The following is a 288,358-nucleotide window of genomic DNA, read 5'->3' as shown; positions in this document are numbered from 1 at the left end:
CCCTGAATTGGTTGCCAGCCAATGGCAGGGCACTGACTGAACCATTTGTTTTTGTCTTTTTCCTAAAATAAAGACAAAACGGTGCATGAAGGTGGTAGAAGTTCAATGTTTTGTTTTTTTAACCTGACTATTTGCTATCACTCATGCTGTGTTTCTCTTACAGAGTTACATCCATGGCAGCAGTCAGGCTCAGTTTGTGGCAGAGTCTCACATCATCCTTCTCCTGAGTATCCTTTAGCCAATATGTTTGTCTGCATACATCGAGTATGCAGCAAATTGCAAATCAATTAAACACCCTGTGTGGTGTACGACAGCTAATTTGGTCAGCAAATGTATTTGATTCGCCACGCTGTGTTTGTTTCTTAATTTGCTAGCACACACACCACCTTTTTTATTTCTGAAACAACATCCAAATACTGTCAGCTATATTTGTTTACTCCGAATGAAAGCTAGGTCATCAGACCTTCTCTCCACATGGAGGCTACCTCCTCGGCCAAACTGTACAAAGACAGGATTGTCCTCTTCTAACCTTGGCATCTTTCATTTATTCTAAATTCCACCCTCAATTATTGCTGTTTCTGTTTACTTGTTTGAAGTAGAAGTTCTGTGGATGTTTGACAACTTCTGTCTGCTTGGCACTGGTGTGTACGTGCATTTTGCGCTTCTGTATGTGGTGGCTAATGATGCCATTCACTCGGAGTCATCGTTTTTGTCCCCACGGCAAATAACCGGCACAAGGTCGCACCTGCTGCAGCGCTATATTTGCTTGCCTATGCTCACCAGTTTTATTCTGTCTGTTTATCACATCAACAACTTAATTGAAATGATCTCATAGGCATCTTTGCAGTAGAAAGATTTGGTTGGACAAGTATACATTTTTTTGTGTTTTGTTTAGAAGAATTTATAGATATTTTTAAATCCACTCACTATTATGCATGTTTAGGTTTAGGCATTTTTACTGGATTGTCTTATCTTGTACGGTTATCACTGTTATTATGTGTACATCGAGGAAATGTGAGCAGGAACCGTATCTGTGACCAGTGGTTTTGGAAATCTGGAAATCGTGTATTTTCACCAGTTACTTGGGGCAGTATACTATATAACACTGTGTGAGTGTATGGTTTCCATGACAACCATTTCCCAGATGCTGCCATCACAATGGGGATGGTGCTGCTGAATGAAGCTGCTACCTCCAAGGGAGATGTTGGCAAAAGGAGAAGTAAGTAAAGACTACTTTTACTGATAAGATTTTTATTAATTTTTTTTTTCCTTCATCTTGATGACCACATCATTGCTTATGTGGTCCTTGGCAGGTAATGTGTAAAAAGGCTAAAAAGTGGAAGCTGAGGATACGCATTAATAAGTCGTTAACATGCAGTTTGCCCTTCGTAAAATTTTGTGAGTGGTCAAAATGTCTTAGAGGGGATAAAATAAATGTTATTCACTGACTGTGACATTCTTTTCTGAGTCATTTGTTAGGATACTTCATTAGCTTTTTCTCTCACTGAATAGACAAAATCAGTACGTTTTCAACTACTCTAATGGTAAATGGTAGTTCCTCCAGAAAAAAAAAAAAGGTAAGTGGTAGTTCATTTATATAGCATTTTTCCACCTTACAAGGCCCTCAGAGCGCTTTACATTTGACTACTCATTCACCTACTGATGACATCAGCAGCATCAGGAGCAACTGGGGGTTCAGTATCTGCTCAACGATACTTCGACGTGGTCACAATGGCATGGGATCAAACCCACAACCTCTGGGTTGGGAGACGACCACCAAGCCACGCCGTGCTCCAGATACCCTTTAAACCAGGGATGAGTGCTTCAATACATTTTGAACATCCGTCAATCGTCAAACAGTCGGGACACCCTCCTCTCATCGTCAATCCATCAATATTTTAAGCCAAACTGCATTGTAATCGTCAATTCGTCGTTCTTCCGTGAATGTTTCCATCATTTGTCAGCAAAATGGGCATTCCGCCCTTGATGGTTTGGACGAATACATTGAAAAATACATTGACGGATTGAGGATTACATTGACAGACGAAAATCCATTAAACTTTTCCCAAAGTTTTCCGTCATTCGTTAGTCGTCAAGTGGGCGATTAACCGAAAATTTACCGTTACCAAAATTTTCTACAATAACCAACGTAATTTTGCCCATGTCGTTAAATTCTGTTTTTTAATAAAAAAAAAGAATATAAAAGTATTTTTGTCTGTTTTGACTGTGTGTTCTTGGTAGGCTATGTTCATTCCCTTTTAAGACCGTGTTCAGCGTGTGTAGTCACGTGACTCCACCCATCCAGTCTGAACAAGAAGGGACACGGATGACGAGGAAATGGTGCGTGGTCAATATGAAAAAGTCGAAGTTGATCCCGTTTTGCTTGTCCCGAAAAGAAATTCTACATCTGTCGTTTGGAAATATTTTGGGTTCCACAAAGACGATGTTGAGAAAAAAAAACCCGTCGTAACCACCCAGAGCAAGACATCCAACCTTTTTATCGTGCATTTATCGTTATCGAGGTAAAACTGCCCAATTTATCATGATATTGATTTGAGGTCATATCACCCAGCCCTATGACAGATGTTTTCTGTGATGCCTCTTACTGTATATGTTGTGCTCACTATCTTATGTTCACCTGTGAACATCAATATTACTTGAATAGCATTTACAGATTGTCTATGGCCACAGCGTTATGATGTGCCCAAAAATGTAAATTTTTCCCATGTCTGATATACAGCTCCCATGCCACTGTCAACATCAAGACAAACCTCGTGAGAATTGGCACAACAGTCTGTCTAACAACACATCCCACGTTTCATGATTAATCCATTCATTCTATTTCAGTAGTCATAAAGCTATGAAGGACACCAATAGTAGATATTTGGTTGAACAGTAGATAAGGAGTATATACATCTTAGTAAGGTTTTACAACAAATAGTCAAACTGTAGTTGGCTTTGAGTTAAATATTCGTTCAAACACAGGAGCAACAAATATTCTTTTGAATTCAGGCAACTTAAAAAAAAGATTTGGGAGATAAAGTAAAAGGACATCACAAGTGACAACGATTGGTCGCTATGAACAACATGCCTATCTACCAGATTGTCCAAGCTTACGCAAGAACAACCATCAGTAGCATTCCACTAAGTCAATATTTGGCTTAAAGTGCACATGAAAGCCTGTTTGATTTTTTTCTCTCTCTCTAAAAGGCATCAGAGCTGTTCTCTGACCTAGAGAAGCAAGATGAAAGAAAAATGAAAATTATTTGGCTTCAATTTTGGTGCCATTTGAGGAGAGGCGAGGCGATCACAGTAATCTCATTAATATCATCATTTGTGAAAGTTGTGGCATACTACTTGAGAAGATAGAAACTATAAAGTCCTCAGAGAAAACCTTTACTGTTGTGCTTACAATTTGAGGCTAAAGCCAAGATTTACACAAGAGAAGACAAAAACTCTGAAGACATCTGAAAATAGATGTAAACTGATCACCTCCTTCCAACATTGCAGTGCCAAGAAGAATGAAGTACTTTTCCGAAATAAGTCAAGCTTATAGAATGTTCTCCAACCAGACTTGGAGCTGGTTGCATCTCTACTAAATATATACAAATTTGTGCTGATTACATTGATTATTTGTAGATTTAGGAACAATTTAATGAATTAGCATTGTATTGGTCATTAGTATTGTGGTGGTTTACATACTGTATTACGTACATAAAATAAACCATGTCATACTCAATGATCCGTTCAAAATCAATGTGGTTGAAAGTCAGAGACAGGACTAGCACTACAAAATACTCTATATGTGATGGATGGATCGGCAAGTGGAGTAATTTGAAACAATGTTTTCATGTACATAATGTATACAAAAGTCAAATGTTTGTCCTCGTTCCTTTTTCATCGTAATTTCCATTGTGCGTAAACTCCCATTTGCTGTTATGTATGAAAACTTAAACTTGTTAAGTCCTGTGTTCATCTTTGAGTTCATCAAATCTGGTAGAGAAAATATTTTGCACAGGTCAATTGAAAAATGAGGGTGGGCAATGAAAACACACACACACACACACCATTTTCCACCCAAATGTTAAGCATGACCTAAGTTCGTCTAAAATCACACTGTTGACTAATCCGTCAATTACCATATATGGATAGCACATAAGGCATTATTATATTAACATTGGGTTTATTGAGCTCTCTTGTGTGTAGTTCAACATCAAAATGTGCTGTTTGTTCCAAAAATGAATAATGGAGACAACATTAACACACATCTTATACATCATTTATCGTAACAAGCAGTGCAGCAACAAACAAGATCCTGCTGTGGCATCTTATGTCTCTATTGTACAAGAGTTCATTATATTTATCTTCTTAATAAGATGACTTTATATTTGCTAGCCCATGCCTGTGGGAAAAATTATATTTGTCCGTGTCATTATATTGTGATTTTTAATTAACATACTGTAAGTAATGAGTCAGTGTAGGGATTTGTGAAAGATGACCGCCACTATCCCTCCAGGTTGGAATATCATGTTGGTGCTTAATCCAATTTTAATTAATTAATTTTTTTTCACAATCGTTTTATTTGCTTGATGCAGCAGCAAACTGACAATTATGGATTACAACTATGAGAACCACAGATCTTGTAGATGTTTACTAAATTGTAAACATCTTAGCCACACGTGTAATTATCCATGAAATTATTTCAGCAAATATTTGTTAGATGTTATACATCAGTGCTTCCTTTATTTTTGCTTGATAGCTAGAATTGCTCAACTTGCCAAATCATGCATCTTAAACACTAACTCCTATCACTCAACTCTATATTTATCGCGCACTTTAAATCAATCACCGTTGTTTTCCTAAGATGGAACGCAGAGGCAGCACATACAATTAAAGGCCCCAGAGTTAAACCCTGTGGAACACCATACATGTGAATTTATATTGCACATATTTGTCTGACCACTTTCTCAACATTGTTAGTATGAAAGGTAGGGCTGCTCAATTCTGAAAAAAAATATTAATCACGATTAATTTTTTAATAATTGAAATCACGATTAGGACGATCATTTGTTTTTTGGTGCAACACAAGAAAACGTTGAAACATTAAAAATATTAAGACAAATACATTTCTTTGAAACACTATAATTATGCAAGTATCTTTTGGACCAAACAAGATTTATTAAATTAGTTGTTTTAAAATTAAAATAAAAAAGTGCACAGCCCTAACGAAAGGATTGCAATATATATATCGATGCAATAATTTGATTAGAATAGATATATTTCCTTGCCTCCTCAAGGTGCAAACAGAAACACAAGACCATTTTTGTGCAGTTGAATCGGGAAGGAAAGAAGGAAATGAGAAGTTAATCTGCAGAAAAGCCAGACTGATGCTGGGCTAGAAGTCAGGACATGAAAATTGAGACAACATAATCATTGAGCTTTCGGGAAGCCTGTTGTTGTTCATGTAGGAAATGTGGACATTTTATGAATGTCCAGTTCAGCTCTTTCAGAGTCTTCTCACATTACAAGAAATCTTTAAATGTGCCTGTGTGATTCCTTTGCAGTTATCTGCTTGGTTGGTCTTGGATTGGTCGTCTTTTTCTTCAGCTTCCTGCTTTCCATTTTTAGGTCCAAGTATCATGGATACCCTTACAGGTAACTACAGTAAACAATTTATTTTATCAAGCTTGGACTAGCATGCATTTAGTCAAAATTGAAATGGCACACATAAATCAATCACACTGCTGCTAAGTTGTTTAATTTTGATTAAAAACCTTGCCAAAGCAGGATCCCCCACACCACATTTTACAGCCAAGGTCTTTCCTCTAAAGGCCAGCTTTGACATTGTTGACAAAGTTTTGCTCTGCGCATAATGTTCCTCCTGAATATAATCCGGAACATACTGTAAGTAAATTTATTAAAAGAGAGACCCTTCAATTGAATGGGACTTCACTGTAGCAGTTTGCATTAGAGGTCAACACTGTATGGCCAAACAGGTACTGGGCATTGAAAGCATAGAAAAGCAAACACGTGAAATAACTGCAAATTTTGAGTCAAGTGGGGTTGAATCCTCTTGATACAAGTTGCTTTAAAAACTACCACAGCTCTTTGTTCCAGCTCGCTAGAAGGACTTTTAAGTCTAATGACTGTTTTTACCAAGCAGAATAAATGCACTGAGGGAAGCTCAGCTATGGCTTCAGAAAGGGATGTTTTAAGTCAATAAATCTTCAATTGTGGTGCTGGTGGGAAAAGTGCTACCAGGAGTGCTGAGTACCTTAATAATTTGTGATCAAATGTGCATTTGATAGTCTTCACCTTTATGTGTTGCGACAGAATCAACTATTTTACATTGTATTTTCTACAAGAATACTGCAACAAATAATGATCAACGCAATTGCAATACATTTTTAACCTTAACACAGTGTGACCTCTATACAGTGGTACCTTGGAGTTTGAACATAATTCGTTCCTGCAAAGTGTTCAAAGTGCGAATTGTTCAACCTCTGAACATTTTTTCCCCATAGCAAATAATATAAATGCAATAAATCCGTTCCTAAGCTCCAAAAACAGAAAATTCCCATTTTAATTTCTATTTTAGTTTTTTTACATTTACAGTACAGCACAGTATTTAAACAATAAAAATACCTTACCTTTTTTGTTGTGGTGTGATGGCATCGGTGGATGATAAATGCTATGTTAATGCTAGCTTAAGTTCAGTGCTGAGTTTGTGTATTTTACATTGGGCATATTGTTAGACTACTCAGTGGTCCTTGCGTGCGTTTAACGTCAGGCACGTTGTTGAACAGCTAAGGGGGGTCCTCGAGCCAGTATTTACAGAAGTAGTCACGGTAGTTACAACTGCGCAATAATCTCCTTCCTAATTCCACTGTGGTTCGTAGCACTGTATGTTTTTCTTTGCTGCCACTGGCACTGTCTTTCTTTGGGCGCATGGCGAAGAAAATTGTCGTGGAAAAATCAAAATGCACCCGCGAGTATGGAGCAGTTCATCGTCTCAACTACCGCAACGTTAGCATTCGATTTGTACGAGTTCCGAGACGTTCAAACTCCGAGGTTCCACTGTATTAATTTCCGTGCCATTTGACAGAAAAGTATCCACTGTATTCAATGTTCAATTGCTGTGTTCTTTTTTGTCAGCAAAATCACATGACTTACTGTACTTATTTGTCCTTCTCTGTCTGTCTTTGCCTGTCTTATATAACACACCCTCCCCTTGCATGTCTTTCAGTTTCCTTATTAAGTGAAACAAGGAACATTAGGTCAGAGGTGGTCGGTGAAAGAAGTCGACAAGATACTTGAAGAGGCGAAAGCAGCCTTGCTCTTCAATCTCCAGTTCATGTTATGCTTTTATGTTATTTAAAAAACTATAATGGCGATTAGGGCCCGACTGATTAATTGGCTTGCCAAATAAATAGGCTGATAAGGCCCTTCAAACAGTCCAAAAAAATCAGTCAAACGGCTGATGTTTGCTGATTATTTTTAACTTTATGTTTTTGAACAATTTATAGCAATTGTACAAAAGTAACACTGGTCTCATCATTTACTATTATTTACCTTATATCCCTAAATACTGAATGTAAAATGACATTTGTTGATAAAGTCATTCAATGGACTTGTCATTCAAAACAAAGCAAATGTTAATTTTGACAAACAATGCAAATTCTCCAAAGAATTGACCTGGATATCACTATTTTAAACACAACCTAAAGTCATGGTTTGTTTAAAAAGAAAAATAAGAATAAGAACATGGTGCAGCATAAATGTGTTAAATATGACACACCTATTATTAATTTATTAATTATATTATTAAATGAATGCATTGGGCCACACAATGCATTCTGGGACCTGAAAAATAACTTATTTTTTTGTAATGTATTTACAGTTGATGCTTGCTATTTGTGTGTAAAAAAAATTTTTAATAGTCATTTCTATTTTTTGCAAATTGTTTTGTGTTTTGCAAATCTATTTTTTATTTAAAGAAATGCATATAATTGGACAGTATTTAAAATTAATCTAATAAAAAAAAAATCTGAAAGTCATATCAGTCGGGCCCTAATAATAATCATCATAATAATAGTAGCTGTAACCCAATAAATAGTAGTTGTGTTGTTTTTGTTCTTATCATGGTGGTTGTTGTTGTTATCATTTCTGCTAGCTGAATAGACAAAGCCCTTCCTTGAAATGGCAAATAAAACCATTTGTCACAACTCTGTATCTTTGTCATTTGTTATGATTTCTGTCAGCGCTCAAGCAATACATTATACTCGCCATACACTGATGCAGAAATGCTTCTTTCACTCACTATTGTCTCTGCATCATATCGAAACTATATCAGCTCATCTTTCTTCTCTATCACAGTAGGAACAAAAAGTCAATCCATTTTACGTAGCTGTTTTGCAGCTTTTAAAATGTGTTAAATACACACGCATCTAATTCGCATTGCACATGAATAGTCAACTTTTCTGCAAGTGGATTTAATTGACTTTTAACTGACTTAAGACCCTTGAGACACATACGGAAAAACATGCATGAATTATCTGTCTTGCGCAGTGCCCAGTGAAACATTGAGTGGGTTGTGGGAGCATTGAAACCATTTATGTAACTTGTTGTGAGTGGGCAAGAATAACAGTGGTGCGGTGAATATACTATTTTTGACAACTGTGATAAAAATATCCCCTTTTTTTCATTTCAGCTCCATTTTCTTAGCACCTTGAGAGTATGTAAAGTGAGTGTTAAGAATGAATTTCATGTGAGAACTCTGGCATGGTTGTCAACATAAGAACTGTTTTTGTACTGTACCATATATATACTGCTCAGCTCAAGTCAATGTTCACTGTCAGGTCCCCACTGGTCTTTTTTAAGTACAGGGATTATTTTGTCATAGTATATCATATAATGAAGAAATTTTATGTTTTATTGTCTTTATTTAGTTAACATAATCCTTTAAAGAATGTGTAGCCAGTAAGCATGAAATTCACTATATATAACATATAATATGAATTACATATATTATTCATTAAGTACCAACTCTAAAAGTATCTCTGTAATGCTTAACACTAAAAAGTCATCTTGTTCTTGTTTTCTTTTAATGACGACAACTAAATAACATTTGTTGTGCATCAGCATTGCACTCTGCTGAACTCTGTGAAAGGGCACGCCAGTGCAGACTTGTGCGCTCGTATAAATTAAAAAGAAAACTTTTGAGAGAAGTCAAGACTGCCAGAACAATCAATGCAAAGATGGAGCGCTGGATTTGGTGAATAATGTGAAGCAGAGCTACTGCTGCAAATGAACAGAAAATGTCTGCTAGTCATATTTTGTATTGATGGTGGGGGTAAAAGCTAACTTCAAAAATACGTAAGATGCAATTTCTCATTAATTGAATGTTGTACACAAGGAGAAAAAGCTGATGCGATTAAATCGGAGGTGTAAAAATATTTAAAACACGTTGTTGACTAGTGGAAATGCCTTGAGCTCTACTGCATATGCACACATAACAGAGGGGTACCAACAATATTCGCCCACATGTGTTGATACAATATAAGAGAAAAGAAGAGGTAGAGAAGGTCCCCTACTGAGCCGCAGCTGTTCCCACAGAGAGAAGCAGAGACATATGGTGAAGTTCATGGCTGGTGAGGCATGAGATTAGAATCAGATTTACACATTTATGAGCCAAACAGTAGTGGTGCATTTTCCATTAAATTAGCAGCCTCAATAAAATAATAATTTAAAAAAAAATTAGATCAGCATTCTTCTCACACATATTTAGCGATAATGAACAAAGTTTCTAGCACTTTAAGAGAGCATATCAACTACTGGAGTTTCTTTTTCAAAAGGCTGTTAAATTACTAAGACTGTTGTTTTTTAGGCCAATACCAATAGCCTATATTATGTTCATATTTAAACATATTTTATTTAAGACTGAAATTAGAGGTTTTAACAAAAAATGTTTTGAAGCACCCCCAAAAAAAAAATTATTTGAAAGACGCCGAATCAAATTGTTCCACTTTCAAATATATCAAGATATGTATTGAATAGACTTTTACTGCAGAGTCAACATATATCTTAGACAGAGACTGACAAGTTTATTCAAATGCATATAAAATGACACTAAGAAGTAATTGCATAGCTAATAATAATAATAATAATAATAAGCATCATAATAATTCAAATCGAAACGTCCTCGTATTGTTTTGCAACCCACTTATTGAGAACCGTATCAAATCGCTGTTGTGGCAAGATGAACACCCCTAGCTGAAATATTTTAAATGCAGACCATTCAGGGGGAAAATTGTTCAAAATCTGGTGTTTAATATAAACAGTAAAAAGTACGACCATAAGTGAAATAATTACATGGCAGACTAAAATATGAGAGCCATGGAAAATAATTAAATGAAAGTACTATAAATTAACAAAAGTGAATAAATATTAGTTAAAAGCTGAATGAGAAACGTGGGTCTTGATTCTCGTTTTTTTTCTTTTTTTTCTTAACTTATAGACTTATATTTGTACAGTAACGCAATCCATGGCATCATGCCGGTAGACTTTTTTTTTTCATTCGGTAATCTGACCGATTCAACATGTCATCATCATTGCTCTTTTCTTTTCTTTTTTTATGTGCGTGCATGTGCGAGTGTGTGTGTGCATGTGTGCGTGGGTTTGAGTGTGTACTCATTAATTCACCTAAAACCTATTAAAAATCCCATACCGTTCACCAAAAACCGAATACTTCAGAATCCAGCTAGAGTTGTGAGGTTGTCAGGAGACCTGAGGAAGGATCAAAGAAAAGAAAGGAAAGTGAAATTCAGCACCGACCAGACATCACCTACTACCCACCGGGTTACCAACCAGAATCTTTCACCAACCCCAGAAACATTTAAATTCCAACAAATTAGGGAGACCTCAAGAGACCAAAGAAAAGACTGAGGAAAGGAAGGAAGGAAGGATGAGGCAGAGTGACATCCACGCCTCTTGATTCTAGTTTTAAAAACTAGAACATTCTCTGCCATAAAATCGAAATGATGCCTCACTGTACGTGCGTGTCCGCGCTTTTGGAATAACTATAAGGCCAAAGCCAGACGACCTCATTCACAAGCTAAAAGGGAGTTAATTCAGTTAAGAACATTAAAAATAAATAAATAAAAAACACACAGCAGGACTGGAACCACCACTCTCCAATTTCAAAGCCTTACAGACAAGCTACTGCCACCCCCGTTAATCATATATATTTATTATTATATTATATCTATTATTCTTGACAGCTCATACTGTATCGAGGTGTTGCTGCCGGCTGCCATCTGCCACGTTCCAGCCCGCTCGCTGCTGTGACCTCTGTATCAGCATCCTGTCGAGCCTGACAAACTTTGACGAAAGTCCTGCTGTTTGTCTGTTTAAGGCCTGATGCCACCTAGCAATGGAGCCTCCTCTCATCTCGTCAGTCCGTGCACACGTTTTTCAGGCAGCTCCAGTAATTATTGTCGGCGCCGCTTCGGTTGTTGCTGTTAGGTTGCATCACTGTTTGTGTGCATGTGTGTGTGTGTAAGTGCAATCACGTGCGTGGCTAGCATCTGGGCATGATACTATGCTAACAGATCATCTCGTGTTCCAGAACTACAGAAAACGATTTTAGGAAGCAGTTGTGAATTGTGTATCAATATGTACAGTATAGCGTGTGTATCTAAAGCCTCGTTTCCACCGACGGTATCTACCCTACTCTACTCAAGCCCCTCCTCACCTTGCCAGTGATGTCATGCTAAAGCGACGGCAGCACTGCACACACAGGCAAAAAACAATGGAGAGCGCAAACAATGGTTTGTGCCTGTTTATTTCAACCTGAAGATATCGAATGAATATTGCAGCAAGCAGAAGACTGCATTCAATCATTTTAAAAAGGTTTGCACCTCCTCAAAAGTCCAAGCATTAAGCCATGGCCTCTCTTCATCATTAATGGCAGCTGTTTTCCCGGGGTGGCGGTTTGCGCAGCTGCACATTGATGAGGACATGTCTGGAACCAATTATTGGCCCAACCCAATTATTTACGTCACGTTTTGGAACTGGGCTACTTTTTTTTAGAACCGCAAAGGAGCAGGTACCAGAAAAGAGTAGAGTAGATACCAGCGGTGGAAACGAGGCTTTATACTGTCTTGTCTGGTCCCTGCACTTGACCTCCACTGTTAATATATAAATGAAGTACAAACCCAGTCCACTTGACGGGGTTGCACTGAGTAATTTTATTATTTTAATGGACCCTCACAAGCCAGAGCAATCAGTGCACCTGCACATTTTTTTAGAATCAGATCCAGAGTTGTATCCATATTTATGCCTATATAAATAATGTACAGTAATTTCCTTTATGATGGTTAACCGGGTTTTAAAAACACACATTTCTTACCTTCAACTAAAATCAAGCAAATGTTTTTTTTTCCTCCACCTAAATGTTAAAATTAAAATTAACGCTAACGCCGATCTAATGCTGATTTCCAAGTGTTACTATGTCATTGATTGAGTAAAATATTGTAATTTGCTTTATTGATCATCAAACAGGTACACATCTGAACAACAAGGTTTTTGATTCATGTTTGTCGTAATAAAGTTGTGTTCTGTGTTTTTATTCGATTTAGTTTTAGTAGAAAAAAAAGAGTTACCCATTTGTTACTTATTTCCCACGATACAAATGTGTGCAGTTTGTATGTTAGCAGGATGGGAGTGCAAGATCATACAGTAAGATTATTTAGTGTGAAGCATGAAGGCATTATTTGATTACTTTATTAAGTGTAATCTTTTGCGTGTTCAAATAAATCAGAATTGAGATCTCATGAAAAAGTTTCCCTTGCAAGGATTTTATTAAGAGCGCTTAAGACACAGGAAAAAAGCTTACATTCGAAAGGTGATGGTTAGCTTCCAGTGTGCCGAATATGGAAACACAGTTGCTTTATAATAGTACAAAAGATTCTCCCCCCCCCCTTAGACTTGACAAAGAATTAGTGTTCTTAATAAGCAGAAATGATGATACTGATACGATTATCTCAGCTCCCCACCAACCTCGGAGAAATGATGTAGACAGGCTTTGACCTTGGACCTTCAGTTTTTACGACCAAATGACTAATGACATGAGAACTTGACAACTTTTAAAACATACACATTCTTATCTCAAGAGCTGGCAGGGAGTGAGAGGTTCCAATATATTTCACAAAATCATTATCACAGTGTTATTCATTTAACTACACATATATATGGCATCTATATACCTATAAGTAAATTCAAAAACAGTAAAAATATCAATTGAAAATGTTAAATGTCAACAAGCACAGTCTTCGTATTGCATCTGCACAGTTTATAAAGATAAGAAAGATGACTTGACTTTCTGATCTGGATGTCACACCAGTGGAATGTCCAGTCTTGGGCTGAGACCCATGCTGCACTAAAGTAGTCCAAGCCATACCGGGTGCCCAGTAGGAACGTTTAGATCTGTGCGCACTCCGTCCTTCCCCCTGTTGCTTAACAGAACCACCATCAAAGCGCAAGCCGTGCATGCTGGGTCTAAATCCAGCAGCTTAAACGCTTCAAGAATCTTCTTTGAAATCCCCTCTCCTCACATGTCAGCTTTTCCCAGCAACCCAAAACTCTCCTAATCACCCCACTGTTTATGTTGTAAACAGCAACCAGTTGGTTTTTAGACTTAAATATTCATCAGATGTGTGCGTAGTTTGTTCTTATTTTCCTTAATTTCCAAAATGTACAAATGGATTTGACTAAAAATGAAAATGTGGAGCATTTGTTATGATTGCCTAAATTAACGTAAAAACCTATTGCTACGTTACGTTCTCCTTTTATTATTATTGTTGACTTAGTCAAGTTGTAGTGAACAGCGAGGACATAAGTTGTAAGAATTCACATGTCTGCTTCCACAGTCATCATCACAATTTTCCTCTTTGCCATTACTAATATCCCTCTATGATGGCACCACAATAAAAACACTGAATCACACAGAAGTGTGAATGTGGAGTAAACATTTTTTAAACATTTTGAATGTATTTGCAAGTAGCAGTATGTTCAAATGTACTTGTAGGCTAAATGCTAAAACCCTATTTTGCCCATAATATTACGGTTTATTGAGTCGTGCATGGCCTAGATTCTACCAATACTTTTGAAAATTAACATTTATTATTCACTTTTTATTATTATATTTATCTACCATATTGCCATGAGGAAAGCGCATTATGGGGCGAACAAATTCTACCTTTTTAATATTTAGCCTACAAGTACATTTGAACGCACTTGCAAATACGTTCAAACGTCCTTACAAATATGTTTAAAGTGTTTAAATGTATTTACAAATACCTTTGAACATATTAGCCAGCCAAAAATGTTTGTTTACTCCACATTTGTAGTTCCATGCTTCTGTAGAATCACAAAACTGCGCCATCCATCCAACCATTCTCACTTGCATCTTCACTGTAATTAACTCATTCACTGCCATTGACGGCTATAGACGTCAAAAATTCCTTTGATCTATTTCTATTAGTTTCATATATTTTTTCCACTTTTGTTAACAAGAGTATGAAAACCTAGGAAAAAAAATATTGTACATTTAGAACAGATATAAAATTTGTGATTAATTTTGAGTTAAGTCATGTGATTGATTACAATTTAAAAAAAAATAATCGCCTGATACCCCTGATAAAAAAAAAAGAAAAGATTATTTAAAAAAATAGCGGCGTCAGACGATTATTTTTTTTAAATTGTAATTAACTCACCATTAAAAACAAATTTTATATCCGTTCTAAATGTACAATAAAACAATTCTAGGTTGTCACACTCCAAAAAAATGTGAAACTAATAGAAATAGTTCTAATGAATTTTTGACGTCTATAGCCGTCAATGGCAGTGATTGAGTTAAGTGGGAACTGGACTAGAAGTCAGGCAATTGGACCACTAAACCATATGTCACTTAAAATACCACATATTGTTCCACTTCATTCTAAATGTTTTTTTTTTCACTTTCTATGAAGGATGCAGAAGAATTCAGTCTCATCCAATCTAGAGTAGGCTATGATATCATGGTTGCTAATTGGTAATAATAATATGTAGCAGGGATCCAATATATTCCACCCATTGTTTCCCACAGGAATGGTAGCGTTGAAAGCTTCTATCCATCCCCACAAACAATTACGCATCCCCTCTGACTTCAAAGCGCAACACTTGCAAAAAGTTAGTAGCCATCCTCCGAGCGAGCGCTGAGCTAATTTTCTTCCACAAACAAACTGTCAAAACACACATTTCATACAACAACCAGAGGGCTCTGAGATCATCAGCATTGATGTAGCAACTTTAAAGAGAAGTGCTTATTTAGGAAAGAGACCTTCAAAGAGCTGCCTTCAAAGTGCTTTTAATTATTACTGTAAGACTCTCTCAGTCTCTGCTGTCATCCTGTTTGGCGCTAGCTCGCTTTTCTTGCTTTTCCTTGTTGTTGTCATTTTTACCCACTCACAACAACCTGACAGATTTTTTTATGATTTCAGTTGTGGAAGCAAGACCCCTTAAAATGAACTTATTATATTAACACTAAATGACTTTTACCACACTTACTAATGAGGTCAAAAAGTTATGTAAACATACACTTGTGCATCGGTGCCTCATTTAGCTACCAGACCAGGGTAACATTTTGAAACTAATATAACTACATAAAATGTATTTTTTTTATTTTGGTACTAGTTTTAAGAGAAGCAGGATACACACACAATCACTGACGGGCCAATTATGTATTATACTCCTAAAAACTTCCAATGGGTACTCAATTTACACTGTTGTATATTATTATTCTTTTTTTCTTTTCTTTTTTTACTGTACTTTAGGGCGTGAATTGCCTAGTACCTGGCGATTCGATTCGTATCACGATTCAGAGGTCACGATTCGATTAGATACCGATTAATCCCGATGCGAATCTATAAATTGATTATTGTGATTTTTTTTAAACTAAAATTTTGAAAATACTAATCAGTAAACTTGTACATGTACACTGTAAGATTTGTATGAAAATGTATTTATCTGAAACTTCAGGCTTATAACTGAGCCACTGCATTTAACAAACAGATTGCAGTCTGTTTCATGTTTAAACGGCACTCAAAATAAAAATATTAACTCTTTCACTGCCAGACGTTTTCAGAAACGGGCTGTCCCCACTGCCAGCCGATTTAAGCATTTTGATTGATCTTTCAAGGTCCACAGAAAATGTTGTGTTTGGACTATGGAAACACACATACTACCAAATGAAAGATTGGACTCTCAGCTTTCATCAGAAAAAAAAAGTTTGTTTCTACCTTATTCCGTTCTTCAGTAATCAACAATAGAAAATGATTACTTTCACCGAAATTCTCTCTTTTGAAACAAAAAACGGAGAAAAAGAGCTTTTTGTGAAACGATGTTATTTCATGCACTTTAGTGAATTGTACACTTCTTTTTGTCCATGAATGATGCCACAAACACCTAAATAGTGCTTTACTTCTGTAAAACGCTTTCACCAACAATGAAAAAGTGTTTTTTGATTGCAAAATACGTTTATTTCCATTCAACAGTGAAACAATTTGACAAAACAATTTCGCAAACTATTTACAAATGTGTGCAACTGTGGTACTACTTACAATTATGTAGATGTTTCAAATACAGTTTTTCCTTTTGTAACGCTCTCCTGCGTGCAAGGAGACGCCAGGACTCGCACAACAGTTTACTTTCACATTGGTCCGTTTTGCGTGCAAACGCTACACTTTCTTGACGGCCTTTTTTTCCGGGGAATAAAAAGCAAGTAGCAGACTGTACACACTTCCTCCGATGAATATGCATTGGACTCGGGGCACTCTCCGTCGTCCGATCGAACGTCCGCCTGTGCGTGCTCGGTTGCGCTCCGCGTTACGACACCGTCATAGCCGCCGCGTCAGCGGTTCCAATTTCGCCGTCAAGCTCGGATTCACCTTCATCATCATCGAGGATGATCATCGTCGTCATCAAGGTACTATTTTAGCGTTGGTCGATGCCTTTCGTCTTGTAAGTGTAGAGCTGCTTGCAACCGCTCGCCATTGCCCGTTCCCTCCTCCATCTAGCTCCATCTAACGTCTTCTACTGCCGCGTCAATGCTTACCAACCACGGCGTCACCACCCTCATCTTCATCATCGATGATGATCATCGTCGTCAACAATGTGCTTTTTCAGCGATGCTTTTGGTCTTTGAAAAAAACGTCTCGGGCGTGAGCTCCTCGCGACCGGCCGCCATTTTTCCTTTGTCTTCCATTCTCATCTCCTGCTCGACGCTCTAGCTCCGCCTCTACTGACGCCCACCCGATCTTGTCAAAAGAGAGTCATCGCTGCCCTCTAGGGGCCAAAAATAGTCATTAGGCACAACAGACCTCCTTGAAACTTTCACCAGACATGCGGAAGGGTTTCCTCTACCCGTTTCAAAAAAAAAAAAAAAAATCATTGGATGACGTCTTTTGACGTGATTGGCAGTGAAGCGTAGGTTTTTACTTGACGTCTTTAAACGTCAGTGGCAGTGAAAGAGTTAAGGCTTAATGTTCCATTAATAGAACATTCTTCCATGCTTAATGTGTGAATCCTAACCCCTAAGTAAGAGGTTTTGTTGAATATTTCGATAAAAAAATTATGTTTAAAAATCGATTCAGCCGCATATCGAATCAAGTCGAGAATGGCGCGCTGTAATATCGCGATATATTGCCGAATCAATTTTTTTCTTACACCCCTAACCCTGTACTTATTATAATGCCCTAAGGGGAAATTGAAGACACACTTGCCATATATTTCTGATACGTACAGAAGAAGAACACACACTCATGCAAATAGCATGCTCAAGGGCTCTTCAAGAGGAGACAGGATGCAGAATAGTATCTCTCCAACCAAGAGTTGCAATTTGTCTGGCCCAGAGCACGTTCCAAACCAAATTTGGCACCGATCCACCGCCCTCTATTTCCAATGCCAAAGTCCTCGCGGATTAGCTACTAAATTGCTTCTACAGCCACTTTGTTTATTATCCTGCTGTGAATAAACCTCTTTTCCCAAGACACTTTTTGGTGTAAAAACAATCAAAAGTACTATCTACACTGCCATTCCCTACGGTCACACCATCCCCTAAAAATAACCAACATCAGACTCACTTTTATAGTGACAGCGTTGTCATTTTCAAATCATTGCGCACAGATAAAAGTTCCACAGCTGCGTACACTGCAGAGATATCAATGTCCCAAACCGTGCCCTGTCAACTGTCATCAGAAAGAGTATACCAACAAAGAGCGCACTTATGAATATGTACAATAAGTTCACAAGCAAAGTTCCGTTTTAACATTTATTTATGGGCGGTAGCAAACTTTAAGGTCCACACGGCTGTAATTATTCTCTGATGATATTTGATGTTTGTATTGTATGCAATTTTAAGGCAGCTGTTAACATGATGTGTGCATGTGAATGGGCAGAAAGAAGCTTGTATTGTTTGTCTGTAGGAATAAACAGTAATTTACATTATTAATGTGCATGATGAATGGACAAATGTATGTGAACGCACAGATGGATATTTACATATGTGTGTATGTGAATAGATGTTCGCATCATGTTTGTCTGACTAGACTCTCAGATATTTAAATTACATTTGTCTGCGAATTGATTGACCAACATGATTGTGTAGCTGTATGTGAGTACAAATGCACATTTCAAATCCACATTTTAGAAAGAAACTATTTATCCCACTGGACTTTGTGGATTTTCTGTTTTCATGAAAGCACAAATGCAGTCTAGTATCTCTATTTGCTAGGGATTTTTGTTTTATCATTCCGGAAATCCTTTGACAACAAGTGTAATACTTTTAAAGTCAAGCCTTTGGATACGTTTTTGCTACAGTCACAGTTGTCAGTAAAATACACTCAACAATGTCTTCCCTCTGCTGCCTTTAAAAGGCATATGATCTCTTTTGCTCCTTGAAGGAGGCATCACCTTTTGAACAACACGAGCGCTTCCCCCTACGAGCTGAGACAGGAATGACAGGGAAAACTGTGACATCAACCTTGTCAGGGGTGTTCGGGGGCCCCCTTGGATCAATAGTATCATTGATTACTGTATAATTTTATTCATATTTGAATATCACCTTTGAAGTGACTATTTTCTTGTCAACTAATTCTGCGTGATTGAATTAGGTTAGTTAATTACAAAAACAAATCTCACCATTTGTCAGGAAAATATTTTAAAAAATAATAATAATATATTTTTTTTTAAATAAAAAAAGAGAGCAATGATGATGACATGTCAAATCGGTAAAATTACCGAATGAACAATACTGAGCTCTCCGGAATTTTAAATTTTTTTAATTAAAATAAATTTAAAAAAAAAATTCATGCATGTGTATACAAGGTAGATTTCCACTACTCTTAGCAACCAGCAAAACAAGGGATTACGGTCCTGATTAACTAGATCCCAAATAGCGGCCGTCAAATTATTCAATTGCTCATTCTGACAGATTCTGTGAGGTTTGCACCAGATATAAAAGTCACCGCCATATTTAAAAGAGGGTTTTGCGCTTTCGGTAGTGTTAGACATTATTAACATTTTTAATTCTTTATTTTATATATTAACCATGATGAAATGTTTTATAGATGTAGAGTAGGTAAAATAGTGTTGAACTCAGTATAATTTGACCTTAACCTTGTTTTCGTCTAAAATTCCTTCTCAGTGTTCTGTGCGAAAACACATTCTGTTCGTGAGAACAGATTTTGCCACACACATACCCTGAGAGCACCATCGCTCACGGCCACTCTAAATCTGGTTCAATTTGTTTGTGAGATATTGTTTTGGGACGAGAGGTGCCCTGAAAGTATATTTTGTCTAGAGATGAATACAGCTGCAGTCTGTGTACGAAAATAATATTATGTAACATATTGTGTGAGAACCAATCTGTTCTACTCATTCTTAGTAGGAGGAGAGAGGCGTTTTACTTTACTATAAGAAGCCCTCTTCCCCGAGGGAGGGGGCACATGCGCACTCTAAAAGTTCTACCTCATACGTGATGTTCAGTGTTGTTGCCGTGACCGGAGAATTCTCTGTTTAATAAATCATCCTTGCAAGGTGTTTTTTCTTACAAGAAATCTGTCTTCAAAATTTTGGAACACGCAAAAGAGGACAAATAATTAGCCTCTTTCAGTAGCACAGATTTTTTTCACCATGGAAAATTTTAGGGAGCACTACAAGCGCAGACTTAAGTTAAAAGTGATGGAATTTTTAGTGTGATTGGAAAAGGTAGACAAACATTTTAAATACTTTACCCTTAAGCATTTTTAGGGTACTGATTGACTAAAAAGAAACCAGTTCGCCCAAAAATTTTAGCTAACCCAGCAACAGCATAAAACACGTTATGTTTTATTTCACACATTTCAATCTTTATCTACATAACATTACATTTAAAACATGGGAACAGTACTCCCAAAAAACTGTTTTGGTAGATGCCTGTACCAATTTTCACAATGTGCTGAAATGACCCGGATGCAAGGAAATTCAGAGTTGAAAGGAGTTTTATCGATATGGCATGACTCCTTCTTGTGATTGGCTTCGTCAGCCGTTAAATATTGCAAAAGATCCTGAATTTAATTGCTAAAGAGATGATATGTGGCGGCATTTCATCAAATTTACGGGAGCCTAAATGTTCTCCCCGCCGGATCTTATTTGCCTGCGCTATGCTAGCACCGTGTGGATTTGCACCGACCTTTTATCCATGGTATTTAAAAATGCAAAATCAGCCATCGAAACCCATGTCATGTTTCATAAATCACATCATGCATGCTAAATGACCCTGTTTGCATATGAAGAGCTCAAAAAGACCAGTAACATTTACACCTCAATAGAGCCACACGAACAAGCAGGCTGCCTATTGCGACATCATTCCACGTTGCATTTCCTACCCCTTACAAAACCAAACTAAACTAAAAAACTAGGTAGGTAAGTAGGTGAAACTCTTCAAAAGTAAAATTGCTATACATAATTGACTGCAGTTTTGTCATCTCCATTGAAGCCGATCAAGACCCCACGTATATTTAAATCCTCATACATGTCCGTGGAAATTATTTCTCCTTAATACTCTGCTATTAGAGCTTCAACTGTGCTTGAAAGTGGGCATAAAATATGATGGCGTGAAACAGTCCCAGAGAGAGAATGTCATGAAACTCATCAGCGTAGTGATGTATCAGACACGAAGAATCCTCTGACAAACACTAAATGGAAACCTTTTTTGAAATAGCGAATCTTGTGGTAAAAATATATGCGAGTGGCGTACGTACCATGCCGGTTGTCGCGCTGTTATTCTCGCCCATGTCCTCTTTGCAACCTGTGTCTTCTTTGACTTACACACATTTTCTTTTTATGGATTAAAAAAAGTGATATGGTATAACATGATCTTTGTTAAATGATGATATAATTTGTCATCATTTGCGTGTTCCAAAAATTGGAGATGAGACTTCTTTGTGACAAAAGCTCCTTCGAAGGATGATTTATTACGGAGATCTCCGGTCACACCAATTGAATATCACGTAAAGAGTGTGTCAATCCAAGAGTGCGTGCCCCCTCCCTTGGGAAAGAGGGCTTTTTATAGAATCGAGTTTTGAAAGTAAAACGCCTTTTCTCCTCCCATTATGAATAAGTAAAACAGATTGGTTCTCACACAATATGTTACATAATATTATTTTCGTACACAGTCCGCAGCTGTGTTCATCTTTTTAGACAAAATATACTCTCAGGGTACTTTTCGTACTTTATTCCCAAAACAATATCTCACAAACAAATTGAACTGGATTTAGAGTGGCCGTGAGTGATGGTGCTCTCAGGGTATGTGTGGCAAATTCTGTTCTCACGAACAGAATGTGTGTGCGCAAAACACTGAGAAGCAATTTTATACAAAACAAGGTACCGGCTTAGGTTAAGGTCAAATTATACTGAGTTCAACACTATTTCACCTACTCTACACATCTATAAAACATTTCAACATGGTTAATATATGAAATAAAGAATTAATAATGTCAACAGCTTCAGAATGCACTACAGTCTTGCGCAGTTCACATCGTAATGACTTACCGTATGTTAAATTGCCCAATGAGCGGGAGTGAAGAGGCAGTTGTATTTTTATTAATTTTTTTAGATGGACAGGTCCGAATTGGATTCGGAAGCATTGTACAGTGTGCACCAGCCCTTAATTGCTTCATTTAATATCCTAAAAAATCATTTTAACATGGAACCAGATTTTTTTAAATATTATTATTGGAGTCATTTTAGTCATTGCCCAAATGACAGCTGTAATCAGCTCCAGCACACCCACGACCCTAATGAGGATGAGTGGTTTGGAGAATGAATGAATAATTGTATTACCCCTAGGCGTTATTGTGACCATTTTTTGGCTTTTTGTTGGTTCTGACCAAGCCATTCCAAAATAAAATACTGCTCACGGGTTAAAAAAAAATAGACCGATTGAACTGAAAATTTACTACTTTTGCGTTTGAACTCTCCATATACTCTTCCCTAAACGTGCAAACTAAACTGCAATGCAGTTTTATGCATTTGGAAGATGCGAGCTTGAGTGTGCCCAGTTGGTAGAACAGCTCCCACATCTGTTTGCGTGATCAATCAAGTTTTAGGAGCCTTTAGTTAAGTCAAGCCCTAAGAGAAGGAAAGTGGACAAAAATGGCCTTTCCTTCAACTGCGGGATTTTGCTTCCACTTCTCTGTGGGACATTCACATAATTGCTCACATAATTCACGGTCTTCAGCGCAGTAATTGTGGCCCAGCACTCAAGAGACATTTACATTCGCTTGAGTCAAACCCCGTTGCTGCATACTTCTTGGAATACATTATTATAATAATCTGATTAGAGATCTAACCATTGACTTGTGTGTGTGCACTGTGAAAACTAAAATGATTTATTCTCTACTTTTCATTTCCTGATGCACGTGACAGCTATTTTATCACCATGATGCTATGTGTCTGCTATCCATGAACAAGTTGTTAGTGTATAAACTAACATCATTTTTATTTTATTATCTATGACTAGGAACTTGTGATTTCGGTGGTATTTCATTTGATGTATGCATTACCCATTAAAATAGGGCGATGATTTGGACAACACGGCTGGGCAAAATTCACAATTTCAGAAATCTATTCATTTATTTTTATTTTTTTTGTTTTGTTTTGTTTTTTCTCTGGAGAGCTCAGTATTGTTCATTCGGTAATTTTACCGATTTTACATGTCATCATCATTGCTGTCTTATTTTTTTTTTTATGTGGGTGAGTATGTGAATGTGCGTGTGTACACGTGTGTGTGCGTGTGTATTCATTAGTTCACCTAAAACCTATTAAAAAAAATCCCAAACCGTTCACCTAAACCGAACACTTCCAGCCAGAGTCGTGAGGCCGTCAGGAGACCCGAGGAAGGACCAAAGGAAAAAAAGGAAAGTCAATTCAGAATTCTATTCAATTCAATAGATGAATTTGAATTGACTCGGCCCCACAGGATGCTGAATTTAATTTGAATTGCAGGAAGTAGAATTGAATTCAGTGTAAATTCGGAGAAATTCATTCTCATCGCATATGAATGAGGAAGACTTTTAACATACATTTTAATTTGAAGAGAGAAAATTCAGTGGTAATTGATTGTTGAAAGAAATACTGTAGTCTTTGCACATTCCTAAACATAAACAATCTCAAGCATTTATTTATTTTTATTATTTATTTTCCCCTTACTTTTGCTAGCAGTTCAGCCTTAGACAGACTGACATGCGCAAACATGCCAAAAAGAAAAAAAGCCAAAATGGCCAAATTAAAGCGGTGAGGATATAGTGACGTGTAAATCTTAGTTGTCAGGCGTTAAGCAGAGTGTACTGTTCAATTGATAACTTGCTTCTGAGCAATTAGCCTATGATTAGCTTCAACATGGTATGCTAATCAGTAAATGATCCGTTTTATTTTTATGTAGCTGGGCCGCAAAGGGGGTCTTAAAGTCATTTGTAGGGATTAAACATACCGGCACTCAGCATAGTGTCTACATTATATTGTCCTAATATACAGGACGCTTTTACTATTTGTTGATAGCATTTACATCTGACAGGCTAATGTTTCCCTTTTTGGAATAGTGCTAGTAGTTAAAAGTATACAGCAAACAAATGATCCCCTGCAATATTATCGGCCAATGTTTTAACTGTCATGTGTCAGCAAGCATGCATTGGACTGTTAAGAGCTCATTTTACCGACTTTGCTGCTAGTAAGATTTGTTTTTAACATTCACTGCCACTATAGTCTCAAGCGATTGAAGATGTGATGAATATGTGCATACACATGCAGAATGTAAATGTTTTTTTTCTTTCTATGGTGTGTGTCTCTGTGTGTGTGTATGTGTGACTTCACTTGTAATTTTCTCCATTTATTGGGTGCTTCCTGACTGTTAGAAATCTTTAGAGAGGCCTGCCCGAGGTCAGAGCGAGAATCTTCCGAATATTAACAAACCACAATGACAGATGAAGAGGTCGAGACTGAGAGGGGAAGGCAAATAAATACAAAGAAAACAAATATGTTTGAGAGAGGCGTACACACACTAAAAGGTTTTTGCAAGGAGGGAGCACTGTTTATCGTGTTCAAGTTCTTATCATTTTAGCAATCCATAGACTGCTAGTGTTGGGTCCAAAGCGTAGCAATTTGAAAATATTGTTGCTTGCAAGGTTGATTATTATTTTAATCAGGTCTTCTATTTACACAATTGAATCATGTCAAATACATATTGTAATTTTGCATTAAGAGATTAATAAAATCAATCAAGTCAAAGGTAATAATCTCTCCATTTTTACATTGGGGATATACTGTGTACTGTATGAACTCACATAGTCATCCATCCAAATAATGCTTTACTTCTGAGTAGCTTTTGTGATTTATGGCAATGGTTGTTGCTGCTGTGTGTTAGTGTCTATATACAACAAACTAATAACCTGACCTGGACTACCCCACTCCTCCTGAAATAAATCCATAGGCCTAAGCAGTAACAACAGTATTATTCTGACTGCCAAATATACGTTCACAAAGAAAATGATTCTGAAAATTGGAAGCGACAGAACATTGTTCTCGCATTCCCAGCACTGCCCAAGTTTGGTTAACATTCACATTTGTCTCACCAATTGTACATGATCTGCTCCAACTTCATGACACTCACTAACCATGCTAAACAACTAACAGTACCAAATGCAGAATGATTAAGTTAGTGCTTTGTTACCAAAAACCTATTCCTTGTCAATTTCAAATTGAAGATCTTCGTTCCTAATCTTAATTCCTCTCCAGCGCGTACTCCCACTTTTTTAAAATCCAGATCACAATGTCATCCGCCAACATCATGGTCCATGGGGATTCCGGTCTAACGTCATCTGTCCGCCTATCCATCACTATTCAAAGAGGAAGGGGCTTAGAGATGACCCCTGATGCAGTCCCACCTAAAACTCGTATGTCACACCGACAGCACACCTCGCCAGTATTCCTCACACTACTGCCTGCGACTCTATAGTGATTGGTTCAATGTATGGATGGATAATAATAATGATGATGAAAACACAGGGAGGTTCGAGTTACGACGCACTCGACCTACGACATTTTCGACTTTATCACGGCAGCACTTCGTCCTCCATTTTGTCCCTTGTCGGCCATTTTGTCGTCAGTGTTTCTGCTTAGCTAGTGCTAGCGCTTGTCTGTGTTTGTGCACCGGGAGTATCTTTGGCTTTCCATCCACCTTTAAGCAACAATGGTAAGTACAGCATCTTATCTATTTTTTTATTCTAATGTATTTTCATTTTTTTATACAAAGTATTTGTATGGAAATTTAGACTTTTACAGTGAAATCCGACATGCGCGGAAATTCGGGATACATCACCAGTGTAGGAATGGAACTCGTTCGTAACTCGAGGACTCCCTGTAATAATAATAATAACAATAATGCCCGCGGCTCACATATTTATGACTGAAATACGTCTGACATCCATCACACGTCGGTATCGGTCTGCCTGTAAATTAATAGGTTTATCTTTAGATTGACTTTCTGCCACCAAAATATCACTCCGTCCGCATCCCCAACAATACTTGCTATGCTAATACTTGCTAATTTGGCAAGCACGCAGTCGGAGCCTTGCGCTAGCACGAAAATCAGCATCCACAAGCATTGCTAGGAGTGTAGCCTAGAAAAATAGAGCCCCTAGTTTTGTTTGCTATACATTGTGAAACACAAACATATATGATTTTAAAGAAATGTTATTTTACACATACATACACACGCACACACGCACATACACGTACTCACCCACATACAAAATGTTAAAAAAAAATTATTTAAAAAAAAAAAAGAGAGCGAGAACAATGATGATGACATGTCAAATTGGTAAACTTACCGAATGAACAATACTGAGCTCTCCAGAAAAAAAAATTAAATTTTTTATTTTTTATTTTAAATGGTTAAACAGAAAATAAATGTGAGATTGACTATAAAAGGCAGACTTGAGTCAACTCTGAACATCAACCACCCCCCAAAATTTTTTTTTTTATGTATATGGCTGTAAAGTTGAGTATTGATGATATCCATGAAGGTCTTGACCTGTTTATTTAAGCTGTGATAATACCTGGTGTCGACCAATGACATTTTGACAAACACAGCGTATTACAGAAATGGTTTTATCAATGCATTCATAGTGCCTTTCTAGTTAAGGATCATTTGATGGCTTTTAAGAGTGCATTTCGGCCTGAGTATACGTGTAAAACATATTATATATGTTTAGATGGGACTGTGTAGCGCAGTGCTATCGAGTAAGTCAGATAATAAAAACTTAATGTGATTTTATACTCCTATTTTCTCTAGTGGGACATGAAAGGGAAAGGAAATCGACAATGGAAATGTGGGGGCTGAACACAGGAGTGAGTTTGCAGTAAAATAAAATAAATATGACTGACATCTGGTTTACGAATGAGTGGGGAAAAAAGGAGCTGTGCACTTGGATGTAAGCGGCCAAACTGCGACTGTCCCTTAGAGATCAGGTAAGAAGCTCAGTCAGCTTGGGGCTCAGATTATTCACTATACACATATGCATCTTTGAGCCAGATGAATTTATTCCTGGTGAGGTGTTCTGGGCAAGTTTCACCAGGAGAAGGCCAATGACATGCTGGAGAGATGACAAGTATGTGTCTCAGCAGACAAGTAACACTCCGACATCCCCGCCCTGAAGAGATGGACGAATGGGCTGTGGACTTGAAAGCTCGGGCCTCTCTGCTCGGGGTGCTGCCCCTGCAGCACAACCTCAGATAAGTAGAAGAAAATAAACGGTAAACTCATCCCTTTTTCAGGCATTGCCATTTAAGTGTGGGGACAGCAAATACTCAGCCAAGAGGACCGGCGGAAGTCAAAAGAAGCCCCATAAGCACGGGTCAGCAAACACGTGACCTGGCATGCTTGCGCTTTAATAACAGCACTACACAATAACGACTCTCTGAAGGGCATCTCAAACAACAAGGCTCACTAGGCCTTAAAGATAATTGGATGCAGCAGAAGAGGAGATACAGGTGAGCTCGCCTCTTCCACTCTGCTTCAGAACTGGAGTTTATGGACCCATCCTGTGTGGCGCAATACACTTTTATTGGCACACAAAAGCACTATCATCAAGGGAGTATTATAAAATGTGTATAACTGGTGCATTACTTCATAGATGCAGCCTGTTGTTTGGATTGTCTATTGTGTACCATGAAGCAAAGACATTTTTTGACAGCCTATTTTGATAAAAGCAGTATTGATATTTGGGTCACTTCCCAATTCATTGTCCTTGAAGTGACCTCATCCAGGCGCAACGAAAGAGATGCTTGATTTGAGGACTCTGGTTGGTGGCCTGGTAGGTGGTGTCTGGTCGGTGCTGGATTTCACTTTCCTTTCTTTTCTTTGGTCCTTCCTCGGGTCTCCTGACGGCCTCACGACTCTGGCTTGAAGTGTTCGGTTTAGGTGAACGGTATGGGATTTTTTAATAGGTTTTAGGTGAACTAATGAATACACGCACACACGCACATACACATACTCACCCACATTCAAAAAAAAAAAGAAAAAAAAGAGCGATGATGATGACATGTCAAATCGGTAAAATTACTGAATGAACAATACTGAGCTCTCCAGGAAAGAAAAAATAATAATAAAGAAAGAGATTTTAATCCAATGGTAATGGGTATGATTGAACCTCACATTGTGTAGATATTTACTGGTTCGTAGGGGTTGTGAAAAAAGTGTACTCATAACAATGATACTTGGGTGGAATCCAGAGATATAATTTTGTTCTAAATTAGTGTCACAATATCCTTGTCTATTGACATTTCACAAGCAAAACTATATGGAAGTATATTTTTAAGGTAACACACCTTGAATGGTGCTTTTTGATTGTGTATGCCTGTGTGTTTTTGATGTTATGAACACATACAGAACATCTACCAAACTGATAAATAATTAGCTGTCAGTTCTCTGACCATAAACTTATCATGAATGCTCCAATTTCCCTGCAGATCACTTACTGTCAGCATTTTTGACATGTTTTTTTAAAACCTAATCAACACACTGTCTTCCCCAGAGGCTTTTGCCAGATGCTACAGGTGCATTCAAATCCCAGCTTTAATAAACAGTGGGAGATGCGTCACCTTTGTTGTTTCCCACCCATTCAAAGATGAAACATGTCCTCGTATGATTGGATTTCCACAAAGAAATGATGTACCCTTGTGATTGTCTGAATCTAAAATCTCACCAAGTCAGTTGGGACAGGCTCCAGCTTCAGATCCACTTGTGACCCTAATGAGGGCAAGCAGTGTAGAGCAGGGGTGTCATTTATGGATGGGAGCGGGGGGGGGGGGGGGGGTAATGGGAGGGTCTAAGGCCCCAGGAGACACACAATGTGACCTTTTTTTTTATTTATTTATTTTTCTGGAGAGCTCAGTATTGTTCATTCGGTAATTTTACCGATTTGACATGTCATCATCATTGCTCACTCTTTATTTTTTTTATTTTATTTTATTTTTTTATTATTTTGTATGTGGGTGAGAATGTGTATGTGCGCGTGTGCGTGCATGTGTGCGTGTGTGTAGTGCGTGTGAGTGTGTATTCATTAGTTCACCTAAAACCTATTAAAAAATCCCATACCGTTCACCTAAACCGAACACTTCCAGCCCGAGTCGTGAGGCCGTCAGGAGACCCGAGGAAGGACCAAAGAAAAGAAAGGAAAGTGAAATCCAGCACCGACCAGACACCACCCACCGGGCCACCAACCAGAGTCCTTCACCAACCGCAGAAACATCCAAATTCCAACAAATCAGGGAGACCTCAAGAGACCAAAGGAGAGACTGAGGAAAGGAAGGAAGGGCAGACGAAGCAGAGTGAGATCCACAGACACGATGTGAGCTAATGTCGCACATCATCACAATATTTTCACAATTAGCTAACAAAGACTGAAAATTTGCTTTTCAATGTTTTTGGAAAGCTTTAACAAAGACACAATACCGTGTAAATAAATATGATCAAACAGATTCCAGCTAGCTTAACTGTGAGACAATAGTTACGTACGTACGTACGTACGTAAAGCAACAATAAAAAGACAGAAGGAGGTAAACTAAACCTCATGAAGGACAGTTGAGAAATGAGCAATTTCTGATCTAGTTTCAAAGTACATGCATTGCCTTTGATGGGAAAGCGGTTGCCCCGCTATTGAATTTTTTTTGCAAAATTCCTCATTTCTTTTTTCACAATGGTCTGTGAGTGTGAGTTGAGGTTCCAATGACCAGCAATAAAATCTCCGGTCAGCCCAAAATTGCAGTGGTTGCCCATTGAAGTACGTGATTTCAAGTTATAGCAACACAGTTTGTTAAAAACCCGAATAAGACCCCTGGGTTACCCCTTACAAAACCAGAATTCTTGCTCATATAAACACATTCGGAATATCCCAATTGAATGGCGCATTGTTTTTCACTGTGCGCACGCTCTCCATTTTCTTCTTCATCTTCTTTTCTTCTTCTTCGCTTATTTTGATTTGCAAGGAATCTTGTATGCGCAGCTCCGTCCCACTCTCACAGGAGCCTCGCTTGAATACATTGATCTCTCCCACAGTTTGTGCCTATTATACAAGTATATAAGTCCGTGCTTCTGGTGTGTAACCCATCAGAAATACTCAAGCCAGCGACGAGGCAACAAAGAACCACACTTCTGGAAGTTGACTATTTTATTTAGTGTAGTGAGTGACATAAATAAAATGTATTTTATTGAACGTAGTAAGTTAAAAGCGGAAATGACGTTATTCACATAATTACGTTGTCAGCGTATCGCGGTTCGAACGGGATATTCCAATCGAGCGCAAATGACCATGAAAACGAGAGTGACTCAATCCGCCACGCATGTAAACGGGTAACCTCAATTGTTTCACACATTGGAATTCTGACCTTAACCTGAATATTAACTGCATGTAAACGTAGTCGCTGTGATTGCAGTCGCAATTGGGTGCTTTGCATTTACATTAGGTGGTAGGCTAAACTTAAGATGCTTCATGAACTGACGATAAATTTGCTGAAAAATCTTATTAGTAAATCGATTTGTGAAAAGGATCTTTTGTGAACCTAGTTTCCACTCTAATTTCTCTGACAATGAGAAATACTTCAGGTGAACTAGGATTTAATGAATGCTGCGATAGAAAAAGGAAAAGTACCATCTACAGTTACCCTTCTAAAGATATATCAGACGGGGAATCCTTCTTTAAGTCTCCAGCAGTGCAGGATTACAGATTGGACCACTGTACACGCCCCACAAATGGTAGATCTGATGTAGCAGCGCAAAAGGGATCAAGACCACATCTCAGAGTAAAAAGTGGCAAATCTGAGGTCATTTCAGAAGACCTTCAAATTACAATCAAACAGGAGCTAATGCAGGATCTGAAGGTTACTCAGCTTTCAATCAGAATACTTAAATAAAGACCTTACAATTTAGTAAATTTAGTACAAGGGATTATTGTAAGGTAAGAGTTTGTTTGTTTGTTTTTGGAATAATGTTAGCATCAGCTATGGTTGCAGTCACATAGACAATATCGTTTTTTTGTTGTTTTGTTTTTTTTGAGCCATTTGCTGTTGAATGGTGAATTTATACAGTAATCAGCACCCAAAGAGTTTTTAAAGAATACTGTACGTTTAAAAGAATTTGTCCAAAAGAATCATGGTAATGCCATTACAAATGGCAATTGTGCAGTTGTTCAAATGCCCGACACGCGGATCAGCAGTGGATGAGTAACTCACAGTGAGCCACTACAAGGCAAAATAGCTGGACAAAGCTAGAAAGCCCACAGAGCTCTTTATGATAATCTGCTTGCATAGAACTATGATGGCTAAGATTCTAAGCCGCCACTGTAGTTTTTCATCAAAAACTTTTGTTGGTTTATAATATTGCAGTAAAGGATTTGTATCACTAAGATGTTATTTTATTTATTCAATAATAATGGTGGTCTCTGGTCGGTGCTGGATTTCACTTTCCTTTCTTTTCTTTGGTCCTTCCTCGGGTCTCCTGACGGCCTCACGACTCTGGCTGGAAGTGTTCGGTTTAGGTGAACGGTATGGGATTTTATTTTAATAGGTTTTAGGTGAACTAATGAATACACACACACTCGCACGCACGCACGCACACACACACACATATTCACCCACGTACAAAAAAATTAATAAAAAATAAAAAAGGAGAGCAATGATGATGACATGTCAAATCGGTAAAATTACCGAATGAACAATACTGAGCTCTCCCAAAAATAAAAAATAAATATTTATTCAAACCCTCCTTTCAATTTTCTTATTTTTTTGTGTTACTTCATTAATAACATTAGGTTACATTAGATTGCTTAGGGTCCCTTTTTGAGGCCTGTCCACCAGTGTCGGGAAAGTTCATTTCCTACGTGAATGAGTTCAAAGTTTAGTTCACACATTTTAAAATAAACTAGTTAAATTCATCTTTCATAACTCCAAATTTGAGCTCAGCTCGTATTCGGTCTGACTGCATCATAAGTAAAGTCCCGCGACCTCGCTATCTCTTCTCCCTGTAGCCTCACTCTTCCCCCTCCGTCCCTTCTCATTCATGCACATACGATCTAGTGCCTAATTACTTTTGGCTAGTTTACCTTTCTCTCCTTTCCAGTGCATGCCTTCACCTTTCTAAATGCTCCTCCTCCTGCTCCTTTCTCTCACTACAGATCACAATGTCATCTGTGAACATCATGGGATTTCCGTATAATCGCATCTGTCAGTCACTATTGTGAAGAGGAAGGGGCTTAGAACTGATCCCTGTGTCTCCTGATGACACCAGTCCAATGGTTCTCATTTTAATTGTATTTTAGCCATCAAATCCTGGATGGCAGAGAACTTTTTCCAGCTTAACTGGGATAAAAAGGAGGTTTTAGTTATCAGTCCTAAGGCCCCAGAGAGAGAAAGTTTTAACTAATGTGCAAGCTCTTTCGTTCCATCCCTCACCACAAGTGGGTGATATGTCATGCTTTGAGCTAACTTTTATCTTACACTTTAAAAATTCAACAAAAATTGTTTTTTATCACTTGAAGAATATAGGCAGACACCCTTTCTGTCTCTGACCAGCACGGAGATGCTAATGCATGCTTTTATCACTAATTGGATTGATTACTGTAATGCCCTGCTTTCTGGTCTTCCTAAAAAGTCTCTCTGAAGTTTACAATTACTACAGAATTTGACAGCACATGCACTTCCTTGTACTTTTTTTTAATCAGCACCCTCAAGCTGGCACGTGCACACATACATACAGTCTAGTACCAGCTCTTTTGACCTTTACAAAAAAAAAGGTGGCAAATTGCAGCTTTAAATGAAGGCACTGACCAGTTCTTTTGCGATAACATCACCTGAACTTCTCTAAGAATTTTAATAAGATAAACTTTTTACTTTTTTGTACTTTACTTTGACTTTCTCACAGTGCTTTTTTTTTTCTTAATCCAGTATTAATATAAAACTTCTGAACTTTAACCTAAATATTATGAATTTCATTTTGTGGTTCTCGAAATAAAATGCAATATATTTCTTATTGGGGAAAACACTGTTTTAGAAAACCTTTTTTTCAGGCTCATTTCATCTGCTATTGATAATCACATCAATGTCATTGGCGTGCTCTTGTTAAGGAACCTGCATTAAAAAATGACATTCTTTACTTAAGCCAGGTACTATAACATAACTGGCAATATTTTTTTTTCCCCGAATCCCACAAATAGAAAGAAACAAAGTGCAAATGAGATTGAGGCTGTTTTGTTTCACGGGTGACTGCAATTTTGCTTTGGTTTCCTCCTCAGTGCCTGCTGGATGGGAAATGCATTTTCACCTCATCTCTAAGGGCTCTGACACTAAAGCACACCTACCAGCACACACACATGCACACACACACACACAATACATTAATTATCGGTCTGCTTACTCTTCACAAAAACTCTCTCAGCCTTTCACAAGCTGACAGAGGTACACAGCCATTAAATCACATGCTGACCTGATAATCAACCACTAATCAAGGACTAATACGCTCTTTAGCACTCTTTAATTACTGATAATATGCTGTATAAATGGAAGACATCCATTGCCCCATATTCATGAGGACATTAAGAGCTGGACATTGGAATTTTCATTGATGATGTGATCTGATGACTACTCTCACATCCTCCAACGCCTTCATTAGCTCTCTGTGTGCGTCTGTCTTTTTCCTGCATAGCTGTGTGCGGAATAGTAATCTTACCGTGTTCTGAAATAAGCTAATGACCATAATCAGGCATGTAGATGTGAGGCTAATCACAGGCATACTACAAAAACACATGACCACTTTTATTAAGGTAGAATTGCCTACGGGCGGTTGAGGGCCATCTCACTTACCTTCCTTTTGTGTGAGATCACACGCGCACACACGAGTGATCTTTCTTTTCCTACGGTGTCTTTGTGTGTTTGTTTGAAGTGCGTAGCTAATATGCTGTTGCTTTCATTAGTAGAAAGTGCAGATGAGAGTGGATGGCGCATCAGGAAAAAAAAAGGTTGCGAAAGGCAAGCTTCTAATCCATTCAGCTGCACCCAAGCTCATGAACTAAAGCACTTTATCACTAATACCTGGATGTGAATTCTACACAGTGAGTGTATTTTTCTGCACATCATCCTTAAACTCAATCAATGAAAAGTATGTTTACTTCCAAATATATATTTAGCAGTGTAGTGGTGTAGCATGATGTGAATTCAGCGATTTAGAGCAGAATGCCACCACTCTAGTTTTAATATAATACACCAAAGTATCACTTAAAAAAACAATTGAATTAACAATTTGATAGAGTTAAAATTTTCCTCAGTGGACCAACCAATTGTTGTGATTGTTTTGGGTTGCGTCATGGGGTTGTTGTTGTTGTTTTGGTCCTGTATTTGTCCCTTGTGACGATAATGTTGTCAGTTGCTATGGTCCTGTGTGTATCACTCTTAAGCCCTGTATTTAGGTCACATTTATTTTGCCATATAGGCCTTTAATCTGTCATATAGTTCGATGTTCCTAGCTGGAGTTACTGAGCGACACTTTTCTTAGTACGTTGAGGTTTTTCTGCATCTAGCCTCCTCAAGGTTCTTCGTCAAGATTTGTCCATCAAGTGTTTTCTTCAAGGCCATCTGAATCCATCCCTGCTCTCTGTTGTTACTTTGTATTTTTGTCTAAAGACTCTCTGTTTTTCAACTTTTGTGTCTTGTCTGCTTTTGAATCCAAATTCTACACCTCACGTGCAGAGCTGAACTGCCCATCTGGCATACAGGGCAGATGCCCGGTGGACCGGCGACTTTTGGGGCCGATGCAGTGCTTTTTAGTTATTATTTTCTTCCATTTTACTCCAAGAGACTGGCCCACAATTTAGAGGGACTAGTCCAATAATCAATTTTGAATGAATGCATCAGTCAAAATATTAGTGGTAGACAGGTAGGGTCAGGAGTCTGGCCGTGCCTGGTCAGTGGGCATAAATGAAAATGCTAGGGCCAATTTTTGTGTGCCAGTCTAGCCTTGCTCACGTGACACAAATCTTAATAAAAGCAAAGTAAAAGACAAATGTTAACATAGAAGTCATTTTATCCAGTGTCCAGAGGCAATATTAGTTAAACACATAAAAGACGTAAAAAAGTTTTTTTTATTAACCAAAGTACGGATTACAAAGAATAAATGAGCGATTAAGACAAATATAGTATCTTATGTTGCATAAAAGCGCTTCTTTAGTCCACTCAACTTTGTTATTACTAGTTGTGTTGTTGCAAGTGTCAAAATGATCTTGGTTTAACCTTCCAAAGAACATTCCATATTATTGACCTATACAGGGAGGCATCTCCCCAGTGCAGGTCATAGTGATCTCATCTTATCGACACTGTCCAAAACTTTACTAAAAGAAACTCACCCACTCTGCTTGACTGTCTTTGTCACATAGATATAAGTTGCAGGTCATAACCTTCAAGTTTCAGGAAAGTGTCAACTTACTGTGGAAAAAGGAGTCTATGGTTACATGTTTATGTAGTCATTTGCTTTGGCAATGAGTGTCTATCACTTTATTGTTTTCTCAATGAAATACATGGCTGACTCGAAGTTTAGTTCATGTTTGAAGTTAAACTGTGAAGATAACTTAGCTAGCTTACCTGCATATGTGGTTTCATAGTAACAAATGAAGGTAGATGTCGTAAATGCTGTGCGTCTCATCTTTAAAGAAAACCTTGCATTTTGCTTTTGTCTTGTTCCCAATTTCATCAAAAAAGATCATATCTGAATCCAAAAATAATCATCTTTGGTGCTGCCGCCTTTATTCTTGCTTGATGAGGTGGACTCACGCATGGAAAATAAACAAACTTTTCTTTCAAAATCAAAAAGCACATTATATTGAAATTTCAGATTTTCTAATGGAAACAAGACTAAAAAACTTTTCACACTGCACTTAGCAAGTAGCAGCATGCTATAGGCACACTGACACCGGGGTGCTGTTGTCCTTTAGTGCTGCTGCGCAAACCTTTCACACTTCACTGAGCAAGTGCAGTGTGAAAAGGCCTTAAGCCAAGTCAGGTCTTAAGAATATCAAGTCTACATCAAGTGAAGTATTTCATAAACTTTAGCCAAGCAAGTTGCAAGTCCTAAATTTGGCGACTCAAGACAACTGATGTGACGGAAGTCCCTCATTTCTAAATTCGAATCACTACAGAAAACAAGAAATCATTTAGGAGCAAAGGAAAATGAAATTTGAAGTTTAAAAGGAAGAAATCGGCTGGCTCAGTAGCTAACAGCCTATATCGTCACTCAGTGCTCCGTCTTTTCTAATCGCACCATCCAATAATTGACGAAAAATCAGTGTGCTGCTGAGGTATACACTGAAAAAAAATCTGTTGGATTTACATTTTTAAAAATATGTATGGACATTGGTTGCACGCATTGAAATCACGTGTCACCAGCATGACTGTGAGTTCATTTTCTGTAAAATTCATTAAATGTTGTTTTTTTTATGTACAGTAGAGCCAACAAACTCTTCTTTTCAGTGAATGGTGTAACCAAACAGTGTAATCGAACCTTGAAATTAAAACTGTAGCGGTCAACTAACTAGGACTTGGCCCAAAAATGTATATGAAATATTATTTAATATTCAAACTAGAATCCATATCAGATTTTCTTTGGCTATGTGTTTGTGTAGTACACAGTATATATATATATATATATATATATATATATATATCAATTGCAGGACAATTAATCATTAAAGTTCACTACACACAGTTACCATTCTGAGGACTCTTAGAATAAGGGTGCAATACAAGAATATGACAATGCTGATTAAATAATAATAATAAATAATAATTTTAAAAACTGGAATGACCATACATACAGTATATACAAGAACATTTATTTAATCTTTTTTTTTTTTTTTTTTACAGCTAAATGTCATCCAAGGTTAAACTATTTCTCCCTGCACTGTTTATTGCCACTGAAGTTAGAGCAAACAAACCACTAATTGCAGATCTCGATTATGGCGCGAATGCAGACTGTTCATTTTCACCTTGTTGCCTACTGTGAAGGGCACACCCATGGTGATCCATGAGATAAGATGCACATCTCAAGATACAGCAACATCTAATATAACAGCATTTTAATAAATACAGTAGCATACACACAGGCATTTGTATAGGCTTACAAAAAACACCTGCTGAATAAACCTCTGTTCCCTTTTTTGCTACACTGATAAATCCTGATAACATCTCAGCATCTGCAGGCCTGAAACATTTGTTCAACATTTGCACATCAGACACACAAGCGCACTACATTTTCAGGAATGCGCGTGGTTATGCTCTGGCAGAAGTATCTGAACCAAAGCCGGGAGCGGCTGCTTAAAGCCGTATATCAAATACAGATGGATTTATCGTGAAAGCAGCAAATATTGTATGAGTTTTTTGCCACTGCACAACACAACAAGCCACAAACAGAAAAGCGTACTGCATACTATCACAATCAATCACTGTATGCTGTCGTGCCACGCTCCAAACTTATATTACCCATGATATAAAGTGGAAGCATTGGTTAGAAGTGTCACATGATGGCTTGTTGATTTAATGTAGCAACATGACCATATCGTCGCTGCTATGTGAAAACCACTTATGTTCATTTTGGTCTTTTTATTTTTTATTATTTAAATTTTTTACATTTTTACAGGATGTCTGCATTCCGTTTCACCTCAAAAACATACAAATGTAAAAAAAATAAAAATAAAAAAAATAAATGTATTATGGTATATGCCTACATATGTTGCTGGCAAATGTTAGTTACTTGTATATATGACTAGGTTTATACATTTTCTTTTGTTAAAATACATTAACCATATCATTTTATCAACATAAAACGAATAAAGGTTTGGACTAGATATGTTTTTAACTTCCTCCAACCCCTTTTAAACATATAAACTATTTTCTTTCTTCCTGTTCTTTCTTTTCTTTTTTACTTCAACTTATATTTTAAACTTGTAATGTGTTTTTTGTTTTCTTTATGTGTTGAGTAAAACCATAAACCAAAAAAACACTAAAACAAAGACTACTGAGAGAGCAGGGCTGAGTGCATGGAAACAACCTTGAACACTTCAGAATCGCTTGCATGGAATTGAAACCTCAATGTGCTGAAATAAACCTTGGCTAAGGAACCTCGACATACTGACAAGTGCCATTCAGTAACTCTCGCTAGGGCACAAAAAAAAAGATGGACAAAATAAGAGTGACTCATAGCAACTTCAAGGCAACCGACAACTTCATTATGACGGACATAGTAACTGTATAAGACTAGACAAACTAAGAGTAGCCAATACATCATTATCAAACATTATCATTATAAGGGAATTAGTAACTGCGTAGCAACTGAAGTCAACATCATAACACCATGACCCAACCCAAAACACAGTCATAACACAACATACAATACAGTATACATAAATATAACCCAAATGTGCTATTCTAGGTCCTATTTTACTGATAAGTTGTCTTTGTAAGTAAAAACCCTGCCACAGATTGGCTTTAGCCACAGAAGCACCTTTGGCAGGGTTTTAACTTTCTGGGACTGAATTTTCCACCGCTGACATTTTTCACATAGCTATCTTTAGTACAGCTGGTGATGAATCAATTCTCACTCATTGTCCCCCTGTGATTGACTGATGCTCGACCTGTAGTTCAGTCCTCAGCTATGCCGTCCCTTCACAGGCAAAGGTATATAGATCAATAACTTTGTTGCACATTTTCATCTCTTGCGAAAACCAGTTTATTCGCCTAACTTTGTCCGATTTTTTAGCATAATAGCAGGTGATGAGAAAATTATGGACCTAAGAAGTATTCAAAAGGAAAGGCTTTGCAATGTCTTTTTACACAGCAGGAAGTGGCTGGTCTGATTCAAATTGCAGCAAACCTCCTGTGTACACACAACGGGAGGTTGTCATGTCATTGGGAGAACCGCACCATTTTACTTAACATTGATGCAAACATTTGTTTCATGTGTATAGAAAATGTGTGAATGGGCCAATAGCATCCTATTAAACACACGCGGTGTTATCCTGCTGTTTTTTCACACATCAAAAGTTGATCACCTCATTTAGAAAACTAGCTCAAGACCAAGTGAACAGTATCAGGTGACTCCAAGCAGCACTAATTATCTTGATAACAAGTGGCTAATGTTCTCTTTGTCACGTGACACATCTGATCCCTCATTATGCCGCTGCTGTGGCTTTGCAAGTGTTGCTGTTTGCTGCCTCACGCTGCGGCGACTGATTATCACAATGTCGCCGCCATCTTCTCCTCGCTTCTTATTAATCACACTTGATGGCATCTCCTGCCTTGTGAATCGTCATCTTTCTTCACTTTTTCCTCTCTGACGTCTGCTTTGTCTTTACCGGCAGACCCCCGTGGGGTTTTTTTGCGGCGCTCCCTGCTGAATTCCGCTCGGCATTTTGCATGCCTTTGTGCAAAGTGCCAAACACAACTGTCTAATCATTTGTTGATGTAAGTGGCACATTTCATTTAATGCTCAGTGAGACTTAATGATGGGACAAGTCTCAGTGGAGTCGCAAGACTATTAAATAGCGTCGTATGAAGGACAGTGATTTAAGAATTATTCTTTTATTTTTTAGCAGTTAAAGATAAATGACTCACTTGTCATCAAAATTTTGTAATTTCTATATTAAGAATAATAATTCCAGAACAATTATCATTTATCATAGGGGCCGTCACGTCCCATGTCGTCTGTATTACTGCACAAATCCTTGCAGGGTATCCAACAAGGGAGGACAGGCTCCAGTCTGTCCAGAAATTCAATGCCAGAGTTTTCAAAGCCTGGCAGCACATTACTCCCACCCTCGTGCCCCTTAACTGGCTATCAATCAAGCTCCAGATAGTCTTCAAACTTCTCCTACTGTATATGATCTATAAATCCAACTTTGGCCCCACTGTACACTACTGGCCTCCTGCATCCCTTAAAATAAATAAGTAATAAATAAATAAATGAAATAAATAAATAAGTAAATTGAATCGGTGGAGGCTGGTGTCTGTGGATCTCACTCTGCTTCATCTGTCCTTCCTTCCTTTCCTCAGTCTCTCCTATGGTCTCTTGAGGTCTCCCTGATTTGTTGGAATTTAGATGTCTCTGGGGTTGGTGAAGGACTCTGGTTGGTGGTGTCTGGTCGGTGCTGGATTTCACTTTCCTTTCTTTCCTTTGGTCCTTCCTCGGGTCTCCTGACGGCCTCATGACTCTGGCTGGAAGTGTTCGGTTTAGGTGAATGGTATGGGATTTTTTAATAGGTTTTAGGTGAACTAATGAATACACACACACTCACACGCACGCACGCACGCACATACACATTCAGAGAAAAATAAATAAATAAATAAATAATAAATAAGTAAATAAATACATACATGAATAAATAACTCCTTAAGCACAAAATGTTCATGAAACTATACAGTTAATATCATCATCATCACACACACACATACTATACTATTTATATACTATATATATATATATATATATATATATATATATATATAGTATAGTCCTGCTCACCATTAATGACGCTTATGAAGGTAAAGTACATAATGTGGAATATCTTCTGGAAACTAATAATCAACTAAAATATTTTATTTTTTATAGAGCACTTGTGTTTTATCTGAAAGACCAAATGATTAAAAAAAAACTATTTAAAACATTAAACTGGGAAGAAAAAATAGAAAACTTAAAATGTGCTCTGTCACTAGTATTGGCACCCTTTCTTGTAAATCAGTATGGAAACACGATTGTGACTTACCTTTGGCAAATCACAAATGAGAATTCCCTGTTTAAAATTGTCTGTGCCCAATTAACATGAATTAACCAATGAATGATGACTTTGATATTTTAAAAAGCCACCTGTTATCCCCTTTTCTTTTGTCACAATCGTGTAAACAAAGGAGCTATCTGAGGACATCACAAGTGCGATAATTCGCAAACATAAGACCTCCAAAGAAAATATAGAGCCAACTCCGAAGATTTTGTTAGCCCAGTTTCAGCAGTGTGTAATGTTAAGAAGTTTGACGAGCATGGAACTGTCAAGAACCTCCATGGGCATGAGGGGGACGAGAGAAATTGATAACAGAAGTCTTCGACAATTGGTGCGAATGGTGGAAAAAACACCACGTTAAACATCCAAAGGCCAGAATGCCAACCTGGAACAGTCTGGGATCATGGTTTCAAGAAGTACCATACGCCACACACTGAACCAAAAACAGGGCTTCATGGGTGAAGACCATTCCTGAGACAGACATAAAAAAGAATGTCTATTGCCAAGGATGAATCCACGCCAACAGTTTGTTTACAGACAGGTGCAATGAAGCTTCCGAGGAAAAGAACACCCTTCCTACAGTTAAGCATGGTGGAGGATCAATCATTCTGTGGGGCTGCTTTGCACAAACGGGCAGCAGAGTATAAGAGATCAACCAGGGCCATATTACAAAAATATGTTTTCCCTACAGTTTTAAACAAATTTGTGAATAATGATGAAACTTTGCTATATTTTAAGGCTAATTGCTGCAAAACGGAAACAGATAGAAATATGCTTTTTTTCCTGATGAAAGAAGAGGCTAATTTTTCTTTTGGTAGGTTCCATGTTTTTATAGCAATAGAACACAACATTCCGTGGACCTTGCAAAATCAGTCAAAATCCAGTCAAACAGCTGGGAGAAAAGGGGGTTGCTTCTGTGAAAATGGCTGTGAGTGAATGAGCCCAAATGGAAAATCTAAAGTACGCTACATTGTTAAAATGGGTCGTTTGCCTTTTGAACCTTTTTTTTTTAATCCGAAATTTTCAGTCCGTCATTGTTTAGCAGTTTTACGTTTCAGGGCGGCTTTACTGCCGATGGGGTTTTTCCGACTCCTAGACCAAGACGCAAAGCACACATCCAAAAGCAGACAGGAATGGTTAAAAAAGGGAGGAAAAAAATACTGTTTTAAAATGGCCAGCAACGACTCCTGATTGAAAATCTTTGATATGAGCTGAAATGTGTGGGAAAAGAAACCTGCTAACTTTCAAGAGCTTGAGCAATTTGCAAAGGAAGGAAGAGTGGGGGGAAATACCGACGGAGAAGTGCAAGAAGCTTAGAGATGGCTACAAGAAGCGTTTGGAAACTGTCATCACTGCCAAAGGGTGTACAACCAATTATCAAAGAGGGGTGCCATTATTGCTGCACATGCTATGTTTTCTATTTTTTCTTTGGAATTACATTATGTAAGGTGATGTGCAATCATTTTCAGAAGGCAAATAATCTATTATGAGAAAAATCCTATACTGTATATCCAAAAATGGAATGAGCATTTTCAGAAAACATTGCAAATTATTAAACTACATAATGGTGAAGACATTTTTGTGAAATATTACTTTACAATATTTCTTTTTCTTAGAGAAAGCTATTATCGTTAATCTTTTAGTCCTCGAGTTACGTCGAGTCTCCCACAGTAATCACACCATTTTAACGTTATTTAAAGTTGTGTTGTTGTTGTTACCTCCAGCAACGGACGTTCATCAGCAGGTCGGCTCGCCATCAGGTGCGTCACATTTCTGTGTTTAAAATTGAATTAGCTCCGCTCTGCCGTCCGTCAGCAATGAATGTCTGTGCGGAAACACAAAATATTAGTTCCGGCTTTTCCGGACAATGTACAATGTATGTTGATGTAAATATCGACTTTAACGGGGAAATCCAACTTAAATCAAAATTCGGAACGGAACTCCACCGTAACTTGAGGACTCTCTGTATTACTGCTATGTAGTTGCTATGTCCCTTGTGCCGATGACATTTTCAGTTACTATGCAGTTGTTATGGTCCTGTAATTGTCATGCTTAGGCCTTTTTTTCTGTCGCATAAAAGTGTGCATTGCCCAAGCGAGAGTTACTGAATGACACTTTTGTCAGTATGTCATGTTTTCTCTCAGCAAGTCAAGGTTTCCTATCCGCACTCTTCCATGTAAGCTTATAAACTTATATGTTCAAGGTTGCTTCCTCTTCTCAAGCAAGGTTTTTCAGTCAGGGTTTCTCCGTTAAGTGTTTTCTTTGAGGCCATCCGAATCCAGCCCTACTCTCTTTTGGGAATTTGTCATTTTAAAAATTTGATAAAGACTCTGTTTCCTAACTCTCGCGTCCTAACTCCTTCACCTCACCTAACACCTACTCCACTCTGAATCACACCATTTTTTCACTGCTGCAAACTGGCTGGCTGATTGCGCAAGAATGGGACTGGAAATGTTTTATAGACTCGGCAAACATATCTTTTGTATTATAGAAAGACCATTTGTGCATGTTAAAATTTTAACAAGAGTCTATTGGTATTATTCTCAGCGCCCTAAACTGGAAGTTAAGTCATCATATGAGACACCATTTTACCCATTGTTAGCTGTATACTATTTATCTGTGTTATCATTAGCAGATTAAATCATTAAACCCAGAGGTGGACCTTCCGCCAATGCGTCAATAATGGACACCCATTTTGTTGATGATTGACGATTGGCGGGAAACTTCTAAAAATTGACAAACTTAGTATTGACGGAAGTGGGTTTTCATCTGTCAATGTAATCATCAATCCGTCAATTTTATTTTTTTATTTTTATTTTTTCCTTTTTTCGAGAGAGAGCTCAGTATTGTTCATTCGGTAATTTTACCGATTTGACATGTCATCATCATTGCTCGCTCTCTTTTTTTTTTTTTTTTGTCAATCCAGCAATAAATTCAGCAAGCCGTCAATGACGGATGTCCCATTTTGGTGACGGAAACATAACACGGTCATTTTGCTGCGCAATCGACGAATGCCAGATTGACGGTTCGGCTTGAAATATTGACGGTTGCCGAATGACGGACGCTCAAAATTCATTGACGCGCCCAACTCTGAATAAACCCAACAGCAAGAAAGCAAAAAGGAGTACAAATTATGATAATTGCGAGGCCGTAAACGATTATGTTTTTTTATTTATTTTTTGGTGCATATAAGAGCACATAACGAGACGACAGAGCGCAGTAAACCATTTTAGTGTATATGCATGAGTGTGTGGATTGTGCATTAGGAATAATGCAAAGTCGACTAGCGGGGGAGCGAGAGAACACGATTATGAGAGGAAACAAATGCAGCTGGGAACAACATTCATCAGAGCAGATGAGCATCACCGTAGGTGTCGTGTGTCTCGGGGTGCATCCATTTTAATGTGTAAGTCAGCGCGGCATAGATTACCTGCACACACACACATACATACTGTACGGTCACACATGCATTTCATTCCTACATAGGCTATAAAGATGTATGTGACTGTCAGCAGGATAAATATTGTAATATCCCACTCATTCTCATACATGCATACCTGAAACAGACATAATAAACACTTTTATATCACGTAACAGTTTGTCATGTGCACACCTACACACACACACACAATTGCTGCTCTCATATCTAGTTCAAACATAAGTCCATTTTTCGCCATCTTTGATTTAGTAGCTTTAAAATGTTTTATTGTGTTTTCCCTGTGTCACATTTTTGATTCAGTCATGCTGCAGTATAACATTAAATATCTTCCAAACAACTATATTTATCATGTTTGTTCGAGCACTGCTCAATATACTTTCTTGCAGATACCCTAAAATAGCTTGACACTGTAGTATGTCATGAGCATATCAGTTTCTACGGTTGCTTAAGAGTATAGATGATAAATAGTTGTTTAGGGAAATGCTAAGAGAAAATCCATTCCTAAATGAGTAAAGCGAAGTGTCGTCTAGCCTCAACTTTTTTTAATGCACTCCATCTCTTGGATCAAAGTATTATGACTCAGCTGCCATCAATCCAGTTTTCTTTCCAAGGACAAAAATTAAATCTATTCAAATCTCCTTTGTGTTTTTCCTCAAATCGTGTTTATTCATGATTTTTATCTGGAGCCGAATGGCTTATCTTATCCTTGGGATATTTAACAGCTTGCTTTTTTTTCTTCTTCTTCTTCCAAATAAAATGTGAGCCTACGTGATGAATAAAGTAAAGCCGAGGTCTTTTGAGATGAAGTATGATACAGCCATTGGCATGTATTAGCATTGAAACGTGCCACTTAAACTCATATCATCGTTTCACGTGCTTTATGTTAATGCGTGCGAGTTTTTGAATGTTTGTCGGCGCAGGCATGAATGGTGGCGAGAACGTATGGCGAGCAAGGGCATTTGCAGGTGGTGAATGCGTAAAACGACTCGTGTGTGAGTGCTGCCTCACAATTGATGTTCTGCATACGCATAATCATCACTCATCCTCCTGTGGCTTTCAACTCTGAGCGACACAGCCATCTCACAGACTATTACTGAGGGAGGGATCCTCTACATGACTTTGTTTATGCTGTGTGTTATCTGTGTCTGAGGATGCTCTTGGGTGCGTTAAAGGGCATTTGTGTAACCTGCAACTGCAAACTAGATGACATCTGGCCAGAGGTTATTTTTTTCCAGTGAACCGGACCTTATAGTTCAGTCAGGATGTAGTAAGGGCAAAGATTTAACACCTTTTTGAACCTTTAGGATTTGTGCCCAGCAAAGCCAAAGTAAGCCAAGCAACTGCTAATCGGGCTATTTTACAGCAGAATACAGCTGTAGTAACATCAGTACGGTATGAAAGGGCCGGGCCCGGGGCATAGGCAAACTAGGCGGTTGCCTAGGGCGCCAACCAGTGGAGGGGGCACAAAATTGCAGGGCAAAAATAAAAAAAATTAAATCAAAAAGGAGAGAAGAGAAGAGAGTAGCATCAGTGTTGAGCTTTTTCAATTTTGATAAATTTCTTGTCTTACCATAGACGGGCAACATCAAGGCTTTTAGAAGTATTTTGGTGACCCTTTGCAGTTTTGTGAAAGTCAACAAATCTTAATTGCAGATATTGTCAGAGTTATTTTGGTGCAAGGCATGGTGCATATCTGGTAATGCGCCTTCTTGATTAAGAGCAAACTCACAACTGTGGTTTGTTTTTCATAAAATATATTCCATAGCCTGAGAATATGTTTCCAAAGACTGCATTGCACTGCTACAGTATGTCAAAACGCATCTCAAATGATGCAATTCCTCCCAACTATTCCTCACTGTTGCTCTGAATGCATGAAGTACTATGACTTCAATTTCTGCTAATCAAACGATCCCATAAAGAAATTCAGTCGTTGCCTTCTTAGTTACGATGCTCGGCACTGACGACACATTTCAGCTCGTTTGTCTCTATCGGTGACATTGAAGCCTCTTGTTGGCACGTGGCGTCCACGTCATATCCCACATGATGGTTGGTTTGAATTCTTTGGCCGGGAGCATCCTCACTATCCTTGCTCTTGTCATAGATTGCACTCAGCACATTTGGCAGAACATCAGCTCCCTTCAGGATTCAGTGACACGCAGCAAACGTTCCCTTCCCGGTCCTTGCCTGCCAAATCTCAGCACTCAACAGGAGCAAAGCCAAGCCTGTCAACGTTTGCAAAATATCTGAGGGAATGTTTGTGAAGGTTGGCACAATGATTTTTAATGGAAGCATCACTTGTGTATTTATATTTGAGGAGCTATTTTCTAAAGTCCATGAATCTATTTGGTATATTCTGAGAAAACTGCACATTTAAGAAAGATTATTCTGGTAAAACAATGTATTCATTTAATATACAGTAAGTGGGTACTTTTCTGAAGATGCATGCAATTATTTCCTTTAACAAGTTTCTTCACCCATGTTTGTACAAAAAGGCAGCGTCATATTAAAAAGACCTCTCAGCGTGTTGGCACCACAGCCAACAACAACAACAATAATAAACATGTTTTGTACGGCACATATTAGCAAGAAAGGAACACCAACCAACCAAGAATGGCCAATAAACAAGACTTATTACTTCATTAAACCAATTCAGCACTAGACAGTGAGCATAAGCGATAAGGAAGAACAAATAAAAACATAAGACCCCAAAATACACAATGACGAAGTAAATGGACAAAGCGCAACAGGGGACAGACAACGAAAAGGAGATTAAACCAAATTAAACTGGCTAAACCGCATATAACAAAATGAAGTGCAACAAGGTAACAACCTCTCATAGATGGTAAGACATTGGAAAGTGGGAGCCACGTTGTCCTTTTAGGCTGAGCCCGGCCAGGACTCATGAGTACAGGCTGGCCGCCAGGCACTCGCCTGTGATCCCCACCTCCAGGCCTGGCTCCAGAGGGGGCCCCGGTGACCCGCATACAGGCAAGGGAAAACCTGTTCCAATTTTCATAGGAGATGTCTGAGCCGTGCTTTGTCTGGTGCCACACCTAGGAAATGTTTTCCATGGGTGACCCTGCTAGGGGCATAAAGCCTGTTGAGATTCTTCTGCCTAGATTTTGTCATAACTGTTTTAATTTCCTCAGGAGAGCTGGGTGAGTGTTTAAATGATGTTTGGGGGAGGCTTCCTCTATTCCCACACCAATGGGCCATTTGTCCTGGGTTAAAGCAATTGTGTTAAAATGATTCCTTTGAAAGTCTTATCTTATGCTAGGTGACATCGGGGCTGAGGCCTACTATAGTTCCACATTAAAAAGGCCATCTGTCAATGTGTATTGAATGCTGTAAAAGTTTGTCTTGGCTGGGGGAGGGGGGGGGGTGGTTGATCTTGTTGGAAAAGGAGGCGTTGTAATAATTTCTCAAGATAGTATAAGAATGATAGGAGTCCACTGAAAAGACACACGAGGGAGAGGAACTGCAGCCATTTGTATGTAAACTTGCCGTGTCCAGAATATTCTGTAAAATAAATCCTTCGGAGGACCTGTTCACCGATCTCCAGTCTGTATTCAGAAAATCAACAATCTCTCTACCCGAACAACAACGAACACGCGGAAGACAGAGTGTCATTCCAACAAGCCCCAGAAAACATAGCTCCTAGGATCATTGAGACACATAAAACTTCCACCAGAATAAGATGACAGTTCATGGAAGGGGTTACCATTTACCATTTGTTTCAAATTGGATTTTGGGTGTGAGTTCAAGCTCTAATTAACATACTTTTAATCTTCTGGGCCATTCCTCCCGTCTGACGTACGCTGCAACGTAACACAATTTATTTCCGGTCCTGTTTAGCTATATGTGTAAAATTATTCATTATTATAACTTTATCCTTAGGCACTTATGAAATTGCCTGCTATTTTGATGTTGAAAGTTGGATACGCTCCATTTTTAACATGGCTCTAGCCAAACGTCTGTAAAAAGTGTATTTTGTCACCCAAGAACTTTATTCCTGTGTCTCACGATCACATCTAAGTTAGCTAAATAATTAGCATGGCTTCTCCGTCTTGTGTTATTTACTACCCATCATCCCTTTGTGAGAACGATACTTGTAAGAAGTGTGGCTTATTTACTGCCATGGAAACTATTACTGACTCCACCGTGTGTTTAGCCACACTAGCAGCCATCTGAAGCTCATCGCTAGCGAGCTGGTGTTGCGAGCACAGCAAAGATTTTTGTGATTTAGTTATTGGAAAAACTTAAAAATCTGTCATTCTGTTTTGCTATTTAATATGTTTTAATGAAGCGTAAAATATCAATTTTGACTCGCAAACTGCGATGCCAAATGGCTTATTTCAACTCTTGTTTAATATACAGTATAGAGTATACGAACGCTGACACAACCTTTTAAATCATTTGGCAGTTGCAAATACCTAACAAGACCCGACTACACTCGGTGTAACTCTTTAAAAACGTCTCCGCTGTCAATCAAACAGCCTGTGGCAACTGTCTGTCATATCAGACATGCCAGACAGCTGTATCAGACCACAGGCACACACGCACACACTCTTACACAAACACACACATGCACTCACTTAGCCAGTCTGAGAAATCACTGTTTTGCTGGTTTTGTTTGATAGTTCCTGACACACAGCAACAGTTGAGCTCACCCGCAGAGACAAAACACATTCAAAGGTTTGTCGCAGAGAAAGGCCGAGACAGTGAAGGTCTTGTTTGTGAGGGAGTAGAACAAAAATACAAACACAGTGAGGAACGATCAACAATGAACTCATTAATTCAGGGAGTCAAAGCTGAAAAGAAACCAACTGCCGGGGTATGTGATAGGTAGCTTGTCGTGGTTTGGGGTTACATCCCGCTCCAAAAATTGCATGGGAAGTCAGTGAGTAAACCAAATCTAATCAAAGTTATGCAAAGGAGAAAAGGACTTAAAATATAAACATATCCCAACCGTAATTTTTTGAGAAGGGTATTCTTTTTGATACGAGAGCTCCTCAACATACGCATTGACAGTATGCATGTTTCTGGAGTAAACCAGCTCCACACAGTTTAGAGTGAGAATTAACAAAAATGGACCTTGGACTTGTTTCAGAAATTTTCTTTTTTAAATGAAACACACAACATATAAAATATGTTAATAGACATTAACTTAATACAGAATGATTGTTTTTTGACTATACTTGTCTGTACTATCTTTTAAAAAACACATTACATACACATTAAAAAAAAATAAATGTGCTTTAATCTACAAAATAATAATAATTGTTGAGGGTCTTTTGCCCAGATTTAGTTATAACTGTTTTAGTTTAGTCGTAACTGTTTTAACTCTTTCACTGCCATTGACGTTTATAGACGTCAAGTAAAAACCTACGGAGCACTGCCAATGACGTCTAAAGACGTCATCCAATGTTTTTGTTTTTTTTTTGAAACGGGTGCGGGCAAGGCTTCCGGAGCTGTGGTGAAGGTTTCCAGCCGGTCTGTTGTGCCTAATGACTATTTTTGGCCCCTAGAGGGCAGCGATCACTCTCTTTTGACAAGATCGGGTGGGCGTCAGTAGAGGTGGAGCTAGAGCGTCGAGCAGGAGATGAGAATGGAAGACAAAGGAAAAATGGCGGCCAGTCGCGAGGAGCTCACACCCGAGACGTTTTTTTCAAAGACCAAAAGCATCGCTGAAAGAGCACATTGTTGACGACGATGATCATCATCGATGATGAAGATGAGGGTGGTGACTCCGTGGTTGGGAAGCATTGACGCGGCAGTAGAAGACGTTAGATGGAGCTAGATGGAGGAGGGAACGGGCAATGGCGAGCGTTTGCAAGCAGCTCTACACTTACAAGACGAAAGGCATCGACTAACGCTAAAATAGTACATTGATGACGACGATGATCATCATCGATGATGATGAAGGTGAATCCGAGCTTGACGGCGAAATTGGAACCGCTGACGCGGCGGCTATGACGATGTCGTAACGCGGAGCACAGCCGAGCACGCACAGGCGGACGTTCGATCGGACGACGGAGAGTGCCCCGAGTCCAATGCATATTCATCGGAGGAGTGGGTACAGTCTGCTACTTGCTATTTATTCCCCGGAAAAAAAGGCCGTCAAGAAAGTGTAACGTTTGCACGCAAAACGGACCAATGCGAAAGTGAAAGTAAACTGTTGTGCGAGTCCTGGCGTCTCCTTGCACGCAGGAGAGCGTTACAAAAGGAAAAACTGTATTTGAAACATCCACATAATTGTAAGTAGTACCACAGTTGCACACATTTGTAAATAGTTTGCGAAATTGTTTTGTCAAATTGTTACACTGTTGAATGGAAATAAACGTATTTTGCAATCAAAAAACACTTTTTCATTGTTGGTGAAAGCGTTTTACAGAAGTAAGGCACTATTTAGGTGTTTGTGGCATCATTCATGGACAAAAAGAAGTGTACAATTCACTAGAGTGCATGAAATAACATCGTTTCACAAAAAGCTCTTTTTCTCCGTTTTTTGTTTCAAAACAGAGAATTTCGGTGAAAGTAACCATTTTCTATTGTTGATTATTGAAGAACGGAATAAGGTAGAAACAAACTTTTTTTTCTGATGAAAGCTGAGAGTCCAATCTTTCATTTGTGTTTCCATTGTCCAAACACAACATTTTCTGTGGACCTTGAAAGATCACTCAAAATGCTTAAATCGGCTGGCAGTGGGGACAACCCGTTTCTGAAAACGTCTGGCAGTGAAAGAGTTAATTTCCTCAGTAGAGCTTGGTGAGTGTTTGAATGAGGTCTGGAGGCCTCCTCTATTTCCACAACATTAGACCATTTGTCTGTGGTTGAAGTCAATGTGTTAGTATGATTTCTTTGTAAGTCTTATACTAGGTGGCGTCAGGTCTGAGACCTACTATATTTCCACATCAAAGGGCCATTTTGTCAATGTGTATTGAATGATGTCTGTCTTAGCTGAGGTCTGGGGGCTGTTTCCTGAGGATTTGGGAGTTTTATGGGATGCTGCCTTCAAGATAGTATAAGAATGCTGTGAGTCCGCTGTAACGACACACTTGCAAGAGGACTGAAGCCATTTGTCTGTAAACTTGCTTGTGTCCGGAATATTCTGTAAAATAAATCCTTCGAAGGACCTGTTCACCGATCTCCAGTCTGTATTCAGAAAATCAACATTCTCTCTACCCGAACAACAACGAACACGTGGAAGACAAAGATAGTCTTCTAACATAATGCATGTACATGTCTGTGAATGGGTGAAGTACAGACACATATAAAACATATGAACAAAACAAATTGACTTTAGGACTGTTTGTGTCTGCCTTTTTACATCTTGTCTTTAATACAAATCCTTCAAAATTGAGTTTTTGTTATCTGAAAAACAATCTTTTGTCCAAGACCTACTCCATAGCCGCGTTTCCACCGCAGAAACTTTATGGTAAATTTACGGGGCCAGCCCCGTATGTGCGCGTCTCCACTGCAGGAGCCTTCCCAACCGGGCCATATTTACAGGAACTTACGGGGACGAGCGGAGGTCCTACTCGAGGGTAGGTACTCCGCCGGCCCGATAAACTCTCGATCGGGCTTTCGTGCTGATTGGCTAAAAATGATTTAGTATAAAAAACGATCTTACCTTCATGTGCGACGATGATGCATTCTCGGTTTAAGTCTCTTCCACTAAAACAATTCTCATAATAATCCTTTGCCTCTTTTTGTTCCACTCTACTGTTAGCCTTTTCAAATTCTTCATCTAGACGCCGTCCTCGTTGTTGTTCTGATTTTTGCTGCGCCGTACTTGGGTGACGTCACAGAAACCGTAGCAAGACAATTACGTATTGATCGAAAATTGTGACTTGCGAGTCAGCCTTTTCAAATTCTTCATCTAAACGCCGTCTCCTCTCACTCAAACCATCCATCCACGCCAAATACATCAAATAAAAAGCAGAGTAAAACAGCAAACACCTAAAATTTTTCTCTTCTCTCGTGATTTTCGTCGCGCGGTGCTTGGGTGACGTCACGGGAGAAACCGTCGCACGGCGTTTACGTGTCAATCAAAACTCGTGACGTCGCGAAATGGGTCGTACACCGCAGTGGAGAGACCGCCACAAGCGGGCCGGCTGAGAGGACCGTTCCTGTGAAAGTCCCTACCCCCCTCCCCATACCCCAACGTCCTGCAGTGGAAACGCGGCTCATGAGGCTATTTTTTTTTCTGTGCAGACACACACACACCACGCACGCACGCCACACACGTTAAAGTAAGCTAGCCAATAGCAGCACAATAAAGTCATTGATATTAACACTTGTTTGCCTCATTAGCACGTAGCAACATGATTGAGGAGCAAAAAAAGCAAACTGGTAATGAAAATAATGTGTTGGTGTTGAGTGGTAGAAGGTAAGAAACTTCATATATCCTGGTAAAAGGAAGGAACACTTTCACTCAACTAGAGAGACTTGCCCCGTGACTGGACTGAGGACGACGTGCTCGCTCTTCTGCTTGTAAGCAGGGGAGTGGTCGAGGTGGATCAAACCATTTTCAATCAAATGGGGGGGTGTACTGTATTTTTGTTGTTTAAATATTAGTATTAAACTCTACGGTTTTATAAATATATTATAGCTATAAGTTTCTAGCTTGTTAAAAAGAACACACAGTAAAAATATATCTACATATTCAAAAAATTTGGGGGTTCAGTTTGAGGCCCCCTGTCTGTTTTACATGCAAGAAGATGTCAATCACTATAACATTAAAACAATGGCTGACTGGATCAAATTTACAACAAATGTTGACACTGGTCGTGTTTTCCTCTTATCTGTGTACTGTTGTGAGGTATTATGTTTTTCGTTTTATTCAGTGGTGTTTATTCTCTGATAGTTCAGAATGTCAGCTTTAGATGTTCCAGTGTAGTTTTTTAAAGAGTCAGGAGAGAATTATTTCTGTCGTGGGGAGAAACGTTTTTTTTTATGTTTTTTTTATTAATTCTAGGAACCAGTCTAGCATACCAAACAGCACTGATTTGTAACTGACAAAGAATCTGGCTGTGTCCCGTGTTACATGTAACTTTATGTTCTCATTTAATTTTTACAGTCATTTTTTCCTCCCTTTCCAGAGAAAAATTCCCTCCAGCTCTTCACCCACACAGCGAGAGCTGGTTTTAGAGAACATTATTATAATGTGATGAGCACTGACAGGTTAAGACCCCATAAAGTGAGAAATGACTTCTACAGGTCAGGCAGTTTAAAAAGTAATGCAAAATTCTGGTCATCTACTTGCGGTTTCATTTGCACATCTTGGTGTTTTCCCCAACATATTGTCACTAATAGAAATGGAGCTGAGACATATGGAGCTGGTTTAAACACTGTACAGTGTAAGTGCAATACCAACAATTGTCATGATGTTATTGCTCGGGTTTTAATTGTAATTACTTGCAGTTTATTCCTTTATAAAACAAAGCCACATCCTCAGTTTTTTTTTTCCGCTTTTCAGGAAAACACTTGGGCTTCATGCATTACTGTGTGGCCCCATAACAAAATTAGCATCTTCTGGAAGCCAAGCATCTGGGATTTGTGCAAATCCAGTGCTGCTATTTTTACTCGCTGCTTATTATGTGCCTGAGGTCTGCTCTGGTGTCAGAAATTAGGGAGAAAATAGACTCGAAAAACGTGCTTGTGTAGGAGGATGTGTGCATGCGCTGTTATTATTCATCCATGACAGAATTTACGTTGTCCTCTAAATCAGCAGGGAGGTGCAATAAAGCCACATACCTGCATGTGTGTGTGCTGCACTGTGGTCTACTTGACCTCCTCTCCACCTCTTTCCTTGTCTTCCAGCCTTCATTAGCATCACCATGTTTCACACAGCTGCTGTCTGCCCACACATTGATGCAAATACAGTACAGCTCAGACCCGAACCACGGGATTTCCGTATGTTGTGTGTGCATGTGTGAGAGAGGCCAGAAGTTCCATTGTCTATGTGATCACTGTCAAGCTGAGAACAATTAGGAAGCATAATTAGGTTTCTAGCCTATATAAGAGTATGTTGAAGTGTCATTGTTCAGATGAGTTTTGTTTTATATAAATATACATTACCACCAACTCACAAACATATCATCGCTTTTTAATGTTTCGGTTATGACTGTGTTTTGGGTTGGGCCAAGAGGTCATTTGCTTTTGATGATAATGCTGTAAGTTGCTATGGTCTTGTATTAGTCACTCTTAGTTTGTCTAGTCACTCTTATTTTGTTATTCAGTCCTATAGAATTGTGCCTTGACCTAGCTGGAGACATGGCAATTTCTTTTGCAGCAAAGACTGACAAGCAAGACAAAAATCCAACTAAACACTGCTGTTTGCTTTGGTTGTGAAAGCACTATAGTTTCACTCTGAAAGTCACCATTTAACTTCGCCGTGATTGCTGTTTGTTTTATATTTGGCTCACAGGGGCATTAACTGGTTTTGGGGACAAATATGCTACGGAAGTAGTATCGAAAGCTCGTAAATAATGCTTCTTTGTTTTGTTTTTTTGCATTTATTGTTGTGAGGTCACCATAGAAGTGTACCAGTAAAGAGGATAACTGTATTGATAACTGTTGGACCAGAAATGTAACATTCACTGACATAGTAGTAGAGTAGCAACGAGTAAATCTGCATCATTTATAATGGTGTCAGTTTAACTCAGAGTAAAACTGTGAGGGCCTTAGGGTGAACTAGCATCCCAAATGGATTGTGTGCTACTTCTTGTCATGAGGGACGTGAGTGATTGAGGGAGGGCGGACCCAAATGCAGGAGAAATGGGCAGTGAAACTGAAGGTGAGCGGACATCCATAACTGGACGGGACTGGTCGCCATGGCTGGACAGGATGTGACTGGACTGGTCGCCATGACTGGACAGGGCGTGGCTGGACTGGTCGCCATGACTGGCACGGGTGTGACTAGACTGGTCGCCATGACTGGAGCGAGTGCGACTAGACTGGTCGCCAAGACTGGAACAAGCGTGACACCATGACTGGAACGAGCGTGACGTCACAGGACCTGATTTGCCTTGAATTGACTTGCTGTGGAGTGGCTATGACTTGGCTATGGCTGTGATGATGGCTGGGCTGCGGCTGTAACGAAGACGACTTGGCTTCGACGAAGACGACTTGGCTGTGACGAAGACTTGACATACGGACTTCCACACGTCGACAATGCACCCACACTGACTGGACAAACCCAACAAACTAAATACACTTCTGCTAATTACTTGACAAGATACACCTGGGGAAGACACAAGAGTATGAGGGCACTGATTGGTTGACACACAAGGGAAGGGAAGACACACAGGCGGACGTGGGTACGCATAACAAGACGACACAGAACACAGACAAAAAAAAACATGAACACCCAAAATCAAACAAAAACCCAACCTCACAGAACCGAAACGTGACACTTCTTTCATGATTACAATACAAATACCAAAGTACTTTAAAGTAAATTACTTTACAGTACATTATCAAACTTGAGAAACAGGCTTTTGTTTTCTGTTGTGCATTCAACTGAGTAGCGCTATATGTATTATGCATTATTTGTCTTGAGGTGAATAGATGAGGTGGGCACGGCAACTCCTATTAACCCTGCCATTTCACAGTCCACAAAGTGCAATAAGCGTGGGGCTGACGATACACACACATGGACGCATGCACACACACGCGCACACCTATTTGCCAGCGCTTTAACACGTTTAACAAAGGGGAGGAGGTGATTGCTTTGACTCCCCCACATGTAATAACACCATTTGAAAGAGGCCTCTAAGGCAATCCCACACACTTGCACATAGAATGCCTTGTATCATCTTCCATTCAGGGTTTGGTCATTATAGCACATTACATCCAATTCAACTTTACTGTTAGGATAGGATACCAAATCACATCCATGATGTACGTGTGACATATGTGTCACACCCCATCAACACACCAGAGAGACAAATATATTTAACTATGGTGGCATTGTCCACAATCTTTCTCATCTACAAGTGGAGAACTGATTGATAGTATGTGAGTAGGTTGATAAATAGATGGAAAGGTAAATGGATAAATAGGTAGGCAGATGGCTTGAAGAATTGTTATCTTAATGGATGGCTACCCATACATACATGTAGATGGATGAATGGGACGTAAGTAGATGATTGGATAGATGTGTAGGTTGATGGATGGCGAGTTCACATCATAGACTGATAAAGATGCGTTACATGCATTTTTCCTGAAGCAGTCGGTTGCACACAGGAGTGGACAAATTGCGACATAAAGGCACACCAGGCTGACCAACCCAAGCAAAAGCTCAAGGACTCAAAGTGAAAGGCAAGGTAAATAATAATAATAATAATAATAATAATAATAATAATGATAACGATAACAATAAAATAAAAATATGTTCCCACACTGCAAAAATGACAGTAGAATGTTGAAGAAAAAAATATAGCAAAATAAGAAAAGTATTACTTCAAATAAGCAAAATTTCTGCCAACAAAACACGAAAATTTTACTTGGCAAGATTAAGAAAAATAAAAAATAATACTAAGCCCATATCAACCTCAACGGTCTTAAAAATAGTATTTTTAGACTAAAAACAAGTCATATTTACTTTTTTCAAGCTGTAATATATAGAGAACAATTTTTTCGTAAAATGCATAAGCACTCACTTATGTTTGGCAAACTTAGCCTTACAAAAGGCTAAGGACATATTTTCTTGAAACAGTTAGAACAAGAAGTTATGTAGTTGGTTATCCTCTTAAAATAAAAATAATAAAAAGTATTGTTCTTCTGCTGGTCATTTCATTCAAACCATTATCTGAGCTTGCTATGAGTATGTTTTTTCTTAATATTACCAGTAATGTCTTATTAAGAAAAAGCTAGATATTTGTCCTTAATTTGATATCAATTAGGCCTACCAAATGCAAAAATTATTTTTCTTATCGTGCTAAAAATGAGAACAATTTTCCCAGAATCCTTTTTGCACTGCAAGCAGATGTGATTGTAGGGGTTGGCTAGATGTAGCAGATATTGGGCCATTTAAATGCTTTGTGACAGCATACAACTGAAAATGATTCCTGCTTTAACTTTTGATGTCACACAAGCTGATTGCGGTTGAATTATGCGCAATGAAGTGTGACATGGAAATCAAATCATCAAAGTGGTGGACCAGTGGTTAGCACTGCCGCTCCTCATTTGCAGAAGTGAGCAAGCATCACAGCTGATGTTGGTGTCACTGGCAATAATGTACAAGTAAACAGTGCAGGGCCTGTGAGACAAATGCTCATATTTGTATGCCGTTAAGTCACGAGAGGTTGCTGTCACGCGTCACCTGAAGGAGATAAACGATGAAGGAAAGAGGAGGCAAGTGGGAGATAATGTTTGTATAAACATTTCCGCCATTGTATTTATCCTTCCTATATATATACTGTTGCTAACCATCTGATGGAACAATTACGGACATTACATTCAGCCGAGAAGTCATACATTGCCATGGTCACCATTTACATGCCTCGTTTGGCCATCCATTATCCATGTGGCTAACACAATAGTGCAAATATTGTAAGGAAAAGCATAAACAAAATTGTAAATCTATTTTTCCCACCTGGCAGAAGAAAATAAATTTCAAGCAAATGCACCCCAAGCTGTTGCTTGCCTCTTCAAGCCAAAACATCAGAAGAGAAATGCCACTAGATGGGTCATACACATTCTTTGATATCGTACCACGGTAGGAATGGGATTTACGCTGCAATCACCCGTATAAGGGGACTCGGGATGTCCCACATTGATAGGATACTTGTTGTATTTATTAGTCCTTGTTTTAAGATAAACACAGCCTCCGTCCCTCAGCTCGCGGCAACCTTCCTCCAAACTGCTCTCCGGAGAACCACTAATGTCTGTGATGTGTATCTAGTTTACTGTCAGCGTGATTTGGGCAACTTCTGTTTCTATGGTAATTTTTGCAGTAATTGCTCCTTGGGCGCGTCGGTCAGGTTATGAAGATGTGCCTGCTGGTATTTGGAACTATTTGGTGTAAACAAGGCCACTGTGATAGCAATCATATATCATCTAGAATGAAGTTTAAGAATTCTTCTGCAGCTGTTCTTCTTCACTTTTTACTTCTTGTTGTCTCTTGTTTTCCCAAATTCGTCCTTGTACCGGCTTACCAATTCCTGTTCTCTAACTCCCTTTGCTAATGGCTCACTGCTACTTGGACACAGTTCCAATTCTTCACACATCCCTGACTGAGTTTCTCCTTCAATTACCTTTTCCTCCATTGCACCTTTTCTTTGTTTGTGTAACTGTGATTACCCTATACTACACACTTTCATTTGCAACTCACACCTTCACATCTGATTTTCTACATTTGCTTTTGTTTTAGCCACTACGTATTTCCTATCACCTGTAGGTAACACTTCAGGCTGTTTATATCCACATCCTACCTCACTGTCTATCTCTTCTGCAGCACGTCTTCTCTCCTATGCTTATTCCCTTTCCAATCTCTATTTTCTCTGTCATTCTCCAAGGAATGCTCTTGTGAGCCAAACATTTTCATTCTCCACCAACCTTCCTTGTCTGTGTTCCTCTTGGCTTTCTACCGGACCTGCAGATTTGATGTAAACTACTTCAATATATCTGTTGTTTTTGTAAATCCTCACTAAAATCTATTACACCATACTGTAAGCCCCAAGTACTCAAGAATAATATTATTTAGGAATCAAGTAAGTCGGACCAGAGTCTAGATTCCCGAAGGCTACAATAGGGGTAATGGTGAGTGTGTAAAAGAAATAGCTGGAGACAGAAATGAGCAACAAGAACTGTATTAAATGTACTAAAAAAAATAAAATAACACTGTTTACAATTTACCAGCCGGCATCTAAATATTAGGGGTGTGCCAAAAAATGCATTCTCATAAGAATCGCAATTCTCATTTAGTACGATTCAGAATCTATTTTAAATGTCCCAAAATTGATTTTATTTAAATCATTTTATACTGTCTTCCCTCTGTTTGTGTGTGCCTTTATTGGGAGCGCTGTTCGTGTTGTACCCGATTTGGCCACTTAGGGGCAGTGTGTTTCCATGTGATCTGATACACTGTTAAGTTGTAGCCACATTAGAGAGTAGAAGGAGAAAGTCACGATCAAGTTATTCCAATAATAGTTTGTTTTTTTGCAGCGTGGAACCATTCTTTTGAGTGATAAAAGTGCCACGAGTAGAGCGCTAATTAGCATTAGCGAGTCAGACTGGACTACTTAACAATAATTTCTATTATTGTATTCAGCTAAATAAAAGTCTAGTGTCATTAATTTGATCTTATCAGCAGCTATAGCTTCACCGTAGTTCTCCATTTCTGACATTCTACATCCAAATTACATAAGATAAGTCATATACATCCATGTTTTCAAAAAATATTGTTACACATAAAATTGTTGTTTTCAACCCATACAATAACAATAACTCTCTTCATCTTTAATTCTTATTAACCATATGTTTTATGATTAACATGTATCTATCAATTTAATAAGAAAACAATTGTAGAACACAACAGATAGTTGAGTAAAATCAATATTTCAGTTAAACCTCACATTAAAATGAGCATTTAACAACCAAATGTCATATAATTTTCCAAAAACATAGTGACACATTTGTTTGTGGGCCTAAATCTTGCTTTTGAAATTGAACAAGTACAATCAAGTTTCTCCCTTAAAATAAGCAGTATAATTCCACTCGCGGGTAGCATTAGCTTAGCGTTAGCTTTTTTTCCCCGCAATAGTACGGCAACGGTTTGAGCATGAACACGGTCAGATAGTCACGGACCCTCAGTTCATGCTGGGATTCACACTTAAAATAAAACATTTCACAATTAGCATTTGAATATTTGTCACAGTTACATCGACTTCAATAAACATTTAACTCACCAAGACTACGGTTTAATCATTAGCAATCATAAGGAATCGTCACACAGGAATCATCTCGAGGACGTGGGGTCTATTAACGTAGACCAATTACAAAGTCATGATCACTTAAGCGACTTTCCCAATAGGAAATCAAGACAGAGAAAATGCACACTTTCGCTTACCAAAATAAATCATTTTTCAAAATAAAGTGGTGCATTTAAATAAAGAAATATGACGGGTTTTTTCTACTGGGTTACAATACCTTCAATCATTTTTCTCACCCACTGAGTAGTCTGTTAGTCTTTTTGAGGGATACCTACTCACCTTTTTGCGCCCTCCCTCAGCTTTTTCCCGCTCTCCCATCTCCTGGTTATTTTAGTGTAATCAAAAGTATGCCTATATTCGACATTAACGCTCTAAACTGAAGTCCAAGCAGAAGCAGCGTGCTCATTGTGCACCATATTGTTTAACAATGCTGCCATCTGTTGGGAAAAGGAGTTTCACAAACAATACAATGAGGTCACACAGTCTTCAAACTCAACCATAAAAGGTTATATAAAGTGAGTAAATCACTCAATTCTCACAGACAGGCATAGAGAGAAAGTGGACACAAAACTGGAAAAAAACTATAATCTTTAGTTCTTGGCTCTCATTTGAGCTTGAGAATGTTGTCTTCTGCATGTAATCATCCCTGAGGAGCTTTGGGCGGCAGCTGTGTGACCAAATCCAGATCTTGTGTCAGTATCCTAGGGGGAGGGAACTGACTAAAAATCAACCCTAAAATCCACAAAATCAGTTAACAGCAGCCCAAACTAAATTCAGTTGAGGGTATTCTAGCTGTGCAGCAGAAGTATAAATATGTTTACTTTTGAAACTTCACAAAAGTTAACAATGGGATGGCTATAGGGTTCAAGTTCCAAATGTGTTCCGGGGTGGGGGGAAAATATGTACTTTTGAAGAAAAAACATGTCTAAAATGTTTCCTGGTTAATAACTCAGATTTCTTTCAAACTAAGACATATATATATATATATATATATATATACATATATATATATATATATATATATATATGTATATATATATATATATATATATATATGTATATATATATATATACATATATATATATATATATATATATATATATATATATATATATATATATATATATATATATATATATATATATATATATATATGTGATTTTTTTTTTCTTCAGAATAATTACAATTGATTTATACCTTTCTGGAATAGAGCTGTCCATGTTTGCCCTGAGATTGACAGGAAAGCTTGGTGGTATTTGTACTGGTATTGTGAAAGCAAGATTAAAAAAAAACTTGTAATTAGGCTAGGCTATTAGGCGAACAAAATGGAGAGATAGATCATGTCATCCATCCCTCCATTTTTTTCTACCCAGTATCTGGTATCCTATTACAGCTGGCTTGGGATGGGTGAATACATGGAGCCTCTTAAAATGAATGACCCTGTTGTTGTTCAATTTCCCCAGATTTTGAGACAAAATCCAATAAAATCATAGAAACCTTTTGTGTTCAAACCCTCACCAAGCATGTTTAAGACCTCAGCTGTCGTCAAATTGAAGCTTGACCAGCAGCCCAGATGGAATCGTTGTCAACTTTATAGGCCCAATTGTAGTTTCTTGTGGGTTTTATAGTGATTCACAACAAATTTATCAGTTTGTACGTCTGCCACTACTGGCACATTCAGCAAGTATAATGATTGGTTAGTTGGATGGAGAAAGCCTCCTTTCCAAAGGATTGTTGTCGTTTTTAATTGTAAACATTGTTGCTCAATAGTCCTGTGTGAATCCTATCTTCACAGTACCGGTTGCGAGAAAATGGCTGTGACATTAATACAAGGCCTCTATGCTGGAGATGGAGTTTGCGCATATGGGATTTTATATATTGTAACTGGTGTTAATTTTCGCCTGTGCCCATAATTGCACTCATGTCATGTCACATTATACGTTACATTCAGACAATCATAAATTGATCCATAAACCTTAGTAGAAGGTGTTGAAAAATCGTGACAATTATGATTCATTGTTAAAAATAAATAGACTTTCCTTTCTTTTCTTTGGTCCTTCCTCGGGTCTCCTGACGGCCTCACGACTCTGGCTGGATGTGTTCGGTTTAGGTGAAGGGTATGGGATTTTTTAATAGGTTTTAGGTGAACTAATGAATACACACACACTCACACGCACGCACACACGCACATACACATTCTCACCAACATACAAAAAACTATATATAAAAAAAGGGAGCAATGACGATGACATGTCAAATCGGTAAAATTACCGAATGAACAATACTGAGCTCTCCAGAAAAAAAAAAAAAAGACAAATCGACCATAATTTATACAGCTCAGCAAACAAAACACAGAGAGGAAATCTTCTTTCTTTTTTTTAAGAGAGGAAATCTAATGCAGACATCATGTGTTGAAGCATAAAATGTCTTCTTTTGTGTGAGTGCTATCCTGACAGATGGTCACAAGCCACAGGACGCCCGCATAACACCTGGATGAGACCGAGCGGTTTCCAGGGGGACGGATTGTGTTTCTTCCTTGGCCGTCGTTAGGAGGCTCCCCAAATATTCCCGTCCCTGATTTGATTTCCATTTTTGACTCTTCAGCAACAATCCATTCAATTCTGCTGTAAAGAATAAATCATATTTCTCAGGTTTGACATTTTCATCACAATTCATGAGGATGTAAGGTTGTAGTTAAGCTAGCATGGGGTAAAGCAAAGAGCCCGCAAATGTGTTCAGGCCTCGGACATTCCCACATAGCCGCCTGCCGCTCAGCAGCTCTACATGAACTTGACTCCCCTGACTCAGGGACAGCAACACCACGTGAGTGCCGCTGCCCTCCGAGTCCTCCCTGTTGTCCTCCCACGTAGACGCCACCGCCTCTCCGTTCTTCATCAACTGCACCTTGAAGTACATCCTCGCTCCTGACCTTTCCAGCTTGGAGTAGACGGAGTAGGAGAAGGAGTAGACGCCGGGGCGAGGCGCTGTAAAGATGCCTGGAGTGGAAAAGGGTTAGTCTCGCCAGCAGTTTGTAGGGATATAACATATAAAAGTTAAGCACATGTGTCAGACACATTATGACACAGGCAGTATGAATGTTGATGCAATGCTTTTACCGAGGGCTGGGTTGAATCCACTCCCGTGGTTTAGGATGATGTCATCATAAGGGATGGGGATGTTCTTGGTGAATGGCCCGAGGCAGCTTTTTTGGAGGCTCAAATGGGCAGTAAACGCAACCCTCATCCCTCCTGAAACAGAAGCAGTCCAACAGGAAAAAAGAAAAACACAAGATGAGATGATCAGCCTTTATTACTTCCGCGGTAGGCCCGTTCACAAGGACGCCAAAGCACAATGTGACGGGAACTCTTCATGCATACTTCAATGAGAAAAATACTATTTCCAATACTATTTATTATTATACTATCTATTTCTACTATATTATACTATTTAGCATCGAATTAAGCACTACGTGGTATTTGTCCAAAATTTGGAAGCATTGGCATGTTAGTCTCCTCTGAGGTTTTTTTTTTGTGTTTTTTCTAAAAAACATTATATATATATATATATATATATATATATATATATATATATATATATATATATATAATGTTTTTTGCTTTTACCTGGACCTTTTTGAGTTGTTGTTATTATTATTATTATTATTATTATTATTATTATTATTATTATTATTATTATTATTATTATTATTATTATTATTATTATTATTATTAGGCAGCACGGTGGGTGACTGGTTAGCAAGTCCGCCTCTCAGTGCAGAGGACATGAGATCGAGTCCGGGCTTCGGCCTTCCTGGGTGGAGCTTGGGTGTTCTCCCCGTGCTTGCGTGGGTTTTCTCCGGGTACTCCGGTTTCCTCCCACATTTCAAAGACATGCATGGCAGGTTAATTGAGCACTCCAAATTGTCCATAAGTGTGATTGTGAGTGTGGATGGTTGTTCGTCTCTTTGTGCCCTGTGATTGGCTGCCAACCAGTTCAGGGTGTACCCCGCCTACTGCCCGAAGCCAGCTGGGATAGGCTCCAGCACCCCCCACGAACCTTGTGAGGACAAGCGGTTATGAAAATGGATGGATGGATTATTATTTGTAATATTTGTATTTGGGACATGGTCGCAGACAAGTTCACCACCCTTAGCAGGACATCATCCTCCAACTCTCTGAGGTCGAGGCTGGCACAGCAGCAGCCACGTTGTCTCGTGAAGGCACATTCGCAGTCCCACTCGGCGCACGTCAGCTCATCCTCCAGTGCCTCTGCAAACACAAAGGCAAGCATGGGGATCGTCATATTTTAAATTAACAATGTTTCAAAAAGCAACACCTTACAAATATGTTAGACGTATGCATCCATTTGTGAAGACTAGGGCAAACATTCTCACGTGAGGTGCGTTGTTGGGACCTAAATGCAAGCAAGGCAAGTGAGTTGGGAACAAAAATACAAAGTAAGAACAGAGAGCAGGGCTGGATTCAGATGACCCCGAAGAAAACACTTAATGGAGAAACCTGGACCGAGAAACCTTAATTGAGAGAACAGGACTGAATGCATGGAATCATGTTGATTTTACCTGCAGCCTTTTTTAATATGCTGATGGAGTTTTGGGCTCTGGAACTGTCCCACAGTATGCTCATGACGAAAAGAGTGCACACTCGAGTTCTCATCTCACACCTAAAGGGAAAGTCAATTGACGGAAGGGAAAAAACTAATTATTATTAAGTATTTCTATTTTATGTAGGGTGTAGTCTATAACATTTAGAAACATTACAGCCTTTAATTGTGTAGCTATATTTGTGGATAATAACTATGAAAATAAATGTTCATATGCCAAATGTATTATATTTAGACACTGAGCAGGGATTTCATTTGTATTTATTTGCGTTACACTTATACACTGTATGACAAATTCTGCACTTACAAAATAATAGTGATCAGTCAACAATGTGTTAATTTATCGAATTAAATATGTTATAGATTGAATTTGTGTACTGTAGGCTACTGTTTCCAACATTTTTTCTACCTTATTTAGTTACGTAACGGGCAAATACAAATCAATGTTTTTCCATGTATTTATGCTGTCAGTCAAAAGTAATTTGAGGTCCTTTTTTTTGTGGCAGTGTAATAAGAAAAATTAAATAAACAAGATTTGGTCATAAGAAAATATGAATAAATAAATATTTTTTTAATGTAATGCTGGATCATCCTTGATCATAGAAAATAACAGTAATAACAACTCTTACCTTTTGTAACGCCGCACACAAGCTCCTGTCCAACCGGTGACTTTGTTACCTGAAAACTCCACTAATAATCCAACAAAAAAGGCAATACAGTGAAATTCACTCTGACGTGTCTTCCAAGAGATTCTGTCCATTCAAGGGTTGGGTTTTTATGTCCAGGTGGGTGGAGAGTCCTATCTTTTGGAATAACCTATTAGCAAACGTTATCTGATCAAAAGTGTTTCAGCGAGGTGCTCTTTTATCTCCGTGTTTAGTCCAGGTGTTAGAGGCGCTTTTAGCAGGCTGCATCCCAAGAGGCTCCTCACTGTATCAACCAGCTCACAAAGCTTATATTTGCCAACTGCACAGTATATGTTTGTTATGGGGTCGAAGGTGTCAGATTAGCTGATAGCATCGCTGTATAACATCACAAAGAGAATAAGACCATTTGTAACAGTATAAATGTGATTATCTATCCCTCTATTTTTCTATAGTGAGCTGAAACATTTGCCAGTTCAGTTTTGGTGAGGGACGTTGTACACCCTGGACCCTATATTGGTCACCAGCCAATCACAGGACACGTAGAGACAATTAATAGTTCACATTCACACCTGAGACAATTTTAAGTCATTAACGAACCTAGCAAGTATGTTTTTCTGTCCAACTGTCTAAGTTCCTAGGTGGGGGGGTTAAAATGAAAAATGGATGGGTGGAAATTAGCAAAGTAACAAATGGAGCAGCACCACTTCTAATGTTGTAAAAGCATTTACTTTATTGACACTTTAGTTCATTAGAATCAATCCAGCAGTGACACTACAATGGTGTTACTTTGTTCCACAAGACTTTTACATTAGGTCCCATACAGTAAATCATTCCAAATGCTGCATGCTGCACATCCGTATACAGTATATTCACATTATGCCATTATTTATACACTAAGACAGTATTGAGAGCTCAACATATTGGCTTAAATGTGACAATATAAAAGTAAATTGTTTCGTCTTCTATCTTTGAACTCTAGAGCACGAAAAAAAAAACATTTCTTAGTTAAAAAATGACATGAAAATGGGGTAAAGTGACATATTTTCCCTGTCTTTTCTTTGGAAATAAACATGATAGATGTGAGTATAACACACTTTAATCGTGTGCAGCCGATGTAGATGTTCAAATTAAGTTATTCCAAAAGGGTTGATGTTTATCAGGCTATGCTAGGCTATACTGAGAAGAAGTGAAGCCTTTATGAATGGCTTCAGTTTCAAGTGACATCTTTGTGGGTCTTTATGTTGGGCAACTCTAGCTCATCAATGTCTCCAAACAAAAAAAAACTGTTTTAGGGTTATTGTGTCAATGATGACAATCCAGCAGTACGCTCGCTGATCTGGGTCATTCTCGTCCCCATTCTACTCACAACCTCAAGGGGGCATGTATTGTTTTGTTATCTGATGATTAGTATGACATGCAGTTTAGTCTTGAAAAAGCAGTTCTGACTTTGGTCTTCAATCTCAGCAATATGACTCATCTTTGGATAATTGTGTATGGCTAATTTTATGTTTTGAATGAACATTTTTTCTTTTTCTTGTTGTCATTTTTTTAATGATGCAAAAATATTCCGTAATGATCCAACCACAAAATGACGTGGAGTCAGAAGGTTTTTGTTATTATTGCTTGACACCAGATAAATGATCATCCATTCCAAAAATGCTTTGTATAATAAATATGTGTAAGAGCATTTCCCTTTTGCATAATAAGGCACAAAGTAAAGCGCAGACTCAGTTTATATGCTTGCCAACATACGCACATTAACATTTTATCTGAAAAGACCAAAATCACATACTATGTGTCTTCAGGATTAGGATTCCTTTACTTTGTCGTCATAGGAGCCGCTGCCCTTGTAAGCTGCAACGTAACCACTCGCGTCTGGGACGTCCTCTCGTCCAATCTTACCCTTTCCTTTTCCCGAATCATCGAATCGCTCCTTGTGTGTTCCTGTGTACTTGGACGTGTCCGTCAGTCTGTCCACAGTCGCTGCCTTTGCTGGTCTCTAATAAAAGTGTTCAAATAAGGAATTCAGTTGACCTACAAATAAAATTTCTTTCTGCACCTACAGTAAACATATAACAAGACCGCTTTAAAATATAAATATTTTTGCCAGGCCTTATGTGTGTGTAAAATTTCATGAGTATTTTCCCAGGTGGTTCAGACTCTCAAAAACAGCATAATTTTTCTTTGCAAGCAGTGCATTACCATGGCAACAGCATGCAACAAAATAATCTAAAGACGAACACATAGACATCGGATACATTTTTTTCTTAAATATGACCTCTATAAAAGGCTAAAAATGGCGCCAAATTCATGAAAACATAAAATGTCGATTTTTTTTGCCGCGGTAGTTTTGCTGAATGTTTGATCTTTTTGTATAAAATGCCATTTCCACCGATTTGCCTATTATTTGCTTAAAATGTATTTTGCTGGAAAGGAGAACTCGTTCCAACATCAGTGGATGATCTGAGGCCTTGATAACCATCGATCCTCTTATGCGTGTTCCAGTTTGAAACGGAAAAAAATTTAATACCGTTTCGATGTGTGCCGTGTAACTAACGGCTTGCATATTGAACATTTGTGAAAAAGTTAAATGAAACGTTTATTTCTTAGATTTTCGCTGTAGAGATAAAAGATTTCAGAAAAAAAGTTGTTTTTTTTATATCTTCAACAGTTATTGAGATATAAGTTATCATAAAGTGACATATTAAGATGAAACTGTATATGTATTTATTTCTAAATAAAAATTATTTTGCTTTATGGGTTTTTTTTGGACATCGCAGCCATATTAGTTTGGGTCCCATATTAGTGTTTCTTTTATAATGATTGATGTCTGTTTCTTCTAATAACAGTTACTGACGACTCAAAGAGAAACCAGAATCAGGAAGGAAAGGTGAGAGAAGCAATAGCTGCTGCTGACTCAAATGAATGAGATAAGATCACAAAACTTGGCCGTAGCCTTTGCAAAGGCATCATCTGCTCACCACAAGATTAAAATAATAATAATAAAAAAGTCTGATTACTGAGATTGTAATGCATTTCATTTGACTGAAATTGTTATGTTGCCTCATCCCTTCTATGTCGTGTCTCATCTGGAGCACCGAGCTCTTCAGCCGCGTAAGGAGGCGTGAGTGCAGTGGAACTAATGACAATGTACTCACAGTGATTCCAGCATTGGCGGGCTCCTTGCCAACAATGAGACCATAGAGGAGCTGGAGCGCTTCCTCTTTGCTCTTGCCTTTGAAGCGCTTAGGGCCCAGCTCAGTCAGGGCCATGATGAACTGCTCAAATGTGATTACACGAGCTGACTTGGACCTGAGGAAACATAGCATGCGGTTGTAGGCTGCTCTCAGGAAAATATTTCCCGGTGCCAGAGGATGGATATACAATCATATTCTTTTTGTAATGCCGGAATGTGAAATTGCAACAGGATCCTCAAATCAAGTCAATGTAATCTTTGCGTGGCACCTGCATGTGTTCAAATAATTTGCTTTAATTTCCATGATTTGCCATTACTAGAATCATACTTTGGTGGCATTCAACATAAGAATCACAACAAAAACTCACAAAACCAAAGAAAAAAGAAAACACATTTCAGATCAGGGGTGGCCAACTCTAGCTTGATAGCAAACTAGCTTATATTTTTGATGAGAAATTGCTAGATTGTATACACTAGCTGTAAATAACATAAATATAAATCTCATCCATCCTATCGAGTTGCTCTGTTATGTTTTAGAAACAACTTTGTCTAATATGATGCTGCATTGAAAACAATTACTTGACTTTGGTGAAGACGATGTCAACATCTGTGGTGGTGACATTCTTGCCGTCGATGATGAGACAGTCCTTGCAGATCTTTGCAAAATTCTTGCCGTTCATCTCCTTTCCTGTCGCCTTGCTGTCACCGTGAACGGCAAACTTGTGGAAGGATGCCTCCACCTCTGTTGTAGACACGGAGCCTTCGGCCATGCTGACAAACACAAACAGTAGATGGTTACTGTTAGGGATGGGCGAGTACGGATATGGGCTTTAGGTATCGATTACTCGTGAATGCTGTCGATAACAGCCACCATACCATTACTTACGGCAACAGCAATAAAACATCTGACATTGATTTAGTCCACCAATATTACCATAATGCCTTGTTTAGACTAGTGGGGCTGCATAGAACGTATTGTCAGGAATTTATTTTATTTTATTTTTTATTTTTTTTAAACAACTGATTCACCAAAGTTTCTTATCTGTTATCCTAATAAAGCTATCAAAAAACATATGTGTTGCACCAAAAAGGCGATAAAACTCGATCAATTTATTCAATAATTAATTGATGAGTGAGTACTCAGAGAGTGAATACTGTCCCTTTTCCTATTACTTTTTGGGGGGTTTGAATCTAGCTATAGCTATTAGGGATGTAACGATATCCAAACATCACGATGCAATATTATCACAATACGATAATTATCACGATATTGTGGAGAGGTTGCCGGTATTTAAAAAATGTCACAATATTTTTTTTAAATGAGCTCATACTAAAAAAAAAACAGAATATTGCCCTTTTGTACATAACAACAATGCATATAATCAACCTACAATCAAAGTTGTAATATTGAGGCACTTGGTAATGCATACACAAATTGAGTTCCTCCACATATTCACTCATTTACAAGCATATCGCGTTCCCCTTCATCTGACCATTGGCGTGGATTTTAAACATAGAAGGGCCAAAACATGCCTTGTGAAAATTTAACTGCACTAAAAAACTAGCCACCAGAAGGTGCTAGAACTGCACAACTAGAAATCAACCTGACTTTTTTAACAGATGTGCTTCTTTTAATATCGTGACATGACGACGGCGATATTGTGGCAGTTTTAATATCGCAATATCACAATATTGCCATTATCGATACATTCCTAATAGCCATATAGCTATAGCTCCGTTTTTGCTGAAAACATTTCCAACCACCTGATTGGCATGTTAATCAGCTCAAGTGAGCATTTTGTTTGGCTCCGATTTGTTTTTGAGACGCAGTCGCACATCCATCACCGAGCTGATCGCAGGCCAGTTTAATTCAATCATCTTCATTTACAAATGGCCCCTCTCTTTTGCCCTCTCTGCAGACGGTGAACAATGAAAGTCATTTACTTTCTTCTTCCTTGACGCAAAGCGCAAACATCAGCCTTCCCTTATTCGCTTCTTTTTGCACTGGTATCAGTTTTTAGTTGGGCAGCTTGCATCTAATGTGAAATGCAATTCTGAATCTCCTTCAGTCAAAAAACTCGTATTAAGCCAAGATTTACACATTCATCAACACCACTTAGACTAGCCTACTAGAATACAAACAGGCATTTTTAATAATAAGTAGGGAAAAAACTGACAATAAGGTAAGTAGCAAGTAGGTAAATAATAGTATGACACATTTCTCAACATTAATCTGCACATATATATTATTTGTTGCTGGAGCAAAGAGACGGCAATCTGTTGCAATTGTAAATAAACAACATCCCCCTTCCAGTTTTCCCTCTTGCATTGTCCCTCGGGGCATCCACTACAAAGTCAACATAAAGTGTACCTGCTGGAGGATGCTTGCCAGTGAATATTTTCAGGAAATTCCCGGAAATCGCTCACAGCTGCTCAACCGTCTTGTCCTCCTCCTTCCTCTTTTTTCCTCCACTTCCTTTCCTCTTCTCTGCCACTCCCAGGCTCTTTGGCGATGACGACACCGACGCAGATGCGTGGATAGGAGGAGGAGGAGAGAAGGGGTGGAGGGAGAGAGTACCACCCAGCACCATCAGTGACATCACTGCCGCTCAGCTGCTCTTCTGTCTGTTTGGTCACATACAGTAAAGCATGCTGTGTTCATCTCATTTTTTCCTATTACTTAGTCGAATCTACTGTGTTTGTTTAACCACCAAACGTCAGTATTCTGTTTTCAGTAGACTGTAGTGTTGTTCTCTCCGTCATTCATATGTGACAGCTTTTATTTGGGCCACAATGACAGAAGTGGGCTTGTTTGGACATGATGAGAGTCACCCTTGAAAGGACAAAGCACACTGACAATATAGCTGACACATAAATCACATCACACTGTTTCATGAAGGTAACTGAACAATACTCTGATGAAGAAAATAACTCACTCAGAAAATACTGTACTAATAAATATGGGAAAAGTATTTGCCCACCTTTTGATTTCTAATTTATCACACTTAATTAACTCATTCACTGCCATTGACGGCTATAGACGTCAAAAATTTATTTTAACTATTTCTATTAGTTTAATATTTTTTCCACTTTTGTTAACAAGAGTATGAAAAAAATATTGTACATTTAGACCAGATATAAAATTTGTGATTAATCATGAGTTAACTATTGATGTCATGCAATTAATTACCTGATGCCCTAATTTTATTCATCTTTTCTTTGTTTGAATTTTAAAAACAAAAAGAAAAGATTATTAAAAATTAGGCTTTTGAAAAAATATATTATTTTAAAAAGGAAAAAGAAAAGATTATTATAAATTAGGTCGTCAGGCGATACAATTTATTTATTTTGATTAACCACATTACTTCAATAGTTAACTCACGATTAATCACAAATTTTATGTCTGTTCTAAATGTACGATAACATATTTTTTCTAGGTTTTCATGCTCTTGTTAAAAGTGGAAAAAAAAGTTAAACTAACAGAAATAGTTAAAAATGAATTTTTGACCTCTAAAGCCGTCAATGGCAGTGAATGAGTTAACCTGTGGGCAGTATTTTATTTTGAAATGGCTTGGTCAGAACCATCAAAAAAACCAAAACAGGTCACAATACCAATAGGAGTTTTTAAATGGTTCAGATAATCAAACCGATTTTAGCATCTTAGAAATAATCCAAATAATTATAACTAGATTATGATTTCATTTATTACTTTGGACAAATATCCAAACAGCAGTAACTAAAATCAAGCGTTTGTGATAGATGGTGATGGGTCTTTTGCATGAACCGCCCATTTAAGGTGGAAGTCAACCTTAAACATTTATTGACAATAATACCTATTGTGGCATCATGAGAGGCGCACCAAGACAGGAGTCTACCAATGTTGAAAGTTAAACAAAATCAATGTTTTTTTTTTCCTTCAGCTTGGCCAGATGGCTTCAAAAGAAACAAAAGTTCATCACAAGGTTTCAACTCAGGCTGGCAAAAACAGTTTAAAAAACAGTTTCAAAAAAAGAAGGTAGTCTTTATTACTAAAAAGACACAACTTTGCTCCACGTTGGGTGGGTTTCATTATTTGAGTCCCTCCAGGCCTTCTCCACCCCCACCTCAGTCTTCCTCTGCTCCTTTGTTTTCTTCCCCTTCCAATCAGCCAGGACTGCTTTAATCAAGGGACCAAAGTGACCACACCTGTTGTGAGGCATCCTGGGAGATGTAGCGTCCAGATGGGCAGCCATTTTGTTGCTAGTCACTTGCTTCCGAAAAGGAATGTGATGACACACTATGCTATAATTGATTCACTAGTCTAAACATGACATTCTGGATTAATCGTACATTTGTGGAATAAGATGTTATGAAGCAAAATCCAGCCATTTTTATTCATTTTAGGGGGCGGCCATTTTGCCACTTGCTGTCGACTGAAGATGACATCAGTGTTGCTCAGGGATCACAGCTCATCTGTTTTCTGAAGCTGAGCTGTGATGTCATTTTCACTCTGCAGCAAGCGGCAAAATAGCCACACCCTGAGATGGATAAAAATGGCTGGATTCTGCTGCTTAACTCATATTCCACTTACGCAATATTAACCATAATACCATATTTAAACTAGTGGGGCTGCATTGAAAACACATTGGGTTGGCTATTGGGTCACTGGCACTGATTTAAATCTGCACCGAGTGCATGAAAGGCAGCGACGTAGGATTTTCTCATAGGCATCAGAATTCATTGTTCCATAATTGAATCACAGAAAGTCGTCCAGGTCCTGAACTAGCAAATTGGCCCATGACCATTACATTGTCACAATGGTTGACTCATGGCATTTTGTACTATGTACAGTATATAGGTTATTAAATACTCCTCAGAAGCTTTAATGTCAAAACAAGTCAATCTGGAATAATATCAAAGGATTCTCAACAGAATCTTTCCGTTTGACTTGCTCATTGTCACAGTCATAATGGCTCATTTTCACTTGCCTCCATCTGGCCAGTCATCTCTGGTCTTGCATCCATTGGGAGCATCAGAGCTTGGTTGCCCTCCTTTAAGCATCATGTTATCTCTGCCGTTTCCTCTTTCAGACATATGCTTGCACAGCCCGCCTCCCCGCCCAGCCCTTGCTTGTTTTCACAAACACATCAGAGGGATCCACCACATGTGACAGACCTCCATCCCATCACAGCTGCTATACCACATGTTCTCCATGACTCATCCAAAAAGTTCCACCTACATACTCTACTTTAGCAACACCTCCACCAACACATTCATCCACATCAGAAGTTATTTGGGGTTTGTGCAAAGTATGCTGCAACAAAGCCTCGTGAATGTAAACAAGTTCTTTACCTTACTTGTATGACTTACAATATTGTTTGTCTGGATCCATTAAGGAAATATTCCTTTAGTTCTGCTAGATAATTAGTTGTGCTGAACTAGAATTGCTCAACTTGGCATTGGAAATCATGTCGTTAGGACGCTGACTCCCATCACTCAACTCTATTTTTGTAGAGTAAAGAACCACCGCTGTTTTTTTAGGATGGAATCCAGGGGCAGCAGATACAATGAAAACATCACAGGCCCCAGAATTGAACCCTGTGGAACACCATATGTTCCGTTATGCATGTGAACTCATATTGCACATATTCATTTTTTTTTCTCAACATTGTTAGTATACATAAAATCACAGAAATATTTCATGCTTAATTTAAGATATATGTATTTTTTTATGTGACAAATTCCCATTTACTTTTTTGTTTTAGATCATTTTAACACAAACCTACCAAATAAACCTTTTATGATACATATTCATTAGTCTAATAAAGCCTATTTATTGGAAATGCAAAATCCTCAGGTTTATGTATTTAGTTTTATTAAAGTATATTTACTTCAAATTAATAATAATGAGAGTATTTATTTAAAATATATAAAGTATATTGTTTTACTTGATTAATAATCAGGTTACCAATACACGATAAATATAAAGAAATCTACTGCTATGTGAAAAACACTTACTGTATGTCTCACCACCACCACCATTTTTTTTTACATGTTTATGTTTTTAGAATGAAACTGAATGCAGACATCCCAAAAATGTAAAATAAATAAATAAATAATAATAATAATAATATAATAATAATAATATAATAAATAAATAAAAAAGAATAGAAATGATAATTTACTAATACTAAATACATATAAACCTGAGGATTATGCATTTCAAATAAATAGGCTTTATCAGACTAATGAATATGCATCATATACATTTTATTTGGTAGGTTTGTGTTAAAAAATATCTAAAATAAATAAATAAATACAGTAAATGGGATTTTGTTATGTAAAAAAATACATAAATCTTAAATTAAGCTTGAACTATTTCTGTGAGTGTAAACATTAAAATTAAGAAATGACACGACGTACCATCACAACAGTCACAAATCGACTACTGAGTGCACCAAATTCCCTGCAGCACAGATTGGCCAAGCAATGTAGCGTGATCGCCTGCAGCCAATGATAGCCAAGAGGGGCGTGTCATCATATGAGTCGGATGTGAGTCTCAACCTCCGCCAAACCTCTGAAACTGACTCACCGAACCCCTGGGGTTCAATCGAAACCAGGTTAAGAGCCACTGCAATAGAATATACAGTATAAGGAGTACATTAGAGACTTTAATTGATTAACTGTCATATGTGATAGAAGGCCTTATATTGCTGCCAAATGTCCACTTTGCACACATCATCTAAATCCTGCCTACTGTCACCTTTCACCATTTGTCCACATTAGCATGTATTTGCGTGGGTGCCCACATCCTGACAGAATATTTTCTGTTCAGTGTAAACAGAGTTGTTTTGAAAACATGCACCGCCATGAAACTCACTTTTCAGTCACATGGAAAACTGGGAAACAGCTGGAAGCATAGAAACGCTCTTTTTGTTTGCTGAGATCTTGTGTATAAACCCACAAGAAGCTAGTCGTGCATGTGCGTTATTAAGGGACCGTGCGTCAATGCACCTGAAACTCAGCCAGAATTCGAGCCTGTTCATTTACAGTACAGTGCAAATATCTTGCGTTTTTATTAACTCACTGGTGTGTGAGCTTTTTCACAGTCAATCATTTTGACATAATAAAAGCGGAAATAGTAAGGAAGTGCTGGCGTGAGCAATAAAATTAATTTAGGTTCCATTCAATTTGGCTTTTAGAGGCAGCTTACCATAGCTTTTTTGTCTTTTACCTTTAAGGTAGGAAGGACAACAGTGCAAGAATACAGTCCCCTCCATATTAGAACGGCAAGGTCAATTCCTTTGTTTTTGTTGACATTTGGGTTTCAGATCAAAAGATGAATGAGACAAAAGCTTTTCTTTTATGCTACCCTATTTTACATCTAGATGTGTTAAACAACTCAGGACCTTTGTTGGAAGCCAACTACTTTTTCTTTTCGTCCAAATTTGCATAGATTGCTGACTGCTCCTTTATCTCAGACAACGGCTGAAAGAATTTGAGGGTGAGAAGAGCTCTCTGCTTGTAGTGTCAACAAAACCTCCCCTTTTGTAATGTCAGCATAAAAACAGAGTGTCACTGTGTGGAGTTACTCCAGCGCAATTTCGTTCAGATACTTCTTGATTTATTCACAGACCTATACACATTAAAAAGGGTCTTCTAAAAAAAAATCATGGCTGAGTCGAGTTTCCCTTTACCTCCAGAAGCCATCTGCCCTCTTTGTGCGGATGCACAGATAGACCCGGTCACCATCCCATGCGGGGACACTTACTGCTTGGAATGCATCAAGATCTACTGGGATCAGTTTGATCACATGGGGGTGTACAGCTGCCCCCAGTGCAGAGCGACCTTCACGCCGAGGCCCGTGCTGAGACGCAACCTACCGGACGTCTACCACGAGCCCCGCCGCCAACTTCAAGAGCTCACCCCTTTCCCCTACATGCATCGGGAGTCCTTCTGTGATTTCTGCGTGGGTCGGCGGAACAAGGCGGTCAAGTCGTGTCTCGTGTGTCTGGCTTACTACTGTGAAACGCACGTGAAGCCTCATTACGAGTCGTCCACCTTCAAGCGACACAAGCTGGTGGACGAAACCGGCCACCTGGACAGGAAGATCTGCCCGCAGCATGAGAAGGGCCTGGAGCTGTTCTGCCGCTCCGACCAGATGTGTATATGTGTACTGTGTACTGTTAGAGAGCACCGTGGTCACAATATCACCTCTGCAGAGGAGGAGCGCATCGACAAACAGGTACAGTACTTCAAATGGGACGCTACAAGACATTCAGGACTTCATATTAAATAAAAGCTCTAAATTTTCCACATTTCCAAATAACAGGATACACAGTTTACTCAAAGAAGCCATACATTCTAGTGGTAGGAAAAAATAAACAAATAATCATTTTTTTAAATGGGACTTATCGAACCCCCGCCACGTCCATGTCTTTGGGAGCGCACAGCGCTACCAGTGAGCTAAAACTCTGAGCCGCCAACACAGCTTAGCACCTTATTTGAATGCTCAAGAAGTTACGTTTTTCAGAGGAAAAAAAGATGACCTAAAATGACCTTTTCAAATATATATTCGTAATGCGCACACAAACCCTACCTTTTTTTCCTTGACACCCTTCTCGACTTGGGAGCAGCATGCGGTCTACCAGTCGCGGTAACAATGTGCAAGCATAAGTCAAATCCAACACATGCTAATTGGTCCTGTGAAAAATAATGAAAAGTGGACATTTTTATGACTTTATAAAACTAATATTTATTATTGTAGGCAACTGCAACATTATGTACAAAATAAACATTAACACTGTGCTTGAATGTAGGAAAAATAAAAGTGTACTTAAATAAATATTGTATTCGAATGTATTGAAAATAATTGAATGAAATTCATACTCAAAAATGTTCAAAAAACAACATTTCCTGTTATTTTAAAGAACGTTAAAATAAGGCTGTTATCAGCACCGATATCTGGTATCAGTACTTGCCCATCCCTATTTATTAGTGCAGTATTTTGTTAGGCAGATGCATGTTTAAACAGCATTTATAAAGACTGATAGTTACTAATTTGGTGTGTAACATTTTGGAACATAACATATGCAAAAATGTTGACCATTGTTTACCAAAATAAAAGCAGATATTTGCATGTTTGGTCATTTGAAATCAAACAAGATATTTAAGCGATTAATGGTGTATCAAAAATAATTATAAATTAATTTGACAATTGACTAGTTGTCAATTAATCAATTGTTTCACCACCACAGTGCATCGAATCGAACCGGAATCCGACTGAATCGATCCAAATCGTCCTATTTTAATATGGAACCACCCTTGTATTGGATCACACCCCATGTATCAAGATGAATATAGAATTGTCTTGACTGGGGAGATTTACACTCCTATTACTCACACTTCATCGTAATGTTGTGTCCTTTGCAACCGTTTCATTAAAAAAGAACGAATCTTTTCAGTGAATGTGAGTGAATGGATTACTTCCTGAAGTCATTCGTTCCTTTCTCAGTTCATTTGAGCTCAGCCATGCTCATACGATACGATACGATACGATACGATACGATATACTTTTATTTTCCCCGTGGGGAACTTTTTCCTGGACTCCGTCCAGCTGCAGTTTACAGTAAGGAAAAAACAACAGAATAGAAAGAGATAAAATCTAAATTAAATAAGAAGTGCAGCAGTAGTTTACAGTGAGAAAAACAACAGAATAGAGAGAGATAATTAAAATAAATAATACACACACACTCCTATATATATATATTGCACCACTTAGTTAATGTCGGTTATTAAGTAATTTGATGGATGTTGGCAGGAATGAGTTCTTGTAGCGGTTCAGCCTGGTTCTGGGGGCCCTGAATCTCCTGCCGGAAGGCAGTAGCTGAAACTCATGATGCAGAATGTGAGTCGGGTCAGTAACAATTTTCTGTGCCAGTCCGGTGACGGACCGCTCATAAAGCATCTGTAGGGAAGGATGATTCCTGACCCCCATGATCTTCATGGCAGTCCGCACCAGACCGGCAATCTGTGACCTTGACTGCACAGTCAGGTTGCCGTACCAGGCCGCAATGCCGTATCTGATGATACTTTCCAATGCAGCCCGGTAGAACAACAGCATGATCCTCTGCTCCACTCCATAGACCCTCAGTCTGCGTAAGAAATAGAGACGCTGTTGGAGTTTGGAGCAGAGACTTCCAACGTGTACCCTCCAGCTGAGTGTGTTGTCAATGTGGACCCCCAGATACCTGTATGAAGCCACCTGGCTGATGTGATTGCCTTTAATGACGACTGGCCCGTGGTCACCAACAGTTTTTGGATCAAATATCACCTCCTCTGTCTTCCCCACATTGAGCACAAGATGATTCCGGTCACACCACTGGACAAATTACTCTATTTCTGAGAAATAGTCCAGTGGGCTACCGCCGGCCTGCAGCAAGCTGACGATAGCTGTGTCATCAGAGAACTTAATAATAAAGTTCTCAGGGTGTGATGTCATGCCGTCAATCTTCACGAACGACCAATCAGTAGCCATCGTTAGTGTGGGATTTGACTGAATATACAGCCACGCAATTGATGTTCACGAACGAGTATCATTGAGTGAACGAGTCCGTAAGTTAACATGTTGCCGGTGAACGAATCTTATGAACGGTTCTTTTGAATTAATTTTATTTTTATTTTAATGATTCAGTTCACTTAAAAGAACTGTCATGCCCATCACTACTTCATTGGTCAAACAAAACTAATGATTGGACACAACAGCAGGAATCGGTCTCTATGACTGGCAAAGACGTCTTCAACATGGATGGATGGGTGGTTACATGATCAAACACTTGTTTTTTTTATTTTTTTATTTTTTATTTTTTATGGAGAGCTCAGTATTGTTCATTCGGTAATTTTACCGATTTAACATGTCATCATCATTGCTCTCTTTTTTATTTATTTATTTTTTTAAAAAAATTGTACGTGTATGTGCGTGTGTGCGTGCGTGTGAGTGTGTGTGTGTTCATTAGTTCACCTAAAACCTATTAAAAAATCCCATACCGTTCACCTAAACCGAACACTTCCAGCCAGAGTCGTGAGGCCGTCAGGAGACCCGAGGAAGGACCAAAGAAAAGAAAGGAAAGTGAAATCCAGCACCGACCAGACACCACCCACCAGGCCACCTACCAGAGTCCTTCACCAACCCCACTTGTCATCTTGAATGAATGAATGAACACGTTTATTGGTCATTCTAGCCTACAGTAGCTCTACACTAACATAAAAGGAGATGTGATTTTTAAAAAGTCCTTCTTATCATCCTTTGTTCTTCTCAGAAAGTACTGGTGGTGACACAGTCTGAGGTCCAGCACCTAATACAAGAGAGGGAGAAAGAGCTGCAGGAGCTCAAGCATAACGTTGATACTCTCAAAGTAAGAGCAGTTACACTTGACACGCTTTGACACACAGCAAGTCATCGCAAAAAAATATTATTTATGTACCTTAGCATCCTGACAAAGTGACCTTACCTATGTTAGAGCTGCGCCCAGCGGGCCCAGGTCGAGAGTGATAAGACATTCCACGAGATGCTACAGGCCGTGGAGCGCTGGAAGGCAGAAATCCATCAGATGATAACAGCCAACATGCAGGCGGCCATGTCTCAAGCTGACAGCTACGTGGAGCGTCTGGGACAGGAGATACTCGAGCTGCAGCGAAGAGACGCAGAGCTGAGGCAGATTCTTGAAACAGAAGACAACATTCACTTTCTGCAGGTCACTAATTGTCATTCATATTTTCAGCATTTCTGTATAAATAGACAATGCTAGGCTGATTTAGCAACAGCTGCTTGGAAAGGTGTGAAGAAACAAAATCAAACTGTCCGAGAACTAAAAGAGGCGGTCTTGGTCCAAGCGTACTCTAGAGCGGTCTGCGTGAAATGCGAGAGCCATGAAACCTTGGTCTGCTACAGTTGCATATGAACACATTCTTTCTTTACCCAAGACAGCTTTGTAGTGGTTTCTATTTTGTATTATTTAATGCAGTGTGTCCACAAACCAATTACGGTCAGGTATTCATATAGCCTTACCTTGAAGAATTGGGTTATTGTTTAGTGGATCTTCTCAAAACATTCATGCATAATTTTTCAGGTTTTATTTAGCTTGCTTAGTTAGTTTGTGGGTTAGCTAGCTACGTTTGGCTACATTTCTATGTTTGGTTGTTTTGAAGAAAAGGATCTTTTTCTTCCGCGTGTTCATTTTCTTTCGGGTAGTGAGAATGTTGGTTATCCGAATGCAGGCTGGAGATCGATGAACAGTCACTTCGAAGCTTTTATTTCTACAGAATATTCCGGGCACAAGTGAGTTCCCAGACAATGGCGGCAGCCTCTCACTAGTGCGAAGATTTCAGAGCACTTACAACATTCTTATACTATCTTGAAGGGCGGTACAACAAAACCCCCAAGCCCCCAGCCCACCTGGAGTTCACCAGACATGAGATAAGACTTTTACAGACATCATTCAATACACATTGACTTCAAACACAGAGAAATGGTCTATTGTTGTGGAAATAGAGGAGGCCCCCCAGACAAACCGGCACAAGCAGAAATTGCAACATCACTCACAAAGACACATCCACAGATAAAAGTTCTACTGAGGAAATAAATAAATTAAAACAGTTATGACTAAATCTGGGAAGAAGACCCTCTTCAGTTGGTTGGTTCATCATTGCCGCAGTATTTGGGATTTTATGGGTATTAAGCCTTTTTCTCAACAAACAGTGCATTCATGAGTTGTTTACATACACCGTAGGTATGTAAACATTCAAGCACAACTGTACTTATGATGTCAAAATCTAAACCAATTGTAATTGGGTCAGGAAATCTGTTGTGAATTTTGCCATTTAGAATCTTGTTGGAGGACAATACGTTGTGCAACAACTGAACAGGACGTGCATTCAGAACTTTGGAGAAGGCCAAATTAAGTTTACCTGTAAAGGTTTAGCACATTTTAGGTTCATCCTGAAAATTCACCCCAAAAGCCAAATATACAGCAGTTATATACCGCAGCAAGTTACTTAATTTGGTTAATTTGCTAAATGTAGCACAAGGTCAGTGGAGTTCAGTTCTATTACTTAAAGAGTAGCATTATTTAAAATGTGTTATTTTTAATACTTTAATATTTAAAAACCTTCTGACTTGATGATGTACCTCTTGTGTCATCTTATTGCATAGAATTTTCCAACCCTGTGTGTTGCTCCGGAAGCCATGGTGCCCAAAGTGCTCATCAACCCTCAGTTCTCCTTCAGTGAGATGAGCAAAACAGCCTTAGAAATGAAGGAACACCTTGATGAGATCTGTAAAAAGGAACTCAGTCAAATCTCCAAGAAAGGTTTGTCCAAATAAACACAAATGTTGTGTTTACCGCTCAAACTACTTTTCTATAGAGCAGACAAATGTAATGTGACTCCTTTTAACAGTAAGTGAAACATCGGTGTACATCCTTTTGCCAAGAAATGGAGACAAACGGCTCAAAGGTAAGTGTGAACCAAAACATGAACTAATCATATATGTATATATTTTTTAAAGCAATTACTGTACATAGAAAGCATACAAAAATATTCATAAATTTGTATTTGGCATACTTTGTCTCTGCTGAAACAATGTCATAAACATTATTAGGGTACTCCATAAAGGGATTTTCCAATTGTCTAACATGAACTGGCATGAAGCATTGTGACATTTGTTTTGTTAAAAAAAAAATGGTCTCATTTGATCTCAACTAAACACAGAAAATGTTTAATATTTTCATGCTGAAACAGTTCCTAACAGAGTGGATTTCCAGGAGCCAAAAACAAGATCAGACTTCTTAAAATGTGAGTAGTTCCTTGTACAATGTTTAACCTTACTTGCTTATTTGGGCCCAGTGCCGCAATTTTTATTTAATTTTTTTTTACCTCCCTCTAAAGTAGGGGTGTTAAACATATGGCATGCGGGCCAGAACTGGCTCACCAGGGAGTCCAATCTGGCCTGTGAGGACCGATCACAAACTGCAGTTTTTCACTAAAATTGTCTGTTGTCGCAAATTTTGTCCATTGGGGGACACACTGACAAAGGATTGAATGCAAAAATTATATTTTCATAATGTAGGTGCTATTACAAAGAAGAAAAAAACAACAACCTGCAAATATGGACATACTGACCAGACCCACTTGAGATCAAATTTGGGTAACGGTGTCTCACGTGCTCTTTGGGAACTCCCTGTTCCTACCTAAAACTAATATACTTTGGATATACATAGATTGGCGTTAATAATGGGTTAATTTGGATTAATTGTGAGACTTGATTGTTCAGTTTAGTGAATAAATATTTTTGCTCTTAGACGCCTGTAAGATGTCCTTCGATGCAAATACAGCCTACAAGGAGCTGGTCCTAGCAGACGGGAACCAGAGGGTCACCAGGAAGAAATCAGTCCAGTTTTATCCAGATCATCCGGAACGCTTCGATGGCTTCTCCCAAGTGCTGTGCAAGGAGCCACTTACTGGTTTCAGATTTTATTGGGAGGCCGAGTGGAGTGGCGAGTTTTCCCTTGGAGTGGCCTATAAAAGCATCAATCGCAAGGGGAAGAACTCGCACAGTCTTCTGGGCTACAACAGCAGGTCTTGGAGTCTGCTCTGCTCAGATTCGGGATATTCCGCTTGGCACAATAAAACAGACCGCGACCTTGCGGATGCTCCCCGCGCGTCACGAATTGGCGTGTACCTAGATTATTCTGGCAACGCGGTGGCATTTTATTCTGTCTCAGAAACCATGGAGCTCATCCATAGGTTCAAAGCTCAATTCAGCGAACCTTTGTATGCAGGCTTTGGCGTGGGCTCTTCGGTTACCCTTTGTCAACTCAAACACTCTACTACACCTTACTGAGATACCCAAAAATTTGTTTCATGTGTGAGGTGCATGCTGTATTAGTCTTAACATAAAAAAAGGTAGCCATTTAATTGTGACAGCTTCAGAAATGTTTTTGAGGGTGCACTGTTTTGTAGTAGTAATCACAAAATAGCATCACTGTCAATGCTGTGGCAACTCGTCATCATCTGCTTTAATTCCCTTTGATACAGTAGCTAGTTCTTAATCACGTGATCAGCATTTTTTTTATCCGCCATGTTGGCAGTTGAGATTGTGATAATTTTCCATTAAAACACTCAATAAACACCAGAACAAAACAAAAAGTCGATCTGCAAAATGACGGTGTGGGACGTCATATAAAAAATAATTATATTGGTGGACCAGCCTTGACGCCTCTACGGTTGTTTAGCATCAGAGACGCTGCTTGCATGAGGTGTTTGTCTATACAGTACTACGATGCTGTTACTTTAACACGTTTTTATCTAATATCCAATATTTAACAGTCCTTTCAATTTTTTTTCAAAAGACTGTTGATTTAATAAAAGTACATTCTGTAAATGTAAGAGTAACACATGTCTATATTATCAACTGCTTTTAAATGATCATTGGCTTTCCAGTCCGGGCATATTTTCATGTCCCTGCTGAAATGAAGTCAATTAAAGATTTCAACATTTAACACTTTTATGACTACTTTTATTGCACAGTCACCTTCCTAAAATAAAGGCCTCAGTCATTTTTTCTTTTTTTTCTTCTTTTTTTTCAGAAAATGTGAAAAACTGAACCACATATTGATGATATTATACTGTATTTATTAATCATCTCGTTTCAGTGGTAGAATGGAATGACCTGTTTAACTAAAGATGGAACGGAATGTTAACAGAGCAGGCCAGCATCCTGAGAGATGTTTAAGGCAATTCTTTCTTTTCTTTTAGTCAAAATATAACTTTGGCCATTATTTTAAGATGGTGATAACATTTATTTGTTAGTTCTGCACACTATGTTGATTGACCCGCATAAAAATGCTTCTATAAATGCATTAGCTTCAATCTCTTAGAATGCGAAGCCCTCTTGTGCTCTCTGCTGGATCATATGATGATACACACCTCAGCCAGGGAACTTAATATTGCAGCCTCACAAAACGGTGCAGGCAAGATAAGCTTTATCCTCCCATAAATTAATGGGTGTACACAGAACATATCAATGGATATTATTTTTAGAGCAGGGATTATGTATACATCCATTTTATATGACACTCGTCCTCAGTAGAGTTGCAGGTGAGCTACAGACTATCAACACTGACTGACCAAGGTGAAAGTAGGTAAGATTTTGACTTTCATGAAACTTGGTGCAGTTGTTGATAGTGTTGGCACAACATTAAATGTCAAATTTTAGGCCAATCAGAGCAGACGTTTTGAAGCTACGGCCCACCAAATGTTGACATTCTTGGCAAAAGGGGCGTGGCTGCCTTCTTTTGAACACATATATCTCAGGAACTATTGAGTCAATCTTTACATATCTATTGTTCGAAAGGGAATTCAACAAGGATTCCAAATTTGCAAGTCATCATTTATAAGATTGGTGCTTGTAGATCACATGTTCTCTAAAACATATAAAAGTTTCAGAGATGTAAAAAAAATTTGTTTAGCAGCAATAAGGAGTGATGGGTATTCAAAGAAATGTCAACTTTTTCATTAAATATTTAATGACTATCTAAGGGTATGGATACTTTCAACAAGTACATCAAGTTTAATCAAAATCAAAATCTGCTTGGGTAAAGTTTTCAGATTTTTGGCGGTTATTCCCTGGAAAACCCCCGCTATGCGCTTTCCTTGTGCTTAGGCCAAAACAATACAAGTTTTACTTGTATTTGGCGGCACCTTGTAGCGTCTTAGTGTCAAGGACCTGTATTAAACTGAATTCAGAATATTCATTTAGACAAAAGTAGTGCTTTGCTGCAAGATGTGGTATTTTCAGGCAATTGTAAACGTTTTAAGAGGGTGCATCAATTACTGATGGATTTGTACAATTTGAGGCAGGACTCGGTCCTTATCTGCCAGGAAAAGGAGGAGTTCCCTTTGTTTATATATCATAGTAAGACTTTTTAAATGTAAACAATTATAATGAGGCTACACTCCACAAGAACTAATGTAGTTGAGTTGTCACATTTGAAATAAAATCTAAAGTAAAAAATGTTCTGACCTGAGCAGGATCCTGGGTTAAAAATATTTTATGGGAAATCTTGGTTTCTTCATGACCTTTCCAGCGTCGTATCTAAATAAAAAGGAGATGAGATATTTTACACATCAAGCATCCTTGTATACTGACTAAATAAAATAGTTAAATACTGTAAACAATCTTTTTTTTCTCAGTGATGTGTCCTTGGAAAGAGTATGCCTTTAAAGCAGAAATGTGGAGGTAAAGCGGGGGCAACAAACTCTCGGGAAACAGAATTTATCTGAATGTAACATACGTGAAGGTCAGCTTTCACACCTGACATGTATTTCTAACTACCTGCATTTTGCATTTTAGCAATATAAAGTCTTCGGTGGCAAACCAACTTAGTCACCACCATGTTGTGTTTTCAAAGACATGCTTTACACTAATTTCTTATGGTTAATTGTAACTTGGCTGTGCGAACTGATTCAGAGCAAGAGACGTTGACTTCATCATTGCAGTGAAGGGTGTGGCAGCACCAGCTGATCCGGTTTGGCTTCTCATTTTAAAAAACAGGTCTCAGAACTAAGAAAAATACCACTACAGTGCGTCTCTTAATGGGGTAAGATTTACAAAATTATTTTTGATTTCCAGACCAAGCAATTTCTCTTTATGCATCTGTTTAGCTTTGTAAAGCATATTAGCAGGTCGTAAAACTTGCCGTATTGTTCAATAAGTAAAATGGAGCAAATACAGAATCAATGTAGCCTGTTGTTCTCAAATGAGGGAGTTCTCAAAGAAATTCATTATGGTTATGAATAAAAAAATAATAATAATTTGTAAGTAAATAAAATGTGTTAAATTAAACATTATTTTTATAGTTTTTTATAAAACTCTATATTTTTATAGATTTAAATTTATGTTTGGGAAGTTAGGTGGCAAGACTTGCTATTGTTTTTGCTTGTGTGCATGGAGCTTGTCCACACAAAATGAAAATAATAAAAATAATAAGTAGAAAATCTTGGAAAACAGTTTACCTTGTATAGAACATAATGCTTAATATTTGCTTTTTATTTGGTTTAGGGTCAATTTCCTATTACTTTTCTCGTGTCCCCAATATAATTTCTACTTAAAAAGCTTGACATCCATGCAAGCTTTCGAGTGGTGTTAACCACCAGATCAGTGACCTAGTGGTAAAGTGTCTGCCCTGAGACTGGGAGCTTGTGGGTTCAATCCCCGGCCGGGTCATACCAAAGACCTGCTTGACACTTAGCATTAAGGGTTGGAATTGGGGGGGGGGGGGGTTAGATCACAAAATCAATCCAGAGCATGGCCCCTGCTGCTGCTCACCACTTCCTCAGGGGATGGGTCAAATGTGGAGAACGAATTTAGCTCAGTGGTACTTTAAGAAGTAGGCTCAATAAATATTAAAATTAAAGGACAGTGGAATCTATTAAGTTGAATATAATCCATCATTGGATACTAGTCGACCTCTGATTTGTTGTGATAGAGCAAATGTTTCCATATCAAATAAAGGACTACTGTAAATAATCGGTTTGAGGATCATACTATTACAATCATAAAATCTGAGTGAGTTAAAGTGTTGGAAATCAGTCACAAAAAATGCTGAGAAAAAAATACGGTATAGTTTGAAAGTCATTTCTTTCTTTATTCATACTTCAGTATTTTTCCCTTTCCAGTTGTAGTTGGCAGAGGCACCTAGCATGTGTCATTATTACATCTCTTCTCTTGACGTGCCTGCTGGTGTTTGTCATCATTTATCTTCTGCCCCACTACCAGTGCATTCCTGCAAAGGTAATTTTATCAAATTCCTCAGAGAAAATCCTGCACTGCCATCTAGTGGATAAATGCTGAGCCGCCACTTTTCCTTTTGTTGAGAATTCTACACAGGCCTGCGACTCCAGGGAGGACGGTTGCAATACAAAACCCATTGTGTTGACTGATGTGCTCGTTGTGAAGACAATGGCATCCAATACGAATTTCAGTCAAGCTTGGAGTGACGCAGAACAAAAAGCTAGGAAGCCAGGACACAAATACATTGAGAAACAGCATGCTGTGGCCATATACATGTATACAAAGCATTTGCTTAAGCATTCCACCAATAAATCAGAAATAAGTGAATATCAAGCAAGCAAAAACGAGACCATTTATATGGATTCAAAACTTTATTCTTCTCTGAGTGAAGCCATTCAGATCCTGAAACACAGCCAGGTAACATGTCTGAAAGCCATCTACCGAACACAAAGACATTCGCATGTGGACATTTCCAACAAGCAAGTCCGTTTTGGCTCCTTTACGTTAGCTTCTGACAAAAGGAGCCTTAAAAGGAGCTCCACTTGTTTTCAGATAAACACGTGTTTTGGTGTCGACATAAGCCACTACTCCGCGCTGAAAACAAACCATCAGGTGCTGATTCCTCCATATGAAGTCTTCAAAGTATCTGACGTCCACCCCGACATCACCGAGGACTGTAACATCGCCTACAAGTTGGAGAGCAACCTCGACTGTGTGTACGATACAAATACAAAGATGTTACATCCGATATCTGCATCACCAGCAAAAGGATTGTGGTGCGTCGTCATTGTCACTTTCGTCATCACTGTTTGCATTGCGGTCGCTATCATTATTGTGAAGACTTATCGAAAGAAAACTCATCTTCACAGCCGTTCTTATTTCCAACCAGTAACGTACTATCATGCTGCGGTTGTCATGAAAAGGCCAACATTCAATCTTCAATAAATCAACTTTTTGTTGTCTCTGATGTGTTTGGTTGAGTTGGGAGCCACATGCAAGTTAGAAAGATGTACTGAACAAAACAATATATTGGAAAAAACACTTGCAACTGTTGGGGAAAACTCCAAAAAGAAAATGAGCAAATTTCTAAGTATAAAACTCAAGCAACAAAACGCCAGGAAATAAAAAACAGACCTCTATAAGTAACCACAACAAACCAACATGAAAGCAACAATGAAGATTAAAAGAAAGCAGGAAACTAAGGCCATTTCAATGTATCCTCACAAGTTTAGGCCGTTCGTCCACATGATGGCGCTGTTTCGGAGCATGAAACCGATCACTTTTGAAACCGGGCTCCAGAGTGGAAGATTTCAAAACGCGCCCCATACGCGTCCGTCTGGACACCATATGCAAGATACTCCTCCAGCGATGACGTAATGGTCACAGCTCGATGACGACGCATTGTCGCAGATTGATGACGTATGCGCCAATTCTCGCGTGACTATGCGTGAACCGTCAGTCTGTCTGTCATGTCGTAGTTGTTTTGCGCAGCCTCCTTAACTTGCTTATGCTTTTGCATTTATTCCCACGTTCAACAAGCGGTGTTGTACTTGAATCACCCGCCATTGTCACTTCTCCTGTATTTGTCTTTTTCATGTTGTTTTGATACATTCAAAGCCATGTTTGTTCTGTAGATTGCAATAAAGTTAGAAAAAAAGTGTTCGTCTTCTTCGCTGATTCTTCTTCTACGCTTTCCATTAACGCCACTCCAGACTTGGCATATACATTACAGCCGTTAAACGTCCTCAGCATCTTCTTTTGGACACACGCAAGTCTGGAAAAGATTCTGTGTGTATGAGATTTGCTTGAGGAACTAAGCCAGAAAATGCTTTGCTTCCGTTTTAGACACAAGGGATTAAGGTAATGAGCGCAGGTGGAATTAAAAGACCTAACGAGCAAGAAAAGACACAAGAAAACAAGCTGGAACAATAAATCTAATTGATAATAATAATAAGAAGAATGTATTTTGTATGATTAAGCTTGTCTCTAAGGGTCCTGTTAGATCTTTGTGGTGAGTGACATGCTCAATAAGTCAATTATCTTCATAAAGTGAACAATTTAAGAGTGAAAACAAACATGGTACTGGAGATTAATGCTGATCTTTGATTGACATCGTCAGAGAGGTTTACCTTATGGATACATTGTGAAGGGGTTTAAAAAATCAATTGGATCAAACTCGAGACCATTTATAAATAAAAAAAGATGAATAAAAGAAAAAGAAGACGGAAACGCAAACTTTTGAACATTAATCTCAAAGTGGGACTTCTTTGAAATGGAGAAAGTGAAAATGTGTGAGTATGTCTGGGTTGCCGTAATGGTGAACGATAAATTTAGACGGTACTGACGGGAGTTGTAATTTCCTCAGCAACCTCTGGAGGCACCACGTTGATTTTGCTAGTTTATAGGAGCAAAATAAAGATAAACAATAAAAATTCTATTATCAAGTATTCATAATCTGACGTTGCTACTTTAGTTAATCATGGAGTTCTTTGCTTTAATAAGAGAATTACTAATCCACTCAGTAAACACATGATTCGGCAGAAATTGAATTTCTAGACAACAAATTTATTTAGTAAACACACACATATATCAGTCACAGCCAAACCTATTAATGAAATGGAATTTAAAAAAAATGTCAATCAATGATAAAATGAAAACATGCAACCTAATGAATTAAGATAAAAAGGGAATGAAAATGGTAGATGGGGAATAGAGGGACTGATAAGCAGTCTTATCGCTAGTTTGCTTGCTAAACAGGCTTTTAGATCTCGGTAGGCGCTGAGGTATGTGTTTCCTGTGGGTTGTAAAAACGAAATCCAGTCCCTGCTGGAGGGAAATTCAAAGAGTCTTTCCTTTTTGAACTGTTTCTGGTTGGTTTGAGAAAACACAGGGTTAAGACACACATTCCCCAAGGGGAAATGTTTAAAAAGGCAAATAAAATAAAAAATGATGATGACGAGCAATATTCATTACAGTCAGTATCACTTTGTAAATATGTTCATGCAAATGTCAGTATCAATTATGTTCCTCAAGGGTGTGTGCTACTATAATATTATACTCCCGTCTTGAATAAACAAGTAGAACGGTTTCTATTAGGAACTTAATTGACTGTTGGGAAAACCTCGAAAGGCACTTTTCCATATCTGGTTCCAGAACAAGCCTCCATTACAACACTCACCCATTATTTATTTATTTATTTGTTTGTTTATTTATTATCTGACTCGTAGTTGCACAATGTGGCAACGTCTCAAATTACAGCCCATCAAATGCACAGATGCTTTCACACAAATCAATTTCTGTGTTTAGGCAAGTGTTACATCACCGCCAGCCGACCACCATCAAGAAATATAAATGTACAGTAATACACAGCACACATCTTGTGTTTTACAACAACACATAAGCATATTTAGAGCGCATCCCCTGCCCACAGACAAATAAGTCACCAAGTTCATTCAAACTAATGAGTCCGTCTTTCAATATATTCCCATTTTTGTCTTTATTGAACACCAAGTCTTTTCTGTAAATACACATGTATTCCTTGACTGACATTGAGATAAGAGTGGCAACATGCAAAACTGCTCTCGGTCACTTAACTGGACCCATTCAAGCATATAGACCTGGTGATGGACAATATTTTTATTTATTTTTTTGCTGTTTTTTTAAACAGTATAAACAGTGAGATATAAAGTGACAACAAAGAATAATTAACACTAAACAGACATTACAACAACTTAAACAACATATAGACACCTGCCCCAATTCAAACCCTTGGACGTTGAAAAAAGGACTTTGGGGAAAAAAATCATATAGTGTAATTTATAAGAAGAATATACTGTATACATAAAAACAGTACGCATAAAAGAAGTTATTATAGTTATGGCAAACAGATAAAATTAGAGACTTCTACCAAGTTTGACTTTAATTGCTCAGCTGCCTCAGTCCAAAATTATAATTTTTTTGCTGTTTTGCATTATTGATTCGTGCCGTCGATAATTCCAAATGAATGATATCAATAAAAGTTAACCATCAATCAGTAATACTAAGTGTATGTGGGGGTTTCCATTTCACTGCAATTTTTTTTCTTCAGTTTTTTGTTTTTGTTTGTTTCGTTATTGTTGTCAGAAATCATTAACATGATCAACGTCTTCACACAATTGAAAAATCATTAATAACATAATGATATTATTAAAGGTAATTAGAGCAAATGCGTTATTTCACGTGTGTATCCAACTAGTTTCCCTTTACATTAATCAGTATCAAAAGAGTAGCTCTCAACTTCAAAATGTTTGGTGACCCCTGATGTAAATTATCCCCCAAAATTCCAAACAGCTCATTGATGGACACATTTTTGGAAACAGGAAGCACGTAAAAGCTTTGCTTGGTTTACTAAACATTTGTCGACAAGAAATTAAAAAGTAAATTAAACTTAAAAAGTAAATTTTCCATAAATGGCATCCTTCCATGATGGATGGATTAAAAAAAAAAAACTTTTCTTTTCTTTTAAAAATGAGGTGTAAACACTTGGTTGAACATAAACTGTCGGAACAGGCTTTAAACCAGACTAAATTGCATAGATGTGACGTCAGCAGAGCTATCGTGGGCATTCGGGGAACGTTGCCCAACATTTGAAACTTTAGTCAGATGCTCTAACCACGCTTTTTCGACATAATTTCCCAACCAAATGTTTAAGTAGTTTGCAATGATTCTGTTGCAGTTTCTCCTTTTGTAAGCCACAAAGGGGGAATTTGTTGTTTACTTTGTTGACCATGTTCTTTCAGCATGTTACTCAATTACTTGTGTGTGCTCCATACCACTAGGCTGTTACTTGGTCACTAAAAATGTCGCAGAGCCGGATTTAGTGATTCATCCGACAGATCCTGTAGAATGATATTGTCCGCCAATTCATGTCTGAGCTTCCATTTAAGAACATTAGCTGTATATAAACGATTGTTGATATCCGACACCAAATGATACAGAGGGGCTGAGGTCAAAAGGCAGGCCCCAACTTGTTCATTTTTAACACCACCAGCCACACCTTTTTAAACAACATTCTTCAAAACGTCAAGGCATCAACCTATTTTAGTGCAAAAACATGTTGGGAAAATACAGTATGTTGACAAAACTGAGGCCAAATTTGAGACTTCCTGATGCGGCATTCTTGAACCGACAACATTGTTCAAATTAAAAATATCATTACGTTTAGCAACAAATGCAATGCATTACACATTGGCTGAGTCCAACCTCTGAGTCCAAAAGTTTCTTTCAGTGGTTTTAAGTAGTTTTTGCATAACTATCGCAACATTAATCATAAACATACTCAGATTGATGGTTTATAACATCAACAATAAGTGTAGGCGAGACCAAACTACTTTGATGCCGTTCTGTTAAATTTCTGACCACCATACTTCTATTTACAAATGGCAAAAGGAGGACTTTTCATACATGAATTATGATAACCCCCATCAGAATAAAAAAATAATAAATCATTGGAGAGAGCAACCTTTGAATAGCTGTCCATAGTCACCACTGTCCCTTGAAAGGGTTAAGTACATAGGGTGTAAATAAAATAATTAGCTTGTAATCATAATTAGCTAAATGAGTAGGGCGAGACAGTCTTGCAGTTCTTAATAACTTATTTTTAAAGTGTTAATAAAAAGTAAACAATGTATAAACCCTTCATAAGTGTGCATCCACTTTAAACATGAAACTGGGTACACACATAAAGACAATTTTGTCCCTTCGCATCCAAAGACGCCACACACCCGACAATCTTATAAAATTGGTCTGTAAGATTATCTTTTGGTTGGAAGTGCGTTAAGAGTGGATTTATCCCAATAATAGGATGCAAAATGGTTTGGGGCTAACAATGTGAAACATTAAACATGCTCAATATTTACAACCAAAAATCTTCATGCGTGTAGGTGAAAGCCGACTATTGAAATCACAATTGACTGTGACATGAACACAGCAAGCCAATCAAAGAAGCGTCTTGACATACGTCTGTCACAGATTTAAATAAATAAATACATCATAATAACTATTATTATTCTAAAAATCCATACGTGTGTACCAGGCCCATATGACAGACAAGTCTTCACTAGAAAACAAAAGATCAAAGCATCCACTTAGGACGCTGGCAAAAATGTATAGGAATATGTAACAACAAGGCACCTGAGGGTGTGGGAAAGTTCTTTATCTCAAACCATTCAAGCAGCCTTTAAGAAGACGGCAAACCAAGGACACACTCAAACACACCAGTGCACCCCGTCAAACATACACACGCACGCACACACAGTCCAACAGCTCACAGATAACAGAGAACCTGCTTTTACACAATCTACCTGAGTTGATCCTGGGAACGGGAATGCACCATTGGAAGACTGAAACAGTCCCAACTTCTGAATAACACCTTTGTCAACAAGAACCTACTAAGGTGAGGCTGTTCATTTTAATGTCTTTTTTTTTCTTTTTTCTGAGTGTTACCAAAGTCATGTCAAGTGTTTCCATATTTTTCCTATTGCTTGGATACACGATCACATTGTTCTTGCAATTGACTGTTGATTTAATTATAAATGAAGAGTTGTGGTTTTATAAGACACCGAAAGGATGGATGTTGGTTTTGTAGAACATTTCCATTTCGATTTAGGTTTCTCCGCACCGTCGATGATCACCATAATGAACAACAAGCGGTCAGTGTTGCTGCTGCTGTCTGTGGTCCTGGCGTTCACAGGCCGCCTAACGCAAAGCTTCCAACCACTCTTTGCATCTGATGGAAACTCAACTTCTCACCGCGACATCACCCAAAGGGCAGTTCTCCGAAAGACCGCCGAAGTCTGTCGAGACATGGCTCTAGCAGAGGGAAGAGACTTCAATATGACTGTATGATCGGAGACACACTTGTTCAGTTATACACGATCTCTTGTCAAAACTCCAAAAAGAACTTTCAACTTTTCTTCCATTTTCAGATCGATGACAGTCTAACAGTTGACCGAGTACAAGAGGCATGTTCTTTTTCGAACAATTCCACCGCACTTGTGTCCAGTGTCTTGTTCCATACTTCCATTGCCAATATGTACTTCAGTAACGCCTATGTGGATTTGGTATCTGTGTTGAGTGACGAGCACCATTTTGATGGTGAGACGTTCCAGAAAGGGAGAGACCTGATCACAAAAGGTATACAAAACCGTGTTGAGTCAGAGATCCAACGGTGCTGTTTTTCTTTCTATTCAGTATGTCTTTTATATCTAATACAGATGTCTGGGAAACTAGAGTGTGCCCCGTTCTCACCTCTGTCCGGACAGCAAAGTGTTATTGAAACAGCCAAGTGGGTTGTGATTGTCCTTTTTCTAGACTGATTTATATTCCACATTGTCTCACTGTAGGTGTGTCTGCTGTGAAGGCCAGTGTGAAACTGGAAAACTTCATGGCAGGGCGCTGGACTCTTGGACGTGTATGTCACACTCTGCAGGTGAGTTTAAGGACGAGTGTAATTTTGGTGGTGTGATGCAATCCTTGAGCTAGGTATGGTGTGTATAAATGAATATGCTGTATACTTGCAGGACTTCTACAGTCACAGTAACTGGGTAGAGTTGGGGAACACGTCTCCTTACGATGCCCTGATCATACCTGAACAAACTATTGAGAATGTGGCAGGTAGGATGCTATTGTTATACTCACAAGGCATTCTTTACATAGCAACTGCTGCTTTGTTCAAATGGCGTTGTATGCTTCAGTTAAACACCACAAAAGGAATACTGTCACCTTAACATGACATTTGCGTCACTTGTGAGCTGACGTATGGTTTGTTTTTAAACCGGTCCTGATACAAAGAGGCCTGCGTAACTAACTTGGGGGGTCAAAAAGTCAGCACATAGCTTGAGATGTGTCACATAACTTATTTTAACATGTAAAGCACTTTGTGTTACAATCCTTGTATGAGAAGCTCTTTATAAATAAAATTATGATGATTGATTGATTGATTGATTGATTGATTGATCATCAACATTTTTAAGAATGTTACATTAGATTTACTTGAACTTCAGGACACAACAAAACTATCGAAAATAGTAACAAGATTCATCCCCAGCCAAATCCAATTCCAATCTTCAACCCAACCTGCCAGGTCAAAATAAATAACCCAACCTTTGGTAAAAAAAAATAACCCAATCCGCTTAAAGTCCAAAAAGAATTGTTGAACCAATTTAAGATTAAACAGACAATTGTTGGCCAACTATAAAATTGCTTCAAGAGGTAACACACGATTGAATTAAGTTGTGATATATTAAGTTAATTAAATTAATCCAAAGTGAACATATCAAGTTTAACTAATGAACTATGAGTTCATTAAACTTAATATATACTGTACACTTTGGATAAACTTAATTCAATGGTGTGTTACCACTTAAAGCAATTTTATTAAGTTGATGAACAATTCTCTGTTTAATCTTAAATTGGTTTAACAATTCTCTGTTTAAGCATTTTTTAAGTATGTACAGTTTTTACAATAATATTGTAAATAATGATGAATAAAATAAATAGCTATTCCATATATCAACCAGTCTTCTAAATTGCACAGCTTCTTATGCTATTTTATTTGCATTTGGGGTTATTTTTTATTTAAATTATTTGGATTCTAATAAAGACCTGTCCCGTGACACTAAACCCAATTTACAGCACTGAAACAAGATACATTGTTCCTCCCCAAAAAATTTAGAACCTTGTCTTTTATACCTTGGTTATCTGTATTATATACAATGTGATTTTTCTGACCCAATTTGTAGGACCAAATATTTCCACCTGTAGAAACTGCACAGGAGAGAACTGTGACGACAACATTTTGCCGGACGTATTGCAGCAAGGGCTTCTTACTTCTGGCTACTTCAACCCCTTATCATCAGAAAAGCCAGACGGTAACTGTGTGAGAAATTGTCTGTATGTTTGTTGTACGAATGATTTGTTGATTTGAAAGACCATATGGCCACATGTGTCAAGATCCGGTCCTCGAGGGCCTGAGTCCTGCATGTTTTCGAGGTTTCTCTCCTCCAACACACCTTATTCAATGATTAGGATAAAACATGCAGGACTCAGGCCCTCGAGGACCGAACAATTTTATAACATAACACAATGCATCATGGGATTTCTTGCGAAGCAGATGTATGATCCCAAAAATAAACATATTCGGGTAAAACTGAATGTAAATCATTGGGAATGTTTTGATATCTCGCAAGAATAGAAGACATCACGATGTGACCTCAGTTGTGCTTTTTGCTTTGCATTGATAAATGTCCCTCCAATGTGTTGGAATAACATCATCTTGGTAACCTCAGCATTTACAGAAAACTCATTCATGTGGTGTCATTGCAATCAGCAACCATCGCAAATGAATGCTACATTCTTTGGATGGTATACAATCCAAATGTTTTCTTTGCTCCAAGGTAAATGCAGCCATGGAGGTTCTTTTGACAAAACGAGTAAACGTGACCCAGTGGGGGGCATCAATAAGGACGAAATTGGGTCCAGCCATGGTTCACTTCATCATGAAGCAGCTGATTTGGCCGTGAATGCCACTGTGGAGCTTCTGGAGGACATCCGAACAGCAATAGGAGACAAGAACTTCCTACGGTACATGACAAGAACACCTTGGCAAGGTGTTCATAATTGAGCATTCTTGTTTCCAAGGTCCAACTGGTCAGGACGAAGACATGCAGTGAATATGTTTTTTCTCTGAAATTCCTGCAGACTGATGGGCCTCTCCCAGTCCTCTGTACTGTGTTTTGTCATCGACACGACAGGCAGTATGAGCGATGATATAGCAGAAGCAAAAAAAGTTTCCTTTAACATCATTGACAGTAAGAGGGGAACTCAGCAGGAGCCTTCAGCCTACATATTGGTTCCTTTCAATGATCCAGGTAGTCAGCGCATTAATAAAATGTTATCATAGACTTCAGCACAGTTGTTGCTTCCAACTTTCCTGTAGTGTCAGGCTGTAAGCTTATGATATTCTGTTACCATTTGCAGGATTTGGACCTCTTTTACTGACAACTGATGCAGACAAATTCAAAGAAAGCATCAATGGGCTGTCTGCCAGTGGAGGTGGAGACATCCCTGAGATGTGCTTATCTGGATTGCAGGTGTTTGCAGCAAAGTCAACTCTTAGACACTAATGTGGATTAGACTAATAGAATTTACAGACATTGATTCACAATTAAACTTTCATTCAAGTCAGTGGATACATTTTGACTATTGTGATGTTGGCTGACAGCTTGCCCTTACTGCTGCTCCACCCTCATCTGAGATATTTGTCTTCACTGATGCGCCAGCAAAAGATGCTGACTTGAAAAGCACCATCACTGCCCTTATAGAGAGCACCAAGTCTGAGGTAAGTCACTTACATCTCCAAATATCAAAACACAACAAGGTTTGAGTTACATTACTGCCCATGACTAATTCACGTCCATCAAATTATTGTCACATTGTTTTGTTTTGTTTTTCAATTGCTCTCTTGAATTTTCAGGTAACTTTCATGCTGACGGATGTCTTGAGCACTCGACGCAAAAGAGCACTGAATCAAGCTGACGCTCAACTGTACCGTGACCTTGCCCGGGCCTCTGGAGGTCAGGCTATTGAGGTCAGGAAGTCAGATCTTGCTCTGGCTACAAGTGTTATAGAAGATTCCTCCTCCAGTGCTGTGGTAAGCAAAAACCAGAGAAGGAATACAGGTAAAAACTGTACAGATGTTTAAAAACCTTGCATACTGTCTTTTTCAGGTAACAATCTTTCAAGTTGTGATGAACCCCGGAAAGCCTGATAATTTCACATTTACTTTGGATAGCTCAATACGAAACATTATTATCTACATCACAGGAACATCCGCTCTCGCCTTCAATCTCACCAGCTCCACAGGTATTATCTTTTGTCTAGTATTTTTCTTTATACCAAGTACTAGCCATTTAAAAAAAATGGTTTATACATGTTGAACATCATTTTACTTTCCTTGCAGGTGTATCTCAGGACTCCAGTGAGTCTAGTGGCCCTCTAGCATCTTTGAGCTTGGCAGGTAACCTGCGCCGACTGACCCTCAACAATGACAGTGAAACAGGACTGTGGGAAATCAGTGTAGACTCCAATGACCCTTACTCAGTTAAGGTCGCAGGTCAGTAGTACAGTATAATATATCTTTAAAATGCAGGTAAATGCTCTTTTATAAATGTTTTGAGCATTGTAAATGTTGACACTAGGTCAAAGTTCAAAGAACTTCATCTTCAATCTTGTGGAAGCTAATGAAGGAGTCCATGGTGACTTCTTTCTCAAGGAGGGACGTCCTCTTTCAGGTCAAATATCCATCACTCATTTATGTCCCCAATTTGTTCATGTCTCGTGAATTGTAAAAATAAGTGTCTTTGTTTTGCAAACTTCCAGGTGGTAATGCCACCTTCTTGGTCACAGTGGCAGGGAGTGACAGTGTAAGGATTCCAGAGGTCACGTTGTATGACAGCTCAGGTCCAACGGAGGTCACCGGGACCTCGCAGGCACGTTGGATAACCTTCTTGAGCAAATATGCACCATATTTTAAATCTTAATACCTAATATTCCTGAAAACCTGTCACTGAATGTTGAATGAAAGTTCTGCCCCTATCTCCACTACTTTGTTTGATACAGAATTCAATAATTATTTCAGGTACATATTTGCTCTACTTTTATAACATTGGCCGTGTCCTTTTCTCCACAGTCAATCAGAGATTCTAACTTCCTGGTGACATTTAATGACATTCCAGCGGGTGATTTTCTGGTTCTGTTGAAAGGAGAAGAGAGCAGTTCATCATCAAGATCAACTCCAAGCGGGTTCCAGAGGCAGGCCTCCACTCAGATTAAGACATCCAGCATTTCTGTGACTGTGAGCTCAACCACCTTCCGTTCTCTATCAACGAAAGACAGGCTTTCATCTTTTCCTCAAGGCTCATCATAGTTTTAATAACAGCATTTGTTTTGTCAAAGCCCCAGTATGCAGTCCTTAGCGCCATCTAGTGGTCAAAGAATGGCATTAGGAGCACACACACTATAGTGGCTCAGAGAAACCACATTTAGCAAGCCTACTACCAATTCTCATTTTGTGTGAGTAAACGAGCATCTCAGCGAGCAACGACGACTTGGCAGCCGTCGTGAAGCTCTGCGAGCGACGCCGATAGACCGAGCAAGCTAGTAGGAGTTAGTCGGAGCTATAGACTGGAGTGGCTAACAGGAGAGGCTAGCAGGATGAGATAGTTTAAAAAAAAGCAGGTGACAAGCGAATGAAGTCCGAATCATGAGAGTCAGTGACGACCACCTGCTGGCCCCAGCTGTAGAAGGTAAGCGGCGGTTGACCCTTTGAGTCCGACACTCGATGCAAGCACCGCCCGGGCTAACTACATTCGCAAAGTTGTCCTTTGGGCATCCGTGGCAGGAAGATAGCGGCGAAACATGGCACCTCTAGTAAATTGAAACTACAGCCATGTAATATAATTAGTGATTACAAGACCTACAATTATATTTAAAAAAAATAATACGTTTATGCGATACAACATCTTTTTTTGCATACTGTTGACATAAACAATCTGTTTGTTTTTTGGTTTTTTTTAACGAATGTATTATTAGTTCACCACTAGATGGCGCTAGGGATCACTGACTGTTCCCTTAACGCCACTTCTATTCCCATTGTTTTCTTGGACTTTGTGTTGTGAAACGGAACCAAACCTAAAAGCAAAGTGTGCATTACGTTTGTGCATGCGTGAAAATCAAGTTTAAAAAAATTTGTTACCAAACAAAGCCACCATTTGAATGGCGGCGGATGGAGTACTGAAAGTGTTTGCATAACTGCACACCTTAAAGCTTGCAAGTATTGTTTAAATGGTACGAGAAGACCGAAATGTAAAAGAGGCTAAAATGGAAAATTTCTTGAACACATTTATTTTGTCAATATCCTGAAACCGAGAGACTTGCTAGCGGATGTAAGTGTACGAAATTAATGGAGTGGCGGTCATTTAAGAACCTGCTTCTAGCCCCAATTGACCTTTTTAGTAAAGAAAGATCCTACCCGTCTCTTGATCGCATCCTGGTTTTGTGCCCTCGATCCAACTCCCGGTAATGTGCACACATTCAGCAATATCGGCTAACAGGCAAGGTGGCTAAAGTTTCAAACCATGGGCTTCTTCCAGCCATTGACACTTGTCTTCAAGGGGTCAGAAATTACTTTGTCTCCAACGACTAACCATGATGTAGTCATTTTTCACAGCGTCTCTCTCTTACGATCTCCAATACCCACAACCATTTTGAAACCTATTCAGTGTTCATGAAGCTGAACTGTTCAAGCGTAAGTGAGTCCACCTCGTACGCGTCCACTTCTTTAGTACATACCAGGGTTTGGATAACAGCATTTGTACTCAACCTAAAGGCCCAACAAGGGGTGCAGCAATTAACCGGTTTTACGATTAACCATGGTTTTTAAACGTCATGAGCCATGCGGCATAGTTCATAGCTCTTCTGTTTCCACACAGCCCGTTTAGCGCCGCACAACAACACAGGGCTCAGCTTTGAACGTCGCCTGGGGAGAGTTGCGTACCTGACGGCTAGTGAGTAGGGTTCCGAGGCGGCCAGCTGCGGTCCAGCCTGGACCAAGGTGAGGGGACGTGGAGTAAGGGGAGGACAAAACAAGGCATCTGCGCCGGCGATAGAGGCAGAGGCCCGCGGGGGGCGACGGTCGGGCCTCTCGGACCGAGTCGCCGTCGACACCGGGAACCACCGGCACACCGCTCGCCGTGCCGCCGTTCCGTCGCCACCGACCGACCGCCGGCCGCCTCTTCGACCCAGGAGCTCCGGGCTGCTGCCGGGTGGGGAGCTCCCGCGAGCCGCTGGAACGGCCATAGGCCGAGACGTTTGAAGCCGCGGGGCCGCCTTTTTGCGACTCCCAAGAAACATATCTCGGCATCCGCATTTCGCTGCAAAATGCCGACATGTGTAGCGGTAAACTGCACAACTCGCCAGTTTAAAGGTTGTGGACGAACATTTCACCTGTATGTAAGGTTGAAATGGAAAGAAAAGAAATGGGAAGAAAAAGCCTACAAGCAGTCTATGTCTAATCTGCTATGTGTCTATTTGTTTTTAAAAGCAGCAACTTTTTAAAAATTGATTTTCTGTTTTTTTATTGTTGTTAAAAATAAAACATTTCAAAGAATGCGAATGTGATTTTTTTTTTTTTTATGTCTACAAGAATAACCCGTAAAACCGTGTTTTTTTCTCAGACTATAATCATACATCAAAATCTGAAACCGCTGCACCCCTAGGCCCAACTATTAGATAAATCACAGCGGACTTAATTTAACTGATTTTGTGAACACACTTTAAATGGCTGTCCCCTTTTTAGGCTCAAGCCAACAGTACCAGCATAGAACCAGGCTCCACTGTATCCATCCCTTTCACTGTCGCCGCAACAAGCAATGGAGTCGTTAACGAGACCGCAAGTGGGACATTCACGGTGCGTGCTACCAACGACCGCAGCTTTAACTCCACCTCGCCCAGTTCTGTCACCATAGAAACAGACAGCGGAGGGAAAGCCAATGGCACCGTGACCCTGACCGCTCCTGACAATGCGGCATCGGGAACCGACGTCACACTTACGATTGAAGCAGAAGACGCAGCTGCGACTGATATCAACTATGTTGTCCTTAGATTTTCAATTGCTGCTGAGGTAAGAGAAAAATACTGAAGGTGGTTTAGGATCCTGATTGATGTTGATATGTTCCATGGAGTTCTTTTGAATATCTCATATATGTTGTTTGATTATAATGGCCACTTAAAGGCCAAGACCATAATGTAACTCCCCCCCCCCCCCCCATTATTATATATGTCCTACATATTACTCTATAACTACTCCACTGTCTGTCTCCAGGTGACTGATGTTAACAGACCGGTGTGCCAGGAGGTCAGAACGACCACCAACTGTTCATCTTCATCATTCTGTGACTCCTCCCAGTGGGAATTTGTGGCTAATGTGACCGACGGTGTCAATGGGACGGGTATTGACAGCATCACCATCCGTGAAGGAAACGGCACCCTAAACACGACCAAAGTGGTCGGCCCAGAGGGCGAGAACATCACTGTAGTCTCCTATCAGGCCTCTTGCTGTGCAGACAGAGTGGAGATGTCTGTTCTGGACAATGTGGGAAATGTCGGAATGTGCGTGGGGCAGGTGAGACAGTCCACCACAGTTGCACCTGTGACTGCAGCTAATGTGACGACTAGCACCACATCCACTGGCGGGCGTACCCTGAGCACTACACTTTGGGTCTGGACAACTGTTGTGGCGCTCCCACTTTGGAAATGAAAGACATACTGTACATGGAATTATATTGATTGTAGCTACTTTGATTAATATAGATGCCACAATATCAAATTGTATTGTTGTCTAAGTATTGGTGTTTGGATGTGAATTGTAATCACAATTTAGATTTAATCATTGTAAAAACATGTTTATTGTATACAGCAGCATAACAAATTGTATAGCATAATAAATTTTTAGGAATGTTATTGAATGTTAGGTCTCTATACGACCGGTGTCAGAGTTTGGTCCGCATTGCCGGCAGTAAGTTAGATTTTTTTCCAGTGAGGGTTGGACTCTGCCAGGGCTGCCCTTTATCAACGATTCTGTTCATAACTTTTATGGACAAACTTCTAGGCGCAGCAGTGGCGTTGAGGGGTTCCGGTTTGGTGGCCTCAGCATTGCATCTCTGCTTTTTGCAGATGATGTGGTGCTGTAATCCCCAACTCTCACTGGAGCGGTTCACAGCCGAGTGTGAAGCGTTTGGGATGAAAATCAGCACCTCCAAATCCGAGACCATGGTCCTCAGTCGGAAAAGGGTGGCGTGCACTCTGCGGGTCGGGGATGAGACCCTGCTCCAAGTGGAGGAGTCCAAGTATCTTGGGATCTTGTTCACGAGTGAGGGCAGGATGGAGCGGGAGATCGACAGGCGGATCGGTGCAGCATTTGCAGTGATGCGGACTCTGTTGTGGTGAAGAAGGAGCTGAGTCGAAAGGCGAAGCTCTCGATTTACCGGTCGATCTACGTTCTTACCCTCACCTATGGTCACGAGCTGTAAGAACAAGCTCCCGGATACAAACGGACGAAATGAGTTTCCTCCGCAGGGTGTCCGGGCTCTCCCTTAGACATAGGGTGAGAAGCTCGGTCATCCGGGAGGGACTCGGAGTAGAGCCGCTGCTCCTTTGCGTTGAGAGGAGCCAGTTGAGGTGGCTCGGGCATCTGGTTTTAATGCCTCCTGAACGCCTCCCTGGAGAGGTGTTCCGGGCATGTCCCACCGGCGGGAGGCCCCAGGGACGACCCAGGACACGCCGGAGAGACTATGTCTCTTGGCTGGCCTGGGAACGCCTTGGGATCCCGCTGGAGGAGCTGGTTGAAGTGGCTGGGAAGAGGGAAGTCTGGGCTTCCCTGCTAAAGCTGCTTCCCCTGCGACCCGGCCTCGGATAAGCGGCAGAAGATGGATGGATGGATGAAATGTTATTAAATTTCAGTCTAGTATTGTCATGGGAATATAGCAGTGCACTCTTACTTAATGTTCAGTTTTGTCAGTAATTTAACAACATGAGCAGCAGTTTGCAATGATGTGAAACTAAACATGCAGAAAATAAATAAATAAACTATGGAATCAGTTTTTCAGTGCTGGTGTAGTTTGGATTATGAACTAGTAGCACTTAGATATCCGCTTGTTCATTAAATTGCTGAATTACAGATTACTGAATGTAAATATCCATCTTTAACATGCAGTAGGCTACTGTGGGCAAAGTCTTAGGCTACCACTAGATTTTTTTTTACAACAAACCTCTTTTACAGTACACATTGTTACATTGGAAATCATTGGACAGAAACGGGACATTTAGCGTTACTGTATTACTCAAAACCTGCAGAAACAATTTCAACAAAATTGTGAGGAGGGTTGATACATGAGACAAGGAGGAACAAAACCACCACAAAAAAAGAGAATCTGGATAAGGGTGTGGCTACAGGATTGTACTTCTTTTTCTTTTTTTACCATTTGAGCCACTATGTCAGTATGAAGTTCAATCTATTATGTCAACGGAAACATGAAACAAGATATTGGACAGGTTTAAGATTGATTTTTGCTTCTTGTTGAGGAGCATTCCGCTTGGATCACTTTAGCTGTTAGCTTTTGTGAGTATGCCATTGTTTTGACTTTGTTTCCCGTAGCCATATTGTTACGCTGTCTTCCACCATTTCTGGGCAAGGAGGGCACCCAATCAAACGCACACACACGTAGTGCGATAACAAAGCCACACACAACACACTATCTACCCTATGTGGAATGTTCTCGTACAGCGACTGAAACGTTCCAAATTCTGACTGAACTAATGGACGTGTAGAACATATTAAGGTGAGACTGCTTGCATTTTGGATACTGTGAAAACGGTTGTTTCCTATTTAAAAATAAGCATCAGTGTTTTATAAAAAATAATTCCAGTTAGAATCTCTTCCTATTGTTTTATGGGCTTCATAACATTAAGCAAATCCAATCAAATGCAGATAGGGGCATATTATCCTTAATAGAGCAGACTGCGACTTGACTTGAGAAAGTAACAGATTACATTGTGATTTCAGTTTCTTCTAATAATCCTCTTTCATCGTCATCATCTTCATGGGCACCAAGTGGTCATTCTTGCAGTTGGTGGCTGTGATCTTCATCTTCACTGGCCAAACGCAAAGCTTCAAACCACTCTTTGATGGGAACTCCATCTCGCACCGCGATATTACCGTAAGAGCAGTTCTCCGAAAGACAGCCGAGGTCTGCCGAGACATTGCTGCTGCAGAAGGATGGGACTTCAATCTGGCTGTAAGAATTTAGGCCTGATTTTCAGTGAGGTTACTGGCTTCTTCACAATCTTGAATAATCTAATAATATGCAATGTCAGGTATGATAGTGTCAGAAAAGTGTTATTATAACAATATGTTTATTATTTATAATTGGTGTTGTTTTGGTGTATTGTATCATAATTGGGGATGTTTATAGTTTTGCTACTTCATAAATAAAAGTAAATATAAAACTAGAGCTGCGAGCAGCTATAAAGGGCCCTCGCAACCCGGGCCACGTTGGGGTACTTGCACGTCGGGGTAAATATTAAATGAATTAAGGCACTATATTCTCCCGTGCACCACTTCGGGCTCCGTTTTCATGGATGGTGCACATGTGCTCAGGTGTATAAACTGGCACATCTTGATTTTTGTACAGGTGCAAGTCTCCTTTAGCGTGTTTGAGAATGTATTGGACCGTGCTGTGCCATGTTAGCACATTCCGCCGGACCAAGGGCGTTTTCAGTATTTTAGCTAAATTGACTGAGGTGCCAGCAGACAGATGTGTAGCAAATTCCATGTTCCAAACTGTGAATGCATTGAAGTGATTTTTAGCCTACAGTGTTTTTGTGCTCATTTTTCCTGAAAACATTTCCGCCCCTTATCTAGTGTTTTAAATATTAACTCCATGTGTATTGAAGTACACAATACAAAGTAATAACTGCTTATACTTATAGTTTCCAGATTCAAATTTGCAATATGTCATTGAAATCCATTTGAAAACTATAGCAGTCCTTAAATGTTGAAATACCTTAAATAGAAAATGCGTCGTTGCCAGTCAGGAGACTAATTAGAGTCATTTTGTTGGTGAGCGTCTGTGACCGTGTCATTGGGAGTGGCTACGTTTACATGGAATCAATATTTGGGTTAAGGTAAAAAATAAAGTAAAAAAAATCTAGTTTCTGAAACATTCGGAATAACCCCATTCTGCCTCTTCTACCTCACTCCATTTTTTTTTAAAGTCCTCTCTTAACTTACTGTACGGTGTCCTTGAGTGCCAAGAAAGGCGCCTGAATATAATGCATTATTATTATTATTATTAGGGGTGTTAAAAAAAAAAAGTTTTATATCGTGATATTACACTGCGCAATTCTCGATTCAATATGCGGGCGAATTGATGTTTAAACATCAATTTTTTATGGAAATATTCAACAAAACGTCTTACTTAGGGTTAGGGTTCATACTTTAAGCATGGAAGAATGTTATATTAATGGAACATTAAGCCTTAATATTTTATTTCAGTGCTGTCCAAACATGAAACAGACTGCAACCTGTTTGTTAAATACAGTGGCTCAGTTAAAAGCCTGACGTTTCAGATCAATAAATAAATACATTTTCATACAAATCTTACAGTGTACATGTAAAAGTTTACTGATTAGTATTTTCTAAGTTTGAGTTTTAAAAAAAAAATCACAATAATCAATTGATAGATTTGTATCGGGATAAATTTGAATAGAATCGTGACCTATGAATCACGATACGGATCAAATCGTCATGTACTATGCAATCCACACCCTTAATTATTATTATTATTAAAAAACAGATACATCAGTTAGCAATTAGCGACGTCGTGGGCGTAAACACAGCTGACTTGATACCCAGTCATTGGAAGCATCTCGTCTTATCGAGGCCAACGGTCTACATGGCGGAAGCTTCAACTGACTCGCAGGAGTCCCTGCAATAGATCAAAACGCGCATAGTTTCCATCAAATTCAATTCTGACCATCATTTCTTTTCCCTTCAGATTGATGACAGTCTAACAGCTCAACGAGTACACACGGCATGCTCCTCCTCAAGAGAATCAACTTCACTCCTGTCCAGTGTCTCTTTCCATGGTTCCATTGCCTATATATACTTGAACAATGCCAATGTGGATTTAGTGTACGCACTCAGTGACAAGCACCATTTTGATAGCGAGACCTTCCACAAAGGACGAGACTTGATCACACAAGGTACAGAACTTCCTGTTTTCTCTTAAAATCACTTTGTTATGTGTGTGTCTATTTCTATTGTCGATTGTTTTATTTTGTTTCTGCTGTTTATGTGCATGGTTCCGCCACTCACTCGTTTCCCATTCAAACAACCCAACATAACTTGTATATGATAACCGTTTTTGCAGGGATGCGGGGAAGTTGCCCTTTTGAACTCTGCCTGACAAGAAGTGGCAGAATAATGGAAGCAAATGAGAGCAATTCTGTTGGTCTTTGTTCCTCTTATTCCATTGTTTTTGTCCCATATGATTTATAATATTAATGTTGAAATATACAGTAAATTGGAAGTAAAAGATGCCACTAAAGCAGTAAAAAGAGTTACCGGTATGGAATTTGTGCATATTTTTTTTCATTCATTCTTCCGTTTGAATTGTACTGAAAGGTGTGTCTGCTGTGAAAGCCAATGTCAAACTGGCGAACTTCATCGCAGGGCGTTTAACACTTGGACAAATATGTCACACTCTGCAGGTGAGTTCAAAGATGGTTGAGCGCATTGATATTGTTGATTAGAATATAATCAATCATTTTGGAGGTAAGATGCAACCAACAGGCCATGTGAACTGTGTAAGCTACTGTTAATGACATTGTTTTTCTCCAAGGACTTTTACAGCCACAGCAACTGGGTGGAATTGAGGAACACGGATCCTTACAATACTCTGATCAAACCCGACCAACCTTTTCAGAGTCTGGCAGGTAGGATGCCAAATTTGATTTTGTAAATAGACATAGGGTTCTATTTTCGTAGGCAGACGCCCGTGCGCATGGCGTATAAATGGGCGCATTATCATTTTTCTGTCGGGGCAAGTCTAGTCTACCGTGTTTGGGACCATGTTGCGCCTCATTGGTTGTTCCGCCTTCGGTGCATCTGGCAATTTGTTTTTGTTTTTGTTTTGTCTGTGAATTTGATTGACACATCGTCTCTCTTGAGCCTCATTTCCACCGTCGGTATCTACTCTACTCGGCATTTAGCTCCGTCTCCACCAACAAGTCCACCTGGCTCTACTCGCTTTTTTTGGTACCTCCTTCTTTCCGGTTAGAAAAAAGTATCCCAGTTCCAAAACGTGATGTAATTATTTTAGAGGCCAATGATTGGTTCGTCAATGTGCAGCTGCGCAAACGACTATCCCGGGAAAACAGCTGCCATTAATGATGAAGAGAGGACAAAAATGGCTTCCAAACAGATTCATGCTTGGACTTTTGAGGAGGTGCAAACCTTTTTAATATTACTGAATGCAGTCTTCTGGTTGCTTCATTATTGATTTAATGTCTTCTGGCTGACATAAACAGCCACAAACCAAGCACCAGGTACAAAAAAACATCCAGTGCACGCTAGCTGCGGTCGCTTTAGCATGACAACACTGGCGAGGTGAGGAGGGGCACCCGGGTGGTGGGCGTGGCAGTGGAGGCTCACTGTTTTTTGGTGTAGAACCAAGTAGAGCAGAGTATAGTAGGGTAGAGACCGTTGGTGAAAACGAGGCTTTAGCGTTCTTGCGACCAGACCTGCCACGCCACTGGTGCATCTGGCAATTTGGTGAGAAAAAGTAGATTTGATTTTAGACTCTGCCCAGACTCTGTTTTGTGAAAATAAGGCCCAACATGTTCCTTAAAAACTGATTTAAAGCAACAATAAAGAACTTTCAGTTTATCTTGATTATGGCACCGCCATATGGGAAAAAGCGGTAATGTTATTCCTGAAGGAAGACCACATTTTCCATGAGGACATGCGCATTGCGTCGTTTTGGAGCTCACATCAGCGAGAGAAAGCCAGGCCAATGTTGATCCTTGACTGTCCTTTATACTGGCCCTGTCCTTTTTTCTTTTTTGTCTCCTATGACAAAACTTTTCAGTTGTTTTGCAACTTCTGCCAGGAAAGTAGTAATCGTGTGTCCACATTCAAATTGACTTTTGTCTTTAGTGCCAGTAAAAATGATACAGACCCCCTCAGGCCATGGCAAAGGTACCATTCAACTAGTTTTAAGTCAATGTTTCATCAGAAGAGTTAGGCAAATGTTTTATTAAGGTTGAAAAGTTCATTAGTGCTACTTTAAAGACATAACTGGGAATGTCTTTTAGCATGTGATTAGTCTGATCATTTTCTTAATTTGTGTGCAGGCCCAAATGTTCCCACATGTAGAAACTGTGCAGGACAGAACTGTAACAACAACATTTTACCTGACGTGCTGGAAAAAAAGCTTCTCACCTCTGGCTACTTCAATATTTTCTTTTCAAAAAAGCCGAAAGGTAAGCTCATGGTGTTGATTTTCTATGTTGACAGTGAAGGGGCTGAAATGTGAAACAACGCTGTGGTGATGACAAAAGTACTTAAAAATAAGTATTGCTATGTGTGGATTAAACAGGAAAGTGAGCAGTTAGAGTTAGTGACATTAGGGGAGAGGTCATTTACAATGTGGGATCAAGAGCTAGAATGTGCTAGCAAGAACTGTGCTAGCAAGTAGCGACCCCAGTAGAGCTGCATCACCAGAGGATTTTCTTTTTTCTTTTTTGCTTTGGTGTTGTTATTGCTATTTTCACATTTCTATATTTTTGCATTTTCTTCCCATAGGCCCACGTGTTTATTGTTTTCTTTTACATAATACGGTGCAACCTCTGAGTTTGAACGTTTCGGAACTCGTACAATTCGAATTTCAACCAAAAAAAACTGAGTAAAAAATGCCTCAGAGTTTGAACTCATTTTCGGAGTTCGAACACCCAAGCAAAGCAAGCTAAGTAGAAAGTACCTTGAAAACAGGTAGCCGAGTGAAGCCGAATGCTCACGTTGCGGTAGTTGAAACGATGCACTGCTCATTTCCAGCCAGATCGTGAATACTTCCGGAGGTGCTCCATACTCGCAAGTGCATTTTGATTTTTCCACGACAATTTTCTTCGCCATGGGCCCAAAAGAAAGACAACAGTGCCAGTGGCAGCAAAGAAAAACATACGGTGCTACGAACCACAGTGGAATTAGGAAGGAGATTATTGCGCAGTTGTAATTACCGTGACTACTTCTGTAAATACTGGCACAAGGACCCCCCTTAGCTGTTCAACAACGTGCCTGATGTTAAACAACGCACGCAAGGACCGCTTAGTAGTCTAACAATATGCCCAATGTAAGATACATTAACTCAAACTGAACTAAAGCTAGCATTAACATAGCATTTATCATCCAATGATGCCATCACACCACAACAAAAAAGGTAAGATATTTTTTATTGTTTAAATACTGTACTGTACTGTAAATGTAAAATAACATAAATAGAAATTAAAATAGGAATGTTCTGTTTTTGGAGCTTGGGAACGGATTATATGCATTTACATTATTTGCTATAGGAAAGAAATGTTTCGGAGGTTGAACAATTCGGACTAACGAATTATGGTCAAACTCTGAGATACCACTGTAGGCAACTTTATTTTCATAATTGGTTTATATCTAACATCTTTAAATTGTTAGGTTTACATTTTTATTATTTGCACTGTTGCAGTGGTTCTCAATCTTTTTACACAAAGTAGCACCTAAATGACGTAACTAATTTCCGCTTTTAACTTTCTACGTTCAATAAAAGACAATATATTTATTAGTCATTATGTACTAAAAAAAATCTTAGCTTTCCCAGTACCACCATAATGACCAAGATTAAAATAGAGTAACGTTGTAGGGGTATATGTTAATCAAAAACAACGCAGAGGTTTTAATTCTAAAAATTGTACCTTTATTTATTATTGTGGGCAACTGTGACATCACTCACAGTTTAAATATTTACACTGCATTCAAAATTCATCCATCCATTATTTGTCACACTTCTCCTCACAAGGACCCAATCCGAGCTGTCTTTGTCGAGAGGCAGGGTACAACCCAAACCGGTCTCCCGCCAGCCAGTCAAACAATCATTCACACCCACATTCACACCTAATTTAAGAGTCTTCAATTAACCTACCATGCATGCTTTTGGAATATGGGAGCAAACTGGAGTACCCAGAGAAAATCTACCCAAATAGTGGAAAAAAAATATATATATATATACATGTATTTTAAATTATTCAATTAAAATGCGTTGCAAAAAATGTGCTGTGTAATATGTTTGATTGAAATCTCACTGGCAGTTGGCCTACTATATTGCTAAAGTGATGAGTTGATATCACTATTACATAGTAAATTGAAATTAGCTATGAGACTAAATGTCATTATTATTTCACTATCATCTCAATTTGACTTGTGTTTCAAGGTAAATGCAGCCATGGAGGTTTTTTAGACCGAACGAGCAAACGGGAGCCAGTAGGGGGCATTAATAAGGATGACAACGAATCCAGTCATGGCTCACTTCATAATCAAGCGGCCAATTTGGCTGTGATTGCTACTATGGAACTTCTGGAAGACATCAGAAGAGCTGTAGGAGACAAAGACTTCCTCCGGTAAGATCTTCCAAAGAAATGGTTGCGTCCAAGATTAAGTGATGACACTGATCAGGATGAAGGCAATGAGAACTATCGGTTGTCTTGCTCGCATTCCTGCAGACTGATGGGTCTCTCCCAGGCCTCTGCGCTGTGTTTTGTCATCGACACAACAGGCAGTATGAGTGACGACGTAGCTCAAGCTAAGACAGTTGCATTTAACATCATCGACAGCAAGAGAGGAACACCGCAGGAGCCTGCAGCCTACATACTGGTTCCTTTCAACGATCCAGGGATGCAGTGTTTTGGGTAGAATGGCATGGATTAAGGGCATTTCAATTAATTTTATGAAGAATATTGATCTGCTGAATCAGTAAATTGAGTTACAGTATGAAGTTGGTCACGGAACAAAGTAGACTGACAATACAACACAGTATAATACAGCCTACTTGAAGAGAATGTTATTACTTTGTCAGGTTTTGGACCTCTGCTAACAACAACAGACGCAGACACATTCAAAGAAAGGATCAACGACCTGACTGCCAGTGGTGGAGGTGACGGCCCAGAGCTGAGCTTGTCTGGACTGCAGGTGTTTACTGTTGATTAACTACAGTGATGAATTTTAACCACAAAGTACTTTTCATTCAAGTCCGGTGAAATTTGAACTGAAATTCTGACGTTGTCATGTCCTTTTTTTGTTTGTTTTGCCTTACAGCTTGCCCTTACCGCAGCTCCACCTTTATCTGAGATATTTGTCTTCACTGATGTCTCTGCAAAAGATGCACACTTGAAAAGCACCATTACTGCCCTTATTGAGAGCACAAAGTCTGTCGTGAGTTTTTCACCCTTCTTGCTCCCAAACTGTCAAACTGATTCTAGCATCGCACCATGTATATATATATATATATATATATTAGGGGTGTCAGGCAATTAAATTTTTTAATCGGAATCAATCGCAAATTTTATATCTGTTCTAAATGTAAAATAAAAAAAATATTAAAATGTTCATACTCTTGTTAACATAAAAGTGTATTGTGTATTGTGTTAAACTAATAGAAATATGGCTGCATCTTTTAGTCATTGATTCGGTAATTTCATAATTCATAGAATTGAGTTAAAAAGATGTACAGTACTGTGAAAAAGGTCATTTTTCTGCCACTACGCTGCAAAAGGGAGTGTAGAAAATTTAAGAAAAAAATATAGTAAAATAAGAAAATTATTACTTCAAATAAGCAAAGTTATCTGCCTATAGAACAAGAATTTTTTACTTAAATTTACCTATAAGATTTTGAAAAATGGGAAAATAATACTAGGCCCATATCAACCACTGCGGTCTTGAAAATAGTATTTTCAGACTAAAAACAAGTAATGTCGACTTTTTTCAAGCTTTAATAAATAGAACTATTTTTTTTAAACACATGAGTTTGTTTTTTTGCGTGGATAACTTAGTCTGAGTGTCAAGCAGGGAGGTAACAGGTCCCATTTTCTTTGTCATGACCTAGCTAGGACCTAGCTAGGAACCCACAACCTTCAAATCTGAGGGTAGGCACTCTACCACTAGACCACTGACCTAGTACTGAAAGAAGTAAAAATGAGTTTAGTAAAAATAACGAAATAAACCATATTGCACTCATCTGTTTACATATGGGTGTTTTTTCCCATTTTTCTTATTACTAGATTATGCAAAATCTTAAAATAAGAAAACTCATGAAACCCCAGTTCAGGACCTTTGATGTTGGTTAGTTGTCATCTTAAAATGTGGGAAATGCTTGTTTTAATCCTCACAGTATTTAAAACTGGCAGTTAACACTCAATGCCAAGACTGCTTGATCAAATAAGATAATTAAGTAATAAGTATCTTAAAATAAGCACAATGAACTTGCCTGACAATTTCATTTTAGGTAAAAATAACTTGTCAAATCAAAATAAGCAAATTTAGGTTACATTTAAGAAGTTATATAAGATTTTAGCTTTTGTAGTGTAGATGGTATAATTGCATTTGTAAGACGTTGGTGACAGCTCAGTGCATTTTTCTTTTTATATTAAGAGCTATCTAATCTTTAACATGGAGTAACTTGTAAAATTCTGTATATTTTTAAAATTGTAAAATACAACTTGGCCCCAGCCTCCACAAATATATGCACTATTATCATATTCATTACTGCTAAATGTTGACGTGTGCGGGTTGTTGTTGTTTTTTTAGGTGACTTTCCTGCTGACAGATGTCCTACCAAGTCGTCGCAAGAGAAGCCTTAAAGGTGTGTTGTCTAAAGTGGTGAGCCAAAATGATGCTCAGCTCTACCACGACCTTGCACTGACTTCTGGAGGTCAGGTCATTGAGGTCAGCAAGTCAGATCTTGCTCTGGCTATAAGTCTTATAGAGGATTCCTCAGCCACTGCAATGGTAATTTAAAAACAGGGGGACGAACACATAAATATAGCACGGGGTTCGAATACATATGAAGTATGCAAATATCTCTTTCAGGTGACCGTTTTTCAAGGAGTGAGGAAACCTGGAAGGCCTGCTCAATTTATGTTTGATGTTGATGGCTCACTAACAAACATAACTATCTACATCGCAGGGACTTCATCGCTCACCTTTGACCTCATCAGCTCTACGGGTATCATTTATACTTAACATCAGGCATGAAAGCAGCAGCTGTTTGTACATACAGAACATCCCGTCCCATTCCACCCTTGCAGGTGTATCTCAGAGCTCCAGTGAGTCCCATGGCCCCCTAGCTTCTCTGATCTTGGCAGGTAACCTACGACGACTGAAGCTCAACAATGCCAATGAAACAGGATTGTGGGGAATAAGTGTAGATTCTTATGACCCCTACTCAGTTAAGGTCACAGGTCAGTAGTAGAGTGGCATATAAATAAATGGTCTAATAAATGTCTTGAGATGACCATTGTAAATATTTGTTTTACCAGGTCAAAGTCCTGTTAACTTCATCTACAACCTTGTGGAAGCCCATGAAGGACTCCATGCAGATTTCTTTCTGAAGGAAGGACGTCCTCTTTCAGGTCAAATAAGAATTATATCAGCCCACCATGTCACGTCTTACATTTTATTCATGTGGCAAAATTGGTACTTGTCTCGCTTGTGCAAACTTTCAGGAGGTAATGCCACCATCCTGGTCACAGTGACAGGAAGTGACAGCGTAAATGTCACAGAGGTCACACTGTGTGACAGCTCAAGTCCAGCGAAGGTCAACGGAACATTGCAGGCATGTTTATAATCAGTATTCTTACCAAACAACAAATCCAATACAGGCATTGCCTAGAGAATAAACCACTGCTCAACTCAAAACAAATGTGGCAGAGTTATTGGGTTGCTATGGTTCTGATTAAAACAAAAACTAGCATTCAAAGACATAATGTTTATTATTACATTACAGACACACCTTGGCCTCACAGAGTTTAAATTATCATTGACAGAAGGAGTGTCGTTGGAGTTGTGCCTGACAGAGTGACAATTTGGTGGCAGAAAGTTAAAGTTATACTCAGCAGTAAAAAGTTTTTTTTGGGCCTGAATTAATTTGATAACTTCATTATATTTCATGTACAATTAATACCTTTAAAAACACATTTTTCCACTTGTTGTCGACTAAAGATGACGTCACCTGTGCTGAGGAAATAGGTGACGACCAATCACGGCTCACCTGTTTTCCGGGTTTCAGCACGGGTGATGTCATCTTCAGTCGACAGCAAGTGGCAAAATTTGTTTTTAAGGTATTAAATGTTCATGGAAAATTATCACACAAGTTATCACATTCAAAGTGCATTGTGCTGTTTTATAAAGGTAACAGTAAAGCTTTTTCCACATCATGCATGCTTCACCGATGCTCAGATGAGAACAAAGAGCCCTGACTGTTTTACTCTGACTGCACCTATCAGCTTTTATAGTAGAGTGTGCGGACCCTCACACATGTCTTTGTTTTTCAACTGTGGCTGTCGCTTTAAGATCGTGCACGTACTCGCACGCGCACCATGAACGAGTTTGACACAGATGCTGCAGTTACGCTTTGGGCCAGAGGTGGCAGTTGCGAGAGAAAAAGTGCGCAAAGATCCTTTGATTATAGACCAAATATTATCATCCTACTGTTGAAAATGGCTCAATGAGTCCCTCTAAACGTACACCTGCTCAGACCATGTCCAAGTGCCAGCGCAGGGTAGACTGCAGGTCTATCGAGATTTGGTGAATTTGATTGTGGGGTAGATAGTGAGCTCTGCAAACCTGTGTGAGGGTTTTCAGACCTATGGTCTCCAATATCCCACTTCATGGAGCAGATGTTTTGGACCCTCATATGCCTGTTCCGCCATGTCAAGACGATCAGTGCGCGACAAGCATGTAGCATTTCAATAGCTGTTTTGATTGGCCATGATTGAAGTCAGCTGAGATCACTCCCACAACGGTGTTTGCGAATTACCAACACCGGGTCTAACCAACCTCTGGCACAGAATAACGTCAGGTACCACACAGGATTTTGAATGTTAACTGAAAGGATGCACACAATTATTGGTATCTTATTAGTCACGCCTACTGTCTCTGATTCGTTGCTGCATTTTATCGGTACCCGACAAGTAGCTCTCAGTGTCTAGAAGGTTGGTGACGGATGGATGGATGTGATGGATGGATGGATCGATCACAGGTTGATTTGCTATCCCGTAAAATAAAATAAATTGACCTTGTCCCATCCTCCACAGTCATTAGGAGGTTCCAACTTCTTGGTGACATTCATTGAGCCTCCAAGAGGTGATTTTGTTGTTCGACTGAGAGGAGAAGACAGCAGCTCAACTCCAAACAGGTTCCAGAGGCAGGCCTCCACTCACATTAAGACTTCCAGCATCTCAGTGATTGTGAGAACAAACACCTTCAGATCTCTACTAAAGCATTTCACTTACGTCACACCTCAGAGGTCATCATAAATGACGGTCATCTTTGGCCTGTGCATCATTAAGCTGTAATGGCCCAAACCGCTTTAGTATTTATTCAAAATGTGTCCTCACAGCTGAGACCAACTCTTCAAGTGGTCTACTTGGTGGATTTGGATGATTGCATTTGCACTCGACTAACGAAACGTGCCTTGAGTGAAATTGCAGCACTCAACCATGTTTGAACAGACTCTAAATGACTTTTCCACTCTTCTAGGCTCAAGCCAACAGCACCAACATAGAGCCGGGCTCCACCATCACCATCCCTTTCACTGTCACCACAATTGACAGTGGAATTGGGACATTCATGGTGCGTGCTACCAATGACCACGGCTATAACTCCACGTCGCCCACCTCTGTCAACATACAAACACATAGTGGAGGAAAAGCCAACAGCACCGTGACCCTAACTGCTCCTGACAGTGCAGCATCAGGAACAGACGTGGCGCTCACAATTGAGGTGGAAGATGCAGCTGCCACCGATATCAACTATGTTGTACTTAGGGTTTCAGTTACTGCTAAGGTAAGAGAATGGCAATGAAGGTGAGTTTGATAAACCGTGGTCTTTTTCAACATCAGCTCTCATTAATATCAATCTGGCTACAGATAAATCATTCCCAAGTCCCATGCTGTCATGAATCCTAGGGAAGCCCTTTAATTGGATAACACATGGGGTCAGACTAGTGCAAAAACTGGATTTTAAACAGAGATATATAAACTTTTCTTTTTTTTTTAACTTAGCTTTAACAGTGAGACAATAAATCTGCAAATGCAGGTTTGATACTCCCAAGATACACCATCATTAGGGTCAAAGGCAAATTATAGTGCATGCAACCCCAAACTTGATTCTGGTGTGTCCTTAATATTTTTAGTGCGCTTGTGCACCAGTAGGAAATAATAAGGGTTAATAACAATACTGTACTGTACATTGATTGTATATATATATATATATATATATATATATATATATATATATATATATATATATATATATATATATATATATATATATATATATATATATATATATATGTTTTACCTATTTATTTTTTGGATACAATATTCTTTAATTGAATTAATGATTTCAAAATAATATTAAAAAAATGTTACAGTCCAAATATTTAAGTTGTCAGAAAAGGAAAAACAAAAGGTAGATGCAAATGTTTGAAAAATGACAGTAAAATGTTGAAATTATGACCATAAAATGTCCAAAAAGGATGAGGAAAAGCAGAAAATTAACATAAATGTCCATGAAATTGCCAGAAATGTCAGAGAATTAATTAAAAAAAGGCTGAAAAGAAAATGTTAAAGGTATAAAATGTCCAAATACAAAAGAAATCCTGAAAATTGTCAATAAAAGTGCCAAAAATGTCAGAAAATTGATAGCAAAAAGCACAAGAAGCAAAAAATATATAAATAAACATAAAAATGTCCCCCAAAAAAGGGGGGGGGGAGGCAGAAAATTGACATTATATAAAATTGCCAAAAATGACAGAAATTTGACAGAAAGGCAGGAAAGTCTAAAAATCATAAAAAATGAATTATGAAAAATTAACATACATTAGACTAACACTAACACACTGTTTCCTTCATCACAATGTTCAAATGTTTTGTGGCTACAGACAGAATTTTTGTTATTTTTTTAGCCTTAAATGGCTCTTTTGACAGTAAAGGTTGCTGACCCGTAATATATAGGCTAACATATTATAACTTTTCCCCAGCAATATTAATGTCTGATCCAGATATACTTTATAACTGATCTGCTTTCTGTCTCCAGGTAACTGATGTTAGCAGACCAGTGTGCCAAGAAGTCAGTACAACCACCAACTGTTCATCTTCATTACTCTGTGACTCCTCCCGGTGGGAATTTGTGGCCAACATGACCGACGGTGTTAATGGGACGGGTATTGATAGCATCGTCATCCGTGAAGGGAACGGGACCCTCAGCACGACCAAAGTGGTCGGGCCAGGAGGCGAGAGCATCACTGTGGTCTCCTACCAGGCCTCCTGCTGTGCAGACAGAGTGGAGCTGTCTGTTGTGGACAATGTGGGAAATGTCGGAATTTGCGTAGGCCAGGTGAGACAGCCCACCACAGTTGCACTTGTGACTACAGAGGATGTGACCTTGAATGCTGCGTCCAGCGGAAGCACATCATATTGTCTCTGGATAACTGTTATAGCACTCTACTCTTACTATTGAAAGAATGTTCATATGATATTATCGGCTACTTTGAGAATTTATACATTCTAATTAATTGCTTTTGTTATGAACAAAGCTAATTTTACTGATAAGTCTTTGTAGTCCATTAGTATAATTATTACCATACAATTGTGTTGCTAATTTTTCTTTATATGGTACATTCAAGTAATAAGTACACCTGTGCAATCTACTGTAATGAAATGTATCCAAAAAATAATAATCCTGAGAATAAAAATATGCTTTGTCATGCTCTGTTTACCACCAATCAGTGTTGAAAAGGATGAATCGTATCTAGCAGTGGGGTCAAGATGACGCAACGTAGCTTAGCATAACATAACCTACGATAAATTATTGCCTTGTCCTTGTTCAGAGTTGCTGTTAGAGTGTCACTTTTAAGACGTCTTAGAATTTTTATGGATATGGGCTCACAAAATTAACAACCTAATCACTTGTGCAAGTTGCAAAATTGCTTGTATCCTGTTTAATAAGAAGAAACTCGTCTTGCTAGGTTAGTTCACAATGCGCAATTTTAATAAAAAATGCCATATGAAAACCACACCCGCTATGCTGTTTGAATGACAGACAGCACTGGGCTCGTGGAACACAGAACGGGGAGGCGGAAAGACACAGGAAATTACTGTAACATAAGTATTATGAGGAAAAACTAATGTAAACACCGTTTTACAATTCATTTCTCTCTGTAGTATATGCACGTTCATCATTTAAAGAATGTGGAAATCAACAGGTGCCCTGTGATTTCACAGGGAAATATGCCTATCAGAAAGTCAAGTTACGATAGCAGCTCACCCCCGCAACCCGGATAAGGATTAGCAGTCCAGCATTAAAAAAAAATAATAAATCCAGGTTAAACTGATTCTGATTTCAAAATCCCATTTTCTTGATCCATGGCGCAGGATTTTCTATCCCGGTATTTTAAAACTTTGCTGAATTGGTCAGAATAATCCCGATCCCGCCCTTTAATAGGCTTTGATAAATCAATATAGCAAAAATGCAAAAGGAGCAGCCATTTTTCCGTCCAATGAGAATGACATCACAGTTGCTCAGGGCAAACACAATATTAATCTGAATGCTGTGTTTAGACTAGTGGAGGCACATACAACATATTATTTTGGTTGACTTCCCTTTAAAGTTTTGTTGCTATTAAATTTTGAGTTGAAGCAATTTATTTCATTATTTGTATTTTTTGTGGAATTTAGAAATTTTCACACACAAAAAAAGGTAAATAACTGTGTGTCATTATTAAGAATATATCTAGACACTATTAATTTCGGGAAATGCAAGAGATACTTTATTGAGTATATATGAAATTTATACATGGGATTACAGTCTAATCCTACCCCTAGGCAGGATTATTTTGATGCTATATTTCAGGATAAAGATTTGGGACTGAAGTTTTGAAATACTGTACCCAACACTGGCTCAAATCTGGATTAAAGGCAGAAATGGATTTCCAAGTATGGATTTGAATTTTCAAGATTAAATGTGGTTTTGAAATACCCAATTTTTGATCAGATCTAGGTTTAATTTAATCCAGCATGTTTAGTTTTGTTTGAAATACTGGGCCCAGAAGATTAATATGTATGGGCGACGGAATAAATGGACATGAACATGCAGACATAAACCAAGAAAATCACTGTTGTCACTTTGTTGCTGCCAAAAGGGCACAATAACATTCTCAATAGTTTTGAATCTGTGTGGTTGTCTAAATATGATTGTTGTTGATGATTGCTGTGAAAATAAATCATCTAACAGTCATGTTGGTTTTCAGCTTCTCTGGATTATTTTGTTACAATATGTCTTTTTAAATGAAACTGTTGTATGATTTGCTCATGCAGTGTTTCACATTGTGGGCAACCACGCCCCATCCTTCAAGGTTTCAGTTTATGCCATTGTAGTTACTCTAAACATGCATGCCTAATTAGGCAATTACAGTGTTGAAGACATGTAAAGGTGTGCCATTTTAATCGTCACCACACTACTGAGCAGAGCACACAAACAAGCACCCACAGTCTGGGTACTTGGAAGATTAGGAGGGAACGCATACCGCGTTATCTACCTGGAAAGTTTGGAAGGTTCTCATAGGGATTATTGGGATGCACTTTTGTCAATGAGTAGAGCATATTGAGGTGAGTATGTCAATTAGCTTTTTGGTATAAGTATAGTGGCATTGCCCTTGAGCAGTACAGTTCAGTGTTAGTCCTAACGATGAGCACAGGAAATTGCGTATTTATGTTTGTATAGTCTTTCTTCTACAGCACCCGCACTGTTCTTTTTTATGCATTGAGCTGGCATATTGTAATAATTAACTAATTTCAACAACATTTCTATTGTGGTTTCAGTTTCTACTCATCCATCATCACAATGAGCAACGAGTATTCATTCCTGTTGTTGGTGGTCCTCACGTTCACTGGCCTAACTCAGAGTTTTAAACCATTTTTGGCGTTAGATGGGGTCTCCACCACTCACCGTGATATTACAACAAGGGCAATTCTCCGAAAGACGGCCGAGGTCTGCCGAGACATCGCGGCTGCAAATGAACGGGACTTCAATCTGACTGTAAGATGGAAAGTCACACTTGTGCTTGCAAATATCCCAATTAGCCATACGCTGAGAATACCTATTTCTTGCATTTTACTAGTTCAGCAAAACGAAAGTAAGAATATAATAGCTATCCTTACCTAGCCTATATAAATACCTGTCGGTTGAGGTTAGCAACAGGTGTTGGTGTGAATACCAGCACCGGTGAAACGAACATTTAGGTACGCCCATCTAAGACATGAGGAAGACAAACGGAAAATACAAGTAGGGGGAAAAAAGAGGACACAAATAAATACAGTTCAAGCAGTTGATCTTGGTAATTAAATGCATGACGTGGTGACTGTAAGAATGAGGAATCAATTTGCTGAGCCTGAACTAGAGTCAAAATGTTCCTATTAAAAAGACAAACAAGGAAACTAGAGAGCCAAAATGAAACGTGAAATCAAACTATTGTCATTGCAAAATATGAAAGTCCAGACAAAAACACAGAGAGTTAATTTAAGTCTGTTTTATTTTTTCCAGATTGATGATGGACTAACAATTGAACAAGTACACCAAGCGTGCTCCTCCGCCTCCTCAAACATTTCAACCTTAATAATGTCCAGTCGCATGTTCACTGAATCCATTACCAATGTGTTCTTTCGCAATGGACTTGTGGATTTAGACTTTTTCTTAAGTGCAGAGCGCCATTTTCATAATGAGGCCTTCGAGGGAGGACGTGACATTATCACACAAGGTACATTTCTGCATTCTTTCCACAAAAAACAAACATAGAAATCGGCACACATACCTTAGAAACTGATTAGGATTTAGCAGGAGAAGAATGTATAATAAAAGCTAACAATGTGCATAACTTTTATATTTGAGACAAGAAATGTAATACTCGGCCATATCCAGCAGATGGTGCCGTTTTCTTACCTTCCAATATGAATTTCACGTTCAATGTAGATATCTTGTTCAATTGGAAAATTAGGTGAACATGTATATTTAAAAAAAAACTGTTTTGGGAGTTGTGTTTTTGGTGTGTGGCTGATACTATTTTTCCTGTTCCTGAGAACTTTTAGTTCATGGGCCGGGTTCTGCTAGACTGTAGTTTATAATTTAACAATTTAACTCTTGTTGATTTGACGTTTCTGCACTTCCCTGCTACAGTAGATTAACCTTCAATGGTTTTGTTGTTGGACTTAAGTCAAATTAACATGAGCACATACAACAGAAAGAGAAACTTTCTCTGATAATATCCTCCTTTCCTTTTGTATTGTACTACTAAGGTGTGTCTAACGTGAAGGCCAGCATGAGAATGGAGAACTTCGTCACAGGGCGTTTGATCCTTGGAACTATACTTCACACTCTGCAGGTGAGTTCAAAGACAATCTTGTTGATATTTGTGATGAGTGAAGATGTGCAGTGTGTGTGCCTAAGATATGGCATTGTATATTCCAAGGACTTCTACAGTCACAGCAACTGGGTGGAGTTGGGAAACACGGCTCCTTACAATGTTTTGATCTCACCTGACCAACCCATTGAAAATCTGGCAGGTAGGAAACAATGCCCTGCGTCTGTCAGTAAAAATGTCCTAACCTACTTGTTATGCAGACAGCAACGTCTATTTGTAAAATGTGACTGTTTTTGAAAGTCAGCCATGGATTATATATTTTTTGCCACCACTGAGTGAACTAGTTGAGGTTGTTCATTCTGATGCCATAGGAGATTTCAGTAAATTGCCACTGTCCAGCTGACCAGCTTTCTGACAACTAGCTGCAATTTCCTAATGTATCCATCCATCCATCCATCTATCCTTTATCTGAAGCGCTTCCTTAAAAGAAGTTCTATTTAGTCCCTCCCTCCCTCCTGCGCATGCGCGAAGGAAACATTCAGTGCTTGAAACACCGCCATCTGGCGGTCGTCCAGGACTCATAGAACCGCAGTTACAAGTCGATACTTTCGTTTTGGAACTTGTCTACACTACTAGCTGGAAAGTTAAAGTGCCAACATATAAATAGACATTAGGTTCAGTCAAACCCGATTTAAAATATTTTCTTCTAATCATTGTTGCATTATAGGATGTGTTTTTTCTAACATTTCCTTCATTTGTTTGCAGGCCCAAATACTCCCACCTGTAGAAACTGTAATGAAGACGACTGTGACAGCAATATTTTGTTTCCCGTGCTGCTGCAGAGGCTTCTCACCTCAGGTTACTTCGACCCCTTCTCCTCGGAAAAGCCGGAAGGTAACCGTGAGGAATTGCGTGAAGAATTTTGATTAATGGTCAACGGTCAATCAAGCCCAGATAATCAAGTTACATTACTTTAATGTTAAGGTGCCTGGATTACATGAATAAATACTTTTTTTTAACAGTTACTAGACCACTCTAAAAAAAGGATTCATGGCGTTGGTAGGTGCAACTTAAAATCAAGGGCTTTCTATGCATACACATTTTTGTTTGTTCATTGAACACACACATTATAATCATTTGATAATTTATGTTAATAAGTTGCTCTAAATTTAAACAAAGAAAGCAGTCTTAATTTAATAATATATTGATTCTGAACAGACATTTTTGCCCTGACTTAACTCAGGAGTGTATTGAATTTAAGGCAATTTAAAAATCTCAGAACCATCCTTTATAAGCTGAGTACAAGACGGAGGTGCCTGGACAGCAGGACAAAAACATTTTTTTTTATTACTGATAAACATAAAGATGAGAAATGTGACTTTTGTAATGAGGTGCAATCAGTAAAATTGGAATGTAAAATATAGAGGGTTGGAGTCCATGTCCAGAGAATACAAACACTGAAAGAGTTTGACTTGACACACGGGGCTTCTACTCAACAGGTGCTTCTATGAGCTTGTTTACCTGTTAGGTGAGTAGAAGCACCTGTGGCTAAAGCCAATCTGTGGCAGGGATTTTACTTTTTGGACCTAGATTCCCCAACCCTGAAAATATATGAGAATGAGAGTAGTATTTTAAACTGAATCATAATGATTAGGAGGGTGGTGTTTGATAGCGGATGATATACAACATTAAAAGCTGATTTAAGCTCAAAAGCATTGTTAAGTGAAGTCATGCTCCATATTGAGAACTTGCTGTCTGGTATTAAGTATTCATAAATGGAGAGGTTTTGTTGCATTGCGCAATGGCTGAGTTGGAATAATTTAAATATACGAATGGTTAGCTCAATTTATTAAGTTGGTCCAGCACAATTTTTTTTTACAGTATATAATTAAATGGAATAGTATCACACAATGAAAATTGAGTTGCTTCAACTTAATTAAGATTCTAGCGTGCAAAACAAATTAAGTTGTTTGTACTAAGTAATCTTGTGGCATTAACACTACAGCAGTTGAGTTGAAAGAACTTAAAAAGATGCATGAAAATTGTTACCTCAATTTTTCAAGTTGAGTCAACTTTTCAGTTTTTAGAGTGTAGTAACTCCAAAGGGCCATCTTGCATACAATCCTATTTTGTATTTTTGCTCCTAGGCAAATGCAGCCACGGAGACCCTCCAGACCTGACGAGTGAACGTGAACCAATCGGAGGCATCAATAAGGACCTGATTAGTTCCAGTCATGGCTCACTTCACTTTCAAGCAGCTGATTTGGCTGTGAATGCTACTATGGAGCTTCTGGAGGACATCAGATTAGCTGGAGGAGACATGAACTTCCTACAGTAAGAGACCTTACAAAAGCTTCAAGGACATGATGACAAATCATTAAAACATGATGATGATCTAAATTGACAACGGTTATTATCACTCTTCAAAAATATACTAGTTTTTCCTACTGTATTTATTTAGTATATTTAAGACCAGTACTGTATTGCGATCATACTATTTACAATTCTTATCACTTTAATGATGGTCACTGCCTCTCTTGTATACCTAAAGACTGATGGGCTTCTCCCAGTCCTCCGTGCTGTGTTATGTCATCGACACCACAGGCAGCATGACTGAAGATATAGCCGAAGCCAGAAGAGTTGCTTTTGAAATCATCGACAGCAGGAGGGGAACCTTGCGGGAACCGGCGGCCTACATATTGGTTCCTTTCAATGATCCAGGTAGGCGATGCGCCCACTTTTATTATTGTGTGGTCACAGAATTTGGCTTCTCCAAGTTAAAAATATAACAGTTTATAATAAAACCTGCTGTTAATCAATGGTGGGACTCTACACTGTGTCCTAAATTGTGACGCAAAAGACATTTCCGTAGGTCTCAGTGGTCTGTGGATAAGATCCTGTCCATGTTGGACAACACTCAGCACCAGATTTGTATCTGACCAGCACCACATCAGGGGTCCATTTCACAAAGTATGTTCAACAAACACCGAGACTAACCCTAAACAGCGAGTTGGCATACACTGAGAGATGAAACTCTGCGTTTTCGGTTCCAGGACAGCTGATTTGAGGTAGTTATATCAACGCAGAGTAGTTTCACCTGGCGTTGCCACTACACTAAAAAGTCCATATCAACGGAGCCCCGATTCGTCGAATCACCATGGCAACGGGGAAGCGCAGAGTGCGGCGCCGCCCTCGGCTTCCGCGCTTTGTTTTTTTTTTTAAACCCTTTCAACTGAAAATCTTAATGCGATCATATGGTGAATTTGAACAAGTCTTTAGAAAAAAAAGTGCAATGCCGCAGCGGCTCCCCATTGAGGAAGGCGGCGTGGGAGAATGTTGCTGCTCGAGTCGGGTCAATGAGTAAACTTAAATTTAGTCCTTTGCAATCACAATAATATTACAGGGGGAACCTGTTGAATGGTAGCTCTTTAATTCATTTCATTTAGGTGCAATCTGGCGGGGGAGTAGCGCACTTGATTTAAAATGAAATCCAAAAACATTATTCAAATGGGTATAAGAAAAAAACGGAGCGCAACACACAATATATGCTGTGATGTGAGGGCATGACTACGGCTGCTAATGTTGCAAATGTAAGGACGGATTAAGTTGTGTATGTAGATGATGGACTGTGATGTGAAACGGTACCGCTTAAAAAGGAAATGCCAGCAGATCTGTGCACGGTCTGATAACAATCTCACAACGAATATTTAATTCCCTGCACAATAATGCAGCACCTTCATCAATAGGGTTGTTGTCAAAAGGATGTCCGTGGACTTTACGCTATAGACTATAGGCATATTTACGCAAAAACTCGCCGCAGCGGACTTAATGAATGAGGAAATGAGTGCCGTGTGTGGCTGAAAGGAGGCGGGGACAGAGAAAAATTTTAGGTTCATTGTGAAAAACCTGCAACCGACCGGGTTTGGTTCATGAAACATGTTACTACGGTAACTGACCGGAGCTCTTAAATGACCTATTTTTATGTAACAGGTTAGAGTTACCTCTTCTTCTCTGGTTTCAGTTACCTCCCTTTCTGAAACGGAAAACACAGTTTCCCACATTTCAGGGTTTCTTGACCCAGAGTTCTCACTAAACCTGCTTTGTGAAATAGACCCCAGGCTTCTATCTGTGACCTGCCCCATGACTGGTGTAATCTCTACAAGTTGTAGAGAGATGGGATGGATGACTGTATCTTTATTCTTTGGCTCACTCTGAGGCTCTGTATTGTTTTAGTGTTTTGTGGTGTGAACTGCTTTTATTTTATTACAGAAGAAATGTTTAAAATGTTCTCAGAACCCTTCAATGCAGTTTTGCAAGAGGCTATTACATGCTGTTTCATTTTAGCCACCACAAAACAAAGCCCTCAATAATAATATATCTGCATATCTATAACATTGAATATTGCTATTTGCAGATGTTGGACCTCTACTAGTGACGACGGATGCAGACACATTCAGGGAAAGGATAAATGAGCTGACTGCCGAAGGAGGAGGTGACAGACCAGAGATGAGCTTGTCTGGACTGCAGGTGTTGGATTTCATACTAATAGAAATTTCTCAGTTGGAAACAAGTCACTAAATCCTATAACATATTAAACTCCATCTAAATGAAATGGTGTGCACACTGAGCACTTGTTATAATGCAATGTCCTGTTTTTGGCTAACAGCTTGCCCTTACCGCCGCTCCGCCCTCATCGGAGATATTTGTCTTCACTGATGCGCCAGCAAAAGACGCACAATTGAACAGCACCATTACTGCTCTCATTGAGAGCACCAAGTCTGTGGTAAGTCTTTTTTTTTTTTTTAAGTTGTATCCCAACATTCCAGCACTTGCTAGTTGAGGGAGCTAGCTTATACAAAACATTCATAAACTAACTCCATCGAGTCCGGGCGTGAAGTGAAGTTGTCTATTTATAATGTGGAACTGCAACAAGAAATAGAAAATACAATGAATATATGCTCTAACTAGGGGTGAATGGGTGATCGTAATTGTCAAAGTAAAAGTCAGCCTATCCAAATAAGAATTCAAATAAGGTGTTGAGCTGTGTGGGCAGCCTAGAATCTTAGCTCACTGGAGACATTGTTGCTGCGCACTTCCAAACTGTGATGAAAATGTGCAAAGTGTCTGCTGGAATTTTCAGGTCACATTCCTGCTGACAGATGTGACGCTGACAAGACCTGTGAGCCAAGCAGGTGCTCAGCTGTACCGTGATCTTGCCAGAGCATCCGGAGGTGAGACCATTGAGATCAGCAAGGCAGATCTGTCTTTGGCTACAAGTGTTATAGAGGATTCCTCAGATATCGGAACGGTAATATAAGGAAAGAGGACATACATAGAGTGCAGTACAGAATCGGGATCAATACACCACCGTGTTTTTCAGGTGACCGTTTTTCAAGAAGCGAGCAGCCAGCCTGGAATTTTTTCATTTAGCGTTGATAGCTCGCTAAGGAACATAATCATCTCCATGACAGGAAATTCAGCTCTCAGATTTAATCTCAACAGCTCCACAGGTATCGTGGCCAGTCTTGTCTATCTTTTCCTTTTGACGAAGCATCAGTTTGTGCATATTGAGCATCCCTTTCCTACCTTTTTAGGCGTCACTCAGGACTCCACTGAGTTAAGTGGACCCCTGGGATCTTTGAGCTCGGCAGGTAACCTACAACGACTGAGGCTCAACAATGACAGTGAAACTGGACTGTGGGAAATCAATGTAATGTCTAATGATCCCTACTCAGTTAAGGTTACAGGTCAGTAGAAGGAGGGAACTGTAGGTGGCGCATAAATGGTCTCCTAAATGTATTCAATATTTGGTTTACCAATGTTATTTGTCATCAGGTCAAAGTCCAGTGGACTTCATCTACGTCATTGTGATTGAAACTGATGGACTCATTGCAGATTTCTTTCTGAAGGAGGGACGTCCTCTTACAGGTCAAACACCCTCTTCACTTTCAACGTCACACTCTTTCTCCACAAAGTTGTTATCCCTCACGGTCCAACTAAGAATACTGTCATTACATGCAAATAACAGATTGCTGTCAAACATTATAGTGGTGATTGTGATTAAAAGTGCACAGATTTTTTTTTTTTATTGTGTAGCACATGATATAGTCTTGTGTTCATTTTGATTGTTTACCATTTACATTGTAAAAATAACATATGTCTCTCTTGTGCAAACTTTCAGGAAGTAATGTCACCATCTTTGTCACAGCAACAGGAAGTGACAGTATAAATGTCAGGGAGGTCACGCTGTATGACAGCTCAGGCCCGACAGAGGTCAATGGAACATTGCAGGTATGTTTTGAAATGTTCTTATCAAACAGAGAATCTAATTCATTAAGACGAGACTGAGGGCAGTTATCGTGTGGGCCGCGTCCCAATACTTACGCTTCTATATATGTATATATGTATGTGTGTGTGTATATTTAAACAACAACATCATCCTTTCCCTTTAGTCATTAGGAGGAACTGACTTTATAGTGAGATTCAATGAGATTCCAGTAGGCGTTTTTGTGGTTCGAATGAGAGGAAGAGACAGCAGCTCAACATTACTATCAACTCAAAGCATGTTCCAGAGGCAAGCCTCCACTCAAATCAGGACTTCTAACATCTCTGTGACGGTGAGCTTAAACTCTTCAATTCTCTACTAAAGGATGGCAGATAATCACCCGTGCCCTCAACTGTTTTACTTAAGATTTGTGAGAGTCAAAAACAGGTACAAATGTGATTTCACATGCAAATAGAGGTGGACGCTGATCCACTAACCATGCACACAGAGCTTTGCTTCTGCAATATGGGCGAAATTGCTGCACAGTTTATTTTGTGTATTCTGGTAGTATATACAGGCTGAGACCAGTTCTTCAAGCAATCTTGGACTGGTCAATGAATTTGATACACACCAGGCTTTGGATGCTAGCTTTTAAGCCTAGCAAACGAAAAGTATTTACAGAAATCGCATCAGAGTTAATTTTTTTTTTTACCTAACTAGCTATGAAGAAAATCTAAAAATGGCCGTTCCGCTTTTCTAGGCTCAAGTCAACACCACCAACATCGAACCAGGCTCCACCATCCCTATCTTTTTCACTGTCGCCATGACGAAAGGAGGAGTCCCTGATGAGACCGCAAACGGAACATTCACATTGCGCACTATCAACGACCGCAACTTTACTTCATCGTCGCCGATGTTTATCATCATAGAACCAGGCAGTGGAGGCAAAGCTAACGACACCATGAACATAACCGCTCCTGAAAATGCGATATCTGGAACTGACGTGACACTTACGATTGAGGCGGAAAATGAAGATGCAACTGATCTCAACTTTGTTGTCCTTCGGTTTACAGTTGCTGCTATGGTAAGAGACGAGTAATGAAGGTAATTTCAGATTTTGATCAGCAGTGTTCAAATACTGTTATATGACCTGGTTGAAAACAAAAAAAATAACATAAGAAAATATGTTTGGCCATGTCATTCTCATGTGCTCCTGTTGGCTCAGTGGTGCAAAGTATCATGGTCTATGTAGATCGCAATGCTATGTTCAGCTGAAGTGGGCGAAAAGTAATGTTTTTTGACGGAGATGTTGAAAAATATTTGCCGGTATGACTGATTTATGAGTGTGATAACCAAGGTTATTTTAGTTAGCGAAAACTAACGAAAAAAATGAAACTAAAATTCAAATAACAATTTTGTTAGGGAAATAAAAACAAAAATGCTTTTTAAAAAACTAAAACTAACTGAAATTACATTTTATGTTTACAAAAAAATGTCCTATGGTACCGTTATTAATTTAATGCATGAGCTTTTGGGGATGGTTTTAAATTTGATTTCAAGTATATTTATTTCGATATGAACCGGAATGAGGACGTTTGAAAGTGTGTCACACAGAAGTGGCATCATCTCGACGGCGCTCCTAGGCAAAAAATTTGCGTGCTTGACTTTTGCCTCCAATTGCTCATTTGTCTGCTTTTTCATTTAACTCAGCCAAAATGCAACGCTAGGTAAGAAATGTGTTACTTTTTTCATTTTCACAAGTAATACACTTTTTAAAAAAAACAACGAAAACTAATACCGAAACAAACTAAAACCAAGCATTTTTTTTAAAGAATTAAAACTAATAAAAAACTACCAGAACCACCCTGAAAACTAATTAAAACTAGCTACATTAAAAAAAACAAAGCTCAAAACGAAGTAAAAACTAACTAAAATGAAAATTCCAAAACTATAATATCCATGGAATAACCACTACAGTGGCCAAAACATTCCCTGTCCAAATTAAACTGTACTATCAAACTAACCACCAGAGGGTACTTTTTTTCATTTTACCATGGCGTTTATTAAATATTGTGCACAAGTAATACACTTAAAAAAAATGATACTAACTAAAACGTTTTTTAAATAACTAAAACTAATAAAAAACTAACAGAAGCACCCTGAAAACTAATTAAAACTAACTATATTTACAAAAACAAAACTCAAACCAAAATAAACACTTAACTAAAATGAAAATTTCAAAACTATAAAAAACATGGAATAACCACTACACTGGCCAAAATATTCCCAATTCAAATTAAACTGCACTAACAAACTAACCACCAGTGTTCTTTTTTTCATTTTACCATGGCGTTTATTAAATATTGCACACATGTAATACACTTAAAAAACAAACAAACTGAAACTAACTAAAACTAAGCGTTTAAAAAAAAAAAAACTAAAACTAATAAAAAACTAACAGAAGCACCCTGGATACTAATTAAAACTAACTATGTTTACAAAAACAAAACTCAAAACCAAATTAACACTAACTAAAATGAAAATTCCAAAACTATAATAACCGTGGTGATAACCACTATAGTGTCCAAAACATTCCTGATTCAAATTAAATTGCACTAACAAACTAGCCACCAGAGGGTGCTATAACTACACAAATGGAATACAACCTCTCTTTTAACAGACTTAAAACAACTTTTAATATTGTGACGTGATGACTGCAATATCATATCAATATTAAGATTGCGGTTATTGTTACAAACCTATCTCTGATACAAATTTAAAATGGAGCTGTAACTTTTTCTCTTTTTTTTTTGCCACCATTGATATTTAAATCTCGTTTACACGTTGTTTCTGCATTGTCTGTCTCCAGGCAACTGATGTGACCAGGCCAGTGTGCCAGACGGTCCGAACATTTGCCAACTGCCCAGTCAATGCATCGCGGTGTGGCTCCTCCCAATGGGTGTTTGAGGTCCAAGTGACCGACGGAGTCAATGGGACGGGAATCGACAACGTCGCCATCCGTGAAGGGGCCGGCGAACTCCGTACAAGCTCATTGGTCGTAGAAGGGGGAGAGAACATCATTGAGGCCTCCTACATGGCATCGTGCTGTGCAGACAGAGTGGAGCTGTCTGCTGTAGACAACGTGGGAAACGTGGCCATTTGCATGGGCCGGGTGAGACAATCCACTACAGTAGCACTTGTACACAATACTGACCAGTTGATTAAATCAACTGAAGACTTGTAGCAACTTTACAAACATATTTAAAAACCTTATACTGATGATGATAAATTATTTGAAATACTCCGACTATTCAGTCGAAAACCTCAGGTTAAAGCTCGGCTGTTATTGGCCTTGTGTGCTTTTTAAATGATGACATGGGATGGGACTTAATTGTACCACAAACTGGAAGACCGTAAGCACATCATATTTTTCCGGACTGTTGTCATGCCTGACCCTCTTGAACTTGTTCATTCACTTTCTGTCTACAGGTGACCGATGTTCTCCCTCCAATTTGCCAGGTGAGCCGTATATCAAGCTGTCCATCTTCTTCATCCCCTTGCAACTCTTCTCAGTGGGTGTATATGGTCAACGTGACTGACGGCATGAATGGAGTGGGCATTGACAACATCACCATCGTTGGAGGGAACGGCACCCTCAACATGACAACAGTGGTCGGGCCAGGGGGCCAGAACATCACCATGGTCTCCTACCAGGCGTCCTGCTGTGACAACATAGTGGAGCTATCTGTTGTGGACAAGATGGGAAATGAGGCCATTTGCAGAAGCCAGGCCAGAGAATCCACCACGGTCGCACCTGTGACTACAGAAAATGTGACCCCCGACTCCACGAGCAGGGGATACACAATTCACACATCACATTTCCTCTGGCTGACTGTTGTGTCACTCGCACTTATTTTGGATTACAGCCTTCCTCCAAAATTTGCACGGGATAGCAAATGAGTGAACATTTTGTAATGTAATGTAAAACGTGTGTGATTTGACTACAATAGATACTTTTTAGGTATTCTGCCGCACACTTTAACAATCCCACCTCTTGAATTGAACAATCCCCTGGAACATCATCTAATTAGTTGATAAAAAACATGTAAGAGCAATTCAGGCATACTCATAATTTATTCCACTGCAGTGGTGAAGTTCATGACTGGTGAGGCATGGACACCTCTAATATGCATATGTCGTCCGCTATACATAAATACACATCACAAAGCAGTCAATATAAAGCAAATAAGAACATTGCAATAAGACAACAGAACATCACAATAAGACGACAAGTTATAAACAAAATATAAAAATTTAAAGGATGAGTATGTGGGACATTCCCTAATTGTGGAAGGCAGACTGTTCCAACTGCAGCATCTGTGTCAGGCTCGTTCATGGTGCGCGTGTGAGTACGATCTTAAGTGCACGACACATGTCCACTGCTCCGCGGGGACACGCATGACGTCACCCTCCACCACTCCATCCCTCCCCTCCCCAAAGAAACTGTGGAGTGTGAAGCTGATAGATGCAGTCAGAGTAAAACAGTCAGGGCTCTTTGTACTCATCTGGGCATTGGTGGAGCTTGCATGATGTAGAAAAAGCTTTTAAATGGCACAATGCACCTTTAAAAAAAATGCTGACAAAAAAAGCCTTTTTAATAAGCGGTTCATCCGGATTAATCAAAATTCTAAAATGTGATTTATCTGATTAAAAAACTTGAATGAATGAAACATTTATTCGGTTCATTGGCAAATTAAAAAATTCAACATGGTCAAAAAATAAATAAATACAAATATTCCATCCATAAATATACAACCAAAAGGGTGTAGACAGAAGCAAAAGCTTTTAATTTCTGTGCCTACCCCTCTAGCACTACAAAATAGAAGAAATAATCAATAATTCAATCATTGTAAATTTTATAAAGCACCAAGTCAAAACAAGTCGCCACAAGGCGCTCCACAGCGAGGTCTAAACCTTGCATGTACCCTCTGAGCAAGCACAACAGCAACAGTGGTAAGGAAAAACTCCCTACCTCATAATCAATTGTAGGAAGAAACCTCAGGCAGACCACGTTCAGAGAATGACCGTCAGCCCTGGTCATTCTAACAGCAGCAAAACAATACAGAGTACAAAAATTCAGTTTAGAACACAGATCATCCAATAGAAAAAATTAAATAATAAACAATGGAAAAGAATACCAAACATTCAACACACATCAACTTCATTATGATGGTAAATAAATCTGTGATTATATTTCCGTAGTATAGCTCATTATCATAGCATTCTTACAGTTTTTTTCATCATACTTAATGACCTACAGGTTTTGATACTTTCACAACAGTTGTTCCACAGATTGACACCTTTTACTGACACACAGTGACTTTTAACATTTGCTCGTATTTTAGTTTTTTCAAATAGTAGGGATCCTCTGAGATTATATTCTTTGTCTCTGACTTTAAATAGCGTCTGGATACTTGGTGGTAACTGTCCATTTTTTGCCTTAAACATAATTTAGAGTGTGTTTAAACGTATTATGTAATTACATTTTTGTATATTTAACTGAATAAAAAGTGGATTAGTTGATTCTCTTAACGTGTTTTGACTAATGATTCGTATTGCTTTCTTTTGCAACAAGAAAATTGCTTTTGTATTTGTTTTTTAAGTATTTCCCCAAACCTCAATACAGTAAGTCATATATGGAACTACGAGTGAGTAATATATTTTCAGGGCGTTTTGGTTTATAAAATATTGTGCCTTGTATAAAAGAGCAATAGATTTTGACATAGTAAATTATCTTGGCAATCTCATATAAACTATCGATTATTACCCCTAGATATAAAATTTTGGTCACAGTATCAATTTCAACCTCATTCATTTTAATCTTTTTGTGTTCATTTCATGCCCGATTTCCAAAAATGACGCATTTTGTTTTCCCAGTATGTAGTGATAATTGGTAAAAAAATTTAACTGATTTGATTTGATTAATTCATTCTCCACTGTATCCAGGAGGTTTTTTTTTTTAGGTGATCCCCATTACAAAAACAAAACAAAATGTGTTGTCAGCAGTGGTGTAGTAGTCCCCGGATTAGTGGGTATACCCTAAATTTCTACCCTGGACTAAACCACTGGTCGTCAGCAAATAAAACATCCGCCAATGAAGTGGTAACCAAATGTAAATAATTGATATGCAAAATAAAAAGATCCAAGAAATGATGACCGTTGCATTAAAAAAGTATGAGCAATTCAGGCATACTCAAATAATTCATTCCACGTCAGTGACTGACGGGTGGTGAGGTTCATGACACAAGTAAGGATGGTTATCACTATCAGGATGTATGCAGAGCTTGCTGATCGTTTGAAACACATGTGTTGGCTGAGGGAGACATGCAAAACAGGCTGGATAGATTTTTAAATAAATATTGGGCTATAGCGTCAAATGGCATACTGACTTTAATTGAAGAAGCAGAATGTAAAAATAAGACAGAACAATGGTGCATGAAATAGTTACTTTTTTGTTTTATTTGTCTTGCTCTGAATAGGAAAACAATCATTACAATAATGAACCCAGTGAGACACAATTGTCAAAGTGGAAGAACTCAGCAACTATCAGATCAACACTTTTTGGGCATACTGCACACAGCAGAACAAGAATATACAAAGTAGCTGATTCATTTACAGTTTTTAGAGTGGGACAGGCCCCAATAATCAGGGTAAGCACAAATGCAAATTGCAGCAGAAAAAAATAAGAGAAAAAGCTTGGTCCTTCAAAATGACTTTATCCTTCAAGTGCAGCCACACAAAAAAAAGGGGGAGAAAAAAACATCATTAAGCAGGTTCGCTATAAAACACAACTGAGAAGTCAAACACTTCACAAAAAAAATTTTTTTTTTACAAACTATACAAAAAAAGAAAGCAGCCGCTATTGTATGATGTGCACCACTACCATTACTCAATTGAAACAAAATAAAACACCATTTATCTGAAAACATTGATTCCTTCTTCGATACAGACACGCTCATGAAGCTGCCAACCATGTCACATGACAAGAAGACCCTTCTGTCCATTTAAAGACTTTTAGTTACATCAATGAAGCATCTCTGAACAGATTCAATGAAACTTCCTATGCTAACCAATGATTAACAGTATTTACATTAGTACTCTTTTAAACAGAGCAGACCATGTTAGATAGTTGGAAATTGACTTTTTATTTTATTTTATTGTAACAGCCCATGATAGATCAAATAGATCCCCGACAAGAGAGATGGTAAATACCAGAGTTGTCTGTGTATTCTATACAAAAGGTATATAACATGACTAGAAGACAAAAGCTACAGTTAATGAACAACAAATTCCTTTTTTAAACAAAAGCAAGTCAGAAACTGTACAGAATATTAAAGAGATTTTATGCCAAGTAAGACCACAAGAAGGCTCTCATGTCACTAACGAAACTGCAATAGAACAAATTGCTCCATTCTCAAACAAAACTGAAATGTGCAAAACGCACGTGGGACGTCAATTTCAAAAGCAATACTTAATTAAATGGACAGGCAATCAAAAACAATACAGTTCCAGATACTGACTAACAAGTTAGCCTTGACACTCGCAGTTCTAGTGAAGCACTTGGTCTTTCTTTTTTTTTCTTTTTTTTTTACTCCTCTAGATTGCACCCTCTTGGACTAGCCTTTATATGTAAACCCAGATCACCATCTAGAGGAGTAAAAAAATAAATAATAATTATATATATCATTTTCCCATCACTAAGTTAAACCCAAAATGATTTATACCTTGGAAAAATTGAGCTCAAACTGATTTATATTGTGATTTATTTTAGTGAACACAAGAAAGTGGAAAAACAATGTAGGACATTGCATTATGAAAAGTACTTATAATCATTTATTACTTGACCAGCATATGGAATGTTCAAAATGCATAATTAGAATGATCTGTATTAAGCTGACAGAATGCTGGCTCCTTAGGAATGCTCCAAAACGTCTTTAAAATTGTGAGATAAATTATTTTTCAAAAACAAGACAACACTTCATGTGCTACTTTCTTGTGTCATTTCCAGCCCAGCAAATTCACTTTCAATGTTACTAGGGTTAGAATCATTTTGGGGATAACTGCATGTCTAAGCTCAACTACAACATCATGTGATGCTGATGATATCACAGGAATATAGTAGGATTTCATATTCAAAGAAGAGCACAAATAACAGTAAAACAGACTTTTGTGTCCTGGCATGTTCACCATTTTGGGTGAGGCAGATGCATTCACACAAAGTAGTCCAGTTCACCGTATTGTGCTTATTTTTTTTAGTATGATTTCCTACTAAATTCTCAAAAACTGTGGTAGAAAACAGGTCAATAAAAGCCGTGGAAATGTGGTCAAGTTGAACTGGTGATTGATATACTGTACTAGATAAATTGGATTACATGTGCTAGTGACAATGCAATTGTGGCATGCAGAGGCACTGAGTTGAAGTAGTTTGTAGGTCTGGAGATTCTCTGGCATGCTTATATCTCACTCAAAAAGTCTTTAATACAAAATGATAGCATTGAGGCATTCACTTTTCATAGAATTGCATCATCAAATGCAGTGAGGCAAATCAGTCTCATAACTGCATATACAAAACATCCTTCTTGTAATATACAGAAGTTAGGAACGTTCCATGCAGCATATAGAAGCACTTTGTCTGAACTATTGAATAATTCCCGTTAAATAATACTGTTTGATTTTCATATTGTCTCTATTCATTGAAAAGTAGGTATCTCTACATTTTTTTCAGTTTATTTTTATTCAGAAAGTGTGTTTTTTTTTTTCTACAAATGGATACTGTACATGTTTTTCATCGGGTAGAGACAATACATCGACCACTTGCGGCAAATGGTAATAGAGAATGATTCCACGCTCAATCACTCGTCGGACAACACCAATGCAGTTATTAGGCAAAAGTGTCCGCTCTGGTAACAAAGCGCTTACTCAATAAGCTTGATGCACATGCCCCACCCATATAGGTTTGAGGGGCGCCCCCCTCCACTGTGCACTTGGATATATTATGGTGTGTAAAAGCTTCTCCGGAAAAGCCTTTGCCCCCCCCCTCCGCAATACGTCAAATTGCTTTGATGAAGTCAGATCACATTTACAGTACTGTACAAAAGCCACCACTTAATTGTTGTTTTAACGACCTCTTTCACAACAGTCATTTTGACTTAAGAAAAAACATAAATGTTGGTGAGCTCTAAAAGATGCAAAAAGATTACTGTCACCAATGTGGCATGAATGGAACTGTCGCCTAGCAACCAGGAAGTAGCCTGGTGTCTAACAGATGGATCAAAACAAACATGACACATCGTGATGCGTTGTTTTTTTACTTTTGTTAACAGCTCCTATAGAGATCTATTGCGTGACACAACAGCAATTATGCTAAAGCAATAGTTTTGTACAGCACTGTCATCCAAGCAAACATACTGACAACAAGTTCGGTTATGGTTACACTGCCATGCCAAGATTGCCAGTGTACTTAATGGCTTTACTACGCATAGGCAAACATTTTATGATTGTAAACATTCCGAGGGTTCAGTACTAGAAGATATAGGCTGTGTTGTAATATAAAACGTGGCTGTTTGGCAACAAGCAAGGAGAGTTAGGTTAACAGTGACATCTGTAAGTAGAGGAGGGGAGACCTGAGGAATGAACACTCATCTTGGAATCCTTTATGTATTGAATTAAATGAAATGAATCTCACATAACTGTGCAGCCTTTCTGATGTGAACTCGAACATAAATTTCTGTGCTTCTGCACTTTGTGTGTGTAAATACAAAAGGAAACAAGTGTCTATGTGGCGCTAGTATAAGGCATGTATTTATTCTAATAATACCAACTAGGGAAAATAAAGGGAATGTCAAATGTAAAGAACTTCAGCTCAACAAAATCATTTTCAACTAATAGCTGAAAGAAGAAAAAAAATTCTATCGTGTTGCCCATTCGTTTCCATGACAACAGCATTTTCACTAGTAAAAATGCAAAATTGTCTCAAGCATTGTTCACATTACATTATCAACGCTGAAGAACGCTCATCTAATAATATGTTACATTCTGAAAAACAATAGCAGATCCCAGGAATGCAGGTGCGTGTACATGTATGGCTCAAGATAACGAGCTTGATAACACCGCTCCAGTCAAGATGAGAAGCAGTGCATAAAATTGGCCTGGCATGCCAATAATATAATATAACAGATCATTGTCGTGCAAATGTACCTTAACGTGAAAAGGGTTTAGTTTTCTATACTCGGAGCCTGACAAACTCTCATTAGGAATGCAGAAAGAGTGTGAATATTTGGCCACCGATCTTTGGAGGTTAGACTAAACTCAATGAGATTCTGGAAAACAACAGACCAAAAGTGCGGGGAAGACATTCAGAGAGGTCCATTTACTATTCTCCCATCTCAGCAGGATCGGAGCTGGAGGAAGGCGGCGTTGAAGACTGAAGGCGAGTCAAAGAAGGAAGTGGGCCGGTAGCGGATCCCTGCTGCACACCGCTCGAGGACGGCTCAGGAAGGGTCAGGGTTTCTGGAGCTGACTTTTTGCGGGGCCGGTCCTTGGAGACTGAGAGGGAATCGGGCGCATCGGTGCACAGCGGAGTGGAGGGGGCGCTGGAGGGGCCGGTGAGGGAACAGGAGGACAGGGGGGTCTCACTGATGGATACGGACGGGGGGAACATCCCGATCTTCTGGTTGGTGGCCTCCTGGATTGCCCGCTCAAATTCTCTCACCTCATCCATTGTCATGTCTGGGTTGAGGAGAGATTAAGTGACAACAATGTGGTTAGTGAAAAGTACATGATAGGAAGCTGAGTGAAAAGTGACACAGAACAAATAGTAATATTTTGTTTATTTTTGCAATTGGATTTTGTGTAACCTACTTCTAGTTAGATGTTCTTTGTAGGAATAAAAATGGGATGCCCGTATAGGTCGTCGCATATCAAAGGTACAAAAATGAAAAAAAAACAAACAAACAAACAGGAGAGATGGAGTAAAATTTAAAAAAAGAATGAAAATGTCACATACACTTGCTTTATCATGGATCTCTATGGCACCCAGTGAAGATGGATTTGTTGTGGAATGTTCTGCCTGTTCATGGCAAACCTTAATGTTGGTTTTCTCATGCATTTTTCTCTCGTAATTCCGCACGTCATCCAAAGTCATATCTGGAAGAAGGAGGGAGGGAGGGAGCAAAACTGGTAACTCCTCTCAAAAGGCACTCGGGTTCGGGTAAGGGAAGGGATGAAAGTGGCAAAAAATGCAGTTTAGGATGCACAGAAAGCTTTAACTAGAGAACAAGAGTGTAAAAGGGCAAGCATCCCAAGTAGACGTGCCAGACAGGAGAATTCAAGTCCAGGATGAAAGATGGGATGCGTTTGAAGACTCTCCAGGCAAAATAAATCCATAAATTGGGATTAGCAGAGGGGGAAAGAAGCTTTTAGGTGAGTAGCGAATGGACAAGCACTGCAGTCTTAAGTGTTAAAAGTCATTCCAAAAGGATCAATGCAGTCAGGGAGTTGTAGGGCTGGTAGTTGTATGGTTAACATGTAGGGGGTGCAGGTAAGGTGAATGTACATGCACAACAACAGTCACAGTTCTTCAATATTCACAGTACAGATTTAAATATCTGTAGATGCCTATTATCCAACATTATATGGGAAATAAACAAGTATTGGGACATAAAGCTATTACACCCACAACAACTGTCCATAATAGCTTCCATGCTTCTTTCTGGCTGAATTATTCCAAGATGATTTTACTATTCCCACAGAAGACGTCCTAAAAATGTTTAAAGAAGAGGAAGAATTCATGAGAAAAAAAAGGGTCATACTCAAGCCCCTGTTTGATCACTACTGTAATTAAATGTCAATTCAGTTGGTTTCTCCCACCAGAATGAGCACGTACACTCTAATTGTGAATTCATCCACTTGGGTACTGGGACGCATGAGAAAATCCAGAAAATGTCCAGTGGGAGATGTTAGCTGGTTCAGGGAGCAACTCATAATCAGCGTGTGTGCAGACTTCAGACCGCTCAGTCATTTTAAGTGATGACAACATGGCCTCAATATTATACCAGGATTCATTCTCTTTCCCAAGACTTCTGCCTAACCTGTATTGTGTCATCTATAATCATAATAATAGAAAAGACTACATTGTGTAGCCTGATGGACCCACCAATCCATTCATCCACCCAAGCAAAGGCCTGCCTGTGTCCGAGCAGCAACACATCCCGAATCACCTGCAACACACAAACCGTCCATTTTGGTTGAGTGATATTGTGCTCATTATTTTTCAAATTGACATATTTGCAACATATGTAAAGTATATGCATAATGAACTTGAATCAAACAGCTACAGTGCATGTATGTGGTATTGTTTGCCACTTTGGATGGTAAGCGGATGTGATTGTTATATGATCAGAATAGCAGATTTGTAATATTAATTACCACAACCAAGGAAGCTGTGTTTTAATACCTACATCAATGTTAGCACAATTATTGCAAAACCAAATTTGACAAAATATTAGTTTCTGACCTTATGCACAAACTGCTCCACACGTGTCTGCAGGCCCCACACCTCGAACTTGACTGTGACCAGTTTGTAAGAGCACATGATGGGATCCTGCGTGTCCCTCCATCCCTCCTGAAGGATGCCCCGCGACGTCTTCTCCGACTTGAAGTATCGCAAGTCCTGCATTGGTGCATGATGAACACAAACACACTTTTTTTTCTATTTTTTATTTTTTTTTGAAATTGTGATTCACTGTAATGAAAAGAGACTTTAATGTGTATTATTTAAATTTTCAACTACTATTATTTTCACTACATTGTTATCTCTATGAAAAAAGAGGATATATGTTTATTTTAAATAAAATATAAGAGGGAGAACACATTTACATAAAACAGTTTATTATATGTGGAGGTTTATGTGTGGAGAGTTAAGCCCAAAATTAAGCCAACTTTGTACTTAGTAAATTAGTAAGTAAATTTATGTGTATCTTACAGCTAGAAATAACAATGGTAAATAATTTTAAGACATGGTCTTTAAAGGGAAAGTTGGCAGTTTTCAAAACAACAAACACTGTCATATATTATGTGACAATTAATATGTTAAAATTTGGGATGTTCAATACCACTTTTCAACAATATGGATACCAAATACCGATACCACTAGTTCATAAAATCCCCCCCCCCCACCTCCCAAAAAACAATTGCATATATTTTTTTTTAAGAAAGACATATATATCCCAAAACAGTATAGCATTTTTTCTTTAAAAAATTAATGGCAATTTTCTAGTTCCTCATTGTTAAATCCTCTTCATCGTCGTGAGTATTGATAGCTTAAAATAAGGCTGGTATCGACACCAATACCTTGTACTGGTACTCACCCATCCCTTGTGAAAACTGTATAACATGACAGTAGAATAAAGTATTATTAAATGATCTTTTGAAAAATGATCCCTCTTTGGCCCCATCTTATGACTAATTAATTGTATTTTAATTAGACAGTTCTCAAGACAAAACAAAGCTAGACATATGTAACATTTGGTGTTTTTGCAACACTCAAACATGAATTAAATCAGTTTCTTGTGTCAATCCCAGCCAGAAGATGCTGATAACACCCAACAGAAACGAGACTCAACAGACGCCCACCTCACCTCTGACTCCTTATAGTAGCGGTCAGGGATGTCGTCGTAAGCGATGTCGACAAAACACACCTCCCTATCCTGGTCCTTCAACTCGGAGTCAAAGATCTGTCCAAACAAATACTTCAGTTTGAGATTAGGAAATATGATAACAAAACAACTCAAAATTGTGTAGAGAAAGGATTATGGCTGGACTGTGTGATCATTTTTGTAACACCTGACAAAACCAATAGGGGGCACCATATCCATGTCTTTATTTCTCCACAATGCCTTGCAGCTTCAATGAGTGTGTTGTACGCTGATGGGCCGCAACAATAAAACCACTAAAAGATTCAGTGTAAAGACAAATACATGAGCCCTGCAATAAATTATTCATTTATGAGCCCTGCTCTTCACCAATTGTGTGTGTTATTTGCCTCCAAATAAATCACACAGCTTGTAGAAGTGGGAAGACTGCTCGTGTGTGTGCAACATCTCTCACTTCTGAATCAATGTTGCAAATTGATAATGCAATTTTCTAGGCCCCCTGTCGGTCATGGGGCCAAACTTCTCCTGCACGGCGCCACACAATGTCAATACACATCAAAAGTCTAACATCCACAGAAGGTCTTCTTGTGCACCCCGAAAAATGACCCCAGAACAAAACCTAGAAAAAAAAAGACCACCTTGAAGGTTCCACTATATGAAAAACAGGATATTTGTGTCAGCACTAAAGCTTAGGAATTGTGTCAGCGTTATGCTGTTCATCATCTTAATCTTTCGAGGAACAGCATTAATCCTTCGGTATCCCTCAAGGGGGAGATTACAGTTGAATGTCACATTTTTATACACAAACACACAAGACACCGAGGGTCCATGAACTGGAGATTGTGGTCCAGAAAACAAATCACAATAAATAATCACTTTTTTATTTATTTGTTTATTTATTTTTAGAAATTATTGCAGTTGTACTTAATGTTGTAAAATTCATCTTTAGGCAACTTTTTTTCTTCTTCTTTTTTTTTTGCATCTAGTATTTAATTGCTGTTGGCATTGTAAGGGGTCCTTAGAAAAATAACTCCCCTGTAAGTAGTCCTGGTACCCAAAATTTGACACCACTGTTTTAAAACATTCAGTCCAGTAGCCCAAGTTGAAGAGCGCTTCTGTTTGTACTGTTGATATCATTAAGAGCAGCTTCCATGGCTTCCTGTTATGTCAGCACTTTGTCACCATGTTGAATGTGAAAATGTTCACTCCAGAGTCTTTTTATCTTAGCCTTCAAGGGTGTGATTGACAGTGTGGTTGAGCACTGGTGGCATAAGAGGGGTGATATGTTGCATGCTTGCGCTCACAGGGATGAAGAGAGGGCAAAGAAGTGTAAAGGCCTAAAGACACATGAGGGCGTGTAGAGGAAGGATGAGACGTGGTTTAAAATGCTTTTTCGATAACATTGTTTGGTTCTGGCAGCAAACACAAAACTCAACAAGACTGAATATATTTATTAATTTCATTTTAGGGATACAATTGAATGATCCGGTCAAGTGAAGATTTAGCCGATTTTAGCATTGGTGGCCAGCATCATGACAGGATGACATGGGGGGGACTAAGCAGCTGTGAATAAAAGCATCCGTCAAATCTATCAAGCAATAAGTCCGAACGTGGCTGCTTCTCTGCTCCAGGCTATGTGATGAATTGAAGGAAATGGACTGAATGAATAAAAAAAAATGTGATTGAAAATGGTTGAATGGGTGAGAAACTTTTTTCATATTCTTATCCGTGTGTGCTGCTACTGTCCACTTTGATGCTATAAAACAGAAATGTATTGATTTCAGGAATAATACATGCTTAAAGGCTCCTATTTTTCTATTTTACACAACAGTTAGACGAGCTAAGTTTGTGTTTGAGCTGTCAAACGATTAATTTGTTTTAACAAATTAATCACATCTGAGAATTTTGATTAATCACGATTACTCGCTTAATTAAAAAGGCTGTTCAGCAACATTTTTAAAGAGCGCCTGTTATGTGTTAATTCTTTCGACAATTAATGTTATGAGGATGTCTTCAACATTTTTTGATCCATTGCACACGCTCATACGCCTCTTTTTCTAATCAGTTAATTGGGTAAAAAAAATGACCCCTATAGTTTGTCATGAACAAATATTTTGAATGTCATATGCAAATATTTATTAAATGCTTTACTTTAATGCATATAGGTCTGTTTATTGCTCAAACAACCTGTGCTACCTTTAAATGTAACCATCCGATATCAAGCTAAAGGATCATCTGCGGTCAAAATTAATCTGCACTAATACATGTTTTTTGTAATTAATTAATTAGTTAACGCTTTGACAGCACTAGTTTGTGTGCTTGCATCTGGCCAGAGCATGTGGAATTCTTGATGTGCTGCACCCTTTCTAAATGAACCCAGTTCACTAACAGCAACTCACTTCCTGACCACAAATACTTTTATTGCCCTTCCCTTGCACCATTCATTTCATTCCCCTTCCATTACACGTCACCATCCCTTCTTCTCCATCACTGCAAACTACATCCCATCTCTCCGTCAATTTTCTAGGCCGCTCATCATGTTCAGGGTCGCGGGGAACCTGAGCCTATCCCAGCAACTTTGAGAGAAAGGCAGACTACACACTGAATTGGTCGCCAATCTAACATTTGCATGATTGTAGATGAACCTTAATGAAATTAAATGTGTAGAGTTATAAAGAAAATATGGCGAGCAGGCCAACAAGTTGAGCAATTTCTTTGGCAGACTCAAACCTCATGCAAAGTAATGTCCAATAATACAAATGGCTCATGCCGTGGCCAAGTCTTCCACAATCTACAATCTTGTTATCTACTTTCAATTCAGAGTGCACTTACGTTATCATTGATGCCTTTGTTGTCCTCGTATTTCGTCTCTATGTGAATGGAGAACTTGGGAAGGAATGAGCACTGTAATAAAATAAAAAAAGAGCAACACATACATTATTTAAACATGTTTTACAGTTGAACTCTAGTTTATGAACTGCAACTTAAAAGTGTCTCGTAAGCCAAATGCTGCTTTAAAACTTTATTGTACTTCAGCTTGAACGCATTTAGGCACAGTCACTTGACAAAGTAAATTCAGCTTTAATGTGTCAACACTGACACATGCATGGCAAATTCTTCCCACGCTAAAACAAATATCAGGCATTCTGTCACTAACTTGTCATCATTTTCTTTTCCATCCCATAAACGTGTGTGACTCATGCTGTTGACATTTGTCATCTACATAATAGACATCCAGAAGCAAAGCGAAGGCCATTATTATACTGTGAATTTTCCAATACTTCTACAAATTAATCACAGGGGACAATGCCCCCTTTGTCAACAGTGGCATTATTGCAATCATGAATCACGATATTTTTGAGGGCGAAATTAAAAATTTTCCCCTGCATGGAATCCTCAAAATAATGTTACAGTAAATGCTAGAAAATGGTGAGTCAGGCATTTGAATTGAATGAAGCCAATGTGTTTAGTTTCTAATGTTTCTAAGGACAACCTGACAAAAATAACAAGAATAAAGATCACCTAACAACAATGCAATTTGATATGTCCAAAAATGGTAGGAAATATACTTACTGTATATTCTACAAGGTGGAGGATGCACATCAGGTCATGTCCAGCAAAGCACAACAACAACAAAAAAGAACATTAAAGATGCACAGCTTCCCAAATACCTTAAAATATTAACACATTTATTTATTAACATGAATAAATAAACAGTCTGCAAAATAAATTTTCATGTTACTAACATAACATGTTCATGTTTTCACTCTGAGGCCAAGTGAGGAACACAGGCGGCACAAGTGTGACTTACGGTGTGATCACTGAGTCATTATCAATCTAGTCGTTAAATGTCAGCATGGCATGCAGTGCGCGCGGTCTGTTCTACAGCCTTTGCCATTAAGGGGCATTAAATATCCTTGTGTGCACATAACTTGGCAACATGTAGCTTCATAGTAGCACTGGGGATGTGCCGTATAAGCTGAGTGTCTCAATAAATGAATGACTCTTAATAATGTGTGAATGTGAGTAAGAATAGCCGCCCAGCAGTTGACTGGCAACCAGTCACTAGTGTACCTTAATGTCCCTTCCTGTAATACGAAACCTAATGTTGTGTAAATGTTAAGTGTGCACGTGGAAGTCACCTTCAAGACAGTAAAAAAACAAAACAGATGTTTATTTGTGCAACATGCTAACCTGTGACGGTGTAAGGGTAATAGTTCCACGCCTTCTCAGTCACGTAGAAGATTTTAGGAACCACTGCTCGAGCCCAGCTGGGAAGTTTACTGCAGAAACAGAAAGCGATGAGGAGCTGCCGAAGCAGGCTTAAGGCTCAAATGACTTCAGTAATCTAAGAAGTCATCTTGTTCTACTTGCTCACAGCACAGATTAGTGGAACCAAAAAGAAGTGTGACTTCCAAAACTGCTGGGAGACATACACAGAAATATTCACACAAACATCATGCAAAACAACACTTAAATAATTCAATATCAGATTTAAAACACACTTGAAATTCTAATACAAGCATGTTTGTGTAAAATAATATACTGTACATTTTGAAATGGTTACATAAATCATTAATACCATTAATCCCACAGCCAAGTGGCCATCCTTTTTTATGCTGTACATCTCTTGTATTGGATCCCATTAGATTGTACATGACGAGAAAAAAAAAAAAAAAAAAAGATTGTACATGATCACATAATGGACATTGGAGAATGTATCAAATGTAGCATAGTTCCATCTGCACTTCCTCTGACTTGACAAGAACCCCGACTGTGAATTAAAAATAACGGTAAAATGAAATGAATGCATAAAATGTAGTGTATGCATTGAGTATTTCTCTTCATCTCTGTGCTAGTGGCAGACACGCCGCCTACACCTTCATCTGTTGATTTCTCCCATTCCTTGCTTTACTCTGTTAAATATGTCTGCCAGCAACTGTGTGGCCAAGCCTTCAAGCTGAGTGAGCGGCTGGCCAATTTCTTAAAACATTGGCTGGTAAAAACAACATTTAAAAACATGAACGGAACCAGTGTTCCAAAAACAACAAAAAGCATCATTTAGTGCAATCACATCCTAAACTCAATTATTTGCTCTGTTCTTAGAGAAGATTAATAGTAACTGTTGAATTGAGTGCTAAAGAAGTGGTTTTCGTAGAACAGAGAAAATAAAGACTTGCCCATGTTAACACACAAGGGCTACTTCTTTTCAAAAAGGTTTGGAAACCGTTTATTATGTTAAATGGCATCATTAACTCTTTTATTTATTTTTATTATTACATATTGTGCTACTGGAAGCAATTTCCACTCAAGATTATATTGAATGTCAGTACATGAATTGAAACAACTTCTTGAGCTTTTACTTTGCTGCAGGGCACCACTCTGCCGAGTCAGCATTAATGCTACCCCTGCATGGTGGATGCTGACACAGGTGATTGGACTCCAACGAGTCGCCTGCCACCTCTCTTCTCTCCTCCTGCCATTGTTCTCTCCTCTTCCATCTTTAATGGTTTAGACTTCAGGGATTCAACCGTATCACAGAATGGTTCACAATAATGTGTGTGTATAGCCATCTTCTTAATTATTGGTCTTTTTGCAGGATTATGCAAAAACTAATTCAGCCCCCGTTACACTTTTTAGAGGAATTTCCAATTTAAAGGGGAAGATATAGCCATCTTCTTAATTATTGATCTTTTTGCAGGATTATGCAAAAACTAATTTAGCCACTGTTACACTTTTTAGAGGAATTTCCCATTTAAAGGGGAAGACAGACAAAAACTAAGTCTAAACACAGTATTCTGATTAATATTGAATTTGTGGAACATGAATTAAGCAGCAAAAGCCACCCATATTTTTATCAATCTGAGGTGGCGGCCATTTTACCACTTCCTTGTCAACTGAAAATGACATCCTAGTTGCTCAGGGCAACGACCAATCACGGCTCAGCTTTTTTCATTCGACAGCAAGTGGCGAAATGACCGCCACCTGCCTTGGATGAAAATAGGTGGATTTTAGCCGCTTAATTCATATTCCAGAAACACAATAGTAATCAAAATGTCGTGTTTAGACTAGTAGGGCCACATAGAATGTACGTGTAAAGATTTTTTTGGGGGGGGTTGGGGGGGGGGGTTGCTTTTGTTACTTGTTTCATAGTTTCTCCATGAATAATAGACAAGTTGAATGACAAAATGATATACATACAGCATGCTGGAGTTCAGTATCAATGGTATTGATGCAAATACGGAATAACTAATAATAGCATTAAGAGAAGTCTACTGAATTTCTGTTTACAGTACCTATGCAACAGCAGAACGGACCTGGCATCCATTCAGGATAAGGCTTATCTTTTTTAGTGATTTTCTTTAAACAGATAATGACAAAATACATGTACACATATAATCCAAGTGAACATGGAATTTAAAATAGTAAATAACTAAATAGAATTATTACTAAGTGGAACCTAGGTGGACTGTACTGCGCAAATCTTAATGAGTATAGCTCCCTGGAACACGGCCATGGATGCACACAACATTGCAGAGTTCCCACCTGTCAGGCTACTAATAGTTAATGCCATTATGTGTGAACACCATTGCCTGAAGTGAGACAGCGGTGTGACAAAGGCGGCTAATTAAAAGTGTATATTAAAGTGGGTAACACTAGTCAAGAAAAATGTATGTAACAGGGAAAACAGATTGAGGACCAATGGCTTCTGAAGAGCAAATACTAAAGTGACAACCACCGATGATACTAATACGTCATTGTCTTCTACACAATTGTAATGCAACAATAATTTAGTCAGTTATAAGAGATGTTAAGCAACTGACCTGTTGAGGAAGACCCGTTTTTCTGTGAACTGTCCCTGCCCGTGCATGGGGTCCTCGAAAGGTTCGTTCTGGACAACTTCCACGCCTTCCCCTCGGTCGCTCTGTTCGTGGCTGTGTTTGCTGATCATGTAAAGCTGCCCAATGCGGTACTGGAAGATAGAGAAAGAAATAACACACATGAGTATGTTTGATCTCAAACAGATGGAATAGCAGGTCCATGTTTGATGGCTAGTTACTGGCAGGCTGCTGTCGAGCAAAACAAGTTGCTGGTTTTACAAGTCATGGGCAGGCCAAGGGCCTGCAGAGACACTGAGGAAAAGCAATAAGCACAGCAGCATCTGATAGACCAGATGGGACACTTGCTTCGTGTCTGGAGCTGCTACAGTAAATGTTCTCCCTGTCGACTGGGATTGGCTCCAGTTACCCACGGACCAAATGGGGATAAGCAGTATAGAACATGGATGGAAGGATTGATTTGTTTTCTTTCACAAGCTTTAAAGCAGCAGATGGAAATTTAAACACACCACACTCGCATTGCTGCTCTCTTTCTCTCTGACCTTTACCTGGTATGGCGCTGTGCTGTGAAATGCTGTCAGAGGGGAAAGACCACGCAATCATCTGAAATAGATTTAAATATGCGCCAACTCAGCATCCGTCCTCTGTTGCAGATCTCTGCCAGGTTCAGGCAGAGATCAATACAACAAATGCCTCCAGCAGGTCATCAGATGATGATGAGAACGTTTGCAGAAGCAAGCAAAAACTACAGCTTACTTAAGCATATGCATAAGCATTACCCAAGTATACAATAACCAGAGATGGTGACTCAAAACTCGTCGGGCTCATGAGAGACTTAAGTCGCAATATTTTTTAGACTTGACTAATCGGTCTCTAAAGACTCGAGAATTGACACTGACTCCCCTTTTGTGACTAATGAACATTACTAGTCTCTATGGTGTGGCTTGCTCTCATTTTCTCTTTGTATGTACGTATGTATGTACGTAGAATATGTATTTGTTGTAAGTATGTACGTACATGCAGGCTCATAAGTTGTCCCTCGCTCTCTCTCTCTCGCGCGCCCTGCCTTTCGCTAAGCGACATCCAATGTTAATGACGAAGAGCGGACAAATGCGACAACACACAATGACCATGCAAGCCAAACAGCATCTCAGAGCAGTGCTGCCGTTTGTTATAGCTTTTGCTTTCGAAGACTATCCCGCAATATGACAAAAGACTTGCTAAATTCAAAGTGTGCGGAGTTCAAATCACCAATGCAAAGATGACGAGCTCTAACTTTATAGACATTTGAAAACATACTCAAATAGCTGAGTCAGGGTGCTAGCGCTAGCAAGGGCGGATTTGGAATCGTGGTCAGGGAGTTGAGACTTGACTTTGACTTGTGGGTCAAATACCTGAGACTTAACTTAGATTTGTGCACATCAAAAATATCAATACAATAACTTGCCAAATTCCTACCAAACATTCAGTTAACCATCATGCTATACTTCAAAGCCAAAAACATACATCCTCCCTGAAACGTATTTTGAGTTATTTGGGTTACAATATCTGTAATGTCACAAGACAGTGGCAAAACATACACATGATGTTGCGGCTTAACACAACACAAGTGTGGCTACGAGATTCAAAATCTACAGTTTAGCCACAATGGCTAAGAGGTTTCATGACCCAGTGCCAACCCTGAAACGATTCTGCAATGACAAAGACATTTAAATAACATGTTCTTTTTTCAACCCCCCCCCCCCCTCCTTATCCTGAAGGCAATCTGTCACATTGGCTCTATTAATAAGGCGTCATCACTTTCACAAAGCCCCAAACGCATTGAAGGCGTTTCTAAAAGCAGCTGTGGCAAGAGTGACCCAACCAACTGTGAATAATGAAGTTGATCTCTACTGTCTCTTCTTCATGCCACATAAGAAATGAGGGATTGAAGGACGCTGATGCGGAGGACAAACCCATGGTGAGGATAGAGGGCAGAGTTAGTAAAACAAAAATAGCATGACATCAGCCTCATTTCATATCCATTTAATCAAGACATCAGCAGTCCCTGGCGTCATCATCTAAAAATGACAGCGATGCGCGTACATCGATGTGATTATTTGAACAGCGTGCTGCCATAAACGCGTATTAGTGAAAGATTACACAACAGCAAATGAAAGCTTGGATAAACTGATTGAACAGTTCTCTTTTGTTAACAGCCACTCAAGTAAAACAGGCAATCACTCCCGAGAATAATGCAATAATGAAGTACTACTGGCTTGTTCTTATCTGGGATCTTCACAGGATAATCATGTCACAGTCAAACAACGAAGAGGCCAGTGCTTTCCTTGGCTTTATTTGATTTGTTCGACGAGCCACTCTGATTTCTTATTGTCCTTAAATCAATGAAGTGGGTTGTTATCGTTACACCACAGAACCAATTACATTGATAAAATACACACAAGATCCAAAAGGCAAGGTCAAATTGCCTTAGCCACAAATTCTGTATTTTTGCCTTACAATATTGACATTTCAAACTAATTTAGAATAACCAGTTGCACAGAGTGGGTTGCCAGAGCTCATGGCAAGTCATGTAAATATAAAACCATAGCAAGACTATTCAACTAGTCCTCTATAGGTATGTTTTACGCTGTAAATCAGCATACTTCAATCTTGTGCAAGGAGATGTAGAAGTTAGCCAAACAAGCTAACATTTACATTTATAATATGCTACGGTTTTCAATGGACAGCGATTGTAGGTGCATCTGAATAAATTAATATTGTAACTTTCATCATTTCAGTCGTTCAATTCAATTAGGATCGCATGTGAGCTGGAGCCTGTTGTGGCTTATTTCTTGAAAATTATATAGGTACTTATCGGAAGACCATTTCCAACAATCCCACAATTTCAGCGTTTACTATTTGTTGCTCGCCAATGGTGAAAGTGAGTGTGGCAAATAAAGCACTAGGGGAAACTGTTATTTACTCCAAGTATAGTGTGATGTGAGTAACAAGCACAGAATTACCAAACAGGTTGCGATTTGAAAAAAATATCTACAATGTAATCAAAACAGCTGATTAATTATCATGATTAATAGATACATTGCGCTCAGTCTGTCTGTCCATGCCATGATAAATTAATTTCTTGTTCAGGGAGTCCAATAACCCTCCCCTCTCCCCCCCTCATTCTAAAATTGATTAGAATCTTCAGCATGAGGGGAGTCAGCTCACTTTAAATCGATCTAAATAGTTCATGATTCAGTACATTTTTCAATCTGCTCCTTTCATGTCTGGCTCTATTGCTGTCTAACAACGTTAAGCTTTGCCCAGCCTGTGAGAATTCACCGAAATCTCAAAAGCCTTGAACACATTAACAGAAATGCTGTTTCACGTCTTATGAGGAATTAAAAGTGTCAATGGGCTTGAGAGGTTGCTCATAGTGTTGGCAGAGAAACACAAATATAATTTGATGTGTTAAGCTGCATCGATCAATATGTGGTGCTTTTATCCCTCTGATGTACACCTCCATTATATAGAAAGCCATCTAGACAACTGTTAAATCCGTTTTAACTCCAATATGTCCATAGAGGTTCCTTGACACTGATCTAATGACCTCACTTCTGGCTTTGTACAATACGATCTATAATAAAAATAATAATACCATACCAAAGTAGATAAATGTAATGAAATGAATCTTCAGTTGGACTGCATCAGTCATTTAGCAAAGTGTACCTTCAAAGTTGATAACTCGCTTCTGACCAAGTGAATCAACATGGCACACTAATCAGTAAATCACCAGTTTTATGATATTTCTGTACAGAAGCTGGGCAAAATGAAGGTGTCTCAACTGTTATGCATCGCATGTAAAAAATTTACTTCGTTGGTCTCTACATTGGCCTAATCTACATCTTAATTTTTTGTAGTATTTACATCTACAGTGGTGCTGTTTCTGCTGTTAATGAGTCAGTCAAAAGGTTATTCCCGTTTCATCCTTTTGCACTTTTGATTTTTAACCAAAGCTGTTCATTGTTACAGCTTAAATTGTCTAAGCATTCTGCATTAAGTAAAGTACACATTTTGATTATTATAATGGTGTTTAGTATTAGAACTGTTTAAGTAATATTTAATACTCCATAGTATTCGCACATGCTATGTTAAACTGATTCTCTGTATCTGCTCATCACCTACAGTTTTCAATGTATTGTTGTATCTAATCTAATATGCAGTATAGAAAAAATATATCGTAAATCATACAATGCAAAGTAGCCAGGTTGTAATGCACACTAACTTACTTACTTGCAGTAAGCCACATTGCTGACGTGGAGCATAGTTTCTGTCTATCCAAGAGACCATTTTCCCGATGGTCACTAAATGTGAAACACTCTCAGATAGTAACTTGAGTGCGGAGACCTTTCTTGTGTGATTTTAATTGCACCATTTCCGTGTTGTAAGATGTAAAATTACAACAGTGATGACAGTAACAGCATAAAGTTAATACTGGGTTCATTGTTGGAATAAATGAGCTCAGTTCTTCCTTTGTTTTTAGTGTGTGGGCGGCCTGTAACCCAGCGTTATGGTCGCATGATAAAAACCTGCACAAGTGTGAGCGGTGGGTTAGGCTGCTCATACAATAAATATTTTGCCATTATGTGGATAAAGGACAATGACTAAACAATATAAATGTGACAAACTCAATGTGATAATGATTATGCAGTCAGAAGCAGTACTAACTCATACCATTTAATAGTCTGATTAAAAGGTACTATTCAAAGACTTAAAGTGCTACTTTCTGACAAAACAAAGTTAGGAAAACATTGCAAAACACTAGAATGTTTCTTCTAAGACGGCAATAGCAGACAATTGCCAGTAGCTGCATTGGTCACCACACAAAATCCATCCACGGTCTGGTAAATGCATAAGGCGCTCAAAGCTCCGCCTCCTCCCCTCCACGTTAAAACACTGCCAATAACTTGAAACTGAAAAAAAGACAACTGAAACTGAAAACCAGAGTCGAAGCTGCAAATCTGAGAGACACACACAAAAAAAATCTGCAGATTGGCATTGAAAAAGACATAATACAAAAAAAATTGCTTAAAGAAAAAAAAATGTAACTGTGAAAAGCATGAAAATTTGAGCAGAATTTGCACAGCCTGCCTATGTACCAGTAAGCATTGGCCATTTTACATTTTAAGACGTAGTTCAGTGTTCTCTATTGTTCTACATTTATAAGAAATATTATAATAATTTCTTAGTTCATCATCTTTTTCATTTGGTTTTCAAAATCAACTCTATATGTTATATATATATATATATATATACACACAGTATATATATATACACAGTATATATATATATCACATTTCAGTACTCAGCTCAGAGGTGGTTAGTAGTGACAGTTACACTACTACATTTACTCAAGTAACGTTTTGGCCAAGTTGTACTTACTTTTGTAGTTTTAATTCATTGCACTTTTTAATTTTTGTTAAGAACAAAAAAACATGGTGAGTACTAGTGGTAGTTAATTACATTTTTGTATGCTTAAAGTGCAAGGATCTATAAGTTCTTCTTAGTTACATAGATATTTGTGGATGTTTTCGTTCGATATAGCAATTATTGCAAAAACACTATCTTGTGCTATGATTGTTATTTTCGGCATAATTTCACAAAAGCATCCTTTGGGAGTTGTGCAGTGATTAATTTTTGGGTGTATAGTAAATCCATTTTTAAAATTAAATATAGATAAATGAATGAATAAAATAAATAAATAAATGCTCTCACTCCAACTCAATTATAAGAGTTGGCCTGTGAAACACAGCTTTGCAGTCGTCCCCACAATCATTAATCACACACTTAAAATAATCCCATATGGCTTTTGGCAGTGTGATAGACCCCCATCCCTTTGCACTTTCATTACCTGCAACGGCAAACGCACGCGCACACGCACACTTTCTGTGCACATTTAATCAACTGGGCAAGTGTACCGTGCATTGGGCTGCTCTCTCTAGATAAGATTATTCTTAAACTGTAAACCTGTGAGTCAATAGGGGGGACTAGGAGTGTAATTAGTAGGAGCGTACATGACAGGAGGATGGAGCAGAAAGGGTAAAACGTACACAACAGCAAAGAATCTGCGCATAAGTACGTGGTAGTGATAAATGCAAATAAAAAAAGTTACTGGTGCAAGCCATTTGAGCACGATAACCTCAACCAATCTGTGACATCTGCTGCGTGTGCACTTGCAATTCCTCCACCTCCTGCTGCAGATAAACTAAGATTGAACAACGTGCTAAAACCAATTAGCTACTGATCTTGACATGAAGGTCAAAGTGGTGCGTTATGACATACCGAACCAGCACACACCTGCTGCAGCCTGCGCGTGACAAGAGAATAGTGACGAGAGCTGTAACATGACATCATTGGGTGTCGAGTGTGTGCAAGTCGCTGTGTGTACATTTGTGTTTGTGGGTTTTCACACTTACCCTTTAATATCTCCTTTGTCATTTTCAGTTCCAGCTACGTCATTAACTGTACGCATTAAGGATTCACAGTGTGCATTCAGAACAATTAATTCATGACCACGTTTAGTGGAAAAGATGGATGTGTGAGACTTTCCTTCAGGAGAAACGTGAATTGGGTGTATAAATCACAGCAACGCAAGCTATCAGTATGTAGTGTTCCAGTAAATATAACAATGAAATTGTCTTTTGAGTTAAGGAAAGAGATCTCAGGCCTAATCAATAAACACGTTTTATATACAGGGCTTGTCGAGATTAAATGAGCGCAACAACGTCAGCTCAAAGACATTTGTGAAGGCCGGAATCGCTCAGAAATGTGAATCAATCAGTCAAGTGTTTTATGTAAATGTTTAAAGCTCTCCAAATCTCCATAGACATGATTACATTTTAATTGAGGTGTAAGGGAAGGGGCAAACAAAGACAACGTTGTGGCAGGAAGTTGGCCGTCAATTAGAAGTGCTGAAGTGAAAGTTAAGGGGGAAAAACTTTTGTACTTTATAGAACTTCCATATAATGAATTTATGAAAGGAGCTTCATTTTTTTATATCATGAAAAGGCAGAGAAAGACCAGAGACCTAAAAAATGTATAGCGATAGAAGGAGGGGGGTTGATGTCCTAGCCAGAACAAAGAGATGGCATGCAGGGAGAGGCCGGATGAAAGAACACAGGATAAATGACAGATGTGATGGGGCAGAAAATGAAAAGCATGAAGAGAAAAGAGAGAGAGAGGAAAAAAGAGAGAGAAAGAGAGAAAAAAAGAGAGAGAGAAAGAGAGAGAGAGAAAAAAAGAGAGAAAGAGAGAGAGAGAGAAAGAGAGAGAGAGAGAGAATAATTAAGAAGAAAAACTCTATATTGAAGTGCTGGAGTTCTGACAAACTCGCCAAAGTTGCACAGAAATGCAAAAATTACAGAAATACAATAATTTTACATGCCTGCTTTGTTGCTTTGATACAAGTCATGGGCCAGTTACTGGTACGGGCCATTTACAAGAGTTAGCGTGTCCACAACTGATGAAAAAAAAAAAAAAAAAAAAAAAAGTACAGTACCTGTATAATATAGTCTCACTAACAAGGCAGAAAACTAGCATTAGTTCGTTTCTACTCTGATATTACTTCACAGAGATGGGAACAGCAGAGAAGTAGCTACTCATTTTCTGAGAAATAATACATTTCAATGTACCGTTACTGCAGTACTATACTGTATTTTGATCATTATAAAAAGTCAATTATTCATTTTTCTTTTAATGGTTATGTACCCTACAGACCGTTCTTAAAGGGAAATATGTTTTTAAAACAAAACAAAAATGAGAGGGGCTGAGGCGGGCAATATTTTTGAGGTGGGAGAATCCAACAACTTAAGTTCTTTCTTTGTAACGCATTATTCCAGATAGATAGATGATGATCTTAATTAGAAGCTAATCAATTTGGCATTGGGCCTATTCAAAGCTAAACAACAAATGTGAAGGAAATCTATTGACAACTTTTTGAGTTATGTTTTTGCAAAATATCCACTCAATCATCTATTCAGATTACGATAAAATAAACAATCTATTGGTCCAAAACAATGTATGCAACTATGCTTGTGAAGTGAGTTAGATAAATAGATACCTAGGTTTTGGTCTTTCATTCTCTTGATAGCCCATTAATCACCAAAACAAAAAGAACATTCTTGTGAGGTCATTTCATGTTGCCAAGCAGACAGACAAATTGACCTCCAAAAGCTGTAATTTGCAGGAAAGTCAGTGACTGCCCCCTACCATTAGAGAAACCCACTACTGTAGGAGGATTAAGGAAAATTGTACCCAAAAGTGGTTTTGTTTCAAAGACCTCTTTTCTCCCATTTTTCTGTCTTGAGCTTCCCATCAAGACCTCCTCAAACGTATCCTTTTACTTTCTCTCATTTTGTCATACTGACAGGCAGCTCTTGAACTTTCAACTCTTCTCTTACAGTTTTGCCTTGCCACTGTCACTGTGACCACAAGACTGTAAAATGCCATAGTCAGTGGAATAAAACTGGCCACTTGGTTGTTGCTTCAATAATGGAAAATATGAATGAAAAGAAATTCACAGGTAAAACATGTAATTGCTCAACAAGTTTTACACAGACTATGAAAAGGGAGGAGACAAATGTGTATATGCATCATGGTTTGCACTGTATAAAAATTAGGACACGGCACCCTACCTTGGTACATAAAACATAGCACAGCAGTTTGTGCCATTAAGTTAGAACATCTTGAGACATGGGTGCACTCCAGAATGTCTTTTCGCTGATTCATTTTGTGCTTGCACATTTTGTGTCTGGATACTGTTGATGATACTATCTGGCACATCGTGTTCAACAGTTTTTGGAGACATAATCCATTTCACTATTAAATATGATGCGTCAGTGGGGTAGTATACTGTACATTTGGAAAACGGTTCCTCACGCATGTTTTTTTTATGAGTGACCTCATTTGCTGTGCAGAAAGTGGCTAATCATGTGGCTAAATGACTAGGGAGGGACTTGGTGAGTAAACGTAACAAATGAAAAGGTCAGGTTGAGTGAGTGAATGCAGCTTTGATGGGAATGCCCACTGGGAGTGTGGGAGTGTGTGTGTGTGTGTGTGTGTGTGTGTGTGTGTCCTTTCACCCCTTAGTCACTTTTGGGTCTTTTAAAGTTCAACACTATTGAATGTGCATGTTTACCTTTAATGTCCAAACCAGCTATAGAAAAATTCTTCATGTAAACGATCTCCATCATAATTAAAACTAAAATAGAATCAACCAAATGTTTAAAATAAATTAATATTTTTATATAAATATTTATATTTTATATATAATCACTGAATGCCTTTCAAGGAAAAATTTAAAGAGCAATGCAATTAATTCTATAGTGTTCTAACTCGGGCTATGCACGAATCGGTGGTGATTCGTATTGGGATTAAAGTTTTAGATTTATTTTTTATTTTTTTAATCACCTGCACATACCTCGAAAGGCTAGCAGGGTACTTTAAATATGTGTGACATTTTAGGTTCGCTGGTGATATATTTTGCTTTTGAAACCGGGCAGGAAAAGCTTACACAAGGATGCCATATTTTTCCTCCTGAACCTTCTCTGACATTCTCATAAAATTATTGAATATTATTATAGGAGTAGAATAGGAGTATACTTTATCGTTGTCAGGCAAATTAAGGCTTGTTTACAATTTTTAGCCAGGTTTTCTCCTTGTAGTCTAACAAGAGAAAACCTGACAACCCTCAACAAAAATGACAAATGAAAATGAAAAAACTGCATTCAAAACCCTTCAATGGCCCCAAAATGAACATGCTCACAGAAACGTTAGGGCAAAAATACACTACGTTCAGTTCGCATTCGCCCAAAATATGAACAAATGAAAAAAATATCTAAACTAACAGTCGCCCTAAAAAGTAAAATTACATTTGGAAGAAACTAAACTGTGTCAAAACAAAATAAACTACCTACAGTATAATGAGAAAACCCAAAATATTATAATCCTCAGCAGTAGACACTTGGATGCAAACTTGTCAACGACTGGGGCAGGGTAGGTTGGTATTTGTATTGGGTGACGTCACATGTCTACTTGCCCGCACCAGATACACGGATCCGCTACACAACCTGACAGTTGTAGCTCCGCATCCTGGTGATGAAGTGCCACATTTATGAGCGAAAATACACTCGTTGCTTGTATGCAGTAATGTAGGGTTCACCAACATGCTGCTGGCAAACACCAGGTAGACCCCAAGGACCACATTGGAGGCTTGCAGACCTGTTCTAAAAACATTTGAAAATGTGAACACTGGTCGAGAGTTATAGGAATAGTGTTGCATATTGATATTTTTATATTACCTAATTATTGTGAGAAATAAGTAACATGATCAGTGTCGTCACGTAAATAAATATTAACAATACAACAATAACGATCCTTCGCAATTATCAATACCCAAGAAGTAGCTCTCTGTTTCAAAAAGGTTGAGGTCACATTTTTTTCTCCAAGATGGGCTGACGCTTCTGCAAGTAGTAGGTGCTTATCTTGATTTTATGCCGTCCTTGCAGTCTGACAGATGTTTACACCAAAACAAAATATATCCAACTTCACTCTGGATCTATTGTCTGTATTGACTTCAATTGGGCTTTGAACTATTTTTAGATTGCCTAATGCCATCTGGAGTTACAAAAATGACATCACAACACAAGACAATAATGTTAGACTAAATAAGGAGTATGTGCAGGTCAGCTACTGGTTAAAAGTATAAATCTCTGCCTCCTGTACAGTGTGGCAACTTTTCTGTACATGTACATCCCTCTTTTTTCAATTTTACCCACCGCTGACATCAACACCCTTTGTTGTGCACACACTGCTGATGTAATGTTCTCCTGAATGGCACTTCACACTGTGTTTGTCCACAGGGCCCGCGTTACTTTCTCAGCATAATACAGTGCATTAGAAACCAGCTTCAGCAATGTTCCCAGCCATGTTCACAAAATTTCATCTGGCACCTTATGATGGCAAACATTTTCAAGTAGATAGATGTCAGTGTTGAACAACCATCCCTCCATTTTCTGTAACTCTTATCCTCACTAGGTTTGTAGGGTGTACTCGCTCTTGAATTACAGCTATTTTTAACTGACTGGATGACAACAAGGTGCAAAACTGCCTTTTTTTCCACATCTGTCAAGATGTCAAGCTCAAAGTACTTTATTATGGATTCTCTTCAAGTAAAGTGGGCAATATTTAAACATCAGACTACAACTGCTGATTGCACAAAAGACAAAGGCATGACCTTGACAAGAAAATTGAGAGAAAGTGAGTTACTATATAATCTATTAACTCATTAGACTGTCTCTACATTTCTTACAAACAAAATGAAACGCTGGTCAGACATTGCACAAAACAAAAAGTTCAAGTGTGTTCATGTGTGTGCGTGCTGAGAATCAGAGACTGAATTAGTAAAATATGTAAATATTCTTGTATATTGAGAAACCAGTACATTCCTCACTTGCTTAAAATAATCATAGCGGATCATGCGCCTCCCATAATGTTTCTATTGGGATAGTAATCCGCTAACTGTTACTAAAAAAGAACTTTTGGGGTCAGCTTTAGTGTCATCATCCGTGTTTACCTTAGTATCCCCGCATGTCTGACAAAGAACCTACTCCACTTGCTCAGAGGATATACACTATGCCAGGCTGGTGAAATGGTATCTGTGTTGTAGTATCTCAGGATTTGTAGGACTACAAATATGCAATATTGGCACTGATACTGGTATTGAAGAATTTAAAGCATCCCTACAAATTCTTTTCACCCTCGTTTTCTACCTTCAACCTTTGGAAAGATCTATTTTGAAATGTTTTGTACTCAACAAAGTCCAAAATAGCTTTGTGTGTCAATTCAAAATCGCCCACACAGAGCTCTGTGACTTTCACAGCCTCCACAAAATCTGTTAGGACAACTGCTTGCTTCCAAAGTTTTGCCAGTCATTAGAAGTGCATGGTTTAAAATATATTCAGTTTCACAGCACGCAATTATCCATCAGTGCTGATTTGATATGAATGATGAATTATGAGACTCTTTTATACAAAGCACTAAATGTTCAAGCTCAAACAACAGATTCATGGGAAAATATTCACCTCGTTTCTGCTGATGATTCAAATCTGTAAACAAAATGAATCTCTTCACTCTAGTGTGTACTGTTGCTCACTGTTATTCTTGGGAGCACATGCTGATCTGAGAGCAGGCATCTGTGCAATTTATGCTTTTGTGACTTTGTCCCAAATTATCTCTGATGTCTGTTAAGCTCAGGCGTGTAGAGATAAGGGAATCCAATGCACACTTATTCAGGACTTCACTCACACTTTTAGGCACAAACACAATCAGTCACAGTCACAAGGAATTAGTGGCGTTAACAAGGAAACCAAAATAACAAAAAATACTTATAGTTATTGCTGTAGAGTTGAGGACATAAAAGTCACATGGATCGAACATCCAACCATCCATTCTCTGTACCGTTGATCCCGAGTAGGGTCGTGGTCGTGGGTGTGCTGGAGCTGGGCGAGTGGCAGGTTCAACCCTAAACTGGTTGACAGCCAATCGCCAGCACAAATGGATAGAAATAGGCAAACAGCTTTTCACACTCAGTCGCACCAATGGACAATTTAGAGTATTCAATTAACCTACCAAGCATGTTTGTTTGGAATGTGTGAGGAAGCCGGATCACCCAGAGAAATCCCATAAAGACATGGGGAGAACATGCAAACCCTACACAGAAAGGCCAGAGCTCGAATTTGCACCCATAACCTCAGAACTGTGAGATATGTTTTTTTTTTCCCCAATAGTTAATATTTTCAATAGGGATGGTAAAAAAAAAACAAGTCGACCACAAAAATAGTTACACAATATTTTTGTCCTAAGGCTTTGCACCATGCACGGCAGACAGATAAATGTCAATTCTACTCTTTCTATACATATATCCCTTCCACAGTCTATTGACTAAGCACGCTCTATTGGTGGCAAGTTGATACCGCAGTCAATGATGTCTCATCGGCGCCACAGAGGTGACATGTTTGGCACAGTTTTTACACCGGATGCCCTTCCTGATGCAACACATCCATTTTTATCCGGTTATGGGACCGGTTACAGGACCACTGACCAGATTTAGACAATGCATAATCTCTCAAATACTCACTTTTTTTAAATTAAGCAAACAGCCCAGCATGCGAAAATTTAAGATGAAAATGAAAATGTGAGCAAGTAGCCTTTTTCCTCTCTGTGTGGGCGCTCTTGCTTCCAGAGAGAAAGCCAAAAATGGTACAACTAAAGTGTTCCCTCTTGAATAGCTTCACTTTCTGACCAACACATCCAACTGCACAAGTGAATAAGCAGCAGGCAAAGAAACAGAAAACAGCAGATAAAGCATACAAATGCGTTCATTTGGCATTTGACCAAAACAGGATGCAATCCAAATTGGCTCTTGCTTTCCTTTCACACATTACAGACCTTCCTGAGAAGAAAATAAGACGTTATTTCCAGGAACCAGTTAAATGGATTCTAAATGCTAGTAACATAATGATGGCTAAAAGGTCAAAAGGTGGAGAAGTAGCACACAATTGTGAAGGCAAAACCAAGCACATGCTTCTAGTTCACATCTACACACCATGGCCTGAGTGACCATCAACAGGGTTGCAGTATGTCAAGTATGTTCACTAACAAGATCTAATCTAGCAAGCAATCAATGGTTCTTAGTCCTGAATGGACGCAACAGGAATTCAAGCCACAAAACTACTTAAGTAGAAGATGGCAACTTGGCAAACGAGATGAAAAGAGAGACCATCCTAGCTTTATATTACATTAAAGAATTGCAATGCATCCAACTTTAGAAGCAGTGTTATGCACTGCACTTACTGTATTCCAAAGTATGTGGACTGTGGATGGTTGACATATTCTTGTTGAGTTTTGACTACGCAATACTTACCATGATGTATTTTATTAATATAACAAATATTTTTAAAACTAACAACTAACCAAAGCCTTTTCGAAGAAACTAATAAAAGCGAACACACCCGCTCTGAAAACTAATTAAAACGAACACAATTTTAAATAAAAAGTAACTATAATGAGAAGTGCTAATAAAAAAAATATATATAATAACATAAGGTAAATTAAGTACCATTTACCATAATGTGCATTCCATTTGTTGTTCTAACGGAAGTGAAAAAGAAATGCCTAGCCATTTTACTTGATGGGTTAATATGAACATGATTATGAGATATATGGTAACTTAAAAATATCCTCTTAACACACATATATATATATGAATGTTCATTTAAACTAAGGGTGTCAAAATTAAAGTGTTACGGCCCATAACCTGCAAACAAACTTAGCCATTGAACTAACACGGACTATAGGTAGTGTTACTTTACGCTTGTTGGAGAAATCTCAAATAATGTGGGCACTTCACAAAGTCAAATTCAAATAGCATATTAGTTGTACATCTTTGGCATATCATGTCAGGGTAAAATACCCTGCACGGGGCGTTGCGAATCAATCTTTCTGGAGTGTGCTGTAAACTGTTTGTGGGCACAACTAATCCTGGAAGAGAGAAATTTTGAGAATTGTTTCTATGGGAAAAATGATGGCCTGTAAAGCTGAGCCCATTTTGTAAGAGTTGTATTTTACAGGAGATGTATTCGATTCAAGGATCAAAAGAAGCTATTAATACAGTCTTTGATTCTAAATATACTTTCCATTTGATTTAATTCCAAGATTTTACTCAAATAAATATCTGTTACAAGCTTTGAAGAAAAAAGTAGAAGCTTGCCGTTAAGCATACAAATTTGATCAATCGCGATTAATTACGGAAAATTGTGTGTTTAATCAGTTTTAAAAAATTAATCCCTTGACAGCACCAACTATTCTTTAAGAGAAAAGCTTGCACTAATAAGAGTTTCTGGACAAAAAATAATAATTTCATGTACCCTTTCCCCCTTTTTAGTGTTACTAGAAATCATCCAAAAGGCCCCACAAGTTGGTAAAAAAAAAAAATATATATATATATTTTTTTTTTAAGTCCACTTGTGCGTCATTATATCTGGGCACGTGGAAAATAATAAATAGAAGACATTTATGGGAAATTTCCAATTCACCGCTGAAACTCTTAGAACTTGCAACTTGCAGGCGGCTTTGCTCAATGATGTAATTCAGTGAGTGAAATAAGACAGTTAGCACATTCTGTCAATGATGTCTGTGACATTCACAAGCAGCAGAGTCATGTAACAAGGCAGGCCGGCCCAAAGGAGTGTGACTAAAGCACTAATGGGCTCCTTTACCTCACTACCTGCAGGTATATCAATAGAGCTCCCCCTCACCTAGTGTCTATTTCAAAGACTCCCTGAGGGGAAGAATGTGTCTGTCAAAGCATGGAAACCAGTGTGTGTGTGTGTGTGTGTGTGTGTGTGTGTCTGTCTGTCTTTGTTTTCACTACATTGTGGGGCCCATACACATTTTTCCAGGTTTAACAACAACAACAACAACAACAACAACAACAACGTAAAAGATTAAAAAAAAAAAAAAATGATTTGTTTCTTGCTTCTTAGTTAATTGTAGACTCTAAATTATCCTTAGGTGAGAATGCAAATAAATCTTGTATGTGGCTTGCGACTGACTGTAAACCGGGCCAGGGTGTACCCCTACTTCTCGCCCAAACTCAGCTGAAATAAGACTCCAGCTCACCCACGTACGTCCCTGATGTGAAAAAGCGTTAGAGAAAATGGGTGGATGGATTTAAAACTGCAAACAGACTTGTGAAGTGATATCAGGACAGCTCAGTGCTTGTAAATCAATTAACTACTTTACGGTTTGACACTCAATGCCAAGAACTTTTAAATATGTGCAATACTCTGAGGCTATTTTCTGGCCCGTTGATTTAATTATGTACAGAGAGATGCATGAGCCTACTCAGCTGGTCCTTCACACTGGCAGGATTTCATATTTGCATAGAGGTTATTTATCTGTATATAACATTATTCATGCAGCATTGCTGCAGAGTACTGTGGAGTCATTTCTGGCCGTTGAGAGCCAGCAGTTGCGACTCACTTTCTTTTGTCTCACTGTTTCTTTCTGCTTTATTGTAGCATATCCCACCAGACCCCCCATTTCCTTTTTTTTTTGTCCACGAGAATAGACTCTCTCACTTTTTTCCCCTTGTTTAACAGTGACAGGAGAAAGAACATTATAAACCGCATTACTGTTACTCCAGTAATGTGTAAGCTAATGAATGACTTTTTCAATCATAATGCTGTCACTGCCAAATAACACAACGCATCACTTGAATTATTAGATCGGCAAGATCTCTAAACCCAGTTTTTAAATAAATAAAAAAAAAAACACTTTTCTTCTCCATGATAAGAACCAAGCCATGGATAAGAACGCTTCTCCATGTCCAAGGGTCAAGTAATTCAAACATGATGAAACATCTCTCACCGACACATGCTTCAACAAAATTAGTGGCCATTAACGGTGAAGGAAACAAAGATATTACCAGGCAACCAAAACAAATTAAATAATAAAAAAAAAAAAGCTGGTGCAAAGGTGCAAAACGGGTTAGGGTTTGCAAAAGGTTGACGTGAGAGAAGGGTGGAAGCTGCTACACTGTTGTTTTAATGTGTTATATTTTGAATCTTTATCATTTTACACAGTGATCTTTTAAACTTGCGATTGTATTTATTTTAGGCATTAAATGTTCTTATTTGCACTATTTATGTTGCACTTTCGCACGGGGTACGGGCATCCTTAGCAAATCTGTGTACAATGACAATAAAGCTATTTGAATTTGAAGTTCTAAAACATATCTATTGTGCCATTTTTTTTTTTAATTAAGCCACTTCATAAACATAGCAAATTAGCAATGATATCCAATATAATACCGGACATTGCAATGATTGTTAAATAAATTCATTTCTTCCAACACATTAAAATAGTTTATCTTTGCGCACACTGCTTATGTTAATAATCCATTCTATAAAATGCCAATTTCAGTATAGCATGAGTCACCAACTAAAGTTACAGTACAAAGAGTTTAAAGCACTTTGAGTACATTATGTAACATTTGGGGCCGTAAACAAACAGAGGGAACGTGACGTGAGGCCCCAGCATGTGGTTTAGTCCTCTGGATCAGTTCCCACTTCTGCTTACGTCATCCATCTCCAAAGATGCTACAAAGGTGCTTTTTCACACAAACCAATGACTTGGATCAAGCTCGGAAAAAGATAAGTACAACGGCAGCCTTAGAGTGAATACCAATTTTTCTAATTGACTGCATGGATGCAATCCAGGCATGTACCGGTAAGATTAATTTATGATTAAATAGGAGCTTGGGGTTAATAAAGAAAACATATATAAGTGAAAAGATGGCAATTATTATGCATTTGAGAGAATGGCTATCTGTCAATTAATGAAAAAATAACAACAAAAACAAATCAAAGGAGTCACAGAGGTTGTTGCTTGGTGCTCTTCTTTTCCCCCCAATCTACTGACCTCTCTGGATGAACTTTAAGACTTTGAGAATGGGACCAGTAGATATGGCGCAGTTCTCGAGGATAGCGCTAGTTGGTTTGTACCATGGACTGTTTTTATGGAACGACATTAGGGTGTAGTCTAGCGGGCAGCACTGCTTCTAGTGGTAAAAAAGAAATACATTTGCGAATACCCCAAAGATATGAATGTAAGTATCAACGTGACAAGTAATTTTCGTCACAAAAAAATTAGATGACCGTTTCAAACGCTTCTAAAATAAAACATTCTCACATGAGCTTAATTGTAGATATTTTTAGATGAAACCTGTCAGTCATCGAACAACGGGTTCCCGGAATAACAGACAAAATAAAGAATGAATTGTAGCTCTGAACATCCATGCAACGCTGCCAAAGATAGTGAAAAATGTGGCCTTTCTGGGTGAGTGCTGTCATACCTGGCATGCTTAATATATTCCTTGAAACTCACACTAATTGTTAATATCCTATCATTGATTTTTCATGCCATTAATTGAACGTAAAAACAAGTCACTTCACAAGACGACGCGACCTGCGCCACATCCCCATAAACGCGAAAATAAAATAAAAACGTGGGTTCTCCGGAGGCAGGGTTTAAATTGTGCATGTTAAATGTTAAACTTTTAATGCTATTGGCTAGTGTCCATTGGAAATGAATGCCCTACTTCGACAATACTTTTTGTATTGCAAGGACCAACTGCACATGTCGAACTTAACGCGAGTCTGTCCGCATTGCTCTGTGTGTGCCCAAACCAGAAGCTACATCATCGTTTGAGATGCCAGAGATAAATAAATCAATTTTAGACATACTAATTATTTATCCTGCTCATCTGAGAACGTATATTAGAATGAATACAAATAATATCAGGGCTGAAATGAGTCCTTGAGTCAACCTGGGTTAAAAAAAAAAATGCTCTAGGCATTTTTTCCTGCCTCGGATACCTGCTTATTTACCAAACGTGTAGGCTACAAAACAGTAGTCAAGCTTTAAACTTATTCTTTAGAATAAATACCTGCACTTTGTAAATATAAGCAAGCAGCATCAGATAAAGACTAAGGATACACATTTACAATATAATAATGGGAGGTTTGGACATCCTGGTTGAGTTCCACTTTAACAGAGCGCATGGAAACTGGAACTTCACACAGAACTGTGAAAAAGCGAGATCAAACTATGTCAAATACCAGATTAATTGTAAATGTTGTCATGATGCATACTGTAGCTGTGCTTCCTTCATGTGAATACAGATAATACAGCAGCCTTCATTAAGTTCCATGCAGCAAACTAAAGCTGCTTAAAAGCCTTTGGAAAATATGACACATTAGTGGTTAAAGTGACACAGACAATGACAACAGAGAAGGAAATCACTCTGCAGAAACAAACCACAATTTTTTTTGGTCTCGTTTTATTTGCATTTTCTGACACACTTTTCTGTGACCCTCTGGAAGACAATATACACTCTGCTCAAGCAGCTGATGGATGTCTAAACACGACCTTTGATTGCATGCAGAAAGAAATACTGAGTGGAAAAGCACGTGCATACAAACACCCACATGAAAGGAACATATAGGGGAGGCCAACGAGTGGGGAAAAGGCCTGTACCGTCAACGGTCCTTGCATATGAATGCTGCCAGAGACCATTATCATCTGTGCACAGACAGAGCTTGCAGCCAAATTTACAGGGGAATCCAAAATGACCTGAAACAGATTTAAAAGTACAAACCCTAATTCCAGTGAGTTGGGACGTTGTGTTTAAAAAAAAAAAAAAAAAAAAAAAACATAGAAAGGATACAAGGGATAGATACTGGGATATATGTTTTTTCAATGACCGATACAGATAATTGGTAGTGAACTAGGCCGATAGCCGGTAATTGATTTTCTTTTTTTTTTAATGAACATTTTGGCATCAAAATTTTCTAAAAATCCTAACTCCAATTTTTACATATGTTGAAATAGTCTTTAAGCATATGCTTATTGCACAACTTTTCAGATTTGAAAGAATGTTTTTTTACCTTATACAATAGACATTTTTGTTTTAAAATTTTTTATGAATAGTTCAAGGAGGCAGCACGGTGGCTGACTGGTTAGCACGTCCGCCTCCCAGTGCAGAGGATGTGCGATCGAGTCCGGGCTTCGGCCTTCCTGGGTGGAGTTTGCATGTTCTCCCCGTGCTTGCGTGGGTTTTCACCGGGTACTCCGGTTTCCTCCCACATTCCAAAAACATGCATGGCAGGTTAATTGAACTCTCCAAATTGTCCCTAGGTGTGAATGTGAGTGTGGTTGTTCGTCTCTGTGTGCCCTGCGATTGGCTGGCAACCAGTTCAGGGTGTACCCCGCCTACTGCCCGAAGCCAGCTGGGATAGGCTCCAGCACCCCCGCGACCCTAGTGAGGAAAAGCGGCCAAGAAAATGGATGGATGGATAGTTCAAGGAGGTCACAGGGTCTTCAGCATATCTTAAAAAGTTAAATGAAAACTCAAGTGAATAGCTTTTTATTGTTTTCTGCAGTAAATACCTCCAGCATTGCACTTTTGCACATTTCCATATGTATAGTGGATACAGTAGTTTTATACAGTATTGGCTTTATTTATGACAGAGCTTCAAATTTCATTGTGCTTTGTATAATGACAATAAAGGTAATCTAATCTAATCTAAATCAAGTTTACAAAAATTCAGATGTAACATTTTCAATTATCTTACTTTTAATTTCAAACAAAAACAGAAGGTCACGCCTAGAATTTCCGGGGTGAGCAACATCTCTTAAGTTAACTGATAATGTAAATAAATAGGTACCTGAAGTCAACACAGTTTCAAATTGATCTATTATCGGCTGTCCGATCTTTAAAGGCACTGTCCAACGTTTTGACTCAGAAATAAATACTTCTTAAATGCAGGATGTATGAACATGAACTCCTTCTCAATCTACACCTCTGGGCTTCTGTTAATACGTGGTGGTATGGGTTGATCCATGGGAGGGGTCAGTTTTGAATTGTTTGTTTACAAAAAGAAATGGTCAAAACTCCGGACAGTGCCTTTAAAAAAGGCTGATGTCGATATTTGTTGAAATGTTGAATATCGGTGCTGATAATCGGTCTGGCCAATAATCGTCCCATCCCTAAAGAATGCAGTGATTTGCAAACCGTTTTCAACCTATACGAGGGGTTTCCCAACATAGCAGCCCAGGCTAACATCTGCTTATACACAGTGCACATTGTACATACAGCTGCATGTGGCATGCACACTCGTGAGGGGCGTAGCTTTGGTTAGGGACACAAGGGTGGGGTGAGGGTTACTGAAGTGCAGCTACATTCAAATCTTGCTAGCAGCTTGAACATCATTAGTGGAGGCTTGCACTTTGACTGTCATTTCACATTCTTCCAGCTAGAGAACAGTCTACCCTCATATATTCACTACAGCATGAATAAGAAAAACTATCCACATCTCAGTGAACTGAGTCATTTTGGCACAAAGCACATACAAGGGTTGTGTCCAAATAAGAGGGAGGAGGTAATGTGAAACACACGCATGCACACTAAGGAATGTCTATATATAAAGAAATGTGTGGGAAGTGATCAGCTGTCTGCTACAACTGAAAAAAAAACGTTTTGAGCCAGAAAGCAACAAACAAGGGGGAAAATATGTGCAAGATTCGAAATGTATCCAAGGCTACGAATGAAAAACTATGACAAATAAAACATTCAATACTCTGAGGAATTCAACAGAATAGAATGTAGACAGACTGTGATTATGATTTGTTGCGATTTGGGGTATTTTGCAGAACACTTAAGAGACAGTTGAATAGATTTGAAGAAGCTACTTGTTGATACCTTTCAAGGCCCCCAAAGAGCATGACCATATGCCCGGTTTGCCTTTGTAGGACAAAGAAGTGAGAGCGAAAACACAGTGTGGTGAAGTGAGGGGACATGGTCTTTATAAAATACACGTTTCAATTGTTCAACTTCAGCTTTGAAATTAACATAACATGATCTACATAAGCATATTTGGTTTCTTTCCTAGAGCGGTTAAACTAAAGATAGATGCACAGTTGTTATGGAAACTCGATCGAACCAAAGCACACAGGGAGCACTGAATCTGCATGTTAGAATTTAGAACCATTCTTCTCCTGCCCCTTACCTACTTGGTTGACATACACCTCAATCCTTTCACACAATATAAGTTTCATGTTTGTACTTCATGTTTTATAAGTTTCAGGTTTTACACTGAAGGCTATAGAACATTTGCAAAAAACTGACAATTTTTTTTTGCCAAGAAGTTTGATTCTTGACTGATATTCATAAGGCAAAGTGGTATTAGTATGTCCCGAATATAATCATTCATACATCATTTATCTCAAAGTTGCACTATATAGGAAGAATACTAAAAATTCCACTCACCCTTGGAAGAAAAAGTCAAGACACCCGTGGCTTAAATATAGAAGCAAACCAGTTATTTGTGTAATAATTTTAAATCTATTAACTTTTTATATTTTATAAAAACCTGACTATAATTTGTTTATTGTTATTTTAATATTACAGAATCAACTCATTCACTCCCAGTCATTTTCACTGAAGCAACCCCCTTCGCTCCCGGCTTTTTTACTGAATTTTGACTGTTTTTGCAAGGCCTACAGAATATTGTGTTCTATTGCTATAAAAACTGTACTAACTGGTTGTTAGTACAGTACTTTTAAGCCAGATAGAAGTCAAGCCATGTAAGGGAATGCTGAGTGAAAGTAAACATAAACTTAGAAAACACACTGCTAAGACTTGATCGGTGTGGTAAAGCTTGAGGGAAAGTAAGACCTCATCATCTGCCTCATTATGTGACAGTTATCCTGGGGAGGGTCTTACACTATAATCACCACGGCGCTATAATCCAGCTCGCTATGGGGTAAAAGCATGAATGGCTAGTGACGGTTGCCACAGAAACGAGAGATCATAATGAAGCATGGACACATACTGTAGCTATTATAGCCTGCTTTATATGTATGTAGCTGAAAGTCTTTCTGCACTTCTTATTAGCAAACACAAACAAGCTCAATTAACTCAAACGTACAGTGAAATTATTCATTGCGGGTGATACATTTAAAATGAAAAATCTTTGCTAAAGCGGTGGACTAATGTTCCCTTTACATTGGTGTCAGCATTGAAGCTGCATTGTAGTTGCAAGAGTGGCGGAATTTGTACCTCCAAGTCAGAATTTTAATCACGGCTTGTCCTGAAATCAGATCTCCAGCTCAGCAAGGCAGACAAAAAAGCCCAACAAAGAGATCTGATACTCACAGACATTGTAGTTACATATTTTGTTGTACCTTTTGTATGGCATGGATGAGGGTTGGAATGGAATTGAAAGCCAAAAAGACTAAGATCATGTGCATTTCTTCAAAGTGAACAAAATTTAATTTAACAAGTAATTGCATCTCGGAATGGAACAGTAGATAATGAGATGAGAAGAAATGTTAAGGAAAAAGCAAAGTTGGGGGGATATTCTGTTCTTTCTGGTTGCCAAAAATGTAAGGCGAGGCAGGTCACCAGTTTCACCTGTAGTCATTTGAGACGCACTTCAGGAGACTGGTGAGAATCAGCTGGAAATAGAGAGCGGGTAACACCAAAGTGCTGCAAAGAGATCAGAGGAGTTTACTGAGTAAAGTCATTCAGAGGAAGATGGATTACGAAGGGCTCATAGCCGCATATTTCGCTGTATCTGGGGGGCGGAAACTTGCAAACAGCATTGTAGAAGCCACAATTGAAGGGACCATTGGAAAAGCACATAATGGAATCATGACACTGAAATGTAGCGTGCAACGACATCATAGAACAACATAGGGTGCACTTTGCTGGCCAACGGAATGGATTTTAACAAAACAAGGTATGCCACCAGCCAACTAGCAATGATGCAGACTTGATTGTTTCATTTTATGTTCAGCATAAACAATAACAAGCACAGTATCTTTGACTACTTTCTCCCAGCTGTGTGTATTGTAATATAGCGTTGATGTTTTTACCCTGTTTATTGTGTTAATACCTTAGCGGCTCTTGACAGGAATGTGTTCAATAATTCATAACAAGAGAACGGGATGTGGTTTATAGATCAGATGCTTATGGAACGCATTTTATTGAAACAAATTAAACAATATTCTACTTAAATTTGAGCATAATTTACTAACAGTAAAGCAGGTTATATGAAAACCTGCATACTGTGTAACATAATTTACGAACGTTGAAGCAGGTTAAATGAAATCCTGTGGTCTGCCATGTGATACATAAAAATCTCCTATATATTAGTATAGCCACTTTGTTCCATCATCCAGCACTCTTCGCTCAAAACTTCACTGCATTGCAAAATGTGGTTCAGCGCAAAGTGCCTGTATAGTTTGCCCAGAATCATTTCCTAAGTCCTTTGGATGTTCTCCCCACTCTGCTCAATGATCGGAAGTGCTTCTTCCTAAGCTGTTCCTTGGTATTTAATTCAGTGTAGCAAATGAATTACTTTATTGCAAAGAGCCTTCATCTCACATCAAATTCCATAAACTTGTGTCATCATCTCTCCACCATGCTAATGTGACAAATTTTATATAAATGTAATGAACATGTAATTATTAGCAGTCTGTTAGACGTCTTATTTCTACAGCAAATGCAAAAATCTGTTTGAGCAAATGTAGTTGCAGAAGAATTGTGTATATCCAATCACTGCTCAGTGCTCGGACCTCATTTCTATGCTTTCACAAGCTCGATGGGGCATATTTGTTAGGCATCTATGGATAGCTATTCTAGAATAACACTTTATAGAGCAAGGAACCATATTTGGCAACTTGAGTAGGTGTTCAAAATTGATCCAAGCATGCCTCACTATGAGGCAGGAGTAACTGTATTTCTCTTTAGCCTGGAAACTAGACTTGTTAACCAGCGGATGAGTCTGTTCACTGTCAGCATCAAAGCACATTTCTGAGGCGGTTGCAAGCCTTACCAAACAGACAAAAAGAGCCAATCAGAGAAGAGTGAACCTGATGTCATAAAAGCGGGGCGTATGTGTGGGATAGTCATCACACGGACGTACATATGAAATAATATTTATATGTTAGTCAATAAGTAAAGAGTAGCGGTGGGCGGATACGGAGTAAATTCAACATGGCTACTTGAAGAGAGACAGTACTGTGTTGCGGTGAAAACTTGATAAATCATGTGATGGCTTACGGCGCAAAAGAGTGACGTTGCTCACGAAAAGTATGTCACAGTAAATAAAGAAATTTGAATTCACGGTTCGTATTGAGCCGGGCTGAAATTGCTTTCAACGGCTGAGTGACCAGACCAACTTTTTTTTCCATCAAGAAAATGGGTGTGGGTGCCAGGTTAATTTCTCCTAGCCAAACAACAAAAACAATACATATACGATGAAATATAAATGGGAAAACAACAACAGTTAAATAAAATGATAATGATTAACAAAAGACATCAAACATAAGATTTTTTTTTTTTACTAAAAAGGCAAATGTACTTTTACACTAGTAGTGGCTGTGGTGTTTAATGGCAACTTTTAAAGTATTTTAATAGGTGCTCTGTAATAGGATAACTATATTTCCCTTTCTCAATGTCCACATGAAATTTCTAGTCACAATATTTAAGATGAAGAGTGCCTCTTCTCACAATAGATCTTCATGAGTCACATGGGTAAAACAACCATGAAAGCTAAAATAATAATATTACACTTATGAATTTATTTATTTAGCTCACCATATTAATTTGATATTTTGAAATACATTAGCCACAGGATCACACACAACATTACTATGTTAGCGCTTAAACAATTTGACATGTCCAGACTAGCCAATATTTAAATGGCACTATATAACATTTAGGTGACCAGCAAAATCAAAAGGGACAAGATGGTCTCTGTAAAATAATAAACAATAACAACAAAGGCGGCAGAATTCTCCCATGCAGTATTGCTGCACCATGTAGAGAATGCTGCTCTATCAATAGAAGTATGTGCACGACTATAAAGCTAAACGACAGAACCCACTTCCACTTAAAGTGGGTCTGTACAAGAGGGAGACACAGAATTTGGTATGCAGCTAAGCAAGCCTTTGGCTTTCAGCGCTCGAAATGTGCAAAACTCTCATGTTGCTCTTGTGTTATGAAACTTTCACACAGGAACACAAACACACAAGCACATGCACATAACGGAAATGAGAATGGTTGAATAATGGGCCATCACAACACGTGATGGTTTCCTCCAGCGGAGAAAATGGCAGTAAATGGGATTTTGATTGAATCACAGCATTGTCTTGTATACCAGATGGCAAAAGGCCTTCCACTTCACCATGACACCAAAGAACCAAACAGCCCATTTCCTAAACAAACCCTTGAGTGAATGGGAGGAATCTGACCATGAAAGGGCATCGGATGGGGGGATGTGCCAAGTAGAAAATGTTGTAGTAGCCTATTGGATAGAAATGATAATTTCAGAATCTAAAACGTTTACTCTTATTATATGAACAGCTGGATGAGTTTGGATTTAAACAAGTGCATCAAACATTGTTGTAATTGAAATGGTAAGTCAGACCCTCTCTTTCATAGCCAACATTAGTTCCCCACACAAATATTCTCGTTGATTGGGCATACATTCCCACAGACACACTTGAAAATGTGGATGCCGGTATCACTGCAAAAGGGGGTTGGGCCTCTCGGTTTTCATCTACTAACAGTTACTTTGTGAGCAATTGTTTCCAAATTGTTTGTCCATATTGTGTTGTTAGTTGGTATCGATTTATTTTTGCCTAATGCAAGTGCTACTTTTGTGTTGCATTAAAGGGTTCAAATGGCCAATGTCATTCTTGAGTGATGAAACCACGACTGAAAAACATGAGTGCTTCCATGGATATTGATGACAGATAATCCTCCACGGTCACAAATGACACTTGTAATTCTGTTACAGTGCCACCACCAGGTGTCCGGATCAGGTGTTGACTGCTTGTCAATGCGCTAGCTGCGTGAAGACAAACGGCTGTCTGTGGCGCATGCGTTTTTATATCAACAACATCAGCAGTCTGTCCACATGCAAGTGAATAGATAGTTAACACGGCTGAAGCCAAGTGAGGCTTTAGAAGTTAACTATGTATTCTTTGGCAAGTGAGGGACATATTAAATTGCTTGATAATAATTTTGTCTAAATGGTCTTGTGATCTCACTTATGAAAGAGTGTGTAAGAACCTACAAAAAGTGTTGCATGCCTGCGCGTGCGACACAAAAAAGTCAGATCTTTCAAACCGTGACAACACACACCTATGATGGCGTGTTAGGGCCACGTACAAGTATTTTTTAGGAGGGGTACAAAATTCCGAAAGAAAAAAAAATAAATCACAATTTTATGACATTATAAAGTGGAAAATTTGTGAGAGAAAAAAAAAAATCACAAATTTACAAGAAATAAACAAGATTTGCAAGGAAAAAAACTCAGAAAATAGCTTAAAATACACATAGCGCGGTAGCGTGTTCAGATGTTTGTGCCACTGCCAAGTCACAATTCCCAAGTGTACCAAATGCCTACAGTGGAAGAACTCCTTAAATTATGCTTTTCGGTCAGATTTTCAAATCAGAAAATAGTAATTGCTTTAGCAGAGATTAACCCTATAATTTTAAGCATTTACACTTTGAGGCGGCACTGCAGGAAACTTGGCCTTTTTTGGAGGAGAAAATAACACTATCCCTTCATGTAGACTTCACTTTGGGTGAACATGACATCATTAATGCAGCGTGAGGCACATGCTGACTAAGGGCAGCTATGATGGTTTTGCATGATGTCAGCATTTTTGGGGCTGAGCTTGCAAATAAGCATGTCAGCTGAAGACTGGGAGGTGTAAGTGAAAGCAGCTGTAGCAGGGAAAGACGCAGTGGTATCATGTCTGTGACGTATCACCGTTTTCATTCTTTCCAAGCGCAATTGGGTGTGGCAGCAGAGGCAAATGGCTGGCCCCGCTACCGCGAGTAAAAATATCCTATTCCGATTCTGTTTTCAACTGTGTAAAGAAAACAAGTGAATTAATCAGATATCAAACGTCAAAATTGACACATTGTACTAAGGTAAGAAAATAAAAAAAATCATGATTAAATACATCTCAATTGACACCTAGCATGCCATGTGACGCAAACCACTGTAGCTGTATGCAAATGTGCACACTACTCCGTGCACTACCAAGGGGTTATGCCATTTTGTAGGGATGTCCGAATGTCCAAATGAAAAAAAGATGTAGTGCACTCAAAGCTATCCACAATGCAATTGGAAACGTAGTGAACATCGATGGTCACGCAACAGGTAAATATATACCACAATGCATTGCGAGCAGCAAAACAAAAAGGCACGAGCGACAGCACAAGCATCAATGCAATACATTACCTATATACTACAGACATAGTGTGGGACTATATAGTGAATGAGGGGTTAGGGGATAAGTAAGGGTAGACATTCAGACATAGCCCTTGACTTTCACCTACTCGTTTCAATCACATGACACTAGTCACGAATCACAAATCCCTTAACCTCCGGGGATGATGAATAAAGTGCAGCAAGTTCTTCAAACATTGCACATTTGGGTTGAATCTTCAAACAGACGTACACACACCAAAGGAAGATTAGAGAGAATAAAAGACAGGTGTCACACAGAAGATCTCATCCAGTCTAACACTGCTACATAGTTTCTTTGGTGTTTACACATTGAACCCTCAACTTGAATAAACACTGACGAAAGTCTGCCTGACATTTGCAGTTGTGATGATGAAACAGTGTCATAAAGCCGACAGAGACCTTGTTTCTGGACAACATACAGACATGACCTTGTCTGACTAACACGCATGCACGCACGCACGCAGGGTTGGGGAATCCAGGTCTAGAAAGTAAGTAAAAACCCTGAAACAGAGTGGTTTTTGCTACAGGTGCTGCTACTCAACAGGTGGAGATGAGCTCGTTTACCTGCTAGTTGAGTAGAAGCACCTGTGGCTAAAACCAATCTGTGGCAGGGTTTTTACTTTCAGAACCTGGATTCCCCAACCCTGCACGCACACACAAACAATTTGGTATTAGGACAAATTTTTCATTAGGGAATTCATCAGAATACATCCCACATTTTCCATATGATCACAAATCCCTTATTTACTGCTATCCACTCCGTCATTTGTTTAACTTGAACCCTTAACAGTCAGCTTCGGTCACTTTAATTTAGATCAGAGCATCTGATGCATCACCCTCCTTCCTTCCTCTCGCTCGGACAGACAGGAAACTTTAGACACATGAAATGGCATGGCCTTCTGTGCTGTCGTGATAAGAACAATCACAAGAAGTGGCCTCTTTGTCTCCATCCTGGTTCATTTAGAGCTTGGTCACTAAAAGGAAATTAAGACGTGTAGTAGCTTTAGTGGTCTTTCTCCTTTCAAGTACAGTTGAGTATCAGATAAACTGTGTTCTCATTAGCTGCATCCTTCCATTTACCTACATGGGTTGGTACATGCCCGAAAGTAAATATTAAATATTAAAGTTATTAACCCCCTGCCAGGATGGCCTATTTTTCACTCATCAAGTCATTGTTTGATTATTTTTTTATTTTATTTTATTTTTTTAAATCAGGAAAGTGATATTAGCATGCATTTTCAATTTCATCAATCTGTTTTGGAAATTCAGGGGAAAAAACAAATGTAAATTGCATGACACGTTGATCATCGACACTTGGCAGTTGTAACGCTCTTATCTTGTTCTGAGCGCCGCTTCCCCATTGAGAGCCGCTTCAACCCCCGTTCCTCCAAGCGCAAAACGAGCGCTGGCCCGCGCACAGCGTTTGAGGCGCCGTCTACACGGAGCAGGGTTTTTTGTCAACGGGGAGGTATTTTTATGTGTTTTGCCCTGTCACATCCCCGGTGTTTTGTTTTTTTTTTCATTCAAAACTTAAGTTTAAAAAAAAACTCCCGCCAAAGTGAAAATGTGTGTTTTTCTCCTGATCCGCGTTCATGTATAACAATCGTAAACAGAGTTTTACGTCATCGCTCTTCACACATCACTCACACACACACTACCTCAAGCAACTCAAGCCATAGTTGACCTGCTCGTCTGATGTAAAAATCACATGGCTCCACGTAGGACTAGATCAAAGTACTGGGCGAGTGAGCGGAGTTGTCCAAGTCGTTTGTTTCTATTCCAGAAGGCATTGTGGTTGGGTCCGTACTCCCCAAGAGCAACCATCGCCGCCCAGGTAAATTCTTAGCAATGTGGACTGACTTTTTTTCTACACAAGGAGGGGGAATATTCATTTTTAAAATACCCGGCTACGTGTAGACAGGGCCTGAAGCTCAATTCACATGCCCCGCTAATTCAAACGATGTGCACAGTTGGTCACCCTACCCACGCGCCTGCCGTGCATCTCGCGGTTGCCGGTGGAGAGGACCCGTTACGGCTGCACGTGGCCACCTCAAAGCCTCTCCCAATGAGTTTAAACATACTGTATTACTAACTCTTTGACTGCCAGACATTTTCAGAAAAGGGATGCCGTGGGTGCCAGCCGATTTAAGCATTTTTGACTGATCTTTCAAGGTCCACAGAAAATTATGTGTTTGGACTATGGAAACACACATACTACCAAATGAAAGATTGGACTCTCATCTTTCATCAGAAAAAAAAGTTTGTTTCTACCTTATTCCGTTTTTCAGTAATCAACAATAGAAAATGGTTAGTTTCACCTCTGTTTTGAAAAGACGTCTTTTAGCGGCTTTGGCACTCCTCCATAGGATTTTACTAAACGTTATTTAACGTTTTTGGCAGTCAAAGAGCTAAACTCGGGAGCCCGCGGGGCACCACACGGCTGCCGGTGGAGGACGGTATTTTCCCGCGCACAGCCCGCATCAGCCCAAGTCGCACCCCACAGGCTCGGCCGAGGGGGCCACCTTGAAAGCTGGACGAGGCGGCGGAGGAGCCCTCCCCCTAACCTGAGATCAGACGAGACGACCGGCTGAATTTAAGCACATTACTAAAAGGAGAGGAAAAGAAACTAACCAGTAGCGGTCGCAGCGAGTGAAGAATAAAAGCGCCGTTCGTCTTTGGTTGTTCCCGGTACAAGGTGAACATATTAGCTAATACACTACACTCTTGCTCATCTCTTGTTTTGAGTTGCCTCTAAAAGTGGGAGGAATATGTGAATTTAGAATCTCTAACAAAGATGTTGTCTTAAAATAAAATAAAGCATTGCGCAGAGGCTGTTAAACCGTGCTCAGCCTGATGTACAACTTGAAGCAGTCTTCATGAAGTTATAGCTCATAGATGAAGCTGAAATAACTGAGATTCCACTATGGACACATATCCTCCTTTAGCTTTTTATCTCATCCTCCTCATTATTATAGGAAAAGCCAGGATGTTCCACTGAAACATTGACAAATGCATGTTGCCCAGCTGTGGCCTACTCTACATCCAAACCATCAAACCAGGCAGGAAAAACACTGTTTGGTCGCTTAGCAACAAATTCCAGATATTGGCATGTTTGCACTGTGCCGGTGTCATGCCTGCACCGTGATGGGCACTGCGTTAACTAAGTCCAGTGTGAAAGCACCTTAAAGCTTCTCACAGGTCAGTCTTGGTATGACACCAGACTCTGGGTTTGGGGAAGGAGACTCACAATTGCCAATGAAGATATATTTATGCGTTGTGCTGTGTTGGTCATTTTTAGTACACCACACAATATATAAAAAATACAGTAAGAATATCTATTTTCTATGTATGGTCTTTCACGTTTTAAAAATAAAGCGAGGTACACCCATACCTAGGGCACATTAAAGTTTTTTATCATCAGGTCTTTCAGCATGTGAAGTCTGACTTGCATTACAAAGGAAACAGTATTCGTGGCAGCAATTTATGACAATAGGAAATTGGTCACAAGAGAAGTCGTCTTATGTTCACCATAAACGTCCACATGGACATGCAGGCATCTTGCCAGAATTAGTGAGACTTGTCATTTGCACAATTCATTAAAAAGCCATCAGAGGAAACGCATGCTTGATGGACTCATGTTGCACGTGCTATCGAAGTAGGCATAACTACCTCCAAAATGCTCCATTTATCCTGTTAATGTTCTGTTGCTGCAGATGGGGTTGACAGACGCCGCCTACGAGAGGGCACCCAGGTCTCCAAAACACTAAGATGCTGAAAAATGAATGATCAGCGACAACTGAGGGAGACAAAAGGTGTTGTCATGTTGTTTGCAGTGTGCATGCCAGTGCAGGAGAGCAATTATCCTCCGCTTCTAATTTTAGACTTCAGTTGAGAGACCTGATAGACAAATAATCTGAATGCACACAATGGGGGGGGGGCGTCCATCACTCAAATCTGTGGCACTGTGGCTGCATATTGTGTGTGTGCAATATTTTTCTACTATGGTAAATTAGTGTGTTTTATTGCAAGAAATCGTTAAGATGTTCAGTGCCTTCACATAAGTGAACATCATTCAATATTGCTAAAGTAATTAAAAGTCATTTGAACAAATGTAATATTTGAAATGCATCATGAGGCAAGATAAGAGAAATGGGGAGATAGCACATAGCGTAGCGCCAGAGAAGTGCTGTACAGTACATAGAGATGGACGAACCTGAAAGCAGCATGCAGGAATGACAGTTATTCCAACTCTAACCAACAAACTTGTGCATGCCCTGTTATAGAAACAAAAAAAAAGTTTAAAAGCTAAGGAATTAATTACAGACAATGAAGTCCTTGTAAAGAAAGTTAATTTGACAACAGCACTGAGGAACATCACAGAATCTTAATGGAATGTGTCCACTACTATTACCCTTTAACTGAAAATGTTCATATGTACAGTATCAGGTGTGTCTCAGATGGATAATTATCTTTAACAGACGGCAAAAAAATGCTGTTGTAACCATGCCCTTATCTGCAAGAGGTACTACTGCGCCTCACAAAGATGCGAAATAGACGCTTATCTAAGTGGAGAAAAATCTGTGGTGACACGCTCAGGGCGAAATGTGGCCAGCCCGACCCAATTCTCCTACACCAAAAATATGTTTTGTACATTACATTTTAATGTTCAGCAGAGGCGGTCATGTGGGGGTTCTTGAAGACAACTAATATCTCTTTACAAGATCAGGAGCCATGCTGGAGGTTCAGAGTAGACGGCCTCTGTGGCCATGCAAAAGCTTTCCCAAGAAATGTCTCTCATGGCACTTACATACACCAGAGTGCTGAAGCATATAACAACTATGTATGGGCTGAAAATTAATCAAAATGCAATCAAGATTTTGACTTCTCACAATCACAAAAACAATATAATCAAAGAAAAACAATGTGCAAGATAGCGGAGTGGTTTGCAAGTTCCTGTGTTGTAAAAGCACCCTGAATGTTACAGTGTGTGACATTTTCCTTTCTTGCAATACAGCTTTGTGTATATATTTATTAAGTTTCGTTGCCCCCACCCCTCATCATCATTTATAAAAGTATGGCTCCGCCACTGGACATGTGGCCATCTCTCATGAACTTCAGCACGCACGCACAAACGCTCACACACGCACACACTACCCAAGTTAGCTAACAGTTTTCTGAACGACACGTCGCATTCATAATAGCATAAAAACGCCACAAATCGAATAGAACTCACCTCTTCCACACTGAGCGGCATGCATATCCTGTACTCCTTCAGCAACATCTTCCCTGTGCTGCGTGCTGCTGACAGTGTGTCTCACAACGCTCCCTCCTCACCGGGATGTACGTTCCACAAAAGAAATTAAAAACTCCTTCGCTTCGTGTTAGCGCATACGGGAGGACGGTTTCCAAGATTGTCGGAGTTCGCTCATCCGAAACGGCGGGGAGATGGTCTGCTAGCGCAAGGACTTACAATGCCAAACTAGCTCAGTTTGAAGGATTTGTCCCCTCCTTTAAAGCTTAAGAGTCAGGAGTTAGCAACAAGCTCGCAGCAAGCATAACCGGAAATACAAACGATATGAGCTTCAAAATAAGAGCATTAAGAATGTTCCTTCCCTAAAAAAAAAAAAAAAAGATTATTCTACGTTAGGTTTGCCCAATCCTGGTCCTCGAGGGACAGTTTTTAGATGTTTCTGTACACCAACATACCTGATTCCTGTAATCAGCTCATCAGCAAGCTCTGCAGAAGACTGTTAATGATCCTGAGCTTTAGAATCAGGTGCGTTGGAAAACGCAAACCTCTAAAACCTGCAGGAATCCGGCCCTCGAGGACTTTTTCAGCTCATAAAATATTATCCAGTTATATCACAGACTGTAATTGGTTCCAATATGTGGGTTCAATTTACGCACTGCCTGCGTCAGCCCACATTCACCATTATCTAGTAATACAGCAGCAGACATTCTACGCATTCAAAATAGTGTTTGTGAACGTCTTAACCCTTAACAGCAAATACAAAAAGTTTACATTTTATATTAGCTGAGGTCAGTTATAATAACGGAAATTAATAGCTTTTCTAATATGAACCTATAACAGACCTCAGCAAAGTATGGTCTCAGGGCCACATCCGGCCCGCCCACTGTCTCTGAATGGACCATAAAGTATGTGGTGCTTTTATTTTGAAAGTTGTGCTTTTTTTTTAGTGCACATGAGTGGATGCCCTTGGCATTTACACTAATTATGTGTTGTTGTTTTTTTAAAGAAGACAACATCCTTATTTCAATCGTCTTTAGTTATAGTACATGGTTGCAGCTTTCATTTAGAGTTTTACACACAGCAGGGGCAGGCTTCTTTTGCGGCATCATCTATCGCCCTCTCATTCATCTCAGCTGCACTCACAGTCTTTTGCCAACTTCTGTTTTCCTTTCTGGCATAGGATGCCATCACTGCATGCTTGATCTTACTGTGACCCAGATGTAGAAACAATGCCCAGTCTGGATTGGTTTACCGCTAGGCCTAACACAAACAAAACCCAAGGTTATTAACTGTAAGAATTTTAAACATTGATCTATCCATCCATTTATCTATATGACACAATGATTTGACCACCATAGCGTCTATAGTTTTTTCTTCATTCTAAATCTCTTTCACTCAACCTTTGTGAAGTACATGGCACGTATGAAGGAGACATGATTTGATGTGAGCTGTACATGTCATGTGACATTTACAGCATAGTGCAAGAAACATTTACTGACAGTACAAACAGTATTTTGAAATGTTAAGCTTTCTTTCTTTCTCTTGCTGAGAAAGTAAAGGCCTTTTGATGACGCAACAATTTTAATAAGGTCTTGTTGATTATAAAACACAGATTAGAGTATGACATCATTTGACCTGTGGTTTTATGCCAAAGGGGGTAAAAAGGATAAACAAATCTGTAAACTGTTAAAGACCTCTGTTCCGCTTTACAGCAGAGAATCACACCAGCATCGAAGAAAGTTTTTTTGTGCTCAATAAATGCCTTGGCTTTGGATTTTCGTGTTTTAAATATTAAGATGTTATTTTCAGAAGCCATATTAGTGAAAATAACAGACCGATTGACTGTTGAGGTAGAGGTAAAGTATTTGATACTCTCCAGTCTCCAATCTCCTTTATCAAGTATTTGTATAGTATATGTAAAGTTTTCTGAGAGCAACATCAACGTAGTTAATGCAGCAACATAGTTGATGCTCTATTTTGATATGGACTCCAGTAATGCAGGCCTCATTAAGCTTTTCTTTTCTTTGTATTTTTTTTTCACCCTTAAATGTTTATGTTTAGGATTCAAATATCAGTCAAGCTTTCAGGGCTCTTCCTGCCACAAGCTGGGAAATTGCTGACGCTTTTAAGCTCCTTTTATGGTCTGTGGTACTGCTCAAACCAGTGAATGGCTACATGAAAGAGACCTCTACTGGTATAAAGTAGAGATCGCATGGTTGAGTCGTTCTGGCTGCAAAACCTTGTCCATTCACAAAGTTGTACTATAGAGTAGTGTCGTTTTAATAATCTCAATATTTTATAACCTACATTCAGTGTAATGCTGTTTCATCTTTCATTCTACAAGCACTTTTTCACCATGCTTTGGGCTGTCTCATGTTCATCTACACACACTTTTAAATAAAATTACAGTAATAATTAATTAAATAAAATTTACATTTAACTGGAAATTATACTAGGGTGACCATATTCCCATTTACAATGTTAATGCTCTTCAATTAAATCTCAAAAGGTAAAATAAACCTATATCCACACGTTGCCATTCATACAATAAAAACGTCCTGGCTTCTTGCAAGTACATCATTTTGTGTTCAATTACTGGCCCAAATTTTACACAGAATAAGTAAATTTGTAAGTAGCATTCATACGTTTTGTGACATTTGGTTTGGTGGTGTCACACCACTGGTGTGTCATGTGAATTTTTAAATGTAAGGTGATCCAAAACCTACATTCAAAACCACCATGTTGCCATTGATCATATTAATTGAATTATTGTTTAGTTTTTTAAAAGTAAAAATGTATACAAATTTAACATTTTTTATTATTTTTAATTACTTTTATTAGTCTTTGTTTAGTCAGACATATTGAGGCTACTTGTTGCTTTACACACGCTTTTTGTACTATAGACTAACCACACCATTTTTCTTTCGTTCTTTTTTTTTTCTCAATAAAAATGTTCAATTTAAGGGAAAAAACCCAAGACTTTGAATCAGGCATATGCTCACAAATAACCAAAGTGGTCCTTTCAGGGTCCTTCAGGCGTGATGGACACCTTTAAGACGCTCGTAACCCTATTGGTCAATTCCCAGTTGCGTTCACAGACAAGCAAAATACTCGCGGTAGCCTGACGAGTCGTCCAGTCGTCCACCCGTTGTACATTATCCTTGCCTGGGCATCACAAACATGGCAGAAGAACGCGCCGAAAGATCCGATGGAAAGATTGTAAAGATGGAGGTCGACTACAGCTCAACTGTAGATCAACGTCTCCCCGAATGCGAGAAAATGGCTAAAGTAAGCGGTCGTGAAAGAGGCCACAGTCGGCTGAGTCATGGTGTCAACTACTAGACTTCTAGCATTGCGCTAATGTTACACGCCTGAAAAATGCCACGTAACAGACGAATGCGTTGAAACAAAACGCTTGTAGTTAATAAAATGTCGAACTCCCACACATACTTAAGTTTCTATCGCTGTGCCTATGGTGAGCTTTTTTTGTATAACGAAGCCTGCTAGCATGCTAACTTGATTAGCCGTAGTGATCATCATCCCAACAATGTTATTTGCTTGAATAAAGACTAATGCTGGGCAAATGTTAAAATGTGGGAGCATATAATATAATAAAAATCAACATACTGTATTTTCTTCATCAGGACGGCAAGCTGCAAGAAGCAGTTGAAAGTTTATTGTCATTAGAGAAGCAAACTAGAACGGTAAGTCTAATCGTTAACTTTGTTTTAACTCGCTAAATAGATTGATGGTTTTGGATACATTTAGTTACTGCTATTTTTATTTTACGTTTGATTCGTTGTTTTGGTCCTGATAAAATGTCAACTTTTTTTTCTTCTTTTCGTTTAAATTCTCTGTAAAGGCATCTGACATGGTGTCCACGTCGAGAATCCTTGTGGCTGTGGTCCAGATGTGTTATGCAGCAAAAGACTGGGATGCCCTCAACGAAAACATTATGCTACTTTCCAAAAGGAGGAGTCAGTTGAAGCAGGTCAGACATAATTTTTCAAAGTCTCGTTCTACCAGTCGAGTCATTAATAATTTTACACCCCTAAGGTTTTCTGAATTATTCTTGACATTGTCTAGTGTTCACAATGTTTGTCGAGGTTGTATTAAAAAAATGTGTTATTTTGATTCTCTCATTAGGCTGTTACAAAAATGGTGCAAGAATGTTACAAGTATGTCGATTCTGTGACTGATTTGACCATCAAGTTGAGACTCATTGACACGCTTCGCACTGTGACTGCTGGAAAGGTTTGCTATATGTCAAATAATCATTTGCATCATAGTTCATCAGATGTGAGACACTTGAAAATCTAATTTAAACCTTTATTAAGGGAGATTACAAAGTCCAAACCTTCATGGTTTTGTGTGAAATGGTGATTGCCACTAAACCTAATAACTGCTTGGGCTACCCTCAGCAGCAACAACCGAGGTCATGTACCGTAGTTTTTAATAGTTGTTTTTTTTTTTTTTTTTTTTATCCCTTAATAGATCAAATCACTACCGGCATTGAAAAACTGTGTTTTGCTTACTTAAGTTATGTTTGTGTGATGTATTTTTATTTATTTATTTATTTCCCCTTCATCAAACTGTATTTTGGTCAAAGTCCACATTTCAGTTTCACTATGGAGGTTCCATGGCTGCTATTCTTAATTCAACAAATGATATTGTGTCATGTTGGGTTTGCTACTTCAGTTAAGTTTTGACGCATTTTCCTCTGCAGATTTATGTCGAGATTGAGCGTGCCAGGCTCACAAAGACCTTGGCTAATATCAAGGAACAAAGTGGAGATGTAAAAGAGGCAGCATCCATTCTTCAGGAGCTGCAGGTAAGAGCAGTTTCCCACACCATGGTAATACTTGGGTGGGCCACCCAAGTAAATTGGTGACCAACCAAGTTATATATATATATATATATATATATGTATCGCATGTAATTGCCAATTTTATTTTGGACCTCCTGCAAACAAAATACCATTTATGAGCCTAATCAGACTGTTTATTTCTTCTTCTTTTTTTGTTCAGGTGGAGACGTATGGCTCTATGGAGAAAAAAGAAAAGGTGGAGTTCATCTTGGAACAGATGAGGCTTTGTGTTGCTGTGAAGGATTACATTCGCACACAGATCATTAGCAAGAAGATAAACACCAAATTCTTCCAAGAGGAAGGTAGTGAGGTAAGGCACTGACACAATAAGGGATTTAACAATATATTATTATTTCTAATAGAAGATTGATTGAAGGTGTGTGTTTTTTGTTAGTGTGTTTTAAAAAGAGTTTGATTAACTGTGATTGACTAAACCCTAAATTGATGGTGCTCCTTGACTATTATCCAAAGTCACCTGGAATAGGCTGCAGCTCAACTGCAGCCTCAATGAGTAAAAGTGCTGAAAAAATTATGGATGGAGGGGTTAACTGAAAACTATCTTCTCTATGAACAATTTAGGAACTGAAGCTGAAGTACTACAACCTAATGATACAGGTGGACCAGCATGAGGGGTCCTACCTGTCTATCTGCAAACACTATCGGGCCATTTACGACACCCCGTGCATTTTGGAAGACAGCAGCAAGTGGCAGCAGGTACATCTGTGCTACATTAAACGTATCTGCTCCTGATAACTGATCCATTATCCTCATAAACCATTGTGTGCATAAAATGAATGTGTTTTAGGCCCTGAAAAGTGTCGTGCTGTATGTGATTCTCGCCCCATACGATAATGAACAGTCTGACCTCGTACACAGAATCAGTGCAGATAAGAAATTGGAAGAGATTCCCAAATACAAGTAAGTGACATGACTTTTACACTGCATCCAGAAAGTATTCGGAGCACTTCACTTTTTCCACATTTTGTTTTGTTGCAACCTTTATTCAAAATTTTATAAATTCATTTTGTCCTCAAAATTCTACACTCAACACCCCTTATAATAACATGTTTTTTTTTGCAAATGTATTAACAAGAAACTAAAATCCCTAAGCACATAGCCAAGATATCAAAGGAGTAGCTTTAGAACAACTCTGTGAATATCCTTGTGTGGTCCAGCCAGATCCCAGACCTGAATCCAATTGAACTGGAGAGGTCTGAAATTGACTGTGTTGTGACACTCATTAAATCTGGTGGCACTTGTGAGGTGCTACACAGAGGGAGTGTGCAAAATTGCAACGCTAGTGGCGTCATATTAAAACTAAAAAAACTCAAGACTGTCAGTGGTGCATCAACAAAGTATTGAGCAAAGGCTATGAATACTTGTGTACAAGGTTATTTCTCATTTTTTATTCTTCATGAATTGGTCCAAAAAATTCAAACTTCATGTTGTTAATAAAGGTAAAGTCCGAAGGATTTTCATTGAAGTTTGTAAACAACATTCAAAACTGACACTCCACTCATCAGGCTCATCAATTCACGTCCCCTGCCCGCACGCTGAATACATGAGACTTGAGAGCACCAATAACATTATAGCAAAAATTCATTATATATGCACATCCAGGTATTCACCTATTTGTTTCGATTTGCATATTGCCCAGTGTAAATATTATGATATGAGCAATGTTTGACCCTTGTTCTAGATTGCAACCTAGCATGTTGCTAAATTAGCAGGCAAACATTCTGTGTTTGGCACTTACCTGTCCAACAGCAAGCACTGTCAGCCATTGTGAGCAATCGCTCCAGTCTCTGCTCAATTGTGGCCAGCCCACAGTGACACGGCCTCCGCTCTGTTATTTGCTGGATGGAAGATGAGTCTCCGCCCTGAAACATCCCAAACAGGTCAAAACAAAGCTCAAAATATAGGTGGGGGAGTGGTGGTCAAGGACAAAATCACCACCACACATTAACAGGATGCCCAGAGGTGTTAATTGAGAGTTAAGTTTCATTTGTACACATCTAGCATTTATTTTGGAGGGAAATCCTTTGGACTCTACCTTTTTTAAGGGGTGTCGTGTGAAACTTTAAGCGGGGAGAGAAAAAAATGAAAATTTTAATGAATTTATTTTGGATTTTTTAAATTTAGTTTTTTTATTCAATTTAAGATACAGTGGGGCAAAAAAATATTTGTCCAGTTTCCCATTGACTTCCTATTGGATTTTGGCCAAATGTTTTTTTTACCCCCACTGTATAACAAAATGTGGAAATGTGAAGCGCTGTGAATTAGAGGTGTCAAAATTCTTTGATTGTTCGACCATCAAATTGATGACCAACTATTTTGATAATTGAATAATCATTTAGAACCACTGTTAAAGTCAGTCCTCCGATTTCAGCCTCCGACAGTAAATTATCTCTGATATGATATCTGTAGACCTTAATGAAAGCAAACTGGTTATATTTTGTGTTGAATCAAAATAAAACATTTGCCAACATTTGCTTGCTTGCTTAATTGTTATTTGGCTTTGTTTAATCATTAAACAATACCAAATAAACACAATAATTTGTTAATAAAGAGTTATTGGATAAAATATTATTTTGTAATACATTTTAATGCAAAAATAAATAATTGCGCTCTAAAAATATTCCATAGTGACAGTCGTGAAATGTGTATTTTTGGTGGTCAGTCTAATTGTAATCAATCTCCAGGGAGCTTCTAAAGCAATTCACCACCATGGAGCTTATGCGCTGGGCTACCCTTGTGGAGGATTATGGGAAAGAGCTGCGAGAGGGCTCGCTCGGGAGCCCTGCTACAGATGTCTTTTTGTATTCTGAGGAGGCGGAGAAGCGGTGGAAGGATCTGAAAAACAGAGTGGTGGAGCACGTAAGTCCAGGACTAAATAAGTACATTTATATGCGGTCAATTGGCCAAATATGACCAATATTCTGGTTTTGAAAGGCTGTGTAAATGCGCAGCTCAGGTTACTCCTTTTCTAACCTGAATGCTTGGTCATACACGTATTTGGGTACCTCGATTGAACGATTACACACCGAATCTTGATCTTTTCAGTACATGAACTACTTGTATGTGTAATAGACATCTTCCGTTGTCACCCGCTAAGCTAGCTAACGTGAATACATTGATTTCTCCTTGGGGTTTTCCTGTTCTTTTCTGCCTTTATGGCAAAAATGCCACACTATTTATACAGTGGTCCCTTGCTACTTTGCGATTCACTTATTGCGGATTCACTCGATCATGGATTTTTATTTTGGTTCATAACATAATAAGGCAATCGCTATATACACTGTAGTGCTATTGCAAGCGAAAGTGCATTGAATTATTTATAACAACGTTTCAACTAAAATAAGCATTAATATTGCCATTCTTATGCATAAAATATAGTATATAGCATAAAGTATAATAAAACTAAACTTGGGGCATTCCTGCCTGATAATTCAATGTGGTGGCAATGGATAGCATTTCCATACTAAATAAAGTAGTCAGATCGTTAAAAGCAAAGTCCGATTTATTTTTATTTTTTTTCACATCATAATTGAAAAATCAAATGGAAATGCTAAAATAATATGGAATCGGTTATGAAAAATGACAGGTAATCATCCCAAAGAGCACAACACTTTAGATAGATAGAACCACACTTGAGTGAGGAGGAAACTGAATACTTTTAGACATGAATATAATTTCTTTCATTGACCATAGAAAATTAAAAGCGGAAATTATGTCTATTTGCATATTGACTTTGACTTTGTGTTGTGATTTAGTTCGGAATATGTATGCAGGAGTGACTGTCAACTTACGCATGTTAACGGGTTATCCTGAATGTTTCAGAAACCAGAATTTTGACCTTAACCCAAATATTGACTGCCTGTAAACGTAGTCAGTGACAGACATTGGTCAAATAAGTGACATGAGCTTTTAGATAAAGTAAACCCTAGTTTGTCGAGAGGGATATGTTCCATATCGATATCTGTCCACCCGAGAAACCCAATTTAAATAAGTAAATGAAGTCATTTTCTACCCCTCCCACAATCTTTAAGCAGTTTTAAACATATTATTAAACACACTTTTTAAAGTATTCCTTAGCAGCTGTTTTCACTCTTGCTCAGACAGTTCTCCAAAAAGGAGACAAAGCATAGTTACAATTATATCAGCAGAATATAAATATGTTAATTATGATATATAACTGGATTGGCTGGCAACCAGTTCAGGGTGTACCCCGCCTATTGCCCGAAGCCAGCTGGGATAGGCTCTAGCACCCCCGGTGACCCTTGTGAGGAATAAGCGATTCAGAAAATGGATGGTGGCTGGATGGATTATGATATGTTAAAAAAATTATCTTCTTTTCCACAGAACATAAGAATAATGGCCAAATATTACACCAGAATCACCATGAAGAGGATGGCTGGGCTCCTTGACCTCTCAGTCGACGTAAGGACTCGTTTGACTGTTGTCCACCTGTCTTTGCTTAAAAATGCATGCATTTTAACGCTAATTATAGTACTACATGATATTAAACAGAAGTAGGCTACTTACATTAGCACACATGATGATAAGTGTTATCCTTATTTAAATTGTGAAGTTAGGTTGCAGTCTTCCCATGTTTGAAAAAGTCTGGTATATTCTATTCTTCAGGAATCCGAGGAGTTTCTCTCCAGCCTCGTTGTGAACAAGACGATCTACGCCAAAGTGGACCGTCTGGCCGGGATCATCAACTTCCAGAGACCCAAAGACCCCAACGACCTCCTCAATGACTGGTCACAAAAACTCAACTCCCTCATGTCGCTGGTCAACAAAACCACACATCTCATCGCCAAGGAGGAGATGATCCACAACCTGCAGTGAAGCATTGTTGTTATTTTGTTGTTTTTATTTCTCGTGTTTTCCCTTCTCAATCTGCAGTACCAGCACAGCAGCACAACTGTGTTGAGTTGTTTTTTTCCGTTGAATACTCCAGGCATGCCTTCATGCTATAATTTCAGCATGACTTGTTAGATCTAGCCTGAACATTTACTTGTTGAAAAAAATGCAATCTAAAAAAATAAACTCCCATTTGTGTAAAGAATGTGTAAAATAGTATTTAATGCTAACAGTACAATACTAACCATTGAGCCACTAGCTACAAATTATTTGAACTTTCTTAGTTCACATCCAAAAGCATGTTTGTGGGAACACAGTGGCAGATGACAACACATCGTGAGCAGTGTTTCTCAACCTGTCAACCAGGTCATGTACTTTACATGAGAAAAATGTTGCAAAAAGCTGAAATGCCGATCTTGTCTCACTCGCAAATTTGCGGTCAGTGTGAAATCTAACACAATGGTATTCTATTTTATCAATGGCAACAGGTCATTTATATACCGACTCAACTATTGTCAATTGGATAGTATTTCATTGTTCTGCTTGTCAGAGTAAGAGATGGAAAAAAATACTCATAAATTTGTTGTCTGTAATACTTTTAGGACCAATTAAATGATATTGAAAAATGTTCTTGCAAAACACTAAGCAATTTTACACAGAACTCTGCTGCTGCATAGTGGCGGGGATGACTAATTTGGAGCAAAACTTGATAATTGCTGCTATAAAATATATAACATACCCTGCGATGGGCTTGGGGCCAGTCGTATTGATAAATTAAATATAGAGCAATTGTTTTTTTTTTGGTTTTACCCCAGTAGGTTATTGCTGTGAACCTGACTACTCGGGTTTTTTTTTTACTCTTCCATGACCAAATGTTTCAAATTCACATTGTTGAAATTTCCGATTATTTTCTTCCGGACACGGAGTTAAATCTCATAACGTGACTTTGACTTTTTCAACAAACGAATGTCACAAAACAACGCGCGCACGCACGCACCCGCGCTCCTTTCAACCTTCAGATCATTTCATCCCATGATGCTTTGCGCGAGTCTGACAAGTGGATCCAAGATGGCGTAGAAAGTAAAGCTAGGTAAGTGTTGACTTCCCATTTTCAAACCATCAATTTCTTTTTTTATTTTGAGGCTGGTGTAAATAATGTCTAATGCGCAGCATTAGTAAAATAAAGGATGCTTGAATTTTATGCGTAGACAAGAGCGCGATGTCATATGAATTATATGCGCCAATATACCGTAGCGGAATCACAGGCCCGATCCCGTTTTGTTTCGGCGAACCCAGCTAGCCAACCTAGCCTGCTAACGTTAACCCAGCAGCCTGCTACTCTTTATTCGAGCTTTCAAGGTTTGTGCTGCGAAGATGCATGTTTTGACAAGCGAGCAAACTGCAAGTGGTACGCTCCCTTGTTAACGGCATTGCAGTTGTGCCTTTGCAAACGCAGCGCAATGGAGACATTTTCGAGGCTTTGAAACGTCACCGTTTGTCACAGTCAAAACAAGTTTGCCTCACGAAAGAGGAAAGCCCTTACCCTGCCTCTTTTATGTATAAACGTTCTTCTGGTCTTCTCAATTAAATCAGATGCGTCGGTTAGTTTTGAAATGGCGTCATGCCATTATGCTAAAACGAGACCGAATTGGTTATTTTTACCTTAAATCTCGCTGGTCCGTTATTTCAACCAGTGCAGTGATGATTTTTTTTGTTCTGTCCCCTTGCTGTGCAAGATAGTCTCACACTAAACGTTGGAATCTCCCACTGAATCCCACCAAAATAGTTTTGGCCGTACGAACACAACACGTTGTACATAACACTTTAACAACATATGCAGCAGTAACAAAGTGCTGTACACAAAACCTAGAATAATACTGTTCTGCATTCATAACTAAACAAAATCCTCCCCGTCACAATACACACATGTTGCTTGAAGCTATTAGAAAATGAGAGATGAGCAAGTTTTGAAGTCTCCATTGACCAGCATAAAAGTGCCTGGATCATAGATGTTGCAATTGCAGCATATGTGATGTCACGCAATTTTACTGCAAGCAGGGTTTCAAAGTAAACAAGCTATCAGCTGGTAGTTTGCCCATTGGCGAATGACACACAAACAGAACGATAGGGCAGGAGAATTGAACCAATTTTGCTTCAGTTTACATTTAGTGCTAACTCTCTACCATCTCCATATATCCTCTGGAAGGTATTCGACGCTACGTCTACGACACTCCAGTCTTGCCGACAGTCTCCACTCTTAACAAAAACAGGGCAGTTGCAAACATACTGTCTGTGAATATGTGAATATGCAAAACAACAATCACAGATACTCTCCTTCATTGACTGTGGCGGCCAGAAACGCTGAAAACAGTCCAGAAAAGGATTATATGACATTATATGAAGCACAATGAACATTAAATAACAAAAAAAAAAGGGGTGAAAATGTCAAATTATTGGCGCTCTTTATAAAGGTTGCCAAAGGTGCCATCTTTGAGCTCCAATTTAGTAGAACTTCATTCCCATAAAAAATAATAATTTGGAACTTGGGACTAAATTTCAAACTCCTGGAATTTTACAATTTCAATAAGTGGTTTGGAAAATGGATGGATGGACAGTTCTCCTATTTCGCTGCCCCATCCGCCATTCCAAAGAAGAAACCCATCTTAGACCAACAAAGAACTGCACGCCTTATGCGCATTTACCCGACACAGATTTTAAGTTGTCAAAATCATTCGCAGTATGAACACTGAAGCGAATCATCTCCGAACAAAACAATATGGTCGCCACAGAAATTGCCGAAGTTTGCCGAACTCACCCAAAGGCACCTTTTGACGCTTTTGCTCATTTCATATTCTGTGGTCCCATCCCAATCCCGTGATTAAAGATCAAGTTGACTCCCATTCCCCCCCAAAAATGTCAACCTCTAGTGCGTTGTAGTGGGTGACATGGGAGTAGATTTTCACTCCCTCCCATCCCACTCCCACAGAAAAAAATGCCCCTCCCCGTCCTAGACCATAGTAAAAAAGAAAAAAAAGAAGTCCTGTCCTGTCCCACTCAATGAATTTGACTCCCGTCCTATCCCACCATTTCTGTTTCAAGAAATCCAGCGCAACAGAAAGCCCCATTGCCTTCCAGGTCATGTAGTCCTTTTGGCTAACGTTGTGTGCTTATGGAAAGAAAAATACAAATGGCTACTTATCTGTCATTTTTTCCCCAACTGAATAATCCCACTTTCATGATTTTTTTTTTTATCCTGTACCGTTCCGATCCTGAAAAAAATGTCAACCTCCAGTGCTTGTGTGGTTCTTTATCAAACCATACACAGTTAAGGTTTAATAAAATTCCTCCGATATATCGATATCAATCCGAACGGACCACCACTGTAAACTTCTAGGGCCAATTTATTAACTAGCCAATTGGCAAGTTACAGCAGGTGCAGCCTGTAATTTATTGCCTAAAGGTTGAGATATGAGCAAGTTATTTATTTCACTTATTTTCAAATCTGTCCTCAAAACTACCATGTATTGCTTTGTATATGACAGTTGAAATGCGTGTGGCGGTTGGCCATAGCATGTAGCTTCATTGTGCGCCGATCACGGCAGATAATCGCCGCAAATAGTTTGAAATAGGGCGGGGGATGCTGTCTTTACCTGTAGGGGACATTGAGTTTGATGAGCTGTGTCACATTCTCAGCAATTAGTCTTTTATTTGTATTTATTCATTTAACAGCTCTGGAGTTGTCACACAATGCTAAAGTATTCATTCAACCTTTGTGCCTTTCTTCTTCTGCTATCTTAATTGAATGAAGTACAGTGTTCCCTCGTTTTCCGCCGGGGTTAGGTTAAAAAAAATACCCGCAATAAATGAAATCCGCAAAGTAGTTAGCTTTATGTTTTACATTTATTATAAAATTTTTAAGGCCTTAAAACTCCTCACCATACAGTTTATACACTTTTCTAATCAAGGCATTTACATGTTTTCACATTTTCCTCTTGTTTAAACATCTATCAATTTTAGAAAATGGGTACATTACTGTAAAAAATGCATGCAAAGTTGTTTGCGATACAGTGAGGCTGTGAAAAGTGAAGCGTGTTATAGCGAGGGAACACTGTACGTCATTATGTAGGTGTGACCCAGTGTGCCACCCAGTGTTCAGACTGAGACACCACAGTTTGTGTGAAAACTGGTTTAATGGGAGATATTTGAAGCATTGCAGTATTTCATTTAATTCTTAGCACTTGTTTTGAGTTTGAGAGCTTGTACAACAACCACACATCTTGAAAGGGACTTTTTATGGCCACTAGATATTTTCTTTGTTTTTTTTTGTTGTTGTTGTTTTTCCCCCGTCTTTAATTCATTTTAAAAGTTAATTTTATTGTTTATTCTACAGGCCAGGGTCTCCATATAGTCTGGACACAAGTAAAAATACAAATGGCCCTACAAATTTCATTATAAATGTGATGAAATCAACACTTTTAATATGCAATGTTTTATAGCAGTGGTGTCTAAACTCGGTCCTCGAGGGCCGGAGTCCTGCACCTGTTTCCAATGAACAGGATCGTTATCAGGCTTATGCAGAGCTCGCTGATGAGCTTCTGGTGTATTGGAGCAGTGAAACATCCAAATCCTGCAGGACTCCGGAGCCCTCGAGAAGCGAGTTTGGACACCGCTGTTTTAGAGTTATCTTTTATTGATTATGAATTGCTTATTATTTTATTAGGGATAATTACATTATTTATTATCTTTTGTTTCTTATTATTATAGTTATCGTTTTGTTTTGTTTTGCCAAGTGGCATCATGCTTGCTGTGATGAAGCTCTGTTGATGTGCTCCATTGTCGTCATTCTGAAAAACTAGGGATGCACAACAATGCTATTTTTAACCGATACCGATCAACCAATAATTCAGAAAGTGCCGATGAAGGGTGCAGCTATTAACCGGTTTTACAATTAACCGTGGTTTTTAAATGTCCGGATTAAATAACCGCAGCCGTTAAACAACACCAGTTATTTCCGCTCACAACAGTGTCATTTTAAAAACACATGCGGCGCATAAGGCGCCATGTGGCATATTTCATAGCGCTTCTGTTTTCACACGGCCCATTTAGAGGGCGCACAACAACACAGGGCTCAGCTTTACAGGATAGGCCATAGGCCGAGACTTTTAAAGCCACGGGGCCGCCATCTTGGGACTCCCCAGAAACGTATCTCGGCATACACATTTAGTTGCAATGTGTAACGGTAAATTGCACAAAAGGCTGTGGACGAACATTTCACCTGTAAGTATGATTTAAATGGAAAGAAATTGAAAGATTAAAGAAAAAGATGGGTTTTTTTAAGATGAAAGAAAAAAATGGTACAGACCGTCCATTTGTTATATTTTATTATTTAGTTATTTATTTTCACTTTGTTAAAATGAACCTAAAGTTAAAGCCAATTTGAGCTTTTCAAGTTCTGAAACTATAATATTTCGCTCTTTTTTTCTTTTCTTTTTTTTTTTACCTATTTGTGTGCTGTATTTGTTTTAAAAGGCAAAAATAAACATTTTCGAAGAATGCTGATGTGATTATTTTTTTGTCTAAGAATAACCGTAAAATTCTCAAATTATAATCATACACCAAAATCTGAAACTGTTGTACCCCTAGTGCCAATGTTGATAACCAATAGGCTGATAATTGTTTGCAAAATTAACTTGAATACAAATATACTTTCGAGTCACATGTATAAGTCAACATTTACATTTCTTAACCGCTTAGTCCTCACATGATTTGCGGGGGGGCGCTGGAGCCTATCCTAGCTGGCTACGGGCAATAGGCGGGGTACACCCTGAACTGGTTGCCAGCCAATCCAAGGACTTACAAATACATTGAAATATTGTGTAAAGCAGAATTTTCTTGATATCTCTGCTTCAAAGACAACCTGTAAGTAACTCATTTTGAGTTTGCCAAATCAAAACGGTCATGTTTTAAAAATGCAACAAAAAACGAAATAAAACTGCAAGGGTAACATTTCGGGGAGACACCGTAAAAAAAGCCCACACTCGCGACTGCCAAGTTGCCATGATGCATCTTCTGTGAACACAAAGTCGCACGCATTATGACGTCACAAACATGCAACACTACCATGGGGGGGTGGGGGGAGTTGGGTACAACTTGAACTAAGTAGTGAAAGCGTGTAGCTAAAATAGAGCAAGCAGTGATTGCTTGTCTTGATTCTCTTTTACATCCTCTTTCATCTGCTGTTTTTTTGCAAAAAAATCCAGTCATAACTGGTGTTGAATCAATGCGTCTTTCATTGGAAGTTAGTGTTCTTCTAAATATGAAGATGAATAAACACTAATATGATTATTGTCTTTGGTACTGTTTAACTTTACAGTAATTCATCGCGCAGTTCATTGCAAATAACTTTGCTTTGTATTTTGTAGTACTTTATTTGTATTATTTATACTTCATTTGTAAATACATTAGTTTTTACTTCACTCTACTTGTTTTAAACTAATGATGTTTTATTTGTCAAGGTTTTTATAATTCAAAATTAATGTTAAATTGAAATTATAAAAAAAAAAATCTTTAGATTTTATAATTACATAACGAACATTTATTTATTAGCACAAACAAAAGTACCGAACATTGGTACAGTATACAGTACAGAGAGTATCAATACCAGGAAAACGGTCCCTGACCGGTTCAAATGTGATTAAAGTGTGAAGTTACCCGAATCGTTACATGATGCCACTATATATCTGTACATGTGTGTGCCACAGCTGATGTGAATGTTTTTTTTGTTTCTCCTAGAAGTTTTGTCCCTGAGTCATGGCGGACAGGAGAGCGGAGAAATCATGTGAAGAAGCCAGCAGATCGTTAATCAGGCAGGAGTATGAGGCGGTAGTCAGTCACAGCACGGACACCTTGGCGGTCCTTGGTCCTGTGGTACATCCCACAGGTGCCCCCCTCTCGCCAAATCCGCCTTCCGGATGCCTCCGCAGTCGGGCCTTGCTTTATCGCATCGCTGCCTTTCTTCAGTTGGTGAGTCCAGTGCTGTTCCCATGTCTTGTCATACCCTGTTGAAATTGAAATAGTCCCTGAATGAATGCTCTACAGTATATCTAGTTTTATCATTTTATTTATCACTTAACAAGAGATAGCACAGTGCTGTAGTGGTTGTCATGTCTGCCACACATTTGAGAGTTTCTGGCTTTGAATCTGCTTCGGGCTCCCTGTGTGGAGTTTGCATGTTCTCCCTGTGCTTGCGTGTGTTTTCTCTGGGTACTCCAGCTTCCTCCCACATTAAAGAAAACATGCGCATTACTGTAACTGGGGTATGTAAACTTTTGATCATTCTGCCAGGGTATGTTAACTTACAGTATGAGCCCAGCTGTATATTTAATAATCCCTCGCCTCAATTTTGGTTTGAATTTTTTTGTTGTGACAAAACAATGCCTTTTATTTTTGGGAGAAAAAAACATATATGGTAGGTTAAGGGTGTGGTTTGTTCATATGTCTTGTGATTACCTGCTGAGTTGGGTATATGCCACCTCTCAGCCAAAATCAGATGGGATTCGGGCTCCAGATCACCTGCAAGCCTGTAGACAAGTGTTATTGAAAATGGATAGACTGGTTTAAAAAATAATTATGCATGTTTATAACCCACTGTTTCCCTGATAACTAACAAGAGAAGTTCATATGACAATACAGTGGTCCCTTGCTGCTTCCCGGTTTACTATATATTCACTATATCGCAGATTTGTATTTGGGTCAAAAATTCCTATATTACGGGATTTGTCTTGGATTGTTGTACCTTGCTATATAATAGATTTTGTCAGAGATTATTACCCCTACTCCATCCCCCGGCCCACCCACGCCTGCTGGATTCTTTATTTATGCTTTTATTTTTCTAATTATATTTCCAAAGTTAAGTGTTTAGAAGATTGGGAACTTTGTGGTGGTTGCATTATGGCTCCTTAGAAGTGTAACACTTGTGAGTCCACTGTGAGGCCAAAATAGTGATTCTCTGAACCTCTGATGATCCCGATCCCTGTAGCATGTTTAAAGTATATTTGTTGTGGCTGTTTTTCAATTTCTTCTTTCTTTACAAACAGAAAAAATACGATGAAGCAGATCAAGACTGCCAACATGGTAAGAATTTTGTTAGGGAAGCATTGCATGTTTGCATTTAATATAAGGCTATAATGAATCAGAGATGATCATTTTAATTATATATCACAATAAAGTAGGGATGTTCAATATCACTTTTTTTCAGACCAATATTAGTACGATATATGAATGAATAAATTGGTTATCAATTCATTAGTGTCCGCTTTGTTGCAAAAAAACCTTCTTTAAGGCATGAGTTTGTTTTGCTTCAAAATGTTAGTAAAATGTCAATGATACTTTAGTGTTCTAGTTTTGACCAAAGTGTGAGTGGTAGTGGACCAACGCTAATTTGGTGCCTCAACATGGTGCGTACGAGCCCCAGGTAGCCCCCAACAACTAGCCACCTGATGTGTTGTAAAAATAGTTCCCTTCTGGTAAGGGGGAACTTATAAAAAAAAAACATCAACTGTTTCAGTTATAATTTAGGCTAGTTAGGTCTCTTTAAATGACCATCGTAAGAAATAACTTGACAATTGAATTCAGAAGCCTTCATCTGATTTTCAAAATTCTTGGTGATTTTTACAGGTTGAAGTGGCCATTCTGTCATTGAAGTCTGGTTAGCTTTGCATTTTGACAGATGTCATTTTTTGGGAAATCTTGACATGTTGGTGCAAAGAAAATTGGCACGTCATGAATAAGGCTGTGATTTTCCATGTATACTGACTGTATGAATATTACATTCTTTTATTAGTGACTGAGGCCCTATGCTCTTGCTTTTTCTCCGAACTAGTCCTGGCAGAAGATAGGTCGGGGGGAGACGGTTTACTCCAGGCCAGCTTGAACTCCATGCAGTTGGATGGCAGCCTGCAGGATGTGGCCAGCATCCTTTCGAAAGCTTTGTTTGGCGAGCCAATGGTATGTTGGATGAACACTATTTACTATACATTGAATGTGCCGAGCAAACTTAGACCAGAATAAGAGTATATTACCAACTACCAATGTATGTATTTATACAAATGGAATAGATGAATAAATGTGCATTGTAGGGTTGGGCGGTATTTACATTTTGACACCGTTTTACCGTCTCCACATTTCACCGGGGTATACGGTAATACCGTCGCTAATTTTAGACACTTTTAGACTTATCTAGCACTGACAACAGCCAATCTGTCTAGAAGTTAATGGTCACAGATCTGTTCACTGTGTGCTCCGGTTGCATTTGTAATACTCTTTTTGTGTGACGAAGCGCATCTGAATGTCTGTCACTTCATGACAGCACATCTTGAGCCGAAGTGTGTAGCTGACGTGCATGTGCTCCTTTTACGCCGCGTAGCCAAGCTCAGATAGCATTACGTAGAATACATTGTTCCCTGCGGACTTCTACGGTCCTCCACACTTACAAACTGTTTCTCGGTTTACTGGACTCTTTTAAGGGACCCCGCTGTGGGCGCACATTCGACATAATGCGACACACAAACAAGAGCACACGCAGATGCACTCACCTGCGTGCCGCGGTCTCGGGTTGTGTGTCCATGGACGAAAACAAAATCACTTACTGATTTTTTTGTATGAATAAAAGCGCTTTGTGGCGCGGCGACAAACTCATCTCTTTGCAGCAGTGAGCGGGGGATATTGTTCCTCAGATGAGTCCGGAGATACGAAGTATATTCCATCTCGCACAGTTACAGTCCTCATGCAGATTTTGCATACAGGCCACATCGACATTTGCTGCCAAATTGTAGCAGTTGCATTTTTTTTCTTCTTAAGGGACCGCTTAACAGAGCTGTGCTGACTGGCCATTTTTTCTCGTGACTGTCACATGACTAACATCTTACTATTCATTTTAAACTGTTATGGTAATTTGGAAACAATTACAAATGTCGTGTTATCAAAGAATTTTGTTTAATATCATAATGGGTCATTATACACTGCAGGCTGCAGGGGTTTTTTTTCTTTCCAAATGACAGTATTGACAGTGACACCGTTGCCATTTTTGGACACTCTGGGATACCGTATTACCATTTTACCGCACAACCCTAGTGCATTGTAGATAGATGAATGGTCATTTGGTCAGGACCGCAATACAATTGCTTCTAGTTAGTGAAAATCCTCTGTATCTGCGTGTCTTTTTCACTTCTTGTTTTCAAAACAAAATATATCTTTCAAAATGTCATATTGCAAATAATCATTGTAATGCAATTAATTTTCTTTATCTTCTTTTACAGAATGGCATCGTTGCGAAAGACATATCCAGATTAAAAATTCTGTTTTCAGAAATAGAGGTTAGTATCAATTCATTATACACTGCATTGCCATGCTTACGGTCCTTTTTTGTTCATGCCTTTTTGCCAGGTTTTAATTGGTGAATGTTTCAGGCTGGAGTCATAATAGTATAATTATAACTATTTAATCCCACTAGTCTAGTTTGTGTAGTTTGCTGTTTTTGATCTAATGCTCATAATTCCGTTGGCCAGATTGCTTGTTTGGTTGAACTGTATTAATAGCCATGACACAATAATTGTCTGTGTGTTCACCTCACCTTCACCCCATGTTTTTGTCTTGTCAGGCGATAAAGAAGAGTGAGATGGCACCAGAATACACTGATGACCAGGAGGAGGGTAGGCAAAAGTTAATTTGTGTGTTTCATTTTTAAACAAAACAAGTACAGTGGAATCTCAGATTATGAATGACCTGGTGCATGAACAATTCGGGTGACGCACCAAGTTTTTGTAGAAAAATTACCTGTGGTTATATTCTATTTTCGGTCTACAAACGGCCTTGGCAAGGACAAGCAGATGGATCTATGTTTTGCTGTTTCTTATGGTGTGTAACCAACATCAGCTCTGTGTATAATACATTGCTTTAAATTGATAAATAGTTTTATCCCTCCTTCAACATGGTCACCGCTCAGTAGCAAGTACACTATTGTCCTGGTTGGTGTGTGCGCAGACAGACATGTAAATCGATGTAAACCCTTTTATATTACATGGGCGGCACACAACCGATAGTTTTGGTTGCTCACTCACACATGGCACATCTATCAGCATAGACACAACCACACTGCCTTGCGTGCCATCATAGGACGGCAGCCTGAACAACACCGAATACAGAACACACACATGGAAATTATTTTTTTTACCTTGTGAGGTGAAAAAGCTCTCATGAGACGGACAACTCACCAATAGTCACACACTGTGAATTATTTTCTGCTTTGTCAATCGTGATTTTATTGCAAATGTAATTAATCGTTCAGTCCCACTCCATAATGCACATTTATATACTGTACATGGTAGTAGTAGCAGTAGATGCAGCAGATACTATTTATAATGTTAATTCCAAACAGATAAAAGCTTGCTGAAGCCCAACTTTGTGGTGTGAAAAAAAAAAAGGGTTTGGTTCAGCCTCGTTAACCATTTTGACTTTGTGTGCAATGACAGAGGTCCAAGATGGCTGGCAATTCAGGCCCCCTCCTCGAGGAGTCACCAGCAGTGAGGAGTACACCCTCTGTAAAAGGTTAAAAAACAATAAGGGCTTCAAGTTATGAATCGATTGTGATTTTGGATCAAAATATCAGGTCTATGTTTCATCCAGTGCTTGCCTATGAATAAAAAACAAACAATAATAATTGACAAAATCACAAACTATGTGATTATCACGTACAGTATGTCGCTGGAATTAGGATGTCTATAATTGGCCTTTCCCTTGTAGCATATAAATGTCATGTTGTACCATAATAGGAAAAAATAATAATTAAAAAAAATTTTTTTTAAAAATTGTCATGAAAGGCAGATCTTGATTTTATACTTCATATAGCATTTAACTATAGAGTTTCACCTTGATGAGGCCATAGGCAAAGCTGATTTTCGTAATTGGGGGAAAAAATAAATCTTATTTATTGAACTAGAACCCAACCACACTCTTTACCTCTCCTTTAGGTACTTAGAGCAGGGTCTGTGTCGGTACGGGGCCCAGTGTACGTCAGCCCACTCGCAGGAGGAGTTGATGGAATGGCAGAAACGCTACGCATCACGCCTCATTCGTCTCAAGCAACAGCAGGACAGCAAACACTTCACCGAAAACTACATGGAGACACTAATAGAGAAGTGGATGAACTCTCTCTCCCCAGAGAAAGTGGTATGTGACTCACTCAATAGGAAACACAAGATACTATACTTTATACACTACACCCCCCTCCAAAAGTATTGGAACAGAAGGTTGAATTCCTTTGTATTTGTTGTATGATGAAGACATTTGGGTTTCAGATGTCAAAAGATGTATATGGCACAAAAGTTCAGAATTCCAGCTTTTATGGAATTTGCATCTAGAGGCAGCGATTCCGTTCTATCAATTTAACGGCGCCGCCCCGCCATTCCTAAATCTTGCCGCCGATTAGCCGTCTCAACTCTCGGACAACTGAGACAGACACACTACATACTCGCACCCGTCGACGGGAACACGCAACCGAGGGGCACAAAGGCGGAAGCACAAGAACTGAGATGCGGCCCACACGTCGCAAACAGGAAACGGAAACAAAGCTGATGTGTGAAAACCAGGAAGTTGGAAGTGCCGCCTCCTCCGTGGCATATACCCCATTTCGTGGTTGTTTCTTTTTTACCCCTGTGTGGTGGAGCAACTCTCGGCGACCAAGATAAACACAACGCCATCCAAAAATCATATTCAATCGCTAATTAAGCGCACCAAGATACCGCTATTTAATTACGCCTTAATTTTATGATAAGTCTCGCAAGTCTCCGGCGTTAGCAGTTAGTCGCTAATGGAATGTAAACATTGGCGTCTCATGTGAGACGTGCAATGCATTCAAATGCATTCGGACATTTCATCCTCACACAGAAAGAAGTCAATCAATGCATTAAACATTAAAAATTGCAAATGTGTAAACAATGTGGACTTTCTATCAATCTATAAAAGCTGGCATATATCAAGAGGAATGATGGGGGTGAAATCACTTTGCTATTTTACCTAATTACAATCAATGGTACATCTAAACAATACCTAATCTAATAACTAGGCTTCGTTTTGCTTCGTTTCGTTTATTCGCACATAGACAAAAAGACGATATAAAAACAGTTGTAACATTGAAGTGTGCAGGACAGATCAGGAAACCCATATCGGGTTTATAAAAAGAGCCACATTCTAGTGGTTGATACGTAAATGAATAAAAAAAATAAAGAATAAACCTTCCTTTCTTATATATAATTATTGTAACATTTGCCACCAAAAACTGGAGTGACTTTACATTAGTCCCCTTTCAACAACAGGCAAACACTGAACAAGAATAATATTCAGATTCATAGTTTTATTTTCACCAGTCATCTGAGCTTCAATGTCAATGTTAGGGTTTTCAAAATACTCTCAGTATATCACCTTTTTTCCCTCTCTTTTCAGCTTAGTGACATTTTAGAAGGAGTCAGCGTTGAAACCAGCACAAGCCTCTCTCTTACCGTCACCACCAAAAAATCTTTCCACTCTTGGACCTTCACACTGCTGTGCAAGGTAGGGTTGAAGAATGATTGTTGGCAACAATCAGTGATGAGCATTTGACAACTTTTCCTTGATCAAATATGGAGAAAGTTTACATTTTAAATGTTCAAATGATTTTTTAAATTATCTTTAATCCCATGAAAATAATGTTTTGATACAGTTTGTACTGAGTGTAATCTTGCCTAGATCAGTTGTCATTGTGTCTTCATGGATGTAGTGTCATTTACCGGTGGTTCTTTTGATTGGAAGAACTACAGTAATCCCTTGCACACTTGCATTTCACTTATTCACGGATTCTCCTACTTGTTTTTTCATGGTGAAAAATATCTCCCATCTATTCGCTGAAAAACTCACCTAGTTGTGTTTTTGTGTGCTTTCTAAGATGCCACACGATGTCAAAGCACTGTCTAAATAGGGCAGTGTTTCCCATACCATGTTAATACTTGTGTGAGCCACCCAAGTAAACTGGCCACCACCCAAGAAATTTTCAAGAAAATTACGTTTCGTGGCCAGATATAACGCATGTAATGTTAGTTCGCCGTCACTTTGTGGATCGTGAGGCTAGAGGAGATCGTGAGGCTAGAGGTGTAACAGGACTGAGACCCCGTCCCCTGCCCACCCAAGTAGATTTCAAATCTGTGGGAAACACTGTAGGGAACTAGTACAGTAATTTGTGTCTATGTTGAAGCGATACATCTCGACAAGCTTTGTATGTTTGGGACGATATACAGTCTGACATAGTCTGCATTTTTGATGGATATTGCAGAGCATCTTCGTAGCTAGTACATGTACACGTGCACTTCAGGTTGCACATTGTAAATACGGTGCTGTAAATTGACTTTGGAATAATACTAGATTGGTATTAGATGTTACTATTTTGGGATCTAAATGTGGGCCGTCAATCCCTTTTTTTGTGTGCCGTTTGTGGAAGGTCTCTGTCCCTATCCCTACAAATACAACCTCACTTCTGTTGGCTGCACATTCTGGGGTGACAAAATTCCATCAAGCTATTTAAAATTTACAGTCCATTCCATCAAATTTCTAATCATTTATTAATCAACTCCATATGTAATTTTTTACACTTGCAAAACACCTTTATTGATATGCACCCCATGCATGAATCTGAATTTTGTCATTACGAACCCGCACAGTATTTACAAGAAAAGCGTAAAAAATGCAATGTATTTTGTGTTCCAAACCAAAATGTTTGTCTTTTCTGTCATCTGTGTCTCTTTGAGCAGCCTCCTAGAAAGCTATATCGCATAGCCCTGCTCTACGATGCCCACAGACCACACTTTTCCATCACATGTGTCTCTGCTGGGGAGCAGCGACAAACTGTGTCTTCCGGCTCTCAAGAGTGGACTCCACATAAAGACACAGCAGGTATTTGGTGTATGATGCCCAATAGTCAGAGTATAGGTCAGTGCTCATTACCTTCCTTGTACAAAGTTTTGATCATAATATATTCAAATGACTCACCAGATGTTTGTAAGTCTGGTCAACAGAGAAGGAAACGGTTTATCGTCAAGGACTGTAGCCAAACCTAGTAAAAAAGACACCACAGAGTGTGTACAAGCCAGCCAAGTTTCACTGTAGTTTGGTCATATTTTGTATAAACGTGACTACAGAATGCTTTCGGTCTTTACTTTTATGTTTTGTTAATTTTTTAATTATAATTTGTGAGATGCCACTTTTCTCCAGAACGGTACGAGTATTAATTCTTGAGTTGCTAGCTATGCTGATACCGGGTACTGATATCACTAGGACTTTGATACATGAAATTTCAATTAACACAATTGCAGATTGTGAAGACTTTTCTTTCTTTGACTGTTCTGGTTTCACCAGCAATTAGGTTATACATTTTTATGCTTAAATGGCAATCTTTTTTTCGGGGGGGGGGGGGGATTACAATCTTAATTGTCTAATGTATCACTTTGTCTACTCAATTGAATGCATAACTGACAACAGGTTTAGTTAATATTTGACCAGTTAGCTAAATTGTCAAATTAACCATGCTAGTTTAGCTTCATAGTTCGCACAGCTAGCTTACCTATGTTTGACAGATGAAGGTAAACGTAATGTGCCTCTTATCTTCCAGTTGTTGGAGGCAGCCTCAGCTGCTTTAAAAAGGATTTCCAAATCCAAATGCACACAGAATGATTTTTCAAGTGAGTTATTTGAGCTCCTTGTCATTGTTGCTCTATTTACAGTTGCGGCAGACAATGGCATAGACCACTGTGTCTACAAGGTCACAGTGGACTTCACCACAGAGATTTTTGGCACCTTCAGACAGACCATAGTTTTTGACTTTGGTTCAGAACCAGTGCTGATGCAGCGAATAATGGTGGATGCTGCCTCTATTGAAGGTATTCCAAAAAATAAGCTTTGTATACAGGAAATGGAAAAAAGAAACTACAATAATTTTAATTGAAATCACTGTTTTTCTACTTTTGTTTTCTAGATATAGAACATCTGATGGCAGCCAGACAGCAGCTCTTGATGACTGCAAAACGTTGGGACTCTTCCTGTAAGACGTTAGTTGGATTCACACCTAATGAGACCATGTGTGATTTGGAGCACAGTCTTCTTTCCCGCTATCAAATCCCACTGTCGGCGGACCAGCTTTTTACTCAGTCAGTTCTGGACAAGACTCTGACCAGAGAAAATTACCAGGCCCGGTTGCATGACCTTCTCTACATAGAGGAGATTGCACAATTTAAAGAAGTTAGCAAGTGAGTAATCTTTCTTGTATTGTATAAAGGCTTTCCTGTAATTAGGGAGGTGGATATATAAAAAGAAAAGAAAAAAAGAAGCACAATCTACAACGGTGAAAAAAGCAGAGATTTTTGTCTGCCTGACATTGCAGCTGTGTTTGAAAGACATTGAATACAAAAGTAGGCCTTGCTCTGCAAGCTTTTTTGTAGATATTTCACCATATATCTGAATACACATACCTTGTGTAAGCACAACTTGATGAGGAATTTTAACATAGAGTCCAAAGTATCTTGCAAATATGCTGGTACTAGTTGGGAGAATAGCAAAACTAGATCTGTATTTGCCATTATTGAATATAGCTATTAAACTACAGTGATTTTTTTATTTATTTTTTCTTAAATTTGATGTCTGATGTTGTGCTTTCAACCTACCACAAGATGTCAGACTTAATCTTCAATGGGAATTTGATATTTTTCTTGCACAAAACTTGACTTCCAATGGGGTCTAATAATATTCCTGAGGTGATATATCACAGGAGGGTTTATTTTAATGAACTTACCTGATTTATTGTTTCCTCCGTTACCCAATCGCTTGAATCAACTGATTCTTGATCACGGGCAAAATCGCAAAAATTATCTGCTGCATTTCTAGTGCAAATGCATCTCTTGAGCATTTTCAGCGGGAGATTACTTTTTTAAAGCAAGGTTCCAAGGAATCTGCCAATTGCAGAGTAATACTCATTTTACAGGCTTCCTGTGGATCATTGAAGTCTTAAAAGGCATTGAATTGTATGAATCTAAAAAACAATGCCTTAATTTTCATTAAAATGTCTTAAATAAATCTTTACTACTCCAATGCCTACTAAAATTGGAACACAAGTGCAGAAATAGGATTGTATGGATGTAATAGTCTAAAATTTCAAGTTGTTAAAAAAAAAGAAAAGAAAAAAGTAGTTTACCTGATGTGTCGCTTGGTAACATCATGCACACAATTATGATAGTGGAAACAACAAAACAGTGATGTGTTAGAACTCTAAAGTAGGTTTGAGCGGTAATACGGTATCCTGAGGTGTCCAAAAATGGCAAAGGTGTCACTTTCAATACCGTCATAAAAAATAAAATAAAAACACTACAGCGTATGACGACCTATTGTGATATTAAGCATAATTTTTTGATAACACAACATTTGTGTTTTCTAATTAGTAATACTATAACAATTAATATTACTATAACAGTTTAAAATGAGTAGTAAACTGTTAGTCATGTGACAGTCACATGACCGGTCAGACGGAGGGAGACAAAATGACCAGTTGGCACAGCTAGGTTAAGCGGTCTCCTAAAAAGAAAAGAAAAAATGCAAATGCTACGATTTGGCAGCAAATGTCGATGAGGCCTGTATGCAAAATCTGCATGAGGACTTTAACGGTGTGAGATGGAATATACTTCATATCTCCGAACTCATCTGAGAAACAATATCCCCCTCTCACTGCTGCAAAGAGATGAGTTTGTCGCAGAGTCCACAATTCGTTTACTAACTACCCGTACTATTAGGCCATCTGACCTAGACCTAGATTTGTGACCATTAACTTCTAGAAAAGACTGGCTGTTGTCAGTGCAAGATAAGTCTTAAAAAAAAAAATTTAAAAAATTAATTAGCAACGGTATTACCGTATACCCCGGTGAAATGTGGAGACGGTAAAACAGTGTCAAAATTTGAATACCGCCCAATTCTACTCTGAAGTTCAAGTGCACATCATCTATGTACTGCAGCAACTTTGGACAACCTAAAATATTAGGGACATTCTGAATAAACTGGATGAGAGAAAGATGAGACTTCACGACTTTGCAAGTTTAAGCCCCTGGGAAGGATTTATTGTAGTTCTGTTACTTAAGAGGGGAAAAAGTTTTTGTAATCCCAACACATTTCGGATTGACCACCAGCCTCCTGCCTTGTTCCACTTCTAGGGCCCACTGTTTTTTTTTTAAAATATATTAGTTAGTACGCTTAATATTTATTTTTTTGTTTCCCAAGGTTTAACATCAAAGTAAACCTCCAGCTGGTATCCAGCTTCATGCTGACTGGCATTTCGGTTGGAGCCAAGTATGCCCAGAATGGACAACTCTTTGCACGTTTTAAACTCACGAAAACACTGTCTGAGGTATTGAGTGAACGTAATTTCCATTGTAGTACTGCTACAGGCCCTGCTGTTGCATTCTCTGTTAGCCGGTTCAATCCAGCAGTGTTTCTATCATCCCTCAGGACACACTGGCAGGACGACTAGTAATGACGAAGGTAAATTCAGTTCTCTTCCTGCCTTTGGGCTTGGAGGGCTTCAGCAGCCAGCCTCCTCCAGGGGTCAAAGAGCGTGTCTACGAAGCTGTGATTGAAGAGAAGACCAAGGAATACATCTTCCTCAGGATCTGCAAAGACTGCTGTATTGAACTCGGACTATTGCCTGACAGAAAACTCCAGGTTTGTGCTTTACAGTGTATGTAAAAAGTAGGACTGAACACGATCGAAAAAATAACAATAATCGAGGCTGGTTCATCCTTGAGTGCAATTTCCAGATTCCATGTTCATCTGTTCAAGTATATACACAAGTTGAAAAAAAAATATGGGAAATGTCCAGCCGTCACACCGCCCAAGAAGGAGATTGGTTCTTTGGTTCAGACATGAACATGCTTTGTTCTGAAATGTGCTTACGATTATGGCCAAAATGGTAATCACGGTTGTTTTGATCAATATTGTAATCATGATTATTCATTTAGGGAAAACCATAACCCGTTACATTTTTTCCACTGCTCTAAAGTGTTTTTTAATGCAAAATGAAACTTGAAAAATAATTCCTTTTTCAAATTTTGATTAAAAAAACTAAACACTAACTGAATAAATATGCCATTATTGGTCAAACTTTACTTTTCTGACACTTGATGTTGAGTCCTTTCGAGACACTAGCTCCTCACCACGATGCTCCTTCTCTCCAATATTTGCTGTACTTTCTTCTCTCGACATAACTCGCTGTCATCAGTCCACAGAGTGACTTTAGGATCCTGCTGCAGACTACGTTTGCTTATTTAAGCAGCTTAATGAAGCTTTAACCATATGTGTTTGCCCTCTGGTTGTTAGCTGACTAGTGGTCAAGAAAGTGCTTGATTAGATATGCAGCAGAGCATGCATTTTACATTTAAATAATCCAAAATTGTGATCATTATTAAAATTTGATTAATTGTACAGGACCACCTCACCTGATCTTGTGTTCATTGTGTCCTTTTTTTCTTTTTTAATTTCCCCCGTTTTCTTCTTACAGAGCCCGAATTTATTAGATCGTTTTGACGCTTATGTGGTAAAGCTGTTGAGTTAAATTGTATGTTTAGTCAAACAGTTATGTTGCTTGTACGTCAGGTGGAGCTCCAGTTCCAGCTGAACCGGCTTCCACTGTGTGAGATGCATTATGCCCTGGATCGCATCAAAGATAGCAAAGACAATAGCATTCTTTTCCCTGATGTCAGCCTTGTCCCAACCATCCCCTGGAGCCCCAACAGGTAATTCACACTGTACACACACTTCAATGTTGCAAGTCCACCAACCTGGTACAATTCTTGTAACTGTAATTTTGTCATACACAACTGTTGCTGATCTGTCAGTCAGATCTGTCTTTTCAGCTTTAGCGGCCAGTCTGATGTTGCACAGGGGAATAGAGTAAAGTCTTAATGACTGGTGTCAAGGAAGATAGAGTAGTATACCACTGCTGTTTACTATGCTTCTGCTTCATCTTTAATAAAACGTTAATAGGCAATATTTTCTAAAGGCCTAGAAATGTCTCTTCAATAAAACCTTTATCAAATAATTACTGGGCCCATCTTTCTTAAACCATTAGGCAGTGGGATGAACAGCTGGATCCACGTCTGAATGCCAAGCAGAAAGAGGCCATTCTTGCCATCACCACCCCTCTTTCTATCCCGCTGCCCCCAGTCCTCATCATTGGACCCTATGGCACTGGCAAGACGTTCACTCTGGCACAGGCCGTCAAACACATCCTCCGCCAAGAAACTAGCAGGTATGTTTGTTCATCATGGCTTATTTGTATCACGTTTTAGCCAGCAAGTTTGTCACCATCGTTAAAGTCCCAAACCACCAATTTTCCCCATGCAGCATTTCTGATTAATTTGTCACAAAATGAAACAAATAAAATACTTCGTTGAACGTTTTGTTTCTTAAATGCCACAAGGTTGCCTATATGTAACATGAAGGTGGGGGAAAAAAAGATATTTAGGAAAAACTAGTAGCAAATTTAATATTTATGTTTTCCTTTCACTCTGAATGCATGTAATATTTAATGTCCAGGATGAATTATAGATGTTTTAAAAGCCAAGACAAGCAGAGGTGACTATTCAAGTTTAGTGACATACACTCACGTTACTCTTAGAATAGTGTGTATGACCTCTTATGTACTCCAGTCAGTAGCATGTCATGTTGTTACTGTTACTTAATGATTTAACAATCTTGTTGCCAATGTACCTATTTTTATGCAGGTGGATATATGCTATATTGTTATTGAATGCTTTTATTTTTGGAATGAGAACATTTTGCATTTTGGTTAGAAATAAAATAAATCCAATATTGCCCTGGGAGCTTGTTAACAAAATGGTTAAGACAAACACAAAGCCGTTTGTGTTTGCAACTATTCAAATTGGCTCAGAAGGTAACTCTAAAACACCCGTGTGTAAATAATAACCTCTATGAACTTTGATAGTTGAACTTAATATTTTTCCGGGCGGGAAGAGTTGTGATGTTTATTTGTTTTCAACAGATGATTCACCCAGGAAATAAGTGGGACACAATATTTGCAGCAAGTGCAGTGTATGATTTCTCTCTGGCTTGTCTTTTGTCTCTACAGGGTTCTAATCTGCACCCACTCCAACAGTGCAGCTGACCTTTACATTAAGGACTACCTTCATCCTTATGTTGAAGCAGGCAACCCACATGCCAGACCTCTCAGGTTTGGATATGTACTCTAAAGACATGATGGCTGAAGTCAAATGTGCAGGCTTCATATAGCTTTGCACATGCTTTTGTGTCTTCTCCATGTATTCTGCATATTTGAATCTGAAGCAAATATTAATGCAATTTTAGATGGAAAACCGCAAAGAAACACTACAGTTTATCAAGAATTATCTCTATGGTGTATACCGCCACCTACAGCGACGGAGTCCCCTATCAATATTCGCAAAAGAAGAACAGATGGAAACAGGCATAAGTCGCATGTCCGTTTTGCACATTTCCAGTAAATTTGCTTAAAAAATTCAAAACAATTGGATAGAAACCTGACGATAGAAGGTGGCGGGACTTTTTTAAATGACCTATTGCGAGCGGGCGTGGAACGAATCCTCCGTGAAAAGTAAAGAAACACTAAAAATGCTCCCAATTTTCAGTTTGACATTTATTTTTTCAGTATATAACTGACAAATATAACAAGACAACAGCATTATAAGTTTAAAACAAGCAAACGTCTTTGCAATGAACTGCACAAGGAACGAAAAAACAGTAACACGAGGAGGAAGAAAGACAATCTATATTGTTGTTTATCTTTGTTCCTTGTGCAGTTATCTTTCATGAACACTAACTAACTAAGGTCCACTTTCTCAGGCAATGGTAACTAATGCAAGTTGAGAAGCCAAGCTAACGCGAGTTTAAACAATAGGCACTTAGCTGGGATAGACAAAGTTGCCAATGAACCCCGCTGGGCTTGTACTTTGTCACAGATGTTGCAACAGGCGTAATCTGCATCACATTTCGAGAAAAGACGCCACACTTTTGAGCTTCTTTTTTTTATCCATACTAGATTGTTTTAAATGGGATTGAACAAGCGGTTACAGAGTGGTGTCCTTGTGCTCTTGTGTGTGCACTGCTGTATTGAAATGTGCCATGGAAAATTGCCCACTCTTCCACTCGCGCAAAGTCACAACTTTTATGTGTTTGTGTGTTTCATTTTACATGAATTGGTACTTGGTTGTGCCTACTCAAATCGGTCTGTAAAAAAAAAATTAAGTGCCGACTTGGATACACTTGCCCAATCTGCACAGATAGATACTAAATTGACATTCCTTCTTCAGAGATAAGTGTATCGCTCAAGGCTCACTTCCGCCACTATAGGCCTATTGCAGATAACATGTCACTCACTCTTTATGGTGACAGTTAAATTGACCTTAAAAATAAAAGTACTAACTTTCTGTTTAAAATGTGGCATATCTGTGTATATGTGGTTTATGTAATTTAAAATGAAAGGAAACAAAGGTCCTGGGAATTTTGGTCACAAGAACTCTTAACTGTAATACTTAATTTATGTTCAAATATATAATCAAATTTCAGTTTGATTCATTCATTCTTATGTTGTCTTTCTCTAGGGTATACTTTCGGAACCGCTGGGTGAAGACAGTTCATCCAGTGGTCCAGCAGTACTGTCTCATCGCCAACACACAGGTCAATTTTAAAATGCCTACAAGGGATGACATCCTCAGGCATCGCGTGATTGTGGTCACCCTCAGCACTTCACAGTACCTCTGCCAGCTAGACTTGGAGCCTGGTGAGACACATTCCATCTCATGTATTTTATCAAAATCCATTTTTCAGAAAGGCCTGGCACAAACGCATACGTAACTTAAGGAAGTGAAATAAAGCACGGTTTAGCCCTCATATATTGCTCATTGAGCGTGCCAAGAGTCTCTCTGGTATTGTCTTGACTCCTGACCTGACACAGGCCTAATATGCAATCAGTGATGAAACTCATCTAAATAGCGTAAAAAAAAAAAGGTAAATGATTGCCACTTAATGTTAGTGGAGGGGGCTTTGTAGCATGGGAATGCCATCTGCCTGTTTAAATGTACTTTACATCATTAGCCTACTCCCCACGTTACATCTCTAGGGCTCGCCGAGTGTTTGATGGTGATGTAAACAGTTGGGAACGGAGGCAATGGCTGCTAAAACATCTACCAAGTTGCTTTCATAAATCCTCAAAGCTCTAAGCTTGGCTGCCCCGGAAAAATGTTTAAGCTGTTTTATGTTACTGATCATGTTAATTTATGGCCTCAAAATTGGGATTTAGCACACGGATAAAGAATGCAATGCTGATTTTTAAAATGATGAAATATAAATACTTAAATTCTGACTATTTTAAGTAAGGCTTTTAAAAAAATTAAGCAATTTGTTAAATGAGGTTAGACATACTGAACAAAACGACCCACAATCTGTTAGTTTTAAGGTCGGATTTTACAGCTATTCACATATACTGAATAAAAAGGAAGGAAATTGAAGGTAACCCTATGAAAACATGCAAGTGCTTGAGTGTTTAAAGTGAACGACTTGCCATTTATTACTCATAATGATACATTTCCCAAAGTGCTGATCATTGTCACTTTCATTCTCATCGTGGCTCCTGTTGTCCAGTCGAATCTCCACTATGACACAAATAATGACAAATAGCAGTTACAGATCTAAATGTGAGCTTTGATTTCAGACGAGCTCTTGAAGGACTCAACTGTGTCCTCGATAGAGCAATTTCCTTTATGGTGATGCTACCGGCATTTTTTTATTATTTTTTTTAAACTAAAATATTTTTGTTGCTATACTATTGTCCTACCAAGTTTTCTGGATTTGGTGGAGACAGTAACCTTTTTTTTTTCTTTCATCAGAACATTTTGTTTTCGTAACACACTACCACATTCTTACCCAAATTGTGAACCACTTAAGCCTTGTACAATTTCTACAATAGCATTTGACAAAAATCTAATTGGCAATAATTTGAAAACTCATTCTAAAGAATTTTTTTTTTTATCAAGCTGCTGCTTTAATCCTTGTTTTGTTTGTATCTTGGGCTTTTAACTGTTGCCAAGTGTGAAAGCTTAAGATTGATACCCAGCTGGTCATATTGGGCACAACACAAGATAGTGTTTATGTATCCCCAATTTTTTTATTTATCAACTTAGTCATATCACTCACCATTTATCAAATATGCTGTTTGTCCGTCTCGTTCAGGCCTGTTCACTCATATCTTGTTGGATGAAGCTGCCCAGGCCATGGAGTGTGAGACGATCATGCCTTTTGCCCTTGCTAGCATCACCACCCGCATTGTGTTGGCTGGAGACCATATGCAGGTAAGTGCCAAAATAAAATGGCTGCAGCAGGATAATAATGTCTGCTATGTACATTTGTATGACATATGAATTTTGTTTCCATACTGAAATGTCCTCACGCTATATTGCTTCATTGATTAAATCAAAATACCTTAGTGGGGAGTGGCATAGCTGTGCTATTATGTTTTAGCATGATATGCCAGTCAGGCCTTAGGAACCCTGATAATACAACTATTTGTCACAACAAGGTAATATTGTGTAGATAATTAAAACTGACCAAGGAATTCCTTCTAATTATCTTTCCTTTTCGATTTACAGCTCAGTCCATTTGTATACAGCGAGTTTGCCCGGGAGCGAAACCTGCATGTTTCCTTGTTGGACAGACTGTATGAGCACTACCCTTCAGAATTTCCATGCCGCATCCTTCTGTGTGAGAACTACCGCTCCCATGAAGCTATCATCAAGTAGGTGTGAGCCATCAGTGCACTGGCCTTGTGATGGTGGTGGAGAGATGAAATGCTAAATAGAGAAGAGAGAAAAATGCGGACTGACTTGGGTGTTCGGAACGCTTTGTCCCATGATTAGGGCAATGCTCAGTGAGTTTCTCAGATGCTGTCAAAAAGCTACAGTTTGACCTGTAAAACATCAAATACAGTTCTAAGGCAAAGTCTTGTGTTTTTGGTCTAACTGGACTCTAATCATGTATTATTGCTTTTAGCGTAACTATAACTATGTATACAAATGTCAACCTGACTCGTTGGCTGAGAGACTAATGTGATATGTATAAACCGCAAACTTGCTTAATTTCAAGTTAAATGTTTATCCTTTTGTCTTATTCCTTCTTATAATTGTCTTCACACGACAGCTACACATCAGAGTTGTTTTATGATGGCAAGCTGATGGCAAGTGGAAAGCAGCCATCTCACAAAGACTTCTATCCTCTAACCTTCTTCACTGCACGAGGAGAAGATGTCCAGGAGAAGAACAGTACTGCCTACTACAACAATGCTGAGGTACTGAACAATGCGTTTGTTTTTTCCTGATTATGATCAACTTCAGTGTGACATACGGTACATTGGGCAGCGACAAAATGTCATTACACATGCATTTCTAGCTTAATCATTTATTAGTGGTTGTAGTTTGCATTGATGACTAGCACTCTCAGCTAGTTTATTATGGTAGCCCCCCCAAAAAGAGAGATACACTGTTGTAATTTAAAACACAAGATGATACATTTTAAAGATGATGGCCGAACTGTAATGACATTTGAAACCCGTAAACTTAATTAGAGGTAGAGGACATGTGGTAAAATGTGATGGATGATTCACCGACAGTTTGTCTCATTTGGTTATGGTTGTCAAGCGTGGACTAAACGCTGACCCTTTTCAGCCTGTTGTACTACGCATGTTTGTTGATCCACTGCTGTATTAAATATGGGCAGTTTCTTTGTTGGGGGCAAATTCTTAACGGTAAAAGGTTTGGGTCAGTCCTATTCCAAAAAGTGCTTTTGAAAAGCTTTTTATTTATTTATTTATTTTTGTCAGTTAATAAAACGTTTTGTTTTACAGGTATTTGAGATTGTGGAGCGTGTGGAGGAGTTGCGCAAGAAGTGGCCAGTAGCTTGGGGAAAGCTAGATGAGGGAAGCATTGGAGTTGTTTCACCATATTCGGATCAGGTCTTTCGTATTCGGGCCGAGCTTCGAAAGAAGAGAATGCATGAGGTCAGCGTAGAAAGAGTGCTCAATGTCCAAGGTGAGAAAAAGCCTTTTACCAGGTAACTATTGTTTTGTATGTAATAGGGCTGCAGCTAATCGAATATTTTGGTATTTGAATATACTACTGAAAATTCTGTTTAATGCTAAAGTATCCAGAAAAATATATTTTTTTCTTGGCTAAAGAACAATTATAAATACAGAAGACAAAAAAAGCACATTTCCACTAAGTAATGAACGGCCAACTTGTGTTCATTTAAAAAATAATCAAATTGTTTTACTTAAATTTAAACTGCGCTTAGCGTCACACTATTTTCCTCTTACTCAGGCTTGAGCTCTGCTGAGGGATGTTTTGCAAACATGCGGTCTCTTTGTTAGCAAGTAGCAAGCTAACATAGCTTGAAGGCTTCGATATACAGCAAGACGAGTTTATCTGGACAGAAAACGATTTAATGAATGACAATTTACACCATAAAAGTAGTGACCGACGTACTGTTTCATAACATACCTTGGCTTCCACTTCCACCTTGCCCCCTCCAACCAACTCCGTTTTTCTGTAGATAGCGGCTCCAGGTGGCTGGTTCCAATGAGTCGCAGTAAGGTAGTGTCCGGGTGTCCCACTAGAGACATTTATTGTGACACTTGACATATTTCCCATCTTTTAACGAAAATGCTTGTCGAAAATCAAGCTCTCTCCATATATTCTTTATGGGGGGTTGTCCTCCAGAAGGCTGAGTGGTTGCTAAGCAGTGATGTCAGCGAGAAGTATCTTTAGGGGGGAGAAAATACTTTGTTGGTGTGCAGAGTTTTTACTCTGTTTTGCCAAGTGTCATTTTAAAAATGTCAGTCCCGCTTAAATTTGAGACATATTTTATATGCAGTCCCTTTTAAGATCCTATCACGAGGCATTATTTGCAGAGCCATGTCTCACTGTTGAGGAGCAACTAGTCTTGGCGGTCAATTACTGACAAGGCCCTGACAAGATTTGCATAATTGGCACAAGCAGTAACGGTCACTGAAGTCACACGCAAATCCAATATAGATCCCAAAAGTCGTGTTAATATTTCTCCATGAAGTTTTGTATTCCGGATTAGAATTTTTGAGAGAAAAAAATATATATCTTCAATGATGATACTCTGGTATGTCCCACTGTAATAATGACTGCATATTGACCTCACACATCAATTTGCATTATAAGTCGTATAAGAGCTTCAACAGGTCTCTCCCCTGATTAAGCGTCATGCATCTTCTACTTGCTTTCTATTCAGATGCTTTCTACAGGTCATTAAGCCCCTCATTAATTGCACATAAAAGGCAGACACAAATGCACTCAAACGACACTGATTAATGCCAAACTTTGAACATGCAGATATTTGTTTTTCTGATCTATTAGCAACCTCCACAGCCATTTATTAAATACACACAGGGTCTTTTTTTATTACAGATTTTAATGGGTTCTGATTATAAGTTTGTGATATATATATTCATTTAAGTGACAATTAGTAGTTTTTTCTTGTTTTGTTTTTAAATGAACTGTCAGTTTTGAATGAGCTCTCAGACACTCAATCAAGGCACGTTTGTAGGTAAACAGTTCCGAGTGCTGTTCCTAAGCACGGTGCGAACGCGGCATACCTGCAAGCGCAAGCAAACGGCCATCAAGAGGAAAGAGCAACTTGTGGAGGACTCCACTGAGGATCTGGACTATGGATTTTTGTCCAACTACAAACTGCTCAACACAGCCATCACCAGAGCGCAGTCGCTGGTTGCGGTAGTGGGAGACCCAATTGCACTGTGCTCTGTTGGACGTTGCAGGTAAATACAGGCTGTCATCCATACCATTTCTGAAAGTGTAGTGTAGTATATTATTGTGTTTGTAAAAAGAAGAAGGGGAAAAAAAGCTTTCACAGTACCAAACTGAAACCCACTGATTGACACAGGGATTGTTATACAGCAGACAGATGGAGTTTAGTTTTGACTAGCTCTGAAGACGATGCTTCCTTAAATGCTCTCTATTCCTGTTGTTAATTTTCAGAAAATTCTGGGAGCATTTTGTTTCCATCTGCCATGAAAATTCAAGCCTCCATGGGATCACGTTTGAACAAATCAAGGCCCAACTTGAGGCCCTGGAGCTAAAGAAGACTTATGTTCTCAACCCTCTGGCTCCAGAATTTATCCCACGTGCCCTCAGGCCCCTGCAAGGGCACCAGCCTTCACAGGCACTACACCCCCACCACCATCCTCTTCCTCAGCATGTGCAGGCTACATCCACAAAGCAGGCACAGCAACAACAACAGCAGCAGTCACCACCCAAGGTAAGGCGTTTCTGCGGGGAGGCCACTTTTCCCGTAAGCCTATGCAACAACACATATATCCAACTCACTTGCATATCCATTAATATTGTTACCACCTGACATTTACTAGTCACTGTGTATAAAGACAAGATGGGGACATAGAAAAAATAGATTAAAAGATAATACAGATGTTTTATAGTCTATGGTAGCAATACATTTGGTGTTGATGCCTTCTGTTATCCAAGCCCGTATGTATGGAAGCTGTTACGAAACTGGCTTGTGTTAACTCATTCACTCCCAGCCATTTTCACAGAAACAATCGCCCTTACTCCCGGCTGTTTTACTGGATTTTGACTGATTTCGCAAGGCTCACAGAATATTGTGTTCTATTGCTATAAAACCATGGAACCCACCAAAAGAAAGATTAGAGTCTCTACTTTCATTAGAAAAAAAGAGTATATTTCTATCGGTTTCAGTTTCGCAGCAATTAGCATTAGAATATAGCTAAATTGAATAATTATTCAAAAATCTATTTAGAAATGTGAGTAAAATAGCTTTTTTTCCCCAACATGGCCCTGGTTGATCTCTTGCTCTGCTGGCCTTACTACCATTTCTTCAACCGTTCTTTGCAGTTGAGGCTGCATCAAAGCCTTCTGTATGCTCTAGCACAGTGGTGTCCAAACTCGGTCCTCGGGGGCCGGTAGTCCCGCAGGTTTTGGATATTTCTCTCCTCCAACACAGCTGAAGCTCATCAGCAAGCTCTACTAAGCCTGATAACAATCCTGTTGATTGAAACAGGTGCGTTGGAAAAGGGAAACCTCCAAAACCTGCAGGACTACCGGCCCCCGAGGACCGAGTTTGGACACCACTGAAAAATTTTTTTTAAATCGTATAAATACGTACGTCTTTGGGGCAACTAAAACATTTTTGGAAGCAAATGAGTTAAGGTAACATATTGAAATCCCACTAGGAAATGGCTTTTATGGCCAGTCGTTTTAGAAACTAGCTTTTTTTTTTTTTTATGTCTGTCCCCGCTGTCTGGCCTGAGGTAAAGGTTAACAAAATCGCCCCTGCGTCCATCACCCGCTGGACCTAATGAGCTACAGCATCAGCTGGCTTTAGCGGCACAAACATATGCAATTAAGCTATGTAACATTTGATCCAATAATGTTTGTTACTTCAAGTAAATGTTGTTTCAGCATATGCAGCATGTTGCTTGTTTAAAAAGTCATCTCATTGTTTTCGTATTCTTGATTGACATATTGTTAGAACCGTCATTCTACCTTTTTGTGTGATGATTTTTGGATCAGCTCTCTTATGCATGTTTGGCATAGAGGTTCAATGTTGCATTTAGACATGTGATACACTAGACAGATGGAAATTATGATGATAGATTTGTCTCTAGATACTTAGAGCATTAGATCCGTAGGCATGTAGTGATATAACTGAGTCTCAGCTCCAAATTGGATTTGAAATTGTTTATTCTGCAAGAGAAGGAGTACTACATGTCTCAATAATATTCAGATTAATTTAGCTGCTCTGCTATTGCCCACTTTGATCTGTCTCCTGAGCATGAACGACATTGTGCTGCAATAGCATTTGTTACAGCCACGGCCACCCTACTCGTCCATTTGGAGCGGCCACACATTTTGACTTTTTGGAGACTCACTTGTGATTTTTATTTTTTATGATCCTTTATCTTTCAGGGCAAACACGCTAACCACACAGAGCACCTTCCACCTGAAGGATATGGTGAGTGTTTTCAATCTTCTTTCTGCTCATGTTTTTAAGTAGTTGATGTTTGACCAAAACGTTCAATCTGTTATCATTTAGGGAGAGTAATGTGAGTAAAGTGCATGATACATGTTGCCAACTCAATGACAAAATAGTGCATTCACCTCTGGCAGGTGCGTGCTTGCTTGAGATGCGATGTATCCTTTAGGAATGTACCAAATATCCTTAGCTTTCATTAAAAAGTAATCAGTGTCAATGACTCACAGTAGTAAAGGATTTAAAAATCCCATAATTCCCTACCGACCCATAATCAACCATTATGCCTCTGGAAACGTTGACCCTGTTAATGTCAACTACAGGGTTCTCAAATTTTGCTTGAAATACTTGATAATTTGTTGTCATTTCATTATTGCTTTACAATAAGGTTTACAATGTTTAAGTTTCTATTATTTTCTATTTGGGATGTTCAATACCACTTGTTTTCTGACCGATACCAGTACTCAACACTTTAGTACTTACTGATACAAATGCCAAATAACCGTACTAGTACTTTAAAGACGTAACATTTCTGTTATATTAAACCAATGACTTGTTTGTTTCTAACAGGATTAATTTGTAATAAGTTAACAAAAGTGCAAAATAAAACATTTTTCAATATAAATTGAAATGCACAATACAGATTCAACTGTTGAGGATGTTAATCCTTGTCATGTATGTGTGTTTGTGTTACCAGTAGTTGAATGTATGACACATTTAAGGGAGGCTCACATTTATGTCACCCCTTTTTTTTTTTTTTGTATAGTCATTAGTGACATCCAGCCAGGGTTGTTTAACACATTTAATCCACGGCCTTAAATAAACAAATTCAATTGAGTAAAAAAACTTCATACCTGACTGTTATAAAAAAAAAAAATAATAATTGTTTCAGTTGTAAAGAGCCTTTGTGGATGTCCCTTCACTTGAGTGTTAGGAGTATAACAAACACCCTTTCAAGAGAAACATTGTGAAGTGGGATCAATAGCATACATGCAGTTAAATCTGTTAAGAATATTTAATCCCAAGATAAACTTTTCTACTCCTCTCTCATTGCAGTCCAGCCCAACCCAGCTGTTCTAATGGGAAACCCAATCCAGGCATTTACACCGCCCGTGGGTGCCGCCCCAGCTGGCTTGGGCAAGTCACCAAGTCCTGTTCAAAGAATAGACCCTCACACAGGCGCCAGCATCCTTTACGTTCCAGCAGTATATGGTGGAAACATGGTCATGCCCATGCCCCTTCCTGTAAGTTTTCCCCTTCTATAAAAAACATTAACTACATACTGGCAAATGTTTCCAAGCCAAAATTGGATAGTCATTTAGTAGTTTGAAATTGAAAAGCATGTCTTTGATTTGTATCATAATATTTATATATTAATGTTAATGGATTGTGTTTTTTCTTCATTAGTTGCCTTGGCCAAGTTATCAGAACCGCTTTGCTGTTGACCCGCGCATCATGAGCCACCAGGCAGCCATGGCCTACAACTTCAACCTCTTGCAGTCCCAGAATCGAGGCTCCCCTATTCCTTGCAGTGGAGTGGTACATCCCTCTTCCCTCGGAGTGGGCCAACCAAGCCCGGAAACAGATCTACAGTTGGATGCAGTCAGAAATGGCATGCTTTGATTTTTATTTCACAACAGAAGTTGAAAGAGATTAGTTGTTATGATAGTAACACCGCTGTTGTTGTTGACTACTTTTTAGGTAAATTGGAAGGATGTCCCAAGTCAGAGCAGACACCTGAAAGAAAAAACACAGAAATTAAGGATAAACAGGTACGCCGCTTTACATGTACATACAAATACCAAACATATGCTGTGCAGTGTCTTACGTCTCAAAAAAGGGTTGGGCATCGTTTGAATTTGAACAATTCTTGATTCCAATACTTTTAGGCGGCAGGGTAAAAAACAAACAAACAATGTTTTTAAATTAGATTTTTTTTTTTTATTAAATTGTCCATATTTCAGCCGTACATTTTTTAGCAGCCTGTGGCATAGACAAAGATAAAAATTTGACTCTGCTCATGTCATTTGTCTCAGTGGGCGGCAAGTCCGAAGAGACAGTTGATCGTTATCTCTCACTTCTTTGTTTTCAACCAAACATCATCATTTGGTAGACAGCCACCCAAAAATCCAGAAAAATCATTGACTTTTTGCTTTGTTGTTACCTAGCTCTTTTAACTGTACAGTACATACTGTATAAAAATAAACATTAAAATTAAAATATTTATAGCAAAGATATTTTTGCCTGCACTGATGGAATGGTTTAGTGTGTTAAAAAAAATTAAAGATCAAAGTGGCCTTTGGAAGAAAAAGTTTACACACCCCTGGTTTAGATGAAAAAGCTATTTTATATTATATTTTTTTATATTATATTTTTGGATGAAATTGACATAAATTGTTTACAAATTTTAATTCAGCAAACTTTTTAGTTTTGATGAGCTTGACTGAATATCTCACAGGGTCATTTATCAATATTAATATCAAACCTATGAACTTGAATTTGTTGTTGTTTTTTCACTAGCTCAATCCAGTGCTCAGTTGTTAAAATACATATAATTGTGGTTTTATTACGGCACCATAAATAATATAATATATAGTTTTGCAATACTTCTTTTTTTTATAGGGCGATTTTGACACAGTTAGAAGCCTGGAATCACAAACGGATGGAATAGCTGGTTTTCCAAATGCACTGCTTCACCGCAAAGAACCCTCAGCAGCTCAGAGAGGACTGAATTATCATCTGGCACCACCCAACCCTGCCTTCCCCACACATCCTGTCAGTGGAAGAGCCCTCCCCCAGCAGTGTCCAGTCTCAAGGCTGCCTTATCGGGTCAACCAGCCTCAACATCCAGCAATGGTCCAGCAGAGTCAGATCAACCCCGCCTTCCCGAGCGGAGGTCACAGTGCATCCTTCTTCAGTGGCAATATTGCCCCACATAGGGCTATCCAGTCTCCCACTTTAGATGCGCAAGAATCTGCAAGTTTGGAAGAGATGGGTAGTTCCATCAGGACTCCTATGGCCCACCTGGGGGGTCACCACCCAAATCTGTCACAGCACAACAACAGAGTCCCTAGCTTTGTGGAGGAAGGACAAGATGCAATGCACGCAGATGGTCTAGGTGAGTTGTCATGAATGTATTTAATTGTATCTTCGTCAAACGGAAAGTCACAAAAGCAGGCATTCTAGAGCTAATGTTATTTTTTAGATCTTCGGCGGCCCTTGGCTCTCGAGGTCCTGAACCAGCAGCAGGCCGCCAGGCTCAGCCAGTGGAATGAAGCGGCAGGGCCGTTCCTCCCGGGGGGCGTCGCCTTTCCCGTGCCCCAGCAAATTCCCCACCTTGCTCAGCCCGGCATGACGCGCTTTTCCCATCAGTTGCAACGTGCAGCTAGCTGGGGCCTTGGTGCCAACATGGAGGATGAAGCTGGCTCACCCGCTTCCACTGGCCCACCTTTCAACAGGTTAGACACTAGATAGGGTAAAATAATGGATTGATTTTGCAGTTTTAATTTCTATTCATGCTTTTTTTTTTTTTTTTTTTTTTAACCCCTTTTATTTTTGCCTAATTTTCTTGCTGTTAGTAGTGTCAAGATCTGTTGTAATGCGTTTTCACTCATCAGGTACACGGGCCTCCTGAGAGAGATCCCCCAACAGGAGCCACCTGAAACCAGGGAAGCAAGTGAAATCCAACCCCCTCCTCAATCTCGCCTTCTCCAGTATCGCCAGTCCCGTGCCTCAGTTGACCCCTCATCTTCTTTAGCTGCCACGTCAAATCACGCCGGCCCATTTCCACCTGGGCATTTGCCCCACGAAAGCGGGCGTGACCATCTTAACAACATTCTCAACACTGCGGCTCTTCAGCAGCAGCATCCTGTTGGAAATTCACTTTACAACAGCGGCTGCTACCCACATCAGACACCAGCCCACCCTGCCAGCCCACCTCCATCGCAGGTGAAATACCTTTTGCAGGAGGCCCAGTGGTCCCATGGCGGAGGCGCATCTGTGAGCCCGCCACAGCAGAACCACCTGTTAGGCAACCAAGCTCCTCATGGCCTTCCGTACGGACTGCCCATGATGGCTCCACCTAGCAGGCAGGAGCAAGTCCATTTAATGCAGCTTCACCATCAGCAGCAGCAGCAGCAGCAACAACATCATCATAATCATCAACAGCAGCAGCAGCAGCAGCAACAGCAACAGCAGCAGCAATCTCAGCAAAGTCAAGGTCAAGACCAGGAGGCCTACCACTCATTGTCACCTAGAACATCTGCAACCACTGCCCTGCACAGTGTAGATGAGGTAGATGTCAAGCATTTCATTGCTTTTGTTTATGTTGGTTTTAACATTTAGGATTGAAAAAATGTGTACGGCATATTGGACATGAAAAAGTTAGTGTTTTATCTCAATACATTTTCAAAATTTGCTTAATAGGTTTTCTTTTCCTTTTTCTTTTTCAAATTCATAGTATTTTGAACTGTTCAGCAACAACATGCAATTTTTTTCTTAGGATTTTCTTCTTTTTTTTTTAACAATTATCTCATATTTTAGTACCATAATGTCACAGTAACTTTCTTAGGTGGATTGGTTGATCTTTATTTACTGTAAATCCCATAAAAATGGTTAATAAAATAAAATTCACCTAAACATATCCCATATGTTTCAATTATAGAAATTAGCTTTAAACATTTGCACATGATTTTTAGGTTACACCAGGGGGTAGGCAAGTTCGGTCCTAGAGAAACCAGTCTTGCATGTTTTTGATGTCTCCTTCCAGTTTGAAGTAAACTTTTTTTTTTTTTTACTTGCAAATAAGCTTGAATGTTTATATTTATTTGTTAACGTTTATTAGTATGTTAGAATGTATTTATAAGTACATTTGAATGTACTTGCAAATACCTTCGTATGAAGGACCAAAACTGCCAAAATTCTAAATAAATAAATTACTAAATAAAAAGACTAAAAGTGAAAATAAAAACGGATATTAAAAATATAATTTGAAAATTAAATCCAAAATATAAATGGAAATTAAAAACAAAACAAAAAATATATACCGGTATATACATATATTTCTATTTAATTTTTGAATTATATTTTTTGCATCCGTTTTTACTTTCAATTTTAGTCATTTATTTATTTATTTTGAATTTTGGCAGTTTTGGTCCTCCATAGGTTCAAACCTATTTGAAAGTATGTTTGAACGTAATTGTAGCTAAATGCTAAAAACTTAGGAATTGATTATTTTCCCCCATAATGCCATGGTGTATTGACTTGCGCATACACATACTGTGACATTATGCGGAAACATTTGCAGAACTGGAATCATGCAATGCAAGCATAATAAATCATGAAAGTTACACAAACAATGGTTACTCAGCCCCTTCAGACCTGCGTTTTTTCTGCTGGGCAAATTTATTTATTTTTTTGGTTGCATTTTGACAGTTTTTGTTGTCTCAAAGAAATGTTGAACATGTTCATAATTTGATGGCATTACATGCTATTTTATCACTTCTGGCACCTCTTTACTGTTATGGTTTATGTTAACAAACCATGCAATGCATGCTAAAACAAATGTTAAAAATTGGAATATGTTGTTTAGGACTCTAAATATCATGCTCTTATTGGGATATAATTGCGCGTAGATTGCTTTAGATCTGTTTCTAATTTTTTCTGTCTTCTATCATGTATCCAGTATGAACCCAGAGGTCCAGGTCGGCCCCTCTATCAGCGCCGTATTTCCTCCAGCTACCCCGATCAACCCTCTCTTGCCAATAGCAACAATGCCATGTCCCAGCAGTCCCAGTCCTGCGCAGGAGACCCGAATCAGGACCACCCCCATCCACACATGCAGCAGCAGCAGCAGCATCCACACCCCCCCTACGGCTACCCCTCACATGATCTCTGGCCAAGTAACGGTGGCGGGCCGGGTCCTTTCCAGAACATTCCATGTAATGGAGGTGGGACCCTCGCTCATCATCGGGACCTTTTAGGTAGGCAAAGTAACACAAACATGTATATACCAGTAATTTGATTCCATTTACCTGCAGCTTATATGTTGTTGTTCTTGTGTGTTTGGCAGCTTCCAAGGCCCTCCGTCAGATGGAGGAGCAGTTGAAGGCGGAGTCTCCAGCAGCACAGCAGACACACCCTCACACACTAAACTCCCTTCAGCACCTCGGACAGTTCCCGCCCCTCATGTCCAACAACAAGCAGCAGCAGCAGCAGCAGCAGCAGCAGCAGCAGCCGCCACAACAGGCTCCCGCGGAACCCGTTCAGGCAGCTCCAAATCTAAACAAAGCGCCCACTATGTCCTATGCCAGTGCTCTTCGCGCTCCGCCCAAACCACGAGCCATTCGCCCCGAGCAGGCTAAAAAGAACAGTGACCCACTCTCACTCCTGCAGGAGCTCAGTATAGGAAGTTCAGATGGTAGCAATGGCTACTATTCCTACTTCAAATGAGTGTCAACCCCTACCATGTATTATATACACCCTTTAAAAAATAATAATAATAATAAAAAAACAGAAAAAAATTTATCTGAAAATACAAAAAAAAATAGTGCAGAGTTCATTTACGAAACGTTTCTATCAGTAGGTTTGTTTTTGCATTTTGTTCCATTTTAAACCTTTTATTTGTAACCGTTTCTCCTGTTTCACATATCTGTGAAGAAAACAAGTATATATAATGAATGCATTACCGGTATATATACATACTCATTATGTATATATGAACATATATACTTATATTATCTACAATTGTATATGTACGTAATGCTAAGAAAAAAAAAAGTATTAAAAAATTTAATGATTTTGGTTGGCCACTTAGCTTCCCTGCATTTTTATTTGCATATTGAAGTTGGTTTTGCTGGTTACTAAACACACGTGTTGGCATTTTTGTCAAGTTTGTCGTTTTTCACTTAATTTTTATGTACTACTCTAGTTGTGGCAAGGGTCAAAAGCTAAGTGGTCAGCTGACACAGAATCTACATGGAGAAGTGTATAGAAGTAGATAGTCAGTTTCCTCTAATCTGTACATTAAAGACAATAAATGACTGAATTGTATGCCACAGACATGTCCTTAAATTATTGTAGACCTTTGTTATAATTTCAGACATTCTGGACAGCCCACTAACCCAAATATTCCACATTGGCTTATTGAAACACTTTCATATATGGATGCTTTTTCCCCTCCTTTACTAAAGCAAATTTTGGATCTTAGGGAACTCCAGTCCATTTTTTTTTTTAACAATAATATGTTTTATGCGACATTCTATGTTTAGGCTAATGGGACTTCACAGAACTTCATTATTGTAAAGAATTTTTTACTTTCCTTTCAAACAAGAAATCGGTGGCGTCGTCACAAATAACAAAACTAATACTGCTTTTACGTTTAGTTTTTTAATCATCAGCTAAAATACAATGCCGATATTTTTTTCTTAAGGATTATCCTGTGGCAATTCTATTTGGGCTTTGAAGCATTATAGAGGGAATATGAAATGTGCTGTTAGTAGGAGGACAAGAAGGTCTGGTGGTTTAGAACGTTGCAGTCCTGTGATGGTTCGTGAATGTGGACGGGGGTTTTGAAGCCAGAGTGATGTGGAATTCTGGGTAATTGGAAACACTGCCAGTCAAACAATGTTTCTTTTTGGATATAAACACACTGACATTTGTGATAAACATCTATTGAATATGGCTGAGATCTGGTTGTAGCGCACACTGTTCATATGTTCTCCCAATAAGACAATCTACTAACAATGTGAACATGACATCCCAATTTCATTTATCAATTTTAATTTGCTTTTCTTTAGTCCTATTTGATTTATAAATACAATTGGTCAGTCAACAAAAGACTATTAATTTTATTTTTTGTTTATTCTTTTTTTATTTTTTTTTAGGCTTTTGATTCATAGTCAGTTTGCTAGCTAGTGCACTTAATGAGAGCACTGCTAGTTTTTAACAAATAAGAAAACTGCTCATTTATCCGATAAGATAAAAAGCTGGAAGCTGCGGCTATTTTGTGTTCACTGCCCCGTGTGGCTCCAACTAGTGAAGTCATGCCACTGTGCCATGATTTTTCATACAGCAGTTAAACTTCTTAAATGTGAAAAGGGGTCCTCCCTTGTCCACTTCTGCTGATGAATTTACGCTGTATTGACGAGGTCCATATTCTTGTCACTTAAATAGCGCTGCATATACGCATACTTGTGAATATGCATTTTCTAGGTATTTACAAACCCTAAATTTGGGGAGCACCTCAATTTTTGTAGATGCTATTCAAACAGACGTATGTCCTTTTTAAGTATGCAATTTCACACAAAAATTGAGTCATATGAAAATCCAGTTGGTAGTCTAAAATGTCTGATTATTGTTTGGGATGACACATTTTGGTTGCACCCACCCCCACCCCCCACTGTACAATACTTACATTTATGTTGCTGTACTACAACTGTTGTGCCACAATGCATGATCATTTTTTAAATTAGATTTTCTACCCCTGATTTTATATGTATCAATTGTGGTTGGAAAACGAACTTTTGTTCAATCCCTTACGCATTCAAAAAATTCTTGGTGTATTTGATGTATACAATGTGACATAAGCCAGCTTTTCCATTTTACTAACATGTCACTCAACAATGTATCGGTCATGTACGTTTGTGTGTTTCAAGCAGGGCTCAAGTTGAAGTTGCTCCCTGATGTGTCTGCAGCTCGCTGGCTGAACTTGTGCAATACTAATATTTCATTGCCTCTCCAGCTCCAAATGTTTTGTTGTTGTTTGTTTGTTTTGTGGCAGAAGGCATTAAGCCAAAGACTATTAAGACACTTGCGAATCTGTATGTTAAAAAAAAAAATATATACATATTTGGTTGCCTTTTTTGTAGAACCTAAAAATTGAGCAACACACGAGGGAAGCAACTTTGGCCCCAACCCGTAGGGATAGATCCGTGCGTCCATTTTTTTCCCCCTGTCATCCCTTTGCTCTCATCTGTTCCTCCCTGCAGCGAATCTGCACTGGCACGTGACGTCCATCCACCACCACCCCCAATCCCAATGGCTAATCCCATGTGGGTGCAAAATACTGAATAGATCTGTTTTACTTTTTCCATTTCAAATGATGGTGGTTATAATAAAGGAGCTAGACTGTGTTATAAAGGTTATTTACTTTGTTTCTCTATTAAAGTGTTTTTATTGAAACTTGATGTAGTTATTTTTCCTTCATAATTATCCACAGATGACACATTTTTACATGTTTACTGTATTTATAAAAAAGCATCAGATTTATATAGTGCTTTTCTAGACACAAGATGCTTTACAATGGAATGGATACATTATTAATGCACTCACACATTCACACTGTGGTGGCAGTAAGCTACTTAAGTAGCCACAGCTGCCCTGGGGCCTGCTGACGGAAGCGTGGCTGCCAGTGTGCGCCTACGACCCCGCAGGCCACCTCCAAACATTCACATCTTCCATACACCAGCGCGAGTGAAGTGCCTTGCCCAAGGACACGACGACACATGACTTGGGAACAGCGGGGATCGAATCTCTACATCTCTGCACCCTGAGCCACGCCTGCCACATATTTGGACCCATTTTAAAATGAATCACTCCTACAAAATACAATTCGACCGAGCTAGCCAGTTAGTAAAACGCATGCGGTTTTTGATGTCCCAGGATGCACTGCAACCGGGGCGTTGACGTTGCTGCTATCTGAGGGGTTGCAATCCTCGCTCCTGTATTCATCTATAAAGACTAGATGTCTGACAGCGCAGACGCAAGCGTCCGCACGGGGCGGCCATCTTGTCACAGGCAGGCAGTCTGGTCTGTTGTATGACTGTGAGCGAAGGTGAATGATCTGAACAAACGTAAACTCTGTTATCTCGCGTTCGAACTTGACGGATTTACACGAGGTTTGATTGATTTCTCACAAACTGATAAAGTAGTAATAATTATTGATGGATATTTATTAACTATATGGATTATTAATTATTAACAAGTATGTAGTATAATAAGTACGCTTATAAACGAAACTACTTGGTAATCAGTTGATTTTTTTTTGTGGGGGGGGGGGGGGGGCGCTTTTTTGAGCTACTGTATTTAAAAGAATATGTATGAGAGAGTCGGAGCGAGGTGACTGTGACGTTCGATGACGTTCGATTTCATTGGCCAGCAGCGCGGCATCCTCCTGCGCGGATGAGACTTCTAGTCTTTACAGATATTTTTGCCTGTATCGATTCATACCTAAATGAAAAAGGTTTTTTTTTTTTTTTTTTGTATGTGTGTGTGTGTTTTTTAACAATAATCAGTAGTTAATGAAATGTGTGCTATTAAAGTCTGCTGCGTATGTTTGTTCTCAAGTCTTGCCAAACAAAACTTAAGTTTTATGCTTGTCTTGTCACATGAAGTGAGAAACGTAATCTTGGTCAAATTATAAGCACGAAGTTGAGCTAAAGCTCCAGGCAGCCGGTGTTCTATCGATTTGAGCCCGCCCTGGCTAGAGCTACTGAGCATGCGCACGGCCCCATATTTGTGCACGAAATACGGAAACAGAATATTGACGATTTAGCGATATAATAGTGTAAGTTATTTCTTAGACAGTGCAGTAGTCGTCTTGACTGATAAAATGTATACTGAACTAAATTGAGGTGTATTTACTTTTAATGTACTAATTGTCATGTACTGTTTGGTTAACAATGTGCCCATGACCATTACTTCTTCCTTTATCAACACAAATGCAAGTTTCCCAAGCATATTTATTTTTCATTAAAAATGTACACACAAACACAGTATATATATATATCATTTCGAAACCACACACTGTTAATTTAACCCAGACAAAGCCACCAAAAAGTATACATAAAAGTATTTTTTCCAAATAAACAGAACAACCCATCATTGCATTTGATGATGCTGTCATACAGTCACTGTCCAAAAGCATGTTACACCGAAATTGTATTATTTTTTTGGTTTTTCAGATTGAAAGAAAAACCTCACAAAATTAGTAGACAGATAAAATACGCACTACAGATAACGAACATAGCTGCAGCAGAGCACATCATAAAGATTATAACTGGCGAGGCCTTCAGCATTAAGCAATCAAGACCAATTTCAGAAACTGCTAATTAATCATTTTCAGCATTACACCTACAACACAAAGCTGCTCATTTTCTGTAGGATCATTTACTCCACAATTATATTAATCAAAGCAAAATCATTAATCTATATATCAAAAATATGGCTCCATTTTTGATTTCTCGAATTCAGGGGTCTTCAAGTCCGGTCCTTGAGAGCCCCATACAGCCTGTTATCCATTTTTCCCTCTTCCAACACACCTGAATCAAATGATCAGCTCACCGGCAAGCTCTGCAGGAGCCTGATAACGATCCTGATTATTTCTTTCAGGTGTGTTGGAGAAGGGAGACATGGAAAGCAAGCTCGATATAGGCTCTCGAGGACCGGACTTGCAGACCCCTGTTTGTTTTTTGCACTTAAAAATAAATGGGAAGAGGAACATGAAATAAATATGTACAATAAGGCAAGAGGCATTCCCAAATCACACCATGGTCACATTATGAAACTATTTGATTATGAATAAATGTGAGCTCATTCAGTTGCTGGACACCTGATTAAGGCACGTTTTGGCCGTTTCATGTAAAATTGCCATATACTGTAAAGCCAGTCTGTGTTCTCCATTTCCATCATTGAGTTTATTAGATGACATGTTCATTTTCATTTCTCACACATATTTTTGAAACTATACAAAAGACCTACATTCAAGTTGTTTAATGGTTGCGAGGTAAACTTCCCATCATGGCTACGGTCCTTCCAACTGTCTTCTTGTCTAATGTCTAACGGCCTTTCACTCCACTTGCTCGGGCTCAGCGTCCATGCAGGTCTCCCACGGGTTCCTGGGCATTTGCGGCATGGAGAGGATGAGGAGGGCGATGCCGGTGATAAAGAGAAGGACGAAGCCGCTGCAGGCGCAAGCAAAGGACCAGCTGTAGTAGTACTGGATCCAGATGGTGTCCTCGCTCTCGATCATGCGTTTCACCGACTGACGCATCACCTCCAGTGAAATGAACGTACACAGACCTGGAAAGAAAAATAGGAATGAGTTGACCGGTGCAGAGGAGGGGTTTGAGCCGAGTGAACTTACCTGCAAAGGCAAAAAACATTCCGGAAGGTTTGAGAAGGTATAGTCTTCCTTTCCCTTTACCCGTGCATGAGCCGATCAAACACAGAGACCCTAAAATCATGAAGGCCAGACCGAAGATGGAGATGGCCGCAGCAGAGATGTTGTACTCTGTAATGAGAATTTTTTTTTTCTGTTCATTTCATCAGGAGCTTCTACTGAAATTGAAAATTGTAACAAATAAAAAAATATATATAAAAAAGAATGACACAGAATTGAGTGAAACCTAAAATTGCACTAAACTCACACTGAAGACTACAGCGTAACTTCATTCAGTTCAAAATTAAGGATATTTTTGTCTCATCTACTCGGCGGAAAAACCAACACATCGTCATTTTTGTGCTTGGGCAAATCCAGTCTTGTGTGTCTGTGAATTTGGTAGACGCGCTTTTGTTGACAAAAAGTACACTAGTTATAAATTGGCACATTATTGTCAGTTCAACATGTTTCGTTGAAACAATTAATAAAGACACCGTTGTATTAAATGTGTCTTGCGTGTTAAACTACAGTTATAAATAGGTGTGTTATTATTTTCTGTATAAAAGTTGAAATGTATGCTGAAGGAAAATATCAAAATATCGTCTAAAGTTGCTCTTTATTTCATCGACTACAATTGGATTAAAACTAAAATACAATCAGATGACTAAAACTTTAATTAATTTTAGTCAAAAGACTCTAACTAAAACCAAATTAAAATTTCTGGTCAAAATGAACACTAATCTCAACTCCCAAAATTGTATTTTTAACACTGTGATTTAAATGGAGGTCAGTTTTGGAGTTAGTTTGAGTTCTGCAGAGTTCATCAAAGTAAGCTCCGCCCACTTGATTAGAACTGCTCTCCTGCAATGACTTCTGGGATAAAGTGATAAAAATAAACGTAACTGTTTATTTTTTTGTTTAATAATGTTATATTTAATATAGTAAGGCACCCTATAATATAATAACTGCCTGTAAAGGTTTTTTTGTTACATTATTAGTGAAATTGTTACATTATTGGTTTTATTACATTTTTAATTGAGTTAAGAGTACCTTTAATTCCATTTTCAGGCGTTTTTAAATTTTCAGGAAATTATTACATTATAGGGTGCTACACTCCCTCCTTGGGCCCATGCTAGCCCTTAACTCATTCACTGCCATTGACGGTTATAGACGTCAAAAAATCATTTTAACTATTTCTATTAATTAAAAAAAAATAATCTACTTTTGTTAACAAGAGTATGAAAACCTAGAATTTTTTTTATTGTACATTTAGAACAGATATAAAATTTGTGATTAATCGTGAGTTAACTAGTGAAGTCATGCGATTAATTACGAGTAAAAAAAATTATCACCAGACACATCTTGCCAGGCAATTAAAATTTTAGACTTCACTAGCTAACTCACAATTAATCACAAATTTTATATCTTCTAAATGTACATTTTCATACTCTTGTTAACAAAAGTGGGGAAAAAATTAAACTAATAGAAATAGTTCACATGAATTTTTGACGTTTATAGCCGTCAACGGCAGTGAATGAGTTAACTTCCTAATATATTTATGAATCTCACCATCACAGAAAACGGTATTTATCATGGCAGGCTGTCAAAGAAATGTGTGTATAATGTGTGAGCAATGACTTTTAAGGCTCATTGAACTTTAGGGGTAGTTGCCGTGAACATGCACGAGGATGATGGTATACCAACACAGCACTCACGCGAGAGTGAATAACACAACGATGAGGCAATCATTTGAAAAAAACTTGCAGCGTCCGTGTCTCTTGGCGGAACTTATAGTATTGACTGTGAGTGTTGGAGTATGGGGGTGGAGGTCGCTTATGTTATGAATGCCTGCATTAGCATCTTTGGTTTTGGGTGTGGAGGCGTACGCGACTTAATGCACGCATTTGCACCATCCGATGCATCTGCTGCGGTGGGGGCAGCTGGGAATGCAAATGTGGCAAAGCAGCACAAGCGCGCGATGATGGATTGAACGCAGCAGTCTCTGGAGAATTTTCCCGAAGGGGGGGGGGTCACAGGAAGAGACTCACCTTTCTGTGTTTTGTGTTCAAATATCTCCGTGTCCTGTCCTGGTGTGAAATGGCCGAAGTAAGTGCAGTTTTCATCTAAATGATGAGAAATAAAACAGCAGGCGTTAGTTCAATCACATGTTCATTTTGTTTATGATGAGAGCAACAATGCAACAAGCCGTACAAGACATTGGCTTATCTCAGTTTGTGTGCTGTAAATTCACAGTTATTATATGGTTGGACTGATTAGGAGAAGACAGGCTAGTATGAATATGCAACAGAAGATGTCAACATTCGAAGTCGTAAAACGGGAAACATTTTCAACTTATACTCATTCGCCCTATAATGCCAAAACGTATCATATTTAAATACAAGACATTTTGAGCCCTCTATTTCACGAGTATAATATTTTATTTTTATAATTATTTTTGCACAGATAATCCATGATAGGGCAGTATCATCCAGCTGATGGCTTTTCCAGCAACCTTGCAAGATTGTCCCAAATGAGAAAGGAGAGACACCGATACTTATTAATAGTGGGAAATGTTATTTTAGATTTTTGGGAAATGCTAATATATGTTTGATATTTCTGTTTATTATTATATTTTTGACAGTTATAAATGAAGGAATTGAAAGCATTGTGACCGGATGTATCAAATATGACACAAATCAAAAGTCATATGTGATTTTTTATTTTTATTTATTTATTTATTTTTTCAAAAAGGACCCTATTTAGAAAGAAACGGAATTTTCTCTCAAATATTTCATGGTTCAGGCTTTATAGTGCTTTAGGGTTGTGGGTTGGTTGACTTTGGGCGTAAGGCCGGATTCACTCTGGAAAAGTCGGCAGCCAATTGCAGGGTGAACTTTATCAAAAGTTTAGGTCTAACATGTATGGCATATTTAAAAATAATTAAATCCCAACAAATCAAGCATTCTTAAACATATTGTGTGGGACTTCAGTGGTTGAACTGTAATTTCTTGTTGAGTGGAACAATGCAAAATGTTATTCAAAGAGCTTTGGCATATTAACACCTCAGTAAGTGTACGTTGCATGCCGACAGCTCTCATTTCGTTTTCGGACTTCAAACTTATAGAGCACGTGTGCAACACTTTGCACGACACAAGCAATTTAAAGAGCTGTCGGGTGAACTGAGAATGCAAGTTATGTTTCGTGTTATTTATTGCCTAGGCTCCAAATCTTTTCCAAAGTCCTCATCAACTTTTATCCCGCATGCTTTAACTTCGTATACATTATGCGCCACCTGTTGTCGCTGTACAGTGTGAATATGCAAGTCTATCAGTAACTTCACACCTTCTCACGTCTCTCCCACATTTGACACCTTGAAGGTATACAGACATCATATGGGAAATATCAAATGTTGGGATATTTAGAGCCCAGGAAAGTGCAACTTCATTCTTCATCTTCCTAAGACATTGTCATCTAAACAATCCGACTTTGTGGGAACATTTAAGGAAGTTTCAATTCTCAATGAACAAGGCAATGTTTGAGGACAATGTAAAGGCGTCTGTGTAGCTGTGTGGTTTTGGTATAAATGTTCATTGGGAAGGCGGGGAAAAAAGTTAGTTGGAGTTAATTAACTTAATAAGGCTTGTTTTCTCAACTCCGCAAGCAGCCAATTGTTGTCATTAAATTTGTGTTGTTGTTTTTTTGTCCATTTTTTTTTAATTAGTTGATCAGGGGCAGACGAAACAAGTTTTACTTCTTTTTGTCTGTCCACTTTCATTCTTTTGCTTCACTCTGAATTTGAATATTGCTTTATATTGTCTTTTTTCTTTTAAAGCATGAAAGCACAATTACTGCAAAAATAAATATAACACAAGGACACACAGTTGAATTAATTTTAATTATTTTGTTGTAACACTGAAAGCATCTTGACCGCTAGTTGTCATTAAATTTGTGTTGTTGTTTTTGTGCATTTTTTTTTTTTTTTTGGATCAGGGGCAGACAAAACAAGTTTTACTTCTTTCTGTCCCCTTTCATTATTTTGCTTTACTTTGTATTTGAATATTGCTGTTTATTGTCTTTTTTCTTTTAAAAATGAATGAAATAAAATGTGACATATACACACACACATATATATATATATATATATATATATATATATATATATATGTATATACACACACATGCAACCAATTGGGTCGCAAGCCCTGTCAAAAGTTATTTTTTATACATGCTGAGGGCCACTAAAAATTGGTTGGCGGGCCGTAAATGGCCCCAGGCTGCAGTTTGGACACCACTGGTTAAGAGTCTTCAATGAACCCAACATGAATGTTTTTTTTTTTTTTTTATATTTCTATTTTTTGCATGTGCAAGAAAGCAGGAGTGTCCAGTATAAAAAACCCACACTTGCAAAAGGAGAATTTGCAAAATCCACATAGATCCAAACCCACAATTTAGGAGCTGCTAACCACTCGTACATACATACACAATACATAATAGGCGCCATGTTCATATTCCATTGGACATGGACAGAAGAGGTGCACAATGAATTTTTCTGTCACTTCACACAACTAAGCTTTTTATTTCAAAGGCAGCGTGTTTCTGAAAGCACATGCATGTCTGGTTGTGAAAAAAAGCCGTGTTTCAGGCCAACATATCTGCGAGATGGCATGAGAACGTTGACGCGTGTAAGAAAAAAGCCGCTATGACAAGATGCTCATGCAAAGTGGAGTGCATGTCAGTGATGCGGCTTGTGCGATGAGGTTTAACATGCATGTGGATTCCTAATCCCGCTTTCCAGGCGCTCTCACTGTGATACATCAGTGCAACGCTTTCATGTGGAAATATTTGTTATCGGTTCCCTTTTCGAGTTTTATGAGCCATGCTGAGGGATTTGTCCTCTAACGATGAGTTGAAAGAATGTCACATGGAGCTAGTAAATATATGGTAAATACACGATATAAGCCATTGATATATTTTCGGTGAATTATGTTTCACCAGTCCATCTCAGAAGTGTGTTTGCAAATCATAAAAAGAAACGATTCAACGGGGTGCACCTTTGGACACAAATAGAATAGGTATATTGTCTGCTTATTTACATGAGTCATGCATTATTCAATGTTTTCGAAAGAAATTTAAAAAAAAGATAACAAAATCATGGATTCACATCCTGAATGTGCAACCTCAGCTCACCCCTCCGCAAAGTGTATTCATATGCAGTCCTGCCAAAACAAAACAAAAAAAGGAAAAAAGAAGCTCCTCTATTCTAAAAATGTTTCTAATGAAAGCGAAGCTGGACTTGTTATCACGGAGGGGGAAAAAAGGTTGTTACTTAGCAACAAGATCTGATTTGGAGGACACACTTATTGACTGCAAATTTACTTCAAACCTCGTCAAGTCTTGTGAATTATAGATAGCTGTGAGTGTTTGCAGTAAATGTGATTACGTACTCGGGTTTAAGGAAATTCAAATCCTTGCTTCACTTTGCGTCATTCTATTGTAGCAAATTTGAAAGTACATAATGTTTGGACATTTTCGATCTCACTACGCTCGGACTTCTTTTGTAAGACGGAAAGCGTCTTTGCAGGCCAACTTTGACTTTCTTTCATTTACTGAATCTGCCTTTGGGTGTGTGGCTAGAGTAGAGAGGAAGAAAATTACAGTGTGAAAGCTTTGTGCTGTGTGCTTATTATTATTATTATTATTATTATTATTATTATTATTCCTCCATCAAACTGCAATGTTTTGATCACTGTTGCTTTGCATATTAATATTAGTTAACAGTGTTTTAATTATAATAATATATATATATATATATATATTTTTTTTTTTTTTTTAATTAAGAAACTATTGTACATAAAGCTTTGTCAATGGATGATGCACCAAAAAAAAAAACGACTTCAATTTTGGTGAGAATCAAGATAAAGGAACAGATAGTGCTGCCACTTTCCACTGTTTTGTGAAACCATCAAAATTGTCCCATTTCCACAAAATTACAATAGTACTGTCCTGCGTGAACTTGCACCAACCCTGCAATTTCACAAAAATTGGTTGAGGCCAATAAAGAGCACATTACATCTAGCTAAGGATAAAGGTTCAACACAGTAAAAAAAAAAAAAAACTGATCGCCCATCTGTTCCTAAAATGTTATGTCATCCCTTATGAGGCAGGAAGTACCCTGGCCTGGCCTTATAACTACCAAAGAGTAATGTGCAACTTATTTTCTTTTTCAAGTTTGTTAATGCAGGGCAGTTGTTGGCGTCGTGGACCACATAGCTGATTTTTGTCCAGCTGGCATGAGGTCAGTCCCGAACTGCCTTGCAATTGACAGGTGATCAGTCCAGGGTGCTGGCTGCCTTTCTCTATAAGCCAACCGGGTCATGACCTTATGCAGTTTGGCTTTGGTAGAGGCTTGAACCATTCTACTTACATCTTGTTGAGACACTTAAAAATAAGTGAGTAGCCATATATGTATATGCATCCGTTAACATATGCTGCTGGAATTCAACTAGGCAACAACCACCACTTTTGTTTATTGCAGTCTACTGGGCTGTGTTGACAAGCTCTTTAAAGCCACTCTTGTGCCTTCTGAGTCATCTATCCAGGGATCATTTGAGGACGTCGAAGTAGTCGTATTTCAGCACATTTTATGTCAGCGGTCTTTGTTTTCATCCATCACACATACACATACACTTGTTCACACAGTATGAAAGGTCAGCACAACAGCGTGCCCATATTTGGAAGTGCTGACGTAACAGCCTAACAGGAAGTAACAAGAGAGGCATTTCCACTTCCTACTGAAAAATGTGTATCCATGAATGTAAATGAATAAACTTAAAAACTTTATTCAAATTATTTTTGATTGAAATTACAATTATTTTAAGTCTCTGAAATGAATTTTAAAAAAAACTGGAAATGTCATTGAATAATTAATATTAGCATATATATATATATATATATATATATATATATATATATATATATATATATATATATATATATATATATATATATATATATATATATATATAATTGAATGTTAATATTTATGGTTTTTTTTAAATGTTTTTCTTTTTGTCTTTTTTATTTTTATATGTGATACATGTAATTTGAATTGACTGATATTTGTATTCATCTTTGTTCAATAAATGTTAAAAAAGAAAAAAGAAAAAGACAAAACAATAGGCTTTTCCTGCTGGTTAAGACGAGAAGTGCACTGCACCTAAACAAAATGTAAAGCCATGTCTTTGCTCATTTTAAGAAGGAAGAAAGGGAGACTCGATGCATTTTTGATTGTTAGTAAATGCATTGTATTTATCAAGGCTTCCTCCGTTGTGCTCATCCTGACTGATTGTAAATAAATTCGCTTGGAGTAAATTACTATGGCACCAACCCCGCCCGACCCCCAATCACCTTTTTTATATTTGATAGAATTTTTAAACATGTTGGTTGTAGAAGATAAAAAAAAAATCAATATAACAAATCTGAAAAGTTATTCAATCAGCATATGCTTAAAGACACTTCAACAAGAGATAGAGTTGGAGTTTGTATTTACTAAAACTTTGACACCAATATTTTCCTTTTTAGTTAAAATGAATATCGGCTCCAAATATCAGTTATCGGCCTTCAAAACAACAGAAGATTTGATACAGCGCTTATTTTGAACTCTTAATTGTTGTCATGGTTTGGGTTGGGTCTTGATATTTTTTACAGTATTTGCTTCTGTCATGTTTTGTGTTTAGTTTGTGTTTAGTTTGTGTTTAGTTTGAGTTTGTTATCATGTTACTTTATTTTCGGTCATGATCTGTGTTTTGTTACATTGTCCTTGTGTGCCTCCTTTGTCTCGTCAAGCAATATCATGTCCACCTGTGTTTGCCTGCCCTTCGTCCAACCAATCAGCGCTCTCAGCCACTTGTGTCTTGCCCAGGTGTGTCTTGTCATGCCAATCAGCGTTTCTGTATTTAGCCTCCCGTTTCCCTGTCAATCCCTTATCGTATGAATGCTGTAGTCATGCTTTCTTGTTACCCAGCCTTTTGCCATCCTCTTGCCTAGTTTTGCTTTGCTTTGTTTTGATTATGGACCTTGTTGTTTTCTTGATTCGCTGCCGGTTCCTGGTTCTCCTCCCCGTTTTGATTTAATTAAACATTTTTGGACTTCATTCCTTCGCCTCCTCGCTCTGCTTCCCTGCACTTGGGTCTTCAACCAACCGCTCATCCTTGACAGATGTACCTAATAAAATGGCTGTTGAGTAAATCGTAAATCACGGCGCCCACACCCCACTCGCACCACAGAGAAGGCTGGCACAAGCCCCAACATGCTCTCTCCCGAGAACACTTTCTGGAAGCCAAATAGAAGCAGACGTTTTACTTCACCACATTACGCCCGGCAACTTTTGTTGAGTGTGGGGTAATTTGAACGTCGGGAAATGTGAAGGCAGCAGGATGAATTCTTTCTTTAGTAGGGTGACAAAATCTGGAGCACAGTCGGCTTTTTACAGGTGGTGCCGTCACTCAAGAGGAGACCCGTACTGGTCATGAACACTTGTCGCTGCCAAGACAGCTGAGTATTCGCGGGCCTATATTTGTATCACTAATGATTGCCTGCTGCAGACTTTACATAGCATCATATCACATCAGGTACTGTATATAAAATACATTATATAAGTAGTACATATGTTTCTGTCTGGAACCTTGCTGAGTTCTTTGACATCAATGTATGTCTACTGTGATGGTCACATAATAATTCTCATAATTCTTTCCTCATTCCTTCGAGTTGCAATAGTTGGCTTTGAATGAAATATTCTTAGATCAAGTGGAAGCTCTAAAGTAGAATGTGTTGTAGCAGAAGAACGTGAGATGTGATGAATGTACGCACAACGTTATGTGAAGTACAACAAGTCACATTCAAAACTCATAAAAGTGCTCAATTTCTTTTCACACTTAGGGGAGACAGGGAATAGTTGTATCACGGGTAAGTTGTCACATTGCCATTTTCTTCTCCACTAGAGGGCGCAACAAAAAAGTGGCATATTAGTTTTCTTCAAATAAATGCTCAGGGGTTGTGTACTGTCTGAGAAGAGAATAGCACATTGTGAGCTGAGATGAGTTCCAGTTATCTGTTTTGCACAACCCAAAGTAATTTGTTTTAAACTTCATATATTTTGAGACAGGCGTCGTACATAGACAAATTGTAGCAGCAAATCATGTGTACTCATTAGAGGAGAGATTCAGGCATCTTGTCATGCCTCAGTCACTGCTCTGTTTTATGCTAACTTTAAACTAGAGCAAGTATTAGCCAACATGATAGTTTCGGGCAAGTTGTCTCTGTGGGGTTTGTTGTCACATATGCAAAGAATAGGCCAATGAAAAATGCACCTCTGGCAACTGTTAACGTATGCCAGAATTGTTCTTCAGGTGATGAGTCTGAAGAGTGAAGAAATTAGTTTGCCAGATTTTGTTTGATTGTTTAAAAATGGATTTTCCAGTTGGAACTACAGTTTGCCCACATGTCAGGACTAGAGCTGTCAAACGATTACATTTTTCTTCAGATTAAACACATTTTAGAATTTTGATTAATCACGATTAATCACTTAATAAAAAAGGCTTTTTATCAACATATTTTCCCCACCAAATTTGAGGAGCGCCGGTTATGTGTTAATTCTTTTGACATTTAATGTTATGAGGACGTCTTCAACATTTTTGGATCCAATGCACACGCTCATCCTCCTCTTTCTCTAATCAGTTAATTACTTGCATAATTTAAAAAGGAAAAAAATGACTCCAATATTTTTAGATGAACAAATATTCTAAATGTGATACACAAACATTTATTAAATGCTTTACTTTAATGCATATAATTATCATCCGCTGTCACGCTAAAGGATAATCTATGGTAAAAATTAATAGCGCGATTAATCTGCATTAATTCATGATTAATGTGATCATTTTTTGGGGGATTAATTAATCAGTTAACGCTTTAACTTTGACAGCACTAGTCAGGACTGATTTAAGTTTTATGATGAACCATCCATCACCCATTAACCAAAATGCTTTATTTTTTGAAATTCAGTTTAATCTCAAATGTCTAGTTTAAGGGAAGCAAAACAGGCATTTGAGGCTGAGAGCTATGAACTACGTGGCAGCAATTCCTGAGGACTTTAATCCGTTTGATAATTTTCAATGTTACAATTTGCTCAACAACTATGGTAAATTTTCAAAATCAATCATAAACAATTTCTCTGGCTGTAAAAACAAACAAACAAGGATCCTTGTTTTATTAGTTGCAAAATCTAGTGTGACATCTTACCCTATATAGTGTGACAACCTACCCATTGGTGTCACATGTTCACTCATTGTATTTGATGGTTTATAACTTGCACTGACACAAAGTATGAACATGACATGAGTACAAAAAATATACCTAAGACTTTGGTCTTTCATCTGGTATACATTTTGTTTATATGTATTGATTCCAATATATTTATAAAAGTGTAAAAAAGTGATACAACTAGCCCCGGTGTCCCCTAAACGTTACTTGGAATTTAGTTGAGAATTTGCATGCAGTTATTTTTGGGATGTACTAGTTTGATGCTGTAAAAGACTATTTCTCTTTCCAATATTTCCAATGGGAAAAATAGTTTCATATTTCAACATGGCTACACTTTAATCCTGCAGTCAGTTAGACCTCAACAGTAGCTCAAGCCATATTTTCCTGATGAGAGTCTCACACTGACCTCATCTCACCGCATTACTAGCGGTATTAGTCCTGCTTTTTATCACTGGCTTTTGACGCCGGCCTTAAAGACTTGTGGCTGTGATAAACAATAACGTTCCTCTCCAAATACAGCAAGCGGACTCAGAGACGCCCGGCGAGGTTCACGACCCTCAAGCGGGTTTACTCAGTTCGTAAACAACGGCTGCCAGTGCGGCGGTGGCCGCTAATCAGGCTCATTTATGTGGACCTGAAAATGATTCCGCTTCATTAACCGCATTAGTCGCAATTTGCTGTAAGTCGTCTGAATGCCCCACAAGCAAGAGGATCACCGTTTCACATGATAGCCTGCTTGACTGATAAAGGTTCATTTTTCCAACCAAGAATAATTTTTAAACATTTTATTTTTGTTTTTTTTTGTTGACGATCTACAAGTGTTTTTTAATTTATTTAATTAAATTTCAACTAACTACATTTTGAGATACATGCATTTGTTATAATGTCAGGATTACACACTTCCTGTCTAGACAGGTTAAACTGAAAGTAGAGAGTCAAATCAGGTGTGTATACTATATTGAAAAAAGCAGTTTTTAGGTAAAATAAAGCTTCATCATTTACACCGAAGCACTGCTTGTACTGTAAACCTAAGCTTTGTATATTCACTGACTGTGGTGTATTGTAACCTTGGCTACAAGCTGAGGCTCGAGGCCAAGACACTTTGACTCACCCTCATTTGTTTTGTTAATACACTAAATTATTTGCTGCATATTTCTGTATACTTTGGCAGCGGTATAAACCTGACTCTATCATATGAAGTGCAAAAAGAATCTGATAAATGAAAATTTAAAAAAAATCTCAAAGCACCACTATACATGGAATAGCAAATGGCGGTGAACGCTTTTGGCCCAGAAGTATTTAGAATGACTGGTTTGGTATTATATGATATTTTAACAATAACTACACCTACTTATACTGATTATCCACGTTTCTTTTCTTTTTTTTTCTGTTTGAGGGCGTTTCATTCACTGGCTGTATATCTGCATTAGTCTGCTAACTACAGTCTTCTCATGAAGCTGAGATGTTGTCCGTGTCACCCCGCCGTTTGTCCCAAAAAGGAGCTCTGACGACATCATTTGTCACTTTGATGCTCCGCAGCATATTTGCACAGCACAATATTGTTTTAAAATGGAACACAGAAGAGGAAAATTCTTAATCCGATTGCCCTTATGCGCATGAACATTTTGAACGATGGGTTTAAGTTTCCACCTTTAAACTTAGATCATTCTTTTGAACTTCCATAAAGCTTGAGAATGATAAGAATAAAGCTTGGCTGTAAACTCTAATCATAAGCCACATTTGCAGCAATGATATTTTGGTCACAAGCAGTTGCTCTCTTCTTACTTTAATGAATCCATCATTTTTAATTTGTTTTGGACTGGACCTTTTGTGATTGCACACTCTTCATCTTGCACTATGCAGTCTCCTATTGGGTTCAAGTTTTCCGTACTCTGTTTGTTAAAAATTTACCACTCAGCATGTAAGGCAAATAAGAAGCATCTTCTTTGAACTTTGAACAAGACAAGTGCAAAAGGGTCAATAATGGTTGTAAACCTGCACTATGGTTAGCATTATTTGAGATTTTCCATTAGTTAGTTTTTATTTTGGTTTGACTTTTGTTTTTTATATTCAGTTACTTGTAATTAGTTTTTTGGGCGGGTTTGTTAGAGTTGTATTCGTTTTCATTTTTTCAAAAATGGTTATTTGTTTAGTTTTATAAAATTAATTTTAGTATAAAGTATTGTTATTTTTAATAAATTGTTAAAAAGATGAATAAAAGTCAAATAAAATATTGTGTAATAAAGTAAACTACAATTCACAAACAACTGTTCATCTTTCCTTCTTCTGTGTGACCACACAGTAATACTGAAAAAACTACATTAAAAATAAACCTCAAAAGCTCATATCGTCACCCTCTTAAAATAATTGCCAGTCATTTATTTTTATCAATTTTTTTACAATGTTTTTTGCCTAAATGATGCAAGTGGTAATTTTTTGGGTGTTTCCTGAAAACAAAATTGACGAAGATCACAACAAACAACAAAGATATTTTCACTATAGTTATAATTTTATAATTAATTTTAATTTTAAATTGTAATTAATTTTATAATTAATTTTATTTGGTTTTATAAAAATAAAAGTTTGTTTTTTTCATTCTCATTTTAGTTTCTTTGCCACTTTTCACTAATAGCATTGACGTGCACCAGCATCTCTCCTCTTGCTAGCCAATCGGGAACCAAGTGGCTATTGTCCAGTAAAAAAAAAGACCTGTTTTAGACCCGAAAGCTGGCCTCACCTCCAGGCAGGGTAATGGGTCCGCAACCATGCTTCTCCTCGTAGACATCAGCGCCAATGTAGATTTGCTTCTTGCACAGCCTCCAGAGGCCAAAGTGGGCTGCCTCGCACGTGTCATTGACCTTCTTCACCTGAGGGCTGAGCACGGCCCAGTAGTCCGTCACCACAGCTGTGAACATGCAGGCCATGCCCACCAGCAGCACAAAAATGGCAATATTTATCTTGGTGCGCTTTTCCATACTTCCAGGTACTCTGTGGTCAGTCTAGCGAGAAAATCTTTTGTCGTATACACATTCGACGGCCCTTTCCACTTCACTTGCAAGCTTTTGTCTTCTTGTCTCTCTGTCTGTGTTTTGAGTGTGTGCCTGTGCTTCCAAATGAAGAGGGTCAAACTGCTCCGTCCCACTAATGCTCCTTCTCCTGCTCGCTCCGATCTGCTCTGCGACTGAGGGGGCTGCAAGTTTAGAGGCACAGCTGTTGAGGTAGATCAGGAAAGCTGATGACCAAACCAACTGTGGTTTGGGGATTGTGGCGGTGTTGGGTGGTGGGGAGCTGCAAGTGGTGGTTGGTGTTTTGAAATAAGGGTGTGGGAGGGGGTGGGGGGGCTTTTTAATTCTATAAATGTGACTGGTGAGTCAAGTTGTGCGCCTGTTGCTCACATATGTGAATAAATCGGACCATAAAAACACTGAACCTCTTCAGAATTTAGTATGATTTCATAGGAACACTCAAAATAGCCCAATTTTGGGTCAAAAAGGGTCCAACCGCTACTTGGGTCAATTTGAACCAACTTTTAAAAAGTTATTATTATTTATTTTAGATATTTATTTATTTTTGCGCAAAGCAAGATAAAAATGTTTTTGATATTTTTGTACCAACAAAAAGACCTGGGCCAAAAAATAACCCAACTATATGTCAAAAAGGGCCAATTGCTATTTGGGTAAATTTAATCCAAATTTGTAATTTTTTTTAAACGTGTAATGCAAAATAACCCCCCCAACCCCGAATTTTTTTGTTTGTTTTTTATTAGACAAGACATTACAAAACAACCCCAAAATTTGGTTGAGTACCCCTTTTATTTTTCACTCGGGTCAATATGACTTTAAGTTTTCCTTTCTTTTTTTCTTCTTCTTCTTTTTAGTCTTTAAACAAAAAAAATCCATTAGTCTGTGAATTGATCAGAAAATACCGTAAAAACCCACCCATCCTGCACCAGAATTGCACTAGACAGTAGCTAGCTAGCTAGCTAGCTGGCTACATGTATATCCAAGATTTGTTTACCAACTTGTTTCCTTAGCATTTTTTTTCCTGTTAGTTTGCGTTCTTTGCTTGTGTTTTTATACTTCACTTTATTATCTATCCCTTGTTGAATTTGTCACGATTTTGGGGTCCTTTCCATATGCAACTGTATTTTTCTGATACTGTGACATTTATAAGTTTCTATCTTAACCCATCTTCACTTTATGAGATATCAAAGTAATTTTTATGCAAAGTGATATAAGTATTAACAGATGTGACTTGAGGAAAGTTGCCCCAAAAACAATTAAAGTTTTCTGCATAGTAACATAATTAGGTCAAGTGTCAATATCCAGTGTATTTGATGAGTCAAATGAAAAGGACATAGGCCTACTATGCTGTGATTGCTCCCGGCGAAACTGAACCTCATCACAGTGACAGATGTCACCCCTTGTGGTTCCGGATTCACTGTATGGCATCAATATCCACAGGAAGCAGAGAATAAAGACCCCTGCCGGGAGAAATGTCAGCCATTTTACACTTTCAAGAACTTAAGAGGAGAGTGGGTGCCTGTGGAGAGGCAATCTCACCAGGGGGGTGAAACTCCATCTGACTTCAACATTTCTTCATGGGTTAAAGCCGAATGATGTTCTCATCCTTTTGAACTGACAAATGATTTCCTCCATGGGGATTTTACATTAGTTTGTGTGGAAGGGATCTGTACCTTGGGCCTAAAATTTGGATTGTTTGGCTAGAGTGAAGAGTCCAACGTTTTAACTCCACCATTGCATGTTATAAATTCTCAATAATATCATTAATAACTAGCATACGGCTCAATAAACATTCACTTAAAGCCTCAAACTAGTCAGGAAAGCTTGTGAAGTGATGAAACTGAATAGTATGGGCCACTCAAGGACAGAGCAGAGAGGGATAACATTGTTGAAGCCTGGTATGTTATAAGTGGTCCAGTGTGTGAGTGTGTCTTTAGAGAGAGAGAGAGAGAGAGAGAGAGAGAGAGAGAGAGAGAGAGAGAGAGAGAGAGAGAGAGAGAGAGGTCTAAATGCGTGTGAAGCAAATGTATTGACGTGCAGAACGTTTCACATAAACAAGGATGCTACTCCAAAAATAAACACTCACTGGCTGTGAATGATTTCTTTAGGGTGTGTCATTGTGTGATGGTGTTTCACTATCACGAAGATGAGGTATGAACTGTGGTGTCATCTCCTATTTGTCACATCATCCCATCAGGCTACAGCCCATGTGTCATTCTTGCACCTAATGCTAACAAGCATGTGAGTGCACGGAGAGGTGACCCCTGTCAATTACTGGAGGAGGTACCAAACTGGACACAACAAGGAGGATTAGGATACGAGCTTTATTGTGGATAGAAATGTCAGAGCAGATCCATGGATGTAATTTAAACAGCTTTGGCTGATGGACAGAACTGCGGAAGGGTTACAAGGTTACAAGACCCGTTTGGCACGAAGAAGCTACATGCACGCACGCAAGTGGACTCAAAATAAGTCCATTCTAAATCAAGGCTTAGTGATTTGAGAGTTGAGAATTTGCAGAGACTCACCAACGAAACTTGCTAATGAGGCCCATTTTGACCGATCCCAAACTTGGCAAAAATATTCAAAAGTCAAGTCATGCACGATAACAAAGAATGAATCGTGTGATCTTGTGCACACAACACCCGCTTTGCTTGAGCTCATGTTACGAAAGACTGGAGAGGAAGCAGCCTGTTAGCTCGCTCGAGCATTAAGTTTGCTTGTGCATTTTCACTTTAACACCTCGTATTGACCGACTGTCTGCCATCAAGAGTCACAGCACGGCACGCCTGCATCATTAGCCACATATAACCTCTAGGATTCCGAGCAACTAGCACATGCTCAAATGAATCCCTCATTTTTGCTAAACCACAATTTAACTATAAATACAAACATCTTGTTAAAAAAAAAACCAACAACAATGACATAACTGTATTAAATTGATTGTAAACTGCTAATATAGGCCAGCAGGGTCTGTAAGTGTGCAAACAAAACAACCAACATGCAACAATGGTACCATTACATTGAAACATCCAATTAAAACAAAGAATTTTTAGGCTGGCAGCAATGACTTGACTATCTGAGCGCAAAGTGACTAGTTTATAACAAATAGTCACGTGAAGAAATCCATTTTATATATTTACATTTATATACACACATACTGTATATGCCTTGCAGACGAATGAACAACAGTCTTTGCTGTTCCACTTAAGTCCTGTAGGTGTCGGTAGCGCTCTTTCTGTCAAATCAAATCAAGAAAAAGAAGGCACTTCCGCCATCTGTGAGTGAACTGAGAATGTTAGTGCTAAAAACATCACTAACGACAAAGCAACGTGCTTCGGTTCTCTGAACTGTGTCTCTGAACTGTGTTTGCTTTCATCTGTGGCCAAAACTCAAAGAGACACAGGCACGTTAGACACGCCATCCACCATAAACTTGAATTTTACAGAAGCAATGTTGTGTCTGCAGGTGCTGTGCCCACTGTGATCTCAGCAAAGGTAATTGCAACCACCAATGTGGTTTCCTGAGGGGGGGGGAGCTTTCTTGTTAAAGATGGCCATGCATCTAGCAATAGGATATGGAGTTGTAGAAAATACAATATTAATGTCTTGCACCCTAAAATTCACATTGCAAATTATGAATCTCTAAGTTTGAATGTAAACAAGAGAAGTAGGAGATGCTTGCTTTTCATTGGATTGTGACAAATTATAATTTGTCCTTGATACCTTCCCTGAGCAAACAACACACATTTATATTGAGATAAATGAACACAAGCTTTGGATTCACTCAGGAATATTCTAACACAATTAGCAAGATCTATCTCTATTTACATAAAGCACATTATACGTGTGTGGCAGTGTTTTAGAGCTGTTTAGCACATTTCACACATTGTGATCACATATCGCGAAAAGCCAGCGCTAACAAGAATTGTGTAGGCTATTGCATGCACAGCAAGTAAGTTCTGGTAAGAGGACGTAGCACCAGCTGTGTTAAAGTAAACAACACACAAATCATAGTTTTAGTAAACACTTAGATATATTTGTTTAAGGTAAAACGTGTTTTATCAAGCAACCATCTCCTTTTTAAAAATGGCAGTGATATGACTTAAGTATTTTATTTTTTTTTTAAATCTGATTTGTCACACGACATTTATCAACATCCTTTTTATCAAAAGCTGAGCATACACTGTGCCACTCAAGCCCATTTGAACCCATATTTCCCGTTGGCCGTCACGCGATGACCGATCGAACTTGCTCGCCTGTGATAATGATTTAGCACAATCGAAGCAAAGTGATTTAGCAAAATTAGCTCGGTGGGTGTTCTGGGTTTTCATTTTAAAGTAAGGCACAAATGATAAATGAAGCATGAGTCTTTTACTGTTCGTCTACAGTCTGGCCCATTGTCTTTTTCTTTGAGTGCTTTGAGGGTTAAAGCCGTTTTGAAATGTTTTTTTTTTTTTACTGCCATCTACAGGGCATAAGTGTAACAGCTGCAATGAAAAATCATACCGTTAGCACTGACCGTTAGCCGTCTCCTGTCCTCATCAGGATATGCACTACTGAAAATGGATGGATTGTGTATGCCCAGCTTCAAGAGAGGATACTTCTGCACCAACTGTACAATATATATTAGCGGTTGAACTGATTAACCGACTTAATGATTCCCCATCGACGTTTAAAGCTTGAAGTCGACTAATCACGTTTTTGGCACCTTATACTCTAAACGGCACAAGGAAGAGAGCAAATACTTTTTCTCGTCATTGTACATATACCACATATAGAACATAATGCGATATCTAGCGTGTCCCTATCAAGCGTACTATAAAGTCGAACAAGAAATCTCATACGGGTGTGGTCCTCCTGTTTCCACCATCCTTCACATCTTTCTGGAAGCAGTTGTGGACCTGTAAGAAGCCAGAGTCCCTCTCAGGACTGTATGACCTCCCCCCCTTCAAAGGGTCTCTGTGAAAGGTGTACATGGATATGTCTCCCCCCCGCTTGATCCCTCCTGGGGAGGGCTCCGACGACCTGGAGCTGGAACGCGAGCGTCTCCGTCTACGGTGGTAGCTTGGGATACGCGAGTATGGCGAAGAGGAGGCGATGGATTTGATGAAGTCGCGCCTGGCTCGGCAGCGCGTCTCTTTGTTTTTCTCGATGTATATGTTGATGGCGAGGACGCCCACTGATTCTGCCACGATGAAGGAGAGGGCGCCAAAGTAGAAGGACCAGCCGTAGTTGTACTGATTCTTCTTGTCCTCGTCTTTCTTGTCACTGGGATCGCCGGCGTTACTGGAGATGTAAACGATGATGCCGATGATGTTGCTCAGGCCTGAATAGATAGAGGAAGAATGAATTACTGAGCCTTGCCACACTCTGGATCGGGACATACACTTTAATTAACACTGTTTAACTCATTTGCTCCAAAAAATGTATAATTTTTTTTTAATATTGCCACGGTCCCAAAAACGTATTTATATGTTGTTGTTTTTTAAATGTTTTTTTATGCTAGAGCATACAGAAGGGTTTGATGCAGCCTCTGACCTGAAGGGGTCGCTTAAAGCAATGGTAGTTATTGCAAAAAACGGTCCAGCAGGTGGCAGCAGAGTACAGGAGATCAACCAGGGCCATGTTGCAACAAGCTCTTTTCCCCAGTGTTTTGAACAGGTTCGTGAATAATGATGAAACTTAACTCTATTCTAATGCTAATTGTTGCAAAATGGAAACAGATGCAAAAATATATATAATATATAAAAATACAGATGCCTTTTTTTCCCCTGATGAAAGAAGAGACTCTTAATCTTTCTTTTGGTAGGTTCCATGTTTTTATAGCAATAGAACAAGTGGGCCTTGCAAAATCAGTCAAAATCCCTCATGTGTATAACATTACCTGCAGCCACAAAGAGAATCCCAGCACTGAGCAGGATGTTGTTCCTCCTGCTGTGGATGCGACCGACGCCAACGCACAGGCCGCCCAGCATCAGCAGGATGGTGCTGAGGATGGGGAAGAGGCTGGAGGCTCGCACAATACCTGCCCACGTGAAAAAAAGGAGCGTTACTAATTGAAAGTGGTGTGCGAGTGACTCATAGCCAATCCCTTTTAAAGTCGTTAGGGACAAAATAAGTTGGAGAATTAGTCATTGTTTTCAGCCATTTTGGTGCTTTTAGCTGATAATTGTACCCAATGTCAATGTTGACTCAAAGAATTCATTAACATAACTCTGTTTCATACTGAGAGAGCTACAAAACCTGAATTTGGTAGGATATATACAGTGGATATAACAAGGCTAAACACCTTTGTTCAATGGCCAGGTTTTTGTAATATAAAAACAAATCCTTGTAAAACATTTCCTACCATTAATGTGACAAATAATCTGTAAAACTCAATTCAAATGGAAATAAAAAGGGGGAAGTCAACCCAAAAATTTGCTTTACAACAATATGTTGTATGTGCCCCCACTAGTCTAAACACGGCCTTCTGATTTGTAGAATATGAACTGAGCACAATCCACCCGATTTGATCCAACTCAGGGGGCGGCCATTTTGTCACTTGCTGTCGACTGAAGATGGCATCACAGTTGCCCATTGCCAACCAATCATGGCTCACCAGTTTTCTGAAACTGAGCCATGATTTGTCGTTACCTGAGCTTGGAGCAATTGGAATGTCATGTTCATTTAAAAGCAAGTGGCAAAATGGCCGCCCCTTGAGATGGATAAAAAGAAGCAGATTGTGCTGTTAATTTCACAAACACAATATTAATAGGAATACCATGTTTAGACTAGTGGTGCTGCTTAGAACATATTATTGTAAATATTTTTTGGGGATTGACTTCTCCTTTAAAAGGGAGAAAAATTAAAACAACTTAAGAAAGAAAATGGCCGATGATGATATTCCTGGCATATGTTATTTATATCATAGTATGATATTACCAAATTGTTATTATATGCAACATGTTGACATACAAACAATAGCAATTTCCAACACTACAAAATATTACAAAATATAAGAATATTAAAGTAAAAATCCATGACGTGACCATAATTGTACTGTAGCCAAAATAGACGCAGTAATATAAGTCTCTTTTTTAAAAAATAGTGTTATTTATATAGAACTTATAGAACTTGACCTGAATCAACGTAATAGGAAACATTTGCTTGAGATCGTTATGCTACAAACCAGATGTGAAATGACGTGAACCACTAATTTAAAAAAAAAAAACATATTTACGTTAAACTATGCAGACTGGTTGTCGCATAGGTCAAAGGCCAATTAGTCATGAGCACACCCTTTGTCATCTCTTTTGCGCCAATTAGCGTCATGCCATCCGGATTTAAGGGGGCGGGAAGGCAACGTCATGACTCATTAAGGACCCTTGTGATGAAGCCATCAGTGGCACTTAACAAAGAGGAGCGGATTAGGAAGTGAAGTGTGTGAAGAAGATGACGACGTCAAACACACTCACGTAGGATGTACTCAGAGCTGTCTGTGTCGTAGTCATTATCGTCCGGGAAGTGATTGATCCGAAAACAGCTTCCTATGTTGATACCTGCACGAGGCAATGACAAACATTTCAAATCAAATAGTGTGTCTATTGTAAAGTGGAATGTGATCAAGAAAATCTTCTTTCTTTTCCCCTTTTCATGTCAGGCCACATTTTCAGGACAGCCAACTCAGGATCTGTGTTTCAGAAAGTTGTCCTCAGGCTCCTTCTATTCAAAGTCTTCGCACACAAAAACCCTTTCTCCACTTTTAACAGAATAAAAGATGGGAGCATTATGAATATTGAATACTAGTCTTTGAATTAAATGTCACACGGATGATTTCTTCTAGCATCTCCATGATGGCCATTGACACATGGGTTGACTCTACAGAAGCAAATAGCTAAAGGAAGGAGCGAACTAATTTGATTGAAGGAGCGGGAAAGATGGCGATGGCGAAACGTGCAAGGAAAAAAGACAGATAATGCTAAAAGTGTGAGAGCATTTCAGACTGAGCAGGAAGGTGAGTACCGTGACATGTGGTTGTTAACACGGTGCTAACGCTCCACCCAAGACACCCAGAAGAATGGAAGAACTGAGAAGGTAAGCGCAAATCAGTGACATTAAAGTTTATGTAACTTACCAACATAAAGTTAGCCCTGCAGAGTTTGCTTTCTGTTCATTACGACTACCGTCAAATTTGTGGCTAGTTTATTACGATGGTGACAAATACAGCATACCTGTGATTTCTTCATACCGTCTATATTACTTGTCTTTTAAAGGACAGTGCTGCGGCGTCGAGTAAATAACGCAGCATCCAAATCATGTATTTACCACTAAAAACTTTAGCATCCATAATCTTCTGCAACACAACATCCATTAATGTATATATATATATTTTTTTATTTTTTATTAAATTTTTTAAGGGGCTAATCTCACGAGCGTAGCTAACATCAGAAGCCGTCTTCAACAGACCTGTGAGCAGCTCGCTTGAGATAAAAGCATACAAATGTCTCTTGATGATGATTTGACATTAAGTCTCTGATCCTTGTGATGTTTTTCAGAGGCTGCCTTATTAATTTGATGTGGACTCGAAATGAAGAGAGTCAAGGAAAGAGAGTGCAAAGGAATTGGAGTTGGAATTTTAGGGAATTTTTAGGGCATTTCCCGTGCTTGACGGCTTTGTTTAAAGCAAGCGACTTCACATTTGTCCTCCTTCAACTTGAGATAAACTTGGAGCATCCAGCTATTAACACAGTCACTGTCATAAATTCATGAAAAAAAAAATTAGCAAAAATTATGGGTGACAGGCAATCAAATTTTTTAATTGTAATTAATCGCATGACTTCACTAGTTAACTCACGATTAGTCACAAATTTTATATCTGTTCTAAATGTACAATAAAAAATCTAGGTTTTCATACTCTTAACAAAAGTGTGTGTGTGGGGGTGGGGGGGTATTAACTAATAGAAATAGTTAATTAAAAATTTTAATTAATTTTTGACGTTTATAGCCGTCAATGGCAGTGAATGAATAAAAATTTAAAAGAAAAGATTATTAAAAATTCGGGGCATCAAGCGATTAAAACTTTAAATCGTAATTAATTGCATGACTTCACTAGTTAACTTACGATTAACCACAAATTGTATATCTGTTCTAAAAGTACAATAAAAAATGTAAGGTTCTCATACTCTTGTTAACAAAAGTGGAAACAAACGTTAAACTAATAGAAATAGTTCAAATGAATTTTGGACGTTTATAGCCGTCAATAGCAGTGAATGAGATAATATGTTAAATAACATGTTAAATGACAATCTAAGTAAATCCTGTTTAAGTGGATTCAAATGATGCAATGACTATGAAAATCAGCAAGTACAATATTCATATTTGAGAGGCTGAAATCAGAGGTTAACATCCTACACAAAACGGAAATATTTCCCAAATGCTAAATGTTTACATTTACTTTGTAAGACATGTTTACCAGTATCATGTCTTAATCACCCATTACAACGTTTTCATCTACAAATCCTTATTTTGTACTTTCTTTAATATACCAAACAGCCCCATTGGACTGATGTCACTGCGTTAGATATTAAATAAACTTTGATTTATGAGTGCATCTAAATTTATAAGATCAGTCTTTCAGGTAAATGGATCTTTCTCCCAATTGAGTCATCTGAAAAGGTCCAGGAAAAAGAACATGTCTGGTGATAGTCGCAATAAAATAGGGGGGGTGGGGGGAAGAAATTGAGATGGACGAGATAAAATGAAAAACACACAAAGAGTTAATAATACCGTTGAGATGGCGAGGATGAGGGGAGAGGAAGAAAAGGGGAAGGAAGAAGAAGTGGAGAACCGTCTCCCTAGAGGCAAGCCCATCTTTTATTAGTCAGCATAACGCCATCGTGGCAACAACCTCCCCTCGGCAAAACAGAATCAGATTTCTTGCTCGACCTCTCACAGGATGATTCTGACATCTTAACTAATCTATTCAACACACATACATTGCACAAGCTCATGTTCATTTCTTGCAGACAGTAGACACACCATGACCACAGCCACTACTTATTTGTGGACACCTCATTAGGTACACCTACACACCGTTATTGTATCCTATACTATAAACAAGCTATTAGGGATGAAAATCCATTGATTAATTGTTTTTCAAGCTGAAAATAGTGTTTTCCTCACATAGATGTTAAATTAGTACAAGAATAACTCAATTGTTGAACTTCTGGTGTAGAACTATATTTCATAGGATACAGAATATAATACCCTAACTCTAACATGTAGCGATATAATTAATGTCAGCAAACTATTAGGAAATGTTTTCATGTCTCAGTATGATGCATTGTAGTTGTAAACTAATGCAAATTACAACAGCAATAATAAACATATTGTTAAACTGTAGCATCAAAATGAATCATTTTGATTTCGTAAACACAAATATCATTTTAAAGTGAAAAGTGAAAATATGTCTTCTAAGTTGACACACCACAGAATAACGTTAACAAGCCTGACAAATTTGAACACTTAAAAAAATTATAATAAATCTGCAAGCATTTAAAATGAAATAATGAAAAATTAAGAAAAACAATCAAGCCCGTCGTCTCTCCTCTCAAACACTGTGGGCGTGTCCGCTGAATGCATGAAACCATGCCCTGCTCAACTGTCAATCAAATATCAGTTTGCCCATCTTTGATATGCCAACACATTCGTACATTTTTAGCCGTGAAAATATATCCATTGTATTCTCTAATTTAAGCTAATAAACAACTTGGAGCACACCAATGTGAGCAGAGAAATTATACACACACACACACACAAAAACAACAACTAAGTCATCAAAAGGCTAAGTGTGACGACAAAGTAAATAGCTTGATGGGAGCTACACATTGAAAAGGACAAAAACTGAAACCTAACAGAAACGCAGATAATAGCAATATAACGATGAAAAAGAAAGATTATGCCAGACAATGCAACTACACAAGAAGGGACGCAGACAAATACACGTGAGAAAATAGAAGTGAGTAATAGCCAAAAATGGCAGCGAAAAAAGCAAACGATCCAACTTGGGCAAACGACAAGAAGTAGGCTAACAATATTCCGACGACGAACTCCCTTCTCTTCAGTATGGAAGCATGGAATTGCCAATAAAGCTTACAGTAGAGTAAATAGTTTCAACGGGGCTATATCAATCAAAGGTGCTGCAGAGCAACACTCACAACATGAACATCCTCCTCCTTCATAAAGGTGTGTTTGCCACATGGGGACAACAAGCTTTATTGCTTCTACATGGTTAGCCGGGATGCCCTCAGACTAAGGCTTTATTTATGTTCTTCATTCCTCCCATCTCAATACAACGGTTACAGAACAAGCCATCTTTTCTTTATTTCCTGTCATAGATTGAATGAAAGAGAGAGAGAGCGAGAGAGAGAGAGAGAGAGAGAGAGAGAGAGAGAGAGAGAGGGAGGGGGAGAAAGAGAAAGAAAGAAAGAAAGAAAGAAAGAAAGAGCAAGAGAGAGAGAAAGTAAGAAAGAAAAAGGAAAGAGAAAAGAAAAAAAGAAAGAGATAGCGAGAGAGAAATAAAGTAAGAAAGAAAGAGAGAGAGAGAGAAAGAAAGAAAGACAGACAGAAAGAAAGAGTGAGAGAGAAAAAAGAAAGAAAGAAAGAAAGAGAGAGAGAGCAAGAAAGAAAGAGCGAGAGAGAGAAAAGAAAGAGAGAGAGAGAAAGAAAGAGCAAGAGAGAGAAAGAAAGTAAGAAAGAAAGCAAAAAAGAAAGTAAGAAAGAAAGAAATAAAGAAAGAGAGAGCAAGAGAGAGAAAGAAAGAAAGAAAGTAAGAAAGAAAGACAGAAAGAAAGAGCGAGAGAGAAAGTAAGAAAGAAAGCAAGAGAGAGAGAGAGCAAGAAAGAAAGAGCGAGAGAGAGAAAAAAGAAAGAAAGAGAGCGAGAGAAAGAAAGAGCAAGAGAGAGAAAGAAAGTAAGAAAGAAAGAAAGAAAGAAAGAAAGAAAGAGAGAGCAAGAGAGAGAAAGAAAGAAATGCAGAAAAAAAGAAAGAAAGAGAAAAAAGGAAAGAAAGAGCAAGAAAGAGAGCGAGCGAAGGAAAGAAAGAAAGGAAAATAAATAGAGAGAGAGAGAGAAGGAAAGAAAGATTTGAAACAGGAAATGGGCAAATTATAGCTACTGTCAATCCATTCTTAAGACACCAAATAAACCCCAAATGTTCATGGCAGATTTTCTGCTTTTCTGTTTGAGTTGAAAGCGAAGTGCTGTGCATCATGGTAACAGCATCCACCCAGTAGCGTCGAACCTTCTGTTTTCACTCCTCTGCAGCTGTAATTAGTGTGTGTTTTTGTGTGGATATGAGACACCTCCTCACAGCTGGGAGCTGGTAAACATATATTCCAAAAAATGAAAGTCAGACAGACGAGACGCTTTAAGTGTGGCGTGCACGCCACAGTGACGCTCAGTGCTTTGAAGCACGAGAGAGGAAATGCCTCTTTGAATTTCAAGATGGTTCTACATTTTTAATCCAATTCCAGTAAGTGGCAGCCAAATACAACGCAACTGCATGCAATCACCCAATGTTGGCTCACTTTTTGGTCAAGTTTTTGAAATACAAAAACAAGTTGTTGTTTTTTAATGATGAAATATGATCACAAACCACAGTTATGAGAAAATTGACTTGGATCTGAAAATGTGTATGAAATAAGATTATCATATGATGCCACCATGGTAAGCTATGCTCTTTATTAAATTGGTGGACCAGCTCAGACACCATTTTGGTCCATTTTTCACAGTTTCCATAAAATAAACAAAATAAAATAACATCTAGTAACTTAACAACTGGGTGGAGCCTGAGAAGCAAAACCCCCAACTTTTCTTTACAAGTGCTTTAATGTGGACTATTTGTGATTGTACCTGGCGTTACATCCTCTTATATTGTCATAAAAGGAGTGTAATTCTCTCTTCTTCTTTTTTTCTCTCAAAATCTCTGCCTTTGTGATTTAAAAATTACATTTGACGACACCGCAATGTAAATCTGAGTAATTGTGCAGCCCCAATGCACAATATCCTAAACAATTTTGGGATACACTTTACGTGATGGGCGTCTACAACCACGACTTTCTTGCTTTCTGTGGGATGGAACTAAGCATGCTGTTTCAAATATTTTGGTTACCTTTTTAGAGGGTGTATAGACACAATATATAGAGGTGAATTATAATATTTTTCAATGCAAAGGATTTATTCCAGCTGCTGTACTTGGATCTCATTAGACTGAGCTATGAGTCTAATGGAAGTAATTCACTTTTAAAAGGTAATCACTGGCATTTTGTGATTTAGTAATTGTATTTTTGTCATATTTCATATGGAGTTATGGCTCATTCTAACATTATGTTTGTTATAGTGTCACTATAGAGCACATTGACAAACATTATAGAAAATGCCTACACTGTAGCAAATATAGTCTACCCTTTTCAAAGATGATAAAGTTGATGCAAGGAAGGAATTCATTTTTTGTTCAATATGGTGGTACTGTGACATTCGTGATATTTTGATTTTCTCATCTAAGTCACAACTCTCATTGATGGTGGAGAAAAAATACAGTCATCTAATTGCTTGCCCTTTAACTTTTTTTATGATTGATTTTGGCGTTTCTCTTATGACTCTGCTGCAATTCAGCTAAAGCATATACAGTAAGGCAGGGAGTTAATAACCACATCGCGTTTGTGAGACTTGGATACGCGTTGGATCACATGATTGGACTGTTGCAAGGGTGCTTTTGTGCGCAACAAGCAGGATGTTGCCTTTAAGCGCACGCGCATCACGCCCATGTTGCACACTGTCCATGCGTAATCCCAATTCATGCCACTTTCATTTGTAACGGAGCTCAACTCAAATCAGCGGTAAAAACGAACCCCAAAAAGTTCCTGTTTTTGTTTACCTTCTATACAGCAGATCCTCCACAGTCCAGAGTGCGTCAGGTCTCCTTTGACTTTCCTGGTCTGCGCGTGGCTGTCCTCCGCGCTCGCGTTGGTGGCGTTGCAGATGTACGCCCGCGAGTAGAGCCAGTAGTCGGTGCCGATGGCGATGCTCATGAGGCTGAACGCGGCGAAGGCGCCCGCCACGGCCAGGAGCGTCTGGAGCCCACGATCACACCACGCCATGGCCGCGCATCATGAAAAATCAATCAATGCAAGTCGCCCACCGACATCACCGCTTGCTCTCCCATAAAAAGTAGTCAGGAGTCAACTTTGTGCTCCACTTCCATCCAAACTTCAGCAAAAGTGGACATAGAAAGACTGATCATTATTTCCCATTTTGGATTTGGCTGGACATTCCTTTTGGCCAAGACAGGTGGAACCCTGGAAGAACCTCTCAAAAGACCCCTGAGGACCACAGCTGCCTTGTTTGAAAGTGCAGCCAGACCACACCTACCGTCATTGGGATGCAGCCAATGAGAAAGGAGATGAGCAGAAGGTGAAGAAAAAGTCACCCTTTAACCTTGTTTTTTTTTGCGTGCAACTACGAAATAAAACGCTACATCGTTGCCAGACCATATATGCCTGATAAAAAAGGAACAAAAATGACATCTAAAGAAAAATCTGCTGCTTTAAAGCAAACCAATATTTCTTTGTTCTTTTTTTTTAAGAGAGAGAGAAACAAAAGTAAGGCTCACTTTCAAGTGATTGGTGGGGGAAAAAAATCAGCTTTGCCACAGCTTGAACTCACATAGTACAAGTATGATATTTTTAATGAACTGCTTGTCGGGCTGACTCGTTTGAGCTGCCCTGCTTTTACTTTTTTCTTTTTCATGTTTAGGTTATTTTATTTTTCTTGCAGATAAAACGAAGGCAAAGAAATCCAGCAGGGTTACAGTCTCAGTGGCATGTGTCTCAGCAGGAGGCTCAATCCGGCCACTCCAGTGCTGTGAACCCTTTCCTGCACCTTCTCAAAGATGGAAAAATGTAGCTTTTTAGAGGGCGGGTGGATGAACGTGTTTGATCAAGAGTGAAGGGAGGGATTAGGAGAAATGAGACCCTATATGGAGATATATGAGAGGCAGGATATGCAAATAGTTTGTATTTGCATAGTCCAAAGGGCAACTGTGTAACACATCATTTCAAAATAAAAAACTGGGAAATCGAGTTGTGCAAAAACATAATTTCTTGTTAGACATCAAATGCATTAACTCATTCACTGCCATTGCTTTAGACGTCAAAAATTAATTTGAACTATTTCTATTAGTTTTCCACTTTTTCCACTTTTGTTAATAAGAGTATGAAAATCTAAAAAAAAATTATACATTTAGAACAGATATCATATTTGTGATTAATCGTGAGTTAATTATTGAAGTCATGTGATTAATTATAATTAGAAAAAAATTAATCGCCTTGCTATTTAAAAAGATGATTAAAAATTAGGGGCGTCAGGCGATTAAATTTTTTAATTGTAATTAATCGCACGACTTCACGAGTTAACTCACGATTAATCACAAATTTTATATCTGTTCTAAATGTACAATAAAAAAATTCTAGTTTTTCACACTCTTGTTAACAAAAGGAGGAAAAAATGTGAAACTAATAGAAATAGTTAAAATGAATTTTTGACGTCTATAGCCGTCAATGGCAGTGAATGAGTTAACTCATTGGCTCTTATACACAGGAGCAGAGCTACATGGTGGCCAATGGTAGATTGAGGATTCTGACTGAGATGCAGATAATTAGTTCCGCCTTCCTGACATTTTGACATGGTTGCGTTTTACTTCATATATTCAGATGGATGATCTGTCTAAACGTGTGTTGATACTGTTAAGTTGCATGCGGAAAATCAAATCCTTTTATAGAAATGGAATCTGTGATATGTGCTGTGCGATAAGTTCATCAAAAATAAGAAGCAAAGTAAGAACCATTTGTAGAGAAATTATGATAATCACCCTGCCCACCAACCGGGTCTGCTCTTGTTTGATCGTTAAGAATGTAAAAAAAAAAAGAAAAGAAAAAAGGCCACGATAAGGGTGGTTTATCCTTGGAAACGGTTTATGATTTCTTGTTGGAAAAAATAATTCTAAATCTAAATCCGAAAGGGATTCAGTCTGAGCAGAGGTTTTAACTGTGTCTCTATTTTTGTCTTGAACTAGCTTTAGGACCTCTACTGTATACTGAAAGGTTACCAAACAGCTTTGCTATGCAGTTGGACTTAAGGGAACACTACTATGTCATCTCACAACTTCCATCTGGCCAACTATTAAACCCATATGACTCTGGCAGGTCCAAAAAAGGACATGGCCATCTTTTGGAAATAGAAGGGACAACCAGTTGTGTCAGTTGAGGTACTCCCAGTCCCGTTTCCACCGACAAGTTTAGTTCACCACTAAATATTCAACTCAAACAGTTTATCTATTATTTTATTGTGGTCTGGAAACAATAATCTAGGATCATTGCGTTTCTCTTGTTGTATTATAAAATGCCATCGTATTTGCAGATATCGAGATAACAAGCTTATTTGTAGAGCGCGAGAAAAGCCGACTGACATATATTTTTATTTTATTTATTATTATACTTTCTTTGGAAGTCCTTACACGTGTTGAGTCAGTGTAATAATTGCTCCAAGGCTTCCTGGTGTACAGAATGGAACAAAGGGATCGGGATGTTCTAATTAAAAATTAAAGACCCTGTCAATCAAGATACTGGTTATTTGCTTTTAAAAAGATTTCATGAAAATGTAGGCGCATTTAGCAAAATTGCAGAGTAAACGAGGAAGAGGGCAATTAATGGCAAATCAGATGAGGGGAAATTGAAGCTTTGGATATGCAAATACAGAACGTAAGGTCGATTTTAAACAAGCGGATAAAGGTTTGAGTTATGATTGTGTGGAGCAAGTCATCCCCTCCTTTGACGTGCTCCTAGAAAGTGCAATTGATGATTCAACCTGCCTGGTAGGGTGCTTCCTGACACCCTCTGCGCCAGTGTGTGTGCTGCAAATAAGAAACAGCACTATAAAGGCACATGAGGGTATTGACACTGATGCTTCGGGGTAGCTTGAGGCCATTCTTAATAGCATCCAAAGTTCATGCACTTAAGGTACTGGTTTCCTTTGTTAGTTGGTTTCATTTACCAGAGTTCAGGTGTACATTTTTTTAACATCCTGAGATTAAAATGGGATACAAATATACCAATAATCAGGCCAGATCAATTTTATGATCAAAATCAGCAAAAGACAGATTATTTGGATGTCTGGTCGGTGCTGGATTTCACTTTCCTTTCTTTTCTTTGGTTCTTCCTCGGGTCTCCTGACGGCCTCACGACTCTGGCTGGAAGTGCTCGGTTTAGGCGAACGGTATGGGATTTTTTTATAGGTTTTAGGTGAACTAATGAATACACACTCACGCACGCACACACGCACATACACATACTCACCCACGTACAAAATAAATAAATACATAAATGAATATTTTTTTTAAAAAAGAGAGAGCAATGATGATGTCATGTCAAATCGGTAAAATTACCGAATGAACAATACAGAGCTCTCCAGAAAAAGAAAAAAAAAAGATTTTTTGGATGTCTTTAAGAGAAGGTCTTGAGCAATTATCTTGTGGTATGGCTTGTGTATTTTCCTCACTGATCTGCTTGGATGGAAAGGATAGCCAATTAGGAAGAAACTCGAAATTCGTGCTGTTTTAGCACAAATAGAAGGGCAACTCTCCCAAAGCCTACCCTCTTCTTCTTTGTAAATTTTCCATCAGTTTAGATGCTCTGTGGCACCATGCTGCCTCCCATAGGTCAGTCATGGTATTACAACTGACGTCTGCTTTGAGGAAGGAGACTCACAATGTCAGTGGTGATATGGTGGATGTTATTTATTTATTTTATACAAATTTTTGCATTCTCAAGTGTTGAAAATGGCTTGCTCCCTTTGATGATTCAATGTTAATGGTTGAACCAACATGACATTTTTGGGGTCTCCTGAAAAAATGCTATTTTCGAGATAGAAGGTTTTGCCCTGACGCCAACATTATTCTCAATAATAGTTTGTTGGCATTGTGGATTTTTGCCTTAGAATTTCACCTGGTGAACCAGTAAACAACATACTGTAGGGTGCAATACAGTGAAAAGGTCATCTTATTAGTTGTTGTAGAGTATATAAAAAAAGAAAATGGACAGGAAATTGAATCCTTTTCTTATGCGCCTCACGTTGCTTGATGGCTATCGGGATTTTATGAAAGGTAAAGCAAATACCCAGTGTTACAATGGCGGCCTAGCATCCATGTATGGTCGGATGAAAAAAGAAAAGCAACAGAATGATGACTGATGTGAAATGAGCACATACCAGGGTTATGATAGTCTTGGATTTTTCATTTCATTTTGATTGTACAGTTGGTTTTTTTTATTTTGTTTTAATTTTATTGGATAATGATGTAAAGCTATATATATATATATATATATATATATATATATATATATATATATATATATACCCATTTTTACAATTTTTGATTTTTTTAATGAACCCAGAAAGCTGATCCATGATTATTTGTTGACAATGACGGAAGCAAAGGACATTTTGACCATAATTATGTTATGATTCTGGTCCAGGGGGAATCAAAGTGGAGAAACGGATGAGAACGATCAGATTGAGATTATAGAATATTTATTGCCCAGTTGTTGGTCACAGGTGGGCAGTTGCTGGACAGCTGGATAAATATTCACAAAGGTCTCAGACAAAAACATATTGAGTGGCTGTATGTACAGACACGTTTGAAAATCTGGTGGCGTCAAATTATAGCTAGTTTTAGTTAGTTTAAAATAAACTTTTCAATTTTTGGCCAGGAGAACCCAAGGTCCATGATTTCCCCCAAAATATTGAAATGTGGGCTCGTCAGACCACAGCACACTTTTCTAGTCCGTCTCGTGGCTTTCTCCGCTTTGCACGGTAGAGTTTTAACATTTTTAGATGAAATGAGAAATTGTGTCAACTGACAATGGTTTCCTGAAGTGTTCCTGAGTCCACCTGGCAATAATCTTTATAAATGTATGCCTCTTTTTATTACTTAAAGGATCAAAGGTCACGGCTCGTCAGTGTTGGTTTTGGGCGCTTACGTGCTCACGATTCTCGGAATCTTTCATGATATTATGGATCGTAGATGATGAAAAGCCTAAATTCCTTGTGAATGGACTATTTCCTCACACAGTTGTTCACAAAGTGGAGAAGCTCGATCCATCCTTGGGGTTGCTCCTTTTATACCCCATCATGAGATTCACCTGTTTGCAATTAACCTGTTCACCTGTTGAACGTACCAATGAACAATCCTCACCTTTCCCAGTGTTTTGTTTTTTTGGAACGTGTTGCAGGCATCAAATTCAAAATGAGTGAATATTTGAAAAACAACAACAACAATTGAATATAGGTTGAAAATGATTTGAAAATTCTACAAAACATCCCAACTTAATTGGAATTGGGATTGTACATGAGAGGAACCAAATTTTTCAACGTGAACCTGAAATTGTGGCCACAATGTGCATCCATACAGTACATCAGATCCCAATTCTCTGGATGGAAGTCTGTGACGTATTTGCAGACAAAGCCTGCAGCAGACATGAGAGATAAAGAAGGAAACTAAGAGAAATTGGAGTGAAGGAAAGCAAACACAGACTCTGGCCGCAGGCTGTCATAGACAAGCTGTTCTTTCACAGCCTGGAGTATGCAGCTCTCTAATGTCTTTCTGCTTTTGCAATATGAATGTGGAATTGAAGCAGAAGAGCTTCCAAACATGTATGCGTGATTAACCTGTCAACATTTGGGCGACTTATATTATAATTTTATATACACATATGGAGATACTTAATCCTGAGCTGCTATAGGCGTGTTCACTCTGATGTGAGTCAAGCCTTTTTTACTCTCACTCAACTCGCTAGTACGGTACAACCGATAACGCGTACACGCCCCCCTTCCCGAAAACTCATCTCTCGGTCTTCAATTCTAAATATTATTATTTCATTCACTGCCATTGACGGCTATAAACGTCCAAAAAATATTTTAACTATTTCTTTTAGTTTAACATTTTTTTCCACTTTGGTTAACAAGAGTATGAAAACCTAGATTTTTTTTATTGTACATTTAGAACAGATATACAATTTGTGATTAATCGTGAGTTAAATAGTGAAGTCATGCGATTAATTACAATAAAAAAATTAATCGCCTGTCGCCCCTAATTTTTAATAATCTTTTTTTCTTTTTTTTAATGAATTTATGGCAGTGAATGAGTTAACTTATCCCTCTGCTCTCGTAGTGTACCTGCTGCTATAGCCGCCATAAGAGCTGTACTCAAAAGGCACAACCGCCACCTTGAGAGTCTGTGTCATATTTTTCATGTCTCCCAAAATTTGGGGAAAAAACATATCTATCTATATCTATAAATCAATTTGTCTGGATTCCATGCTGATCAGTCAAAAAAGTGACCAAAGAATACTAGCCATAGACACAATACCTCATCAATACATGACATATTTTTTTGTTGCGATTGTTTTTGTTTTTTATTGTGGTGCCGGATCAATTTGATTGTTTGGTGTCTTATAAGCCCATGCGGGCTGGGCGTATTATTGCATGTATGACAATAATAAAAAATGACAAATGCCAAACTATTATTATCTATCTATTATCTACTATCTTATTTACTTCTAAATTGACCTCTTTGTGCACTAACATCCCAGGCTCAAATTAGCTCCTTTCTGACATCCAACGTTTGTGGAGGCGTTTTGCGTCATCAGAGCAGAAAGAGCACAAACAATCAATTAGGCACTGTAGGTTTTTCAGCAATTTAGCTGGGGATAAATAGTGAAAGGTGACTATGCGGGGGATTACTGTGCTTTTGTAAGTGAGCAAGTGAGAAGGGCCCTAGGTGCTTTTGAAAAGGATGGAAAACAGCAGTGATTAAAGCAAGATGTTACTGTCTATTACAGATGATTTTAGGATCATTGAGTTGGCAACGCCTCATTTCCTGATTCATTTAAAAGACAGATTAAACCATTTCCATGCATTTTATTGATCTGGTGGCTTAATGAGCAGTATCTTTTTAAGGGATGGTTTTTCTCACAAACAGTCAGACATGTGTGTATGTGTGTGTGTTTTTTGTTGTTGTCGTTGCTCTGTATCATCAATTGCTCATATAACGCTGTAGGGTTGTTTTCTTGGCTAAAGACAACACTTAAGGTCGCTCTATAAGAAAATACAACACAAAGCAGCAAACTCCTCAGAGTACAATTTGCACTGGTAATCAGTTCAAGTGTTGGGCCTCACGGCCGGTGCTTGTTAGCAACATCCCTTTGAGGAAATGAGCTCCTGCTAGTCTATTCTTGTTTTCTTTATTATTATTTTTTTCATTATTATTATTTTTTTTACTTCAGGTGTAAAAAGAGAGCAAACACTTTACCTCTAGGTCACCTTCTCTTATTTTTCCACTCACGATTATTTGCGAAATAATAGGATGATATTTTATTTTGGCAAATGCCTGGGTGGACTCAGAAGCGTTGGCGCTCCAAATTATTATTATTTATTGCACTATAACTTGTATAAGATGACCTAACTTTAACTTAAACTTTGCAACACAGTATTACACTTCCCCTGATACTTTGACGTCCTCACAGATTTTGTGCATCATTTGCATAAATATCATAATTTATCGGCATTGCTCACTGACTCTGTACATACGTGTGTTTATGTTCTACAAATGTAGGGGAGACCGGGGCTAGTTGTATTACTTTTTATACTTTTATATATTTCTCGGAATCAATAAAACATATATAAATAAAATGTATACCAGATGAAAGACAAAAGTCTTTGGTATATTTTTTTGCATTCATGACATTTTCATACCTTGCGTCAGTGCAGAGATATAAGCCATCAAACAGAAGGAGTAAACAGGTGACATGTTGCCCCACCAGTGGGTAAGTTGTCACACTCTATGGGGTAAGATGTCACACTGCATTTTGTAACTAACAAAACAAGGACAATATTATCCATTCTCCTTGGTTTTGTTGTTGTTTTTTACAGCCACGGAAACTGTTTATTATTGATCTTGAAAATTTACCATAGTAATTGAGCAAACTTCAACAAAATATTATGAAATAGATTAAAGTCCTGAAGAACTGTTGGCATGTTGGTCATAGCTCTCAGCCTCAAATGTTTTGCTTCCCGTAAACAGAAAATTTTAGATTAAATTTAATTTAAAAAAAGAATAAAGCATTTCGGTTAATGGATGGATGGTTCATCATGAAACTTAGACCAGTTCTGACATGTGGGCAAACTGTAGTTCTGGAAAATCAATTTTTAAACAACAAAACAAAACCTGGCAAACTAATTTCCTCACTCTTAAGACTCATCACCTGGCATACGTAAACAAAGTTGCCAGATGTGCATTTTTCATTGGCCTATTCTTTGCATATGTGACAACAAACCCCAGAATAACTGAGACAACTTGCCCCAAACTACCATGTTGGCTAATTGTTGCTCTAGTTTAAAGTTAGCTTAAAACAGATCAGTGACTAAGGCATGACAAGATGCCTGAATCTCTCCTCTAACGAATCCACATGATTTGCTGCTAGAATGTGTCTATATATGACGCCTGTTTCAAAATATATGAAATTGAAAAACTTTACTTTGGGTTGTGCAAAACAGATAACTGGTACTCATCTCAGCTCACAATGTGCTATTCTCTTCTTAGACAGTGCACCATCCCTGACCATATATACAAAAAAAACTAGTATTCCACTTTTTCATTGCGCCCTCTGGTGGAGAAGAAAATTGCAACGTGATAACTTACCCGTGATACAACTAGCTCCGGTCTCCCCTACATTTTGTCACGGAGGCATGTTTCCTGTAGTACTAAAGTGGCTCAAACTACCGCCGACAACTTTTCTTTGTGTTCTGTTTGTCCTCCTCCCAGTGATGAGTAGAGAAATGTCAACAATTAGCAGTAATTGTTGACTTGAATATTGCATTTTATTGATTTGACCATTGGTTGTGCCTTGGGGTTGCTGCTTTTTTTTTTTTACTTCCTAGCTCCCTCTTCTGGAGAAAAGGAGGCATTACATTCTCTTTTCACGCGTAATCATTTATATTGAGATAGCTTTACAATCTTAATACTGCGTGTCAGATCGTGTCGGTTGCAGTTTTTAAATTGCCATGACATTATCAAAAGAAGTTAAATGGTTCACTTGTTCTTTTAATTGCATTTTCTTATGTGGGAACTTAAGGAAAGAGGAAAACAAAAACTAACTGAACAAGGGCTGACACCAGGAGGAAAAAACAGCAGGACTGCACAGATTTTTCTCATCTATGTTATTGTCATCCATAAGATTGTGAGACTAAATAGCCCACATGAAAGCCAATCAGCCCGTGTGTATTTCGGAGCACTCCCAGTCAATCTTGTACCAGCCTATTGATGGGAGCAATCACTGTAGGAATGGGCCAGTTCATCACGTCAATAGCGGAAAGTGCTCAGCTGGGCGGCCATCAAGCAATCAGTTCTTGCTATAGACGAGCAACTTGCATCTGTTGCACGCTGTCCTTACATCACATTCAAGCTGCTGGACGTGTGACATACGTGAATGTTCATTGGTGTTAGACCTGACAGACCCGGTGCCTCACAGCCACCATTTTATAGTCAGGATATAAGAAATATTGAACAAAGAATGCTCTTATCTCAATAATGTACATATTTACTTATTGGTGGGAAATCTGGGCCTGTTTTGTTAAACACAAAGCTATTATTCTGCTGGATAAATGTCAACATGTGGAGACACAGGTTAATTGTACTTGTAACATTTTCCTGTCAATATATGTTGTTGGCACAGATGGCCCTTTTGTTTTCAATTTGTTAAATAAAGCAATGAATAAATAAAAACAGTTTATTCTCCTTCGTTTGGGTCTCAATGACTGTACAGTATTATACTGCCTACTGGTGGACAAGGCAGGCACACCAGAAAGAGCAATAATGAATTGGATTGCCGCATTAAATAATGATGTATTTAAATGTAGTTACTCTATGTTATTATAAAGCAAACTAGCATTGAATTAACCTTGCGCTCGCAAGTTGTATTCTCGCGGTATTTTGTGAGTTCATAAACTCCCGAGAATCTATCTTGTACCGCTCCCATTGATTTCCACCGAAAAACCACTGGTGGTTCAGACCAATCACAGTGCGACATTGTATTTGGGGGCGGGATATGCAGCTGTGACGAAACAAGAAGCGCCGAACGTGGGAAGAAACAAACCAAACATGGTGACACCGGTGGAAGAATGCGTGGACACTGCAATTATTCTGTTCTCGCTGAATTAGCCTCTTGTATCCGCATATCAACATTGCAAAACTGACAACATAAACTCAACGCCATGATATCAGCTGGTCACAACAGTCGCATGACGTTGACAACATTTTCATCCTTTGCCGTGATTGGGCGAAACGAAAGTTAGGTAGACGTGCACAAGTCCAATCAGCTCGAATTGTTGGACAGCATGCCCCGGCTTTCCCGAACAATTCAACACGGAGCAGTCCCAGACTGATATTGTGAAGTGCAAATCAATTTGGCTATTGCCAGGCTAGCATTGAATGCCATTCCTTAAAAAAAAGTTTTTTTTCTCCATTGGGATAGGCTGGAACTGATTAATGGTATCTCAATTTATTTCAGTAATTATTTTAAAAGAAAAAAAAAGATGAATGACATTAAGTGTCATCACATTTATTTACTGTTATTTAATAACGTGATCTTTGATAAGCAGGGCAACAGAAGGACGACATTGTTTTGCAAATCCCTTTATTTGACTGAGTATAGTCACAGTTAACATCATATTGTAAAAATACACAATTAATATTCACATTTGCAATGTGAAAACCATGAGACACTTTACATGGAAATATTATGATGTAAACTGTCACATTCTCAATGTAACGCAGAAGTAAAGTAGCAGTTACAGATATCGCAGATTATCCTATTGAAGAACAGAACATCCATAAATATTTATTTCAACTCTTTTTTTATACAAAACTGAGTACATCAATGAGTTCATATTTACATATGCACGCTTGGAACCATCACAATGGTCTATGTACAAAAATGCTTGAGACTTTTTGTGTCCTGTTATGAGACAAATAGTGAATAAACAAGTTTACGAGTACTGCAGAAAATTTTGGATACTATTAATAGTACAGTATATGAGCTCACACGATACAACAGTAAATATGTACAGCTATCATTATTTTAGTGAACTAAAGTAAAATAATTGCACAAAACAACATGTTTCTCTGTAATATTTTTAGTCACTTAATGCTGCATGAAATGTTTCTATTCAGTAGTTTGAAGTCTGCTGCAAATGTCTTCCTTGGCACAGTTCTTTGTGGAATATACCGACCTGAAATATTGTGTCATTGTAAGGGTATGAATTACAAAAATATTGTTATCTACTATTTGAGTTGAATTGATGCAACAGTTTTTCCTTTTCCGTCTTACATTCACAAGATTACACACGCCACTAAAACTCCCATCTTCTTTCCCCTTAAAATAGATTACAATGTACACAATAGTAATCATTTCTTTTGGTCATTCCACTTGGTAGGGATTTGTTGATTAATTTCAAAACTTTGTCTTAAAGTGAGCATTTTTGTAGTGCAACTATGTGTATACGTAGCTGTTAATACGCTTTGAAGAGGTGGTCAAGATGAGGGAGACAGGATGTTGTCACAGGTTCTTCCTCAGTTTGACTTTCTGCATAAGGGACCCGACAAACACAACAAAACATTCACATGGAAACTTCAATTTCAATATGGGACTTAGTTGACGAGAAATCGAGAAGTTCACTTTTGATAGACATAGAGAGGTATTAATGTAAGAATTTGTCATTTTGGTTTTAGTTTATAGTGGAGCCTAAGTGCACTGCATCATTACGCTCACTAACTCATGTGATAATCCGCAAGGCACCCCAAAAGACACCTTCTGAATTTTGTCACAAATTCCCATACACAGCTCTTGTATTAAATGTCATCATGACATTCTGTGACATGCAGTGCACATTATTCCAAGTAGGCCATTGCTGTAAATAACCTCTGGTTGTTTGCTTCAGCAGGGCGAGGAGGACATCTGTTCGTACTCGGGACACTTGAGGAGGGCAGGGTAGTTGGAGGAGTTCATCTGGAGGGAAGCCTCGGAGGAGATGGACGAGGGGCTGCGTCCGCGGCCGGCCCACGCGTCCGGATGGAGGAACTGGCCCGAGTAGTCGGAGCAGTTGCTGAGGCGAGGCCGGTAAAAGCCCTGGTGGGGCCGGTACATCTCCTCCGCCGTGTAGCGCTTCATGAACAGGTACACTGACATCACGCCGGCCGTCTGCAATGGCAAATTATTATTATACGGACAAGAGCATGGACCGCTACAAAGAGTCCAATAGAGAACAGCTGGCCATTGTGTTATTGTACAACCTCTCCACTAGGGTGCACTGTGATTGCACTATAGAGATGCATCGTTTAGAACCAATGTAAGAACGTGAAAGTTTCCTGAACAGTATTGACACATTTAAAAGTGTTCACTACAGTATTGCATTCTGTGCGATCTTGTCTTTCCGTTGCTGTATTTTAACTGCTGCTTGTTTAACACACTTTGTTGTTAACTAAAAAGACACTGGAAGAGTAAAAAACAAACAAACAAACAAAAGTATTCTGAATTCAACCAACATTTTCAGGAAAAATATTTGACTTTGTATTATGATTAAGAATCTTAAAACATTGCCTGTACAGTTTCTTAAGATTTCATGATTACTGTATTTTCATGACATTATTTCCAATCAGAAAATGTCATCCAAACAAGGAAGCATATTTAAGATGAGATGGTTTATTGGATGCCATTGCTAAATGCTCACTACAGTGGGCGACTATGAAGGACCAAAAATGCCGAAATAGATAAATAAATAAAAGTGGAAAATAAAAATGCTCATTTGAATAATATTTAATTAAGCATTTAATGCTGACATTGAAGGATGAAATAAATAAATATGAGAGCAGTTTTTATTTAATGATTGATATTTCATTCTATTTATATCTTTATTTTTGTATTTATTTCTACATAATTTTTTTCATATTTATTTGTATTTTGTAATCCGTTTTTAATCTGTTTTTTTTATTTTTTTTATTTTTTACTTTTATTTATTTATTCATGTTGTTTTTATTTCCATTTATATTATTTTTTGTATTCAATTTTTGCATTCTATATTTTATATTCATTTTTATTTTCTCATTTATTTATTTATTTTTGTTTTTATTTCCATGTATATATATTTTTTGTATTTACTTTTTGCATGATATATTTTGTATCCATTTTTTTCTCATTTATTTATTTATTTATTATTTTGACAGTTTTGATCCTGCATCGAGAGGTGACCGGTTGGTAGAGGAGAAAAGGTGCTATTTGTGTTTGTTTTTGTGTTATTTGTGGCACTAACTAGATTGGTAGAATGGATGGGAGGAAATTACATACAATCTATTGGCCAGCAAGCTTAATGAAACATGCAAACTAAAAAATATTGGGTCATGTTAAAATAGTGTTTTACATCTCAACCTAACAACGCCTAGTAAGAGTTAAGTGTTGTCCTTACCTCGGTGAGGAGGAAGGAGATGGCAGCGAAGGCAAACGACCATCCGTACTTGTAGCTGAAGTAGGCCTCGTTGCTTTTAGTCCTATTCAACATTTCATCATTGATGTTTGAGATGTACAACACCAGACCAACCACCAGAGACAGACCTGTGGCACACCAACAACACATTAGTCTTTCCAGCTGGGGTTGGCTATTTTATAAACCACTTCCCCTGTTAAGGGTCAGTCACAGGAAAGTCTATCCCAGTGGTAAGAAGAACAGTATCATTCGGCAGCAAATCTTATAGTTAACAAAAACTAACAAAATAACTTGCGTAAAATTGAAATAAAAAACGTTTGAGTTAAGAAATATAGATATTTTTCAAACCACAACTAATACTAAAACTAATAAAAGCTAACCTAAAATGAAGCATTTTTGGGAAAATTAACAAAGGGAACTAAATTTTAAAAACAAAAGTCAAAATGAAATAAAAACTAACTATACTTAAAAATCCAAACAGACTGAAGATACTGTACGGTGTCTGTCGATGAGTAGATGTCCAAGAGTTTACCTGACAGGATGAAGAAGATTCCCGAAACAAAGGCCAGGATGGTGCGATGTGGTCGAATGTGGCCGATGTTGCTGAGGACGAAACCGATGAACATGAAGAAGAGGCTAACCAGTGGGAAAGGTGTGGCCGAGCGGATCATCTCTGCCAAAAAACAGAAATGAAGATTTGTATTTATTTATTTAACAACAGCACTTACTTAGTTTTCCATTAGAACTGCTCTTTGGCATCCAATAGTTTGAGGTTACGCGTCAAGTTGGAGTCTGACCTTCCGACTGAGAGCAAATGGCACCTAAACTCTCCAAAGCAAAAAGGCTCCTTTGAAGCCTCCTACTGTGTTAAGTTCATCGTGCTGTTTTGTGCATCAACATTCAAGGGGCCGTGTTTTGGAACTTGTACTTTTAAAGTGCATACAACGAAAATAATAACTTTGTGCTTCCCAAAACAGGCCCAAATTTAAGAAAATTGAAACAAGATTGTTTCTTTTAGTATTCATCCTGTATTTTTATTTATTTATTTTTACTTTTTGCTGTTGCAGGTAATGCAAAATATGCAATATGCAAAACACTGTACTTTGCAGCCAATAAGATTTTTAGGCAAAGTTGTGGCACAAAATGTGCCTCTCGAGATCTAATACTTGGCTGTGTGTTGCCTGGCCAGCTAATTCTGTAAACACGGCACGCTTTTAAAAGCTCGGCTAGATGTACTTACTCAGGACACTAACAGTGGACTCGGAAGTCATCTGGACTTTGGTGGGCATCACATATTCGATAGTAAAACAGCGACCTTTCTCCTCCCCTGCAAGGAAGAAGAAGCAGGGAATCAGATTTGGATTGTCATGGTCAATTTCTCTGTTTGTCTTGAATGCTGATGACATTTGGGTTGAAGATTAAAAAGTGAATATCAGACAAATATTTGAGAATTTCACATTTTGTTTCATGGTATTTACATCTAGATGTGTTAAACGCAACAGGACAGTTAGTTTTTGCTTGTTTCTCTGAGTTTCTTCCTTCTGTTTCTTCTTCAAGAGGTAAAATGCATGCTTTATTGGGTTAAGGTCCGGTGGTTGACTTGGTCAGTCTAAGACCTTCCGCTTTCCCCCCGATGAAGTCCTTTGTTGTGTTGGCAGTGTGTTTTGGGTAGTGATAGACCGATATGTTGTTTTTCAGGGCCGATAGCAATTATTAGTAGTTAAGGAGGCCGATAACCGATATTTCAAACCGATATTCATTTGCAGTAAAAAAGAAAATATTAGCGTCAAAATGTGGGAAAAAAATTACTCTGTTGAGAAGCCATTAAGCATGTTTGTTAAAACAACTTTTCAAGTTGTCAACACTTTAAAGAGTTTCTTTTATTTTTAAACATATAAAGAAAAGACAGCTTTGTTTAGAAATTGTAACAAAAATTGCAGGAAGCCGCCAGTCATCAGAATTTATTAAGATAAATTAAAAACTAAGCAAGTAAATAGATCCCGAAAGTTTTCTACTGTAAATAAAGTTTTCCAAATTTTCAACATATTTCTTAATTAAAATAATAACAATTAAATTAAACATCTAGGGAGTTCCCAATTTCAGCATCATATTTTATAAAGTAAAGTCGACATTTTTGAGAAGTAAAACTGTCTGTGAACAAATCCTGATGTAAGCCTTAAATTTGCTACGTTCGCAAGCATTCACCGCAAAATGAGACACCAGCTATATCGGCCTTCAGATTTGTAAAAAGGCCGATGCCGATATTTGTCAAAATGCAAAGTTAATTGGCTCGGCCGATAATCGGTTAATTCCTAGTTTTGGGTCATTGTCTTGCTGCATGATGAAGTTTCTCCCAAAATGGTTTTGTAGACTTTAGTAAACATTATGCTTACACCAACTCAATACAACTCAACTAAATGTACCTGTTCTCCTATTTACTTCCAAAAAATTCTGTGGAGGCCAAGAAAAACAACTAAGTTCCTGGTGATGTAAATGTTATTGGAGATTATGTTTTTGTTGTTGTCCAGAGGCAAACTCATTGGATTTTGTAGACTTTTGGAAAAAAAGAAAGAAATACGATCACCAGGCTGGAAGCAAAATTAGTTTTAGCCATCTTTTCCACTATGACTCGTGTCTTTTTATGTATGACTTGCAATTTTACTGTATCTCAGTACATGAGCAGATTTGAATCCCCCCGCTTTTGTTTTGACACAAATGCTTCCGAATGCATGCATTTGTCAGGCCATTTTCAAGTTGATTGTTTTTTGTTTTATGGACATACTGCAGCCTCAATGCTAACCTTCTCGTCTTCTCGTCTCTAGAAAAGCACCGATTAAGTACCGTTTGAACATCCCTGAAAAGACTCACAGTGTCTGTCTGTCGTCAACATTCTTCCCTTGACCTCCAAAATGAAAAGCAAAGAACAAACTGACACAAATATGAGCCAAAAAGTCCATGCAACACCATTGGAGGTCCCCCAGTGTAACGGCGCCATGTGATAATGGCCAGCGATGATTTGTAGGTCAAACACGGTGCAACGCAGCAGTTAAGTGGGCAATAAGGCCGTTCGATTGCCCTTAAAACGCAGTGGCCCATTAATTAGCTCTGTTAAAGGGGATGGAAAACACCATCATGACCTGCCTACATACAGAGACAGCACATGCATACAATAAACAGCACAGCAGTACAAAGTCGACATTCACGGACATATTCACTTCACTCGAGTATGAAGGCAAGACTTCTTGCAAAACATGCTGAGTGAGTGGAAAGTGTTGTTAGCAGTCACAAAGACATAATTGCTGTCTCTTTTTTCCACCTCAAGTGTGAAAGTAACAGTACACGCCGCTGCTCTTTGCAGCAGCTTTCAACAGCATCAGTCGATATCATCACGTGACCGCAGTTAGTTCAGGAAGCTGCGGAGTGTCACAAGATCGTGTTGGCATCTGAGTTGAGCGGACGATTCTTTTTAAAAATGGGGAAACTATTTTTGGGACACATCATGGTGAAGTTAGAAGAATGGTAGTCACAGCTTTTGTGTGGTTTCACACATGCTGCGAGTAACGTAGCAACTGTGTTTTGTTTCTATGTGGAGAAAAACAGCTTTAAATAGAATGAAATCAGATTATTACAAAAAAAAGCGTATGGTGATATTTACTTACATGATGATTAAATGTTAAAACTACAGATTTTTACACATCTATATGCAGAAGCAATGCGCTGATGTGAAGAGCAAGCCCTAACGTGTTTACAACAACTGCGTCGATAAGCCTTTAAAACACTTCTAAATAGAGGCATTCGGGCGAATACGCTAAGAACGTGACGTCATGCACGTTCCCGTCTCCGTGAAGAGTTTGCTTTCTTTTCTTTCCACTTCCGCGTTGTTTTTTAATTTCTTTTTTGCGTTTTTTGATTGTATTGCTGGTATCCTCAACAAATAAAAAAAAAAAAATAAAGATAAAAGTTTTCACTTCTGTGCCATAACACGTATGGAGTCACAGGAGTGCCAAAATTAATAGGAAATACAAAGACAATCAATAAAAGAGAACACCAATCAATAAAAGAGAACATTTACGAATGTAGTCATATGAAGGCAATCAATAAAAGAGAACATTTATTCCTATTAATTTTGGCACTCCTGTGACTCTATAGAGTGCCAAAATTAATAAGGAAATACAAAGACAATCAATATAAGAGAACATTTCCAAATGCTTTTACAGTGCACCCACCCATTCGCAGATTTTATTTTTCAGTGTTTAATTTATTTTATTTATTTTTTTGGTGCGCAAGGGGGTGGGGCAATATCCATTTTTCTACTTCCAATTTTTTTTTTTATAATTTTTGGAGGTTAAAAGACATTGATTTTTGCTATTCGTATTGTGTTACTTTATAATATGACCCATGTTAAATAATTAGTAAGTACGCAGACAAAAAAACTACTCAATCACTTTTACTTACTAAATTTTACTGCTAACTTTATGTACCGTATGTGCTCCAGACCTGTTGTGAACGTACCAACCAAGAAACAAACCCTCCAGAGGCCCGAGTGGAGGGACATGCGTATGTCGGTGCTCTGGTTGAGTGGAAGGATGACGCCTTCCTCCAGGTAGAGCCAGTAGTCGGTGCTTACGGCGACGCCCAACAGGCCCAGGCCGCAAACAGCGAAAACGCTGCTCAGCAACGTCAGCGCCTTCCTGCCACAGAGGCTCATACCACGGCCTCAAGAGCAAAGGGCCAGCAGAAAGGGAAGCTGGGAGAGAGAAATACAAAAAAAACCCACAATGATTTCAGAAGGGTTGAGGGATATCAAGAGTAAGGAACGTTTCTGTGTGACAAGAAGATTAGAATGGGTAAAAAACGACAATTCCACTTCCTCTTGCATAGAAATTCAGCATTGCAGATGGTGTATATAACGTGTTAGCATACAACTTGTAATTGAAAACAATGGAGTTTTCCATATGTTAGCCACACTTTTGGCAGAAGCTCGAGCGCTGGGGAGCTTGGCACAGGATTTCGTGTTGAAAGGAATTGATTTTACATAATGAGCTCTCAGCGTGCTGCAGTATTAAGCGCTCACTGTGAGACTGGGAAGATGCAAAGTAATTATGTGCAAGGATTTTTAACTCTTTAATTCTGCTGGGGCGTTCCTTTTCTTTTTCTACCAACATGAGAATTTTGATTAATGTAAAGCCCCAGGACAACAGAAAAGGAGGAGATCAAGCTTTGGATAACTTGCAACATGTTTACATCAGACTAGTGTGTGTGTTTTTTCATATACTCCACAAAATGTACATGTAAAAAAAAAAAATGTAATCTGGAAAAACTCTTGAAATATGAACAAAAAGGACATGAACAAATGTCGTGCAATGTATTGCGTTGAACATTTGAGATTCCACTGTACACATCCTTGCATATGACCTTTATTTTTATCCTGACCTCTTCAGCTGCTTAGTCATGCAGTCAAGTGAATCTGAATGCTTTAATGTGCCGGGCCAGTTTTACTGTGCAACGGGAGTCTGATATACTCCCACTGATGTAGCTTATATTAAGATGATTATTTATTGGCAGTGCCATCAGACTGAGAGAAAAGGACCATATGCATAATAACAGTATAAAACAACAATAACTATTCATATGAGATCTACAGTACAGTATATCTGGACTGGGGGATGGAGGTATTAGAAGAACAATACAGCTTTTCTGTTTTTGTATGTTTAAAAACAGGCCCTGAAAATACATGTAACATTTTTAAAAGCCGTTTCAAATGAATATTGACATATTGCCAAAAGCGTATTGCTAGCTGTGACGTCCGCGAGCCAAAGGCTGAGCTGCACTGCGTTTGTTTACAGAGTAGCTGCTGACTAGAACACAAGCGAGTAACAATTTCTGAAGCTGGTCCAACATTGTATTTTCTGAGTGTTCTGAATACATCAGAAAATGCTCACTAGCTGTCTGCGTCTCATCCAAAAACAGGTCAATGTTTATTGCTTCAATGTATGCTTCTTTCTATCTACATTTAAATGGTTAGCATTAATAATGATTTAAAATGTAATTGTATTGATAATCTTCTTATTCTGAAGTTAATGCAGAAATCGTGCATTTAAGAATGAAGGTATACTTTTTTCTCAAACGTAACCAGCATGTAACTAAAAGGAACACATTCAAATGCAAACACTCACAGAAAAAGTGGACTAAACACAGTCTGAGCTATTTTTAGCTGTGTCCTTTACCTGTGAACCACAGGTCAGCAGGTTACGGAGAAAATGTGATTGGAGGATGAATGGAAGCATTTCAACCCCCCCGAGACGTGCATTAATGATGAAGTAAGTACCATCTTTAAGCCTCCTTTCAAAGCACGCCGCAATCAGTAACCATTCAGCTCATGTGTGCATATAAATACAGAGAATAGTGGATAAACCAGCCCATCCATGTTTCAATTTCAAAGATGTTTGTTCTCATAAGGATTGTGGGTAATGTGAGATTATTCCAGCAGGCTTTTGGTAAGAGAAAAAATGGGGTGCACCTTGGAATTACTGCCAGTTGGAAACATGGCACATACAGTCAAACAAACATTCACACCTATGGACACATTTGAGGCTTCATTTGAGGGGATGTGGGAGGAAGCTAAAAATAGCTACATTTTGCATACAAATGTATTCAACTATTTTTATCCCCGCAAATTTTAAATTGCTATTTTTTTTTTTTTAAAAAAGAGAAGAAAACATCTGCCACAAAGCTGCCCACCCACATTCTCTAAGTAGTATTCTATGATTATGCTTACACCCACAACACACACACTCACACACACCATTGCAACTAGTCTAAATATAGTTTCACAGATGTTGCTTACTAATAAACTCCCACAGACCTTTTAGTGTGTGATTTATCTACTGGATTTTCTGGTAAGTAGCAATTTGGTTTGCGCTTCATGGGCTGAAGTAATACTGGAGGATTGCGTCCCAGGTGACCAAGTGATGCCAAAAGAAGGATTAGAGTAAAGGGCAAGCTATGTAAATTGAGGCAGTCCTCTGTTTCCAAATAAATGACCTTTCATTAGATGGCAGAAAGTACAATTAACCTGTGTATTCACCTGTTTCAATTCGTTTCAATCATTTCCATTGGGGTGGCAGATAGAAATGATTTGTTTGTGGATCCAAGTTGTTGGGGTTGGAGCTAATGATGTACCTTACATGGAACCTTTTTTGGTGCCGACTGACTTGGCTTGGTACTAATGGGCACCGATACATGTGAAATCAAATGGTAGCATTTTTCGGACCCTAAGCGGATCCTTTTAGTTGTGACTGTGCGCGAGTGAAAGAGTTGCCTTTAGCGGGCTGACGGGTGATTTCATATGTAAATTCCAAGAAAGGGAATTCGCTGTTTGAATGTGGATGAACTTTGCAGTGCATTTTGACCCACTTAGAAAAGCCGTACGAGTCATTCTGCAAATGTAGTCCCTGGATGATCTCTGTGTGGACAGGCAAGAAACACAATGTAAGATGGACACAGAAGTAGAGAAGAGAAGAGAAGAGAAGAGAAGAGAAGAGAAGAGAAGAGAAGAGAAGAGAAGAGAAGAGAAGAGGAGAGGAGAGGAGAGGAAAAATAATAAAATGTGATCTTCACCCCCCCCCCCCCCATCTTAATATTGTAATTGTGATTTAATATTCTTATTTTTTTTCAAGGTCCTTTTCCCATGTGTTTTTTTTTCTTTCAACAAATGTGAGTAATACATAAATAAATACTATTAATCAATTAATGAATATGTATTATAATAATCAATATTGAATTTATTATACATAAATGTTTTGGTTTTATAGGTTCGGCTTAAAGCTCCTGGACGCAGAAAATTCAGTTTTGGATCACTACTGCCACCTGTTGACGAAAAATGAAAATGCACACACCCTTCTTTACGTATACAATGTGCAAATGAAGTCACATCCACAGACAGAGGGCGGGAAATTCGAACCTAAATCCAGCCTGAAGACTATTGGCCAGAGGCTTGCAGGAGTACCAGTTGTGAACAGCGAAGGTGTTCATCGACTAGTTAGAAGATGTTTCAGTCATAAATGGTCAAATAAAAAGGGTATTGAAAAGATATTTTTGGCCAAATTGTTATAGAGAGCAGCTTTAATGCAACTAAACCATAAATTGATATGAAAGACAGTTTATGTATCTACTTCAATTTGTGTTGTTAACTTACTATAAAAAAAACTTTGGTTTGCAGTTTTTTAAGCGTTCCATACAACTTCACAAAATTCGACCAAACAAGTGTGATGTAAACGTATGTTAGGAAGTCATAAGTCAGATGTCAACAATATAGTAATGCAAACAAATGTCTGTCTTTATCAGTATGTTTTCATGTTTCGTGATACAATCATATGTAAACATGTGGATTGCATTTATTTAGATATAAAACATAGATATATTTAAAATAAAGCATAGCGGCGAAGCTTTTTTTTTTTCCCAAAATGGCTGCCTTTACGATTACATAAATTACATTCTTCTATGTTGCAATGTCAATTGGAATGTAATGAATTGTTCAGCCTCAGCATCTACAGCATGTATGTATCCTTACAAAAGTGTTGGAAGAAACTGGAATGCAAGAATTCAGTATATTATTAACTACACTAAGGGAATTGTCATTTGCTAATTTGTGGTCAACATCCTCTCTACAGTTTTTGATCCATTAACCACAAGTGTCTAGGTTTACTTCCAAGGATTTATTTAAAGGTAATTAAGACATTCTTTTCCTCTATTTTTACTAGACAACATGGTGCAGTGAATGAATTAAGCATGGAATGGACTGATGAACGAGCACCGAAACAAGACATCTATTTTGTCTGCAAATTCACATTTCTGGAAATATCGACAACATGACAGACACAGATGGTGCAAAGTGTTGAATGCAGAACATTTTGCAAATCAACATCTAAAATGGAAAGACTCAAACATTTTATTTCCTTCTTTAAAAAAGAAATGAAAGGGGACAGAAAGAAGTGAAACTTGTGGTATCTGCCCCTGATAAAAAATAAAATAAAAATTGAATAAAAATGAAAAATAACAATTATAGTAATAATAGTCAACAACAACAAAAATACATTAACCAGTCAATAAGCTATTTGGTAACAAACAAAATGATTCAACTGCTATATATATTTTTCCAGCAATTGAGCTTTTATATATATTTTTTTTTTTAAATACGAATGGACTGAGATGATTTAGTTTTATAATCCAGATTGTTCCACAAACTGACACCTTAAATTGAAATCCATCATTCTTTTTGTTTGGTTCTGTGTTTAGGTTTAGAAAACAGATTTGTTCCTCTTAATTTGTACTCACTTTTCCTTTTTTTAAATTTGATTTGCACGTTCATTGGTAAAGTTTCATGATGGGCTTTAAACATTATTTTAAGGTGGTCAAATTCCATCAAGTCATCGAATTTTAAAGTTTTTGGTTGTATAAATATTGGATTAATGTGGTCTCTGTATCCACATCCATACACGACACCAATAGCACATTTCTGTAAAAGTGTAGTTTTTGCAGTTGCACCCGACACTTCAATGCAATAGGTCAGGTATGGAACAATTAATTAATTATTTAACAATAACAAAGCATTCTTGTTCAATGATTCTTTAATCTTGTGTAACACGGCTACGGTTTGGGATATCTTAGATTTGACATGTTCTGTATGCGCTTTCCATGTTAAATGTTCACAACATCCATATTACAACTGCAAATCATATATCTGATTTTACTAATATTTATAGACAGTCTGCTGGCATAGAACCACTTCATAATATTCTTAAAGTCTTTCTCTATTACTTGTAATACATTGTATATATTTTTTTCCGGCATAAAAAAAGTGGTGTTGTCTGCAAACAAAATACATGTTAACAATTTTGAAATGGTTGTAATATCATTCACATAGAGAAGAAGAAAAAGTACTGGCCCCAGAATTGATCCCTGGGGCACTCCAGCAGTAAAGTAACTGTATTTTGATTGCCTACCATTGAATTCAACATATTGTTTTCTATTTTTTAAGTAGCTGGTAACCAATGATGTGCAACACCTTATTTAAACAATTTATGCAATCATATTTCATGATCTAAAGTATCAAATGCTTTTTGTGAACCCCAGAAGACACTAACTAAAGCATGTTTTTTTATCCATTGCTGTGGAAATTTATTCAGTTAACTCCATTAATGCCATGGTAGTTGAATGATTAGAGCTTAAGAAAATGTTTTTTTTTTTTTTTTATCAAAATGGCAGTATGAATAATGTAAAAAAAAAAAAAGACTAAATGATACGGTAACTGCTTAAAATGCTGGAAAATATTACATACTGTCTTTATTTGTAGTTTAATGCATATTGTACAGTTTAAATGGTACTAAACAGAAGCTCTCAAAATAACTACTCCTCCGGAAAAGAAAAAGAAAAGCTGCTAAACACACATAAACAAGGTTTAGTTGCTTACAAGCAGTCTTCAAAACAATAAATGATCAAATAAGACCATGCTAGTAGCTAAAAATAAATCAAATAAAAATAAGGCGATGATCTACAAAAATATGCTGAATCACAAGCAAATATATGAAAACATTCGTGTGACAATAATCCTAATTAGAGTCCCATGTGGGATACACGGCACTGTGATGTCAACACGACACGCAGCAAATCACATCAACGTCTCATTGCAACAAGTCACCTGTCACTCACCGTCACACCAGTTGCCACTGCCGCAAAAAAGCCTCGACAGTTCTCCGAAAGTGTTTATGCTGCAGTTGCAAACACACATAACAAGCGCCTCCTACACATCGCTGTCTGTATTTCTGCTCGAGCACTATTTGTCTGGCCAGCATGTTGACAAATGGCTGTCAGCCAAGAGAACCTGTGGGCTGAGTGAGCACTGCTGCACTACAACAAAAACATCAAGACATTAACAGCATGTCTACATACTGTATATAACAGTATTTGTTGACTTATAGGAGTAGGTTTTCAGCTACTAAAATGAGCAAAGTACTTTATTGAATAGCTTATTAAAGAGCTGCTATGTCCTCTTGGCCAATCTGCTGTCCGTGGTGCTGAAAGTGAAACATTAATAAATCTGTTCAAAGTCATTACTTTCATTGTTTTTAGCCACTTGGTTGGTTTTAGTGGAAGAATTTATCTAATCTAAATGAATCACACTTGATTTGTATTTAAAGTCATCTTAGAATTCAGTGATCTTAGAATTCAGTGTGGCAATCCTGTTCACTGACATCCAGTAAAATAGCTGTATCACAAATGATGCTTGGATTTGATTGACGATGGCAGATCTAATCATACATCAATGTTTGTTTTTTATTGAGGTTTTCGTTTGCAGTGGTGTAGAACTATACTGAATCATACTGAGAATACCAATAAATTAATAGGCTACTACTATATTTAAGTTAAAAAAAAAACATTATTGCTGACTGATTAAATTAACTAATTAATTAATTCATTTTGTATTATAGATGAAAAGTGTATACAGTGAATGTTTATGAGACAACATCTAGTTAAGATTCTAAAAGCAATTTAACCTAATATTATTCCTCATATGTGGAAAAAGGCACTTTGTATTCTCTCACTCTCTCGTGGCTAAGTTATGTCGACGGCAGTAAACGTGAAGCTTGAGGCTAAATAATAACAGCTGCCACCTCCATGACAGAAAAGAGCAAAATAAACTGTTCATTTAACGCTCCCAGTTTGTCAACAGGTCTAGTTGTTAAAACATCAACCCTTCTCGGTGTTAAGGAATAACTAACAATAATGTTCCAAAGCATAAAACAAACCCACAAAGAGATGACATCAATCGGAAAATGGAGTTACCTTGACGAAGGAAAGTGGTTGAGGAAAAGGCTGCTCGTCGCCTTTGTTATGCTCTTGCGTCTTTTGTTTGTTGTCCCCTTGTTGTTCTTGCGCGCAGTCTCCACTTTGGCACCCAACACAGCTGTGAGCACCTCAGGCTCGTGCACGCCTACTTGCTCCGCAAAAGGGAGCGCGCGTGGCACGTGCCAGCCGACTCCTCGCGCCGCCTAACGGCAAGTGGACTTGGAAATTTGGAAATTTGGCTTGGAATCTGATGGATACGTGCGGGTTATCATTCATTTAAAGAATTAATCACTCAGTCCATCCATTATTTAAATCAGGGGGGTTTCCATATCCCTCCCTTGATGGGTTAAATATGCAAGAAGAAGGACCCCCCTACCTCCCCCTTTAAAAAAAAACCATATGGTATAATATAAGCAAAAATAATTTCCAATAAACGTGACATATACATTAATTTACAAATAATTAACAACAATGAAGTCAAACTTACAATCTGTAAATAAG

The 288,358-nt window shown here is 38.5% G+C and overlaps 14 protein-coding genes and 1 long non-coding RNA gene across 16 annotated transcripts in view; 9 read left to right on the top strand and 6 right to left on the bottom strand.

Moving 5' to 3' along the window:
* Positions 1 to 8,225, top strand: part of LOC144055672 (dolichyl-diphosphooligosaccharide--protein glycosyltransferase subunit TUSC3) — a 53,184-nt gene extending 44,959 nt beyond the window's left edge. Inside the window, exons 7-10 of the mRNA XM_077571864.1 lie at positions 164 to 227; positions 1,145 to 1,219; positions 5,565 to 5,655; positions 7,247 to 8,225. Coding sequence (XP_077427990.1) covers positions 164 to 227; positions 1,145 to 1,219; positions 5,565 to 5,655; positions 7,247 to 7,262 — 246 coding nt within the window. The 3' untranslated portion in view covers positions 7,263 to 8,225. The remainder of the gene's footprint in view (positions 1 to 163; positions 228 to 1,144; positions 1,220 to 5,564; positions 5,656 to 7,246) is intronic.
* Positions 8,226 to 63,015: 54,790 nt separating this feature from the next.
* LOC144054789 (cerebellin-2-like) lies at positions 63,016 to 64,964 on the bottom strand. The gene is made up of 4 exons (XM_077570078.1): positions 64,901 to 64,964; positions 64,430 to 64,589; positions 63,438 to 63,583; positions 63,016 to 63,317 (listed from the first exon to the last, which is right to left on the bottom strand). The coding sequence occupies exons 1-4, from the start codon at positions 64,962 to 64,964 to the stop codon at positions 63,016 to 63,018; spliced, it is 672 nt and encodes a 223-aa protein (XP_077426204.1).
* Positions 64,965 to 66,298: 1,334 nt separating this feature from the next.
* Positions 66,299 to 71,384, bottom strand: LOC144055144 (tubulin polymerization-promoting protein family member 3-like). The gene is given in 6 exon segments (XM_077570872.1): positions 66,299 to 67,587; positions 68,747 to 68,900; positions 69,364 to 69,555; positions 71,156 to 71,247; positions 71,249 to 71,347; positions 71,349 to 71,384. Coding segments are annotated over 6 exon segments (765 nt in total). The 3' UTR covers positions 66,299 to 67,395.
* Positions 71,385 to 76,370: 4,986 nt separating this feature from the next.
* ftr84 (finTRIM family, member 84) lies at positions 76,371 to 84,320 on the top strand. Its single transcript, XM_077571521.1, has 7 exons — positions 76,371 to 77,008; positions 80,082 to 80,177; positions 80,283 to 80,516; positions 81,974 to 82,130; positions 82,219 to 82,275; positions 82,561 to 82,614; positions 83,121 to 84,320. Exons 1-7 carry the CDS (start codon positions 76,436 to 76,438, stop codon positions 83,660 to 83,662), a joined length of 1,713 nt encoding a protein of 570 aa, XP_077427647.1. The 5' UTR covers positions 76,371 to 76,435; the 3' UTR covers positions 83,663 to 84,320.
* Positions 84,321 to 86,385: 2,065 nt separating this feature from the next.
* Positions 86,386 to 89,149, top strand: LOC144055312 (T-cell ecto-ADP-ribosyltransferase 2-like). Its single transcript, XM_077571185.1, has 3 exons — positions 86,386 to 86,420; positions 87,499 to 87,613; positions 87,698 to 89,149. Exons 1-3 carry the CDS (start codon positions 86,416 to 86,418, stop codon positions 88,556 to 88,558), a joined length of 981 nt encoding a protein of 326 aa, XP_077427311.1. The 5' UTR covers positions 86,386 to 86,415; the 3' UTR covers positions 88,559 to 89,149.
* Positions 89,150 to 94,288: 5,139 nt separating this feature from the next.
* On the top strand, positions 94,289 to 103,518 carry LOC144055220 (von Willebrand factor A domain-containing protein 7-like). Its single transcript, XM_077571020.1, has 17 exons — positions 94,289 to 94,492; positions 94,579 to 94,786; positions 94,996 to 95,081; positions 95,173 to 95,266; positions 96,394 to 96,522; positions 97,048 to 97,234; positions 97,352 to 97,521; positions 97,631 to 97,743; positions 97,875 to 97,991; positions 98,127 to 98,303; positions 98,380 to 98,515; positions 98,613 to 98,765; positions 98,851 to 98,943; positions 99,032 to 99,141; positions 99,342 to 99,506; positions 102,009 to 102,332; positions 102,534 to 103,518. The coding sequence occupies exons 1-17, from the start codon at positions 94,289 to 94,291 to the stop codon at positions 102,966 to 102,968; spliced, it is 2,901 nt and encodes a 966-aa protein (XP_077427146.1). The 3' UTR covers positions 102,969 to 103,518.
* A 1,158-nt stretch (positions 103,519 to 104,676) lies between these two features.
* On the top strand, positions 104,677 to 119,285 carry LOC144055533 (von Willebrand factor A domain-containing protein 7-like). 2 transcript variants are annotated; one of them, XM_077571560.1, is made up of 18 exons: positions 104,677 to 104,828; positions 105,273 to 105,504; positions 107,266 to 107,473; positions 107,895 to 107,980; positions 108,112 to 108,205; positions 109,625 to 109,753; positions 111,733 to 111,919; positions 112,022 to 112,192; positions 112,376 to 112,487; positions 112,614 to 112,730; positions 114,102 to 114,302; positions 114,384 to 114,519; positions 114,602 to 114,754; positions 114,833 to 114,925; positions 115,019 to 115,128; positions 116,609 to 116,761; positions 117,054 to 117,359; positions 118,614 to 119,285. In XM_077571560.1, the coding sequence occupies exons 2-18, from the start codon at positions 105,310 to 105,312 to the stop codon at positions 119,034 to 119,036; spliced, it is 2,874 nt and encodes a 957-aa protein (XP_077427686.1). In that variant the 5' UTR covers positions 104,677 to 104,828; positions 105,273 to 105,309; the 3' UTR covers positions 119,037 to 119,285. The 2 variants fall into 2 exon arrangements, with proteins under 2 accessions (XP_077427686.1, XP_077427685.1); XM_077571559.1 differs by lacking the exon at positions 104,677 to 104,828 and adding an exon at positions 104,883 to 105,048.
* A 1,749-nt stretch (positions 119,286 to 121,034) lies between these two features.
* LOC144055121 (von Willebrand factor A domain-containing protein 7-like) lies at positions 121,035 to 134,784 on the top strand. The gene is made up of 19 exons (XM_077570832.1): positions 121,035 to 121,183; positions 121,397 to 121,613; positions 122,118 to 122,331; positions 122,867 to 122,952; positions 123,040 to 123,133; positions 123,697 to 123,825; positions 125,079 to 125,265; positions 125,483 to 125,652; positions 127,346 to 127,458; positions 127,598 to 127,714; positions 128,072 to 128,239; positions 128,312 to 128,441; positions 128,526 to 128,678; positions 128,767 to 128,859; positions 129,113 to 129,222; positions 129,384 to 129,548; positions 129,957 to 130,280; positions 132,066 to 132,368; positions 132,686 to 134,784. The coding sequence occupies exons 2-19, from the start codon at positions 121,419 to 121,421 to the stop codon at positions 133,154 to 133,156; spliced, it is 3,222 nt and encodes a 1,073-aa protein (XP_077426958.1). The 5' UTR covers positions 121,035 to 121,183; positions 121,397 to 121,418; the 3' UTR covers positions 133,157 to 134,784.
* Positions 134,785 to 135,688: 904 nt separating this feature from the next.
* Positions 135,689 to 183,209, bottom strand: LOC144055405 (cytoplasmic phosphatidylinositol transfer protein 1-like). Its single transcript, XM_077571336.1, has 9 exons — positions 182,919 to 183,209; positions 149,733 to 149,881; positions 147,103 to 147,191; positions 146,482 to 146,489; positions 145,741 to 145,812; positions 142,894 to 142,989; positions 141,771 to 141,926; positions 141,411 to 141,474; positions 135,689 to 139,984 (listed from the first exon to the last, which is right to left on the bottom strand). The coding sequence occupies exons 1-9, from the start codon at positions 182,964 to 182,966 to the stop codon at positions 139,629 to 139,631; spliced, it is 1,038 nt and encodes a 345-aa protein (XP_077427462.1). The 5' UTR covers positions 182,967 to 183,209; the 3' UTR covers positions 135,689 to 139,628.
* A 2,806-nt stretch (positions 183,210 to 186,015) lies between these two features.
* Positions 186,016 to 192,877, top strand: psmd12 (proteasome 26S subunit, non-ATPase 12). The gene is made up of 11 exons (XM_077571828.1): positions 186,016 to 186,224; positions 186,581 to 186,640; positions 186,799 to 186,927; positions 187,083 to 187,190; positions 187,663 to 187,767; positions 187,964 to 188,113; positions 188,383 to 188,517; positions 188,609 to 188,721; positions 190,506 to 190,680; positions 192,166 to 192,243; positions 192,448 to 192,877. The coding sequence occupies exons 1-11, from the start codon at positions 186,117 to 186,119 to the stop codon at positions 192,655 to 192,657; spliced, it is 1,371 nt and encodes a 456-aa protein (XP_077427954.1). The 5' UTR covers positions 186,016 to 186,116; the 3' UTR covers positions 192,658 to 192,877.
* A 748-nt stretch (positions 192,878 to 193,625) lies between these two features.
* On the top strand, positions 193,626 to 232,062 carry helz (helicase with zinc finger). The gene is made up of 33 exons (XM_077570642.1): positions 193,626 to 193,762; positions 199,465 to 199,695; positions 200,769 to 200,805; positions 201,554 to 201,678; positions 202,989 to 203,045; positions 203,330 to 203,381; positions 204,201 to 204,276; positions 204,699 to 204,897; positions 206,170 to 206,277; positions 207,507 to 207,648; positions 208,476 to 208,631; positions 208,727 to 208,997; positions 211,012 to 211,138; positions 211,240 to 211,452; positions 212,383 to 212,522; positions 212,858 to 213,037; positions 213,878 to 213,979; positions 215,385 to 215,563; positions 217,012 to 217,130; positions 217,428 to 217,573; positions 217,975 to 218,122; positions 218,678 to 218,861; positions 220,405 to 220,633; positions 220,854 to 221,133; positions 222,819 to 222,864; positions 223,939 to 224,126; positions 224,290 to 224,494; positions 224,584 to 224,654; positions 225,505 to 226,000; positions 226,088 to 226,340; positions 226,500 to 227,175; positions 228,566 to 228,863; positions 228,953 to 232,062. The coding sequence occupies exons 2-33, from the start codon at positions 199,483 to 199,485 to the stop codon at positions 229,330 to 229,332; spliced, it is 6,096 nt and encodes a 2,031-aa protein (XP_077426768.1). The 5' UTR covers positions 193,626 to 193,762; positions 199,465 to 199,482; the 3' UTR covers positions 229,333 to 232,062.
* Positions 232,063 to 234,361: 2,299 nt separating this feature from the next.
* On the bottom strand, positions 234,362 to 248,334 carry LOC144055428 (voltage-dependent calcium channel gamma-1 subunit-like). The gene is made up of 4 exons (XM_077571379.1): positions 248,097 to 248,334; positions 237,088 to 237,162; positions 235,025 to 235,171; positions 234,362 to 234,960 (listed from the first exon to the last, which is right to left on the bottom strand). The coding sequence occupies exons 1-4, from the start codon at positions 248,332 to 248,334 to the stop codon at positions 234,728 to 234,730; spliced, it is 693 nt and encodes a 230-aa protein (XP_077427505.1). The 3' UTR covers positions 234,362 to 234,727.
* A 2,401-nt stretch (positions 248,335 to 250,735) lies between these two features.
* LOC144055818 (voltage-dependent calcium channel gamma-4 subunit-like) lies at positions 250,736 to 262,821 on the bottom strand. Its single transcript, XM_077572141.1, has 4 exons — positions 262,302 to 262,821; positions 255,842 to 255,925; positions 254,269 to 254,409; positions 250,736 to 253,710 (listed from the first exon to the last, which is right to left on the bottom strand). The coding sequence occupies exons 1-4, from the start codon at positions 262,522 to 262,524 to the stop codon at positions 253,223 to 253,225; spliced, it is 936 nt and encodes a 311-aa protein (XP_077428267.1). The 5' UTR covers positions 262,525 to 262,821; the 3' UTR covers positions 250,736 to 253,222.
* LOC144055819 (uncharacterized) lies at positions 262,231 to 263,505 on the top strand. Its single transcript, XR_013294940.1, has 2 exons — positions 262,231 to 262,837; positions 263,201 to 263,505. It is a non-coding gene; the product is annotated as an uncharacterized LOC144055819 (long non-coding RNA).
* Positions 263,506 to 273,151: 9,646 nt separating this feature from the next.
* LOC144055748 (voltage-dependent calcium channel gamma-5 subunit) lies at positions 273,152 to 288,015 on the bottom strand. Its single transcript, XM_077572005.1, has 6 exons — positions 287,855 to 288,015; positions 280,523 to 280,757; positions 277,251 to 277,337; positions 276,543 to 276,683; positions 275,993 to 276,138; positions 273,152 to 274,731 (listed from the first exon to the last, which is right to left on the bottom strand). Exons 2-6 carry the CDS (start codon positions 280,716 to 280,718, stop codon positions 274,468 to 274,470), a joined length of 834 nt encoding a protein of 277 aa, XP_077428131.1. The 5' UTR covers positions 280,719 to 280,757; positions 287,855 to 288,015; the 3' UTR covers positions 273,152 to 274,467.
* Between the last annotated feature and the right edge of the window lie 343 nt (positions 288,016 to 288,358).

The sequence above is a fragment of the Vanacampus margaritifer genome, chromosome 7 (assembly GCF_051991255.1).
Source record: "Vanacampus margaritifer isolate UIUO_Vmar chromosome 7, RoL_Vmar_1.0, whole genome shotgun sequence".
Lineage (NCBI taxonomy): Eukaryota > Metazoa > Chordata > Actinopteri > Syngnathiformes > Syngnathidae > Vanacampus > Vanacampus margaritifer.
This window is presented reverse-complemented; position numbering and strand designations above follow the sequence as displayed.

What these genes read in the sequence shown, in the direction of transcription:
- LOC144054789 (XM_077570078.1), bottom strand. Translation starts at nt 64,964, where the DNA reads ATGAGCATACTGTGGGACAGTTCCAGAGCCCAAAACTCCATCAGCATA. An exon ending in CATATTAAAAAAGGCTGCAG is followed by an intron (nt 64,590 to 64,900) that starts GTAAAATCAACA and finishes TTGTGTTTGCAG; the next exon opens with AGGCACTGGAGGATGAGCTG. An exon ending in TGGATTCAACCCAGCCCTCG is followed by an intron (nt 63,318 to 63,437) that starts GTAAAAGCATTG and finishes TTTCCACTCCAG; the next exon opens with GCATCTTTACAGCGCCTCGC.
- ftr84 (XM_077571521.1), top strand. Translation starts at nt 76,436, where the DNA reads ATGGCTGAGTCGAGTTTCCCTTTACCTCCAGAAGCCATCTGCCCTCTT. An exon ending in CAGTCAAATCTCCAAGAAAG is followed by an intron (nt 82,131 to 82,218) that starts GTTTGTCCAAAT and finishes TCCTTTTAACAG; the next exon opens with TAAGTGAAACATCGGTGTAC. An exon ending in TGGAGACAAACGGCTCAAAG is followed by an intron (nt 82,276 to 82,560) that starts GTAAGTGTGAAC and finishes ATGCTGAAACAG; the next exon opens with TTCCTAACAGAGTGGATTTC.
- LOC144055312 (XM_077571185.1), top strand. An exon ending in ACCAGTGCATTCCTGCAAAG is followed by an intron (nt 87,614 to 87,697) that starts GTAATTTTATCA and finishes CCTTTTGTTGAG; the next exon opens with AATTCTACACAGGCCTGCGA.
- LOC144055220 (XM_077571020.1), top strand. Translation starts at nt 94,289, where the DNA reads ATGAACAACAAGCGGTCAGTGTTGCTGCTGCTGTCTGTGGTCCTGGCG. An exon ending in GAAGAGACTTCAATATGACT is followed by an intron (nt 94,493 to 94,578) that starts GTATGATCGGAG and finishes TTCCATTTTCAG; the next exon opens with ATCGATGACAGTCTAACAGT. An exon ending in TTACTCAGTTAAGGTCGCAG is followed by an intron (nt 98,766 to 98,850) that starts GTCAGTAGTACA and finishes TGTTGACACTAG; the next exon opens with GTCAAAGTTCAAAGAACTTC.
- LOC144055533 (XM_077571560.1), top strand. Translation starts at nt 105,310, where the DNA reads ATGGGCACCAAGTGGTCATTCTTGCAGTTGGTGGCTGTGATCTTCATC. An exon ending in TGAGCTTGTCTGGACTGCAG is followed by an intron (nt 112,488 to 112,613) that starts GTGTTTACTGTT and finishes TTTGCCTTACAG; the next exon opens with CTTGCCCTTACCGCAGCTCC. An exon ending in CTTCCAGCATCTCAGTGATT is followed by an intron (nt 116,762 to 117,053) that starts GTGAGAACAAAC and finishes CCACTCTTCTAG; the next exon opens with GCTCAAGCCAACAGCACCAA.
- LOC144055121 (XM_077570832.1), top strand. Translation starts at nt 121,419, where the DNA reads ATGAGCAACGAGTATTCATTCCTGTTGTTGGTGGTCCTCACGTTCACT. An exon ending in AGGTCAATGGAACATTGCAG is followed by an intron (nt 129,223 to 129,383) that starts GTATGTTTTGAA and finishes CTTTCCCTTTAG; the next exon opens with TCATTAGGAGGAACTGACTT. An exon ending in CTTCTAACATCTCTGTGACG is followed by an intron (nt 129,549 to 129,956) that starts GTGAGCTTAAAC and finishes CCGCTTTTCTAG; the next exon opens with GCTCAAGTCAACACCACCAA.
- LOC144055405 (XM_077571336.1), bottom strand. Translation starts at nt 182,966, where the DNA reads ATGTTGCTGAAGGAGTACAGGATATGCATGCCGCTCAGTGTGGAAGAG. An exon ending in AAACGGGTCTTCCTCAACAG is followed by an intron (nt 147,192 to 149,732) that starts GTCAGTTGCTTA and finishes CTGTTTCTGCAG; the next exon opens with TAAACTTCCCAGCTGGGCTC. An exon ending in TGGAGCAGTTTGTGCATAAG is followed by an intron (nt 141,475 to 141,770) that starts GTCAGAAACTAA and finishes TGTGTGTTGCAG; the next exon opens with GTGATTCGGGATGTGTTGCT.
- psmd12 (XM_077571828.1), top strand. Translation starts at nt 186,117, where the DNA reads ATGGCAGAAGAACGCGCCGAAAGATCCGATGGAAAGATTGTAAAGATG. An exon ending in AATGCGAGAAAATGGCTAAA is followed by an intron (nt 186,225 to 186,580) that starts GTAAGCGGTCGT and finishes TTTCTTCATCAG; the next exon opens with GACGGCAAGCTGCAAGAAGC. An exon ending in ACAGCAGCAAGTGGCAGCAG is followed by an intron (nt 188,518 to 188,608) that starts GTACATCTGTGC and finishes AATGTGTTTTAG; the next exon opens with GCCCTGAAAAGTGTCGTGCT.
- helz (XM_077570642.1), top strand. Translation starts at nt 199,483, where the DNA reads ATGGCGGACAGGAGAGCGGAGAAATCATGTGAAGAAGCCAGCAGATCG. An exon ending in GGATGCTGCCTCTATTGAAG is followed by an intron (nt 208,632 to 208,726) that starts GTATTCCAAAAA and finishes TTTGTTTTCTAG; the next exon opens with ATATAGAACATCTGATGGCA. An exon ending in CAATTTAAAGAAGTTAGCAA is followed by an intron (nt 208,998 to 211,011) that starts GTGAGTAATCTT and finishes TTGTTTCCCAAG; the next exon opens with GTTTAACATCAAAGTAAACC.
- LOC144055428 (XM_077571379.1), bottom strand. Translation starts at nt 248,334, where the DNA reads ATGGAAAAGCGCACCAAGATAAATATTGCCATTTTTGTGCTGCTGGTG. An exon ending in TGAACACAAAACACAGAAAG is followed by an intron (nt 235,172 to 237,087) that starts GTGAGTCTCTTC and finishes TTCTCATTACAG; the next exon opens with AGTACAACATCTCTGCTGCG. An exon ending in AATGTTTTTTGCCTTTGCAG is followed by an intron (nt 234,961 to 235,024) that starts GTAAGTTCACTC and finishes TTTTCTTTCCAG; the next exon opens with GTCTGTGTACGTTCATTTCA.
- LOC144055818 (XM_077572141.1), bottom strand. Translation starts at nt 262,524, where the DNA reads ATGGCGTGGTGTGATCGTGGGCTCCAGACGCTCCTGGCCGTGGCGGGC. An exon ending in CAGCTCTGAGTACATCCTAC is followed by an intron (nt 254,410 to 255,841) that starts GTGAGTGTGTTT and finishes TCACGTGGGCAG; the next exon opens with GTATTGTGCGAGCCTCCAGC. An exon ending in GATTCTCTTTGTGGCTGCAG is followed by an intron (nt 253,711 to 254,268) that starts GTAATGTTATAC and finishes CTATCTATTCAG; the next exon opens with GCCTGAGCAACATCATCGGC.
- LOC144055748 (XM_077572005.1), bottom strand. Translation starts at nt 280,718, where the DNA reads ATGAGCCTCTGTGGCAGGAAGGCGCTGACGTTGCTGAGCAGCGTTTTC. An exon ending in AATCTTCTTCATCCTGTCAG is followed by an intron (nt 276,139 to 276,542) that starts GTAAACTCTTGG and finishes GGTGTGCCACAG; the next exon opens with GTCTGTCTCTGGTGGTTGGT. An exon ending in TCTCCTTCCTCCTCACCGAG is followed by an intron (nt 274,732 to 275,992) that starts GTAAGGACAACA and finishes TTGCCATTGCAG; the next exon opens with ACGGCCGGCGTGATGTCAGT.